Raw genomic sequence first — 288,358 nt, 5'->3', positions numbered from 1 at the left:
CTTTACTTTCACCTTCGAAAAAGGGCAGGGTCTGAGATTTTTTAAAAATTTCAATAGTTTAAAATTTCTGTATGAAATACATGTGCATGTTATATAAGTGTTTGAGGCTGATCCTGCATAGTACAGTGCTATTTTTATTAATATGCAAACTATAATTTTATCTTAAATAAATCAGTTATCTGTATTACTTAGACTCACCAAGTAGGATTTATGCAGAATATTTGTTCTGCTGAATTTTGGTGATATGATAGTAGTTACAGTTCTGTTAGAACATCGCAAAAAGATCACAAAGAAAACAAGAAAGAAATGTGGAAATCGAGTTGAAAAAGGATAGCTGAGTTTGTGTCAGGGTAAGAGAAAATGATTATGAAATGATAGCTAGCTCTTATTCAAATACTCAGATGAGTTTTTAAGGCTTTTGTTGTTTGCAGAAGCAGCAGTCCAGGGGAATGCTGCATGTCACCTGCCAGCAATACAACAGGGTACTACAAGGAAAAGCAGTGGGATTTCCCCACAGCAGCATAAAGAGAGATGTCACAAATAAATTGCTGATCCTCCTCTGCCATATTCCTGAGAAATGCTTGCCTGTTAATGTCCCATGCTTGGAGTCCACTATCCTACCATCATTGTCCTGAAGACTGCTGTCTGCTAATGTGTTCCCTCTGCACTCAAAAGGCAGTTGCAAATGCACCTGGTCAAGGGAATTTTCACTCATTTTAGGTAGTACTGGATGTGTCACTGTCCCTTTGCTGTCAAGGGATCCTAGACTTAGAGCAGATGCATGAAACTTCTGACTTCAAGTAACCTACGTGGGTGTATGGATGGTGGGATTGGCTCTGCTGGTGAGTGAGAGCTAGACCCAAGTAGGAAATCACTGTTGACAGTCTGTGACAATTATGTCCATGTTTTCTTAATGCTAGATGATACTTTAGCCATGACACATTAAGCAGTGCAGAAAAAGTGGCATACCTATGCACAAGGATGCATAAAATAAAGTAACTGTATGATTTTTTTTTTAACATGGTTTCCTCAAAGTTTCTGATTGTTGCACCAGAAAACATCAAACACACCCTTTTCCTTGTGTGAAATGCAAATGAAAGAGAAGACTAATTGGGTCTGATGCAAAATAACAAAGTGGTACACATTAGGTAATTATGATAAGTTTGTCTTCCTTACTGCCTAAGGAAAATTACTCAGCATGGGTCAGATCCTCAGCTGACACAGTTGGTGCAGATTCACTGAAACAGAAAGAAGGCTATATCTATAAATATTTTGCCAGTTCAGAGTAACTCTGAGATGAAAAATAATATAGCAGAGGCTATCCTTTACTAAGTTTTTCTTCTTACATACCACCTCTGGTGAACTCCAGGCATATTTAATTATCTTACCATATGTTGCCCTCCTCAACAGACATGTTTTAATAAGTTAACTCAGGACTGTTCATGAATAATTAAAGACTGGAAGGGGTAGAAGCAGAGAAGGTTGGGTTTTTCTTTTTCTTCAAGCTGGTCCCCCAGCAGACTCAAGATTTAGTCTTTACCAGCAAAGATTTTTGTTTCCTTTCTGGCTCTGTTCCTACCCCTTCCCTCAAAAATCCTTTCAGTTTAAAGTTTCTGCTGAAAACAGACTGAAGCAGGTAGCAAACAGCAGGTAGAGTGTACCATGCCTCTTTTAATGAACTAAAATGGGTATTGCAATCTAAGCTAGTTCTGTGCTTTTCCTTTGGTCAACAGTAGAAGAGTTTAGGCCAAGAGCAATAGGGCTTAGGAAGCCAGTTTATCCCATCCTCCCTTGGGTGTTTAGGACCAGTGTGATGGGCTAGGGTGAGTCTATGTTCAGTCATTAAGTCAAGGTGATCAGCTTGCACTAGACAAGTATTTTACTGAGCCATAGTGTCAGCTAGACTCCATCAATAGCAATGAAAAGGAAGTAAAGTAGAACAGAAAGTTTAGTTTAGTTAAAAAAAAATAAAATCTTGAAGCCTTGATCTTTGGTAATCCTGGCCCAATGCAGCTGCTGTAATGGCACGTAGAGTAGGACCTTAATCTGCAGGTGGGTGTGGCTGAGGAGCTGACATAAAACAAGCAGTTCAATTAGGACTGATTGCTCTGGCCTACCACTGCAGAACCATAGATGTTTTGACAAGCTGTGTTTTGGAAACAAAATTTCTTGGTCAGCTAACTGACTTTTCAGCTCAAGTTTCACTGGTTGAAGAGGCCAAGAGCAGAAAATTTTAATTTGTGATTCAGTAAATATTATGTGGAGGTACATGCACATCAGGCTCCCCAGGGAAGTGGTCACAGCAGCAAGCCTGACAGAGTTCAAGAAGCACTTGGACAATACTCTTGAGCACGTGGTGTGACTCTTGGGGATGGTGTTTCCAGGGCTGGGAGTTAGACTTGATGATCCTTGTGGGTCCTTTCAACACAGGTTATTCTGTGATTTTGTCATCTATAGACTGCTACTTCAATTTAATTGCCATTTTTTTTTGTTAATCTGGAGGATATGTAATTGGCAGATATAGCAGAAAATAACCCTTCTTTCCAAAGCAAAGACAACTGCTGTGTCCAATGCCTGATGATTCTTGCTGCAGTAAAGGTGAGAGATTTTTGATATAAAATTTTCTTTTGGAGACTGGGGAAGAATTCTACTGCTTTGAACTGAACGAAAAATAAAGATGTACCTCTAACTAGAAAAAGAATACAGTTCTTTTATCAATAAGGAATCAGATTTATTTTGAAAGGAATAGAAAATGAGATTTTTCTCTCAGTTCTTTGAGGTCTGAGGTATTTTATTTTCATTTTTAAATGCTTCCCCATATTGCAGTGTCAGTGGGGAGTGTGATTTGTTCTTCCCCTTTTGCTGAGTTCACACGATGCCACTCCTGTTACTAATGCCATAGTGTTGGCTTGACTCCATTAATGGGCATTGTGCATTAAAACGTTTTGCCACCTGGCATCTTTCTTTCACTGCATCTATTGCTTGCAACAAAGCAGTCAGATAATTTTTCTCTGTGGCTGGCACAGCAGAAGATGTGGTAGGAGCTGGTCTGACAGAGCAATGATGGATGACCATAATCATCCCTGTCTGGATAGAGAGTGTATCACCTACCAATTTGTTCTGTTCCTGCCAGCTAGAAGAGCAAACTAACAAAATAGCTGGATGGCTCCAGCATGGCAACAAACTTCTACACTAGAATTCCAGCTACTAGAATTGTTTGAAATCTATTTGCCGTGTGAAGAAAGAAACCTAAGCTTCTTTATCTAGCTAAACTAACCAGGTTGTCTGTTAATTCTCTAGAGTCTCTAAGCAGGCAGGAAATGTAAGGAAACAAAAGGAGTTAATTCTGCAGTTCTAGATGTGCCTCACATCTCCGAGTCTCATGTCATGACCAAAGCCACAGCTTTAAAACAGGAAGGACACTCTTCAAACTGTTTTCTGTTCCTTAAGCTCATCTCATATTCTCAACACTTATAGTTTGCCTGTAGTTATAAGGTGACAAAGTATTTGAACCTGGAAGCAAAAATTTCTCTGAGTTGTCCCCCTAAAGGTGGCTGGGGTTTGAGGGCACCAAGATGATGAGGGAAGACAGGATAAACAACTTCTGTTGCTGGTTGCTCATTGCCTAATGAGGCATTTAGGAAAATTACTTCAGTCCTGCTCAACCCAAAACATACTGGGCTCACTGCAAGGCTCCTCAGAAACCCGTGTGTCTACTCTGAAGAGCCCAAGGCTGATAATTTCTTTGTTACAGAGAGAGCCTTGAGACGTTTCTCTTTCCCAGTATCAAAGACCAGCCCCACATTCAAGGGCCTGTAGGTTCACTGTCAATATTGCAAACTCTCATGATTTTATCAAGAGTTTTCTCATTTTCAGCTATTCTAAAAGGTTCTGGAGCCAAGTGATAACATGGCAGTCTTGGATTTAATTTTCAGTAGCACAGCGTTTTTATTTCTTCTGACTGGGAAAAGAGCTTGAAATTGGACATTCAGAAGGACTGATGGAAAAATCTATTAGCTGTTTTAATTATTGATGTTTTTAAGAACATCTTGTAATACCTTCCTAGCTGACTTGTAGCTTTGTTCAGTTCCTAGCTAAATGCTTCCTTTTGACGGCTCTATGTAAGGTGCAGAGCATGTGTCAGGTGAACAGTGGCAAAAGCACTTCGCCCAGGGAAGAAATATTTTAGTGGAAAGAGCAAGTGCACAGGATGGATAAAAATCAGTGTTCTTTTTGAAATACAAACATGGAAGCATTTAGTTTGAGATGGCTTTTAAAGTCAAATCTCATAAGTTCTGAGAAAAACTAAAACATTAAAAAAATCATATAGGTTTTATACAAAATAAATTACAGTGACTGTTTCATCCAATTAAGAAGTAACTAGAGATCCAGAAGTGTGCTCTGATCATTACTGTGTTCAGCGAGAATTCAGTTGCATAGGTCCTTGCTTTTCTTTTTATATTTGGGGTGACCTATTTAAAATGAAAATCTTCCATAGATGCTGCATAATATATTGCAAGTCCCCCATGCTGTGACAGTCTGGACAGTTCCCAACCACTGTGCAGGTTTTCCTGTCAAAGCAGCAAGGTTTTGTGGTCTTTCCTAGGCAAGTAAAAGTTCTTGAAGCTATTGGATACATTCTCTGTCCAGGAAAACTGCTACAGAATAACCTATTTTTTCTGAAGCAGATGGGTATTTTCAAAATCTGTATTTGCTTATTCAACTGATCCATTTTAAATTTACTCTGGTTTGATTTGGGTTATTCAGGTTGTTAATTACCTGGGACTGTACTGCAGTTTAAACTTCATGGTTATGTTTTTATTGACAATTTTGTGAAGCTGGAAGAAGTACTTTACTTAGAGGTATTTCCCACAACTCCTGTTGATTCTTGTTCAAGACCACGAGTAACTATTTATTGTCCTGCTGCTTTGTATCTGGTGGAGGACAAATTATCTTAATGCACAGATTATAGCCAGGTGTGTCTGTCCAGTGGAAGATTCTTCCAGGAGACAAGTGCAAGGTGGAAGAAAATTGTTTTTTTGTCCTTATTCTCTATGCCTGCTTGCTTGGTTTTGTTTTTTTGTCACAGTGTGTCTTTTGCTCATGGTCTTAAGGCTATCTTTTTTTCTTAATTTTGTTGGAGAATGATGTTTCACCTTTTGTTTTTGTTCCAGAGTCCTCTCTTCACCTTTTTTTCCCCTAAAACACATTTATTCAAGGAGTGTCATTACAAAATCGTTGTTGAATGTTCTCCTGTTTCAGATGGTGATCACATTGCTTTAGAAACTAAGACAATGTAAAAGTAGAGTTCAGTTACATAGAAGTTTTCCTCTAAAATTTGATTATCCAAGGATGATAACCACCCTGAGCCCAAACTGCAATGGAAATGAAATAAACAAAAAAAGCATGCCTTCAGCCTGCTCCTACCTGGTTGTTAGCAACCAGTGCTCAGGACTGTGAAGCCTCTGCTTAGGCTACCAGCCCTGAGGATTTCTGTGGGATCCCATCTCACTTGGCTGTTTGGAGGGGCTGCCTTGTAGGCTGTGACTGGATCCACCTTTTGGAAGGAGTGCCACAAGAAAGAGTACACTAACTAATTCTGAGTAACTTATAGGTTCTAAAATCAGACAAAAAAATTGCTTGATGCTTCCCAAAGCCACGTGGGAGTGCCTTTCTATCCCAACTGCATGCAGATTTATTTATTTTTTTTCTTTTCGAAATAGGCAGTTCCCTACTGTTTTCAAAACCTACTTACAAACCAGCCTGAGGCAGCCTAGCATTGGGCACTACAAATACTTCAAATTTCGTAACTATCCAGTCAGCTCACCACGTGGGAGGGAAGCTGGTGGCCTTCTCATCCGAGTAGAAGTGCCTAAATAAAATGTAGGTGTCTGTCCTAAGTTACACAGGCTTCCTCTACTGTCAGCACTGAGAAGGAGACACAGCATTCCAGGCTGAGCACTGGAGAGACAGATGAATGGCACTCAGATATGTACCTGTCTTTCACTGATAACTCTGTGGGGAGCAGAGATAACTAGACTGACTGCCCAGCTTAGACTAGACAATTAGCTTTTGGCCAGCTATAATGCTCAATTAATCCTGCATGATATTTAGTCTGTCAGTCTGCAGCTTTGCAGCACGGGAAATGAGAGAAAAAGCACCAATGTATTTAAAATAGAGTTTGCTTTCCTTACATTTGGGTTCTGCTTACATTATGTAAAGAAAAATGTAAAAGAGTTGTTTTTTTTTTTTTAAATGTAAGGAATAATTTCAATTCTAATCATAGATCAAATAATCAAAGAACAGAAAAGGCTGCATTGGGGGTTTTTTTTTGCTGATTAAATTTTTCTTTTTGCCAACTCACACCTCTAGTAAAGTCAAATCAGCTGTGCACTTTGTCTGCATGAAGCTAAATATTCACTTTGATGTTTGAAAAATAACCAAGTAAATTAGACCTGAAGTGTTATTTGGGGACACCTGTCATGATATAATACATATTCTTCCTTGTTTGCTGCAAGTAAAAACGTAATGGATTTTCTTGAAGTTGCTCTCCATGCAGTTTGCAGCTGACACAAATATTACTTGCATCATTTATTGATTGTTTCCAAAATTATGCTAAAGAACAATAGTTTGTAGTATTTACCTCATAGTCAAGACTGCTGTATATGTTATCACTACTTTGTGTGCAACTCAACGTGTCACATATGTGAGGAAACTGGAAAAAAATCATGTCTAGTTTTGCAAAAAAGTAATTCCACGAAAGAATAGCATTTACTCTTTGAAAAAAAAATGCCCACACTGGACATTAGTTTGATGCTTTAGCTTCATTAGAAAGAACATTCATTGTCCTAAGGATTGGTGTATAGGGAAATAAGCCTGCCCTGAGCTCTGTGCTGCTGCACAGGGGCAGCTTCAAGGTTGCCAGCCAAACTGTTCAGCAAGTCTGTCAGTGAGTCAGATCCTGCTGCTAAAGAGATGTCTTTCAAAGCCCAGCATCTGAGTCCTTTACTGCAATCCAAGAAGATTGGGAGTGATGTTTTAGTTTGACTGTAGCTGGCACAGAGCTGTCAGAGTTACCCTTGGCATTATCTGCTTTCAGTTAATTTGTTTCCTTTCAGTTGCTTATTTAATAGATCTGGGACACTTATTTGATCATTTTGTTTTATCTCCTTTCCCCAATATTGCTTTCTATTTTATTCTAAATGCTCTTGGTTGAAAGAGGCAGGTTAAGCTTTACAATGGATTCAATGCAGAAGCTTCCTTTTCTCCCACGTGTAGGAGAACCACTGAGCAGAAACTCATATTTTGCCTCTGAAGGCTCAAGACAGAGTAGTTATATCATTATACATACTGGATGTAGCTTTTCAGCTGAAAGGGAAAATAAATACGATTCAGGCTGTGTTAAATGGATAGGAGTAGATTTGGTTTTTCCAGTTGAATTCCAGTCAGAAATAGGGTTATATTCTGGTTTACTGATGCTGAAGCCTCTTAATTGAATGACATATTTAAGGGGATCCACACCCTGCAAAATGTAAAGTTTATCTCCACATTCCAAGATTATTGCTTCCTAGGTGTCTTCCCAGAAATGAGCTCAGCTGAAGGGGCTGGGGGCTTTGCCACCCATTCAAGCTTTTGGTTCCTTCACTGGTGACACCTCCCTTGAGCAGCACCACGGCACAGCCTGTGCCTGCAAGGCTTGCAGGTGGCTGCTGCTGTCGTGACAACACTACCACCACATTATGTTATAGCTAGGGACAGCATGCAGTAAACCCTAAACATTTGCAATCCTCTGCAGATTATTTCATGCAAGTGAAATTATAAAACAAAAAAAGTTAAATGACAGAATTTGTGAGACCAAGGAGTTATAAATTTGTGTTTGGACTCAAATGGTCTAAATTGTTCATAAGAAACTAGCAAATTTGAAAATTGCCTTTGTTAGAAATATTTTTACCCAGGAAATAATTCCAAACTCAGATTTAATCTTCCAGGGAAAAGTGATTTTTTCTCTGAAATTTTGAGAAATTGCACACATATATGTATGTATGTTTTCACATTTCCTTTATAAGCTCTGTTGTGCTCTTTAATCATTCATGGGCACAGATTTATTAACTGGGATAAGGTTGAATTCATCATCCAAAAACTGGCCTAGAACATATTCTTCCTTAAAGGTCTGATTTCAGCCAAGTGACTGCAGGTCCCCTGCATTTAGATAACCCCCGTGTGTGTCCCTGTCTTCAGGTGATGGCACTGCAGCTCGCCAAGCAATTTACTTTAGTAGGGACAAGTTCTTTAGCTAATTGTTTTTTGATAGAACAGGACAAGTCTGGCAATACACTTTTTCTGTCCAGTTTCTAAAAATCCCATTCTAGGAGAATATGTGGAGGTCCCAGAAGGCTGTCTTTGTTCATGTAAGGAAAATACCTGCCACTTCATAAGTGTAAGAAGCATTTAATGGCTGCTTTATATTAATTTCATATATTTAATATATGTCTGTTTGTCCCTATTTTGCCTTTTCTTAATTTTTCATTTCCTTTATATGTGCAGATGAACAAAATATCAATATCTCTCTTCCCTGAAACCCTGAGGTCTGTTTCTGACAAGGAGCTCTTCTTATTACCTATTACAGCTGCAGAAGTGGCCTCTTCATTTTGGATAAGCACCTGGCTTCTTCTTATCACCCTTTTTGAGCTAAAGCTAATGAACTTTAGTAGAGCCTAGCTGTAGATCTTAATGTCCAGTCTTCACACATGTAGATGCACTTTTTCTTCTCCTGCATGCTCAGGTAATTTTTTTCTTCAAACTGTGGAAAGTAAAGGACAGTAAGGAGTTGTGATATCCCACAGGGCAGGGACAACTTCCTGCAGCAGGAATCAAAATTGAAGGCCATAAAATTTGGATTAAAAGCCGTTATACAGGTGAGGAAATGGCCTTCTCTTGAAAATGGGGATAAGTTTATTTAAAATAAATTTCTGCTAGTGTTTTAGTACCATTAATTTCTCAGACAGTTTCATTATTTTAGAGAAGAATCCCTTTTGTTTTCTACTTACATAGTTACAGATGATTACTATAGTAGTAAAACACACATTCTTGCCTAAAAACAGGCATATCTGATCCTTCCTGAATGGGTAGAGCCCATCTCTTAAAGACTGAATTGCTCAAGGTATAGCAGTAGTTTGCAAGGCTTCTGCTATTTTTTTACTGTTTAAACTGTATCACCAAAAGGATAAGCAATGTCTGAGTCATTTCTTAAAATATTCTAGCTACTGACTCTCTTGATTAAGAGAAGTATTGCTCTTTGGCTTTTCACATTATTCCACTCTTGATGTGACTAGTAGTGGGTGGATGTTTCAAACAGAACCTATTTAATATGAGAGTGTAGGTGATATACCATTTTCTCATTTCTAAATAATCTCCTCATTAGAGAAAGTGTGAGTGGTAAATGAGGAGTTTCTCCTCCAGGTGTCCACTGTGTATATACAGCATGTTTCTCAGGCAATGCTCATTGGCATTTGTAAATGATCTGTTCTCCATCTGAGAGCTTTAAAGTACTGGATGCAGCTGCTCATGCTTTGCCCCATTTGTAAATAGTTTTAAATATGCATGATCATCTCTGGCAGATTGCTTTACTTGCAGGATATATGAGTTTTTTGACTTCTCTCTTATAAAATAATTCACCGTAGAGTCTCCTGCACCCTCTTTTGAAATAAACAGAGAATCTGTACATTCTGAGATCTGGGATTTTAGAAGGAACTGTCAGAAAAATCATGGAATGTCAGTAATGCTCATGTTTAGACTGCTAATCACTTACCCCCCAGGAGTGCTTATCCCTCCCTTCCTAATTCAATATGCCATATGTCAGCAATTAACAGTGAGTCAAATTACAGCTCAACAAAATTTTGCTCATGCAGTTAGTGGAGTAGGCAAGAATCAAACTTAATCCAACAACTATTCATAAATGTAATGCAAAGGGCAAATGGAAATTGGCTGGAAAATTATGGATGGTGAAATGTCAGTGTTATAAATTATTTTAGCTTCAGAGTTCTGAGAGGCAAAAAGGAGCTTAGTAAATAATAAAATTTTCTAAAATTCTTTGGCTTTTGACAAAAAAATAGTATTTTAGAGTCCAACCCTGCTGACTGTAATTGGGACCCCCATAGTGCTGATGGCATTGGTGTGGATGACCAGGATGAAGTGATGCATTCTGACCTGCACAGTGCTGGGCTCAAGGCGTGGTGCACTGGTGTGGTGCAAGGAAGAGAGGACTAGGAGAAAATAAACGGGTTATGTTTGCTTGTTTCTCAAGTAAAGGTCAGGTGCAGATTGCTGTAGCCACATGAGAGCAGCTCAGAGTGTACAAGAACACTGCCCGAGTCCACCCAAGGAGCAGGTCTCACCTCACTCCAGTTCAGGATTTCCTGGTGATTTCTCACAGTTGTCTGCGGATTTGTCAAATGTGTGTGTGCGTGCCTGTGCTCATTAAATCGTTTCTCACGGACTGTTCAAAAGCCAAGAGATGAAGTGCCATAGTACAAATAGTGCTGTAAGGATTAGAAAGGTAGTGATAACAAGAATCAGTAGTGATAGGCATAAGAGTTACTGGCAGAAGCCTAGTATTTTATGATTTCTAAGTTTTACATAGATTTCAGAATTAAAATGTAAGGCATAATTAATATTCTCCCTTTCCTATTTCTCAAAGCCTAAATTTTACCTGATCAATATTTTTACCAAAAATCATCAAAGCAAAATGTGTTTCATCACTCTTACAGACTACATTTCTTTTTCAGACTAAGATTTTCCACTATTGTTTGAGATGTTGTATAATTTACATTTGTAAGAGAAAAATCTGATAAGCCGAGAAATACTGTAAATTAATTTCAAATTTATCTATGCCTGGCCCATCTACAATCTTTTGCAGGAGATTATATTTCAACCTCTCTGGTTATTTTGCCTTCAGGAACCAGAACCTATATAATATTTTCTGTTATGAATTTATTTCCAGTTCAGGAAATTCTAGGTTGATTTGTTAGATAGTAATCGAAGAACCATCCTATGGATAGCACAGTGTTCATCAAGTGTTATCTCAATTTTTTTTTTTTTCAATTTCGCTATAAGCCACTATAATCTTAAGTGAGAGATTTCAAACATTTCATCCATTGTATTCTGAATTATATCTAACCTTGTATTTCTATCTCCCAAATTTTCAGTGTGTGTATTTCCTATGTCTGACTTCATTAGGGGAAAAAAAAGGAATGAAGAAACCAGATTAGGGGAAAATGGTATGTATCTGTGCATGATTTAAGAAGCTCTCAACTGCTAATTTTTAAAGTGTGATGAGTTGCAATATTCTGAAAGCAGTGGCATTTGCAGGACTGTTCTCTGACAGAACTGGATCTCCCACAGAGGTATGCCACTCATATGGATGAGATGTGATTGCAGACAAGTCTCTATGACTGAACTTATTTTGCTATTTTCTATATTAAGAAAGAACTTCTAAGAGCTTAGTGTCTGCATACCTTCAACTTCTTTGTGTCTTCACAAGGATTATTGTGTGACTTCAGATCAATTATTTCCCACCGTGTGTCTCAAAGTGCTGCTTCCCTGACTGTCCTTTAGCTGGTCATTTTCATGGAGATTCTTTCAGTCATGGTGATGAGCATTTGCATCGATGAAGCTATAATGTCATTAATCCATCTTTTTTTTTTCCATATTATTGGAAACATTATGCTTGTATTATGTACAGGAATAAAGAGAGAACAAAGCTCAGCTGTTTTGTGGTAAAATTTGTTGGAAATAGTCAGAATTTATTATTTTCACCAGTAGATACTATGATGTACATTACAGTTTGACTGCAAGACATTCTGTGCTTGGGTCCTGGCAGGTTTTAATGGAGAGAAAGGAAAAAATTCTGATTCCTTGTCAGCACTGGATGACTTGGAAAGACAGCTCATGTGAACACAGGAGTTAGGTCTGAAGCAAAGAAACACACCTATAAAAGACCCTTCTCCCCTGGCTTCACCCCACAGAACTGGGTGGTGAAAAGGGAAATCCTGAAAAAACACACTGAGGAGAGGACTAGAGGAACTAGAAGCACAAAAGGACATGTACAGATGGAGGAGACAGTGACAGGATCAAATATATTAGAGAAGTCTATAGTCGTTGCTACCTACCCACCCACCCACCCACCTACCTACAGATAGAAAAAACTAAACCATAAGCTTTTTTCAGCATAACATATAACATTTTTTCAACATAATTTTTTCCTAGCAAAAGTTACTAGATCTTTTAAGGAAAGAAGAAAAATCTTTGTAGCAAATAATCAGGATCAGGGATGCAATGTCCATTGCCAGAGCAACACATAAAAGGACAGAGAGGCACAGACCAGTGCTACTACAGTTTAGAATTAATGGGAGAGAAAAAAGCAGAGTAAGGAAAAGTACTAGACATGATCACAGAAATCCCAGAACTCAGTCTGCTACCTGCGAGGGAAAATAAAACTATCAGGTAAATGTAGTGGAAGAGGAAATAACATTATTTGAGAACACAAAACATCCACAAATAGATGAATAAAGCAGAATCTGGTAAGAAATTAACAGTTTGAGATGCACATTTAGATCAAAAAGGACGAACATCCAGGAAAAGAATAATTTGCATTTTGTATTTCAGAAGGAGAATAAAACAATATTGTGTGAACTTTAACCTTCCTTTTCCCTTGCCATCTCTCTCCTCTACTACTATTTCTTCTTAACTTTTTCCACATTCTTTTGGAATTCCACTTTCTGGCCAACTTTATCTTGTGATTCAATGAAAACACAGTCCCTGCATGTCTTGGGCCAGACAGCTGAAAAGCAGCTTCAAAGAAGAGGCCTGGGGGTGCTGTTGGACATGAAATTGAACATGAGCAAGGAATGTGCTTTTTCAGCAAAGAAAGCCAACAGCCTCCTGGACTGGATCAGGAGAAGCATCGCTAGAAGTCAAGGAAGATGATTGCTCCCATCTATTCCACACTAGAGGAAGAAACCTGGAATCCTAACTCCAGTTCTGGGCTCTTCACTACCAGGAAGTCATGGACACACTGGAACAAGTTGGGCAAAGGGGCACAAACATTATCAAGGGACTGTGGCACCTGACGTGCAAAGAGGGTGAGACGGCAGGGAGGGTTCAGCAGGAAAGGGAAGGCTCAGGGGTGTCTTCACCATCTGTGTAGACACCTGATGGAGGAGAATAGAGCAGACAAAGACATGCTCTCCTCAGTGGTGCCCAGTGACAGGACTAGAGGCAGTGGTCACAAATGGAAACAAAGAAGAATGATTAAAACATAAGGCAGAACTTTCTTTGCTGAGGGTGATCAAGCACTGGCACATGTAGTCCAGAAAGGCAGTAGGATCTTCATCCTCAGAGATATTCAACATCTGCAGAAGGTACTGGGCAACCAGCTCTAGCTGAACATACTTCAGCAAAGAGTTGCTGTGAGCCTAAGATTCTATGGTTTATTTCTTTTAATAGAATACATACAACTTTCTTCCAATAATTTTTTTACTTTCTAGATAAGAATGTGTTTAAATTGTATTTCAGGATGTTGTATCGTGTGCCTGGAGAATGGGTCCTTCCGTTTTGTAAAAACACATATCAGCTTCAAATGCAGATGTAGGATATGAACTATATTAGTGAGATGCTTTATTTTTTTTCCCATGAGAAGATTCTAAAGACTGTATTTCCTTCAAGTAAAGAGAGAAAAATCCATCAATGGAGAATCTTAACATTTTTCACAAGGATTAAGCTTTCGTAATTTCATTACAGGAGTGGCATTATTAGAAAGTAGAGGAAAGAAAACCCTTATAAAGTTGGCATTAATGGCTATCACTGTACTTAACATTTTGGTAAAGAAACTATGACCTTTGCATGAAAACCATGAAACTATGTATATGGCTAGTTTGTTCAACAGAAATATCTAGGACTGTGAGCTTTTCCTGTGTGTTTTTTTGGTAAACTTTTTTTGTTTGTTGGTTTCGTTTTGGTGTTTTTTTTTTCTTGTTGTTGTTTTTTTTTGTTTTTTTTTCCTTTTTTTTTTTTTAAATTGTTGTTGTTGTGGGGCTTTTTGTTTGTTTTTTTTCTCATGGGGAGTTTGCGGATTTCTTTTGAACTAAAATTTGCTCCTTTGATCTCACTATTAAAAGCACCTGTGATACCTAATATATCACTAGAGTGCTTCAAGTGAGTGCATGAAGAGGCTTAATAAATAAGATATTATTTTATTGAGGAACTGTCTCTATTTTTCACATTAAAGTTCTTTAGCTATCTGTGTATGCTCAGAACTAACTCAGTGTTGTCATGAATAGTGATTAATATGTGTCTTTGGAATGAGAAGATCAATAAAATGCACACTTTTGGAGCACATTATCAGATCACAGCACTCCAATAATAATAGTAAGGTGACCTTTACAAGTTTTAAAAATGTATTTAGGCAATCAGCAGTTTAAGACCTGCTTGAGCTTGAGATAGCATTTAGAACAGTTTTCAAAAGCTACTAATGACCTTAACTTGTGTAAATTTGTTTTATGTATTTTGAACCATTTATGCTATGACAGAAATTCTGTGAAAAATCAGTGGAAATGTGTTTCCAATTTAAATAGATTCATATGAAAAATTTAGTTCTTTTTTTAAATTTGCCTCCTGATGATTTTGCAAGGGCTGATTTTCATTTCTTACATGTACTCTGAGGAACAATAAATGCCTTTCTCCCTAGAATTCCTAATTCAATTAAGCAACATCATATCCTCTTCACTGACTTTTTAAAACCATCAAGTCCTCGTATTTACACTTCCATGAAAAGGAGAATATATTCCACAAATCTGATAGTCGTTGTTGCCTTACTCTGTCCTTTTTTAACTCCACTATTAAGTTTTAGAAGAGGTTTGCCAAGAACTTCATGCAACATTTAAGTTGTGGGCACACTGCAGTTGCTTTGAGTTTCCTTCTCTATGTATTTTTTTATAATTCCTACTCTTCCATTTACCAGTCACTGAGCATGAAGTTAATGGGTGAAGATTTCAGAAAACAATAATTTTAAGATTCTTTCCTGCTTAGTAATAGCTTATTTAGAAATCAACCTTGGGCAAACTGGGTTATTTTACACTGGAAAGACTAGTTACTAAATCTGCTGATAAACTTTATAGGCTCTGTTTGATGATTAATTCATACAGCCCAAGTTTCAGATTAGACCTATGTTTTAAATTCTCTCAATTTAAACTTTTTTACTTCTATTAAAATAATCTATGAAAGGACCTTCGCATTTTGTCCATGGACATCTAGTTTCTTTAAACTTTCCTGCATGATTCAGAATGTAACACATGAACATTTCCTCTTTCCCAGAGGAAAGTCCAACTCAGATTCACCATTCCTAAGAGGAAGTGCTCCTACTATACCCTCCTAAACTGGTCCCATTTTGCATGAAATTGCTAAAGGATTTTGGGTCCAAAGACAGTGCCTTAGCAAGGACCAAAATTACTGTGAGTCATGATTATAGCACACAGAGAAAAATATAGCTCCTTATTACTGAAATACTTCCTGTCAGCACCAAGGTCAAAATATTATGAACCTTTTCTTGTGAAAGATGTATTTGGCTTCTCTTTTGATATGAGAATTTATGTTCCAGTCACATAGGAGACTTTACATACTAGAGACAGCTACAGTGCCTGATGACATTAATCCAGGTGTGCTGTTTTATTCCCAGTGGTATGGGCAGTGGATTATCTGCTGAGATTCCATTTAAATGTATTTCCATTTGCTGAATTATTTTAGATGAATGCAGTAGCCAGTTGAGTTTCTCTAGTTTGTTATTGAGATAATAAACTAAGTTTTATTATTAAGCTTATTTTTTTCAACATAAGATTAAAATATGTATAATGTGTCTATTTGTTTGATGCATCACATGAAGGCATCCTGACAGCAGGAGGAAACACTTTTCACTTTTCATCCTGTAATGCCAAGTAGCTTGTCAAAAATATTTGTTAATATAGATTGCTATAAAGTTTTAATGTCTCTATAGCTCTCTATAGCAAAAAAGTAATGAAATATTTGAATGCACATAAGAGTTGAAGTACTGATGAGAACATAGAACATCTAGGCTGGCATTCTGTCTCCAATAATAAGCAGTGCCAGATGCTTCAAAGCAGATGAATGGATATTTTGGAAAGGCAAAGTAAAGTTTTAGCTGAGTAGATTTCTCCTTAACCTTACACACTTTTTATTGCCTTTGTGTCATAGTGGGATATTTATATAATCGTCCATTTCTCTGGGGCTTTTTTTTGGTCAGTGCAGCTAGATTTTATTTTTACCTATGGAAACTTTCCAGTCTTTGGGAATCTTGATAACATCATGGTAAGAAGTAAAATATGTTGACTGTTTGCATAGGACAGTTGAGTTCTGTGAGGAGAAAGAAAAGCATTCTGACTAGTATAATTTCCATTTCAATTTGGTCCATCCCTGTGAACTTCAGATTGTATGGAATATATTTTTTAAAAACTCCAGGGAAAACTGACTTTGAAATTAGGATTTTGGAACACATATGCTATTTTTTTCAGGCAAGTGAATGGTTATGGATATTTTCCAGTCTAGCAAATTAAGTGGTTTATTGTTATGTCAGTTTCTGTTATACCTCCTCAATGAGAAACTCCATTTTTTCATTGGATTAGGATAAATAGCATTATTTTCCATTGAAATTTTTCCTGACAGTTTCTGCTAGTGTTAACTGTGTTAAATAAATCTTTCTATGACAGACTTCTTGGAATTGGGTTATCATGTTCCTCAAGTCATGGGTATCACCCAATTCAATTTAACTCTCTTTGGAGTCTGAAAAATCATCACCTTCATATTGGTTTCAAATCATTTAAATTACAGAAACTGCCTTTGTTCTCCTCTGTAGAAAATTCCTAAGAGGAATTTCTGGCAGGTGCATGTGTTTCAACCCATGATCATCCTAATATATGTCCTGCTTTGCCTAGTTTTATATGGGCATGTGGCTTGAAATGCCCACTGCAAAGAGAGAGAGAACCAGTCAGGAAAGAAATCTGTGTGGCTCTGCTTTGCAGATTGTTGACAGAATGGTTTGAAGGACAGTCTTAGCTCTGGCTATACAACCTCATCTGTTTTCCAACATGCAGACAGAATACCTTCCTAAAATGGTAATTCCAAAGGGTTTTCCAGAGTAGAAATCCGGAGCTTTTCCTGTCCTGGCTAATTTAGAAACTAATATTTTATGTCCTACTGTCTGCTAAAGCAATTAAATGAGTAAAAACTTTGTTCTTTAGTTTGATTCTGCATTTCATCCTTAATATGAACTTTGATTACTTTTCAATAGATTTTATTTGCCAGAGTCCAGTGATAGTATGGAAAGAGAAAATAGCGAAAAGCATTTGCAAGATGTGCATGGTACAATACGTTTGGGGTGAGAAAAGGCCTGACCTCCTGGGTAAAATATACCCTGTGGATGATCTGTTCCTTTTGTAAAGGGAATTGTGTTGGTGACACCCAGGGAGAGCAGTGGCAGGAAGAGCAATTTTTTGGAAATTGATTTATATCAGATTTTTAAAAGTTTGTAGGGCTTCTGGAAATGATTCTATGAGTATTTTGGCAAATGAAGAACTGAGCAGGTGTAAATCAGCATACAGCTCACTCCAGCTGACAATGCAATATAGCTACTCTAGCACTATATAGAGGAACTAATTTTCCTTCAAGTGATGGTTGTGTTTCCAGGCATAAAACCACTTTGATAATCCAAAACCCTGACAGAATCATTCCTTGAGACTAAGTCCTCAGATAATGCACTCTCTCAGACAATGATATTAGTGGAAGAGGCAGAAGGAGGAAGGAGGGTGTTTTTACTTGAACAGAGCTCCAGTTTATGATGAAATCAAAGCAGGCCTTCTGGATGAAAGTCAGTTTTTTGTTGCATTTATTCTTATATTGCCTGAACATTTCTGCTGAATCATAGAGGCTTCTACTCATACCCTAGGAGTCACTCGTGCAGTAATTCAGAAAAAATGCCTTTTCACAAGAAAGGGAATGTTTGGAAATACTATACTGTCATAAAACAGAGGCAGAATTTCCCCAGAGACTTCACGTGAATACTTATTACTCTATGTACATTTAAATATTATATTGTTACTTTTTTTTTTTTTTTTTTCTGAAGGCTGCTGACTATTTAATTTTTTTTTACTCATTTATTATTCTACCACTGCCTGGGTGGAAAAATTCTATCAATTCCTTCAAAACAGTTTAAATCCATGATTTTACAACATGCTCTGCTTTATAGGACACTTTTCTACTGCTTCCTAATAAAATCCTTCTAGAATCAGTCTGATGAAAACTTTCTTGGTATAATTTTCCAGTAAGTAGTTTCTGCTTCATCAAATTGAAACAAAAGTACAAGTCTTTGTGAAATAGTTATATCAAATACTAGTTTACACAACAATTTAATCATCCCCAAAGCTGTATCTGTGATGTATTTAATCAGTTATTTTGCTTGTATTGTTATTAGATCTACCCAGCTTCTTATAAGCAAATTTAGTGGCGTTTGGATGGAGGAAAGCTCAGCTGAGGGATCCAGAAAGACTCTGTATGGAACAGCTTGGAGAGGGCAATTTGCCAAGATTTGTTGGGACAAAACCTCCTCCCAGAAACAAGCTTGGAACCTGCTGTCTCCACTGTGCTGTCACTTCTTTCCCTTCCCTCTCCCATCATCCCTTAACCAAAACATAGGGGCATAGTGATGAGGTGTGATAATGTCATAACCACACCTCGATGAGCACTTGTTCATGAGCACTTGTGAAATTTGTTCTCTGCAAGCAAAAAATATTTGCCCATCAATCGTGTGTATATGTCAGGTGTGACCCTCTGGCCATTCCGGTACCACACCAGCATGTTCTCCACCTAATCATTCCAGAAGGCAGTCAGAGTCTCTTGCAGTGGCTTCCATCAGTTCTTGCCCCCTCTAAATTTAATATGATCCTCTCCTATTTTTCACGTGGTTCAGGTTCAATGTGCGTGATCTCTGAAAGAGAACTTCTGTAGAAAGCACTCCTGAGGCAGACGCAGCAAAACTTTGTACTGCTTTCATAAAACCTGCAGGAAAATAAGGGCTGGTGGCATTGAGAGCCCATCAGAAGTGGGGACTGAGACTTCACCTTCAGCAAGAGCTCCATAAATTCATCTCACATCTCCAACCTGGGCAAGGCTACTGGGAGTCCTATCTGGTACCATTGCACAGCTCCTTTCAATCATGACTGAGAAGGGTGGGGAGACCCTGAAGACAGCAAATATTATTCTAATCTTAAAAACAAATAAAAAAGAAAATCCTGTGGCCAATCCAGATTTATCATCCTTCTTTTGATTCTTAGAAACATCATGGAATGAGTCCTCTTGAGTCACATTCCCGAGTGCATGAAGGCAGTTTTATTTGGGAGCAGTCATCACAGATGCGCCAAGTGTAGACTTTGCCTGAGCAGCCCTTCTGTGACAAAGTGACTGGAATTGTGGATGAGGGGGAAACAGTGAATGTTGTTTAGAATGACCTTAGTAAGAGACTTAAAAGAGACTCTTCCAAAAGAGTCTCTCATGGTATTTCTATATTGAAGCTGAGGCTTTACAGCCTGAACTGATGGAAAACTAGCTTGGTAAAAACCTGTGTGAGTGAAATAGAATGTGTAGAAGTGAAGCAATGCAGGGGTGTATCCTGGGGCCTGTCCTGTTCAACATCTTTATCAATAACCTGGAGTAAGGGGGAAGAGGAGCACTTGGAGGAATGACCTGGTGGAACCCTCATGCACTTCAGCATGGACAGATGGAAAGCCCAGCAGTTGGGATTAAGCCTCCCACCCCCATCACAATGCTACATACCATGGATTGACTGTGCAAGGGCAGCTCTGCTGATACAGTCTTGGAGGATGTGGCAGGGAGAAGCTGCACAAGTCCCCATGACCCTGTCATTATCAGGGATCAACAGCACCCTGGGCTACACAAACAGGAGCACAGGTGGTTCATCCAGGGAAGTGATGGCCCCTTGTGCTCAGCGCTCTCTAGACCACGTCTTAATTACTGAGGCTAGCGTGGGGATCTTCAGGCAGGCACAAACAAACCTGGGAGTTCAATAAAGGGCAACCAAGATGGCTGGGAGTTGGAATATTTGGCTTGTGAGGAGAGGCTGTGAGTTCAAGGTTTGCTCAGCCTGGGGAAAGGATGCATTATGAGAAACCGAGTAGCTGTTATCTAAATCCTACAGAGAGGTTATTCTGAAGATGGAGAGATTTCTTCACAGTGTTGCACAGTAGGAGAATGACAGATGGTGGGGTTAAAGTCATAATCTTATTCATATGTAAAAAGAAAGAACATCTTATACATATAAGACTAAGAATTTATCGTTTAATGGATTAGGTCCTGTGCTTTACAACGTCTTCATAAATGACTTGGATGCAGGACTCAAGGGATACCAAGCAGATTTTGAAAAGACAAAACTAGGGAGAGCTGTTGACTCCCCTGAAGGCAGAGAGTTCCTGCAGAGGGACTTTGATTTTGAGCAGGAGGTTGGATTAGAAATCTCTTTCCTGCCCCTTCCAGCCTGAGCTATCCTGTGATCCTGCCCCATCCACAGATGGGCAGCTGACAGATTCCTTTAAGTACCAACATGATAGCCACAGGCATTGCCTAGGCAGTGCTGATGCTGCCTGTGACTGATGTGGAGCCCAGCTGCGTGTTTTGTATCTGTGAGAGAGTCTGAGAGCATGACTCCATCACCAGGGCAGGAGGAACCATGGCAGCTTTGCCTGATCCTTGGGAAGCAAAGCCTTTCACGAGCACATATGTTCATGTGCCTTTGGTTTGTTCCTGTGTATTTGCTTTGCACAACATTTCTCTGTACTTATTTGACAACCTTTCACCTGCATTGTCTGCATTACTTGACAGACTATAATAAAGGGGATGTTTTATTGACCTTTTGAGAGCACTTGAGGCCTGAAATGGAGGGCAGAAGGCTATTAAACTTAATTCATGTTTACTGTAACAACAACTGTTTCAGCTGTTTTTTAACGATATTTCTCTGAGCCATCAGTGCCAGGGCACTCCTAAGAAAATGTCTTTAAAATACTTTTATTCTGAGTGGACATTGAAGGTTTTTGTACTATTCCTTGTCAGCTTTCTGTCAGTGCTCTGTAACAGTAAAAAGCTTATCCTGGAAAACTTGGGTGGCCTTTTTGAAGATTATGCCTCACTATAGACTGCATATTTTGACTTCATCCCAGGAGGAAGACTGGTTTCTTACATATTTCAATTAGGGGCTGCATAGAAACAGGCCATTCTATCACTTTGGCCAGATTGAAAAAAAAAGAAGAAAAGGCCCCAGAGGGTTTTATTTGTTTTGCCTGAATAATTAATGTTTATGACAAAAGGTGATGATCTGGCATTTGGAGGTGGTTAGAAATGTAAGTTGCTTATAAGGCTAGAGGACAAAATGTAGGAGATTGCTTGCAGTGGAAAATAAATATGACTTTGTAAAGGGGGTAAAGATTTAAGTGTTTTAGAGGAACCAAAACTGGACATTTAAATAACCAAAGTGCTTGGGCACCAGGCAGTCTTGCCGAGGTGGTCACAGATGGCCTCATTCATAGCCTTCCCTCCCTGCTGTCTGTAGCCATGGGCCAAGCAGGGCACACGGCTGTGTCCAGCCTGGCTGGAGCCCTTGGACTGCCAGGATAACCTTCCCCTTTTTATCCACTGGTAAGTGTACAGCAACCCACCATGAGCCTGACGTTTTGTATCTGGCATCAACCTTTTTGAGGAGAAGCTAATAAAAAAAAAAAAGGTGTCTGATGGTAATAATGGACCCTAATACTGGACCCTGTTAAACCCCCATGGACAGGGGTTCGTGTGACTGCATGTGACTCATATGGCCAGCAGTTCCATGTGCCATGGCAGCAGCTGTGACATCAGAAGTGATTATGCAGCATAGTAGTGTCAGAGGATGAATGGTGATGTCATGAGGCATGTGAATAAATGCCAGCAGTACCAGGTTTCCCTGCATGGAGAGCACCTGCCAGGGCCCTCGGGTACTAAAATTTCTGGTGCGAAACATGGAAGATATGAAAAAAGATGCCCAGCTCAGGAAGAGGAAAACCAGATGAAACACATTATCCAGGAAACTTGATAAGCCAGAAGCAAAACTAAAAATGTTTTGGATGTTTGACTTTGCAGGAGAAAACACAAATATTATTTAGAAAGAAAAAGAAAAGGTATTTCCCTTGAAAATAATTTTGTTGAATCACTTCTCAACCAACCCATCATACCTGTGAGACCTCAATTTGCTATTATGCTCTCTTTTTACAGAGAATGGTGGGAAACAAGCTTCCCTTCTGATAGAATATTCAAGCACTTGAGATACTATCTCATTTCAAACCAGAGTAATTGATGTTTTTCAGAAAAGGGAATAACATAGTTCAGGAACATACAGCATTTCCTCTTTCTACCAGGTCTTCAGTCTGTTTGGGTTGCTCCTAGTCAGAGCCTGCCCCTAGGAGGCACATGAAAATTCCCAGTGAAAGTCCAGACTGCAAGGCTGGCTGAATGAGATGTAGGAAATCCCACATTTTCCTTCTCTGGACAGGGAAAAACCTGTGTTTGGGAGTACCTGTAAGTCCTGAGGTCAGGTGGGCTGCTCTGGCACTTGGGACTGCTTGGCTCTGAAGTAACTGAAGAGCTCCTGTCAGGCCTGAACTTCTCAGCTTGTTTCTGGGATGGACATGGTACCTGCCAGCCTCAGAGGCCACCCAGCAAGCAGAAGTGGTGGGAAGCCCTTTAGCAAGGCAGGGGATGATAACACACACTGCCAAGATGAGTACCTGCATCTTCACCTGCGGCTGACCAGTGCACATGGCATGATTGATCAGGCTTGAACTGCTATTTCTGAACAGAGAAATAGTATCAGAATGATTTTGGCTTGCTTTTAGCACTAATATTATGAGGAGGGAGATGGGAAGTGTTTGTCATGGAGCCGTGTCAAAGCATTATTGAATGATTTCATGTTTTCAAGGAAATAATTCCCACAAGGATGCTCTCCTTTTTATCACATTAATCATTCACCAGCACTGAGAGTATATCTATGTGACAAAATGCAGTACTGTGCAGAAGCTGTGATGGAAACCAGTGCAGTCCCATCCAGGGTGCAGGATCCCTGGCTAACTGTGGGAGCTTATATGTGTGCATATGGGCAAGAGTGAATACTTCATGCACATGGTGCATTGAGATCTCCTGACTCAGTCTGAGAGCAGTTTCTGAGATATAAGCAGAGGAAAGAGAGAGTGAGGCTGAACAAACAATTTAATCACAGGGCATTACAGACTAGCTACAGACACACATTTTTCCAGTGAGGTGAAAGGAGTTACAATGGCTCCCCAAGACAAGAGTGGAAAGCCATGCCTGTAGATCTTATAGCACATTTTCTCATGTTGAAGGGAGCAGGAACTGAGAACTGCTAGTTGTATCTTCTTTGTCAAGACTTTCAGCTTGGCATCCTGCAGCTGAGAATAATTCATTTCTCTGGCTTTTTTTCCCAAGGAGTTTTAATCAGTGGACGTAGATGGTGTGGCTTAAGCAGGTGTGACTGTACTTTTGCAAGGTAGGTTTGTACTGTCACTGGGGAGAGAAGAGACCTGAAAACTGTGAAGAACTCCTGCATCTGAGAGGACTTTAAAGACAATGAGGTTCAGCAAATTAGACTAAATTGCCACTGCAAATTTTGCAACTAGGCTATGTAAATTCTGACATTAGATGATGTTTCCAAGAATGAAATGATAGTATGTATAACTGCAGACTGTAGAGTTGTTCACAGGGATACTTGTGTCAGAAAATGCTGATAGAAAAATTGCGAGCACCTTCTAGAGAGACTTTACTGTTAATAACAGGTGCTATTGGTAGCAAATTTCATATCTTTATTCTCCATCAAACACAAACCACGAAACATGTAAACTATAGCTAGACAGAAACAGTGAATTCTATTAACAGAGCATTCATGCTAGCAAGCTCCTGAAATTTTCACACCTGAAATTGTTCTGGAGGACTTGCATTTCTGACAATCTTTGTCACTCTTCATGTACTCATTGTATGGAAATGAGGTAAAGCATGTTTGTACATTACTAGCAGCAGCTGATGAAGATAAAGGTCAGGAAAACATGAAGGCTGAAACTGCATATACTAAAATTGGCAAAACCCAACTCACTACTGGAGGCCCTCCCACAAACATTAGCATCTGTCAGAGTATCACATTTCTAGTAGAAAATACACTTACAGAATAAGTAAGCACAAATAAATCGGGAAGCATATAATTAAAGTTGTGATCCGTTTCTTTACTCATGTAATTTTAATTTCTCATTCTTAATTCTAAGGAGCAAGTGACCACTGTTTTAATCTCTTTAATTTTGTCCTTTTTACCCCAAAGTGGAAGTAGTTCTGTGGCTATATGCAGGTGGTATACATGTTCTCAGATGTGTATTAACTTTCTTCAGGTAGATTTATATCAAAATACTGGAGAGCTCTATATATTTTCACACAATGCAATTTATTGCAGGCAGGGGAAAAAATGATATAGAGAGAAGCCATATTGGATTCCCAACAGGGTGTTGTACCTTTCCTACAAGCATATATAATTTACTGGAAATTAGTATTTTTATATGCTGGAAAGCAGCCAGAACTAGTATGCTTTGTTGAATAATGTGCTCTGGTTCTATACTTATAACCTGTGATGAGCTGGTATCTGGTGAAAAATAGGGCATAGAGCCACTGGTGTGCCAAAAATACAAACCCCATGTTCACAAGTGGGGAAGAGAAGGGCTGAGGACTCAGAAAAGAAATCTGAAGGTTTAGGGAATGGAAATGGAAGCAAGGAGGAAACTCATGGCAGGGAAGGTCAGGCTGGATAGTGCATGAGGTGTGTGCCAAAGGAAACGCTGGGGCAGGGCTGGCTCAGCAGGGCAGAGCTCAGAGTCAGGACCCAGACGGGAAAGGGCAGGAGGGGCAGGACGTGGTGGGGAGATGTGCATGGGGCTGTGCCCACCTGTGTAATGTGAATCTGCCAGTAGAGACCTCAGCATAACACATTTGGTGCCCTGACACTTCTTTCCCTCTGAGCTGGTCTAATTGTCACATTGGTTCAGCTTGGCAGGAATAATTTTGCTTGTCTGTGGCACTCTGGTATTACTTCAGTGGTTATGACACAGCAAATCTTAAGTAAAAGGTTTTAACAAGGGAAAAGCTTTATTCCAGTAGAACACTTTTTTTACAGGGATGAAAAGATTCTTGCTATGCAAGATACACATTTTTATGTACTTCTGTCTGCCTCACATTAGTGAACCTATATGATATAATGAAAAGTGAACTTATATTCAGATTAAAATGTTCATGGCCATTCCCTCCTGTGGTTAATAAGGGACTGGAAATCTGGTCTGTGGGGAAACTAGCTAGTGGAAGAAGGGCTCTGATAAGAAGGTGTTGACAGTAAACTGATACAAATAAATCCTTCTGCAATCTTCCCACAAGGTGAAAAGGAGTTTTTTCCATCCAGAACACATACTCTTTAATGAAAGTCCCTAATGGGAAGATGGGAAATAAGGAAGCTGGAAAGCAGACTTAGTACCTTTCTCTATGTGTGGTTTCAGTCCTTCTCATGTTTTTGTAGTTACTGCATTTGAATTTGCTGTCCTGCAAAGAGAATATGTACCTCCCCAGTGGCGACTAATGGAGATTCTCCATTTATCCCAGTTGGGAAGATTTGGTGCTTCCGGAGCCAATGATTACACGTTTGCTCTACTCTGTGTAGCTTAGCACGTTATTGTTTTGTTCTTTGTCTGTGGAGAGCCTGAATCAGCACAGAAGCACAAATTGTTTTATACTGCTAGCTAACAATTGATTTTTTCTGTTCATTTGAGGGGAAAAAATAATCTTAGATGAAAAAACTTCCTGTTTTTTCCTCTTCTGAAGCAAACCCTCCCACAATTTAATCTGACATGAAATTTTAAACTGATTATGAAGAGAGAAGGAAAAAAGAACATTTAAAATTAGCCAAAAGGAATAATAAAATTCAAAAGGTAGGATGGCTGGTGATGAAGAAAAAAAAGAAAATATTAAAGTGTTGACTAATGGTAGTCAAGAAGGTTTGAGCTGCAAAAATGGTAGCAAGGGTGGAAGGGTGTGGCTTGTTCAGTGTCCTGGTGTTCAAGCCACAGTGTGCAGAAGCAGAAGATGGTGATTCACTGGCCTCTCAGGAAACCTGAATCCACATCAGCTGCCTGCAGCAACTGGGGAAGGACTGCTCAGCACATGGAAGTGAGATACTGCCTTGTGCTGGAAGCTGGGAACCTGCCTTCATAGTTACTGTGCCAGCCTCAAAGCAAGGACTTACACAGAGCATTCATTTTGTTTAATCTTTGTTAAAGGAACAGAATAAATTAAGCAAAAAGTGGAAAGTCAGCACTTATCTTGGACAAGGATTTGGGAATCTGTTGAGACATCACTAAACTCAGAGATCTGAGTGTTTTAAAGACTTATGATGGAGGCTGGTTACTGGTTATCACTGAAAGACTGAACTTTTTAAATGTCATAGAAAGGAATTCTGTCAAATTTTAATTCAGGAATGGTGCAAGATGTGGGTTATTGTAGTTTTTATTATGAGGAAACAAAATATCATGGGCAGTGCATAACTTTTTTATTAGAAAATATCAAGAAAAATTTAAAAACTTTGAACTAACTGAATTTCATGTTAGTTTGATTTAAACATTTTGTAACAGTTGGTATTGTATTGTAAAATGTTTTCATTTTGAGAAAGACTTTTTTCAATAAAAAAATAAACCTTTAAAAATTGTTTGCAGGATGTTTATTTAATAAGGTTTAGAGAGACAGAATAAGCTTTTACGCCTCTTTCTGTAGGAGAGGAAAGCAGAACGTTAAAAAAAGGTCATCACCATTCCCTGTTTATCATATACAGCGAAGAAATAATGCTTATACTGGACAGTTGTAGGAATAATTAATGTTTACAGTGACAATAATCACTGGCTAAATCAACTCAAAATTATTTTCAGTCTGTAAATAATTTTGCACAACTCCACCCGAATTCAGGGACGCGAATCAAGGAATAGTTCAGAGTGGACTGCTCATTGCTAATTGGTTTTACAGGGTGGATCCAGGTTTGTTCTTTTGTTTCTGTTGCCACATGGCAAAACGTTGTTTCTGCATTTTAAACTCCATGTACGTGAAATGTTTTAGTTACTTATTGCCTGTTTGTCTCAATAAAACAATGAAGAATGCTGATCAGGGTGGGTTGTGAAGAATGTCTGCTGACAGAGAGTAATTTTTCATACTGAACAGCCATTTGGGGGAGGAAAGAGAAAGAGAAAAAAACACTTTAACAGCTTGCAATGTAACTAGAATTCCCTGTTCCTTTGCTAGTTTATAGTCAGTAAATAGCTTCTAGAAACTCATTCCCTTTGGCCTCATTCCATTGTTTCTTGAGCTACTAAAAATGTTTGCAGAAATAGCAGGGGCTGTAATACCTGTTCTCTTAGTTCTTCACCTAATGTAGTCTCTTATTGTTCCTAATATTTATAATTATAGAAGAATTGTTTAAGATTTAATAGTTACAGATTTTTTTATTGTTGTTTTGATAGCATAAAATCATGTTTTCCAAGGTTTACAACTTGACTATCAACTTTTCTGTGTGTTGGAAACTTGGCCTCATAATTTTTAAATTGTGAATGAATGGTTGCTTTTTATCTTATGTAGCTGATTAGAACTGTCTGATGAGGAGCTATTAGTACAAGCTCATTTATAGTAATATTTTTTGGAAAAACTTTGGGAATGGAATTCATTTTGCATTTTTGCTCCAAGGGCTGTTTTCTTTGTCTGGAGGGGTTGAGAAGGCTTGTACCTGTGCTACACTCCCATCCAGGCACTCCTCTGGCCACTCAGGTTTGGGCAGAGTGTGATTTCCTACAAACACTGTCAGATACTTTGTGCAGAGAGAGCAGATGAAAAAGAAATTTGAGCTAATGATGCTTGGGTTAAATATTTCCCAATGGCAATAGACATCCCTTCTGTTCACTTGGATGTCTTCCTGCCTGTGAACTCCAGATATCTTTTCAAACTTAATAGTGGATTTGAATATGCACAGTGTTTTAGTGCTCTGCCCTCTCCCACCTTAGGAACCTTATAAAAGTGGTCATGGTTTGCCATAATTAGACTTTTCTGTCTTGCCTGATTATTATCTCGCAATTGTTTCTCTCAGTGTCTTTCAGCTGAAAGACATTTTGTTTTTCCCAGATAGAAGACTTCAAGTCTGTGATTTCCCTTTCCTACACAGCACAATTGTTTATTTTCACAAAATCTCAGCTGATATTTGCCACTGTGGGATTTGCCTTCTCCCCCATACTCCTTGTTACCTTTCAAGTTATTTTGAAATTAAAAGATTATTTTTAGTTTCCCAACTAAACTTTACAGCTGTTCTTTTTTACCACTTTCACACTGGTGGTCTTGAATTCCTGATTGACTCACCATTCTTTTTTGCATATCTATTGTCATTTGTCACTTTGCTATCCAAGGCAAAGAAGCCTTTTAAAATAACTATTCTGGCATATAGTAGGTTGGTGTTTGGAGAGATTATAAAGGTTCTTAAAATGTAGATTGAACTCTAGGGCTGTGCTTGACATTAGTTATGTTCTTTGGGAATATTTGCATTTTTAGTTTGTATTTAACTGCCTTCATCACAGGATACTCCAAATGACCGTAATGTACCACATTCTCACAAAACAAAGAAAGAAAGAGAATTCCTACCTGCCCACTGCAACAGGACAGGCAGTAGGAATGAAACCTATCCTAGACTTAAGAATGTAAGTAATGGTCTATTGGATTTCACCTTGATCCACTGTCAGGAGTGCTCTGCCTCTGACAATGGCACTAGGAAACTCATTCTAGAGTCAACAGAGAGTCTGGCCACCATGTGGTCCATTCCCCTTTTACTCCATCAATGTCCAATTAAAAAAAGAAAAAGAAAGAAAAAAGAAAAAGGAAAAAAGAACATTTCACTTTTCATACTGCTGCAAGCATAAAATTTTACATCACTGATGTTGTAAACAGCTAAACTCACCATTATTCCTGTAGCTGTACTCCAGAGCATGTCTTTTTTGTCAAACTACAAAGTTAAACTGAGGAAAGCACTGAAAGCAAAAGAAAATGATTGAATACTTAGCATTTTTCTACGTAATCTTAAATAGCACTCTAAATTTCAAAGCTTCGCTTTGTGACATCTCATCCAATCATGAGCATCATTGAGCAAAAACTTATTATTTTCAGATTCTGTGACAGCAGTGCTATCAGTGGCTGAACTTTTTGCCTTCAATATGTAGCAAAAGACATTTGGAGTGACTTTGTGAGTCTTGGTAAATCTGTTCTAATCTTTCCCAGCATATATTATGTGCTTCAGAAAAGTTATTATTTGTCTCTGTTTTTGCTGGTTGTAGTAGTGCCTGGTAGGTCGTTTTGACTTCACTCTGTACCTGCTGCTCCCACTGAGATGTCTGCACTGGCTTTTCAGTGTCACAGAATTTCTCTGCACACCTGCATGTAGCACTGAAGAACCTTAAACGATGCTCTTGCAGACAGTCTCTGTACAAACAACCAGCGAGAAACCTGAGAAGCCATGGAAACTTGCTTCATAATGTTGCCTGCCAACAAAAGACAAAAACCCTTGCACTAGTATTAAAAGGGCAAGATAAAAAGCAGTTATTTATTGGAAACTTCTGGGTGCATTCATAGTTATGGGCTATGGACACACAGAGTATCAGATTTCTACAATTTTTCTAAGTTTAACAAACCAGCATATTTGACAAACATTATTCAATTAGAAGAGCAGTTGATTACGTAATTTTTCCCTGGGTACTGCCCTGCTGAAGTTGCTCCAGGGCTTCTTTGCCTCACTTCTTGTCATGTCTTCTCAGATTCTGATTAGAAAACAAAATGTTCTTATTGTAGGTCCTCTACCTCAAAATAAAAAGTATCTCAGGAATGTATTATAAGGTTAGTTTATTATTCCAAAATCTAAGAGAAAGGGTAGGAAAACTATCAGGAGCTGCATAAACATGTATTAATAGTATACAAAGCTAAAAACATATGAAAAATACATAAAAAGCCAAAATCTTTAGGCATCAAAAAGAGGTGGATGATATAGGCAGGACTAGGAACTTTACTGGGCACCAATCAGTTAAATGTGCTACGGTTAAAACTCCTTATTTTAAGCAGGTTCCATTATTGGCATTTTACATGTACACCTTGAACAAAATATTTGTATTTCTCAGCTGCTTCAGAGTTTCAGGCCTCCTGCAGATTTCCTTGTTTGCTGGCAAGAGAGTAGAAGTTGACTGATGTTGTCTCAATTTATAAATTTCAAAAAGCTGGTTTCAAAAGACAGTAATTTCAAATTCCCTGTGCCAAAACTTCTATCCCTTCCAATGATAATTTGTGCAAATTGAAGTGAGATAGCACACTTATACCAGCCCAGAAAAATATTTGATATTTTCTGTTGCCCGGCTGTCTTTGGAAGAAGAAGTATTTGACTAATATTGGCTTTATCTTAGGAGAGCCTATTTTTCAAATATATTATCTGATGAATTTCAAGGCTGCCTCATAAACTATGTGATCATTTTCCTTGATTCTATCCCAGATTGGTGGAATCTTTGTTGAATAAAGAAGTGATGTATGAAGGACCAAAAGAATGCTCACTTAAGAAGCATAAATCCTTTGCTGAAGCTTCTAGACTGAGGAAGAACAAATATTTATGATCACCACCTATATGAAATGAAGATCTTTGCTGATGGAAGAGAAAAATCAGACAATCACAGCTCCATTTTGAATCAAAATATTTGCTTTATTAGCTTTAGTCTTTTGATATATTCATTTTTCCCTAAAAAATCTTAAATTTTATGGAAAAATATAGTTTTAGAATTAGTTCTAGCCCAAAATAAATATCTTTATGTAACCAAATAAAGTGGTATTGAAATCACTGTTTCTAAATTCTTAGGTATCTGCCACTACATAAATAAAAAAAAATGTGGTGGAAGAGATTATATTCAAAATTTCTTGTTAATTTAGAAACATACTGAAATGTTTAACAACTTGTAAATGTAGTTTTGGGTTCTATTATTACCTATAATATGTACTATTAATTAAAATTGATGTTTCTCATAGGTAACTTTGACCCACCTATTTTGAGCCACAACTTAGATAGCTGTGCCATCCCTCCTACTGTTTGCAAGTGGAAATTTGATTTCCTTTTCTCTCCTGATCTCTGATCAAGGTATTATATTGGGTCTCATTTGATCTTTTACAGAGAAATTGAACATTTTAACAGGAAGAGTGAGATCTAGAAAAGGTAAAGCATTTCCATGAAATTATTTCTTTTAGAAATTCTAAACAATTGTACTTCACATCTTGTGTGAAATTTCTAGTTCTGACTAGGCTCGTACAAAATGTATGTGTCTGCCTCAGCAGTTACACAGGTAAGAGCACAACCTTCTGAAATACTTGGTTTCTGGGACCTGGGACAATCATTGTGCAAAACAATCCCATGGAGAGAAGCCCAAACCCTCTGGTTTCCCCATCTGTTCAGCTCCCACAGCCTGAGACACAGTGCCCAAAGAATTAGCCCCCAAAAGTTCAAGTTTGAAGGAATGTTTTCAGGCTTCGGCTTCTGGGTCTGTGACATCTACATCTCACTTGTCTCAAGCATGGTCTAGGAAACCTGTGCTTGAACCTGAGGAAGCAAATGGGTCTTGAAGCCTGGAGTATTCATTTCTGGAGTATTCAGCATGCTCATACTGCCAGCACATCATTTTCTATCATGAAAAAGAAGACTCAGATTAACAGGTTAATACCATTCCTACAGCTCACAAGTGAACAACAAGGTAAGAATCATGTCTGCATCCCAGACACCAGGAGAATCCTGACAGATACAACACAGCAGCTCTGTGTCCTTGGGACAGTAGCTTGAGAACAAAAGGATTTCCCTTGAGCATCTGAAATATCTTCATTCACCTGAATTGTGTCTCTGGTGAGCAGTTCATCTCGAGGTGAACAGTGGTGGCTCAGTGTCACTGCTGACACCTGGCCAGCCAATAGCAGTGTTGACATCAAACCAGGCATCTGTGTTAGAGCACCTCAGCAGTGTCCCCTAACTCAGAGAAAAACACTTGCTTTGATAGTCAAAAATTTAGGTGGTTTAGCCTCATTAGCAGCCCAGGATTTGAAACTCATTCCATAGACATACTCACTATTTCAGTGTTTCCTCATGGAAATATTGCTGGCTAGAAATTTTGGTTCTTTGAGCTTCCTTCAGTTTTGTCTTTCCCCTCTTGAGCCATTTCAGCAGAAAAGCCTAATGACTGTGTCCAAAGGAGCCACGTCCTTGGTGAAACTCTGTTATCTGTGTCCCTCTCTTGCTTTCCCAACTACCCCTGACCTCCTTGAGGCCTCTCCCAATGGGAATATACCACACAGTCTTCAGGAGACTTACCTGAAAATAGAGGGATGACATCCTACCCCTCCTCTTTGCTATACAAGTCCCTTAACCTCTACTGGGATACACATGGATGCACCAAAATATGCCTTTATTAAGCAAACATACTTAAATATCTGTCTGAATCCTTCTTGTTCCCATCTCTGGATGGGCCCACTTTACAATTCTTATGGAGAGCTGATATTGAGCAATAGTGGCAGCTTCCTGCTGTAATTATAAAAAAATATAATGACAAAGAAATGAGGAACTAGGAAAGTATCCCAGGGGCCACACAGCAATAATACACTCTATGAACTGGTTTTCAAATTATTTGTAAGGAGGAAGAAAGATAATTAAACTTGTGTATCTTTGTTTCTCTGCAACATAATCCCAAGGGCTAGTTTAGGTTAAAGTTTACTCCACTCACAGTGTCATACAACAGGATTTTACTTCATACTGGATTAGATCTCAAAGAATCACAGAATGTGCTGAGCTGGAAGGGACCCACCCAGATCGTCAAGTCCAACTCCTGGTCTTGCACAGCACCATCTCCAAGAGTCACCCAGCCTCAGCTCCAGGTTTGACTGCCTGAATTTCCTCTCTACGATATCTCTGTATCCTTGCCATGTTACCTGGCCCTGTTTTCACTGGGCATACACCTTCCTTTTTGCCTTATTTCCAAGAGGAGACTCCTGTTTAGCCAAATTGGCCTTCTGCCTTGCCTGCTTGATTTCTGACTTCTGGGAATTGCCTGCTCTGGTGCCCTTAGGAAGTACTGTTTAAAGTGACCAGCACTGATGGACTCCAGCATCTGCAAAAACATGTTTCCAGGGGACTTTACTTATTGCCTGACAAGCCTGACGTCTGCTCTCCTCATATCTAAAGCTGAGGTTTTGCTGGTACTTTTCCTCCATTAACAGAGATTTAAAACTCAATTTCTTCTTGTTCACTGTGGCCAAGACAGCTGCCAATCTCCTCTTCACTCACAAGATCCACTCTGTTGACAAGCAGCAGATCAAGTGGGGCATCTTTCTCAGTTGCCTCCCTTAGGACCTGTTCCATAAAGCTGTCATCCAGGTTTTTTAGGAATCTCAGAAGGGAAGAAGGCAAAAAAGTCCTCTAAAGTGGATGACAACTGTGTTAGATTCACAGTGAAGAAATACCTGCTCTTCACTGTTGACTGTACAAGGGCTTCAAAGTGTTAGATGCAGATGGGTAATAAGAAGACAGAATAGTAGAGCGCAGGGCAAATAATAAATATGTACTTTTCTGGTTGTGCTACAGTAATGTAATTGCCACCAGGTTAAACCACATTTCAAGTGTCATATCTGTCTTTTTGCAATGCTAGGATGCTGAGAAATGCAATTTAACTTTAATAAATTCATAACTTTATTGTCATCTGCAGTAAATCTTAACCGACTCTTTAAGGTTCCTCTTCAGTTCCCTACAAATGATTATTTGACTGCCTGTCTTCTAATCTTGATCCATACTGAATTTTAAAACAATAAAAATCATTCAGATTGCTGAGTCTATGATAAGAGAAACATTTCTATGAAGTTCTCGAAGTGGAGGTTGCCTGTCCTTACGAATTCTGTTGCTTTCCTGGTTTAACCCCAGACAGCATCTCAGCCCTACACAGCTGATTGCTCACCCCCACCCCGTGTTGGGATGGAGGAGAGAACTGCAAGACTGAAAGTAAGAGAACTCATGGGTTGAGATAAAGACAGTTTAGTGTGGAAAGCAAAAGCTGCACATGCAAGAAAAGCAAAACAAGGAATTAATTAATTCAGCACTTCGCATGGGAAGGCAGTTTTTAAGCAGTCCCCAGATAAGCACAGCTCCATCCCATGTAATGGTAAGTTGGGAAAACACCATCACCCCTAACATCCCACTGCTGCGTTCTTCCCCAAAGCTTTATATGCTGAGCAGGATGCCATATGGTCTGGAATGTCCCCTGGCTCAGTTCAGGTCAAGTGTCCCAGCTGTGTCCCTTCCCAACTGCTCAGGCACTCCCAGGCCACTTGCTGGTGGGGTGGGGTGAGGAGCAGAAACAGCCTTGACTCAGTGCAAGAGCTGCTTAGCAATAATGAAAATATCTCACTGTTACTAGCACAGAATCAAAAGACACCCCCATACCAGCTACTGGGAAGAAAATTAACCCTATCTCAGTCAATACTGGCACAAATCCTTACTTATAAGCGTGATTCATCATTATACTATAGGGCCAAACTAAGTGAATTTAAACAACACTCCACCTATGCGTAGAAGAAAGTGACATAAGACTATATAGCTGTGGTTACAGTTGATAAAACTAATCCTCTCTGGAGATTTTTATTCTAGGAAAACAATTATGTACACTGAATAAGCCCATACTTCCACAAGCCTTTAGAGAAAACTTGCTGTTCATTTCGAGGACGAGTTCTGTGAAGGCCATTGCCCTCAAATTTAGCTTGTCACTGTATTAAAGGGAGGTTATTTTTGCCCCTGATGTTTGTCCATTTTTTTTAATATTACAAAATTCTTTAATATAACACATAGTATTTGTTGAAGAAAGTGATTTTTTTTCTTTCATCATTTCCACCCAGTTTATAAAAAATATTTATTGGTTCTTTTATTATGGTTGAAAAGGTAGTGAACTCAGCCAGAAATAAGTTCATGTTTAAAATGTCTATCTTAGCTGAGACTGGGCACTGGGTAGCTGACAAGTGCTAACCTGAGCATGATAAGTTAGTCTAGTCTGCAATTTCCTTTGTGGATGTACACATAATCATTGCAGATAGTATCAAATAATAATTAGAATTTGATCAAATTTGTTGGGTTTTTTTTATCTTGTATATATTTAAAGAGCTCAGCTGACTATAATAGTACATTAATTTATATCAGTTGACTGTCTGGCAGTTTCTCTTCTCTATATTTGCTGTTACTGCCAATAATGTATTTTGGAATCTTAAAAAGTGAGGGAGGAACTGAGACTAAAGCAGTCAGTAAAGAGGAAAAAAGATCTCAAAAGCATGATGGCAACCTGTCACCTCAACCTCAGTCCAGGATCTGGCAGTTGCAGGAACCTGATTAGCACTGCTACAAGACAAATGCAGCTGTCCATTCCTGGTGTGCAGGTGTTGCAGTAGGTATTCCATTGTCTGACAGCCAGTGTTTTCAATCAAAGTAATTATCTCCTGTAGGAAAAATAAAGTGTTTGCCATGTTGTTCTAACAGCAATTACCCATCTGTAACGAGATGGGCACTTGGAGAATACCATTAAAACACTGAGCTTCTGACCCTGTGGTCATTAGATTTTCCTTTTTCATTTTCACTTGATGTCAGGTGTCTTCCTCACTATCTGGCTAATTCTGGCTTCTGATGCTGTGTGTTTTTGAGAGTCCTAAAGATATTGCCTGAGCCTTGAAAGGCTGTTTTGTGCAGAAGTGAGAGAGCTGGCTCTGTTGCCCTGGTGTCAGTGAGCACTGAAATGACAGTGCCCAATCTGTCGTAGCCCAGAGGATTGAGCATCAGTGCAGTAGGAAAGAGAAAGCATTCACAGAAACCAAACTGATCTGAAACTGCATGAATGAGGTTTAGTCATACACTACATGAGCTCTACCTGACAACTTCAGAAACAACAGCTTGCAAATCTAGAAGGCAACAGCATGTAGCAAATATGCCACTTATGTTCATTTATAGGTAAAGGATTGTATGGACAATTTATTTAATGTCAACCTTGCAGGCAGCCAACTTCTAACCATTAGTGCAGAAGGGTTAACTGGACCCTTATTTTTACACCCACTCTTGCAACTCAGTCAAATGAACTAGAGGTGGGAGCAGCCACTGTCCCTAGAAAATCACGTGCCTCTCATATTTGCCATAGTCATGAAAAATCCACACACTGCATCAAATTACGTGCAAACAGAACACTTATAATCTTCCCAAAATCAACAGGAGGGGGTTCTCTAGGAGCTCCCATACACAATTTGAAGTCCAGAGGCGGTTGGCAAAAGAGATGGGAGCAGGGGATTGCATAGAAATGTGCCTGAGTTCCCAGCCTCTGTGGGGATCACAAAGACACAGAAGCTATGTCAGCAGTAAATGATTTCAACATAACAGAATTAGCCAGATTTAGATTAGATATTAGGAAGAAATTCTTGGGCGTGAGGGTGGAGATACACTGGAACAGATTTCTCAGAGAAGCTGTGGATGCCCCATCCCTGTAACTGTTCAAGCCCAGCTGGATGGGTCTCTGAGAAACCTGGTTTAGTGAAAAGTGTCCCTGCCAATGCCAGAGGGGTTGGAACTAGATGGTTTTTAAGGACTCTTCCAATCCAAACCATTCTATGCTTTTATCAGTCTGGTATCCACCTGTGCTCCTTGGCTGCCTGCCTTTCAGGTGTGTGCCAAGGGTCAATGACTCATGGTGTTCAGACCCTGAAACCACAGCAGTGCTCAGCAGCAGGTGGGATACTTTGCAGGAATATACATATTTTCTTTTTACTTTATAGAATTCCACTCTTATTTTTTCCTAACCAAATTCTGGTCCCATTATGTTTTCCACTGTATTTCTTGTGTTAGATAAGTTTGCACAACAATTACAGAAATGTTAATTTAGAAGTAGTACAGATTTTAATTTAGTGTTAGGGCTATGAAATTTTTCTTGGTGTTGCTTCAGTTCCTAAATTTGATTGCTGCAGGACATGGCTGTTCATATATGTAACAAATTAAAAACTCTGAGAAATTAATTGACTGGCAAGCCAGGTTCAGTGTATGCATCCACTTTGTAATGAGTTATAATTAAAAAAAATAATTAACAAGGAAAGTAACTATGATTTGATCATCGAATTTTAGACAGGCAAGGTGACCTAGGTGTGAACAGAAAAGTAATTATTTGATAACTATGACATCACCTATCCACATCCCTCACATAATCTATTAAATTAACCTTTGCCATCACAGACAGGCCATTCTCTGGTCTCTTCAAGCTCAAATGATCATATCTAAACTCCTTACAAGGAGCACCATCGTGGGCTGGCCCAAAGGAGTTAGTGGTTCAGCTAACCAAAGGCACAACCAAGCACCTTGACTTCTTCAGAACTATTTTGAAACACCTATTTCCCTCCTGCCAGGCCTCTCCTGCTAGCCTGTCTGGTATAAATGCAGTGAACAGAAAGATTTGTTCTGGATCCAAGGCAGTGTCTCTGCCTTGTGCTGTACTGCATGGAGGTGCCCTGCAGGGTGACTGCTTCAGGTGCACCAGTGACTTGCCCAAGATTACTCCTCTAGGTTACAAACAGAGCTCATATTCTCACTGATAGTTTATTCTTATACGTCAAACTGTGAATGATTTATGTCTTTTCCACATGATAAAATTGTTTGTTCTCAGAATATGAATGTGACTAGTTGTCCCATTATATTTGCACAATCCAGAAATCTGCAGAACACTGTGGGTGATTCACCCCAGGAAGGCCAGATGAGGACCTCTGACCCTGGCTTCCAAAGAGTAATGTTCAATGGTGGACATAAGAGATTTATGACCTCAGTTTACAATGTTTAATATTTTAATATAACAAGTTGTGACTTTGGACAGGGAATTTATATTTGAAAAGAAATAAATAGTTGCTCTAATGTACATAATGGAAATTTACTTCTTTCAGCTAGTGGCTCTGGACTGATGAGCAGCAGTGCATTTATTGTTCTGCACTGAAATACATCCCATCTAAAAACATGGTAGTGCTGCTATGCTTACCTCCTGCTGCTTTTTTTTTATATATATATCTTTTTTTTACTTAAAGATACAGGACTTTGATGACTTTGCTCTCAGAAAGGGGTAGAAATTAAAATGAATGCATCAGGTGACTTCACCTGATGCACTCATTTCCCTGCATGGAGAATAATAGAGAGAAAAAAGCCAGACTATGTTTGTATGTTGAACAGAGAGTAGTAGCAAGTATAACCTTTTTGATAAAATCAAGAAAAAGAGCCACAATTCTAGCCTGTGTGAGATAATGCCTCAGGGCATTACCTCAAAAATTGCATCTTTAGCAAGAATTCTGTGGATTCAGTCTATGGCATCTTGTTCTTTCATAGGCTACTTTCTAGGGAACTGGAAAACTGTATGCATACCAACATGTAGAAAGCATTCAAACTGACCATCAAAATTCAAAGAAAACAGATGCTCTTAGTGTGTCAAAGAGGTATTTCTCACTTCTTTCTCAATATTTCTCACTAGTTTCAAGGCTGAATTTCGTGTGCATAAAGCTTAATTATTCTGTGATTAGTGCATGTTTGTCTGAAGCACGGGCAGTGAGCCTAGAGAAAAATGCCACCTTGAATCATATTATGTGGTGCCATCCTACAGGTACAGCATATTCCAGTGTGACACAGCCCAATGCACTCCTGTATTAGCTAAACAAGGACACAGATAACCATAATTTCATACAAAGTGCCATTGGTAAGAAAGAGAGTGCAGAAGAAAAAATAATTGCTTTTCTCTTTTTCAAGAAGTAAGGTCTTTGATTCTCTTTCTCCTTTAATCCTTTTATTTAAAGATATATACTCCATTCAGTGATCTTTTTTTTTCAGGAGAAAGACTGGTAGACAGGACCAGAGTAAACTGAATGCAGAAAGATTATCCTCTCATCTGTCACGTCAGGAGCCCGGATATGAGTAAATCAGAATTCCCAATCTAGGCAGTGTGCTTGGGTTGGCTGCTGGTGCAAGAAATGTATTCCTAATTGTATACCTGGGTATACAAACACTTCTGCTTGAGGTGGGTTCTTATCACCTTCTTAATACCATGCCGGGGATATTCTTGCTTATACACATCACTATTTTTGCAATACCTGGTCACTTGCTCAGTTGCTACAGCCTTTTCTCTAGAGAAGACAAATAGTTGAATGCTTGAGAGGCCTTGTGTCTGGAGTCATACTATTTTGGTGGAAATGTAAAGAGAATGAAAATATATAGCAAAACGTCATGGAGTAATAGAATCAGAAATAACAAGGGACAGAAGGTTCAGAATTTTGGATAGAAGAGATGGACACAGATAAGAAAAACAGAATAAAATTAGGTTTAAGAGCTGAAATAATGGAAGGGAAGATAAAATATCTATTTGGGTGAGGAGCCTTTTCTGTAAGAGAAGCTCTTCACTGCCACGGGGTTTCAGTTCTGTTCCTGACCTGCAGAGTTATTTTCCTGCCTCCTCCTTGTATTTGAGTGGTTAATTTCCATGTTTCAGGAATCCATGCTTCAGCCAGCTGCTTTCAGGTATATTGTTCATCATGTCATCTGAGCAGAAAGGTTCCTGCTGAAGCAGTATATCTTCTGGAAATTAAATAAAAAGTTGAAGTTTAGCCATGTCCTTGAGGGAAGAAAATGAAAATTTTTGGATATAATAGTGAGCTGTATTTGAGAAAACACTCAAAGAAGAATAAGATTTTTGAGCAGCTCATGAAATAACTTGTATTAAGTAGCCTCTTCTTAAACAGAATTGTTCAAGAACACACAACACCACCACACCCCCCACCATGTTTTGTTAATTTTAACTTACAGTGTACTCATATGTGTTAGGTTTAAAAAAATGTTCAAAGTGCCTTGAGTGAAATTTTGGTTCACAGGTGACATCTGGAACAATGAAAAAATGTCAAAAGTGCCATCCAGACATTACCATTGTGACTTATTTATTTATATATCTATCTTTTTCTGCTCCTTGGGAGTCATCCTCAGTAGTTCACAGCAGGCAGCAAAATCTTTCTTTGCTGACTAGTTGTGAAAGAAAAGGAGTTTTCATAAGCAATAAAATAATGAGATACCTTTGGAAAATAAGACCTTAGAATTGTTCCATCTGCCTATAAGATATAAGAATTCATAAAGCATTTCAGTAAAACAATAGAAAATTATTTTAGTGCTATTTTTAATTCCTTCTGCTGTGCTGATTTACTTCTGTGAACAAAGCAACCAGAAAGCTTAATAAGCTTGGGCCATCAATAATGCCAGTGAAACCCAGATGCTCATTGTAAGACTTTGCAGAAGATGATAAAATCTATAATTTCCTTTAAATTCATTACAGTTTTGTTTATTGAGCAGAAATGTGCCACTTAATTATTCATTCTTCTGCAGAATCTAAGGAAGATCCTTTGCCCTGCTTTAAGCAGGAGGTTCAGAGCTCACTTTAAGTGTCTCTACATAGGCAACCCCCTGCAATGATTGTCTAGAAAGAGGAAAATTAAGATTCCTATGAGAACAAGTTAAGCTTGTTTTTTTTTACTTTTAAATAAGAATTCTTAATTCTATTGTTTCTTGTATATATTGTTTAATGTCAGTGAACAGCAGTTTCATTTTAATACATGAGTACTGGGTAAGTGAGTTTTTCCTGCCAATCTATGCTGTTGTCTTTAACTCAACTACCTTCAAACTCACAGTCTAAAATAATATTTCTAATTCCTGACACAATACAGATGAACTTGATTACTCTATATTTAATTGAGGTTGGAAATGGTACCAAGAAAGCAATTAAAAATATTTTTTCACCTGACAACTAATATAAACAGCATAATTTTAGCCATCACACATAGTTGATTTATTGCTGATGTCATAGAAAAGTGTATATTTGTACTTACCCACAGATATATGATGTGTGCATCACTCTGATCAGGATGTGAACTGATGCAGAAATTCAATAAGATATGTGGAGCTTAGCAGAAGGAAAGGAACTCATCAAAGTCTGCATGTGATCATTTACCATAATGCAAATTTTATTTTTGCTGTATGCATACATTAGATGTCATCAAATGTACATGTAAATATGCCCAACTTGGAAGCCTCATATAGTGTAGAATATAAAAACAGATTCAATTGCAGCATCCTATTTCTGGCAGTAGCAGCCTGATCCTAAAAACCCTTAGGGCCTCAATGTGACAGAAACTGGCAGTTTATATTTTAAGCATAGATCTAAAATACTGTATATTTTTGCATTATGACAATTTACACTAGAAATGAGAGATGGAATCAGTGTATGTCTGTGTTAAAGGATTATTCAGGTGGAAAACATGATCTCCTGAGGAACTCAGCAAGGCAGACAGAGATTTAAACTGGTCACAATGAATTAAGATGGTAAAAATAGAACTGCAGTAGAGCTGCAAAATTTGGATCTGGTCTTAGACTTCAAACATTGCTAAATTCTAAGTCTGTTCTGCACACCTAAAGTAGCAGCAGCAGCAGCCCAGCTGCCACCATGCAAATGGCACAGTGTGGGAGCCTGGAACATTCCAGGGGTTGCAGAGCGCTCATATATCAGAGTTTGTGAGTTGTCCCCATCATGTTTGGACAACAGCATCCACAAGATGGCAATAAAAAGGTCAATTCCCCCTCAGTGTGTGACAAGTGTAGATTTAGTTAGATGACTGATGATGCACTCTAGGGGTTGAGTCATTCAAATTATGGGATCAGGGTGACAGAAAGTAGATAGAAATCTACTTCGGCTGATGCAGAAATAGGTCTGTAAACAGTTACAGGCATATATGTGAACATTGACATTCATGATTGTTGAAGTTTTCCACATGGATTTTGTTGCACACCTATTGCTTGAACCTTTTTTTAGAAATTATCCTACTTATGCCTTTGCATTAGCAGCCTGGAAATTATCCTGCTTACTTATTTCAAAACATAGGACTTCATGTGGTGTAATATATGCTCTGAGCACATTCCAATGAATTGTTGGGTCCTAATGGGAGCTACCTGAGAAACTGGAATCTTCAGGCATTAACTGTAATGGCTTGGCAGCTTAAGATATCTATAGCTTGGCAGCTTTGAAGATATCTATAGCTAATGCCATATCCAGCTGCTTTTTATTCTTCCAAGACAGGCATAATGAGTCCCATGTACTGTATGAAGGTCTTCTCCACCTTGGCATGAGTACCATCTGCTACAGCTGTACTCAGTTTATAAGTAGCTCCGTAGGTTGCTTAAATGGATTTTTATATACTTCAGTGTCACAGTTTAAAGGTAAAATCTCTAGTTATTTAGCTCTGAAAGTAATATTTCCAGGTTAGAAAATGGGGTTGAATGAATTAATGCAGTAGAAACTCTGTATACAAAGAACAGCATCTACAATAAAGCACAGACATTATGGCAATCAGCCCTGATTACATGCCTCCTCCACCATGGGATTTATGTGGATGTGAGAGCTGTCCTTCTCTTAGATTGTGTCTTCATGCTCATTTAAGCACAGCGGCTCACATTAACTAAAGGGGGTTAACATGCCCATCTTTCTTTTGAAGGGCAATTTGCTTTCGGAAGCTGCTTGGTGATCTCCGTGCTGTGTTTTTCTCAGCTGGGCCAGGCTCAGCCTTTAAAGCCTTTCTCCATGCAAGCTGAGCAGTGCAGCTGCCCCCTCTTAGCACATTCCTCTCATTAACTACAGCCTGGGAGCTTTCCTCAGCTTCCCCTGCTGCACAGAAAACTTGGTTCCAGGACTTCTGCTCCCCTGGGGACTCCTTGTGCCTTCACATTTTCTAAAAGCATCCATTCCCCACTGAAGCTGTCTAGGCATTGCAGCAGGTCTGTATTTCCCACTACTCCCTCTTGTCTACAACATCAGGAAGAGTACAGAGCTGACCAACATGGGCTGAGAAATATCCTTTGCAGTGTTGTTTGGGCCACAGATGTGAGCAATATTGATTCATGGAACAAGACCATGATACATCTTATGTCTGTATATGACTATCGTGCTCTGGCATGTCCTTTGCCCAGGATTTGTAGAAGATGCTTTAATGGTTTGTCAGAGAATAAAAGATCATGATCTGAATATTATTTGCTGTAGTAGTTGCATGTTTTCAAAAGAAGAATCTTTGAAGACTCCGTTTTTTGGCCTGTAATTTTGTTTCTGTGGTTATCATTTTAGCTACATTTGTTACTATGGTTTTTTTTGGACTCTCATCAAAGATAGACTCACACATTTCTTTGAGAAAACCTTTCAAAATGTTCCATAGCTGCATCTCTCATTCATTTCTAGCAGATAAAGCACATGAAAAAAGCATACTGTAGAGAATGTTTATGTGGCATACAAAATATTAATGACTGACTTTTTAATACCAACTTATAGCACTGAAAGCCAACCAATCTGACGATGAAGCAAGTATCTCTCTGCAAGTGAAGAAAGAAGAAAAATGCATAAATTAAAAAATTAAAAGTAAGAAATGAATATGGTACTGTGGACAAATACATAAGAATTTGTCATTTCACCTGAACAAATAATATGGAGCAAATAACCTATTTTAATTTAACCTTGTTAATCTTATAAATTGGTTATGAGTTGCATAAAAATATAATTGTTATATTTTTCACAAAATATTTTGGTGAAGAATTCTAGACAAACTCTTTATAAATAGCTGAAAATAAAGGTTTGATATGATTTTCATGTTGCTTTCCTCTTCTACTCTTTAGGCAGGAGTAGTACCTCCATTATGATGAACTGACTTAGCTTTAAGGATTCCAGTTTCAAAAATTTCCAGATGTCCCAAAAAAGCAATATGTGTCTTACACTGGTGACCTATTTTGAACTCTCAGATGTAGCTCAAGTTGCCATGCAGCCACCTCTTAAACTCCCTGGGGGCAGGTAAGCACCTACCAAGGGTGATTCTAGAGATCCCAAGGGAAGTGGGATCCATGAGCCCATGTTAAAGATCCTTCACTTTTTGGGGAATACAGGGAGGACTAGACAGCTAAATTTTATACAGTCCCATTTAGATGGGCAGATTCTTACATGCTAAATGTAATGAGCCAATTGTGTGTAATTTCCACAATGCAGAGAGCTTTCATTGCAGATCTGTTAACACAAAGGGGGTACTGAGGTACTCCACTGCTCTATCACACCTGCAGGAGCCAAGAGTGGCTTTGGCTTCTGATCTGGAAAGCTCTGAGCACTGGGTTATGAAGATGGAAGGAGCCAGACACTGATAGTGGGGCAGTCTGTAGGCCACTGTGTGTATCAGAGCTTGCACCGTGCCTTGGGTGTCCCCTGATCACAGCCATTAAGGCTGAGCCAGTATTTGACTCAATGCTGAGTTTCTCCATAACTACTGAGTACTTTGATGCTTAGACCTGGAAACTGTTCTGCAGGAGTGCTACATGCTGAGTTTATTCCTGGATTTTTGGAGACCAAAGAAATTCCGAGAGAAGGTTATTAGCTGAAAGTTAAGAGTTGACTGATAGGATTGTGCTATAATTTTCGTGCAATGCTTTCAGTTTTCTGACAGGAGCTTTCGTTTCTGAAGCTGCCAAGGAGGTTTCTCAGTCTGAATCTGTCTGATTCAGCTGTGTTGGAATGCAAAAACAGAGGCCTCTCTGAGTACCTCAGAGAGAGAATGGAATAGAGGAATTGCATTAAAATATTCAGATAAAATATTTTTATAATAAAATATACAATTTTATTATTACATTATAAAATATAATTTTATAATATCGAATATTATTATAATTTTAAAAATAATAATTAAAATAGATCAAGCCACACAGACATGAAATAGAGGTGTAAGATTTAGTTTTAAGTAGTAAGTAAGTAAGTAAGTTTAAGTAAGTAAGAATATGTTTTAAGTGTCTTAAAAAGCAAAAGCCTTAGAATCTGGTGTAAAAAACAAGCTTCAAAAACAAGCTTCAGTGAGAGCTCAAAACCGTTGTTCTAGACATAATAAAAATACAGTAAGAATATTGCTTACATACTTCAGATAGAATAGATAGGTTATACGTGCAAGTTATGCATAATTTCATATTATAGAAACAGAATTCTAATAGGTTTAAAAGAAAATGCTTCAGATTTGTATTTTTAGCTCATTGGGTAATTTGTAAATGAAAATTTGTAAATAAAATGTGTATTGGAGTGAGACCTCTCTCTTGCTCTTTCTCTTCCTCGACCATCATCATCATCATCATCACTACCACCACATGAAAGAAGAGGAAGAACAGATGAAAAGAACAGAAGAAAAAATACCAGGGAGCATCTGCCTCTTGAGATTGTACCAGGCCACAGCTTCTAGCTCTGCTCAGGACTCTGTACCAGACTGCAGTTTCTGCTTCTAATTTCTATGCCACAAAGCTTTTAGCACTGACTTTAGAACTTTGGACTCTTTGGACTCTTTGTCTTTTAAGACTGAAGTGCCTTTACAATAAACCACTTTACAGCAACCGACTGCTCTGGCCTCTTTAAGATATAAACCCCTAAGTCTTGACACCACCGGTCACACCCATTTCTACTATGAATTTCTAAAACAATTTTCCTGAAAAACATTTAGGAAGAAATGAAGTTCCACATTAACCCATGTATTCTAGCCTAAAGATCACAAAGTCTTTCAAATGTATTGCCTATAATGAAATTATGTGGCTAAATCTCTCTATGGCACTTCGAAAATAGATCCTTAGCAAAAGTCTAACTCTTTCTCTTCTTCCAAATGCAGATGAGTGAGCTCTGAAAAAAAGAACTGAAGAAATAATCGTAGCTAAACAAGTCTTTCTGTATATTATGAAATGCTTGTAGTTATTCATAATTTGTCATCATTATCTAGTGCTGTTTGTCCTAGGACTTGACTGGGAGCAGACAAGGAAAAAAAATCTTTTCAAAAGTTACAGCTTACTGTGAGTAAAAAAAAAACTACCAGAAATATTTGACTTAATTTTATTGACTTCAGTAATTACAGCTATTCTCTGAGGTCTTGTCTGAGATTGCAAATCTCTTTAGCTTTATTCATCACTAGTCTGACCTTTCCTTGGGGTTCTCTGCACCCTTTGGAATTAATATACTCTTTTCTCCAGATGTCACAAATCTGATATTGCTCTTCAGACTTTGTACTCTTTTATTTTCAAGCACAAGGCAGCCCTTGTGCTTATTTTCTTCCTTCTGCTGTCCCATTTCAGCATCCTCACTGGCCCTGAGCATCTCAGGATCTCTCTTGTGAACAGTTAGTGAAGGCTGGCAACATTGAGATGAAAGGCGAAGTTATTTTGAACTCATAAGCTCTGATCATAATCCATAATAAGAGTCATTATTAAATGTCACCCTGACCCATTTAATTTCCAATAAAAATCATATAGCAACTGCTTATCTAACACGTCATTTAAGAAAAATAAAATCAGAGAATTGTAGCATTTGAAAATATGTGGTTACAGAGCAGAGCTAAGAGAGGGGGACTCATGGTGGGAAAGCTCATTGCTAGGGATTAAATTTATGTCAGCAGTAGATATCAGTACTGTAATAACAGATGATATTAAGAAAAGCATTAAGTGCTTTAAGTCACAGAGATATTTCAAAAAATTACTAGTAAACTAAAAAGGATCACCTCATATTATTGTCAGTATTTTTTTTTTCCACAACCAGTTTCTCCAATGTCTCAGGGAAAGAGAGAAGAGAGAAACAGTTCTGAAAACTCTCCTAGGTAGTTCAGGCATTGGTTACATGCCTGATAAGACAGGAAGGATCCAGTCCTATGAGGAATGAGAACTTGTCTCAGTGGACAACTAGCAACTAAACATGTAGTGTTAACTTGGTTATTTATCCCTGGATCAAATTTAGTTATCTACCCCTGGATCTATATGTCTTTATTTGGAACCTAAATTAACAGGGTCAACAGAACAGACTCTTTGCATCTCCACCTTCAAACCTGTAGCAGCTGCTCTACCCCTCTGGAGAAAGCAAACTCACTAGGAAATGGAGTGCACATTCAAGAATACTGTCAGAGAAATCCTGGTATAAGCAAGAAGCAAACGTTTCTAATGTTTTGACCTTTTCTGATGCAGATGGGGTTTCCAATTCATAACAATGTGTGCAGCTGAAAAATAGCATTTCCTCAGCAACTTGCACCTTCTCAGCATGAGGAACATGAGAAAAAACTCTCCTGTTTCAAGAACTCTGCTGTATTTCACCTGTGAAAATATGTGGCAATTGATTAATGATATTACCTGCTTTACATTTTGATTTACATGCAAAATTCTATGCCTTGTGGAACAGGTCCATGCCCCTCCTGTGCTGGGACCCCAGAGCTGGGTGCTGTGTTCCAGGTGGGATCTCTCTCACCAGAGCAGAGCAGAGGGGCAAAACCTCCCTGCCCTGCTGGCCACGCTGCTTTTGGTGCAGCCCAGGACACGTTTGGCTCTCTGGGCTGTGAGTGCACAGCTGGGTCATGTCCAGCCTCTCATCCACCCCTGTCCTTCTCCCTGCGAGTGTTCTTGATCCATTCTCCACCCAGCCTGTCCTTGTGCTTGGAATTACCTCAAGCCAGGTGCACGACCTTCACTTGGCCTTGCTGGACATCCTGAGGTTGCACAGCTCCACCTCTCAGCTGCCAGGGGCACAAGTTTGTGTTAGATGCAACTGTGCAACCTTAAGATGACACACCCACGTCCCCAGCACACGCACATATAACTATTTCTAATAAATTTGGTAGGGTTTCCCACTGGGACTGTCAGAAAACAGCCTATAAATTACTTGCAAAAAAAGATAAAAGCGAATTAAAATTCAAATATTTTTGTATAGAACGTGTTGCTTTAATAGGAATGGTTGGTTTATGGCTGTCTGAAACTAATTATCTCATTCCGTTCTTGATGACTTATTTATTAATGGTGCTGATTTTACTCATACACAGCTTGGAGTACACAAAATAGTTTTATATATAGAATTGATAAATATATTTAATTTATTGATTTGAAAATGACAAATTTATTTGGTCTAAAAATTTTATTGGTTCATAAGAGTGAAATATTGATTTTTTTGTGTAATATAAGTTTCAGATGTGCACTTAAGTAGAGGCAGCAGAACTGCTTATACCACTTGGTGGAAGTCTAACAAGCTTTTCAATCTTATCTTTATTTTGAGGGTTTCATAGCTAGATCATAAAAAATGAATTTGGGCTGAATCTTCTTTTAAGACAGTTGTGTATCTACTGCTTGGCATCTCAGCCAAGAGTGCTTTTAAACACGTTCACAAAACAGATTGGTCATTATTAAGCTGTACATATTTAAAGTAAATGCCCATTAATGTAACTGTAGATTTATTTCTGTCTGTAATTTCTGTAATTGGCAGTTTGGTACCTTCAGTGTTTTCTGTTAAAGAAAATAATATGTTCATTGAAGAACAATAAAAAATATGTTACCATTACCACATGCTTTTATGACAAGCAACGTGTTGACTTACAGCTCATCCTGGTGGTCCTGAAGACAGTGAGAGTATTTTCACAGGCTGAAATATTAATGAGTTAATTCCCCTTAGCCCTGGGGCAGAGAAACATTCAGGCACATCACAACAGTATGCCTCAAACTCATCATGGCAGCAGTGCAGTTCACTGACTTGCAGATTCCTGTTATTCCCACACACATCGTGCCTGGTGTCTAGAAAGAGAAAGGTAATGAGCTGCATTCATGGTGAGTCTTTATATTTCTGTATAAAATACATATTAAGATGCTTACTTTGCATAATAAGGTTATATACTTACTTCCCACCAGGGAAGTATGTATAGGGTGTAGGAAGGATTTTTCTGGCATTATAGTTAGTTTTACCAAGAATATGAAAGTGTGGACAACTTCATTTATTCGCATATTATATCCCAGTCAAAGTAAGGTGAGTGATTTGTTTTTGTTTTTGTTTTTTCCCTGCTTATACCAAGATTTTCTCAGCAGCAAACAGGCATCATCTAATCTCAACTGGAAGCCTACTAGAGTTAACAGTAATGTCATAGATAATAATTTGCAGAGGATATCCTTCAAACACACACTTTTTATATATTTGTCTAATTACAAATTTTGGTTATATTATGAAAGCTAGAAGAAAAACACAATTGAATGGAATTAAATACACTGTATCAATTATGTCTGTCATGGATTTGCCATGGTTTCAAGATTTTATAGAATCCCCGAGTTATGACATGTCACTGCATGGTAAATTAATTTGGTCCCAGAGTTTGGCCAAGGTATTTCCAGCTATGCAGATAGGCTGGACAGAATATAACCTCTGTCACATCTCACCTCAAAAGAGAGAGTTTTATCTACTACAGACATGCAGACACTTGTTTTTTAGCTTCCTTCATTCTTTGTGCTCACCTGGAGACATGACACTTTTGAAAATATCCACTGATGGGTATAAGTAGCCTTGCAAATAATACAGCAGCAATTCTGGGACCACTAAGCTGAGTAACTATATGACCAAAAGCCTTGTGTCAGAAAACAATACACATGGAAGGTAGATGGAAAAGGGACGCAATAAACAAACTGGAAAAATACAAGGTAATAGGGAAACATAGGATAAAGTGATATTTATCATGACTGTTTGAAGATTTAAAGAATGATTGAAGAGTGAATAAATGACACATTTGTAGATATTAGATTCTTTACCAAAGGACCTGTTATGCAATTATTTGGGGAACCTGACAGATGAGTTATACATGTAATTCTAATAAACTGATCAGTGCATAAAAATACTCAGGAGGATATTGATTCATTAAAAGTCCTTGGAAAAACCACATAGATAGAATCATTTTTGTAAGGAATATTTATTTTCGGTTCCATTTAAACAACCCACTTTTGTAACACATACTAAAATCTTTAGGAAACATTCTAAGAAACTTCAGGATTATAACCACAGGAATGAATTAAACGTATTTAATTTCTGGAGATTAAAATACAGAATATGTTTGCACCATTCTGCATTTTATTAGGTTTATGCCTTTTGGTATGCTTTACATTAAAAATACATGACTGACACTCTTTATACCAGTAAGCCTTTTTATTGAAAAAAAATATTATTGCATTAAACTACATTCCCAGGGATTCCTTGAATAAGCTAAAAAAAAAGTCGCATTGCATGTACAATAGTGCAATTCACTTAGCTACTGTATAATATAAAACACTTTATACAGAAAATACAAAACAAAATTACTAGTTTACATATTATACTAGCCAGAGTATTATCCAGTTTTAAATATAAACTTGACGCTTTTAAAATCAACCTGATCAAATGGCATTTTTATGCAAATCTGCACAACAAATATACATGTTGAATGTATTCCAGAAGTGCATCAGATTTTAAAAAAAGTCCCAAACAACAACAACAAAAAATTATCATAGTGTAATTCAGGAAAATTTTTTAATTGGAATTTTAAGGTGTGGATGACCTCTTTCCTTGCATTATGCATCAAGAATACACAATCAAGCTAAAAAATATATTATTAACTTGGTGAGTGTATAACACTGCCATAATGATACTATAACTCTTTTAAAAATCTGTTTAAATAAAACCAAAATTTAGCACGGCTCCATACATCAGGCTCAATAATGCTTTTAATAATTATCATGATACATATTTAAAGTATATTACTGATGAAAAAATATGGCAGCAATTAGAGAAAATATATAATTTCAGCTGTGTCGATAGCTTTATTACATTTCTCCAAGAAAATCCCTTCTGTGCACCAAGAACAGTGTTGGACGTTGCCTTTGTTTGGTAATCAGTGATTACTGTGTTTCTGTTGTGCTCTTTCTGTTCTTAATCTCTCTTTTTCTCCCCATTAAAACATCTCAAAATTCTAATTTCCATTGTTTCAAGAATTGAAATTAATCTTTGTTGTCAACTTATTTGCCTTACCCTGTTGGTATGTACAATGATGCATGGAAATCCTATGATTTCATTTCTTCTAGAGATCTGTTGCATGATGAATACATTAAGGGAAACAAAGACATCTATTTTCCATAAAAGATCTATGTAGTAGGGTATGGTTAAGTTTGATTTGTTCAGGTTTCTTGCCACAGATTTTCCTACGGTATTAACATCATCTGGTAGAAGTGGAATACAAAATATGTGTACACACATTAAAGATGAGATTAGCCCATCATTCCTTCAGTTGCATATTTTTCTTTTGTTGTTATCTACTTAGAATACAAATTAACTCATACACAACGAGGACAGCTGGGTTTACTTCAATAGAGATGAAACTGGGCCCATAAATTTAAAAGTTTGTGGGGCTGGAAATGCATTTTTTTATGCTGTTATTATCCCTGGACTGCTGGTGATGGCCACGCAACCCAGTCAGCCCCTTCTAGGGCACAGCTTGACCTGCTGTGTTAGATGTCCAATTCAGAATGTTTCTACTGAGTTATGACTAATGTCTCCAAGTGGTCCACTGAGTGAGTGATCTCCATCCAAGCAAACAATGATTTTTAGAGATGTTAAGTCAGAGTAAGTGAAATATGTTTGGTTCTCAGAAAATAAAGTATTGGAAGTACAGAAACTATATGTAAATTCAGATCCTATTTTGGGTAATTTTTCAGTCAAAATTGAAAGGAAAAATTGTTAAACTCTAGAAACATTTAGTTCTACTTTCTTCCCAAATAAAATTTTTTACTTCCTCAATTCTGAAGCAATAATTTCAATTAAAGAATTACTCTACAATGTAAATGAGAAAAAAAAATTATATGCTACTTACCTACAGATGAGTAATACCAAAATGGCATGAATCCATTTTGGTAATGAGACTAAAAAATAAGCTGGGCATCAAACCAAAATATATTTGAGGATGCTGGTGCCACCAACCTTTTTCAACACCAAAATGTTTTGCTTCTGCATAGTCTCCATAATTTCTTTTCTGATATTTTTTTCACTAGCTAAACCACCAAATATATAAAGCTACTTTGCAAATAAAAAACTAACAGTCACAACTTGTAAAGTGATTGGAAAAGTTTGGCATATTACCAGTTTATGTTGAAGAAGCTCCAGAAAGACAGAAATTAAAATAATTCCATTTTATTGCAATGGATCAATGTATTTTGATTAAAATGAAGAAAATTGGCCCTGTTGTATTTTAAAGACACAACTTATTTGCAATTAGATTTTTCAGCTTCTTCAGGTAGATGAATGGAATAAAATTCCTCCAAAAGTTTTTCAATGTGTTCTATATTGATTCTGAAAAATACATTGTGTGAACTACCTTAATTGCAAATGAATTGACATAATTTCAAATGTTTTTAATTCAAACAAACAGGTCCTGTCTGTTGGATACTTCATGGTCCAATTTTATTGGGAAGCATGCCTGCAGTCTAACCATAATTATGAACTAATTTCATGCTAAATATCCTGTGTTCAGTTAGAAACATTATAAAAAATGTCAAACTATGCCATTCAAAGAGATGCCGAAGCCTTCACCTATTTCCAGACACACAGTTATTACGAACAATTTCAGCCACACATTATTCTGAAGGTTGGATACATGCATTCAAACATTGTGGACTCATAATTTCAATTTACTTGTTGAGAGTTTGGGAAGCCATGCGAGAATCTTGACATATTTGTTTAGAATCAATGTACTTTTAAATGCTGAGTACTTGAACAAGTTTTTCTCCGAGTCTGAACCTGTAAAGCCAGTTTTTGATCATAATTTTACTTCTGCATCTTTATGAATATCAGAATTATTTTATAGGACCAGCCAATTATTTCTTTTGTTTGTGAAAGGGATGAAAATATTTACACATTCTTTGGGAAAGATTCTTCCACACACCAGAGCTCAGTTTGGTAGGAAAAAGGTATTGCAGTTTTTGGCCAAGGACCTCTGAGGTTCAAAGCCAGCACTGCTGCTTGGCAGTTCTGGGCTGCTGCAGCTCAGCCTCACATACCCTGTGACACAGCCAAACACGGGCAGTGCCAAAGAACTTGGATTCTCAGTGAGCCTTCTTGGATGCTTGGCTCAGAGAGAAAAGAGGCAGCCTGCTTCTGCCAGCACAGAGCTCCCTGTGCTAAGGGAATATTTTGTTATGTACTCGTGGCCTGACTGCAGTCCCTTTACACTGTCCAAGCAACATATGCAGGGATGAAATCACTAAAGTATCTTCAAGATGTTGTTGTGATCCTCATCTTGTAGTGTTAACTCATCACTCCTCTCTCTGAGCCTCCCCAGTTTACTTTGGCCAGGAGACAGCCCCAGGGTCTGCTGGTCCCAGGCACCTTATTTTTTGCTCCGTCTAAAATACCATAACTAAACCAGGCACTGTTTCATATACAAACTCAGAAACTCAAATCTTTGAGGTGTGTCAAGATTGCTCAACCTTAAATTGTGCTACTTTAAATCCCTTATCAGTGTCAATATTGATCCCATTTTGTCTGGGTGTTGTGGTCCCTTTCTACTGACAGTCATAGACTTCTCACTATTCTTTTAAAACATTCTGTGGAATGACACTGGCCACCCGTCCTTCTTGTGATAGTATCACAAAAGGCTTTATGGCAGCTTTTCCTCGGTGATACAAGAATAAAATCAACATTCATATGCTGTCAGCCAGATTGTGGACTTTAAAATCGTTGCTGTTGTGCTCTCAGCAGAACAGCAGATTTCCCCTCAGACATGACTAGATGCTGAATGCTTAATTTTATTTAAATTTGGGGTTGGAGCCATAGCGAAATCGTTTGGGCTAGTTTAAGTAGCTAGAAACACTGAAAACTTCTTTTGCTGTAGGTAACTGTTGGGTCTGGATAGAACAAGAATAGTGATGGGGCTCTTGTCCTTGGAAAAAGGGATGAACCAAGTGATTTGGGTGTATAGCAGCAGGTGTGGCTGTGTTCAGATGTGGTGTAAATAAGGCTGGGATGTATGCAGCATGTGGCAGTGCAGGGAACGGGAGTGGGGAAGGGTGGAGGGGAGCGGTAGAAACCAAGTGCAGTGGGTGTCCTGTCAGCAAAGCAGGGTGAGTGGGAATGAGGGCTGGTGCTAATGGGGAAAGTGATATGGGGCCGAAATGGGCCTGAGAGAGGGGGTGGAGGGGTGCCAGGGAGAGATGGCTGCCGTGGGGATGCACTGATGCTGAGACAGCAAAGCGTTGCAGCAGCGTGTGGTGGATGGTGGTGACAGTAGCCTGCTGCTGAACAGGGAGGGCTGGAACTGCTGGTGTTGCAGAGAAGGCAGCTGGTCCTGGGGCAGGCAAAACTTTCAGATGTTTTGCCAGAAGCTGTTTCTGCATGTGCTGCTGGGCTTGCAGCTGCAGCAACCGGTATTTGTCTACTTCTTCTGGTGTAAATGTGATAGGCTGCTGTGTTAAAGGAGGGGACGTGGGTTTACTGTACACTTCTAGGTCATTTAGTGTGTCACCATACTTCTGCATAGCATTGTCACAAAAAGAGTCTGAACTGCCTTCTGCCCGGTTCAAGTCCATGTTTACATCATGTAGTTCTTCTTTGGTCTCTGTTGAATTAGCAACAGAATATCTATTAGAGGGAAAAGCACCAGGGAAATCATTTGGTACTGGATCACAGCTTTGTATAAAGGGCTGCATTTCACTAATGAAGAGATTCGTTTGTTCCTTTATTGCTGTGCTCCTTTTTATGCTTGGGCTCTGATAGCTTGTTTCAATTTGAATTATGTCTTTAAGAACACAATGATCATAATCAGTTCTAGGTGAAAGAGCAACATTAGTTATGTCTGATGCTTCCGAGTTGTTTTTCTTCACACTGTTTTCCAATGAACTGATTTCATTATGTCCCATGTCATTTTCACCTATGCTTAGCACTTTCTCTGGCAAAGGTAACATTGCAACGTCATCTACTGATGATGAAAACTGAAGAGCAAAGTGACTTTGTGAGTGATCCTTTGATTCTACCCCACTACTGATTGAAAATCTCTCTGAATCATGCATTTGTTCCTGGGTTTTCTTAGACTGCACTCTTTCTAAAAGCAACTTGGCTGTCATTGACTTTCTTTTTCCCCATATGTCTTTTGCCAAGTTTTTGGAAGAGCAGGTGGCAAAGATTTTAGGCTGACTATTCACATTCAGAGAGCTGGAATGTGCAGTTTCAGCTTTTCCTGGTTCAGCATTAGAACCTCTCTCAGCACCCTTTTTTGTTTTATTGTCACAGTTGTCAGTCTCCTTTGAGAAGGATCCTGAACTGCTGCCTCTTGATATTCTGCTACTAGATGATCTTTCACTGCTTATTGAATCACTTGTGGAACCACTTTTGGATTTGTGGTAGCTTCTACTCCTGCTATGCACTTTCCCAAAATGCTGATGTCTACATCTGCTGTGTTTAGACCTGTCTCTGATTTGTAAGCCTTTATGTCTTGAACATCTTCGATATTTAATTGTGCCACACTGAATGCAGTTTTTAGTTCTGTGACTTCTACTATGACAAAGATAATCCTCGTCTGTATCATCTGAAGTGAAAATACACTTGTGCTTTCTATGTTTACATTTGTGCCTTTCATCTGTCTTGCTTTTTCTTTTACAACAACAAAGCAAATTATTTCTTCTGTGATTGTTTGATGTGGGACTCGTGTAGCTCATGTAGCTACTCGTACTGCTAACTGAAGTGTCAGAATAGCTGGAATGTCTGCCAGACGAGGACTTTTGAGGAGATGGGAATCTCCAGCATCTTGCGTAACTTCCACATCCTTCATTATCTGAATACCTGCTGTTTGAACTGGATTTACAACTAACGAAACTCCCATTAGAGTCTTTCCCACTGTCACTTATGTCACTGCTGCAGCTGACCACATCGTGAAGGGATCTGGAGTCACTTTGGTTCTCGTATTTTTCTTCAGAGTCAATTAAATGACATTTTGCCGATTCAGATTTTTTAATTCTAGACATGAAAGCAGAAAAGGAAATGTTTTCATTTCTAATTCTCTGAGTTTTTCTTTCACAGACATGGAAATTATTCTTTAAAGGTCTTCTCAGTTTTTTTGTATAAAGACTTTTTTCTGTTAAATAATCCTTTTGTGAGACATCAAGGTAAGCAGGCACTTTGGGTATATTGTCATTCAAATAATCTGCAATGCATTTTTGACCATTTTCATTAATTTTTTTCTCTATGTCTGACTCAGCTTTTTGCTTGGCCTTTCTTGGGTTTAGGGAACCTTTCATCTTCTTTGGTTTCAACAACTGATTATCTTGTTCATTTGACATTTGCTCATGTTGTATTAAACCTGAGGGTTCATATTCATCTGCAGTCTTATTTTTAGAGAGCTCTTTACAGCTTGCTTTGTTTGTTTCATGCTGTTTACCCTCCCTGTGATTTAAAGAGAGTCTGAAGTCAAAATACAATGGATTACAACCATATGAAATATGGGGCTCAGTTTTTGTAAACAAAAGTAATTCTGTGGGCCACTGCAGAGCAGTGGTGCCATCTTTGCTCACTACATGGAGGAAAGGCAATGCCTGGGGCTTGACTTCTTTGACCATGTTCTCCTTTGCCAGTGTTTCCATATTTCCATCTGTGGTTTCTGAAATCTCCAAAGGTCTTTCTCTTTTTATCACTCCAGAACTGTCATTAATGTTGCTTGCACAGGTCAGCTCAGGTGCTGGCTGTTGTAGGAGCTCAGATAACTGACCTGGCAGGTGGGCATTGCTGTGCTTGCAGGTGTTCAGCTGTGTACAAAAATTGCTAGCTTGGCATGAAGATGAAATGGGATTTTCTAAGAATTGTTCAGATTCATTCAGTTTGCTCTCTTGCCCTGTTTCTCTCAGTGAAGCAGAAAAATTCAAATTTGAAAGTGGTATTTTGACTTTAGAAAATGAAGCATTAGCTCTGAATTTTTCTTCTGATTCTCTATCACTACTTTTATCATTTTCCTTTAACATTTTAGGTTTTGCAGCTACGTGACTTGATGCACTGCTATCCGAATCCCTTCGGTCTTGTGTAATAGGTGACTCTTTATCCGTACTTGCTTTCAGTTGTTCCTCCAAAAACGTGACAGAATGACAGCCCTCAATAGTTTGCTTTTTTTTATGGTTGGGGGACTCACTACAATCATTTCCTTCTTCAGAGTTCTCACTAAAGACTGATGCTGAGGACTCAAGCTTCAAAGGGACCTTTTTAGAGAATGAAAAAGACACTCCTGCCCTTTGAGAGATATTGTTGCTATCTGGGAACATTTGTGAGATGTGATTTCCAAGTGCATGGTGTCTTTCAGTTGGGGGATGGTGCCTGCTTATGATAAGTTGCTGTTTTTCTAGGAAGCTTTTGGAGAAACCTTGTCCTTCACTTGTGATGGTTCTTTGAGAACTTGCTGTGAACTTGCTGCCCTTGTAGAGGAAAATGCCATCTGGTGACTGCTGCTTTTCCAGGACTAATCGGGGGGCTTTAAGCAATGGTCCACTCCCACTGATGCTTTAAGGTAAACACATAAAGAAAAAAAAGAAAGCTGTATTAAGTAACCGAGTTATGACAGAGCATGCATTTGACAATGTCTGTCTGGTGAAGGAGGGTCTCACTCAATTTTTTACAAGGTAAAGCTAAGATTCAACAGGGTAAATGTGGAGTTTATCATCAGTTTGGGCTTCTATATGGGCAAGACAATATTTACACATAGAAAATTGCATGTTTTAATGTCAGCACATGAATGTTCTTTTTCAGTCATGCCCATGCACAAGAAGACCAAATATTGGTTTTACTCCGAATTTATATTTAAGGGAACCTAATCTGTGGTAAGTCTTGGTTTTCTAAAAGGCATCTGAAAAGGAAATTGTGCCATGTTGAAAAAGAGATGCTTCCACCTGGAACATCTGCAAAATCAAAGTCATGAAGAGAAAGAGAAACATTCTGCTTGCTTAGGGAAGAATGTGTTTGTTTAGCTTTTTAAAGAGTAGATTCTAATTTTATTTTCAAATTATTCCACAATAAATTACTTTGAAAAGTATTTAAAGAGATATTCATACTAAAACTGTCAGAAAACATTGGTGTGGAAAAAAATCACAACTTCACTGGTCTCATTATCAGCTACGATTTGACTTTGCCATATTTTCTATGTTTAACTTCCATTAGTTACATTGTTCCTCTTTTCAAAATATCTCAGATTTTAAATGTGATTTAGTTTTCTTGTAATTAAAAAAAAAGTTACGTATTCTAGGGCCTTAACAAAAATGGCAAACCACTGATTTCTTGAAACAGATAATTAACTGAGGATGAAATGATTGTTGCCATTTTCCATTAAAGATGTGACATTAAATATAAAAGTGTTTTTCCAAGATATATTTTAAACACACATTTCATTAGACTAATTATCTGTATTTGCTATCAATGCAGTACTAGAGTACACTAACAAAAAAAAACCTGGAACTCGATTAAATAAAGAGTTTGATAAAAAATATAAAACATTTTAATTAAGTGTAAATAAAACTGTTAGATCTACGAATAAGCTATCTAAAATTGGCAACCATGTCTTATAAATGCTATATAAATACATTGATCTTCAACAATGGGAAAGACAGAAAGACTCCCTGGAGTAGGGTTAAATCATAATATGAGAATACGTGCACATTTCAGAGAATATATTTGCATTTGCCAGAAATTCAGCATAAGAGATACAAATGAACCCTTATTTGTATATTAAGAAAAAATTATCTCTAGGAGAAGGCATATAAAGAAATAGTTTTCAAAGTCGTCTTGGAATAGCAAAATAAAATTTTTCTGTGCTCAAGATTAACAATAATTTTGTTGTCAAATTGAATTATCTTGTTGTAAGCAACCTGAGAGACAGTGCTCAGGGATGGTAGCAATTGTATGTGTGTAGACTTCTGCTTACCAAGGCTGGCGTTCTGTCTTTCCTCAGCAATTGGGAATACCACCCCTCCACCAAAATCCTGGCACTCAGCCTCCCCTGAGCCTATTAGTGACCACAGAGAGGAATAGCAAACTCCTTCTTTCCACACTCTATGCAAAATATTATGCACTCCTGGTTCTTTCTAAAAGCAAACCTGCTCTTTCCCTCCCAGATTCATTCTGGCTTTCCTGTTATCCCCAACATTATGGGTCTGTCTGAGGCTACATCTTCAAGTGCGTGGGCATAAAGGGAGCTTCCCACAGGCAGTTACATTTGTTTCAGCAGATTTGTATGAAAATGGAGTCGTAATCATAAAAGTGATATATTAGCACTAAACTGTTATATTTCAGCAGATTGCTCAAAAGCAATTACATAGGCCAAAAAGACTTTGTAATAAACTGGATGCTGTTATTTCCAGGGTACAGTAGTGTTCAGATGAATTTTTAAAAACACCAGTTTATTTATCTGATTAACTCATTGTGGTGTAGATTAATATAAACAATTGGTTTGATACAATATATTCTACTGAAGCAATCAGTGTCATTAAAAAAGGAGATTTCTCAAATTCAAAGGTTTACTACTGCAATCTTTGTCCTCTATTTTGATATTAATCAATAGAGCTAACAGTATCAGGCCAACTTAATTGAGTTAATTACTTTTTTTTCCATTCAAATTATCCTACAGAGAAACTGAAGAATAATCCCAGTACCTTAAAAGTATTAAATAAAAAAAAAAAGTAGTAAAAATTCTCCACAAAGTGTTTATCCTCTCCCATTAACTTATGATCAAATGTTAAGACAGTCATCTCTTCAGATCAGTTTGGATAAGGTAAAAAGGTGATATTATAAAAGCATCTTCAAAACACTCCTTTTAGAAGACATGAGAAGAGCTACACGAGAGAAAATTACAAACTTTCAAACAGCATGTAATTAAGTCAGAGGTTTTCAATGCATGGTTTGCAGAGCAGGATCATTTGAAGACAGCTGAAAACAGGTTATAGTACACACAATCTCTGTATATTATATTGTGTAGGAATAAAAATATTATAATTTCTTCTGGAAGGAAGGAAAGAGGGCATTAAAACCTCATACAACTTTAAAAAACTTGCCATTCTGACTGTTTCCGTAACTCTGCAAGCTGGTGGAGTCGCTTGAGTGCTTTTTCCTGTTTCTTCTCATCTTTCCATGACTTTGAAGCCACATTCCGAGCAAATTCCCTTTGTTTTAAATCTTTCAATCTCTGTATGAAAGGAATATAAACAGAAGGGATTAGAGATGTACGCAGCAAATACAGTTCCTCTTACTCAATTTATTCAGTTTTCATGAAGTTATTATATAAATGGAGAGTAAAAGTATACTTAAAATACTATAATAGTGAGAAGAGATTGTAAAGGTTAATCTTGCTTAACAAAACAATATAATTTGCCCTCTGTTATTTATCTGATAAATTCCTACATATGAATAATAGCTTTTTTAGTTTCTTATGAATACACAAGCGTTCTGTTTCATACAACTACAGACACAAAATTAGAAACCATTTAATAAGGTCAACATTTTCCTATTTTGTTCATCCTGTTGAAATGTAATCCACAGGCATATACTGGAATAACTCTGAGCTGCTATATGTTTTATATTTTATAGCTCTCTAATTGCACATGTATACACAGATATGTGGTGGCTTATCTGTTGGTTTCGTACCTCTTTTAGTCTGTATTACTTTCTCAAAGGAGACAACGACTGTCTGAAATATTTGATCAGGAAATTCATTTATTGTTATTTTTACAATTTTTTAATCTCCTCACTCATCTATAAATCAAGTAATTACTGTTGGAGAGAGCAAAATTCTTTGCCTTTATTACATTTCTTTACTGCCTGATTTTGCACTACTGATAACATAAGGAAAATGAAGAAGAAGATGTAAACTAGAAAGTGTCAACAGCATCCTCTGCAAAAATAGTTGTCTCTGAGTTCACTGTGTTCTCTAGGAGTCAGCAAGTCATGTGTAACCTTACAGCTCCCCAGTTCAGATCCATGCTTCCATACTCCATGGCAGAAATGCTTTCTCCCTTCCCCAGTTCTCCAATTTTTTGGGGGAATAATGTTTACAAGTTGGGAAGGAGCTCTGGTATATTCAGCCAAGCGCCAAAACTGGAGGCTTTAAGGACTGGAACTGAAACTAAACTGCTGCATTCGCTTTCCCCTTGGTCTAGACGTGGCTGTGCTCATCTGTGTAATTTAGAACTACTGTATCCACACCACGAAATGCTAAGTTTTCCATGGAGCAGTTTTTGCAAAGTAGATTTGAAGAAAGATTTTGCTATACAGCCATTTTTAAACTGCTGCTGGTCTTTGAGCATCTATGCCTACTTGACTGCCCACCAGCACCTAAAGATGAACATCCCAATCACTTCCATCATCTCATGCTGCTGTTTCACTACAGCAGGGCCAGATGACCAATATGCATCAGTAGGATAAATTGAAAGCTGACCAAGCATTGTAAAAGCAAACACTGCTTTCTGCAGCTCAGGTGTAGGGAGCAGTCTAGCCATGGCACAGAGCTGTTCACTGACCAACATGCACCTGCTCCTGAGAAACAGGGCTGGAGGCAGAGTCCTTAACTTGTAGAGGTCAAGAAAATGATAAATGCATGAGAGAATTGCTTTCTGGAGAGAGGTGTAGCTTTTGCCAATAGATTATGACAAAGCAAATGGGTGAAAATCACCATCTAAAGAGATGACAGCTTCTTTTTTGTTCAGATAAGATGAAAAAATCCAGTTAGTGCCAATGACATGATATGACAGGCGTGGAAAAACACTTGGAGGAAAGAGGCTATACAAGGTCTGTGATTTCTTTCTGTGAAGATGCTGGAAAGCTGTAGTGAGCATCTCTCACCACTGTCACATCAGCTGTCCTTCAAGTATGGGATTTTTTAAAAAGTCAGATAACATCTATGTGAGAAAAATAAGTGCTGGGAGACTAAGAGCAGAAGTTTTTTTTTGCTCTCAGCCTTTTGGACCCCAAGACATATGCCTTTGAGCACTGATCTGGAGACAGGGAGAGTGGGGCTGTCCACAAACCATCTGCTCAGGGACCTTAAGATGTGTCTCTGGCTCTCAGCCACCCCCATGGTCTTGCACACTCTCTGCTGGATGAGGATAAGAAAGCCAGGAAGTTGCTCAAGGAACTGGTGCAACACCAACCCGCAAGATTCATCACGCTGCCTAATGCCTGATGAAAGTTTAACCACTGCATCAGAACTATCTACAGTCTGTCTAATCTGTATGTTTCTCTGTCAAGTTTTTGTCAGCCCCAACAGCAAATACTTCATTTAACTAGACTCTGAAACAGGACAGCTGCAAAGTCCTCTTTAAGACACTTAGGCTTCAGCTTCTTGGAAAGAAATGGTTGCTCCAGCATGTTTAGCTCTTACTTGTCCCTTTATGTGCCCTCTCTCACTATTCATTTGTCCCTTGTCAGGCCAGTCACATAGCACTCTATTCCCTCAACCTTATTGTCTGCAATTTACAGTCAAATGGATAAATATGTAAGACAGTGCTAATTTTAGTTCAAGAAAGTTTTTCAAATCATATATTAAAGCCAAAGCAAAAAAAAGAAATTAGAGAATCATCCCAGAACTAATCCAAATGTTCTGTCATGTAGGTAATATTTACATGAATGTAGAGATATTTAAGCTGTAAAGATCCTATTCTCCACAGAAAAACACAGGTACTCTTGAGCCTTATTAACATGTCCAATGTGAAGAAAGGGCAAAGAAATGCATTTGAGAAATGCCCTTTAGGGTGGCTTGCTATGTTTTAGCTGTCACCAAGAGCTAAGAGGTATGTCACACATAAAGCATTCATGAGGAAAAACAGAAACAGTTTCTACCTGTCAAGGAAACAAAGAACAGTGTGAAACCAAGAACTACGGAGTGCAGTACTGCAAAGCAATGCCATTTCATTTCTTTGACAGTTAGGATGATAATCAAAAAAGCAAATGGACCAACGCTAAGAATAGGAGTTCCAGCAGTATTTTTTGCTCTCTAATGGCATGCAGCATGTGTCAGAAAAGTAGAGAAAAGAAAAAGAAATGTAGGTAAGCATAGCAGACAACTCATCAAGTGCAGCTGAAATCCAAGAAATCAAAAGATCTACAGTCTGAGGAGAGAAAGGGCTCTCCCTGCACATCCCCTCAGCAAAACAAAACAAAGCTGCACTGCCAGAGCTCTACTTAGAAGTCATAATGAAATTTGTCAGCTATGTTGGATAGATCATGGGACTGCCTGCTGAACCTGCAAAGCCCCGGTTTTCTTCCCTAATAACCTGTGCCAGACTTCTGACAAGCACACAGATATTTTCTGCAGGTGAGGTACAAGAGCATCCAATTGAGCAGGTATCTGAATGACAACCCCAAGCTCAGCAGGCGTGCTTGAAAATTGACGTTGCTTTACACAGCAGTTGCATTTTTCACATAATTAGGTACTTAACTGGACATCCAAATACAGGCACGTATAATAAAATATGATTTATTTAATAGCTTCTTTGTGTTCTGTCCTTCACCTGCTACAAATATAGTTGTCATGTCGTTATATTTCTTTTTTAGACTCATGTTCTATTCTTTCTAAGTTTTTTTGTACACATGTGTCTGGACATTTCCACACCTAAAGTAAACCATCTCTTTTTTATAAACACCCACAGAGAGAATTAGAAGACTAAAAAATAATGTTCATTGTCATGGAAAGATTTACTTGTAGAACTGGTCTGAGTCCCATTGTCTCTTCTGTCAAAGACTCAGTCAAAAATTGCTGAATCTATGCTTTTCCTCCTGGAACTCTGATATCAACCACCAGGAGGTTTAAATGAGTTAATGGAGCTGCATCTTCACTACCCTTTTGCTAGACATCAAATAACAGTGGTCAAATACCTGTAATTTAGCAATTTCTGCCCGTTCTTAATGTCTGAGGGTTTGTGTTTTGTTCTTTTTTAAATTGTCACTTTATTTGGGCAAATACTTGCTTTGTACTGACCTATGGGCACCTGAATACTCACTGCTGGCTACATTTGCAGTACTGAGTTTACTTTCTGTCCAGAGTTATGATCCTGATTTCTATTCTTCCCTGTGTTCCAGGTAAAAGTTTACCTGGATTGCTGTGCCTTCAGGTGCCTTTCTTCACATCCAGTGGAAAGAAATAAGCACTTTAGGGATCTAATCACCTGTTTTTAAAGCAGCTGTCTAAAACAAGAGAGATAAAGTGAAATGTTAAAGTACCTCTTTCTTTTCATTGTGTACAGAGGTTATTAAAGGTGTCTATCTTAATTTCTGCAGGGTGTTCCTTTATGAAGGAGACACTGCTGACCTCCCAGCTAAGATGCCTTTTCACCAATGCACACAGCATGGGCAGCAAAGCAGAGAAGCTGGATCTCACTGCTCTGCTGGAAAGTTGGGATCTAATTGCCATTAATGCAACATGGTGGGAGGAATCAAGGGATTAGGCAACTGCCCCACCTGAGAAACTGCCCTCTGGGACAAGGGAGCAGAATCAAGCTGGCAGATCTTTAAGGAAGTTACACCAATCCTTTGGTGTAAGAGGGAAGGAGAATGGTGTGGCTGAATCAAAGAAAGATGCAAGAAGGAAATGGAAAGGTAGTGAAAGCAGGGACAGGTGTCCTGGGAAGAGTATAGTGATGCTTCTCAATTGTGTAAGGATCGGTCAGGAAGGTCAGGGTGCAGCTGGAGTTGATCTTGGCAAAGGATGAAAAAGAATAATAGGAAGAGCAGTAATTTCAGCCAAAAATTAAGGTTAAAGAAAGCATACTGCCAAATTAAGAAAGCAAATAAGAGTGGTGAACTGGCAAGAACAAATGAGAAATTTGAGCTACTCAACAACTGTTTTGCCTCATTCTCAACTGTCAAGTGTTTCAATTTGAGGACCACTGGAGTATGGCACTGGGAGACAGTATTACTTCTGAGTATTCTGCCAGGGGCTATGCCGTTACATAGATTTTAAAGGGACTCTCAGTGTTAACTGATTGAGATTCTGGGAAGAGGAACTGTTGCAACTATACTGAGTAGTAAATCTTCAAGTAGTGTAACTACATGGATGTAAATAGAAGGCATCTTTGCTAAAAAATAATTTTCTATGTATTAAGCTAGAAAATGTCAATTTAGCATAAATTAAATTATTTTTCCCATTGCATTTAGAATATTTTTCTTCTGGGATACCATTCACAATGCACCCTCCAAACTACTCATTATGCATTCCAGGCCCAGGTAAAAATGTATCTACCACATTAGGTGTATGTCTTCTGTTGTATTTAGAGAACCTTCTTAGAATTGAAGTTCTTGATGTAATGTGAGTATTTGAGTGCCTGATTTGCTTTTAAGATTTATTTCCACTCAGCAAAAAGCCTCCTTAATTAAGTTCTAATCAAATTCACCATAAAAGGGTTAATTGATGAAAAAAGGAATGTTAATTTCAGTAATTATGCTCTTGCCTGTAACCCTAACATTAGAACCAAATGCATTATTTGTAAAATGATTTCACACTGCAAATCATCAAATGAGAATGATAGTCACCAGGGAATATAATTAAACTTCATATGTAAAGCTTACATTGTTACCTTGCTAAGTGAAAATGAGGAAGCAGCAATGAAGGAATTTGCCTTTACTATGGTAAGTAAAGTACTAAAAATAAATTGGAAAAGCTATTATATACAGGAATTAACAATGAGAGATGAAGCTCAAAAATTAGCTGATAAATTTTCATTTCATTTTCACCCATAAATAACTACACATGTCTGTGAAGTGTGTGCAAGTATTTGTTAGAGTATTTTATATTATTGTCAGCTGTTATAGATTTAATATTGGTAGGGGAAGTAAATGAGAAGACAAAAGGAAAATATCCTGTTGTGATTGGATTAGGGAGCGAGATGATAGCAGAAGGAAGGAAAATTCAGTCCTCAGACATGTCCTAGAGACTCCACCTATCAGTGAATGACATGCTGATCACGGATCTAACCTGAAGGATAAATTACAGATGGCCCTTTGGAGGGCTTGTTTTTTTCATGTCTTCAGAGAAACTCTTACTGTTTAACCAGACCTGCAAATATTCCTGCTAATTAAACTGATTTCATCTATTGCTGGATGAAAGTATCCATTTGTGGATGCCTTTCATTTTAAAAGATCCAGTTGTGTTTCTCATAAGAATCCCCCAAATAAATTTGAAACAGATGAATTTGGAGGCTGTTTCCATAGGGAAAAGGACAGAACATGCACTTTGTGCCAGCAACTCACTCCTGTGGAAGCCTGAGCTACTGACACTCATGTTTCTATCAGTTCCAGCAAACATGTTGTCATAGGCTCCACCAAGCTGGCTGCATACCAGGTACTTTGATTAGATTTATTTAGTGTCACTTTGGAATACAGAGCAATTTATCCAGAAAAATCAACACATTTGAATGATAGAAATAGTGGGACAGGGTCTGTATCTTCCCTTCAAGTTCATATATTACCTCAATTGCCGGGGTGTTTGGACCTTTCTTAGATAAAACCAATCATCTTATATATTTTGTTTCTTTTTCCTTCTCTTTTAAGCAGCTAAAAGAAAAGAACTGGCATTACAGATCCTGTGCAAGACTTGCTCCTTTCAAAAATTTCAGTGCTAATTTTAATCTTATTTTTAAAATATTTAAGACTTTCCACATGTTTTTAAAGCTTGTCTCACCACTTTCTTTTAACTGCAGCAGGCAGCATAAAAAATCACCTATATTTTAATGAAAAGACTGAGAGTCTAAATTGTCCCAGAATTCTACAGGTGACTCCAAAACCTGGCCTGAATCTTTCTTCAGTGGGTCAGAACACTTTCAGGGTAACAAAAATGACAGTAGAAATGTCCACACACAGATTTTAAATAAAACTTTTCATAGACAGACCTCAGATTTCTTACAAAACTTCATCTTTGCTATGATATCATTTACAAATAAATAAATGAAGGCATAGAGAGATGGAGTGAATTCCAGAAAGAGCAGGGAGGAGACTGAATCAACATTTACAGGTATATATGCTTAATTATCACCTCTAACTCTTTGTAAACCCATTGAAAAAAATGCCAGACATGTGAATTAAACCTAATTTTGATTTATCTGTATAATAGTTTGATTCTTGATAACTCTGATAATGCTGAGGGGACAACAAGAGACCATAATGGATAAACCTCTTCCAAATTACTGTGTTATGTTCATAGTTTACGTGGAGGAAAAGTTGACACAACCATTGCACAATGGCTTTGAAGTGCTCTAGAAGAGAAGTCCATCACTAAAGAGAGATATTTTGATATGTACTTGAGATAAATATAACCTTGCTTATAGTCAACAATCACTGAACTGTAGATGAAAAGTTACAAACTGGGCAAATGCATATGAAGGATATTGAAGGGAGTTGAAGCAGAAGCCTCATCAAATATATGAAGAAAGTAAAATATTCCTTTTTAAATAGCTATCTATAGAAAAATTTTAGATTGTGTCTTTTTTTAAAAATCAGTTTAAACCAAAATATTCTTTCTCTTGTATGTACTCAAAGTAGACTGAGCTCTTCTGCAGTAGGATGGTTAAAGGTAACCAGGAATCTAGCAGCAGTTCTATAACAAAATAATGCCTGCCCAAAATAAAGGAGCTTTATTACATGACATTTCCTTGAAGTTTTGCTCAACCAGAAAAGAACACAAAGGAATTTTGTAATCATCCAATCAAAATTTCTCACTAACACAGGACAAGGGACGTCCACATAAATTGATGAATTTAACTTACTTTGACAAGAGCTGTTTTATATAATCCATAATAAATTAATTAATTACATTAAAATTCTTCAACATTTTATGGAGACCCATATCAGTCATGTCAGTATTTTCCCCTGCACTAATGTGAGAATGACAGATTTTCTTATTTATTCTTTTTAAATCCTACCACGGCATCATCTGTCTTGATGCTTTTTGTTCTAGTGCTCTGAGACTCATCAAAAATCAACATTAATTATTTGGAGAGTTTAAGTCCTGAACCAGCTGAGACAAAAATATTTATTTCTAGAGTATGTTAAGGTCCTTCTTAAGTATTGATAGAGTGGTACTTCACAATCACCCTAAACATCATGGATGTGGCTAAGGCATCCAGCTTTGCTCCAAGTATAGAACAGAAATCTGTATTGAATAGTCTTTTTTATGTCACTGCTAACAAGTAAATAATTTCAGTTTGGATCAGAAGATACTTTATGTTCTCAGTACATTTTCAGAAACTTTCTTGCCCTCAACTCTGACGACTACAGATTTTTCTTTTGCCTTTTTTACTTCCTCCATCACTTCTTTTCCAATTTCTACACCTGTGATTTATAGTATTTACCATCCATTTTTCCTTTCTCTCCTTTATTATAAATTTAAGACAGAGAGAATTGACTTTCCTTCTAAATGAGATTAGCTGTTTATAACCTATTTGGTCTTTTTCTGTTCTGGGATTTGGGTTCTTAAACCATCTGCCAAGTACTCTTTGAATTTTTTTTCTTCTCTTTCACATCTTGCTGTTTGATTTTCACCTCCTGACCCATTCTACAAGCTAATCCACCTTTATGAAACTAAGCTCCTAAAAGAAGTGTATGTTATAGTTTGTTATTTAAACAGATATATGCAAATAATTTATTTGCATTTGCTAGATACAATTGTTTCTCTTTTTTTATTTCCTGTATGTCTGCGTTGATCAACATAATGCTAATAACATATAGATTAAATATCAGCTTTAATGCATGTGTTATTATTTTTAGAGATCCATAATATGGATGAAGTGTATTTGTGTTATTCTTGTCATAAGGGAGGCCCACACAGCCAGCACATTCAGATGGAAGATCTGTTAATTTTAATTTCTTCATGCATGGGATTGGAGTAGCAGTTTATGTTCCAGTCTCTTGTATTTGCACAAAAAGATGAGGAGATGCTGGTGTTTGGTTTTTTCATTGTTGTTGTCGGTTTGTTTTTTTTTGGGGGGGGGGGGGGGCGTTGGTTTTTTTGGTTTTTTTTTTCAGGGATAATAATTCAAGAGCCTGGTTTAGCCTTTGATTACCAGGGACAATCTTCTGAGAACACATCTCAGTACATTGTACTGATTTTTAAATAAGTTATTTTCATTATATTTTATAGTTTATTTAATTATTTTCCAAATTTTGCTTCACATTATTATTGTGTGTTCTCTCCTTTGATGTTGGTGTCTTTTCTTCCCTCCACTTGGCTTATTCATCTCTCTTCCCAGATAAACAGCATTTCCTTCTGAAATAATAAGAGCAATAAGGTGCTTCTTAAGCAAATTCAGTGTGTAATGAAAAAAGATGACCAAACCATGAAGAGTGAATGCCCTAATTTTACAATTTATAAAGGCAAAGATATTTTGGTCCTATCTACCTCCCTTTTTATTGTCATGTGCTTAAAATATTTTTTATTTGTGATTTGTATTTTGTCCTCTTGAACTTACTGGTGTGCAACATGTCACTGAGCTGAAACTTGACACACTTCAATTGTGTTGCCATAATTTAAAATTTTTAACAGTATTCTAGAAACTGCTCCCTGAAAAAAGAGTAGAAATGGATATGATATACTTTTATAAGAGCAATCCTGTACTACTTTTCTTACCCACTTCTATGTTCTGGAATTATGGGAGGTAACATTTAATGTTATATAATGCTCCAGATAATGTCTGTTTGTATTCACTCTTACATCAAATGATGCTATGAACACATCTAGTTTTTCATGTAGACATGAGCATGCTTATTAGTCTAAAGATGATCCATCACTCATTCTTTCTGAAATATTATGTCACTTTTCAAATTCTTTCCTATCACTTGACACAAAGAACCTGTTAAGCAAGCTTTACTACTCCCTCCCATGAAATTTTCATTCCTGTAAAATTTAAAGTTCCTCTTTTATTTATACCATGGTTTCTTATCCCAGTAATACATACTTTTCAACACCCCTGAATTTTAATTCCTTCTTTCAAAAAAAGAGAAATACTGTGAATATGTACTGAAATGAAAAAGAAGACTTAAAATATGCACCAGTGCAGATACAATATGGTGATAGTGGTTTCACACTCTTTAGACTACATGACTTAAAACAATACTGGAAAATATTCTGGAGACATGGAGTAGGGCAGCTGGGTTAAATGTTATTATTTTAATTTCTGAAAAAAAAAAAAACTTGATTGATTTTCCACTTACTATAAGTTCAGCTTTTAGAGAGACCTTCTGCCACAATAAAAAGAATTGCATAAGAAAAAAAAATGTTTCATTTCACAGAAATAAAATTTCTATAACAATTGCTGTAAACTTTTGATGTACTCCATGTCTAGATGTGTTAGGCTATGACTTGTTTGACGTGTACTGTTCCAATTTCTTCTTATTTTCAAACTTAAAGCCAGAATCTTAATTCTTTTTTTCCCTTTATTTTTTAACCAAGGAAATGGACATTATGGTGCGCTAAATTTCAAAATGGGAAACAAATCAGAATCTGGCACAGGTTATTGAGAGCCAAGATTATGTCAATTAATTGAATGTTTGGTGTAAGTCACACTTAAATTATATAAAAGTAAGACAGAACTCATACAAGCTGATGGGAAGAATGAATGTTGTTTGAAGTAAAGATGAGATTAATCTGAATATTCTGGATTCCTTTTGAAAGGTGAAAATTACGTTGCACATTTTAGGCAGTATTTTTGTATGCAAATATTGGTAACTATCACAGAATATTCTGAGTCAGATGATTGGGTCCAGCTGCTGGCCCTGCCCAGGACACCCCAAGACTCACATCTGAGAATCTATAAGGAGCAAAGCCTCCCCAGGCAAGTGGTGACAGCATGAACCCTGAGAGCATTGTCCAAACATTTCTTGATCTCTCAGGCTTCATGCTGTCACCACTTGCCTGGCAAGACTATATTCCTTAATAAACTGCATTGGTTTACCCCTAAACATGATATTACTTTACCCTATAGTCTCTCCAGTAATTATGATTTGATATTCACACAAAAGATGGGAGCTCCAGGGCAGGTTCAGAATACAAGCCATACGTTGTTTTCCTTCTGCCAGAAATGATTTAATTTTTTATATTCAACCCCGTTGAATACCACAGATCCTAAGTGGAAAGTGTAAACACACATCAATGGAATGTGACTTTTCAACATAAGTATTTAGGTGTCTCTTTTGAAGGAAGCAGTGCTTGGAATCCATCAACATGCTAAGAGCTGAAAACAAGCCAATAAATGCTAACTATAAGCATAAAGAATGTCACAGGGTTCCAGGGGATGTCTGTCAATTCCTCTATACTAACACACTTGTTAAAAGACTAGAATTTCTGCTGTGCAGAAAACTTTGATATCTGAGATTTCTTTGCTTTTTAGTCTTAGTGAGAGAATAAAATTCGGAATATTTATATAAAAAATGAAAATACCGAGTGGCTTGATATTAATGCTTCTAAAGAGCAATGCAACATAATGTCATGAAATTGCAAGTTTCACAATTTCTGTATCTCAAGAATGAAAAACAAAGGTGTGATTGTGTTATAATTAATATTTTGAAAGTATTATTACATACCTTAAAAGAAATTTTGAAATGTATTTTTCTAAAGTAACACTGCTGAAGCAAAGCATGTCAATCTTTATGAACTATTTCATATTGATTGAAACTGAATAATGTAAAGCTTCTGTATGAATTATAGTTTTGATTTTATCACATTCTTGAGTAACCATTCCAATCTAAAAACATTTCCTGAAAAATTACTCTTTAGGCTTTTTTGATTTGGTTTGCTTTGGTTTTGGTTTGGTTTTTTCAAGAAATATATATTTTTTACTGTCCCATCACCTACATTAGTATGTTTGTTTGGTATTCACATACATGTCACCTACATTTCTTTTTTCCCTTTTTTTTTCCCTTGAAATTTGTTCCCTTAAAATTTAATCTAAGAATTTGGTTTAAGAGCCCTCATCTTTTTAATGGCTTCTGATGAATTAAATATAAAATATAATACAAAATTGTAAAAAATGTGAAATGGCAATCAGTCTGGTTGCCTCCTTTGTTTTTCTCTTAGAGATATATTTAAATATGTTAATGCATTTAACTAAGTAAGGATAATAAATTACTAATCTCACCCTTTTTACTTCTGTCTTGGAGATGCACATATATGTTTCTATTTTGCTTTAAAATATTTGTTTCTAATAGGAATGCCCCTTAAATATGTACAAGGCACACAGTAAGGTTCCTTGAACACAAACATAGCAGATAAGCATGACTTAAAGCTCCACAGGAATCAATTTGCAGCTACATTCTTGCATATTAATTACTGCTTGGAAGGTGCAGGCATTCTAAAAATGAACAGAACTATAATAGATACAGATTCTAGACAGATGTTCTTAGTGTATAGATATACTTTGTGTATGTCAATGGGATTAAAAGTATTATCATTTTTTCAGCTGAAAGAAAGTTTTCAGCAAGTTCAAAAATTATGCAGAAAGCAAGAGAAATGTAATTTTTCTGTGAACATTTAACATTTTGGTATGACAGCTAATTGGCACTGGACTGTCTCAGGTAAGATATGTACATGTGTGGCATATCCTGTGAAACAGGTTCCTTAATCTGGTTGAATAATACCTTAGTCTGAAAGTCATTCCACAAATAAGAGTTCCAGTACTTGTGAACACGGTCCCCAAAGCCAGTCACAGCACCTGGCAGTGCTTTGCCTCTCTCACCTCGTTATTCCTGGATACTGTAGTGCCTGACCTTAAAACGACACCAGGTATTCCAGATTTACTGATTTAGCTGTTATGTAATATTTGCCAGTGTTCTGGAGCTGGCACAGGGAACAGAAGACACATGTGCCTTCAATCCTGCCCAGTTCATGCTAGCTCATGGTGAACAGACAATTTCACATGGATGGTAACATTCTGCATAGAGAGCAAACATGCTGTTTATTCTGCTTCTTCTGTCCTTGTACCTGGTATTTAAAAAGTGGAAACATTCTGTATCCCTGAATACAGAGATGTTTAAAAGGACAAGACCCAACAGAATCCATCTTATTTATTAAATAACACAGGCACAACTTCAGTTTGGCTGCCCTAAAGGTTAACAGGGAACAATAATCTAAACATAAATATTTAGGTTCTACATGCCTAGCTCATTTAATTAAGTAATATTCTATGCTCTGCATGTATTAGCACTTCAGAACTCAGAACCAAAGAGGAATAAGTTGATTTTGATAACTCTTTCTTGTACTAGGATTAAGAAGTATGACCTGGTCAAAACAATTTTATTTAATTTTAATGGAATGTTTTAGGAAGTCTTTTGTTTCAATTCTTTTGTTTTTAGTTTCAGTTAACATTGTCATGTTAAAACAGTCATAACAGAATGTTTTGACGAATTTAGTTTTGGGATCTTTTTCTTTGTCTGTATTTTAAATTGGAGTAAACTTTGAAGAAACGGGAAATTATTTGAACCAGAGATGCTGAGTTTCCCCAGGTGAACTGCACCTTCTGTCTAAATATAATTGAAGAAGAATATATTTCTTCATGCTCTGAGTGAGGATTTCTTGTACAAAATTAAAATCTAAAATTATGTTTTGAGGGGTAATTTTATATTTTTCTGTGGCTTGGAATGATCTTTTTTGGTTTTGTTACAAATGTAATCCTTACAATTCCTTGCTTATTTTAATAAGCCATCCATTCCACCTGCTAGGAAAATTACTTTTAAAACTTTAGTAATTAAAAAGTATACCATCTGAGAAGAACAGAAAGAACAATAACACAGGCATTAATGAAAAGCACTTCCTCCAACTGACATTCTGGTTATTGCTATGTCTTAAATGCCAAAATCTGATAGTGTACTTTTGTAATTCCATATATAATGAAATGCTTAAGAAAAATCCTACAGTCATTGGACCATCATTAACAACTATGAAATTAGGTGTCCCATGGGTTTTTTTCCAATTTAAAGAGGGTTAAATTGCTAATTTACATGTTAATTAGCATTCATTCTAAAGAACACCAAATGTAATTCCATAGCATCTAGTATTTAACAATTTAGCTTATCAAGACATTAAATTTAAAAGAAGCTCTGCATTATTTGCAAGAATTTTTTTTTGAGCGCTAATGATGAAAGGAATCTCATTATTCTAAGTAACATGCAATTTAAAAAGGATGAATACTGCCAATTTATTTACTTTATCACTGAGTAATAAGAAAGCAGCAAAGCATTGGCAGGGCAGCAAGTTTAACAGTTCTTTATAAAGCTCACTGATCTGCACAGACTGGTAAGTTTATAATAAAGAATTGTTTCTGGTGACATTTCTTTGGAATGTGTTGCCTCGAGTCACTCCTAATCACCCGAGTGTGCTCAGTGGTATTTGCTAATGCTGCTTCTGCTGCTCTCGAGCTACTCTGGTACATGCACTTACCCTGCTGTGCAGTTGAAGCATCTCTGTGTAGCAGACCTATAAATACAAGGCTCCCCTCATACCATTTAAGAAAATATTGCATGATAATATAAAACAAGCATTAATTTTAAGAAAATTCCTAACCGAGAAAATAAATGTTAGTTCAGTGAAGCCACAGAATTCTCGTGTTGTTTATGTCCTGCTTTTGTGCATCTGTTGTACACTATTCCTGTACGTAAATGCTGTTGTCATCCTGTTTTCCTTTATGTTACCCCTATTTGCATTAGTTTCTGTGATGTGACACAACCTGATTGTTCCCTTGAACTCTTCCCCTGAACTGCTACTTCAGCATTTCAAAATTGCCGGATTGCAGGTGCTCAGAAGCACAGCAGCTGTGATGCAAACATGTTTTTTGAAAGGCAGGATTTCTCTGTTTCTAAATAACAGGAAGTATTCAGGACAAGAAAATTTTGGTCTTATATTACCTAGCAGAGGTAAAAGATGAAAATGTATGTAAAAACATCATTATACATTCCATTCTTTGCTTTTTTTCCTAGACCCCAGCCATTTTTAATGTTTTGTTAGTCCTTTGTATTATTTTCAATACAACACTGTGTGCCAATACAATAGCTATGGTACTCTCTAACAGAATTAGAGTTGTGAAATGTGGTCTGTTCACCCAATTCCTCATCTCTAAATGCAATGGCAGACATTGATGGCACTAAGTGGCTGACACTGAGAGTTTCCTGCTGTGCTTTATCCTGGCATTTTTCTTCATTTACTGATTTTCTCCTGGTCCTTCCTTTTGTAACTCCTTCTTCTCCCTTGTCTTCTAATTTCTGAGCGATTCTTCCATGCCTTGCTGTTCTTGCAGTTTCTGTCCACACCTCTTTCCATAACTGCTTCCCAAACCCATTTGTTCTCCTTCTGTTTCCCCCTCATTTCACATCATCAGTTCTTGCACAAAAGAGATTAAATTCTAAAGCACAGTCCATCTTCAGTACTGAGTCAGGAACGTTTCCTCAGTGAAAACAACATACAACCTGAGATTAAAGATTTAATTAAAGGGTAGATACATGAAAGTGTCACTTTAGTGTCCCAACAGCATTGATTCTGACGCCTTCTCACTTCTTTATTCTTGATTTTGCAAACACTATGTATTTTTACTATTATTTGCTAAATCTTGTGATCCATAAACAACATTTCAGTATAATAACCAAGAGTAATGGAAAGCTTGTTCTTAAAATACAAAGTGTTTGTAAACCTTTCATTATTAGCATCGCAATCAGTTTTGTATCTAACAATCCAGTACCACTGGGGTAATCTAGTTTGTAATCAAAACTAATTTAGATAAAAGAATGAAGAATGAAAGGGGTTATTTCACATGAACAAAATCTGAAAGAGTGAGAAAAACTTTTAAATTTAATTATGGAAAACGCAGTGTGAAAAAAGCATAACTATTCAGCAAGAAACTATCAAAAATTTGCACTTCTGGAACAGTTGCAGTCAGAGTGGAAGTAATTTTGGGAAGTATGAACAAGAATATACACTGAAAAATCAGTGTATGACGAACAGCTAAGAAAGTGTGAAAATATAACAAATTAGAGAATGCAATAAATGGCATAGGAATAAGTAGCAACAAGAAAATTGCTAGTTTCACAACGAGCAAGAAAAAAGTGTGTTTTTAAGGCAAGAAGACATCAAGATGATAGGATAGACTATAGAAATTCTTTGCTCTTAGCTTTGGTCTTCATATAAAAAGAAACTAGACTAGACTAGAAATGTCAAGAGTATGCTGTTTCTAAGAGAAGAGAAAGATGTGCTTAAATGGATAGAGCAGAGAAAATGGGATTGTTATTTGTATTGTAGATTAATGAATAAATAAAGTAACAGTTGAGAATTCCACAGCATTCATATACCCAAATTCAAGAGAAAGAAATGTTGCAAAGAAGCAGAAGTGTCTGACAAACGTTATACTGGAAGAGGTGATCATTCTAAATAATTGTATAGTGAAGATATTTAAAATATTACCTGGTAATAGATTTGTCTAAAGTTACAAATAACCAGGCATTTCACTGAAATTAAAGAATACTTTGTGGAAAAAATCTGCAAAACTGTTGACTGTATTGAATCATGTCAATGTTCTGAGGTACGTCTCAAAAGCATCCAATCTGACTAAGGATATTTATGGTAAATATTCTGGAGATGGAAAATATAAATAGTAATAACTTCCATCTCTAATATCTCTCTCTTGTAAAACACATGAGCATCTTTCATTTTATACATTTAAATATTTTGTGGTGTTTTTTTGAAGGGGCTGCTTATAAGGCTACCTCTTAGAAAGTTCACAGTTTTCAGGACTAGGCCTAATTTTAAGCCCTCTAAATTGCACACATATAAAAATTTGTGTATGTGATAGTTGTTTTGGAGCATTGAAATACATTGGTAAAGAGGATAGTCACTATGACATACAAAATTCTTGCATTGCTTCAAGTCCATTTATAAACCAGCTGTTTGAGGGAATCTAACACCATATTACTGTTTCTCTTGTTTGACTTCTTTTCTTTAATCTTACTAGGGATGTGAGGAATGTAAAAATTTTGTTACAAGTATGCATGTATTTATAACAAGCATCAATCCAAGGTGATTTCTTGTGAGTTACAGGAGCAGAATCCTGGTGTCTGCAGACAGCACCTCTTCCCAAGTGGAAGAAAGAAATTAAGAGGTCTTTTAGTGCTCAGCTTGTTTCCTGAGGAGGCCACAGAGTCCAGACCCTATGTGCAAAACTTGGCCCTACAGAGTCAGGGCCAGTGCCCTGCTTTCAGGGTCAGCTTTTTAAGGCCCAGTGTTGTGATGGAGAGCTACAGGAGCAGGGGCTGCAGGGAAGGACCTCGCTGTTCTCCTGGGAGCACCAGAGCAGCACGGGCTCCCTGTGCTCCAAGGGAAAAAAGCAGAGACTACACCAGCACACACAGTAGGGGACCTTCATACTGGTGTAGTCCTGTCTATGATTAGTGTGTTCTTACAGCTAAATATGCATTCCTTTGTCCACAAGAAGGTTTCTTAGTATGTTTGCCTAATTTCCCAGATCCCAAGGTGAAATTCCTCAGATACTGCTAAACCAGGTTTTTTTCCCTCCAAATGAAAATTGTTTGGATAATACAGTTACCTTGGAGCCAAAACACGATTTACTTTTCCTCCAATAAACATGGAAATGCTAGAAAAAACATTCTCAAAATAAACTAACAAGATCTCAGCATTTACACTCATTCCTGGAGCTTTCTCTGAGTTAACTTATCAGTGTATTTTCTGGGTGGCAGCAGCAATGCTGACTAAAATGTAAGCATATTTGCTAGCTTTGATGTTTAACAGGAGCTAAATCTCTGCCTGAATTAGAGTTTAAATCCACAAGCACCATAAAGGCTTAACAGTAAGTGCCAACAGCTGTACACACTAAATCAGGCTCTCATGCCAAAAATATAATCAAATCCTAGTGTTCATGGATGTAAATACTAAAATACAGGTATGTGCATGTGAACCAGAGTAGACTGAAGCTTCTGGTCTCTTACTTAGTACTGTCTGCTTCAAGGACACCAAAATTTCGGTTGTGGGGTGCTTTTCATAGATTTTTGTTAGTTTATGTATTTTTTATCATGAGAGAATTTGATGCATTTAACTGTTTGGTTAAATTTTGACAACAGACTAAATACTTGCTTTGTCATCAGAAACCCCAAGATGGCAATACAGTCTTGTTTTTCTTTACTGCTTATATCTACTATTATTATTATTATTATTATCATCACCACAATTATTACTTTGCAGTACATGGAACAGATTTGTGATTTTCTCATTTGCTGACATCTAAAAGCCTTGCTGATTGCTGAGGATTATTTATACAAAAAATTTACAGCTCCAACTACTTTGATATTAAGTGAATGAATGAACACGGTACATGACCTGGAGTGATTAAAAGATTCCTTTTAATAATGTCAACCAAACAGACATCTCTGCTCAAGTTTGGCTTCATTTTAAAGAGGCACACAACATGGTTAAAAATATCTACGCTTATATATTATTTTCAGACTAGCCTACTCCCACATATATTACATTTTCAGGTTATCTTGGTTATCAATATCCTGATCACTTTTGAATGGATTCACACCAGGACCCTCGTGCTTTTCAGTGTTCAGATAGCTTTGGCAGAGCCTCTCTGTTCTGATGCAGTTAACTTTTGCTGCAGAGAATGCAGTGAGCAAGAGAGAGCAAGTGTCCTTCACCTTATGCTTGAGGAGAGAAACTGCAGATTTATCAAATGGGCTGCTCCCTGTGACTGCTGCCCCAGACTTTACAAAGTCATAGGAAAAAACACAAAGGAAAAAAGCTGTGAATTCAAGTATATTAGCTGATACGTGGTGGGCCAATGGGAGATGTATGCACAGGGCTGTATGGTGATGAAAGATTAGGTTCTTCCAGGGAAGTCACTCACACTCCTGCCCCAGCCTTGTTAAGTATCAAGTTTAACAACAGAGGGCTCAGGTAAAGCTGGATGGGAGTGCAAACTTCCAATCAGACAGATCTTCTGTGTTCCCTTTATCCAGCACTGCACTGAGAGAAATTAATTTCCAATAGCAGGCAATATCAATGAAAATTTCTTGTAGTGTGTCAGGGAAAATGTTGAGACTAATGCTGACAAGACAAACAAAGGAATAAGAATTGCTTAATAGTGAGACAATGGAACTAAAAAATAGATAAATAATACTAGCACTCTCCAGGGTCATTACAGTGTTAGAAGATAATGAAGATGTAGGCATTGATCTTTGACGGTTTGTCTAAATTTTATGCACATATATGTATATATATATCATATTTTTCTGTCTATAAATTTGAAGGTACGTAACAAGCAGTGAACGACAAAGTATTTCTGAGTATACTGCTTTAGAATAATCTAACACAAAAAGGCAACAGAAAGGCCATTTATGCAAACAAGGCTAGACTGTCATCATAACATTTTGCACTTTCTGAGGACAGGGAGGGCAATGGCTGGTACACCAGCTCCTGGGTCCAGAACTCAGCACTTCCTGCTAAAACAACTGATAAAAATCATCTATAAGAAAACGGATTGCAAAATTAATTTTATGAAACCATAGTATTTGGAGATTAAAGCCACATTTTTTTGAATAAAATCTGTTTCCTCTGGAAGACAAACAAAAGACATGATTAAGCACTCACTGCAATATCCTTTTTTTTGCCTTTCTATCTTCTCTAAACATCATTGCCACTTTAATACAAATTGTGAAGCAGTAGCATTTGAATGGGAAATCACATGGGAGGACTATACTGTATTGTTACTGAGATGCAAAGAGTGTCTCATTTTAATTTACTCTCCATTAGAAGAATGATGTTTAGAACATATCCTTGCAGATTAATAAAGCTACCCTCAAATTACTGCTGGGAAACAGAAAACATACCTTCAGAGGAAGAAGCTCTTGTAGAGCTAATGTCCCTCCCAGAATAAACATTTTGAAACTAAGCTAACTAAACCCACAAGAAACCATAAATTAACTTTTTTTTCTTCTTCTTCTTTTTTAAGATTATGCTGATAAAAGCATGAAGAATAGAGGCTTTTCTGTGACTGACTATAAAAGTCAGAGAAAAGGGTACACCTACACCATTCCTAGAGAAAATCTAATGCTTTTCCCAGACTTGGCTGACCAGGTAAGAAGTGAGAGGAGAGAAGAGACTGAATTAGCCTGTCACATCAGGAGGGTAGCTAGCTAATCCTGCACTAACTGAGCTTCTGAACCACATCTGAAAGGGCAGGATGAGGTGAGCTTGCACTGCCAGTTGATATTCTGTATGTGTCGTGCATTTCTGTGCAGACTCTTAGTTTCTAGCACTATGCCTGGAAGCTTTTAAAGCAGTAAATTTATCTGAAAATTAAGAAGAGTTTTATTGCTTAAACAAGCCCTTTTATAACAGAAACCTGCCAAAACCTACCCTGCCCAACAACCCAATCATAGCTGGTGCATGAAGCAGGCTGTTTGATTTAGCATAAACTGCTTTTTGCACGGGAAGTGTGTGAAGAGGAAAGAGCACAAATGGCTCCATTTGAGTTCAGATGCATTTCTGATGACTTAAAAAAAACAGCTGAAGGGTGAAAAAATCTTTTGTGCAGGAAATGGGGATTTATAGGGATTAGAGTCACAGGTTTAGGATCTGGAAAAGCATTTGTTTTGTATTATTATAAACATTTTTATGGATTAATTAATGGAATGGTGACGAGAGGAATTGCTTTTGATATAATACATAAATACATAACTCTGGTTTGGGAGTGATGGGACAAAAGAGTCCCATTTTTACCCATGGGTAGCTGACTGGGGTGCTTGAATTCAGCAGGATGGTTCAGCATTTGATAAGTGGGCAGACCTTAGGCAGTTTTTTAATGAAGTGCTGTGATAGATGCACACAGAAAATTCCAGGGTGATTTACATCCTCTGTGATACTGCAGAAGACAATAAGATTGCTTTGAAGGAGAGCAAGGAGTTTTGCCTTTAGCATTGCTCACTTTATTCAACATTATTATTTCTAATCCTCTGTCAGAAATGTCTGCAACTTCTAATGGTTTCATGTATTTTTGAGGTAGCTCCTGACCCCTCTGGACCCACAAGTGTGATCACACAGAGGACACTAATTCCCTTGCAACTTGGATGCACGCAATATGTGAGCACTTAAATGAAAGCACTAGCAGAAACACAGGAGAAAAAGATACATCTATGGAATCTAGTTACATGTGCTTAGCAGACCAGGTCAGATGTGGACCCTCACTTCAGAGGTTCAGAAATGTTCACTCCTGGATTTTGCAAACCATTTTCTTTAAATTTTGAAATGTTTATATTAATAGATTGGATTTTCCTTCCATATTGCCAACTGAAATATGGATTTTGCTAAAATTGGAGGAAAACTGGGATGCAGGAAATAAAGTTAATAGGCACATATGGGTAGAATATACCTACCACATACAAATGTGATAAAATTGATACAGAAAAGTGCTAAAAATTGGTATTTATTATCTTTTTCTAGGAATCCAACATCGCATTAGGGATTATTTTATATCTGTGTTCTGCATGCGAGGCAAAATGTATTTCACCTGAGAAACATTATAGGACATAGATTTTAACTCCAGAAACAGATGCTTTTTAAAAAAAAATAAAAGAAAGAAATTATTTTCTGCCCTTGAAACAGCACAACCAGGGTGAAGCAGTGTGGTCATATGCCTTCTGGTAAAAGCATGAAGAATAGAGGCTCTTCTGTGACTGGTAGGATCAAGAGGGACCCAGTCATTTGAGGAAATGGTCTTTCCCCCTGCAGGTGGTTTTTAAGTAATTCCACATTGAAATATATCACATTAAGTCTGAACATTGGTATTAAGCATGTATCTAAAACTACAGCTGGAGGTCTTTCAGTCAGAATAGCTTAAAAGAAATAGTGATAAAAATGAATGTTTTCTATTTTATTTTAGTGGAAAGTAGCATGTTAAAGTTGAAAACATCAAATGATGAATTGTCTTCTACTTGGGTGAATTTAGAAACCTCTCACAATCAATGAGGAGGGAAGAGAGACCGTCATAACACGCAAGACATTTATCAGGTTTACCTGCTTGTGAGCGTGGTCATAAGAATTGATGTGGTTGTCAAATTCCTGGTGTTTGTGGTACTGCTTGTCACACAGTTCACAGTAGAAGTTAGCCTTCACATCCTCCAGGGCCTTGGCTGCAGCTTTCTCCTTCTCAGCGTAGTCCTGCAAGGGAGAAGCAAAGGAGTCACTTCACCTGAGACCGTGACCTCCTGCCCAGCAGCTCTTTTCAACAGCCACACTGCAAGCACTGCACAGCTGGAACACCAGACTCATCCCAAACGTGCTAAGGAGGTTTGTTCTTAAACAGGATGCAATAAAAGAGTGGTGTTTCTTGGGGAATTGCTCTTACTACCCGCTGTAGGTTCTGCAGTAAGAAAAGTGGAGAGGAATGTGATGCAGAGGAATGCCATCAGGATACTGCCGAGCTCCTGGGCAGGAAAGCTGAGCAGTGAAGAACAAGCCAGCCTCCAGTGTTGGCCTGTTAACTCTGACACTAGCCCCAGATTGCCCCAATATCTGTCTCCTCTTTCAGGTACTATTGCTCACAAGAAATAAACTGGTTTAATCTGATGCTATGGCAGATTTTCTTTTCTGTTTGGCCTTTTGACTTCCATGAAATATTCACTGGGGCCAGGCAGAAGATTTCAATGGCTGGCTGAGATTTCCCTGGAGCAGAACCACCTTTGCAAGAGCCTTTTCTGTTCCTCACTGTCTTTCCTGATATCTGCATGAAGGGACACACCATCCAGCCTGGCCAAACTGAAAGTCACTGTCGCCTGCTTGACACAGACCACAACCACTGAGGAGAGCACATGCCCAGGCTCATGCAAACACAGCTGAAAACAGGGAAAACACAATTCATTCCTACATTGTTGCCTTCCATATCTCCCCAGTGACACAAGTGAGTGCTATGGAGAGTCAAATACTTCAATTCAATTCATAATATTAGGTAAAAAGAGAAAATTTCAAGCATAGGAGCCAAAAGTCACTGAGCTCAAATTAATGCACTTAAATAAAGGCCTGATATGCAAAATTGGCAGCAGCCTTTGTCAATCTTGTTTCTTTTAAAAGTCCTTCATTATACTGTTGTTATTCTTATGACACTTCCTTAAACATTTTGCATTAAAGTGCAAACTTCTGATATGGAAAACAAGAACAAAAAAAGTTGGTAGAAGCTATTCATTTTATATTCATATTGACAAGCTGATATTTTTTCAGTGTATGTAATATATTGCCAGGGATTGCAGTAATTCATCATTTGCTGTACCATTTTACTCTTAAAGACATGATCACTTTCTGCTGCCAGGCTTTCCAGGCTATGCAGTCAGTGTTGTCTGCTGTCCACATGCTTTCACCACTCTGTGTGACAAACTCAGAGTACCCGAAAGCCAGGACACACAGCACATGTGCTGGGACAGCCTGCTCCTAGCACATCACACCGCCCAGCACTGCTCCAGGGACCAGAGTGGGTGGAGGCTGCTGTTTGGTGTGGCAGATTAACATAAATGTACATTTTGAGCCCTTCAGAGGGGGAGGGACTTCCTTAATGAGTGACACGATTAAAATCTGAGACTTGGCCAAGCAACCGATGCTGGTTGTCAGTGTGACACAGAATTTTGCACAGCCCTGTGCTGTGAGCCCTTCTGTTTTGCTCTGGTTTTTACACCCTCAGATTGGTGTGAGTAGGTCTCTTTTTACACCATAGTTTTAGAGGCTGCCTTTGCTGGTGAGATTAATTTCATGTAAATTTGGCTGCCTAGAAGTTAGGTGTATGGGTGAGACAATATCATATGCTTCTTCTGTAAGAAACAGAAAAATGCTAGACAGTGCCAAATGGTTATTAATCCCATCTATTTAAAAAACCCATTTTAGGATGAGATTAAATTCTCCAGAGGTTCTATCTCTCTCTGACCACTGCAAGACTCTAAATTACTAACCTGGCCTACATCCTTAATTCTTAGATTGCTGAACTCAAAGATAATAAATTTTATTTTGTATTTCTTTAGATTCAATTTTAAATCTCCCTATGAAACTTGCATGAACTGACCTACTTGAAGACAGGAAGTCAAAGGGGAACATTGTGCCCAGAATTTTGATTTTACATCTTATAGATGATGCCAATGTCTTGCCAATTCCTTCCGGAGGGGAAACATGCAAATAAATCTCTTTCCTGCAAGCGTATAGCTCAGGTGGGTCAATATATTACAGTATACTCAGAAAACAACTAACCTGACCTAACATTTCTCCACTTGAGAGGCTGCTCAATTATGGTAGTTACTCCTTGATTGTATCAGGGAGAAATATTCTCACAATCAAATAGTTAAATAACTTTCATTAGTTATTTAAATTTACAGAGCCCATTAAAAAGTGATACTTTTCAGCTTATGCTTCAGACCCATTGTTTTGCTAGCATTAATTATTCACCAGGCCTTTGATATAATTAAAATGCATAAATTAGAATGTGGATGCAATAGTATTAATTATGCAGAGATGTCTTCCCTGAAAATCAAGTGTTGGAGGCAGCATATTTTTATTCTAAACTGGTAAAAATATAAGTTTTGCACTCAGTGGAAGCCAGCCAAAGCATAATTGTTTTGCGGGAGAGGCTGTACTTTTTCTTTTTCTTTAAATTTATTTATTTATTTATTTATTTATTTAAAATTTTTTTCTTCATCTGAACTGTCAATTAAATGTTTACAACCTGGTCCATCTTTCCTTCTGCTGAAGGAGAAACCTAATTGTTTGGGGTGAAAGCACCACATTACTCTCTGTAAAGCACAACTGGAACTGCTGCTCATGAGCATTCCAAACTGCTAAGTTTATCTTTCCCAGCAGAAATTAATACAGTCCCATTCACATAAAGATGTTTTAAAATAGCAACAAGGCAGCTCCCAGGTGCATCCTAAGATAATCACAACTACCTCCATTGCCTTATTGCTTAATTATGCTTGTCTGCCATGGCTAAAGATATAATTTCCTGCTTGCTTATCAATCAGATGCAGGCAAATTGAATGCCACATCACCTACTTTAGAAAAGTCATGGATTTTTCTTTCCCCACAAAGACATAAGAACTTCTAGCACTACTGCAAATTGTGCATACTCAAGTGAAATTTCACGTCCAGACCTCCAATATCATCTCACTAGGATCGTACAGACTGATGGTCAATTCTGGCATGATAAATGTGATCACATGAAAGAAAATCCATGGAATTACACCTGTAGAAAGCAAACGTGATCATGAAGGTCTGATCACACAAATGCAGACATAGTCAGGCAGGAAAGATGCACCAACATATTTTGAACTGTGGATCTTCAGTGGTGAGGAATATATGTGTCACAGTCTCATAAACTTTATTCTGGATCATACACTCCTTAGTAATGGCACATAGCTTGGGTAGACACGTGTATACTTATAAGACAATATAAGTTAGCAGCTCTGTCTTTGAGTCATGGACAACAGTGGTACAAGCTGATGTAAGGGGTGGTGCCATCCTTGTAGGTAAGAACTCCTAGAAACTGTGGATTAACCAACTTCTGTGGTGCTGGGTGCAGACAGTGTAGTGTATAAGGATAAACAAGTGCAAAATATGTCTCTGAATGCGTTTTTTCTAGAAGTCTGCAAAATGGTTCTGTATTATCAATTGTAATTGCATTCACATCAGTTTGACCCACAGACACATAACTGTAATAATTGTTTATATATTGGGTTAATTTAAAAAAATACTTTTCTAGCACGTTAGGTTAGAAGTGCTTTCACTTAGAAGCTACTTTTGCAGTATGATTCGTATTGTGAAAATGCAATTAATGGTAGCTGACATTTCATTTTCTAATATAGGAGAAATCAATGAAAAATCCCATGTAACTGAGTTTTCTTGAATGTTGCCACTGACATCTAGTCAATTAGAAATCATTTATTAAATCCAGAGTCTGTAATAGATATTTAATAGACTGCATAGCCATTAAAGGATGCTGATCTAGACAAAACAATACCACATTTCTTGTCTCAGTAACTGACAGTAAATATATCTGCTGTGTTCAAATGGACTAAGGTGAAAAGTAGGTCACTTGATACAATAAAACTTACAGGGGCAATTTTCTACAAACCCATGGATTTCTATAAATATAGTGGAGTAAATGTATGGTGCTTGTAATAGAATATGAGAAAAATATAGCATCATTAGCCCATTTTTGATTACCTATTTCTAAATTGGAATGCAAAATTAGTGACAGAAGAGCTAACACGTTAATGCAGAGCTCAGTAACAGACTTCTCCCTCTTCAGGGACATAAGCAATCAGAGTTTGGTAACTTAAATATAATTTTGTGAACCAGATTAGATATGAATGTAAGTTTTAAATACTTATGCAACTACAGAAGTGCCTCTTGGGGATTCTCAGGCTAAAGGTTAAAGGAGAAATTGGACAAATATAAGCACATGAATTAGCCATGGATTACAGTCTCCAGACTTTTAAATATATTTTCATTAGTGATTTAGATGACAAAATGAATTGTGATTATGTATGAAATCTATGAATGATACTAATTAACAGCATAGGGCATAAAAATGCTTTAGGGACCAGGATCATGATTCAAAATTACTGTAATAATTTTCAGATATTATCTTAAATCAGCAGGATAAAATGCAGTAAGATGTGTGTCAAGTGCTGCACTTTGGAGAGGAAAATCACATTCATCAATACAAGATTGAAAATAGCTGAGTAAATGCAAATGCAAGGGAAAAGGTCCAAGAGTAGAAGTGGAAAAGAAATCAAATGAAAGTCAACAATGAAAGTCAAGGCAAATCACATTCTGACATGTTAATAGTAATGTTATAAGTAAGATGCTGAGGGTAATTATTCCACTTGATTTCATATTGGTGAAATGTCAGCTGTAAAATATTATTTGGTACAGCTACACTAGCAAATAACTTGGCTTCTAGAATCTGGCCCTCTATCATTCCCACTCCATGTGTGATAGTTCATTCTCAGGCTTTTTCATTTCAGAGTTCCCTTTGAGATAAAAATGATTGCAGTTCTAGAATAACATTCAGTGTGGGGACCACACTCTACAGGCAGCAAGGATGAGACACCACTGACCTCTCCATGCCCTGTATAGTTTTATGAAAACCCAAATGATTTTTCTCAAAGAAAGCAGCCCTTGCATGCCATAAAAACACATGTAGCATCATGTCATAAAACTACCCCAGCAGTGGTTTAACGTAGCCCTTACACTTCTTAATAAAGACCGAAATAAAAACAAATATAATAATTACACCTAACAGTACCAGACAGACTTGAGGATAATTAAGGCTATATGGACATATGGACAGTTTGCTCTCGGGTGTATGTGCTTTTTGGGGAAGACCAAAGTAGATTAAACCTTTGAGATGGTTTTCTTTCCACAATTCAAGAAAAACATAGATGTACTTGAGAGATCTTAGAGCAGTAGTGCCGGGTTAAGGGGTTTAAAAGTAAGTTACATGCCTAAATTTGGCAAACTAGACCTCAATCTGTAATTCATATTTTGATTGGATTATTACTGTGCGCATTTGTAAATAATGTTTTTGAGGGAAATATATAGAACTGCCCAGGCTGGTAGAGAACATCTCTGAGTGGTCAGGACTAGTGCATAGATGTGTAGAAACAGCAGCGTAGAATCTTCATTTTGAGTGCTCGTTCAGCACATCTTCCAAATTCATCAGTTTTAGGGATACCTGCACATAATTTTTATGTCCATATATATTTTCTTCTGCAGCTAGAGTGAGATAGATTTTAAAAGATCTTTAAAACTCAGCAGGCAGGTGATAGAATGCAGGAAGTAATCAAAGTACTTGTGTGCAGTGTGAGACTTGAGTACCACAAAAATGTCCTGTTATTAAGATATGTAACTGAACATCAGGCTGGTTGAAATTAATGAACTTTTCCCTGAAAGCTCTCTTTTTTTTTCTCCCTGGAGAAAGCTGTTCTCTTACCTAAAGACTTTCCTAGGGAAGTTTAGCTGTGGAGATAGAATAAAAAGCAAGTGATTTGTTCAGCTGCAATAGCTGGCAGTACAGAAGATTTTCATTTATTTCACATGTGTTCTGCCATTCTGCACCTTGAAAACTCAATGCCTACTTTCCACCACTGCGGGATCTGCAGTGAGGATTTACAGAGCTATCTAGTGGAAAGGATTTTTCCTTCAGAGGCAGCAAATGCTGCCATTCTCAGCTGACTCACAGAGGGCAACACCTAACTTCTGCAAATAAATACATCTTCATATTTTTCACACTCAGCCAATTACTGCAACATTTTCAATCATATGCACATCCATTTGCTACTAGAGGGCTGAGAAGTGCAATGCTTTTAGCAGGTCCTACATGCCTCTCAGAGTACAGCCCTGCTGGGACTAATAGGACATGTAAACCAATTACTAATCTATTTACTATCAAAATCATCACTGCTGATTGGAACAAACCTTATCGGACACAAGGATTCGAAGAACACGAGCTGATCTAGTCAGATCTTCAGAAAATCTTTTATTTCCTAAGAGACGTGGATTCTTCTGGTAACTTTATTAAGGAATTGAACTTTGTGATTTTCTATACTCATTTTCAACATTATAAATTGAGCATACTACCACTAAAACTCTTTGTTTTAGATATAGAGGGCATTTTTCAGACATCCCAAAGTGATTCAACATTTTTCTCCTCATTTTCAGAAACTAGTGGAATTAAGGGAGCTGCATGCATTAATTTTCTGAAAATGTGATCAAGAGTTGATCTGCAAAGATAATTTGGTATCTGAGTTACATACAAAATTGTATGTATTCAGTTTAATTTTTGGAAAAAGATACAATTAGTAAAATTTGAGTGTTTGCATAATTTTATATTGCAAAAGGATATATATAAAAGGAAGTATGTACTGGTTTTGGCTGGGATAGAGCTAATTTTCTTCATGGTAGTTTAGTTTTCAACTGGGGTTAAAACATGACAGAATAATTATCAATATATAATTTATTTAACTGAGGAAAAACTACCTGGAATTGCATGCAGTGAAGAAATACGAGTTCTAGGATAAAGCCAGCTTAAAGAGGATATTAAAAATAGAGTGGAAATAACATAAATGGAAAGAAAGTTCAATTTGAGAAAATCAAAGGGGTAAAACGGAGATCAGTGATGAGTAGTGTCCCCACAGGTCCATATTAGAACCAATTCTGTTCAAGAACATCACAGATGACATAGTGGGATCAAGTCACCTCCAGAAAGTTTGTGGATGACAAGAAGCTGAGTGGCGAGGTTGACATGCCTGAGAGATGGAATGCCATCCAGACAGAACTGGACAAGCTCAGGGAGTGTGTGCATGTGAACCTCATGAGGCTCAACAAGGCCAAATGTGAGGTCCTGCACCTGAGTGAGGACAACCCCCAGCTGTAAAAGAAGGAGATAAAGCATCTCCTCCCCTGTATTAACCAACTACTGAGATGCAGATTAAAAAAGAAATTAAATTGAATGCAACAAATACACACTTTCCAAATAGACTGGGAAATACACTCAGGCACAAGCGATATATATAAATGCTGCAATATATTTAGGCTGGAATCCATAAGGTTTCTCATCATCAGTGGAAAAGACTTAAGGAAAACTTTCACATTGAAGTTGCAGGTGTCATTTTAAGATGAAGCATGATATATTTATGAGGGGGAATATATGATATGATTTGGTTGGCTAAATTTGATTTGAAGATCTAGGAAAATCTAAAGTTACACTAAATCTGCTTAATGATTAATGTCTTGCTGCTTGATTTTTATCTCTGGGCCTCATTGCTAATCTGTGCCCTATATTAATGCTAGCATTAGCATTTGACTTATTGCTTTGAAAGAGTTTCCAAGCATAAAGTCATTAAAGAACAATTTCAAAATACAAACACTGCCATTAAAGAAAAAAAAAATGTTGCAATTCAGTAACTAGAGCAACAGCCCTAAGAAGATGAAGAAATATGACTCAAGGACAACCTGAGAACACAAAGGGCATCAGAACTGTCAATATTACTGGTGGTAGAGGCTGAAACAATTTTTGGGGTAACTGGAAACAGATGTGGGTTTCTTACCATTAGGATTATATTCCAGACATTTAAAAGAAAATTTTAAGAGCTTTATGGGTAAAATTAAACACATAAAAAATTACAGAAGATCTCAATATATTTCCAGCTCCTCTGCAGGTATGGTTCACTGATCTTACATGTCAATATGACTGTGGAAAAATGTAGATAGAATAGAAATGTTATTTTTAAGTTGGACAGAAGAACTGTTCCTGCTATGGAGAAGAAGGGGAAAAAAAACATTCATTTTTTTCTTATAGTCCTGCTTTTCTGCAGAAATGTGAGTCCTTCAGTGAATCTGATTGTGACATTTTTTTCCTGCCTTCTATTCAAAGTCAATTCCTTCAATTTGTTCATTGATTCATACTACTTTCTCTCTCCTCCTCTCAGGTGATCATTTCTTTTACTCCTTTTGTCATGAGTGAGGTATTATCAATTAATCTGAAGAGTTAGTCCTCCATTTATACCTTTCCATTCTCGCTTTTCCACTTAGGATTTTGAGAGTACAATGCGTGTGTTCTAGCACTGCATTTAATGGATTGATGTGATGTATTTCTTTGTCTGTCACCTCTTTTCAGATTAAATGTACTTGACATTTTTGAAGATCTTTGTACGTTTTGACCTAAAGGCTTCTTCCATAAAACACATATATATATAACTTATATGTAGTGTCTTTCATATTCGAGCTAGCAAAAAGCACTTTACAACAATGGTTTCGATCACTATTTAGGAAATTGTGTAGAAAATACAGCATTTGATATGAACATAATAATAGTTATCACACAACTCATATATGGCTGTTAGAACCATTTTTATTAAGTGCCTTTTTCACAAAATACAGGCAAATCATATCAGATAGCATTTTATAGTCTTTAATAACAATAGCATTAAACATTTAAATCTCTCTCTTTTAACATTGTTGGACTCTTTCTTTGCAGATACTGCAATATTAAAACCCGTTCCTGTAGACTTATTCAATATCATAAATGATGCAATATGTCCAATATCTGTGGGTTTCTTTGCTCATAGCAACAGAGAATAATTTTTAATTTTATGATAAAATATTAATATACTGTTAGTAAATCCAGATTGGTCAATTTATTTCTTATATTTTGTATATTTGCAATCTAGTTCCGAAAATGTCTTACAGGGTAAGCATTAATCATACGTTTGAATTATATTTATACCTTTCACCTTCATTTAAAACTCTATAAGAGTTGTTGTATTGTTGTTGTTCTATTGTTGTGTTTTGTTGCATTTAATGACAAGTTTTTAAGCAGAAATCAGGGTATTTCTGCACATTAGCTTTTCATGATTTTTTTTTTTTTTTTTTTTTTTTTAACAGAATCCCAGAACACTGATTCATGAAAGCTTTGGTGTTTCTCACTACCTGAGGTTATCCAAGGGAAAAAAAGAATTCCAAGTTGCTCTATGAAACCCAAATGGAAAAACAAAGTTTATTTACACATGCATATATTCTTCTTCCTCTGCAGCTCCCCAAATGTATTCATGTGAGTCATAAAATTCTGTATACTTTTTTTTGTTAACTCTGAAATATTATACAAGCTACAATTCCATTACTTGACCTAAAGCAAAAAAGAATATTTTCATTTAAGATGGAGGTACGATATTTGCATTCTGATTGGAAAAAATGCATGGCAGGGAGAGAGAGGGAGATAGGATAGATGTGAGTGTGACAGGAACAGAGTGAGGAAGGAAGGAAGGAAGGAAGGAAGGAAGGAAGGAAGGAAGGAAGGAAGGAAGGAAGGAAGGAAGGAAGGAAGGAAGGAAGGAAGGAAGGAAGGAAGGAAGGAAGGAAGGAAGGAAGGAAGGAAGGAAGGAAGGAAGGAAGGAAGGAAGGAAGGAAGGAAGGAAGGAAGGAAGGAAGGAAGGAAGGAAGGAATACTTTTTGGAATACTTTTTCTATCTCTATTTTAGCCAAGAGCTTATGGCTTGAAACACCCTGCAGCACACAAGGCAATTAAAATTAGTTGAATTTTAAATACAACTGGACACTCAACTTGTAGATGAATGGCACCCTTATGACAATTTCCAAAGTTAAACTCTCTGCCATCCCATATTTTTCAACCATGATGCAGGAAATAACTGCCTGGAAGGGTCCCAGTATTCAAGTGCCAAGGGGTTTTCTTCAGTTTTCATGCTCAGTGTACAATCACTCCAGGGATACACAACGAAATCTTTACATCTCATGGTATCCTGTTCAAATTACAGATGATCCTGCATGTCTTTGCACCTTTGTTCTCTTGCCTTCTTTTTCTTCTGGTCCTTCTTTTCCTTCATGTTATAACCCAAGCCAGAGACAGAATCCTACCCTGCTCCTTCCTGACAGGTTCTGTGTTTACCAGGCTGTGTAATTGGTAGTGATCTTCATTAATCAGCTGTAAGTCTGCAATAGTTTTGATTACTTATTGATAGAAAAAAAAATTACCCAGAAATATCTTTAGAACAAATTCCTGGCCTTCATGAGGATGTGGAGAAACCCCCATGCTCACCATCAGTTGTGACAGGTTGTGCCATTTACCAGCTTCTCTTTCTGTGCTATCACCCTAGTTAAAGACATGTTACAAAAGAGCATGAAGGGCTATAAAAAAATGTTGGCCTAAAATGCTCCACCCTATCCTCATGTCCTGGTGAAGTCCCTTCCCAGAAGCTGTAACAAACTGCAGCTGTGGCTGCCTCCATCTCCAGCCAGGCTCTAGCACAGCCCAGCATGGCTGGACTCAATGGAAGCTTTGAAACGGATTCTAATGAGACTGCAAGATCCAGCTAAAACAAGCATAATAAATGGGAAAACAAAACAAACAAAAAAGGAAGATACAATTTAGATCAAGGGGGATTTAGTGAGATCATGAAAATTAATAGGAGAGAGGGTGAACACATTCTTGCAGAGAAAGATTTGAAAAAAAAAAAACCCAAACAAATCAAGATGCGGAAGAGGAAAATAGCTGTTTAAAAGACTACATTTTTTTCCCTGCTGTGGTATTTTGTGAGTAAAATACTAATACGTTACAAAATTGATAACAAACATCTATTGTGCTCTTGAATTCATCATATATGATTGTTGGTATTAGGAGCAGAACTGTATAATTCAACTTGCAATTTAAAATAAAATGTCAGTTTCTGGGACACAAAAGATCTTGAACAGATACTTCATTGAACAAATAAAAGATGATCCATCCTCATCTTCCCTCAAATGAATTAACTATATAACACAGAGCTAATTCTGTGACAAGGACTTGGTTGGGAATATGTTACCCAGACGTAATGAGCACTTCTAGTGCTGCTGTGGAGACCTGAGGCTTCCTGAGACAACAACTCAAGCAGCTGATTGCTGCTTGATGCTATAAAATGAGCTCTCCTGGGGTGTCCATTAATCCCATGAATTTACTGAACACAGGGCAATGTAGAGGTGCTTGATTTCAGAAAAATGAGCCAGGCTGGCACATCTCAACTTGAAAGAATATTTCTGGCTTCACCATTGCCTATTATAAATACAAATGAGGAGTTCCCAGCTCCAATATTACCTTCATTAAATTTCTTGCCTTACTGTGTCACATTTCCAAAGAATGAGTCTTAAAGAAATGACTGAATTTATATCCATTACAGACTCTTCTTTATTTTTAAACTGTGATTCTCTGTTAAATATTTAATGATTTTAATGCAACATAAGTGAATAGCAATAGTTCCTAACTTTAATTTTTATAACCTGTTAGTTCAACCATTTGTGTCATGAAACAATGCACAATCTTATTAGGTAATGGTGCATTTCCTTAATGAATATGAATACAAGTGTGTGAGCTTTCTAAATCTTGGTCTAATTAAAATAGATGACTCAATGAATTAATGATGAGACATTTCCTTCCAGTATTTGAAATCTACATAGCAAACTGTGTTCTTAACTAAAATGCAACAAACAAAAAACTTGAATCTCATCTCAGCTGTTTGCCACCAGCTTCACTGGAATGATACTTGGTTACATAACTGTATATATGAAAGCAGAAGCAAAGGAACAGCATTTTCATCTGAACACTCAGTCATACAGTTTATTTTCTCATAGTCCTGAAAAGGGCAGGGAATCAGATTTCATCATCCTTCTGGGCCCCTTCAAACTCAAGGTATTATATGACTCTATGATTCTTGCAGCAACACAGTCCTCTAGTACATTGAGAATTCACTGAATTGCACGAGAGGGTCTGAGGACCACACTCAGTGATTTCTGTAAAGTCATGCATGTAGCCATAATCAATCTGAATGCAATTAATAAACTATTGGGTAAATCTGACTCTGAGTTGGTACTTAGAATATAAATGAAAAGTTTAACCAAGAATTAATGTGGATGGGCAGAAGAAAACACCAACAACTTGGAATAACAATTATATTAATAAGCCTGGGGAAATTATTTTATATGGTGTTTTTCTTGTAATTACTTGCCTTCTGCACAAATTTTCTATTGCCACAGTTTCTAAACCTCATTATTTTGCATCCATCCCATTGACACTTCAGTGCTTACATTTTGGTTCAAAGCAACCTATTCTAGTGCACTTCCATGTCTGGTGACTTGGGTCTAATGCACTTACCTTTCATCCCTGAACAGCTTTTCAGTACACTGTCAATAGCCTGTCTGGAAGACCCAACAGAAAATTAGCCATTATGAGATGTGATGTATTAGTGTGTAACTGGACTGCTCTGAGCTGGCTCACACTAACATGAACAGCTATCTGATGGAACACGTGCTTTCACTAGTGCAAGTATTCACAACCATGTCCCACAGATGTGGGGAATAACACAAGTGCAGTGTAGAAATGTACAGGAAATAATATTTTTGTCAGGTCTCATTGCCTGTATTTAGAGATAGTCTCCAACCTTTTTAATATAAATACTATGCCAAGGGAAATTTCTAAAAGCAGAAATTCTGACTCGATTCATTAGGGCTTTGACTAGTTTATTCAGGAAGTTAGGCCTGTAGTAATTTAAAAGCAATCAGAACTTCATTTGCATTATGACAGGTGTGATCAAGTGAGATTCAAACTTCATAATAGCAGTTACTGCAAGCCTGAAAGTTTTCTTTTTCCCTATTTGAGAGGAACACAGCTCTTAAATGCTGGACACTTAGTGACCAGTGACCTCTATACAGAAAATTCCAGTTATGAATTCAGCACAAGATATTTTCATATATTCAAAATACTTATCCTGTTCTAGAAGAATAATTCTGACAAGTTTTACCTTAATTTCTCTATATTTGTCTAACAGAGAGAAATAAAAAACCACAGCTATATCCATATGTGATGTATATGGTCACTGCTGTATTCATCTTTAAAACCATTTGTCATTTGGTTGCATAAAATTATATTTGTTATTTAATGCATCATTCTGAAACACGGCTGCCTTCCACAATGAGAACAGTGCCAGGACTTTGGCCTCATTAAGCTCAGCTTTACAGCTGTGGACATGTATGCCCCTTCCTGGAACCTGTAGGGCTGCATTAGCCATCACAGCTGCCTCTTGTGAGCCCAGCCTAAATCCAGCATGTTGAATGAGATATCATTTGGAAATAACACGAGAAAAAATGGGCTTTTATGTGTCCTTCCTCAGGAATTGGGATGCCTTTCTAAAGTTAAATAGCAAAGCAGTTCCTCACAAACTTGGCCTCCCTTTCATGTCTCGTTCACTAAAAGGTGAATTTTCTGTTCAATTTGGGAGCATGGTACTACATTTATTCATGTCCCTTTTCTAATCACCAGGACAAAGGAGTTCAGTACAACACTATACGCTTCCAGCACCATGGAGAAAGTGAAAGCAAGCACTGAATGACAGGGATAAGATTTGCCTGTAGGTTAGTGACTGTGCCACAAATAGCACCCCATATTCCAGCCTTAGCCCAATGAACTGCATGACTATATCTTCAATAATTTTAGTGAGTGAAGATATCCAGAAAGCATGGACAAGTGTGACAAAGACTGGAAAAATAAAGGAACTGTACAAGGGAAAAAACATAGATATGGAAGACAATGGAAAGAAAATCTTCATGCTAATTTTCTAACTGAAAATAAACCTCAGCATGTTGATATACATTCTTCAACATTTTTCTGTTTAGTGTCTGTAGTATAGTATGTATAACATAACTACAAAACTATTTCATCGTTCCATCTAATATATGTGGTACATACATCATATTATTATACAACAGTATAACAGTAGTAAAACAGTATAAAACAGTATAATAAAAGTAGTAAAATAATGATGTAAATATGCTCTATATAATATCAAATTAATGTTAATATTACATTTTTACTATGTTATTAATATTTTAGGTTGATATATGATAATACTGTATAAAAATGATAAGAACTTGGCATCACTATATCTAAATAATGCTTCAACATTATACTCTTCTATTAGGAGAAATAGTGTTAGTACCATCCCTGCTACCAATCTGTCTCTCCTAATAACATGTATTTTCACAAATCACTCCAAGTAAACATATGGTGCCTTGGCTTCTTGTATGGTTTTAATGTCTTGAAATTTACAGCAGAGTGCAAAGTTAATAGGAATGAGTATTTGATATTATTTTAAATGTAAAAAAAAATCTTGTTTTCAGCTTTTTTGATTTTATGGTTAATGTTGAAAAATGTCTTTTTTCAGTTCGTTTTATTTTTACTGAAGATGCCATAAAAGAGAGGCTACTTACAATGATGAGAGTTTATGACAAGTTAATCTTTTAATAATACACATTTCCCTAGTTTCTCTGTTTCAGATTTTAGCTCAGTCTAATAATAAATATAACAATTTTGGCTGCTACTCAAGATAAAACGTGCAGAGGTCCATGAACTGAAGTATTTTCTTCAGTAAATACTTCTTTAAAATTTCTATTCATAAAAGTCATAGTTAAATCCTGGCAATGCTTATCACAACTGTTCAAGATGTACTGTTCTAAAACAAGCAATTGCTTGGTTATGCATGTATAATAAACCCTCTTACTGCATTTGCTTCTCCTTACCACTTCTTCATTTGCAAATGTAATACATGCTTGCATGCAGAATAGGATAATGAAATTAATGTCATGCTTATATTTCCAATAAACAAAAAAGTAGTCAGCATACAATAAAATAATGGAAAATTAAAGTGACAAAGCAAACAAGATAGTCATACAAAAGGCAAAAACCCAGCCCATTTCAGAAATTATTTAATTCAGAAATTATACTCCTGCCTAAAATTTATCATATATCAAACAAACAAAAAAACCCCTCATTTTTTTAAAACACTAATTGCCCACCAAGACATTTTCTGAAGTTACTTCATTTCTGCTCAGATCCAGTGTTTGGTAATTAGCTGTATTGCCCTGAAATGTAATGATGTGACACTGGCATCTAATTTTGGAATAAATTCAACCCTGCAGAGAAAACCTACTTATGATTCTCTGCCCCGCCTTGAGCAAAATTTGGGAGCTTGACTAGTGCTCTGCACTGGGTTGAATTCCAATTACAATGAGTGTCAGTATGTAGATTTGAAAAAAAATAAAAATTAAAAGCTACAGAGGAAAGGCAAAGGCTGGATCTTGTCTGAATTAGACACAGCTTTAAGTGGAGTTTAAGCTTATTTTGCCCTTTGTTTGCAAACCTATGCAAAATAATCAGAAGAGAATTCTGAAATTCTTATGCACAACAGTGGCTTCCATCTTTGCATTTCTCTTGCTTTCATTGACATAAGGCTTCTTTCTTCTGGTCCCTAGAGTTGTTAAGGGCATATGGGGTTGGTTGGACTCTGGGGTCACTAAACCTGCTCACATGCTCTTAACAGATTCTGGAAACAGTACAGTGTAATCATTGCTCTGGTATAACACCATCATAGTTCAGCCAGGGCACCTCATATAAGAGATTTGCAATTCTGGAGGCAAAAGGAAATTAATTGCAGTGCAGGCTTGAGAAACTTAAAATATCTATATTTGAGGCTATGTGTTTTATTTACTTCATCTATTTATACTAATAATAATAAAAAAACCCCAACAAACAAAAAACCAACCACCCCCCCCAAAAAAAACCCTAAAAAACAGGTGCCAAGCAGGGGATCTTCAGGGAATGTGGCCACCTCTTCCTTAGTATTTTGGATCATAGCAGTAGCAATCTTCTGAAGCAAACTCAAAAACCTCATTTTCCTGGAGGTTGACTTGGTTCACAAAGCAACTCTGTGGCTTTCTTTCAAGGAAAACTGCAGCATAAGAACTGCCCAGGGTACATGCTAAATGTGCCTCAACCACAATGGGAACATAAAAGTGCAGACTAACATCTTATCCTGCAAACACCCTTGAGCCATGTGGGTAGTGGGGACCACTGGTCCTAGCGAGCAGCCTAAATCTTGTCCAGAACAAAATGTCTGGAAAATGTTGGTGCAGGTGTCTCAAAACCAATGCTTTCAATTCACAGACCCAATCCTACTAAATGGAATTACTTGTTCATGAAGACAAGTTCTGGCTCCATGGTAGTCAGAACAGCTTATGATCTGTACCTTCCCTTTTGTAACTTCCCCTACCAGATTCTCTACCACATTTGGCCCTGATTCACCCGATCTCAGTAGAGCACAAAGATTTTGCTGCATACAAGTGGGGCATTTGTACACATATTGTATTGTACACCCCTTCCTTGGGTGACAGTTGGGTTGTTAGCCTTCTCTCTACCTTTCCAGATTTGAGGGCTTTATATTAAAAATAGGAACAATAACTTGCTGAATTATGTTAAAAAAGCTCACTCCGTAGTCCACCCTGCACTCAGCCTGTCATCAAGAAGATGGGGTCAAACACTAGGTTTGCTCTGTGTAGAAGTGAAGAACAGTCCACTATTAGTCCATAGATTTAAAATAACAGTGAAAAGAGTGTGAGCCCCCAAAGTGAATTTTTCCCCTCTCGCACTTAAGAAAAGAGTAATCTCTAACTTACATAATAAGGTCACTGTGTTTAGGGACTGATTTTTCTTTTCCATCAAGGAGACACAAATATAGCTTAGGTTCTATAAACTGAACATTTTGATAACACTGCAGTCAGGTCAATTGAAGTGGAACTGGTACAGAAACATTATCAAGCACCATTTCAATAGCGTGTGGCTGTCTTCCAGGGGTGCAAATATCATTACAATATAGCAAAGCAGTCTATGAACCGGATTAGCTGAACAGCCTTTATCAGCACTCAGGAAAATAATATCAGTGACTGACTTCACCTGGTTGAGTGGTTTAAATGTCTTGCCTTTCCATACTGATAACATTTGGCACCACTTGCAGCATGAAAAAAAGCATGATTTTGTTTGATGTAATTATAGAACCATAGCAGTTTTTGATAGAGAAGAGAAGACATATAGTCTAGGTCATCTTGTCCATCTCCCTGTAACTACATGAAAGTTGCCTGGCCATGTGCCTGAAGTGTATTAGAATAACAGCCGCCTTTTTGCTCCTCTGTGGTTTTCTTTATTGGATTTATTGGGTGGATTTTCAGATCAGCTGAGTTCCCAATAGCAATGCTATTGGAGTCTTTACATAGGGAAAATACTAGTAATTTGTTTTGGCAGACAAGAATAAGAAGAAAAATGTTATTTTTAGAAACGTTCAAAAGATTTTCCTCAGGGTTTAATCTCCCCAGCACAGGATGTCTGTATGCAGGAGGACACTTTGGCTTGCTATGGGCAAGTGCTTTCCTGTAGTTCAAAGCTGGCAACCTGGCTTGGAGGCAGTCAGGAAATTTGTACTGCCAGGTGGATTTTGAAGTGTTTCAGGTGGATTTTGAAGAGATTCAATACAAAGAACCGTTTAGAGGCAGAATCCTTCTTAACCAAATTATGCCTTCTGTCCTTAGTTAGCTTCAGAGTATACAGAGTTTAAGTTAGATAGGAATATATGATAGACTCATGGTATCACAGTCATTGTGTAGCACAGAAGGTTTTGGGTTGGAAGCGACCTTAGAGATTCTAGACTGTCCCAACTCCCTGCTATGGGCAGGGACACCTTCCACTAGACCAGGCTGCCCAAAGTCCCATCCAACTTTGGCACTTTCAGAGATAGCACATCCACAACTTCCCAAGATGACCTCTTCCAGTGTCTCACCACCCTCACTGAAAAGAATTTCTCCCTATTATCTAAATTTAATTTAAACCTATATTCTCTCGGTTTAAAGCCATTGCCCCTTTTCCTAACATTACATGCTTTCTTGTAGACCCCTTTAAGTACTGGAAAGTGCTATAAGGTGGATCCTTCTCCAAGCTGAACAATCCCAACTCCTTCATTGTCTTCACAGAAGTGCCCAGTGCTCTGACCATTCCTGTGTTCCTCCCCTGGACTCACTCTTACAGTCCCTGTCCTTGTTATATACCCTATGTACAACATCAATCTATAGTAAATGAGAATTTTTTTAGGTTTCCCATTCATCCCTGTAATGTTTTCTTGCTTAGAGCAGTCCTATAGTAGACATTTGATTGGTAGTATAACACGAATTTTACCCCAGTTATAGGAATGAATTTTCACTAGCTATAGTTTTGCCTGGAGTGAATTCTGATGTAAATAATGGTGTGCCATACATACCATGGATAGGTGATACAGCTTTAATTTAGTTATAAGAACACCTACCTATTTATAAAAAAATATACCAACAAAATGCCATCATCAGCTTTGAATTGTATCCTTAGATTTTTCTGAGGCCACAGAGAATCTTGCTACAGTGCATTATCAGTCTGTAGTCGCCTGCTATTTGCACAGCAGTAAGCTTGCATGGTTCCATTAGCTTGCTCAGTTTAGGCACAAAAAGATCCAACTGCAGATTCAATACCAGGGCAAGAAAAGCTAGAAAACAGATGCTGACCTCTGGCACCTACAGAACATTTCCACCCTCAGTTTCCCATTATCCTGGAGGGTGTTCTCATTACCAGCTCCAAGAAAAGTTTTGCTAAGAGCAGTGATACAGAGAGCACTGTAAGAATGATTGTTCCCATGGACTGCCAAAGAATTACTTGCAGCTGAGTAACAGAAGATGACTTTAACAAGATAGTCCTACTTAGCACACACTTGTGTGGTCATTAGTGCAGGCCTTTGGAAAGGTATTAACTTATGCCTATGACACCTAAGGGCAGGTATCTAAATGTGCACTGTCCAGACTCCTCTTGCAGTAAGTGTAGTGCTGGGGTTGGGTTCTGCTGCCCACACACATTCACTGCTACCTGATATGTGCTTAGTCCTGCTCCGTCAGAGCATCAGTCTGCTTTACATCCTCTCTCCCACCTGTGCAGTAGCTTTTACCTTCGATGCTCTCAAGGGTGAGTGCATCTAACATCTTGTCAGCAGAGCACGGACTGTGAGAAGTCCTGCACTCAGGATTCACTCAGAGCAGCATGAGCTATTCTCTAGACTGCATGGCCTGTGTTGGCCAAAGGCTTAATGTGAGATTCTGAGTTCCTTTTGAGATTCCTGTGGTATCACTGCGTCCATACAGGGTTATTTGATGCACTGGACTCCACTCAAGGCTTACACCTCTCTAGAAGAGTTACCTGGGAAGCAGATGGAATATCCTTGGGCACTGGAGGATGTTACCAGATGAGGAAGCTCAGGTAACTGGATCCTGTCAAGAGCCCAGTTCTAGGGAATAGATATTTCTCGATCTTTCAGTCTGGAGATGAATATAATTTGGAAATGTGGATCCAGTGATTACAGCAAAGGGGAAAAACTGAAACCTTTTCAAATCTTTTCTGCTGGCAATTGTAGCTGATAAGGGAAAGAAGTAAACACCATCAGATTAGGATGTGAAATTGGAGACCTTTTAATTTTTTGACTCCCAAACTTTAATAACTTCAAACCCTCTTCTGTGTTAGGTTGCAGGTGCCTGTATTCCTAGTAAAGCATGTTAGTAAAAACTTTTTCTTGCACTGCCCTTTTAGCTTCTGTCTGGTGAATAGAGAGAAAAAAAACCAGCCTTCTTTATTTTTTTTTTAAATCCTAATTTTTAGGTCATTTATTACTTTGAATGTTCTAACATCAGTAGAGACCAAGCATCTCTTCCCAGGTGGGATGTCCCTTGACAGCCCTTTTCCCTAGGGGCCATGGAACTGTCAACCAAACAATGGGTGAGGGACGACACTTGTTCTGCAGCTGGCCCAACACATGTAATTCTCTTTTGTATTAGATTAAAAAGAGAATGACCAATGTGACCCCATCAGTGTTCAAATAATGTGGAAAGCTGGTTCTACAAGTTATTTTTCACCAGAAAGTCCAGAACTCCTGCTGTTAATACAGGGGGAGTAGGCGCTTGTAATGTGCTATCACTATTATAGTAAAGTAAATTGTAATAAAAAAGGACTCTTCAGAATTTTTTGTTTGTAAAGATGAATTTGTTGGTGTGGCTATATTCTAGCCACGGGGTATTTTGGTTAAAAGAAGATAATGGACTTTTAACAAATTACAGGTTTTGCTGATATTTCATGAAGGTCTGTTGGACTGTTTGAGGGATGCCAGAGTTCAGAGTGTGCTATATAATCACACAGCATACCTGCAATTTCCCCCTGTGAATACTTGCAAGCAGTGCAGAAATGAAGAGTGATTATGCTTTGGGCAGGTAATTTTGAGTTACTACGTACAATAGCCTAGATAAAATAAATTCCATATGCATTACTCTGTAAGAAGTCTGCATGGACTGCTAAAGTCTTAGCCACCTTGACTGCTCAAAACGACATTGTCAAATTTCCTTTTTTAATAACAAGAAAGAAATGTGACAGTTCGATTTTTTTTTTTTAATTCTGCCTTCGCTCGGTGTGTAATATTCTGTTCAAATATATTCTAAAAACGTTTCTCTTTTTTCATAAAGACTGACATACAACACAAAAAGAAGAGACTACTTTTGAAAATGTAAAATGTTAAGAAGATAGATAGATAGATAGATAGATAGATAGATAGATAGATAGATTTAATAGTGTAGAGATTAATATTAGACATGCTATCTCAAGTGTTCTTTAACTTTATTTAACTGTGTTCTGAATGAAAAATAACCTCTCCTTCCTAGAACCTCTGCCCAAATATTCTGTTACATGGAGTTGAAAACAGTCTGAGAAGCTGAAGATTTCTTCATCTCGTGCTCAATAGGGGCATATATTCAGAATTCAGGCTTCTAAGCTGTGAAGTAACACTGGCTTCAGCATTTCCAAAATTGATTCTCCAAAAGGCTTTAAACACTGACAAATCTTTTGTCTGAGCCTTTCATTGGTATAAGGCAAATAGAGTTCTACCTAACTTTTACAGTAATTCATTAGTGGTGTTTATTTGCTGGGCCCTACTAATTTCCCATATTCTCATATTTCTCATATTTTCAGAAATACTACATATACACATTTGTAGAACATTAGAAAGATTATGTAAAAAACCACAAATTAATACCAAGAGACAGGAACAAAATTTCAATGTAAAAAGTTCTATCTGGAACAAAAAAAAAGGGTAAAAGATGCATCCTGGGGAAAAATAAGTACAGTTAGCAAACAGAGGGTAATTTAATCATAAAATAGCTAGAGATCTGCTAAATCTGGAGAATACAAATGATATAATTTTAAAAAGTGAATGACTGAAATGTACCAAAAGGACCAAAGAAATGGGCTGTTACTGACTCAGTCATTTTTTTAAACTTCTGAATATTGTCATGTTTTTTAATTTAATACTTTGTGATCCTGGCACTTTCAAACATTTTTTCTGCCTTTCTCATGAGGTTTCATTTTTCCTTCCAGATGATTCCAAGACAGGAATATTCTGCCTCTGCATCATGACTGGGACTGATCTTGTTCAGATGCTTTTTATGAGCATCTCCTTATTGTTAGGCTCCAATTTTTATACTTTCTCAGCTCTCTTTAATACAACTGGGCAAACAACTCGGTGTAAGTAAAAGTTTATTTCCAACAGCAGACTGCAAAACTAGCATGCAGCTTGTGAGAACCCATTCTGCTTTCTGGTTCATAAATCCAGCAAAGTAGGCTTAATTGTAAAAACATGCCAGGATTATTTTTCTAGACTGCTCAGAGTGTCTGCCCTATCTCCCTTACATCACTGAATTGAGCATTACACTGGTGGGATGTAGAGGGAGAGAAAAACTCACTGGTTTTCCTGGTAAAAGACTATTTTACTTGTAGAATGCACTTGTTAAAATGAAGATCATTTTAATATAAAGATTTGAATCAAAAAATCCGCATTTCAGAACACAAAAAGCTTCCAACCAAAAAAACCAACCCACTGGCAGTATCTCTTCTGTTGCACAGGATTTGGTTTCAGAGTTACTATGAATGTTTCTGACACTGTCTTTATCTGCTTCACTGCTTATGATGCAGAGAAAGAATGACTGATGAGAAAGAGTAATGGAGAGACAGGATCAATAAACTGAATGTTTCCATGTTGCTATATTTTTCAAAATAGGGCTCCCCATTCTACACACCAGCTGATTTCTGTTGGTTTTAGGATAAAATACATTATAACATGCAGTGATTGTTATTATTTCTTTCTCCAGTACCTTCGAAAATACTGAAAGTGCTTGAATCAGCACATACAGAGACATAGAAGTACTTGTCTCCTAACACAGATTAAACAAGGTTTGAGGTGATACAGTTTATAAAACTCACAGCTTTTCATAACTCCATTTTCATTTTTTTCTATGAAGCAATATTTGCCTTCTAAAAAATACATTGCCAAAGCACATTTTTTTCCTGTCGGTTCCACAATGCCCACCAAACTTACAAGGGACATGTCTGAACTTTGATGAATGACCAAGCATGAGAGCTTTAAGAATAAAAAAATTTCCAAAGCCAAAATGTGACCTACAGAAATGCTCCATGGAGCTGTTGCCAGCATGCCAGAGGAACCAGATCTTAATACTCCTGGAGAAAAACAAAGAATGGATGCTCACACCCGTTCAGAGTGGTCCTATCATGCTTCTGACATGTTTGTGTCCCCTACATTTTTTGGGCTGCAAAAAGTGAGCCCTATTTTAGCATTTTTCCCTTGCATCAATAAAATATCCAGCCTACCATAATGCTCCAATGCTAACACACACACAAGCAATGCAATTATAGTTTGTCAGAAGCCTTTGGAGATTTAAGGAATCTCAGGTGAGTCAATACTAGAAAAATGCTCATTAATAAACATCACTTCTTCATTAGCACTTCTAGTCTGCTCTAGGTGCACATCAAACACATCAATACAATCAAAATGGCACAGTGGAAGTTTCTACATGTGAAAAACTTGGACAATGCTGTGCCATGCTGCTGGTGTGGAAGTCCAAAGTGAAACCATCAGCAGTCCAGTCTTTTTCCAGCCAGTTAAAAGATACAAGGCACAAAATGGATGAAACCTAGTGATGATATGGCCATGCTGACTCTGGTCTTTTTTGTTTTTACTAGTTCAATACTTACCCACTGAGGTGCCACTGCTGTACCCAGTACAGAAAATTATATAGGCCTTGTAATTCATATATCTGCTATTTCTTCACAGCCAAATCTTGTTCAAGTATCTACCAGCAGCAAAAAAATGCTGCCATAGAAACCATGTTTTTTGCTTCTTAGCAATCCACCACCCAGCAATTTTCCATACTAATATAACAAAGAACATGCAGAAGTGTATGCTTTTGCCACAGTGTGTGTTTATTTATAATTAGATGAATGTTAAGAACTGCCTATGAAGACAATGATGTCAAATCAATAAGTGATACTAAATGGCAAGCAAGACATTGATCTATATGACTATGTAATCAAATTGATTATGCCAGCATTTGTTGTTTGTGTAATTCAATATTTTTAATGAAGTAAAATGTGAGATTTTATTCTAGTATAGCCTTCTATTATTTGGCCTGCATTTCATGACTTCCTTTTACTTCTGGAGATTTAACATCAAACCTGAAAATACAAGATAAAAGTACAAGCAAATTTTAAATAATAATAGTTGATTTTCCATGCTACTGTTCATACCTGCTTCTTGTCTCCTCAATACCACAGCCATTGTCACTTCACAGTGCAAACCCAAACCCCACAGCACCACGGCAGCCAGGTGATGGCAGGGCACCAAGGAGAGCTCCCTGTGCAGCTCTTCTGGACTCCACAATCTCTAAAAAGAGCTAAGCAGGGAGAATCTGATCATGCCACTAAGTATGGTATCTTCTCCTTGAAATACATCCAGTCCTGAATGTGACCTTCGTGTGTAGCAATTCCCTCCTGCCAGTCAGTAATTTTGGCTCTTCTAGCAGATCCAATGACAGTGACACTCTTTGGATGGGCTGGAGCACCTGTGCTTGCAGGAAAAAGTCCTTCACTTACCTAACACAACTGCTTGCTGTAGTGAACAGGCAGTGAACTACACCAGGTCTTCAGGAGGTACACTTTATTCTGCTCTATGATGGACAGCAAGTCCACAGACCTCACCTGCTTTTTCCTAGAACCTCAGATACAACAAAATACGGTGAAGTTACATATTCTGTTCATGCCAGAGCCAAGCATGTCTTCATCACCTTTGTTGAATTCCTTATTTCACCTTTCTTCCCTGCTCAGATATGAAAAATAACTACACTGCAGAAGATAATATTAATTTCATTTGCTTTTCATTTTAAAATGAGGACAAACACTACTTAAAACAAGTTCCAGTGCTTTCACTGTTTGAACTACTGTTGATAATGCCAGTGAAAGGTAAGTCACTTATTAATCTTAAATAACTTGACATTTCGGTTTTAATAATCAAAGTCTTGTCAATTAAATCATATTTCATCATACTTTACAGATTTCAGCAGTACACAGTGCTCTTAAAAAAGCCATGGAAGTTCAGACTGAGAGAATGGCAATCTGCAAAATGGACAGTGCTATTTCAGCTACTGCTGCTCTAATTTACATGTTTGTTTAATTGCACATTGTTTGTAAAATTTTAACAATCAGAGAAGAATTTTAACAAAGAAATTAAAAAATATTTACTCTGTTTTAACATTTTACAGACGTCTAATCTTATGCCTCTGACTATTTTCCCTCTGTCATTAATAAAGGCTAAAGGATTCAGAGAAAAATAAAAGGAAGAGATGCAACAGAATGCCTTCTGTTTATGATTTTATTAGAGTAAAATGGTCTGTCTCTGTTGTACTAAAGCCATTGGTAGTAAAGCAAGTAATTCCTTATATTCTATTTGATATTAGACATTCCATACTAATCTACCACTTTACTTACAGAGACAAAATCAGAAGCTCACCCTGCAGGAGCAATGCTTATAATTTTCTGAAGGGCCTCTATTGTATTCCCTTTTTTTCAGACGTGAATGGCTTTGTGTGTCAAAATTGTCCAACATAGGAGAGGCGTGTTTTAAAAATTCAGCCCCAAGCTTTTACTGCCTCGGATCCCCTTATCTAACAGCTTTGAATTACCTTGTGTCATTTGTGTCACAGGATGTTCTTCAGGGTATAACTGATTAAATGGCACAAAATCTAGCAGTGATGGAGCAGCTTCCAATTGAAGGCCATTAAATGGATTCTCATGCTGCCAGGGTTTCTCTAAAGAAGCTCTGAAGACCAGAACAGATATTCAGTAAGTTTTAAAAAAACTTTAATGTTTTCACTCTTGGTTTATAATGAAGCTATTGGAGTTGGCCCAGTTAATCATCCTTCAATTATATAACTATTTCTTTATTTCCCTGTCCTGAGGTGACTTTGTGATGCCGAATTGTATCCCCATTTGTCTGTTTAGCCCAGACATAAGTTTTGCACCTTTAAAACTAGATCTGAGAGTGAAGAGGGGAGAAGGAGAAGCAGTGGAAGGAAGCTGAGGCGTCTGTATTCAAAAACACAGAGAAAAGAGCTTCAGCTTTTTTTTCTGCTCACGGACTGTGTTGTCTGCAGCACACAGAGGGGGAGAGAGCTCCTTTGCTTTTAGTTAATCTTTTTTAGTTAGATGAGGCAGAGAAGTTCCCTGGTCTGTGACTTTTCTTTTTCTTGGAGCTGACCGGCCCTGCTCTGGACTGAAAACCCAAGAACACCAGGAGCTCACACCTGTATCCAACCAGGGCCTGGATGTGGCATTTTCCAGTGCCAGAGGGACCAATAAGAGACTGAGCGAGCTGAGCTACATCCCAAGACAAGGACTTTCTGAATTTGCCATCTCTTCAGAACAGCAAGAAGTTTTATTGTTTAATGTTATTCATTTTTTTTTATGCTTGTGAATGCTTTGCTTGTTAAATAAACAGGTTTTTTCCACTTTTCTCCAAGGAAATATTTTCCTGTATCAGCTGGGGGAGGGGCTGCTTGAATCTGTTTTCTAGTGGGATCCCTTTGGAAATTTCCTCTCAAATTTGCCCTAAACCAGGACAAAAACAAATTTCAGAGCATGATAACTAACTAGTGATTATACAAGTTGCAAACAAACTAAAATGCTTTCAAGGTATTTTTTGGTAGACTTCCTCTTTCAGTAATTGAAAGACAAGAAATGGTTATAACTGTGTGACAATAAGCACATTTATTTGAATGTGTTTGAACACAGTGTTTGTCCAGCTGAACGAACCTCACGAAGTACCTGTTGTTACTGTCAAAGCTCAGCACAGCTTATGCTCGTGTTAGGTATTATCTCTCAGGAGATCTCGTTCTTCTTTGCTTTAAGCCACATTCTGACCTCATCAATGTGTATCTCTTAGTTACCTGGATTTCAAAATCCTTTCACACTTACTTTCAGGATGTCCCATATGTTGGGAGATGGTTACCGCTAAGCGTGCAGCATCCTTGCCTTGGGAAGCCTCTCATTTGCTGTGATGCAAAAAAATTGGTTTTGGCTACCAATGAGGTATTACTGCACTGTTCTCTTCCTGCCTCCTTTTTTAAAAATTGTTTTCCTTTTTATGTATGTTTGTCTGTCTGTCTCTACATATATATAAATACACTGTCCTTTTTATTCTAATTTAAATTATAACAAATCCAGGGCAGACACCTTCTGGCTGTTTGCATGTTATGTGCCTCAGAAAGCTCCAGCTCCAAGCCTAGTAGTCCCAGATGGTACTGTAATAAAAACAATAAAGATAATCTCTCATAATTCCCCAGGGCATCAGCCACAGATTCCACATGCAGGATGTACTCTCTTCCTCAGCATTGATCAGACTTTTCTGTCAAGACAAATGCTCTGAGGAGACGAGCAATTTTCAACGTTTTTATGCCTTTTCCTGAATCTACAGCTGTGCATGATAAGTGACAGAGCAGGGTGGCTATCCACAAATTTACGTACCTAGACACACACAGAGATACACATACACATATTTTCTGAGCCTTAGGTGTTATGAGAATTTACTGCTCCAGCCAAGGTGTTCAGCTTCTGCACCACTTCAGACATTTCCCTATATGAATCCCTACAAATGCCTCCCTACCACTTGCATATCTAACAGGAAACTGCTGAGTCTTGAAGCTAACCCTCAATGCTACACCTACAGATCCAGGGTGAAAATTAATTCAAAATATTGCTCTACTACAAGTGAATTGCAATTAATGGATAAATCTACTTGCCCTGATTCAAGCATCCAAAACCACATTTGGCCGTAGACTGGACATTAAGTGGACACTCACTTTAGACTGCCTTTACAGTCAATGAAAGAAAAATTCTCCCCTGAACAAGGGTCCTTGTGAAACAGGGGTCCTAAAATAGATGGGATAAACTGTTTTTAATGCTTGGGGCCTGGGATGAAAAAATATTAGACACTTGATTTTAGGCAACTAAAGTTAAATGAGATTGACCATTTCTGGGATTGTTTTTTATCTGGATCGGTCTGAAGATGTGTGTCACTATTTCAGTACTGTTCCTGAATGTCAATTTGTGAGGGTGGCCTGTGGGGAGATTATGACTTTTTGTTTACCATGCTCTATAGGGAAATTGTGACTTTTTGTTTACCACTGCATGGCTAGGTTTTATAGATGGTTATCAAACCTGCCGTCTTAGTCAGTTTATTTTGTTTTTTTGTCCTGGCAGAGTCTTTTAATTATATCTTATCCCTAGATCTCAGTAAACCTTCAAATTCCTAATAGTCTTACAGCCAGTTTTGCAATCTAACAAGTATTTAATTTTGATCATTTGTAAGGAATTTTTTTTCCTTCTGTGATAACAAATGTTAAAAAAAAAATAATTTTTACCCCCAAATTTTCTACCTCTCTTTCTGTATGCTAATGTTGTAAAACATAGGTCATATCAACATTTCTGTCCACACCTTGATGTCCACAAATGTTGAATATCAGGGCTGGAAAAATGTTAATAATAGATAATAATTTAATACTTCATGGATAAAAGGTGGAAACACATAATTTAGAAACTTAATGGCCTTTGTAGGTCGAGACTGAGACAAAGCACACTGACTGTCCCCATTTATTCTGGTACATTGCCAGCACCTTCACAGACGTGTTCATGGATTGCAGTGGTGAGGAAGGAGGACCAAATCATTCAGGAGAACACTGCTTTGGACTGGATATCAAGCAGGGTGTATAAGCACCATCCTGAATTAGAGAATTCAACTTTCTGTGATTTATTTTATTTTAAAATTAATCAGAAAGAAGGAGACATTTTTTGGAAGATAGGTATATGGGTTCTAGTTCTTTGATTAAATGATAAAAAACCCATAGGTACTATTAAACAGTGGTTGTAGAGTAAAAGTGTTTCTTTAAATGGCCTATATGATATGAAGAAGATTATTAATAATGAGAGAAATATAGCTTGTTGTTGTTGTTGTTGAAGTTGCTCAAAATCAGCTGTTTGATCATCCCTTATCATTTTGGAGCAAACAGAAGACAGTAGCAGTGACAAACTCGTTTGTGACCTCTAAAATTCCAGGAATATTTATTTCCACCAATAATGAGCTTGTCATCTGTGTAATCTGCAGCAATTACATGTAGGTGTCCTTTTTCTATTGAAAATTCTAATCAATATTTGCATATTTAAGAAAAAGGTGCATGAAAGCTTGAAAATTAATGAGCAAGCCAGCCAAAAACATAACTCCAATATGTCAGCAAAGCAATAAGTTCTCTAACTGAATAAATACCTTCTCTGAAATCAACTAAAACCCACTGTAGCAATTTTTAATAGCTCAGTATACCCAGTGGTTTTAGGAAAATTTGAAAAGAGACTAATGCCAGTACACTGTTTTAAATAAATATTTAATCCGTGACAATAACTGCAGATATTTTTTCTCTGTAGAAATTCTCAAAGGAGAAAAATGTTACATTGATTCTCTTATTTATTACGAAGTGTAGTTTGTCAATTGCCATAGACTAAAGTTTCAATTTCATGTTTTTGGATTTAGAGTCGTCTGTGTTTCTGACATTATTAATTTTTTAAGGTTTTGAATCTTCCCATTAAAAGTGTTTACCAAACTGGCGATACTCTTTCTATTTCCTTACATGATCTGTACTGTCTGCAACTGACAAATCAAATTAGATGTGCAAATATTTTGGTTCTAAGCACTACATGACACATTGAAGTGCAAGTCAAACAGTAAATAAAAATAGACAGTTTTTGCCAGTTTGTGGTGCCAGACTTTAATGACATCATAAACCTATTGCTCATCCTTCATGCAGCTGCCATATCAAAATAAAATGCAACTTTATAAGAAATAAGTATTTTGGGAGGTTTTTCTCCAGGGGCAGAAATTATGAAAAAAATCACAAACTCTTTTGCCAAAAGACTGATATTGATTATACTTTTCATGTTACATTTTTTTCCAGAAGGCATGATTGCTAATAGGATTGACAGTAAATTGAATATCAGAGTTCCCTTCCCTGTACATTCAAAGCTCTACTATTAGCATAATTAAACTTATTAATTATTTAATTGTTTATATTGAAGCTGTACTGAAGAGTCTTTATCAAAATCTGGTGTAACCACAGATGAGCAGAGTGTTTTTGCATAAGAAAGTTTAGGTTAATTTTGTGAAGAAAAAATAATGACTATGGAAACTTGTTCCTCAAATTTGAGAAACACAATGATTTTTTTGGGTTTTTCTCTAGATTTGAACTTGTGTCCAAGTGCAGTCAGCTGAAGTTCAGTCCAGTTTATCATTCTTCCTTATTTGTCTCGCAAAGACTATCTTTGGCATGTGCAGGATTAAAATGATAACAGCAAACATCAAAGTTAAACTGAAAGATCTTTAAAAATTTGGATCCTGTGGCAGATGAGAAAATTCTGTCTTCTGTTCATTCAGGCAAATAATATTTTCTAGGATAACTAAGGGAAGATAAATTTGGACTATGCAAAGAGTAAATTTCAATGAAATTTGACATAACAGAAACATTATATGATAATTATTGCTATCTTCACTGAATAATTCTAGAAGACATTGAGCACTGAAGTGAATTCTTTTGTGAGATGAATGAGATGATTTTGTCTCATCTGTCAAACTAAGAAATTGATTTTACTCTTAGACTAGAAGCTATGATCTTAAGTGATTATCATTTTAGTATAAGGTACAGCTTAGTCTTAAAATACTTAGCAAATTTTTATTTTCCATTGAAAAGAAACTTTTTGAATGTATCTCTAACTAAGATACATTTACCTAGTTATAAACTTGGTTTATAACTAGTTAAGGAAGTCATTCACCTATGAAAATCGATTAGTAGACAGAATTCACTAAGCAACTCAGTGTTTTTTATACATTGCACTTGTCATAAAAATCTACATAATTCATAACACTTCTAGTGATTTCTTTAGCCCAAAATGTGAACCAAAGATCTCATTACTTTTCCAGTTATTGCTGAAACCAGTTTGAATCTTCTCTTTCTCAGATTTTCAAAGTGAAAAATAAGATCACAAATAGAGCCATCACCCAATGGAGAGGGACTAGAAGTGAAAGGAAGAACTGCTAATGTTCTCAAAAAGTCCTTATGTAATAAAGCTAAACCAAGGTGGCATATTGCACTACCAGGGCAAATCCAGAGATTTGCACTACCTAATTACAAGAGACTTCCTTGTTGGGTGAGGGCATCCAGGATGGTGAAGATGGACCTGTTTCCCTGTAAGGAGAGGTGAAGGGTCTTGGCTTGGATACCCTGGAGGTACCTGACAGCAGTGCTTTACAAAGGGCTTATCCAAAGAGAAGATGGGTTTGGCTGCTTACAATAGTGTGTGGTGGGAGGCTGAAAGGCAGTGGGCACAAGCTGAAAGAAGGGAAGTTCAAACTGAACGTCATGAAAAGCTTTTTCCCAAAAAACAACAAAAAAAACCAACAAAAAAAAACAACAAAAAAAACCAACAAAAAAAAACAACAAAAAAAAACCAGTGGTACAGGCTACCCAGAGAAGTTGCAAGTTGTATATCTTTGATATTTTCAATACCAGAATGGACAAGCCCTGAACAACCTGGTCTGAACTCATATCTGACCCTGCTTGAGCAGGAGATTGGACCTGAGACCTCCTGAGGTCTCTTCCATACTGAATTATCTTGTGGTTCTATGACTCTGTGATGTCAGCCTTCACGTGCAGATATCAGAAACAACATGAAATTGATGAAACGCCATAAAACTGAGATAAATACTTCAATCCTACATATCATGTATAGACTTGTTTAACAGCCACTTCAGGGCATCTTGGGTTAGTTTCACTGCCTCACATGGCTAAGCAGATATATTACATAGACTTAACTATTATCTGACATTTTTATACATTCAGTGAGACATTATTATAAATACAAAAGACAATTAAAATTCAAAGAAAATTATTTACAAAAGAGGAACAAATACAGTTATCTAGATATATGGATTAGTAAAAAAAAAGTCTATATCACTTAGAAGCATGGCTGTATATAATAGGGCTGTTTGTGTTCTTTATGGCCTACATAAAGTTAAGTTTGTTTGGGTATCTTAGCTAAGTATTTGCATATACAGACATTTTAGATTTTTGAAAGTGCTGGTTCTATACAATAATTTCTTTTTATGTATTTTAAACCACATCTCTACACCACTGTTTCTTCCAGATTTAAAATATGGATTTTCGCTCTTCCATTTAAATTATTCTAAGAGCTTAGGAAGACATTATTGCAGTATTGCTTTAAGCATTTGCTTGCTAACAGAAGGCTGTAAGAGGCCAACATGCATTTGGTACTATTGTGAAATTCTTATAGAATGCATCTGTCTCAGCTATTAACCATATGAGATTGGTTCAGCAGAGATTGCTGGAAAAGAGCATATTGATTGCTTAGCTCTGCTGTCAAAGGAGTACACTGCACGGTATTATAATGGATGCAGATTACAGTGATTGCTGTTGAACAAGAAACTTTTGAGAGGTTCTATTTATTTCAAATGCTTTAACAAAAGCAATTTGAATGAGCCAAAATACAGGTATTTTCCCTAAATTACTTTCAGTGTTCTTGTTTTTAATAGATATTATTTCAGAAAGTTCTGACAAGTAGGGTGGTGATGACTTCTGTAGAGAATGGCAGCTATGTTTTTGTGTGATAAAGCCACAAACAATGTATTCAACTTAATTGAGAATAAAATTCAGTATTCTTTCAGTAACTCCTCCTTCACCATCCTACATTTCAACATTTTAAAATATATAGACTTATTTAAGGTAGTACTAAAGCACATAGTTTTATCTAAATGTTATTGTAAAACTAGTTATAACATGCCCAACTTTTTATCAAGCAGTGGGAAAGGGACAGTTCTAAATACATTTAACATTTGGGTTTGTACTTTGAACACTCCTAACTTATCACAGTATAATATGAAACATGACTTTATGTATCTCAGCCTCATTACTCTGGAGGTTCAGAACTGACAACGAGCTCCACATGAATTTCCATGCCTATGTAATAAAAAATAAGAGTTTTTATTTAAGAATTAAAATGAGGAAACTGTCAGGAAAAAATATTTCCTTTGTATGTTTTCCATGTCCATACATGCAAAAATCTGCCTTTAGCTAAGAAGTGCTTGGCTGACCTGACATGCTTCCAAAAAATCTTGATTAAAAAAAGAAAATTAACGAGGCTATTGTGTTAAATTCATTGTCTTCTCTAACCAGAGCTGTAACAAAGGAAGCAAGATGGTGTCCCACCAGGAACATCCTATGGATGGGAGAACCAAGAAAAACATATTTTCCACCACTCCTTCTTCCTTTGCACTGGCAATCACAAAGCAAGAATACTCATCTGCAGTGATAGCATAAGCTGGAAAAAGTGATATTTGCTCTTGGAAAGAAACCAAAGAAAAATAGAAGAAAAGCTGAGGAGATGAACATCTTTGCACACTGGCTTTTGCATTAATTTGTTAAGAAGTGAAGTTGGCCTTACAGTTTTTTTGACACAACCTATCAGACCTGTTGAATTCTGACACAGTATCAGCACTGCTTCAGCTTTCTGGAATATCCTTCATCACTCAATATTCACTTAAATATTTCACAGGTTCAGCAAGACTGAAGAATTTTAGCAATGAGTCTAAGGGCTAGGTCTGGTGGTTTAAAAAATACTCCTTTTTTTGGTAGATTACATCTTAGTGTTTAGATTAATGATTGGTAAAAGAACAGATGGACTTTCTTGTCTCACTTTCACTTGCTTCGTACTCAACTTGTTACTTTTACTCAAATACATGCTGATTATAGTTGGCTTCTTTGCATCATTTTTTAATATATAAATTTAAAATATATTCAAAATGTGATTTTTGTATACTTACATGTTAAACACCATTGAAAAAATGTATTTTAATTATAATGTATTTTTCGAAGCTCATAGGCCTTCGATCAATAGACTGCTTTTTATTCTGCTTCTTTGATCATCCTTTAAATACTCCCATACTTATTGTTAATTTTTATGATCTCTCTTTCCCATTTTCTCCCTATTGCTTTTCATTGATAATTACTGCCCTTTCTATTGCCACTGGGCTGCAAAGGACTTTTAGAAAAAGATATCTCAGTAAGGCAATGCAGTTTTCTATCTATTAAACAAATCCTTTTGCATATCCACTTGCACTCAACATTTTCCACATACCATTTTGTTGGTATTCAAAATTTTTTCTTAATTTCCTTTGGGTGTTGAAAGCTTTTCTGAAGTATGAAATATACCTTTACCTGGTTGGAATGATCTTTATTTTCCTCTTACCATAACCATATCATTATCATCAATGTCTAGGCTACCACCAAGTTCCATGCAGGAATTAGTTAATTTTTGCCCATTAGGATACTGAAATGAACTTTAAAATTTTAACAGCAAAATGCACTAATATAGCATATCTTGTGAGGCTAGAAAGAAAAATATTTTTTCATGCTTGTCTCCTCTAAAAAAGAACCAAATTGATTTCCTCATACTCTTTATGATAAAATGTGGGCCAAGGACCAGCTCTGAGTTTGCACAGAATACTGTGTATATTGTACCTATTTTTAGTTGAATATTATTCATTGAATACATTATTTAGAAAATGTTGCTGGTTTTCAATGAATAATTTATTCAGTTTTGTTGCTATCTTAGACCAGCTTTAATTATAAGCCATAGTGCAGTGCTGAAGCAAAGAGAGATGAAAAAAGATAAGCCCATCTATTGCTAGGATGCCTGGAGACTTAGGGCATTAAATATCATCCATCTAAGCTGAAATAAAAATCCTGATATTTTCAACTTGCATATGTTGTCTATTGTCACTTTTAAGTATTTTTGATTTAGTCTCTTTCTCCTTTTTTCCTCTTCCTCCCTGCCTTCTGTCAATTTCTGCCTCCAATTTTCCCTAAATGTCTATTCTGTCTTTCCTGTCTCTTTTGTATTTCACCACTCACCTACCCTTGTCAAAAAGCTCTCATTTTAGATATAGATTAAGGGTAGTCCAGCAGACCTCTTGAGAGTAAGTGGATCCTTCATAAAGCACTTCTAAATTTATTAATTTTTCTCTGCTCATTCAGCTCAGTGGAGTGAATCTACAGGAAAACATTTCTGGGAGACATTTTATTTCCTTGTACGCTTCTGGTAAATGAAAAAGGTTCTATGATCAGTGTGTTTTAATATTTCCCATATGAAACCATCATCTGCCCTTGTCCATCATTTAACTCAGACTAGGAAAATAGTAAATTTACTAAGTTAGTCTGGCAACATCCATGAATGTAAATTCATAGAGAAGAGAAAGAAATGCAAATACAGACAGATCTATGTGCCAATCTTTAGGCAACTATAAAGACAGCTATTCTGAAGCAAGTAGGTATAGAAAACAGAACAGGCTGATTCCATCCAAGTCAAGTAGTAATCTATGTAACTGATGGCATATTGGCATTAAAAAATAGCTTAGTAGTTGATGCAATATTAGAAACCATTAAAAATTACAAGAGAATAGGAATGCCTGTGAACCAGAAGAATGTCTTGATTCATCAGAGTGCTCCTAAATAAACTTCTGTGCAATATCCTAATGCTGATGTGCATACTGCTACAGTTACCCAGTAAGGGAAAACCGAAGAAAAGACTCAGGGTGTCAATCACAGTGATTTGAAAATATTCATATTTGGAAAGTTTTCAAATGTGGACAGCTGGCTACTATAAAAAAACATCTGCGTATCTTGCTCCTGCACTCAATGGAACACAATTTGTAAAGTGACCTTTCTCTGTGCTAGAAACATTTCATACTGGATTGTTCTTATGCAGGAATAATATAGGAGAACTAGAATGTAATGCCTACCTAGCTCAGGTTCCTGGGCACTTTAAGAATGAAAATAATGATAGAAATTAGATAAAAATTAGCAATGGTGGTTCTCTGGTGGTTCCAAGGGAATAACATAGAGGTGATTCTTCCTGAGACTCTGTCACTGGTTAAATATGCAGTTAAATATAGTTGCATCTGGAACTTGCAAAGTACCAGCAGCAGCACATGATTTGTTAAGCTCTTAACATCTGCAGTTTAATGCATTGAAAAGCAAAAGAACCAAGGTCATAGTCCCATATCTGTTATATGTTTAAAGTCTGCCAATAATGCAGCATGTGAAAGTGTGCCTTAAAGGAAAACTGAATTGATTAAAATAAAATAAATATTTAATTCCCCCTCTCTGATTAAACAGTTAATTGCAGGAGCAGTGAGCAGAAAACACATATATCAACATGCAGATATGAATATATACATATTGAGAGATACAGCACTTTTGTTATACAACACTTAGAAACAGATTTGAGAAACTCAAGTTATATAAGAAGCCCTCTCCAAGAAAATGCTGTTTAACACTACAAACTTTACCTCAAATATAGTCTACACTTTTTCTTTCTAGAAAGCAGTTTTTAAAAAATCCTCTGCATTTCTATTTCTTGTCCTGAAAACCTGACCTACTGATACAGCGTATTGCTAGCATATGCCTGATTCTTCATCAACATTTTTTTGACAATAAATATAAGTACTAATGCTCTTGGAAAACCTCACTCTATTTTAGAAAGTCTCTACAGAGAAGGGAAAATTGAAATGGTTACACAGAAATTGAAATAGAAATGTATGAGTTTAGGTAGCTACTTTCCACATATCTTCCTTATTTCCTAACTTGTTGGCAAGGTTTTCATATAAGCCATGCTCTAGTAACTTTACAAAAAGAAATTATAAAATGTTGCCTATTGTAATTATGACATCTGTTCTGCAGCAGAGTATTATATAGGTCAATAACAACAGCATGGCTTGGTGTCACAGCTGGATTTGTATCATGAATATAATCTTCAGTGATTTATTAATGGATTTTCTACACTAATTTGCAGATATTGCTTCTCTCAACCTAAAAAGAAGAAAAATACTCTTGTCCATCCAAACATTATTCTATGTGCAACCAGCAACCTTTTTATACTTTGTAATTTAAAAAGTAAACATGACCTCCCCAATCCATGTCCCACAATTGTTAAATGGTATTATCTTTATAATTTTTAGCAATTTATCGGACTCCTCAATATCATAGAAAAAATACAGTGCCTTGAACACTAGTTTTTTATAAGAGAAGTAAATGAAGCATAAAGGCCTAAATACTACACATTCTACAGCTGTACAGTTGTAGTTCAGAACACAAGACAGTAATAAATCTACTTTAATAGCTGTATTATGAGATGGCAGGTAAATTTTAGAATAATATTCGAGTACCTGTATCATCTGTTAGGAAAACTGCAGTGCAGGCATGTAGCTTTTAAACAGAAAGCCAAAATCGCAGCTGAAGAGCAGGACAGAAAATGATAACAGTCCTTTTCTATCTCCCTCACCAACTGGCTGTTGAATTTTATAGGTAGATTAAGTCATGGAAGATTAAGACAGAAGCTTTGCTCAGAGTACCTACCAGGCAACAGAAAGCAAAATACAGCACTTCATTTACAATAATGTACCATGTAAAACCAGAAAAGCTGATTGGCAAAGCAATCATGTTTAAAATGTCCCTGAAGACTATAAATAAAACACTATTATATTTTATACCAGAGCTCTGTGGTATGACGACAGCCCATTAACTCAATCAGAATAACGACAGGAGGGCCATCAGAATGATAAAGCCATTCTAATGAAATGCAGACTAAGATTAAAAAGAATTAAAAGTGACAAGTAAAATCCATTAAAGGACAGCCTTTAGCTACTGTAATCAAAAGATTATTACTTTTCTTGTCAATTAACAGCTGTGTGTCTATTTTTTCAGGCAGCACAAAAGACTATGCCAAGTGTCAAAAAATCATAATTAATAGGAGGCCTTTATTTTTATTTATTTGGCTTGTGCAAGTACATTGCAAGATCTCCAAATGAATCATGTACACAATTTTAGAAGTCATAACACATAATTAACCACAGCATTCTGATTCTGTGTTATTATTGCTCTTAAAACTGAGTCTTACTGAAGAAAGAAAGCAATTACAAATGGAATCGACTGCAAGTGTATTAATCAATGCCATTAATTTACGTAAAATATTAGAAGCATACACATGCAGAAATGCTCTGTTTTTCATTCCTTGACGTTATTTTATCTTCACTTTGCCACAATGTTTCACATGGCAGGACATTCCACCAATGTTGGATTTTGCAAATTGCATAGGCAAATTAATTTCCTGTTCATTAATCTTGAAAATAATTAACATTAAAAAAAAAGCCTTAAAAAAGTTTAAGAGGAAATTGAATTCTTGAACACAACAGACCAATTTGCACCTTTGTTTGAAAAAAGAAAATGCCATCCACAGGTCTGCACGGATTTTTATGCTTATAAATATAAAAAAATTCATTGCAAAGTCCTTTATAATTAATATTAGACAATTAATACAATTAATAACACTAATAATGTTAGCAGATGAGGCTGAAGAGGTCACAGTAAAAATGCTTTTCTCCTTTCTTATGTATTTATAGTATGTAGCCATCATCTGTGTTTTTTTCCATTGTCTTTAGCAAATTGCCTTTACTTTACGCTGCTTCCAAATTTCTCTAGCCACTTTCAGAATGGGAAAAATTATGTTGTAGTTCCATGCTTAAACACCTATGTCCTTTCCTCAGACAGATTATGGCAGTTTTTTGTCATTCATCCGGATTTTTTTCACCATTACCACTTTAAATAAATGAATGAATCAATGGCCAAACTGATTAATCTTTTACTAATTCTGCATTTCTGAAACAAGCAAAATAGTTTGCAATGTTCTTTAGCAACTAAGAGAGAAAATTAAGACACCATAACATTTCAATTACATCCACTTCAATCTACCGTGATGAAACAAGAGTAATCATGAACAAAACTTCACCCCAGTCCCCATCTGCACTCTCTAAATAAATGTCAGGATACTTTGTTCTCCCAGTACTTATCAAAGAGTGCAAGTTTCTCGAGGGCTGATAGACTACATTCAGAATTATGCATAATCACATCAATTGCATGATTGATAGTTGCTCCTATGAGAGGCATCTGAAAAAGCAAATATTTTCATTTGATGCAAATTAGCTTACTACAGTGAAGTTAACAATGGCATTTACACCATTCAGGGAAATTTTTTTGGTCAAAGAGCATTACCTTAGGAATGCTATGTTTTCTACATTAAAAACTGTATTTCTGAGACTCAGTACAAGTAAGAACCTTTATATTTTCTTACTAAATCCTATCAATACGTTGCAGATTATCAGTGAGTTGGTAGACTAAATTTTAGGTAAATTAATTGTTCAGATGTTTATTTGCCTTGTATTTTTTAAATTCAAAACTATTGAAAGGAACTGTGCATTGCATTGAACCAGGTAATGGAAACCTACTTCTTTTCCTAGTATTTAAATCCAGGATGGGAATTTGTCAATTCAGAATTATAGGACAAATATCTGCATGATACAAGAAATAATAAATTTATTCTTGCTGAAACACTTAATAAAAATATTTTCTATGACATCATATGAAGAAAAAAAGCTTTTTAAATCCTTATCATCTCTCTGCAAGTAAAAAGAAAAAAAATCTGTCATTTCTATGAATTATTATTTTCTCCCACTTCACCTAAGAAGCAAAGGGAATGAAGGAATGATATAAATTCAAGTAAGATTCCTGAGGGAGCTCTGTCTTTTATTCTCACTTTAATCATATCATCTGTGTCTAATACTGTCAGTAGGCAATGTTATATTTTTTTCCTGTTTTCCTATACATTATCTTCCAAATTCTCTTTTCCTGGGCTGTTTAAAGCACTCTGCTTGCTCTGTTCTTGGACGGGAGTTGTTTTCTGTGGCTCACTGATTCTACCATATAATGCCATGACCTTTGGAAAGCTTTTTTCTCCCTCTTTGAGTCTATTCTCACAGCTGCTATGGAGAGGTCTGTTCATGGTCTTTTCAGACTGCCTAGAGGAGCTTGTTCATCAGCATTCAAATCTCTGGGGACAAGCACGGCACAGTTGTGGTGAGGAGCACATCTCTTAGCTGTGTGACATGTTTCACAGACAAATACTACACACAGCTTTCCACACACTACACTGAGCACGTAGATAGGACAGTGTCAAAGAGATGTGTTCCAGTAGCTTCTGGAGATACTTTTGTGGAATGAAACACTTTGTAGCTTCACTTTCCTGTGTCTAGGTATGCCAACTTTCCCTAGCATGTCGCACTTCCTTTCAAAACAATGGCAAGGATAAGTATTCTCTGACAGTTATAAAATAATGTGCAATTGTACTAAAGTGTGGCATATAATCTGAGAATGTGAATAACATGGATATGAATAAAGTCTAGCTATGCCTGGTTGCTGCAAAATATTACTTTTCATTTTGTAGGACCAGCTTTGCTACCAGTTCCAAAATTATTCATATCAGAATATTTTGCACTACTCCATCTGCAATTTCTCCTTCCTAATCCTATAAGAAACTGTTTGAATAGCATCTGGACAATAGGAATATCTAAGAACTAAGGGAAAAAAGGATTTATAGTTCTAGTCTTCCAGTGATGGAAGTTACTTGGTCTTTTGCTGCAATTGCAATGGCAGTAAGATCAGACCATAGTTGTAAATTATTTTCTATGAATCCTGACGAATTTGAAATTATTTCAAATGGTCCTAGTAAGGGTTCAGTCTCACATGGAGCAAAATTTGATTTGAACATCTCTAGAAAGATCCTGGGTGTTTATGATTCGTTTTCTCTATTATCTCATTAATAATTTTTTTCCTTGATTTTTTCTTAGAATTCTCTTAATAACCATCACATAATATGGATGGATGGATTTGTCAACTTTCCATCACATCAGTTTTCATGCACCAAAACATACTCTATTGTTTTAATACACAGTTGCATGACATTTTTCCTCTACCAGAAATGGGACTAATGCCAGTGACAGATCTTTTTAGATTTATTGGGCCAGATGTTTTTTTGGGTTTCCTGACAGACGGTTTTCTCCCTGTCTTTGTTTTACCTCAGAAGGATTAAAGTTTCTATTTATACAGGGGCTTTTATAGATTATGTTTTTTTCTTACTGATTAAGTTTGCATACTACTTTGTAGGTCAGATGCCTACTCAGTCCTAAGTGAATTCTTTGAGAAACCTGGTCTCTTAAGGACATATTCAGGCCAATGCAAAACAAAGTGCCTTCAGACACTACCACGTTATATTTACTGGGTGGTCATCCTTTGTGTATTTCAACACATTTTCCCTTTCTCTAGCAGAAAAAAAATGACATGCAATAACAGAGGACAAAAGCTTGACATTTATCTGAGGGTTTATAAATATATTGAAAGGTTTAAATTTACACTGAAAATCTGGATCAATAATTATTCATTCCTGCATCATTGTCCACTCAAATTGCCCTTCTTAGGCACTTCAAGCACATCTTAAATACAAAGACAAACTTCCTTATTCTGCTCAGCAAGGCAATCTACAGAACAATCTGCATGTAAAGTGCTGAAGGGTGTTCATCACTAACAGCAATCAGATTGTACCCAGTCTACATGTACACTTCTGCAAGAAGTGTTTTGAATTATAAAGTTGAACTTCTGTGAAAGGGTCTTGCTCTTACTTTCAGCCACCTGCTGTTGGGAAAGGAGCTGGGGACACCACTGGCAATCAGGATTTTGTGTGATTTCCCCACACTAGATGAGTTTGCTGAATGCTGCAGAACCTGTTTTCTTCCAAGCAGCGAGGACCCTGCAGACAGCAGTGCCTCAGAAAGGTGAAATTGTGGGTTGATGGCTGGACTCCATGGATGTCAAAATGAGATCCTTTACCTGGAGCACTTTTACCATCTCCTGCCAAATCACCTGACAATGATAATTGTCATCCACTGCTCAAACTCTTTTCTTTTGAAGTGTCATATTTTTTACATTAGAAGGTGAGAAATAAAACCTTTCCCATCTTTCACAAATTTTAAAAGTGTCCAACTTTGCTTGAGAAGATATTTTTTCTGCCATTTCACTGCAACTCAAAGTGAAACAGGTGTCCAAGGTCCACACACAGTTGACACAGAAGCAAATATCTCTAAAGATCCATTCAATACCTAGTTAGGTGGCTGAAGTATGCCCATAATGTTTATAAATGTTTTAATCTTCACATCGAACAGGAAAAATTGTGAGTGAGGATAATCCCAACTCTTCTTGGAGAAATTGAAGTGTGATTTGCACTTCCTTCCTTTTCTATTCTTTAATTTTAATATTCCTACAGTGCTTGTGACTTCCTATGATGTACCACGAACACACTGCAAGGCAATGTTGAAATGCAGCTGCCATATCCCAAATACAAGACAGAAACTAACACAGATACAGGCAAGAAGAGCTATTTTAGCTTGTCCTGACAGAAATATTGTCTGTCTTAAAGTCTCAATGTAGCTCATATATTTAATTTTATCACACAATGTCACAGAGAAAAATATTTCAGTACATCCAAGTTCCTTGCTGAACTACATAGTGCAACAGCCTGTTGAGGCTGAGATGACTGAGGTCCCAACCCAGTAACATGTTCATTGGATATGGTCCATAACATTCTGTAATAGATGAACCTTTTCGGGTACAGAGTTGTGATTTGTCTCCCTTACAATTTTTTGGAAAGATGAGTCATTCTCAAGCAAATGAAACACTTTGCACACCATTTCACTTCTGTCATGCATTATTAAAGGCCGACATATCTTTACCCATACATTTTGTGTAATTCATCCATTCCTTATGTTCTTTTCCATGAAACACACCTGTGCTGTTGTCACCATCATAATCCCATAAACTGTGATAGTGTTGAAAGGGTCAGCACATAACAGGCAATGAGGATAAGCTTCATGTTCAGCAAGATGCATGATTTTTCTGACCTAATATTACTCCACAAAAGTGTAAATACCCGGGCTATTATTTATTAGTGCTCCCTTTGCAGTTAAAAAAACATTTACTTGAGTACTAAGACTGATTTTTGAATACGATTAGCAAGAAGAATCCCTTGAGTGGTCTCTCACCATTACATTCATGGCAGGAGAGATGCTCAAAGACAACTTTTAGATGGCTAAATCCAGATTACATAAATCTTCCCCTACATGCATGCATGAACATCTCAAGACACGTACTTTGCACTGGAAAAATTTTCATATCACATTTGAAAGTTATCAATAAAATTATGTTGCCTAACACTTTCTGATTGCCCATGAATTATTTTAGATATACTGATTAGTTAACTTATTGGAAAGACTGAAGTTTTAAGCTGGCAGAAACCATATTCATATTATTCCAACTCCAATTTTCTAGCCTTCCATAGGCAATTTTTCTACTTACTTTGACCATGCTTACTGAACTTTGTTCTCTGAACTTTCTGATAATGATTTTAACAACTTTTGAAACACCGAATATTTTCTGGCTGGAATAGCCACTATAGCATGTGAACATTCCAACACTGACTTTTACATCTCATCTTGCATATTTTAAGTTGTGCACATAGAATTACTGCCCATTTCCCAGAACACACAAAACCCAAATATTCTTGCTGGATATCTGATATCAAGTCTTATTTCAGAATGAGAAGGTTAGTTTTCTCAGTTCCCATCAGACTCAGTGATGTAATACAGAAGAGAAGGGTGACAAGAAATAACAAAAGGTTCAGCAATGGCCTGTCAAATGCCAATCACTTCAGCAATTTTGGACCACTCTTTAAAAGAGACTAAGGAGCTCAATGCATCAAGATCATATTTTTGACTAACATAATGTTGCCTTATTGTTTTGTTGACAGGAAAAGTTTCTGGCAGCTCTTTGGCATAAAAAGCTTTACTCCTTATGTCTCTCTGAAGGTTCACTTGCAGCAGCCCCTCCTCCTCTGTGGTTCATAGCCAAGGTAAAACTGGTGACTAGGATTTATTCCCAGAGGAGAGAAAGGCAGCACACTGTTTTATACCAAGGTAAACTTCAAATTAAATTGCATTATAAAGCTCATACCTTTGCAGATGCTTATAGAAATGTTTAGCCAAAAGAGACATGAATGGGAAGGAAGCTGGTCATTATGGTTGCACCAAAAGAGAGGGTGTCAGGGAAATCTCAGGATGCTCATGGGCTGGGAGTGATGGGGATCGGCAGCCATGAGGGTTTTTCTGAAGGGGCAAAGCAGGATCCCACAGCTTGGGCTCATCCCACCCCAGGATATGGGGCACTAGGGACAGCCCCAGGCATTGGGCACTGAGCTGGGACTGGGCTGAGCTGGGATGAGGGCTCACAGGCAGAACTGCGAGGAAAAGGAGTCCAGAGGTGCTACGGGGTGGCTCTGGTGGGACTGATGGTTCTGGGAGTGAAATGAGCCCCAGCAGGAGCTGGGCAGCAACATCAGGACTCTTGATGCCCTCCAGACTGGACAGGATGGACCGCTTGAAAACCTGACCTTGTTAGATATTTTCACTGAAGTTTAAGCACAACAGGTAATGTGATAAGAATAAGGTAAAGTGATAAGGAAATTTGGAAAGTAATAATTTTTATTAGAGGTAAAAAACATATTTCTTATTACAGGTAAACATATGTGTATATCATATGAATTATATATCCAAATGGTACAGTTGGACTACCCTGAGGATAGGGTAGCTGGAAACAGGATGAAAAACAAAAGATGCTATGCTACACAAAACAGTTTGGAAACTGTGGCAGAACAAAAAGGCCAGAGTTTAATAATAGTCATAAATTACATTTGTCATCAGTTTGGATATAATAACATAAAAATGGAACAGGTAAAAATTTTCAAATTTTCAGCTGGCCTTATCAAATACTATATGACTGTACAATGGTTAGCCCACCTGGACCCAAAGCCAGGCTCTACTTGCCTCAAGGCACCTCAATGGAATGACAGAATTAAAGTTTGCCATTTCAGTTGCCACAAGGAAGAAAATGAGTTGTTATGATTTCTTTCTTTTTCATATCTTTAAGGGAAAGTGAGAACTATTTGAACTGAAGGGCAGTGCTACTGCCCTTCTAAATGTGCAGAGTAATAAAGGCCTAATGCCTAATAAAATTGTTGTGGGGAAAAAGGAAGTTAGATATTGATGTTAGAATACTTACCTTAGAATAAAAAAATTAGGGATAAACTAACTAACAGCAACAGCAGAACAAAATTCAACTCTTTTAAAAGTTATAAACTCCATCCCAAACACAATAACTAGAATTTAGAGTGAAGAAATTCAAAACATATTTTCTTTAAGAAGCACTTAAAAGGATGAAATTGGAACTGTTAATTTGTGCAGGAGTACATTAAGCTGCCAATTGTAAGACAAGAGAAAACATTTATGTGCATTTTTCAGAAAGAAATATATTGCCTTTAAAAAAAGATTAACAGACTGGTAGATAAGTCATTCAGCTCTCGCATCAATGAAACTATGTCATAAGATGATATATGGCATCTATGGGCTGAATACCAACAAAATAACATTTTCATATCTTGAAGCTTTTGTCTATATTTTTTAAAGAAACATGAGAAGCTTTTCAGAATTTTTGCCCACAGGTTTTGGGTGGTCTAATTTAAAAACTGGTGTTATAGAAGGCAATACCAGAACACAGTTTTTCCTTATCTTGGCTTTCTGAGAAGTTTAGGTTATTCTCAAATTGCTTTGCTGTCAGTGTTAGCAGAAGCACACTTTCAGACAATATCTGAAAAATAAAAAATTAGTAACATTGTTGAAGACATTGTGTCTGGCATGAAATGGGTCATTAATATACTTAAATTACACTGGAACTTTGTAATATATTAGGTGTCCCATAAAGAAGGAATAAGACCTGTACCAATACAGGAAAAAAATAGTTTATCTTGTCCACATCTGTTTTTCAAGGACAAGGGCAGCTATGCCTTAAACGTTTTTTTTTCCTACTGCAATTACAAAAACTGTAAATAATGCTCATTGCATCACTTTCTGTAAGCTTATTCCAAATGGTTACTCATTTTCTTTCCATATGCTTTTCCTTTGTATTTTATTTTGTGGTAATTTAAGCTTATCTTCTTAGATAAAAACATGAATAAATAAGTTTATCACTTTCCTCTCCATTGCAGCCTCTAAAAGTTTGTCACAGTATTCAAAATATTTAAAGAAATATATTTGTCTTCTAATGAAAAAAAAGGAATAAAACCAAAGTGTTGACCCCATGTAGACTCCCACAACTCTTATTCTTATGTGTCCTACAATTTTGTTGCAAACTGTCCAACAACTTACTGTAGACTGAAAGTAACTTAGTTGATTTTAATTTAAATTTTCAGCTGAAGAGCTTGATAACAGCCTTGAACAAAGTAACCAAGAAAAATATTTCCTCATCTGTGGGCTTCAATACAATTTTGACTCATCTTAGTACAATGCTCTGAGCTCTGTCACATCACCAGCAGCTGTGTGGCCAGCAGGACCAGGGCAGGGATTGCCCCCTGTATTTGGCACTGCTGAGGCTGCACCTCGAGTCACGTTCAGTTTTGAGCCCCTGGCTACAAGAAAGACATTGAGAGGCTGGAGCATGTCCAGAGAAGAGCAAGGAGGATGGGCAACACAAATCTGGTGAGGAGCTGCTGATGGAGCTGGGCTTGTTCAGCCTGGAGGACTCTCAGGGGGGACCTCGTTGCTCTGTGTGAGACCTGAGAAGAGTCTGCAGCCAGGTGAGGATCAGTCTCTCCTCCCACGTAACCTGTGGCAAGGAGACAGGAAATCAAGTTGCACCAGGAAAGGCTTAGATTGGATATAAGGAAAAATCTCTTCACTGAAGGGGTTGCCAAGCGCTGGTAAAGGCTTCCCAGGGAAGTGGTTGAGCCTCCACCCCTGGAGGTTTTTAAAAGCTGTGTAGATGCAGCACTGAGGGACAAGGTTTAGTGGTGGACGTGGAAGTGTGAGGTCAATGGTTGGACTAGGTGATCATTAAGGACTTTTCCAATCTAAGTGATTCTGTGATTCTCTGATTCAATATTTGAATATTATGAACGAGATTTCCTCTTTCAGGAAACATTTGTTTCAGAGTTACTATACTGACTTACTGAGGCACATATTTTTACTTGTTATGGTTTGTGGTCCTGTGTAACATCCTCTGCATGTAATTTTATTACTGAACTTAAAATAAAAAGCTGAACTCATGTAGCATTGCTCATTACTGTACTAAAAATTTTAAATTATTATGATCGTTTCAAAGTAAATATTTCTCCATAAAAATAGAATCATTTTAGGATCTTGACATCTGGAAAAATAATTATTAATATTTCAATTTTCAGTAGATACTTCTTTCCATCATTTTGATTTACACTCATTTTAGGAATATTATAATTCTAGAGTACAGTAAAAGATATTCATTAGTATAAAGAGGTATGACTTTTCATACTGGAATCCTAAAAACAGTGAAAAAACATCTAAAAGGCAGTCTTAAAACTCATGCCTTTATCCTGATCTATTATCTTGACATGAGCTGAGCACAAAAATGGATCGTATCATCTGAGCAGAGTCAGGGTTTGATCTGACCAGAGCAGACTGTGGTTCTACTTTTCTTTCTTTCTGCAACTTCTCCAAAACTAAATGATCTTTTATTTTATCAAAAATAGCCCCATCCCTCTGATTTTAGGTGTCTGACAATTTCTAATTCTTGTTCTGCCTTGTGCTATTGTGGTGTTGCTGGTTCCTCTTACTGTTTGAATTTTAGGGGCTATTTCAGTACATTCAAATTGTTCAAGACTAGGTTGTCTCAACCCTGATTATCAATATCTATCTATCTATCTATCTATCTATCTATCTATCTATCTATCTATCTATCTTTCTGTGATTCTGCTGCCCACAGAACATCTTTGTTTAACTAACACATGACCTTCTATACCTGCTCCAGGTATTTGCATATTAAGGTTCACTTCTTTGGATTTGCCTAAAGAAACGATCGAAAAAGAACAAAAAATCTGGCATTCTAAAGGTTTAGTCTTTCATGCACAAATTATGTCTTTTGATCATAATCAGCTCTTTCTGCTTAATTTTTTTCTTATATTAGAGCAAAGAATAAAGAGTCCTCTCACCAGAAAACCGGAGATAAATTTAAGCAGAGTAATAGCAAGATTATGAGTTTTGAAGTCTCAGGAGTATTCCTGACCATATAAATATATGTAACAATTTATATGGAACCAATTCTAAGGTTGTAAGTCAAAATATTCTGAAAATTTGACATTTCCATTGTTACTCCCAATTTGAAACGGGTTGCTTTTTTTTTTTTTGCTTTTTTTTTCCATTTACTTTCACCAGGCTTATTTTAACCCAAGCAGTTTTGAAATACTGATAAAATATACAATTGCAGCTTTCTTCTGCTTAAGCTGATGAGTTTTAGCAAGCAATTTGGGATAAGGTTTCTTTCTTGTTTTTCATAAATAATGGCTCATCAATTGGTCAAACATTACTATTTTAGTTCATTAAAATTCACAGGAATTTCACACTTGATTAAGTAAATCTTCAAAAGTGCAACAGCAGAATGAAAATGTCTCAAAGCCATTAATTACTTGTTTATTCTAAAAAAGAAATATTAATAATTTGCTAAAATGAAAAAATAATGAAAATATATTTTGCCCAAGAATAACTGAGCCACCACCACTTTCACAGGACAATGCTGCCAACAAAATATTTTGGTGTAGTAAATTGCTGAAGGAGGTGCACTCATTGCTCCTAGGCCATCTCCAGGAGATCTCCTTGGCACCTTTGATGGTGACTTTGCTATGCACCAGCTTCACAAAGGGCTCCCAGGGCCCCACACTCCCCCTGACTTGCAGAACTAAAGACTTGTTAAAATTTCTCTCTTGGGCTCATAGCTAACTGCAGAACTGCAGTTTGAGAACGAACAGTACAAGATTTTTTGTGATAATACTAGGGGAAAGGAAAAGTAGCCAGAGATTTTCATGCAGGAGAAGGATTTAACTTCTGCACATTCTTTCACAGACATGTGGCTTTTCATCTTCTTATCAACCTTGAGTTACACAGGCTGCATTTATTAGTGTGTAAGACTCCTCTATGCATATCTTTAAAATGACCCTCATTTTACTTCAAGACATTCAACTGTTCCTTGTTTTTCCTATTAGTATGCCCCAGTGAACACAAGCATTCATCACTAGAAATGTCAGACATAACTGAGAATTTCTTCAAAAGCCATTTTTTATTACACACAGACAAAGAGAAAAGAAAAAAAATTGATATTTTATATAGCTTCAGTTTTCTTCAATGTGTCCTTGATTTATGGTACAGTTGTCCTTGATTCCTTTGTTTGAGTTTTAAATGAATACCTGCTATTTAAAGAGTGCACAATATTATGTACATGTGTATAGCTACAGATCCTCCCACATGCTGCTTGAAAGAGAATTATAAAACAATGACAAAATGCACTGTCCTTTCACACTGAAAATCTCACTGTATAATCAAAACTGACTTACTTCATGTATGCAGTGTGCATTTTGTTAATTAGCTTCCTTCTGGCACCTCTGAAGCAAAAATCAATTTTTCACAGGATCATTTTTCCCTCCTTGTAATAAGTAACACTTAATATTTGCTGGTACTGTGATAAAATGCATTTCGAGGTATTTTTATGGAGCCCTAAATTAAATGTTTCAATTAGAGCTTCAGCGAGCTGTTCAGCAAAGATTTGAATGAACCTCTGTAGTCCAACCTTAAAAAAAATCCCCAGGCCTATATTTTCATGCACTCTATAAAGATGTGTCAGACTTGCAATTAAAATAATTCATTTTTCTAAATGAGCTGAGAGAGATCATATCTCTTTTGCTCAATTACTCCTATTTCGACTACTTTTTCTTCTATGCTATTGTACCCATGTGACTGGAGCAAAAAAATAACATGAGAGTTTGGAGAGTAAGATTGGAAGTTAGGATCTGTGAGCTCCAACTTTTGAATATGAAAAAGAAAATATATTTTTGATTGTTTTCTTGAATTTTCCCAATGGGCAAAACCCTTCAACATCCATCAGCTGAACATCTCTTTAGACTTTCTCTATTAGCATCCTCAGGGTCCTGCCATAAGATACTTATCCTAAAACTATTGTTTCTTGCCTTATCTCTTTTCTTTGGTCTTTAGGCTTGTCATTGCCCCCTTGAAACAGTTTTTATCTTCTGTCATTAGGAATCTTCCATGTCTGTCAAATTACAGCTTTGAACACTGCAAGTCTCATGAGAGAGTGTTTCTTAATCTTTGCTTAGTGTAGACTGGGAATATTTCTGACATATTTTTTTTAGTTTCTTTATTCTCTAGGTTTATTTTTTCTTGGTGGATAAGGATTGTGATAAAACAGATGGTTCCTGCGAAAGTCCTAATCAATTTGATAGGAACATAGCCACAACATTTTTTTATTACACAAGGTATGCAACATACTCATAATAAAACTGAAAGTACTCAAAACATTTTCACTTCTCCCAGTCATGCCTTTCAGGATTCAATCTCATAAGTCTTCGGAAACACAAAACAGAATCTTTTTTTTCAAGCAACTTTTCCTTTATAAAGTTTATTCCCAAATGAGAAACATTAGCTATGCAAGAAGCAGAAAAAAAAGAGGGCAGAATTTTTGTGTAAAATATTATGTAATTTTACTGATTTTATATTAGTTCTTGGGCAAAAAAGAGCCCTTAAGTGTAAGATAAATTTCTGAGATGACCCAGTGCCACAAGTTCAGATGTCTTAGATAGCTCTGAGCATCAAATTCATCATTCATCAGTAGTATGTGCATTCAAAGGATGCAAATATTGATCACTTATCAATAATTTTGCAGGGTATTTTTTGTAAGATCAGATTTGGGTGGGTTTTTTTTAACCTGTTTTACATTGATTGCACTTTAGACAAGCACTCAAACACAGCTAGTGGATTCTACAGGACCTTGACATATAGATATGCTTAAATATGTGCTTTATTGCTGTCCTAAAAAGTCAGAATGGAAGAACAAAATAAACGAAGCAAAAGGGAGAAAGGAAAAAATTACTGTACATTTCCTCTCCCCTTAAAAGAACAGTTTCTAAAGCTTGTATAAAAAAATCAAAAGTATACACAACTTAGATATTCATGAGGTCAGTAAAATTCAGCAACTTTTAGAGGATACTCAAGAGCCATTACAGAATAAGAAATTTTTATGAATGAAATTATACAGAAATAAATCATGAACTTTCATAATGATCTGAAAAAGATTCTTATCTGAACCGATAATAAAGGAAAACAGTCATAAGGATAAAATCTCCTAATAAACACAAAACATAAGCTAAAGACAAACAAAATGCCCAGAATAAACACCAAGGTTTTTAGACAAATAATAGTCTACCATGTAATATTTTCTGACACTGACTAATGTTTTCTTTTTTGCATGGGTAGCTCATAGGCACTCTCTAAGAAATTATTCTGTTTAGAGAGACTCAAGCAGCAAATAAACTTCAGATGAGTGCACTTAGCTCTCAAGAACTGCACTAGAAATAAAAACAAACATTATCTAAATATCTAATCAGATAGATATCTAGTATATATGTGCAGCACTGTTAAATTGGCTACATCATACATATAATATATATCCTGTTTACCTTGTATGCAAATGTTAATGTGTTATTTTAGTGTACTCATTTAATCTACACAGCAGAAAATATGCAGAAGAAACAATTTTCCACTTTGATGAAATATTGGGTTCAATTCAATTTTTTTGTGGTCTAGGCAATTACATCAATCCTGAGAATGTCTTAGTCATTCTTTCTCTCAACCTTAGCATTTAATTTACAAAAATAATTACATCTATATCATTTCAGTATCTATGCTGATAGAAGAGCTGTTGCATTTTCCAATAAAACACTATTTTCATTGGATAATTTTTAAATAAAATTCTGCTAGCAATATGGCTGAAATCAAATTAATTATAAATGTAGCTAAAAGGGTGTCAGAAGGTTAGAAACACCAGTAAACCATGTGTCACAGCAAACATCACATTAAACATGCTTTCAGGATTTAATTCTGAAGATTTATATGTCACTTGACTTATCTCTTCCATTTCAACGTCTGCATATATCTCCCAAGACATAAGCATCATAAAAACTGACTATTGCTGCTAAAAACAATAGAGGATTTTGTTTTGCTAATAGCACAATTGGTTTCCCAAACAGGAAATTAGAAACAGGACCCTTAGGAGTATTTTTGAACTACAGTGAAATGAAATAAAATTCTCTTCATTGCTATTGACAGAACCTAATAAAATGCTTCACACTAAATTGCCTTTGATGCATCTGTACATAAAATTAATTATGCAAATAGTATAATATCTTATCTCTATGGATAATTACAACAGTAATCATACTTATGCTGGGTTTTTTTCTTTTCACAGGTGAGTCTATTCTGAAAGTGGTGTGAAATAAAACTCTGCTTTAACCTACATTGTAACTGCCTGGTGTATGACAGAGGGGCTGAAGCCAGGGGAGCCCACTGAAGCCCATCCAGTTTAGTGCTCTGCTCTGGACAGGGTCAGCTGGAGCTGGAGACTCAGGGCTGTGCTCAGTCAGGTTTTCAGTATATCCAGAGATGGACATCACTGAGCAACCTGTGCCAGTACTCAGTTACCCACACAAGAGAAAAAGATTTTCTTAATGTTCAGACAGTACCTCCCTTGTGTGAGTTTGTGCCCATTGCCTTTTGTCCTGTCACTGAGCACAAACTGAGAAGACCCTGGCTTCATTTTTTTTGCAACTTCTCTTCAGGTATTTATACATATTGAACAGATTCCCTCTGAGCCTTTTCTTCTCCAGGCTGACCAGTCCCAGCTCTCTCAGCCTTTCCTCTTGAGAAAGATGCTCCAGTCCTTACAACATTTTTGTGTCCCTTTGCTGGACTCTTTCCACATCTCTTTTGTACTGAGAAATCCAGAACTGGATACTTTACTTCCAGCGTGGCTTCACCAGTGCTGAGGTAATGGAGGACACTGAGCACCTCAGCCTTTTCCGTGACCTCTGTCACTAAGACCCATTCCCACTCACAGAAAGCCTCTATTTTCCCTGCCCTTCCTTTTCCTTCCAGCATAGCTGGATCGTGTCTGTGACAACTCTTGCCAAGATTCAGCTCCAGGTGGGCTTTACCTTTTCTAACTCCATTCTTGCATGTACAGACAGTGTCTCTCTCTTCCTTCTGACTGCTCTGATCCTTCTGCCACCGTTGTATGATTCCTTTTTTTGTTTCAGTTTAGTCAGGAGCTCCTTATTCAAACCTGCAGATTCTCTGCACCTATGCTAGACTTCCTTCCTGATTGTTCTTGAGATTAGATGGTCTGTTCCTATCCCTCAGCACCAAAGCAATTCCCAAGCATATGACAGGAGGCTTATGTTGGTGGTGCTGCAAACACATGATCTCATGAAGAGCACAGCTCTCCACTGTGCTGAGAAATCAGGCCATCCAGGGCAGAAATTTTCTACCCTTTTTTACCACAAAGACAATCTTTTATCTCTTCTTCCAGAGTTCTCCAACTCAAGTACAAATGGTTCCACTATGCTGCCATTCCAGACACTGTTTGCACATTTTCCTGTGTCTCATGCACTCATTTTAAATGACAGCAAAGAAGAAATAGGAGCAAACAGGATATGTATCTCATGAAATGCATGTCTCACAATCATGGAAGTATTGCCTTCTGCATTCCCCCACCTGCTGTCCTTGTTTATTGCTATCCCTTACTGTGTTATGTGCAATTTAGACTGCATGCTCCTTGAGGTAAGGATCTGTCAGATTTTATTTGTCTGTACAATGGCACACACACCTATGGCACTATAGAAATAATTAATAATAACAATTTATGACAGAGTACATTGTTACTAATCATCACATATTGTGTTCACTCTGGTAAGACATGAAAAGCTTTTCTAATGTAAGTGGAATAGCATGCCCTATTTCTTGATAGTTGACTTCTTAATATATTATCTGTATAAGCATGAAGGATTTCCGAAGAAGGGCTCATTCTTCCACAGCTGATCTGTATTTCCAGCATTTATCCTTTAAAAATATTGAGATTTTCTTCAAATTGTACTTTTTGCTTTATGTCCTGAGACTGACAAACCAATTCTGGTAATGCAAAGATTCTACTGTTATCACTGTGACACGTGACATGGATTTTCCACACAAAATCCTTTATGTAACAGCATGGGAGAAATGCAGTAATTATTTGAAAAATGCAGCCATAAACCAAAACACAGGAGTCTCTTTTCTTCTCCAGATTAAATTGATTTGCTACAAAAATTAGCCAAGTATCTGGCATATTTCAGCAAAAGAAAAATTAAAAGAAAAATGTCACCTCTGAAGAATTTATAGAGTTTACTATCTTTTCCAATATGAAAAGAAGATACTGAGTTACTCTTTTATGTAAGAAACTTTTACATTTATACCTTAGCATTTACCTGAAGTCACTACTCTGGAAACAACTATATTACCCAATGTATCTGAATCTCCTTTTGCAGTCAATAACTGTATTTGCCCACTAGTCTAGAAAAAGAATAATGTTTTGAATTTGTAATTACAAATATATTAAAGAAACTGCACTGCCAAGGAAGACCTGGTTTACCAATTCTTAGGAAGGAGTTTGTGGAATGGAAATTTCCACTACACAACCAAAGCTGAGATGTTCCTTTCAGAAACACTGTGCAGCAATATAAACACGAAAACCCCTAAACTAAGGAGCTCCAACATTTTCTAGATGTGCAATAAGCTGTTTAGAAGGAAGCTAAATTTTCCCAGAGAACCTATCAAAAAATCACATTCCTAAGAATAGCCTGCAAGTACATCTGGAGTTTATTTTCTGTGGACCTACATATTGCACTTTCAGGCTAAAGAGAAGAAGAAGAAGAAGAAGAAGAAGAAGAAGAAGAAGAAGAAGAAGAAGAAGAAGAAGAAGAAATATTTTCAGAATCATTACACCTTCTATCCTGTATGTTTACATCTTACAATTATTTTTCATCCCTCCAGAATTAAAAATATTAAAAAATGTATCACAGTTTTGTAACACTGCAGAGGAAGCTCTCTTTAACAAAATAAGTGAAGCATTTTTTTTAAGAAAAAAATTTTTGTGCATTATTTGTGCTTTATTTTTTGTTTTTACGTTTCCATTATGTGGAGTTCTAGAGTTCAGTTTGTACTGACATATTTTAAGCTGCAGATTCATCGTTTACTTTCAGTTTACTCTTGATAGCACATGATGTTGTGTCATTTTGGACCTTTCAGGACAATGCTTTTATATATTTCAACACTCTTTGTAATCTTTTGTAACACCACTAAAAATGAATAATACTGACCTTTATGAAGTACCTTGACTTCTGCCAAGGCATGAAGGTGCTCTCTATAATACTGCTTGTACACCACTAACAGAGATTTATTTTAGCTCCTTTACACGGACTGAATTTCACACCAAATTAATTTTATTAACTCATTACACAAATTTTATCATGTTCAAATATTAAATGTTTCTCCTTTCTGTGGCATAGATTGTAACAACTTTAGTCACACAAACTCTGATCTATAATGTTTTGGTTTTGGTTTGTGCATGAACATATTTGCATTTCAACTACCCAGCAGTTCCCTGCTAACTGCTAAACAACATATGTAATATAACACACGTCGATCTTCGAGGAAAAACCCCAGCAAAAATGTGAAAGGAAACAGTCTCATTTTTTCCTTGTTAAGCTGATTACTACACATGTCCATAGCTTGGAGTGAGGAAGGGAAATGGGAAGAGAGCTTTGTGCAAGCTGCAGTCTCGAGGGACAACCTTAGGAGGAACAGCTGTGCTGTTATCTGGGCAAAGAACTCCCTTCCCTCACCCTTCCTTTCCCTCTCCTCTCTGCTCCACTCCTGCTCCCTCTCCTCTCCCTCTGTGGCCTTTCAGGAACCACAATTTCTTGTCACTGTAATTTTTCAAATTATGATTTACTGTCTGGATTATGAAAATTTGGTATGTTATTTTCAAATTGAATGTTGTATTAAAATATTTTTAAAAGGGTTTTGTCTTTCTAACTAAATGTAGAAATGTGTGGCAGCTTTCATATGAGGATTGTATTATTTATTGGGGACACAAGCTGGTGTTTTCTTGATGTTTTACAAAGGAAAAACAGCTCAGAAGTGAGGGGTGATATGCAGGTATCTTTAAGACCTGAGCACAAATTACATGAATACTGAAGATAGACAAACATGCAAGCACTGTAAAGATGTCTGCTTATAAATTGAAATTTATTTATGACTCAATTCCAAAAGAATGGGAAAACAGTGTCCTCAGAACAAAAGTCTGAACCAAAATAACATATGCAATATAAATATCAGACTTGACCCATGCTAGCAAGATCTTTTTGCTGAAGGAGATAGAAACTTCAAAGCATCGATGACATTTACATCTCTTTCCTAACTGTAATCTTTGCTGCTTTTTGGAGAGAGCCTCCCTAGGGCAAAAGCCAGAAAGGTGTTCAATCATACACACAAACACTCATAAATAAGAGAGGATGGGAACTGGATACTTTACTCAAATTAGAGTAAATTAAGGTAACTACAAAAAGACTACCTGTCTTTATGACATTCAGTGTGGTAGGAACAGTCTCTGTCAATCAAACTGGCTAGCTTGAATCCACCCATACCCATACTAACAAATACCTTTTTCTCCCAGACAGAAAAAATTGTGGTCTCCTCCTTTTAATAACTCTCCAAATGTGCTCAGGAACTGTACGGGAAAACGCAAGCTGGCCTGGGCCCAAGTGTGTTCCAGGAATAATTCTAAAATTTAATAGCAGAGATAATTGTGATCCAGTGCCTATGGCTGTTTCCTGACACTACTTTCTGTATGTGTACAAACACAGACAAAATGTCTGGTTTCTGTTTCTCAGGGCTTCTGTGCAAATCGGCATAAGGTCTTTTAAATTTGACAGTGCACATGGATTAAGTGACTGGACACTGCCCTTCCAAGAAAAAAAAAATATTCCGAAGAATATTATAATAAACAAATAGGCTGCTGAGTAGAGAACATAAGTCTAAGAATAATAGGTCTGCTTCTTTCTTATGTTCTCCACATAGTATCTGGAAATAGTCCTTAGACCTGGCAGTCTGCATGTCAGAAGCTGAAAAGCACTGCTTCAAAATAATCTGACATTCATATATAGACTGACATAAAGGAAATTATGTGTTCCCTTTATGGTGGATTATTAACTGGAAAATTACTGTACATGTTCAGTCCTTAAGTTTGATAACCTGAAATAGGATTTGATATCCAAATCATAATTTGGTGCTGTTTTGCACATGCTGTGCCAAACTTAGAAAATGGCTGGTGGTCAAAACAAATAAGAGGAGACATGCAAAATGAATATAGGTGCTTGGCAGCAAAATTTTCTCATTTAAAAACTTAGGAAGACATTATTTGTTTACTGTAACCATAGTAACTGTTTACTGTAACCATACTGTAACCATCTTCTTCTAAATAGGATATTTGCATGCAGTGGTAGAATTTATTCACTTTTTTCTAAAACATGTTTCAAATCTTTAGCAAAATGTAAGTTTAATCTTTTTTCAAACTCTGCTCTCAGAATGGACTGTTTCAGAGCTGTTTGTCTAAAAGGAAGAATTAAGCAAGGAGAGTTTAATCCAAATTTTTGTGAGGGCAGAAGCAGATTCACATTGAGCTACAGGCAGGGGATTTTATTGGCATTTGTGTAGTTACACCAAAATCAGTGTTGTTTAATTGCATGTTTCTCACTAATATGAAGCCTGAACTTAATAGCTTTGTTCCCTGACCCTGTTAAAGAGTTAAAGATTCACAAAGGACCTTATTTTCAAAATTCAGTACTCTGATGCAGTGTAATTAATAGCCCTAAGTTAAACACATTGCTCCCACTTTACACCCTCAGCAGAATATCCATGGAAATGGGAAACATTTACACAAACCGGTAAGAAGTACACAGTAGAAAGTCCAGCCTCAGATAGTGTGCAAATATTACCATCATATTTTAGTTTTGCATTTGCAATGTAGAACAGGTAAGGCCTGTCCACAAATAATGAAGGCAAAGGCAGCAGAATGAGATAGTGATCAAAGGGAAAAGAAAGATCTGGTGTCAAAGCCATTCTCTAAATCAGACTAGGCAAGGATCTGATCCTATGACTCCTCTTGAAGGAGAGGTACTAATCAAGTTACATGGGTTAAGATCATCAGCTCTTTTAGGTTTCTTTTAAAAAGAAATTACTTTGGCACATAACTCAAGTTAGAGGACAGAACATCTTAGATGGAGATTTTACCCCCATGAATATCACTCAGGTACAATCTTGTCTCCCTAAAGAGGCCAGTACACAAGTACACCCCTCTAAAAAGCATTTTCTGTTGGTGAGCTAAATTCACTTCTAATAATCTCCTCTTTAGTCATCCAACTCTTTCCAGGTACTGCAAGGAGCCTGGATGCTAATGGGAGATGGAAAACTACATGATAGGCGAGTATGAAAGTGAATATGTAAGTGAGTTCGTAACTTAAGAGAGGACGTGGCACTAAAACCCTTGTTATTCCTATTCTATAGCCATTTCTGAAATTTCAGCAATGTATAAGCACTCATTTTCATGGAAACCATAGTTCTCCTTAGTGCAAGAAAGACTGAAGGCTCGAACAACAGCAGATTGAAATGCTTGGCTTTGATGGACTTGCACAACTTTTCCTCAGGATGACAGGATGAAATGGCTGTCATCTTTCTGGGTGTTATTTGAACAAAAATGCCATATTATATTCAGCTTTTCTGCCTATCACAGCTCCTCCTATCAAAAAGACAGAGCTGCTGATGTGTGTACTGCCATGGTGAGAAATATCTTGAAGGAAATATCTCCTTATCTCTGCCACATACACTAAGTAATTTTTTGTGTCTGTGTACAGAGCCATAGCACTCATTGCACTTATCTACACATTTGCTAATTCTTAAAAATCCTCAGCATTTGTTTGAAGTACCCCAAGATTTGGTTCACTCACTATAGGCAGAGGGGCTCTGCATGGCAGGGACCAGGAGTGCTGATCTCCTACCAACCCCACTCAGTGTCCAGAAGGCTGCAGCACAGCACACAAAACAGGACAAAGCAGGGATTCCATGGTTTAGTCCTATTTTTTTATTGAGCAGTAAATTTATTAAGTTTAGTAATTGTTTATTAAGTTTAGTAAGTTTACTGTGGAATGCAGCATTATAAAACCCCTGAGCTTATGGAACTGAGCATAACACATCACTGTTCTCTGCTTCATCTTGTTAAAAGAAATAAATATATATAAAGACCTTTTCTGTAGGGAAACCCCACCTGAGTTATTGCCCCTCAGAGTTGATTATCTCTGTCACTTCAGTCCAGGACTCTGCTGAATCTTTCATAATTGCAATTTTGTGGAGAAAATAGTGTTAAGATCCAGGGTGCCTTTACTACAAATTGACAACTCTATAGCATTTTAGGGTGTTTGGCCTCAGCTGCAGCAATGTCACATGCCTGAGACAAATATTTCATACAGAGCAGCTGTAACAAAACCCTGTAAAAAGTGCCTGTGTGGCTGTTTGAGATCACAGATCCATAGTGTCACCACCTTTGCTCCAGTTGCCACAGATGAGCGTGCTGTCACATTTTACACTGCAGCAGCAGGATTCTCCAATCGAAAAAATCCATATAAAAGGCATTTGCTGACTTTGATTTTTTTCCCTTCTAATATATATAGCAAGATTCATCTTTATTATTTGGTATTACACAAGCTCTCGGTTACCCAGGTGTAGATCTAAAGGGTCAAGTTGTGAGAGGTACTGAAATATTAATATCTTTCTTTACAAACACATATACTCTCAGGGTATATCCAAATGTAATAATTTATATTACATCTACATTCACTGATCAAAGAGCTACAGGAAGTAAACTGTACTGATTCCACGAATCCCACACTAGTTGATCCAATAGTAGTTGTTACTGCTTTCACAGCCAAAGCAGAAGTGGATCTGATATCTCTCCAGCCATAATGCTCATGGTTTGTGGCAAACTTCTTACTTTAGTACCTGAAATCAAGCCCTCAAACTTTGTGCTGAAACTTACCATGGAGTTTTAACAATGCAGCCACTAGCTCACACTTTCCAGTGGGATAGAGGGAGAGAATTGGAAGGGCAAGAGGGTGAAAAGCCATGGGCTGAGATAAAATCAGTTTAATAGGGAAAGCAAAACAAGGAATTCATTAATTATTTCCCATGGGCAGGAAAGTTGTCAGTCATTCCCAGGAAAGCAGGTCCCCATCATCACACATGGTGGTTACTTTGGGAGACAAACTTCATCGCTCCAAATGTCCCCTACTTTTCCTTCCAGGTTAATATGCTAAAACCATCTCCATAGTCTGGGATATCCATGGGTTAGCTGGGGTTATCTGTCCCAGCTGTGTCCTCTCCCAGCTCCTTGTGCATCCCCAGCCTGCTTGCTGGTAAAGTGGTACAAGAAGCACAAAAGGCCTTCATGCTGTGCCAGCACTGCATAGCAATAACCAAAATAGCCCTGTGTTATAACCCTGTGTTTTCATCACAAATCAAGAACACAACCCCATAGTAGCTCCTGTTGAGGAAATCAAAAATTGTCATAGCAAAAACCATTATGGTGATAAACGCTTCCAAATTTAAATTCTTTTTTTTTTTTTAATTAATGTGTGTTTGTGCCTCAAGAAAGGTAAACCACTCTGTATCAAATCAGATAAGTGTAGAAACGCATGTGAAACAATTTCCAGTCACAAGAGAGGAGTGAGTGATCAATGGTATATACATAGTCCAGCAGTAGTCTTCAGATATGGAAAAGGAGTTTTATTCCTGCAATTTCTGTGATGTTGAAAAGCAAGAATAACACACAATCCCCCATTTTCAACAAGATGAGACAGACCCTAAACTTCTTCAGAAAGTGTTGTTAGCCCTTTTAAAAATGCTATAACCAAAACCTCTAATAAATAAAGAAAATGATATAAACACCTACTTGAAAAATTTGTATAGATTCTATAGGTTCTTTAAAAGAAAATTCTATAGGTTTTTACTCCCTGAATAATAAGAGGATTTTTTCCAAGGAAAGCAATTGCCCAAACTAACTTGTGAAATTGGGTCTCATTATACAGCGTTGAAATTTAGAGGACTTCAGTAGGATTTAGTGAGGATAGTACAGACTTTTACCTGTGCAAGACAAAATAAATTGTCACTTATATCTAAATCTAAAGACATAGTTTTGCGTGCTTAATATAGACATACTTTCCTATTACATCTCCCATAATGCCAGTAGGAATTAAAAGGAATTTGAGTTATGAAAATGAATTCCCAGTTTGTACAAATGTATAAATTTTTGAGTGTTTTTCTATTTAATCTCTACTCTGAGAAAATAATGTCATCTTAAGAAAAGAGGAAAACAGCCCAGGAACAATTTCAGGATCTGACTCTACAGCCCAGATCCAAAAAATGCTTTGACACCTGTATCCCACTGATTTAGGTTGGACTTTATGTGGCAATATCTTTGAACATACTTTGTGTCTTCCTGTATAAAAAAGGTTTTTTTACAATGCAGGTATTCCCAAAATGTTTAAAGTTTGATGACATTCTGTACAACTGAAACGAGTTCTTTTATGGGTCACATGTGGTATGGTTGTATTAATTTCAATGGAATTTCAATAATTTTTAATATTTTCTGGACTTTTCCTTCTAAAAAACATGAAATACTAAGAAAATTTTTGATTCTATTAATAAGAGATCAATATAATTAATTGATTGAAAATAATACAGGCTGTTGATTTCTAAGGAAAGGATTGTAGTATTGCAGTCTTTTCTTTACCTCTCTGACTTGTATGAAAAAGAGAAATTATACAAGCTTATATTTAATACATGTAGTAGTGCTCTGAAACTGATGCCTTTTTAAGCAAACTGCAGTGCACCAAAGTAGTTAAATAGTTAATGAATTATGAAACAAAAATAGAAATATTTTGATCATAGGTAGTCTACTGACAAACATTTCAGGAGTGGTTTGTGCAGGTGGCTCACACTGTGAGCCCAATGCTTCTGAGGCTGTTTTCTGCAGAACGCTTTTCTCCTTGAGCTTCCACCACCTCTCATGGAAGGAAAACCTGTCACAATGCCCCAGCTCTGCAATTTCTTGTCTGGTCACCTTGTCCCTGCTGTCCTATCATCACCTTGGCCATGCTCTGGTGGAAATGGCAGACTAAGACTTGCATTAAAGCTTAGAACCTGACCCCTCCTCATAGTTTACCAAAGGAATTTTCTGCCTCCTGAAAGGTTTCTGTACATCTCTGAGGTAGAGGGGCAGCTTGACCTGGGTAAATATTGTCTCCCTTTGAAGCAGCTGGCAGTCTAGGCAGAACCAAAACTTAGCCCGATGACTTAGGAAATCACTTTCTGTTTCTGGGAAGGGTGGCAGGGGAAAAGACTGAGAAGCAGATACACTCTTAAATCAATCAAAAGGACATATTTATTTATGCAGCTGGCAAGTGTCCAAATCCACCTGGGCTCTGAATGAGTTATGCTCTCCAGCGCTTTTGCACAGACCTCTAGATTAGTCATGCTCTAAATGAATTGCCCATTCAGCACTACAAGTTCTACCTGGCTACTTTCTAGCTAGAAAATGTGTTTGTGGTGGCATGAATGGACAGAGTCAGACACTGACTTGATAAGTCCATGGCAAGGAAGCATTTGGCACAATCTCAGGGCCAGCAGGGCTGCAATAGTTACCTGTGATCTCCTTCTGTTTCCTGTAACTTTTCCTGCACTACACCAGCGAGCAGAGTCACATTCAAAGGGCTGCTGTACCTTGAAATGATGATCATAAGTTCAGCAGGCCTGCCTTAACACTTTTCTACCTTAGTGTCCCTGCATCTTCATGAATGGTAATTTATCATGCCATGAACTGACTTTGGCATGGTCTCTCTCAACAATTCTTCCATATACCTGGGCAAAAACATTTTGCACTTGCACTTAAGGTAACTGAGCAATTTGGTGCTTATTCACTTATGTGTTTACTTTCCTGTACACTCGGAGTGGGCTTGCAAGATACATCTGTCTCAAAACTTATATTACAATTAATTTGATAATCAAATGGGAAAAAAGTTTTGGGAGAAAAATATCAGACACAGTTTCTGTAGTGGAAGAGAAAGTTGAAAGAAAAGTTGATGGTAGTAGAAATACTGAGAAACACCCTGGGAATGGGGGGAAGTCTCAAGTGCCTGAAAAGTAAAAAATTTGTTCTGACAAGGAGGGAGACAAAGATATTTGAGAAAAAAAAATTGGAATGCATGAGTCAGTTATGGGATACTCAATGAGGGAGAAAAAAAGGGGGTATTATGGCTGAAAGGAAGACTTTTAGGGATGAATTTTTATGGAAAGTGGGACTACAACAAGTTTCCCCAATAGCATGAATAAAAAAATCAGGTAATAAATAATTTTAAAAATCAGGTAAAGTAGCATCTTGAGTGGTACATCATTCTGGGACTGATATCATGCATAAAATGAAGGATTGTTTTGGCTGTGGCAGAAGAGAGAGACACATACCTACAGTTAGAAGATTACTTGGCTCTATCCACACCATTGCTAAAGAGCAGTCGAGAGATGAGGTAAGGGCACAGACTGTTCCTTCACCTCCAACCCCACAAGTACACAGATTGCCTTCAACAGCCTCTGAGGCTGTGATATGGTGGGGTCTGGAGTGCTGGAGTGTGTGTGCACATGGGATACCAACAACAGTGGGACATTGCCCATCGGGGCCAGGAACTGGGCTGCTGCCAGAGGTGCCTGTACAGCTGGGAAATAAAATGTCAGAGTAGTTCTCATGGGACAGCAGAAGCAAATCCACCATGGCCCCAGGGTCAGGATGTTTGAATGTTAGCTTTAACTAACCAGCAGTTTCCTCTACACTTCTTCTGAGCATTGATTAAAATACTAATGAGGTAGCATGAGCTGTGAGAAAACAGACTGTGTGAAAAGCAAATGTGACTTGAGAAGAGTGCATCAAAGCAAAAAGCTGCACTGATAACCAATCACTCAGACAGCAATACTGTCTCCATAGAGTGTGAGCAGAATAGAAAAATCTATATGTAAAGTTAATCTGGCCTCATGTCATATCACAAACACGCCTGTTGTCAGCAGTCATAAGTAGTGATAAGGAGAGCTTAGATGGTTCTAGCATTTTAATGTCTCACTCTTGTATTTACCCGAACAGTGAAGTTTTATGCCAGTTACTAATCACTTCTTAGCCAGAAGCAGCAGACTCCTTATTCCCCGAAGTCTGTTCTCAGTTAATTGCACTCATGAGTATAGCAAATTTAGAATTATTATTCTTCAACAAATCCTTCCAACTCCCTGGCCAGGAAGCTGGTATGACAGCCAGGAAATACAAGCTACATTATCACCTCATACTGGTCTAATACTTTAATGGTGTTTTTTAACTATCTGAACTGACATCTGTCCTGTCAAAAGGTGCAATCAATAAAGCATACATATGTGTAAATAAAATAAAAAGTAGCCCTCTATAAATGCAGAATTAAAATGATGCTACAATGTATTTAGCACTTCAGTTTACAGGGTATGCTTTATGAATCCACACAGACAGCACATTCCAGGAGAAGCTGTGCCCAAGCAGGGCAGCTAATGGTAATAACTGATTAACTCCATTTCTTTTGAAGGAAATACATTAGCTTGACACTTTGCAACTGGTTATTTCCATTAGCCACTGTGCCATGGATTGTTCTTAATAGCCAGCCTAAAAAAAATTATTTATTGGTTTCAAAGTATGCCTTTGGGGCCAGATTCACAGTTGGAAGACCTCTGCTGATTTTTTGTAGGCTTATATTGCTTTGCTCTGATGTTTACATGAATTATCATTCTGATTTAAATGATCTGAAGGAAACAGTGGCAGTCATTAAACCAGCAGAATTTTCTTTAGTGCTTTCAGTATTTGTCTGTCAGAGGTTAGATAGTTTTGCTGCTTGACTGAGTTGTAAGAACTGGTTTTGCTTAATTTTCTTTTTTTTTTTTGGTGAAGATAAGTGACAGTGTCTTTTACATCTAAGGCAGAAAAGCAGGTTTGAAGAGACCAATTCTAACTCTTAGATAGGGTCTCCCAAGTGACATTCCCTCTGAATGCACTGACAGACCTCACAGCATTGCACTCTATCCTGGTACTTCTGCATTACCACAGCTCAGATCCTCCTGCTTGCTGCTTAACAGTGGGAAAGACTCACTTACTATAGGGCTTGAACAATAACACTGAAGTAGATGAAAAGATTCAACTGATGTTGGCAGAGACTCTGGCTCAGGACCTGCTCCCACTGCACACTGTGATAAAAGGGGTGAAGGTTGCTTTGCTGGGTTTTATCTTGAGCAAGGATGCTTTTCCTGAAGGGTGTCACAAACAGCAGCTCTCAGTGTCAATAGTAGACGTGAGCTTGGAAAATTGCCTAGAAGTGATCAACTTTTAAAAGGTTCAGTCAAATCGTAAAAAATTCAACTCTAACCTCTTTTCACAAAGTCAGGAAGACAGGAGATGGTGGAAAACTCGGTATCAGAGAAGACTTCAAAGGCTCCTGTTCAGAAATAAAACCCAAATAATGCAACCCCAAAAGTATGACTGCAGTGATGTAAGAGAAAAAACTGGTCTGAAAGATGGTAGTAGCCATGGTTACACACACATACACACCCCATCACAACACAATGGTCCTGTCACCCAATGCATTGAAAAGCTGTTACATCCCCACATAATGCAAGTCTTGGAAGGAAAAACAAGAGGCAAAACACTGAAGCTCTTCAAATCAACAAGGCACCCAGTACCACTTGAAAACTCAAGAGTTTCAGCTCACTGCAGGAGGAGATTGACTGTTCTGTAGGTACACCCTCAATTTTAGAAATACATCTTAGGAAATACGAGTTAATTGCTTACTTTAGCAACAATTTTGCAAGCTATCATAGGCAAGCAAACTGAGGAAGAAACCCCACGATTGCCTTTTTCATATCAGGTAACTCCACTAATGAGTAGTGCTAAACATTTCTATTTGGACTGTATAATGCCTAAAAGCTTTGACAGGTGTCTGGTATTGCTGGCTTTTTATAGCTTTACATAATAAATCAGGGCATCTACAGAATACTTCAGAAATGCATGCTGCAACAACTCTCAGGGCTTGTACATTTGCTGAGTACTTTCTAAAGTAATTTCCCCTAGACTTTCAATGAACACAGATGGGCATACTGCTACCCTCCAAAGCACAAGGCTTGCCTGAGTTGGTCCAGATCCTCCACAGACTGCATGGGTGGTTGGGAAATCCCAGATGGGCATGATGCTCACCCAAGGGCAGCCACTGCAAGTCTTTTTCTGTACACATTTCATCCCCGAGAGCCATAGCACAGCTGCAATCTGGCCATCAGGAAACCAAGCTTTTACCAGACACATCCTCTTCTCAGCTGGGCCCTGCTGATGGCTCCCAGCCACAGGAATGCAGCTGTACAGATTTGGGACTGTGCCTGGCTCAGGGCTGGGTTTGGAGCATCTGTATATCTGCTTTTGCTGTATAGGGAAGCTTTAACCTTTTCTGTACTTCAATTAACATTGGTGAAAACACAGATATAAGAAGTTTCCTGCTCTCCCTGGGTGTTCTCAGTCAAAATACATGAAATACTGGATGTACTTTTCTCATGAAGCAGAGACTGCTGGTGGCATGGCTGAATCAAGAAGAATATTTTAGTGGCATCCTGAAGTAAGGGTTCAAAATCCTGGGACATATGAAGGTGTGAGGTTTTGTTCACATGAAAAGGCAGAATGGACTGTTTTCCATGGACTGAGTTGCTGTCACCACCAGGAAACTTTTATTTAATTCAGTAGAGCTCAGATCACTCAAGAGTCTTAACTGGGAAAGAAAATAATTGGAAAAATCCCCAAGTTTTGCTGTCCTAGACTGACAATAGGGCTGCGAAATGCAGTCTGTATGCAGAATAGTACAAATTAGAAGTTTAGTTCCTGCTGTAGTTCTGTGGAGTATAATGTAGCATCAGGGGTCCCAATTATACTCAGAGAGAGCAGTTTTCTGAATGGAATTAGAGAGGAAGCAATGGAACAAGGTTAAGGGTATTTAGATTCTACAGTTCAAGAACAATTACATCTATCATATATGGCTCCTGAGAAAAGAGTAATTGATCAGAAAACATGTTTTTCTAAAGCTTAGTCTCCCCATGACTTTGTTTATTTTTGAAACATAATCCACTCTTAAAGAACATCCAGAAAGAAAGCAAGCCAACATCCTTACCAGCGAATCAGGATTCTTAATATTGTGTTTGCTGAACATCAGGCAATTTCTTGGATTTAGGTAATTATTTGACTTTTGTGCCTAAAGACATTAGGAGAAAATCAAAAGTGATGTAAACACAAATTCAGGGGAGCCAATGTTTTAGATTTTTTAAAATATATGCCTACAAGAGGTAGGCAATAGAAGGAATATAGAAGGGAAATAAACAAAACTATTTTAATTTACATTATTTTACAGTTCCCTGGGAAGTCTAAAATATTGTAAATTAAAATAATGCTCTCTTCCCACCATCTACTCAAATCTAAACAATCTCATGAATGGTTTTTTGATTGTAACCACTTAGAGTCTCTTACTTGCAGTAGTAATAAATAAATTATTTCTGAATTGGGGTCCATTTTGGATGAGACTTCAGACAACTAAATGTTCTGTCAAAGTCTAAACTAGTTGCTATAACACATTTCTAATCAGTGCAAGGGAGTTATTATCTCTGGCTGATGATTTATCACAACAGTGTGAAAAATCTATTTCAGAAACATTTTCTGGAGTTGCCTGCTGCTTCTAAGTGATGGCTAGCTGCCTCCCAATAGTATCAGAGTCACAACAGGGTCCAATCCATAAATGGAGTCTTCTTTAGATGAAGAAATTTTACAAATAAAAATATGTTTTCATTCTAAATCAGAAAGAAAGGTCAAAGTGTCATCAGTTTTCACAGCGTGGGAGCTACAAGAAATATGGAATCAGAAATATTGAACTGTTTGTTTTGATCATGTCAAATTGTAACACTGCTAATTTTAAGATATTTCAGAAGGTTAAAAGCATTTAAATAGCACTGGAAAAATAAAAATTTATATAAATTATAATAGAGATGAACAATGTGATCTGTCAATGTGAAAACACCTCTAAATATGTGATGTGGCATTCCTAATATAGCAACTAGAATAAAACTATATTAAGTTGAAGAGTCATAGCAAAATGCTTTTTTTCTCAATTACACATTCTGAAGGACAAAGATCATTAGTTGCAACACTTGCTTGAAAATTTTATCAAAATAAGAAATTAAAAAATGCAAACAAAACTGTATTTTCAAGTGCAAAGTTACCCCATTTCCCTGTAAGTTTTGGTTATAGCTCACAGAAGGCTCTTTGCTGGGTGGATGGCAGTTGATGCACAGAAAAACTCCATTTTTGGTGCGTGTTTCAGCTCTAACTCCTTCCACAAGCTGTGGCAATACTCCTGCATCTGCCATCCCTGTAAGCAGGAAATCACACCCTGTTATGGAGCATCATTATTTTGAGAGGTGAATGGGACAAGACTTCCACTGGTCTGAGTGTTTCCAGCTCTAGATACAACTGTTAAGTGACAACCAACAGGTTCTTCCTTTACAGCTGCCCTGTAGCAGCAGGGTGAGGGCTCTGCAAAATCTTGACCTTGTTCATGACACTGCAATGCCAAGCAGAAACACATTCTTTGCTTCCTTGGACTTTGTATAAATGCACATTACCTGGCTTTTAACCATTCCATGGACTCCTAATTCTGATTTTAATGTTTACCATTAATGACTAATATTTCAGGAATAAACATTATTGCAACAATAAAATTGAGACCTCCAAGGTTAACTCTTTTTCAAACTAGATTTAAGGCTTGATGTGATTGAATTTTATGCTTTCTGTGTATTATTAAAGGTCTACAGCACAGAATTTCCAGCCAAAGGTTCCCTAGGTGACCTTATTTTTTAACCAAATTTTTATACTGATTAAGCAAGAATGTGAATTAGTATTTTTGATTTTTGTCCTAATAGGACAGGTCAGGAAGGAAGTGTACAATTCAAATATAACTCAATTTCACCGGTTAAAAGTGAAGATAAAGTATAAAAGAATCCTAGAGAAAAAATATATATATAAAAAAAGAATTAGCTCTGATTTTATGAGTTGCCCTAAAATTTAAGGGCTACAGCTGTCATACTAAATTTTTCAAGATAAATGAAAGTAAAATGTTAAATTTTTAGCAATAATGACAAGGTTGTTACCAGCATATGAGGGATTAGAAGTCTGGACAACAGCTTGGGATGTTATCCTGGCTGTTGGACATTGTTTAACTGGCATTCTTCATGAAATTCTGAAAAACTGTAGATCTGTAGTCTCCAAACATCAGCTAATACCTCCTGAGTTATTCCCTCATGAAGACTATACATGGCCTCTGACTTCACTTGAGAGCTTTTTTTTAATTTTCCAGTGAAAATTAATAATGGAGAAAAAAAAGGAGAGATGAAAGTAACAGCTGCCAATTTGAACTGACATCAGAACAACCTGGGAGACAGGGCCATGAGCATCACCCATTGTCCTTGCAGACACATTGGTGGGCTCCATGTGTGCCCACTCATGCTTCCCAGGCAGAGCCCTGCAGGTGTCCACCATGGAAGTGAGCACCTGAAAGGCAGATCCCAGAGCACCCAGCCCAGAATGGAAAACTGTTTTCAAGCAGCTCTGGTGAAAAACGGGTGTTTTCTGCTGGAAGAAGCCACTTGGTGCGAGAAATTTCACAAAAGAGACAGTGTTCCACATAAAGTAAAGGTGAGACAATCTGAAATAACTCACTGAAACACATTTGACAAACCTGACATATTGCCTTTGATGATGACATCTTTCCCAAGCTACAGGACATAAAGCCATGTGTGCTGACAGGGATGAAGAGTATTTAGTAATTGTGCTAGAAAAAAATATAGTAGTTTACAACTTCCAACTGCACTTCCTGTTTTATCCATTTTTACACAGTGAATAGATATATATGATTATATATATAATGGAGCTAGAGCCAAGCCAATCTAAATGCCAAGTCCTTGTCCCATGAATAAGTGATGGGTGATAAGTAGTTATCTGAGTAGGCACAAAGTCCACATTTCCAGGTATCATAATAATTCTCTCTTTAGCCCTACATCTTTTATATTAAATGTATTGTTTTGAAATTAAATTTATACTGTAGATCTGGAGAATGTCTTAGATGACCCTGAGCTTGTCCTTTTCTTACAGCTACATTGGATGGTCTTATAGGGAATATTACCTTTCCCCACCAAGCTTTTCTTCCATTATTATTCTTAGAACACTAGAACTGCAAAAGCACTAGCACTAGTTTCAATTATTTCAGACAGCATGAAACAGCTTTCGTGGGACTGAGAAAGCCTTTACTCAGAATAGCCTATGGTGTGGTCATTATGATGTTCTTTTGGGACATGGGGGAATGGGTTGAATCCTATTAAGTAGAGGAGACAATTGAATCCACGTTTCCCTCAACCTGAGTGAGTACTTTAATCATGACTTATTGAATAAAAGGTGAGGGGAGGATCACCATTGGCTTCTCCAGGTGTATTTCATGAGAAATGAATAATAGCTCCCTATGTAGTAGAGTTTCAGTTTTGTGAATCTCACTGGCACTAAAATTGTAAGTACTGGACCGCTTAAGCCCAACTTTGTTCCTAGCAGTTCCTGCTGGCTAGCTTAAGTAGCTCAGCACACTTTGCAAATCTCATTTGTCTCCTAAAGCACTGCACTGAAACCAGGCACCAACTCAGGGCAATGATCTAAAGATGTAGTGACCAAGCAAATAATTAGGAAGCCTGAGACTAAATTCTCCAAAAATGTTAAATTATGCATAATTTTCTGATAGGCTGGTAACTTCACTATCCTACTTCAGTAGTATAACTGATGTTCTGGTATAAAATATGTAACACATGCTCTTTGGGATCTAAAGCTACTCTGCATTCTGTACATTTTTCTGACTACCGCTAGTGGATGCAATTCAGACAATTGAAAGGATAGATTTTCCACTGCCATTACAACAAAAGACAACACTTTTGTTCTCGATTCTCTTTAGATATCAGTTTTGAGGTAAATCAAAATCATCTTCTGTACATAGATTTTTTAATTCAGAGATTCTGTGATAGTAACTTAAAATACAATTTAATGCAATTGTCCTGATCTTCATAACGAACAATTGGAGATGGATTTAGGGGTCATGTGTACATAATTTATTGTTATATATTGCATAACTTGTAACCAAGTAAATAAGCACAAAAGTAAAAAAAACAATAGTACCAGACATCCACATGCTTTTTTCTATCTAGACATATATTTTCACCATGTTATAATCATACAAATAGGCAGACATTGCAGCCATGCCACTCACACAATTACCATACATACTGTGCATACTATACATACTCTCACAATAAACACACTGTATGTTGCCGCAATAGGACCAAATGCTTGCTATAGTCCAGTTACTGATAAATTATTTAAAATATTTTTCTCCAGAATTGTGCAGAATTGCAGAGAAAACTCTGCAGATGCCACGGTGTAACCATGGAATTCAGCCTTCTGTTTCTTAAAAGGTAGCAAAGACACATTTCCAAAGCTGCTCTTGCTCGATGTTTGAAATGCAATGGAATACATTGAGACATAAGGTTTTTTAAAATCTCACACTTTCATCCAGCCCTAGAATGTATTTGACATGCATTGAAATGTCAGTAGCATTATATGAGATGACTTGATATCACAAGTCATGGTGCCATAATAGTAAACAACCTTGGAAATGGGAACTGGAGCAGCATACATATGTTAAACTGCAGAATGTCCTTTAGCTGCTTACAGCTAGTTATTTTCTTTGCTGTCATAGAGATATTCAGCCTAGATGCAACCTCAGCTTTTGAATTTACGTATTATTTTATCTCTCCTGCACTTTTCTATATCAAATTTCTTTATAAATTTAGGTTGCATGCAGCTATGCTTGTTCCACTGGGAGTAAAGACAAAGGAGCTTGTAGTTAGATCACGAGTGGTGAAGGTAGACTTGAGTGCTCAGCACCACTCTGTCACAGAACCCTCTGATGAGTGTGGAAAATTCACTCAGGAGGTTTCAGTTCACAACTTATATGCAAGTGAGGCTACTGTGAGGTTTGTGAGGTGTTTAGCTAGTATACCAAAAGGGCCTTCTAAATATCATAAATCAAATTTTATTTCTAAATTGAGTCAGGATTTAATTTAGTTAACAATTTCATTGATGGATTGTATGGTCCAAAGCTGTCTATGCCGGAAACTAAGAAAGCAAGTGTTTTATAATAACCCCACTGGAAACATTGCACTGCCACTTTACATCTGTTTCCAAACCTATTGGTCAATTACTCATTGTCACACTGAAACAGCTCAACTAGCAATGGTAAATTAGTGTACATCTTGTCTTGTAATATCATAGCCACACTGGAAGACTGAAAAATAGACATTGCACTTAGATATTTTTATTCTATATATGTGCAATCTTTTGATGAAAAGCATCTGGATATAGCCAGCAAAGCATGACTCTTGAAAATATTATTTTTCAACCTTGAAAAAATGGTTTTGGTTTTCTATCAAAACTGCAGAAATACTCTGAATTTCATACTCTGTTTTCCCTGATACTCTGCTAGAATGCTACATCATTCATGTGTGTGGTTAACAGACTTCAGATTCTCTAATCTACAGAAAAGACAAAGCAACATATTTGTTTTACACAAAATTCTATGAAAACTGTAACTGTCACTTGCAAGAAATTGAGATTTCAAAATTATATCCTAAAAAAAAGGAAAATCAATGAGCAAAATCTCTTGCATAATTTGAATTCACTTCTCTGTATATATATCTTTGTATGTGTTTATATATGCATACATATACTCAACTGTAACTGTAATCATAAATATAAACATATATAAGACTTAATATGTCATTATGGGAAGAATTCTGTTCCAGCATTCCTGTCTAAAAGTTTTATATTGATACCTAATTTAGGCTTCTAAAAAATGGAAGGAAGCAGTCATTCCCAAAGGATGATCCCTTTCTGCTGAAGAAAAGTATCCTAAAAAAGAGCAGATGAAACCATTCTCTGGTGTACCCATTTTCTACAGAAACTACAAAGAGTGCTATACATAGCTAAGTCAACTTTTTTAGACAAGCAAAATACTCTAAAATCAATCCTGTTCTTTGACTTTCTCTAATTTCCCCTCAAGGTCAAGGTTTCAGAGCCTCATGTGCTCAAAAGTGGGGTTCTAGGCAGCATCAGGGTGGTTGAGGTGAGAACAGGTGCCCAGTGGTGAACAAGCTGAGCTTCCCTCAGATGTCACACTCCATAGGAACATTGCTCCCTAATAGGGGATCTTCAGAGGGCAAAACATTCCAGCAGAAAATTTCTGATCAGTTCAAGTTTTCAACAGCACTGGTTCTTTTTTTTCATTAATTGCAATACATCCTAGCTGGATTAGATGTTTTGATTGAGCCTTATATGCCCTAAAGACCATAAAGCAGCTGATCACAATCCTGACATCTCTCTCATCACAGTTAATCGAATTTCAGTATAAGCTGAAAACCTGGTTGACCAACGTTCCCAACAGAAGTGATTCCCCAGCTTAAGATGTCTGTGTGTAAACTGTTCATTGGCTTGTCTAGCTGTGTTCAGACAGCAGAGATCTCACATCAGCAGGGGTGGGATTGAGTGATGATACTGAAAAAGGCAAAAGCTAAAGAGAAAATGTGGGAAGAAACAAGAGTTACAGTTAGACATATGAGCAAAGGAAGAAAGAAGGGATTCTGAATGTACACAGAAATTAATCTAGATAATCCATCCTAAAGAAACATCAAGATGATTGTTTTAAGGGAAAGGAAAAACTGAGTCTCTAAAGAAAGACTGTAAGGGACAGAAATTTTCTCTGAATCAGCACTTGTTTGCATGCTGATGACAGCTGCATTTATTGTTAATCACCATTGGTTCCAAGTTTTATATTTCTTAGTCTCCTTGACTGCCCTCTGATTCCCTTTATAACTGTGCAAAATACATAACTAGCATTCCCAGATGAAAAAAAGTGAGCTGAAATATTGATTTTTCAGTTTGCTTTTCCTCTAGTAAAAGATAATGAGCAAAATTCATCACGGGAATAATTAGTAGAAATTATTCCTATTGTACTGTGAAACCAAGTGACATTTCATTGTTTATCTGGAGGCTTAATGATGATTTCTAGTGATAATTACTGAGCTTTCAAAGTTATTGTTAATATGCACCAGATTTCTCTGTTTATCCAAACTCAGAAAGTATATGACTATATAAAAATACTTTAAATAGGTCTCAACAGTTGAGCTGTCCTGAATGGAAAAGCAGTTTTTATTTTTTTTTAATGTTTCCATCCTTCAAATCTTTCTCTTTAAATCTGTGTGTAAGAATTAAAGCTGAGAGTTTACAAATGGGCCTTGATGATGTACATAATGAATAATGGTAATGAACAACCCCAAGAACAGCAATAGCTAAAGAAAAAGAAAATAAATAGGAAATATTCAAATTCTCTCTTACTTTTAAACTTTTTCTGGTTTAGTCACACACATCTGCAGTACCAAAACAATAATAGGTAAATCTTATTTCATGACTACCTGTAGCACAGATGGTTCAGAAATCCTTGAGATGGGACTGATGAAGCCAATTGTAAAACTCCTGCAGTATGTTTAGTTCAGGTGCAATGCAGTCTGACTGCTCTCAGGGCAGTACTGCACTGTGTCCTGCAGATGTACTGGGTTACAGACCACTACACACTTGAGGCCCTTCTAAGGTAAAATGGTGAGAAGTTTAATTATCTAAATTTTGGAATCATGCTCCTAGAGAGACAGTTATGGAGGTGAAATAGAGACGATTAAAAATTAAATTGAAGAAAAATGTGTAAAACTGTGTAGTAATACCACTTTATACATATTTCCTCAATTTTTTTAAACTACATTTTTTATCTATTGGAGATTTTAAGGTCAGACAGGTTCATCATCCAGTGTTATCTGTTGCTTAACTCACGCCAGAGAAACTTTCAAAGGATGTTTCTTAAAGCAGTATCTTGATGCTATCCTTTTCCTATGGAAACTGAAATAAAACTTTACTGTTTTTGGAAAAAATTATCAACATCAATAAGACTCCATTATACTTGTCACCAGTTCCAAGTCAGCTTCTCTTTGTTCTGTGTTATTCTCATTTCATTTTGAGTCTTCTACTTAGTAGGATATTTCTCTCTGTACTTTCAAGATCAACAGTTATACTACTTTTTCCTTTTTCTCATTTGCATCCCTCCAACTTTTTCTAAGGTCTTAATTGGTGGCTGGATAGTCTGGGCTTAGATTTAAAGACTACTCTGATTACAAATTTGGTTATCATATTAAGAAAAAAAGCGGTTTTTCAAAATCTCCAAAGAATTTCAGTGGCTCATCCCATCAGTTATGGAACATTTCAAGTCTAAAAAAGTGACATGTTTTTGTCCAGAAGTTCCATAATTTATATACATCAAAATAAAACATAGAATCATAGAACAGTTTGGATTGGAAGGGATCTTAAAGATTCTCTATTCTTAGCTGCCCTGCCGTGTGCAAGGACACTTTCCACTAGACCAGGTTGCTCAGGGCCCCATCCAACCTGACACTGAACACTTCCAGGGATGAGGCATCCATAACTTCTCTGGGTAACTTGTTCCAGTATCTTACCACCCTCACAGCAAAATATTTCTTCCTAATATCCAATCTAAATCTACTCTCTTTCTGTCTAAAGACATTCCCCCTTGTCCTATCCCTAAAGGCCCTGGTGAAAAGTCCCTCTCCATCATTCTTGTGGCAACCCTTTAGGTACTGAAAAGTTAAAGTAAGGTCACTCCAGAGCTTTCTCTTATGAGAAAATGCTCATAAGCTGCTCATGCTGAACGGCCCTTACTCTCTCATCCTGTCTTCATACCAGAGGTGTTCCAGCCTTCTGACCATCTTTATGACCCTCCTCTGGACTTGCTCCAACATGCTCTTATGTTGGGACCCCAGAGCTGTATGCAGCTCCAGGTGGAGTCTCACCAGAGCAGGGCAGAGCATATCAGAGAAGAGCAGAGCAGAGGGGCAGATTCCCCTCCCTCATCCTGCTGGCCATGCTGCTTTGGATGCAGCCCAGGATACAGTAGGTTTTCTGGGTTGCAAGCTCATATTGCTGGGTCATGCCAAGCTTCTTGTCCAACACCCCGAAATTGTTCCCCACAAGGCTGCTTTCAGCCCATTCTCCACCCAGCCTGTATTTGCACTTGGATTTGCCCCAACCCAGGTGTGGCACCTTGTACCTGGCCGTGCTGAACTTCATGAGGTTCCCATAGGCCCACCTCTCCAGCCTGTCAATGACATCCCTCCATGGCATCCCTTCCCTTGAGCAGGTCAGCTGCATTGTACAGCTTGGTGTTGCTGGCAAACTTGCTGTGGGTGCATTGATGCCACTGTCCATGCTGCCAACAAGTATGTTAAACAGCACTGGTCCCAGTGCTAATCCCTGAGGAAAGACACTCGGCACTGGTCTCCACTTGAACACTGATCTGTTGAGTGCAACCCTTTGAATTTCTTATCCACCAAGTGTCCTTCCATCAAATCTATCCTTCTCCAATTTAGAGCCAAGGATGTTCAGAACAGTGTCAAATGCTTTGCCCAAGTCACAGAATCACAGAATGGTTCAGGTTGGAAGGGATCATCTGGTCCATCCTGCCTGCTCAAGAAGGATCATCCTGGAGCACGTGGCACAGGCTTGTATTCAGATGATTCTTGAACATCTCCAGTGAGGGAGACTCCACACCCTCTCTGGACAATCTGTTCCATTGCTTGGTCACCTGCACATAAAGAAGTTCTTCCTCATATTTAGGTGCAATTTCCTGTGCATCCGTTTCTGCCCTATGCCTCCTGTCCTATTGCTTGGAACCACTGAGAAGAGCCTGGTCCATCCTCTTGGCACCCTCCTTTCAGATACTGACAGACACTGGATGAGGTCCCCTCTCAGTTGTCTCTTCTCAAGGCTGAACAGGCCCAGTTCTCCCAGTTTTTCATCCTAAGAAAGATATTCCTGTCCCTTAATCATCTTTGTTCTCCTCTGCTGGACCCACTCCAGGAGCTCCATTTCTCCCTTGTACTGATGAGCCCAGAACTGGACACAGCAGTCCAGATGTCCAGCCTCACCAGGGCTGAGCAGAGGGGCAGGATCACCTCCCTGGACCTGTTGGCAATTCTGTTCCTAATGCCCCCCAGGACACCACTGGCCTGCAAGGCCACAAGGGCACTGCTGGCTCATGGACAGATTGTTGTCCGCCAGGACCCTCAGATTCTTCTCCTCAGAGCTACCTCCCAGCAGGTCAGCTCCTGGCCTGTACTGGTGTGTGGGGTTATTCTTCCCCAGGTACAGGACCCTGCATTTGTCTCTGTTGAATTTCAAAAGGTTCTGCTCTGCCAGTCCCTCCAGCCAGTCAAGGTCCCTCTGAAGGGCTGCACAGCACTCAGGGCATCAGCCGTTCCTCCCAGCTTTGTGTCTTTGAACTTGCTGAGGAGGCATCTCCCCCTTCATCCAGGTAAGTGGATGTTAAACAAGTGTTTAACAAGTTAAACAATTCTGGGCCCAGTATTGAACCTTGGGGGACTCCACTAGTGGCAGGCCTCCAATTAGACTCTGTGCCACTGATTACAACCCTCTGGGATCTGTCCTTCAGCCAGTTCTCAGTCCACCTCACCATCATCTCACCCTGTCCACACTTCCTGAACTTGCCTATGGAAGGTAATGAGTTTGTCTGTGGAAGGATGTTGTGAGAGATAGTATTGAAAACCTTGCTGGAGTAAACAATATCCACTGCTCTTCCTTCATCCATCCAGGTAGTTGTTCCATTGTAGAAGATGATCAGGTTGGTTAAGCATGATTTCCCATTAGTGGTACTGTGCTTACTTCTGATCACCTTCTTGTCACCCATGTGGATAGAGATGGCTGCCAGAATGAGGCACTCCCTCACTTTTCTGGGGACTGAGGTAAGGCTGACCGATAGTAGTTCCATGAGTCATCATTTTTTGCCCCTTTTTGAAGACTTTTGCTCTCTGCCAGTCCTCAGACACTCGTTGTGATTGTGACTGGCCTCACCATGTGTCTGCCAACTCTCTCAGTACTCATGAATGTATCCTACCAGGGCCCATGGTACAGGCAAAACACATCATTCAAATTTATTGCAAGAACATCACACTGTTCATTGGTGACAGTAAAAGCATATATTCTAGGGACAGTGTTGTATGAACTATCCATCCAAATACTGGGATCAAGGAAAGTTCTAATCATGCTTTTTTGAAATCTGCATCAAGTGAACATATTTGCTGTCTACCCAGAGTATAGCAAGTGACATGATACAGTACACAAGTAGTCAACAAACTGAGGCCAAGCACTGAACTTTAAAATAATTTTTTTGAATTATATTAGTTTAAATTTAAGAATTTAAGACATCACAAAGACATTTTGATGTGTCTAACTTCACAGACACAGCTAGATGTTTATCATTAGAGGGAAGGCATGCCAGTTATGGGGATCCTGAAATAGCTCTGTTTATGTTCCTGTTTATACATTATTCAGGTCCCAAAGCCCATTTTAGCAGAAAATTAACACCAAGTTGAAAAATCATTAAAGAGAACACCTAGCACTAGGAACTGGGACTGTAACCTCACTATCTGAAGAGACACAAGTCCCTGGTTAAAATCAATACCTCTTACACAGTCATCTGTTCATTTCTGAAATAATTAATATTCTCTGCATCAATGGATTGGTGACCATGCTCATCAGGAGGAAGCACTAGCAAACTTCTTGATGAAGCAGAAAATGGGATATCCTCATATCTCATTTTAGACAAGCTTCTTGCTTTGAGTCTCCATTTAAGAACACATGAGCTGGCAGCTATGGTTATAGTAAAAACATTTAAACATTTAAAAAGTACAAAGAAATTCACTCACATAGAGATCCACCAGCATCCTTGCTCTAAGCAATCAGATGAATTCCAATAAATTGTAATCACTAAAAAACAGTGCAATAAGGGCAGGTACTACCGCTTACATTTCATTGGCCTCTCAAGACATTCAATTTTTTGAACTTGATTCACATGCTTAGGCGTTTACTGTGAACTATAACATCATCTCCCTTACTTCTAATTTTCATTTGATGTGTATTAAAATTAGACATAAAGACAAGAGCTGCTTTCAAGCCAATAATTCTTGATGTTAGGCCCACTGTCAGCTTAGCCTCAAACACTAAACTTTGATGAGATTTAGCCAACTATTAAGGCTATTAGTTGAAACATGAAATTGATTTCTTTTCCCTATTACATTAACCTTCTCCTTTACATTCAGTGGTTTCTTACACAGGGCAAAGTAAAAGCAACTTGATATTTAAACACGGCAAAAATGAATATAGGACATCTTGTTATAAACCACATGTTACTGTAATAACAAGTTGACAAAGACTTCTTAAGGATGTTCAGTGCTAGAAACAAAATGGAGTATTTGTAACAGCATTGTAGTGGAAAATGAATTGGATGGCATTGAGAGAGCGAATGTAATTACTAATAAGCAGGATTTATTTGAAAAGTTTATGAGATATATGACCTGCAATGCAAAGATATGTGAATGAAAAAGAAACGTTCTTGCGACTATAAGGCAGGCCAGAATTAAATTAATTTGTTCTGCCCATTTATCTGAGGCCTTTATAATTAGATTGATGTATTAATATCGAGGAGGAAAGCTTCTATCTTGAATGTGGAAGAATTCCCATAACTACAGACGGGAGCCAGTAAACCTGTCATTATTAACAGGGAATGGTTTCATTAAAATAGAATGCTAATTTAAATGCATACTGCTTTTGCACAAAAAAACCCCTAAGAGCAGAATATGAACAATAATTTCATACATACTAAGACTGTAGGTGTTCTGACATGATAAAGTACCTGCTCTTCACCAGCAGAAACTGTATCTTGAATTTCAGCATAGGATCCATACAGCTGCTGTCCTCATGTTTATATCAGGAAGATATCTCCATAGAAATATATAAATTCATGAATCTAAAATGTATTTACTGTTGATTTCTTATGTGTACAAAAGACATCCTTGAAATGTCAGCTCCTCCACCTCTAATTCTGTTTCCACAAACAACCTCTCAAAAGCTCCACTGATCCAATAACCTAGGTCAAAACATAAAACCTCAGGGTAATTTCATTTTTTTAAGTACCTAGAGAGACCTTTTTTCTCCTTAAGAAAATATCTGAGGGGAGATAGTGTTTGTGAACAAATGTACTCTAACTTTTGCATCTAGGGAGAGGAGACTCCAGTTTTGGCTAGACTGATGCAGGGGAGGCAGTTGCCCTGGTGATGCCAGGCATCACTACATATGTGAACACGAGTCCCAAAATCCTGTGTCCCCTGCACCACTCACATGCACACACACAGACACCCACAGAGGCACCAGCCCATGCTCTGAGCACTGTCTGCAGGTGAGGGCACTAGCAGCAGGGGCAGCTATTTAAATCAGTTAAACCAGTCTCTGGGTGCCCTGGTGAGAAGGGAGACTTGCAGAGCTCTGCACATCAGAATGAGGCCTGAAGCTGCCAGCTGGACCATGTTGCTCCATGATACCAGCAATACAGGAGCCAGCCGAAACACATTCATAAAAGCCATCTTCTACTCTACCATCAGCCTATTCATGCACAAGCTGAGTACCAAGAGGGAAAAGCACTATATTTTACAGGAAAAGAGTTTTTTCTCGTTTTCTCAAGCATCACTCAGAGACAGTGTTTCTAAGGTTTCTGAGTATGATGAAGGGTATTGGTACTTGCTGTACCATTTGCAATTACCAAATGTCACTATTCAGAATTTTTCCCATGTTCCCATTTCCTTGCTGCAGTCTATGATTAACACATGGTGTTTTCAGAGAATACCCAGCCTACACTTACTGTTTTGCTTTCATATTTTTCTCTTTGTTTATCTTGTTGTATTCCTGAAATTGCTTTGATATTTGGGGACTTAGAAAAATTCGGTTTAATGGAGGTATTTTAAAAACAGCTTAGCTGGGCTTCCTGGGCCTCTGATAGACAGAGTGAACTCAGACATAATGTGTTTTCCACTGACTCACTGCTGGTATTCAAGTGGTTGTCTTAAAATACCAATAAGGTTGTGGGATCCTGTCCACTTCTGACTGGGAAGATGACCTGCCAGCAGGCTTGTGATGGAAACATGTGGAAGCAAGTTTGCCATCAGGGATATCATGCCATTACTTAAAATAAGCTCCAAGAGATCTAAACTAATGCTGCAGTGTTCTGAGTGCCCTTAGCACACACCTTACACCACCAGTGCTAATAGGCGGAGTCTCCTGTTTGTAAACCCATGCCAGTATTTGCGTAGAAGAAACATACATTAAGGTGAGGAAAAAAGAAAAAGATTCCACTGACAACGGCACAGCTTAGAGCTTTCTCAGAGCTCTGCAACTAGGAAAAACAGCATGAATGTTCAGTCACATTTTCAAGCAATCTGCTTTTGACCTTGTTTAACTTTGCATGAACATTTGGAAAACGCATAACACCATATTTTACTATTATCAATATTCATGTAAAGCAAGCACTAAGATTTTATGCTCAAATATTTATAGAAAGTGGATTTTATGTTTGTTTTCTATAAACATTAGTAGAGTCTTGGTTGTTAATGTTCGTGCTTCACCATCCAGAATGAGAAACAACACCATGTATCTTGTGCAATCATCACAGTTAAACAATACAGACAATACTCCAAAAGAAGTCTGTAGAGTAAATGAATCATAGAATAACAGAACAGATCTGCAGAAATAGTCAATTTATATAGGGTTTCTGTCAATGGAGAGAAAAGTATAATGTATCAGATTCAATTTAAGTGTTAATTATTCAGCCAACTCTTTTTGCAGACTTGGCTTTCAGCATTATTATTTTTCATGTTAGGCTAAACTAACTCACTTTGTACAAGTTAGGAAGCATCTGATCTATTATTTTTATAAATTATTTGAGCACAATGATAGTTCTGAGGGCTTCTGTTCTTGTGCTACTAGCAATTAGCTAAGAAAAATATTTGTCCTGCTGAGGCAGTAAAGAAAGCTAACTAAATATGAGATGACAGGAATATTATTGTTTCCATTTTACTGATAGTAAAAGAAAACCTTTTAAAAAACAACCATTACCATGGTTTTAGATAGCATGTTGGTAGATCTAAAGATCTAACCAAGTCTTCTAATTACCAATAAGGTGCATGTAGACAGATTCCATTTTCCTATATTTGTTTTATAGTATCTTTTAAGATCTATTTAATCTTTTCTACAAAAACTTCTTGAAATCACAGGCATTGAATAAAACTCTTCAAAATTATGTTGCTTCCTCTAGAGGTCACATTTTTTAAAACAATTGTCTTCACTTTATTCTAGTATCTATGAGGAATATTCACCCTCACCTCAGCACCAGGCTGATTGCTGATGGGGTTTCAGAGCTCCTTTCCAAAGCCAGGACCATGCACAGGCAGGACATTTTTGGCTGTGGCCACACAGCTTTTCGAGCCCTGCTCATTAGATTTGCTCTGTCAAAGCACCCCTGTAACCAGATCCAGGTGACACAGCTGACACACTCCAGCTCCAAGAGAAGCTCCAATGAACCTGCAGAGGCTTCAGAAGAGTGATACAGAACAGCTAAACCAGTACTGAACAGGGAGAAGGAAGCTGGAATTAGACTAGCTAAATCTGTATCCTCATTCAGATTTGTCCTTCAAAAGCAAGTTTTAGAGTAACTTCCATGTTGCCTCATCAGCAGTTTCATTGAGATTCTGTTAAAAATTTCCCTTTACACAGTGTTGTCATAGGTTAAAAACCATCACATGATGTGTTGGCACAGTCACTTTATCTCAGCTAGATGCCTATGATTTTGGACAGTATTTCCCACAAGATGTTTCTTGTTCCATTTTTGCACTATCCCCAAATCATGTTCAATTTCAACTTTAAAAAAACTGGTTATTTTTAAATCTTAACTTCATACTGATGGCAAAGCCTGCGTATTCAATGACGGATCTTAAAATCTGACTATACAGCCCTGTAGACCCTTTATTGCTAAGACCATTCTTGTTAAGATTCAGGAAGAGGCAGTTATTGGCCCCCTGGATCTATTTGAGTTTTACAGTATGGGGCAGCATTTCTAACCAGAGAGGGGAATTATTTTGGTAGCAGATCAGAATCCCAATTTACAGGGACTGTGCTACATCAAATGCCTTCTCACACTGGTGAATTCCATTGTGTTTGCACAGTGCTTATTTTTAGCTGCTGTCGTTGAAGTTATTACTAGAGACAACATAGGTTCAAAATGCCCTTTGCACTTAAGCAAAAATAAAGGTTTCCTGGGATTCCCTGCACTAGGAGTTTTGCCTTGCATTTTTTTTCATGTATTAGTTCATTCTCAATCAGTGATCCCCAATTAGACCTGCTGATATCACATGCTTGTAAAAGTCACACTTCTCATATCAAAGAGTCCCTATATCTTTGTAAATTCTGACTTTTAAAGGAAAGGTATTTTTTATGTGTAACCCAGTTCTCATTTGGGAGTTCATTTTATTTTAATGGTCTTCACATTTCTCAAATAAGCTTCCCAATTTTCAACCGTAATTAGTATATTATCCAAGTAACAGATCACTCTACTTAAAACTGTTATTATGCAGGCTGCTGAAATGCAGAAAGATTGGTAGCCATTGCTGAAAGCTGCCTGACAAGAACAAAAATAGGGGGTAGTAAATGATATGGAGATTCAATCAAATAGAAAGCATTAAATATTCACTGAGCAAATTGACCACTATTCAACCGATACTTTATTTATCTGCAATTAAATAAAGTAAGAATTAATCATTTTTCCATTGTGTCTGAAAACATTTGGAGAGCCATAGCTGCTGCACCAGCTGCTCAGCTAGCAGGGTGGGAAGGTGAAATGAAGTTGCTGGGCATGGCTGGAGGCAGCACTGACCTGTACACAGGGCTATGCTCTCCCTCAAGTGTGCTGTACAGGGTTAGGTACATGCCATTTCCACCCAGGCTTATCAGGAAAGCATGAATTAAATCTCTCAGCATCCCTTCCCCTCCATAGGCATGATACTGCTACTCCCATGTATGTCCCTGAGGAGCAGTGGCTGCTGTGGCTGCTGTGACCATCAGGGCACAGCAGACCCTGGTGCCTGCACTGTGACCTTCTTCACAGCTGCTGCCAGCCCTGCCAGCTCAGGGGAAAGTTTGCCCTCCAATTCCAACCCCTTCACTGTGTCTTTGCTTGTGGACACATGATGGCCTTTTTTTCCTGTTTGTTTTTCCTCTGCAATCTTTTCAGGATTTCAGTGCTAAGCAGTGGTTGCTTTTAGTCACAAAATACATTAGTGGCTCTGTACAGATCATAGTGGAAACGATTTTGTAGCAAATGACGGTCATGAGGGAGGCATAAGGAATTATTTTTGGGAAGTAACTGTCGTAAGGGAGTCACTTGTGCTATGGCTCAAGTGTTTTTAGCAGGCTATGTGAGGTAAAAGCTTTTCTTTGCATGGGATGCAACACTATAAGGGACAGAACAGCTACCGAATACATTAAGGCAGGTCATCTATCCTTCTCTCACAATGTACTAACTACTGTGTTATACATGCCAATTAATGTAATCAGTTCACATGAAGACAGATCTCCTACACCACTGAAGTCTTTGAGAGGAACATATATAACATGTAAAGTTATCTGCTATCTACTCCATTGGAGTGGGCCAGGGAAAGGGGCTTTGGGGCAGGGGACTGGGTGGGCAAGGAATGCCACAGAGAAGCACATCCTGCTGTCAAACAGTGCTGCTGCTGAAACACTCCAAATGCAAGCTCTGTATTGAATATACCCCATACTTTGGGATTTCCCACCCCTGCTCTGTTCCTCAGACCTTGAAACTACACACATCTGCTCTCCAGTTGTTTCAAAGGAAGGCTGAGATATGCTGTGGTGCTTGCATGAAGGAACTGACTTACAGGACACACAGAGCTTCAAGAGCCACCCATGTTTTGAGTGAGGGTCATGGAGTGCTGGGGTCTGAGCTCACAGCTGGGCTGAGAGATGGCACAGGATGTTTCCACCTTGCTGGCATGGGACCAGCTTTCAGATAACTCTCTGCTGTGGCACTCAAGCCTGGTGGGGAGAACCTTTTATCAAAGGGTACAGGTGTTGTTTCAAAGATAAATGGCTTTGAGAAGCAGGACTCTCCTTTGCAGTCAGCAGACATTTAGTGCTACTCTATAAGATGCTACTTCTTTCCATGGGTTGCATTTTGAAGCAAAATATAAAAACAGTATCCTCCTGAAATGGGTACCTGTTTGGTATTCCCTAAGCGACTGTGAAGTCCTTTTCACAGGAGATATTGCTCAGAAAAGATTTATGAAATGTGGCAGGGCAACATCAAGGCCTTAGAACCATTAATTTAAAATGCCTTTCCCCTTCATCCTCCCGTGTAAATTGCTGAGCAATCATGATTTCTTCTTACCTTCTGCTCTCAGTGATACAGCTCGTGTCATGCCAGGATCACAGTTCCATGACATTAATTATACACAGCCAAGATACACCTTTTATTTTGTGCCCCAAATGGAAAATAGTGCAAAGGAGCACAAGAGACACTGGCTGTGCTTAAGGAATTTCATTTCAGCTCTGTAGCTTTTAAAAATACCTGTGGCTTGAGAGATCTTTCATTTTGAAAGTAGTAAAGGGGTCACTGCTACATTCAGAGCTGCTTACAGTAGAATGGCTTGAAATACAGAATAATAATAACATGAGAAAATTTCTTGGACCTGCTTACTTTTGTGTAAGTGAAAGTAGATGACACGGCCAAGATAACAGTCTGACCCTAACCTACCCCCCTTGGTGCAGTAAAATAGAACCATGTAACTCAGGTATAACAGAGCCAGAACACCAGGTCAGTGAGTCTGTCTCTTCCTAAGGCAGGACTGTGGCATCAGGTACATCCTGCAGAGTAAACAACTTGCATAATTTAAACTACAAATTTATACTATCAGGTTTTACCTGTACAGCTGCAAAAATTATCACAGTGCATTAGTTTGAATTAGGTATGTTATATAGAAAGAGACCTTTATAGGGCCAAATTCAGATGCACACCCAGAGCAGGACAGATGTGGCATGGAGAGCAGCTGACTACGCACACAGGCACAGGACTATATGACTTCTCTCTCCTGTAATGATCTCCCCAGCCCAAGGGCAGCACCTCCTGAGAAGTCTTTACTGGATCAGGGAGTATTTTTCAAGATCCACTATGGTCCCTGAGACAGCTCTGCCTAGGATACAGCTTCCAAGGAGGTGATGATACTCATTCAAGTGCCTTGAGGATGCTAGGTGGGGGAAAGCCCCCAGCAAAGCTGAGAAAAGCAATTTAAACCTCAGATGCCACAAGGCATCTCCACCTCATCTGCAGCCCCATGGGCTCACACAAAGGCCAGCACCAGCGAGGTCCTGCTGCTCCCACACAGCCAACAGGAACTGGAAAAAAGAAAACAGTGACCTGAGACGTTCCCAGAGCACAGGCTACAAGCTCACACGGCTTGGCAGATCCTCAAGCACAGCCTTGTCTCTGAAGGTGATTTTTTACGTCAGTGCTGAGGAGCTACACAGAGCTGAGTATTGCTCTGTAGCATCCTTCGCTTTGCGGGTGGTACAAATGGAGAATGAAATATTTCCACCTCAGAGCCATGGCAATCTACATAACACCACACTACTTTCTTCCTGAACTCCTTTTTCCGAAATTCTTTTCCAGTTCTGCCAACAACTATTCCAGGCTACTCTGACAAATGAAGAGTGCTGTTGCAGACAGAACTAGATGCTTTCTAGATGAGGCTTTAAAAATAAAAAGAAATTATGGACTTCTCTGCTTTCTATAAATCCATTTGGAGTGTTTTGAAGAAACATTGGTGACTTTTAATTACTTTTCATACAAATGTTTTCCAATTAGTTTTTCATTATTTATGGATCTTCTTTAGCTTTTGCCTTCCTTTAATGTTGTGAGCTTAATGAAACTCTTTTGTGATTGATCTATGAAAGCAGGTTTAGCATGGTGTTTTATGAATCTGACATTTCCACACATGAAATCCCAGGCACTGAAAATGCAGTGATTTACTGGCAATCTATATTATATAAAAGAATAACAGGGAGGAATACAATGGCATAAGAAGGAATCACACACAGCCAAGACCTGATCTATTGAATTACCTTCTGAAATTTCTTAAAACATATAAGTAGCCCATTTGAATAGATCATCAGAACCAGTCACGGATTTTGCTTATTAGAGAGTGTTTCCTACCTTGCTGTTATATGTGACTTTAAAATTTGCTACTAGAAGAAAAAGATTTTTTTTTCTTTTCCCAGAAAAAAATTGAGATAATTTTCCTTAGAAATATTGTTTTCAGACTCCTAGGTGTGCCCAGAAGTCACACCCACATACTTTTGTCAAAGAGATAAAATTTTAGACAACCAGGCTGCCACTGGCTCTGACCCCAAGGGAGCCTGGAGGGAGCTGAGGGGAGTGACACAGTGCCATGGGCACAGGAGCACAGGAGGAGGAGGTGAAATCCTGGGAGCCTGGGCCTGGGACAAACTGAGCGAAGTGACCTCACCCCGTCCTCAGGTGAGGCTGCAAATCCCAGGCACAATTCAGGCCTGCAGACAGCAACTGCTATAGGGAAGGGATATAATTTATGCTAGAGAAAAGATCCAGCTGCAGAGTAATCAACCTTACCTTTTTTACCTGTGCCTGTGTACTTTATGTCTCAATGAGGAGATTCAAAATTCTTCAACTTTTCAAGAGCAACCAGTTATTCTCTGCAATAACACAAGAACAACCAAATTTGATATATAATGAAAACAACAAATGCTACAATGGTGTTATGCCAGCTTAGCTATGTTAAGTTATTACTGCATCTTTTATTCTTAGATTATATTATAGGGGTTTATTTATTGGTGATTCATATTCTTTCTTGTTATGATGCACATTATAAAATTGTCCATATATGGGAAAAAAATTAGGAATCTGCACACTATTTATCTCACATACAACACTAGACTATGAGATGTTTAATGAACTGAGGGATGTCAAACCAGATAGTAAATTTCCCAGTTGCTCAACTAGGCACTTGTTTTTTCTGATTTGTGTTCATCTTCCAAGCTCAAGTAGCCATGATCAGCTCCCTTGCCTTCTGAATGTGCTTGGGCACCCCTAATGTAACAAGTCACAGACATTCAGACTGTCACTGATCACACTAGAGAATGGCATTTAGACTGCTTTGAAGAAAAAGTACTAGCTGTTCTTCAACTTTGAGTAGACCTATTCCTATAGAATATAAAACAGCAGCCAAAGTCATAAACCAAATAGAAGAACCACTGACTACTGAAGAACAGCTGCCTTACAAAAATCCCCAGGCTGGCTTTGCTGGGGATACTGTCTAATCCACTGAAAATTTCAGAAAGAAAGATCAACTAACAACTTTAGAGAGCTCATATGAAAGAAGAATGGAGAGCAGAACCAACAACCACCAGGATTTTGTGGCATATTGAGAACTCAGAATAAATTAATAGATTTGAGTGCAAAAGAAATAACCACAGTAATTAGTCATCTGCTCTCTTCACATAACTGTCAGCATAGCACTGTCATCATAGAGAACCTATGCAGCTCCTACCTACAGTCCAACATTTGGAATTATATTTCTTTGTATTGGGAGCATATTTTCAGTTTAAAATCTAGCATTTCTCTGAGGAGCCAGTACTTATCTTACTTCTTTAAAAGTGCTAAAAATACTTATTTAAAGTTTGAATTTCACAAGCCACAGCTTCCAGGTACTGGCTTACTTTGTGCAGCTTGCTAGATTAAAAAGCCTACCATTATCCATTGAAAAGGTTAATCTACCTGTGTTCTTATGTTTGTGTGGCAGAAAAGGAGAGTTTTATCTTTAGACCAAGATAATAGTGCTATTTAAAAAATATAGGTAGCATAGAAGAACGGAAAAGTATATTCAGAACGTTTGTCCAAGACTCCATTCATAAATAAGTTGGTAACATAGCCCAAATGTTTTTCACAGACTGAGCATGATGCTATTATTAAAACTTTTTTTTTTTTTTTTTTGCATATATTCTCTAAGAGAGGTAAAAAAAATGCAATTTTCCTCCTGACAGTGCAGAACAAAGAAAGGCACTCTTAACTGTGGTAAGACTCACAGAAATTATCTCCATTTATCAACCTAAGATAAAATACAGATTTATTGTAATTAAAAAGCATATTCTCATAAATAAACCTATTGCAATGCTATTAACTCACAGATTTCTTTAATAAATATGTGAAATGTTTATTAATGCATAATGCTGACAATTTTTGCTTTTGTGTTAAGGTTTAGTATCAAATACAAACTTCAAAGAAGATGCATGCAAATTAAAATCATTAGTGCATTAATCTTTTGCAGCCAGGTTTTGAAAAAAAAAACCTCATTAATGTGTTGAGGCAATAGGAAGCCACGTTATACATGATGTCTCCAAAACATATTAGTTACTGAAAAAGTGAGAAAATAACCACAAGTGCATGATACCTATCACCATCTAAAAACGTTCTATAGAGACTCACTGCTCCTTTTTTTGCACACCAGTTTAATTCTTTGTTGTATTATTTATCTCTTGCAAAATCTAACTTATTGCAAGGTTGTGATTGCTAATTGTCTTTGCCATGTCTAAGTGAAGCAAATGCCTAAATCTGCTGTCTTTTTCATGAAACATGTCGCTGTTCTCAAAGTCAGCCTTGGGGCAGTGGTGGCAGCTCACACCACAGGGGACAGCAGATGAAAGCTGTGCGTGTCCCCACAGCTCCCGTGCCCCCATGGCCAGCGTGGCTGAGGGCAGCTGGCCCTGGGCTGCTTTGCTGGCTGGGGTCCCCAGCTCCAGCATACCACCCAGAAAGGCATGCCAGGTTTCTTCTGCCACTGCCTGTGAGTGAGAAAAGAGCAGTTTTGCCTGTACCCTGGTCCCAGGAACACCCTTTAGCAAGTTCTATCTTCTCAATATTGCAAAGTCAGATGCAGCTCCCCATTTCTGAGATTCCTTACAGGTCTAGGATGGGAGTAACTTCAGCTGCAAGTCAGGGAAATCTACAAGGAAAGCACAACTTCAAGGCAATGTTTTTTTCTTTGATCTTGCACATCCTGTCCTCAGAATCCGGGTGAAACAATTGAGTTTGCTTTTTATCCTGCAGTGATTTTGGGAGCTCTCCCAGGTTCATGCACACAGGGGGTTGCTCGCTGGTACACACCATCTGGCTCTGCACCATGTCACCAAAGCCCTCCTGGCTAAGGGCTAGCAGCAGCACAGCACACTCTGGTGACAATACACTGCTGTCCCTGGAGATACCTCCCAAACAGCTGCCAAGTGAGGGAGATGAACTGACTCTGTCTGCTGTTGTAGTCTCCTCCTGCAACATCAATTTGTATTCACTTCTGTGAGGCACTTAGCTTGTAATTAAACCTGCATGTCTAAATGGGTACATTTAACTATATGGTCTGATGTTTTTGGAGTTAATAAGCTGAAACAATTTTGACAGCATATGCACTATGCAGGCTGAGCTGTCAAAGGTGACCATAGTCCTCAAAACACAAGAAAAAAGAACAAGTAAGCCCCTCTTTTAGGTATATCTGCTTCTTTTCCTTCTTTCAGCTGAAACTAGAGGCCTGTTTTCATGCTACCTTTGAAAGCATGAAGGGAGTGCTACAGGACAGGACACAAAATACGTCCAATGCTTCAAATCTGCTCCATCAGGAGTAGTAAACATGAGCGAGACACATCAACTGTTAGTAGTTAAAAGAAAAGAAGGTGCCTACCTGCTTACTCTGTACTAGGAGCTCATTAACCACTCGTTGTTGCACAGGCTGAGTTTGATCTCTTAACTTTAGGATGTAGAATTTAACTGGACATGATTACAGAAGACATGGGACATACCCATGACTGATGCGCTACTTCAGACTTCTGATTGGAAGAGAGCAAGTTTTTAATGAAAGGATTTTCCAGCTAAGAAGAATAGCTTCATGCTCAAACAAGGAACGAGAAGTTTAAAACTTCTGGTTTGCTTGTTTTTTAGGAAATGAAGCTTAGCTGTGACAACATACCTATATGGCCTAAACAAATTAATTCAATAAACTCGCTTTTCTTTCTAGCAATCTAAGTTACCTGTCTTTCCTGTGTATCTGAGACAAAGCCATACACTCAGAGCTTCTAGATTAAACATAAAATGTCTTTGAGAGTACAGAGGACAGTATCCAGATTTCTCGTTTGCTGTTTTTTTCAAACTGCCCACTAGACCAAAGTGGGATGTACCCAGCAGCAGCCACACTGCTGCAGAGACAGATCCCTCGCAGCTCCCTTTGGATGACAGGAGCTCTGATTTCGGAGAGCCCTTGCCGACATGACCAGGAAGTGTTGAACAATGTAGGCACTTCTATTGCACACAGTATAGGTGTTTTCTGAGGGAGTTTGCAGCAGCCCAAGTCCAGATATTTTGCATCATTCTCAGTCTACTGGATCAGCAGCGCTCTCTGCAGGGAAAAGCACTGGGAGAAGATTGAGTAAAGTTATTGCAGAGAGCCAGTCGGAAAGACTGTGGCCTCCTGCTACAAAAATCAAATCTGGTGCAGCACATCCATTCTCCTCTTGACACCAGCCATATATTTTTCAGGAGGTGTGCTGTATCCCAATAGACAGCAAAGAGGGACAAACTGGGAGATATCCACCAATACCTTCCACCTGTGAGATTTCCACACTTGGCAGCTCCTGTTATTCCTTCACAACCACCTCTTTTCAATGTAGTTGCAAAGCCCTCTGAACCGTAACCTGGAGGACAGCCAGGCTGTTGAAGGAAAGTCCTTCTGTGCAAGCAATTAACTATATCTTACATAAAAGGTAGTTTTAATGTGGTTCTGTCTGACTTTTTTGGTTCATTGTTCAGATAGGCATTAAGATCTAACAAATTGTCATCATTTGCATTAATTGGCATTTATATTACAGTTAAATGCAGATGGCAAGTGTCTGCAGGCTGGTTTCCTTATCTACATTTGCCATTCCACTATGGCTTTGTAAATCATCGCTTTCTAACTGTTGGAGAAACAAAGAATTGAAGAAGTGTCTTCTGAAGATGGTGTACTTGCTTTCCTGAAATAGTTGATTTTTACAAGGACAAAATAAACAAATTTTTTAAAGAATCCTGCACAATTTCAATGAAGAAGAGTCAGAGAGAGGATACTGTACTCAACAAAAGCAAAATCTGTGAAGTGAATAAGCTGTACATACTGGTGCAGGCTCTGTTGACAATTTTCCACACAGAACAAACTCCATTGTCCCAGCTGGCACAAACTGGGAGCAGTAGCATTCCCCAAGTGAGCAGCATAAGGAAACTGGTTTACCCCGGGTGAGCCTGAAGTCTGAATCTGGAGCAATGTTCCAGACCCCGGGGGAAATTGTGGGTTTGCAGAAAGAACAAAATGTGAAATTCAGAAGCCTGGAGTAGGCAGAAAGTAGGAGATGATCAAAATAACAACTCCTTGTTGTCTTGTCACAGAGGGAGTCTGGACAGTTCTGTGCTGCATCTGCAGCTGAAGAGAACTGCCACACATTCCCACTGCACAAATCCCCAGCTTTTCATCCCTTTATCTGTTTCAAATATGTGATGATACTAAATACTTTCAGCCAGATGAAAGTTTACCTTTACTAGCAGAACAGATGTTATATGCTCGTCAATTTGAATTAGTAGATACCTAAGGAAGAAGTATAGCCATCTACAGTATCTAAAAGCAGATGAGTTACTTACCATATTGCTAGTTGAAATATGTTACTGTCCTCCCCATCTCTTTATTACCTGTGCAAAATTTCCTGATAAATTAGTTGTGGTACAATGGCAGAACATAAATATTTCAGCTAGGAATTCTTAAGTTGGATAAACCTGTCTGTAAATTCCCCATGTATGGGAGCTACTCCCTACAAATTTTTTGTTAAATCTCAGTACATAGATAGTTCAGGTCATATAGCTAGTTAGATATAAATATTCCCAAGAACTAGAACATTGCTGATTCCCACCAAATGCTCCTAATGCTTTTAATCCTCTTTGCTACTCACTAGGATGCTACATCTGTGATCCTCACCTTCCTCAGTGATTTATTACCATGAAATCTTCTGTCATATTTGATTCAAAGTCTGCAGTTCGCCAAAGCTTGGTTTGGTAATAAATTTATCACATTTTTGGAATGATACGTTATACAGCAAGAAGTTGTATTCTTCAGGATTGGTGCCATTTTTGTTAGAAATTTAAAAAAGAATGTAAAGACATCTTTTAACAAGACTGAGACAGTATTTTGATTCCCCATTTTTATTTCTAAGCTCATTCTCACCTACTATTTTGGAATCACTGTTATTAGAAGAGTGCCTGGCACGGCTCACTGAGCTCAGAGCCTCATTTATTGCTATTAGCCCAGGAAAGGTGTATTGAAAAGTGTGGCATTCATCAAATGCAATTTTCCCATCTTAGTTCTTTATTCTTTCCCTACAAATGCTCTGAGTAACTCTGATTTTTCCAACAATTTTCTCTGAATCACTAATTATTACATTTGATTTTCATTAATATGAGCAGCTAATATTATTTGAAACAGTCTGTCAATAGGGCAGACCATCTTATTTTATAGATCTCATATTTGTATGTTTTCCAAATATAGGTGTACATAATTGTAGCTAATTAGTGTTTAGTGCCAGGTACCAGAGTTACAGCTCTATAATATGTGTATATATATGTGTGTGTATATATTATATATATTTGCACTTTGCTGTAAGAACCCATCTCTTTTCAAAGCATTTAAACTCCTGCCTTGGACCTTTGGTGCTTTCCTAGCTAAAGCTTAATTCTGCGTGGTTTTTCTCCAGACATGTTTTCTATATGCTAAGGCAATGGGAATAATGTCAAATTGGGATGTTGAGAAACTGATAGCAAACCCACTCTCTGAAATAAAATTTAATCTGAGCTTAATAGAAACCCTCCTGCAAGAAAGTTTTCTCTGTTCCCACTGCCCAAGAGCCCACTGCACCAACATTGCATTCAAAGCTCTGTTTTCCCACTGTAGGAAACATCTATCAGGAAGTGGAATAGTGCAAAAATAACCAACTTTTTCTAGTACCGAGTCAAGAGTTAGATGACATTAAAAATTACAAAATGCTCTAAATTTTTGTGCTCTTGTGAGCATAGAGGGATGCAAACAGTTTCCTTGGAAAAAAACAGCTTAAAGTAATGAAGAAGTGAAGTTTAGCTGCCTGGTGATTCCAGGTGTAGCATAGCACAATGACTTCTGTGAGGACCAGGCACAGCATGTGCACAAGTTAGAGGCAGTGACACATGGGATAAGATGAGCTGGCCAAGAATCCCACGTGCAGAGGAAATGCAGGTGAAAAATAGCTCAGTGTTTCTCAGGATAATAATTTCTAAACTGAGCAATCTCACATGATTATTTAGACTTTGAGCATGAAAAGTTTTTAAATTAAAATAAGTTCTTCATTATGGACTGCATAAAAAGTGTGGAGTGTAAAAAATGATACATTAAAAAAAACCTTATTAGAAGTGTAAAGCATAGCAAGAAATTGTGTCATTAGAGAAAAAAAATTTGCCATTTAACAGGTAATTTGTTTCTTGGATTCTTCTTTTTAAGAAAGTAAGACACCATCATTGACTAAATTCAGGTTAATAAAATAATTGTTTGCTCATTCTTTACGGAAGAGGTTTGATTGATGTTCTGAGAGGCACAATTCATCATCTGAATTTTCTGCCCAGGATTATACTGCCAATAGGTCCCTCTAGCAGGAGGCATAGTTTTTGTTTGTTTTCCCCCAAGCTGTTTAAAATTATAAACATATGGTGAAAACATATAACTGTATTATGTCAACCCAAACTGGAATGTGAGTTTGTAACAGAATCTTCTCTAAAATAATCTAAACAATCTCTGTGACTTCAGTCTGACTTAATCATCTTTTGGACTTGCCTTTCCCTTTTATAAATGAGATCCAGTGAATAAAGAGGTAATATATGCCAAGTTCCCCGTACAGACACTGACATGCTGCCAAATGCTGCCCAAAGCAAAGTAAGCTGCCTTCCATGGAAGTTCACCCACACAAAATAGAATTATGTTTTTCTATTCTCCCTGAAACTGCCATATGATCCTCCTGTTTAATTTGAGAAGACAGGAATAACTTTGTAGCATAACCCATGTAATAAAGGAAACAACTTCTGTTGGGAGTCCTTCATATTGTAGATGTAGTTTACAGAATAAAGACAGCTGACTTTCTTCAAAAAAAAGTAGTGGCTCAGCAGAGGGGAGCACAGACTTTACTGAATTATAAACATCATGGTTGCTTTACCAAGCCACTGTCTAGATCTGGGAAGTAAAGCAGTGGCTAGCACTGGCAGAGCTGCATTACCTACTGATGCATCTGCTGTGCTCCATCAGAGCTGGACATCCAGCACCATCCATGGCCACGAGTACCTCTGAAGAGCAGTGACTTCCATATGAGCCCTACCTGTTTCCCCCAGGATGGTAATAGTTAAGCTTTTTATTTTAAATTAACAACTGGCCATTAGGGCCCTGGGGAAAAAGAAAGCCCAACCTTAGAAGAAAAATTAATAGAACTTTAATGCAGAAACCAACTGGGAGCAGACAAATGCTGTTGTTGCCAGGTTGACCAGCAGTGAGAGTGGCTACCAAGCAAGACAAGCCACTGAATGTCACAGACATGGGACCAGGACCAGCTGCAGCTCACACTTCTGCCATGTAACCACACGTGAGACTGGCAGCTTCCTCCAAGGGGGTCCTAATTTCAGTCTCTGCTCCAGCTGCTCCCGAAGTCCTGCTCTGGACCCTGGGAAATGGAGGAGAGAGAACAAGGGTCTGTTGCTGTAGTGTGTGATGTTGGAGTGTGCAATGTGTTTGTACAAAAGGAGAAAAAGCACAGGAATCCCCTGTTCTCTGTCCTCCAGTCAATCTACAAACGAGGGTTAAAAGCAAAGGAAATTTTCTAAGATTTGGCTCTTATAAACGTTTTGCAAAACAAATTGCCGAGATTCTTTTGCTCATTTGTCTTTGCAACTGAACAGCAAGGCCTTTACAATTTTGCTGGGGGTTTTTCCATTATTCTTTTCTTCAGTCATACCTGCACACAAAAGCATTAGCAGAAATGATGCTGGTCTAGCAGCAGAAAATTTGCTGTTTTACCTCTGCGTGCCCAGTCTGCACCCAGGGAGGGATGCTGAAGAGACTGATAACTGAGCTGCCTGCCTCTTGGCCTCCCCATCCCACAGCACCATGGAGACCAGGTGCATGGAGGTTACTCAACAGTAGGAAAGATATTTTTGTCATCTAGCTTGAAGCATTTTGTCACCTTCCTCTTCACACAGAAATAGCAGCAGGTAGAAGAAGAGCATTTGTCAAAATGAGGGTAAAACTTGTTAAGGACTTGAGTGCCTTTTATACGGCAAATTTGATACCCTGCGACAGATATAAAATGCTACAGATTAGCATTTTAAATCTAGGAGTCACTTTCTACACAATTGAAAATTTAGCTACAACACACAGTATCTCACAAACTCTCAAGCATTCTGTAGCAACTTGATTTGTTCAAAATGTGGTGCAGAAGGGCCCAGCTTTGCTAACCTGCAAATAAGTTTCAAGCTATGAAAGACAATCCTCAAGATGTACCCTCTATTAATTGGACACGAATTTTTGCACCATTTCCTTGAATGATAGTCCACCCCGTTTTATTTATTATGAAGAATTTAACTTAGTGGCCAGAGTTATTTTTGATTATTTTATTGCCATATTTTTCAAAGATGGTTTGGAATATACCAAAGATTACTGGAACAAATATTATTGTGTTTTAGTGCACAGATGTGAGACAATATTCTTCAAACCCAGTTTCCTAATATTAGGATTCTGGTTTTTATGTACCTTTGCTTTACAGGGTTTCACAACCCCTATAATGAATGGGTTTGCTATGACTTGGAAAAGTCAAGCCAGTTTTGTTTCATTTTGTTAATAGTTACTTTTGAATCTAACCTTAGGTGTAAGCTGTAAACATGCTATCTCTCAGAATGTCTGACATTTTCAAAGATGTTCAGGGTTAGCCTAAATCTACACCACCGTTTAGTGGAAACATTAAGTGCATATTGATTTCCATAGTTATGGATAAACAGATACCAAACACTTGTGAGAATCTCATCTTCATTGCTTATAGGTTGTAACTCTGACTTATAATTTTATAATTTTGTCATTTGATGCCAAACTTTCACACAGGAGAATAAATCCCAAGCAAAAAGCCAAAAAACTCAACATGAAATAAGATTCTCGAGGTGTCCTTGCTCATTGGAGGGGGTTGTAACTTGATCTCCTCTCAACTGACCCAAACTATTCTATAATTCTATAATATGCTAATTGAAATAATAGACTTTATCAACTTCCTCTTAGTTCATACCAAGTTTTCCTGTTAGAACATAAAAATTACAGGAGACCAAGGCACAGTGTAGTTACATTATATTAAATGATTCAACACATTAAGGTAAAAATGTTCTGGATTTGATATTGTTTGGTTTGGGTTTACATTTTGGCTGGAATTAAATGAAGTTTTCTTAATGTTTCTGACATAACCATTTTAAGCAAATACTTTGTAAAAAACATCCTTGATGACACTAATTAAGGGGCACTCCATAAAAGTCACAAGTCACACTGCAAAGCCACACAGAAATTTATCGGAATGCATGTTTTTATATCAAAGAGAAAAATTACTGGATATTACATTCACAGCGAAGGAGAAAACCAAAAGTATCTCATCATAGGTTAACCAAGTTTCAAAACACAGGAAAAGTTCAATTACTTCTTTTTTTTTCTCCTTCAGTACTGTTACATTTTCTCGTCTAATCTATCCTCCATGTTTTCTTGTTTGTGACACTTTTAAGCCAGTATCTGGCATACCTATAGATGGAAAATACTTAAATTGAGAAATGAAAAATCCAGCTCTGATACAACTGAACCTAGCAGCAGAAGTAGATATAATTCCCAGTGAAGACAAATGGTGTACAACCCTGGGCTTATTTTGGTGTTTGGGCTCTAGCCCTCACCATTTCCAGCAGCCCACACAGCCCAGCAGGACCCATCTCTCCCATGGGCCAGCGCTGACCTCTGCATGCAGACAGCAGTGTCAGATTTGCTGACAGGAATATTCCTCCAACCTCTGTGTTGGCCAATGTAACATGAGGTTTTCCAAAATAAATAAGCTCTTCTACTATAATTTTGTGTGTATTTTCACACATCAAAATATAATTGCCCTCTTGACCTCTGTGGCATATCATAAATGCAAGTTTTGCCCTTTAAGCAACCTTTTACTGTTTTTCTTCTCTTTCCTTTCTGTATTCCCTTGTCAGTTTAGCGGGGACTTGATTTACTTTCTTTTTTCTATTCAATATTTGTTCTTCCCACTTCACAAGTGTCACAGCATCTGCAGTTCATTGTATTTGATCAAGTTAGATCACATATACATAGTGAAGTTCCTGAAACACACAGGCACTGCAAGATGAATTAAGGAGGTCACACAAGCTCTTAAAATCACATTTTATGAAACCAGCTGAAAAGCCAGTGGTAATAAAAGGCAGTCAAACCACAGATTCTGCAGAAAGTGACGGCTATGAGGCAGCAGGCTGACCACTGCTTATTGCCTGCCAGCTAAACAAAATGGGATGCAATTTATTATTTGCTGGCTTTTCTGCCAGTCTGATAAGATGCAATCCACATTTCAAGTGGTGAGGCTGTGATCTCCTTCAACTGTAACATTTCCACTGCAATCACTGAATCTGTCCCTCTGCCTCACTCCAAACACTCATGTGCTAATGGGAAAATGTTGAGGGCCAATTCCCATATGAGTATCCAGAAACTTGCTACTGATTTTGAGAATAGCACTGTTTTCAGCAAAGTACCAGATCCTTTCCCTACCCCAGGAAAAAATGGAGGAGTTTTATCCCATCTCTGACTTGCTCTACTTAGTGCCAGAAAGTAAAACCTTTTCTCCTTTTCTGAGTTAAGAGAACAGGGAACGAGGAAGTGCCTCAGCTTACAAATGTGTCAAAACCAAACCCACATTTCTGGCTGAAAGTGCTGCCCTGGGGGCGGAGGTTGCTTCCCACAGTGACTACAGCACCTGCTGTGTCTGAAGTATGTGAACAGTAAATGTGAACATTTCCTGAGATTTAGTTCAAGCTCTAGACATCACAAAGTAAACACAAGTCACTGGACTTTGTGCATGAAAGAAGGATAGGTAGAGTTTATAAAGATGTTAAAGCAGATTGTTAAGAGCAATTTGTCTGTGGTCCAATTATTGTGCAGCAGCTGGAAAGAGAGGTGGTGTCCATTTATGTGCACATGGATTTGTGCTTGTGTTTGCAAAGTGGGACAAGTACAAAAAGATGGACTTGCCTCTCCTCAGCTCTAAGCAGGCAAAGGTCTGGAAGTCCAAAAGCTGCAAGTCCTCAGAATACCAGGGAACCTCAGAGGATACAAGACCTCTGGGACCTCTTGCTTCCCTGTCTCTACACCACCTCAGCTTTTCTGCAGGACATGGAGTGGGGCTAGGCAGACATACTTACCCTACTGTTGAATTAGCAGTAAAACAGTCATCACAACCAAAAAATGACAGGGTTTGAGCCCAAAAGACCAACATTTCTTTGCAGAAAAATGAATACTCAGTAACAACACTGCACTCACCCTTAATGGGAAGTTTACCCTATATTCAAAGATCAAACTGTATACCAAAATTCCATGCACTCAGAAATAGTCGATAAAATGTAACTGTTCTCCCAAGACACAAATCAGTAACAAAATGAGCCAAGATGGAATTGACAGCTGCTAATGGAGAATGCAATCCTTCTCACAAAATTCAACACAGAGAGGAAATTTAGCTCTTAGGAATAGGTGCTTTTTATCATTTGTTTGCAGTTTCCCAGCTGATCAACTCCCAGCTGTACACCAACTAAACATCAGGGGATTAACTCAGCTTTGATGTGGAGTAATCAGTCTATTTGGTCTTTGAGCAGCCTCTCACATGCCTCTCACATAACCACAATTCCTTAGAAACACATGGTATTATTTCACTATTGCACCAACAAACTCTAAAAATGGAAAAAACTTTATAGAATAACAAACAATATTCTATTTGGTAATGAACTGGCTAAGAACTGTTCATTAGCACCTGATTAGAGACCACAAGGATCTCTAGCATCACTAGTCATAGATATACTAGTTAATCATACCTTAATGTGCTGTTCACAACACAAAGAAATTTCTTAGGCTGAATTGCCATAGACTGAAATAGTCAACATTGCTATGGACTACTTGTATGATGAAGAATTAGCCTAGTCATGGGAAAATATCCTAGTTTCCTGGTGTTCATCTGCTTTCATGGAGATACTGGCTGGTTTTACAGAAGGTCAAATGCTTCAGCCAGAGTTGTATTTGATATACATTTCCTACTGTGATTATGTAATATATTCACAAGGATTTAGAAGGATTGCAACCACAGAGCTTCAGTTCTCTGCCATTTACACGTGACACTGACTTGCACAGGATGGAAATAGCAGCTACATGTCAGCAGTCAGTGCAGGCTTACAAAACTTCGGGCCACTGCTGTAGCTTGACTTTGGTTGTACATTTATACACATAGAGACCCCAACCAGGCACCTTATGGCTCCATCCTCTGACAGCACGACAGATATTTCAATTTTGCTCCAACACAGCATAGTAAACCTGGGGCCATCTCAGTCATAGCCTCCAATGCTAGCAAAAAAGAAAAAAGAGTCACAGAGGCTAAAGGAGAGCAATCCCATTTGGATGTCTTCCATGTCTAAGTACCAACTGTTGCAGCAGGGTGGTATTAGGATTTTCTGCAGGAAAATAGCTGCTAAAATGTTTTGTACTTCCCATTCTGGATTTGTACCTGTAAATGCAGGCTTGGGTCTTATTTGTTTGCTTGCTTTTCTTACATGGGCTCCTATTCTGTCATGCACTGACAGTCTTGCTCAAAAAGTTAATTAAATGTTTAATATATATTACAGCTTCCTTCCATTAGTATTCATTTGTAAAAGCCTGAGTCAACTCACCCATTAAGTTCAGATACGTATAATTTGTTCTTAATGTATGCTCATTATTCGCTATGAAAATATGAAAGAGATTTCTACATAAGCCTTTTATTCAATACAATTTCATGCATAGCCAAATAAGCAGTACAAATAGCACCAGTTCTGTTTTTGAATCTTTGCATCATGAGGGTAGGGTTCCAGGCACATGCATTGCTACAATGCAATCTGAAAACTTGTACATCACCAGATCACTCGAAAGCATACATTAAATTTTGAGCTGTCAAATGTATGTCAAGTGTTCCTGAGGCAAGATAGCTCCTGTCTTTGTACTTCTTACTTCCAACCCAGTGATATATTGTTGAACAATGATAAATACTTTATTAAATATGTTAATTAATATTTTGCTATAAAATTACAGGCAGTTATTTAAATATTAAAATAATTTAGTAATTATATTAATTTAACAATTTAAAGGATATATAATTGCTATTTTGAGAACCAGATAGAAACATTATTCCAGGGGAGAAAAGTATTTCTTCTCACCTATCTTATGTTCTATCTGAATTCAATAATTCCCTAGCAGTGAACATTGGCTAACAGTCCTTTGCCAAGAATAAATCAATGAATCCCCTTAATTAACTAGTAATGCCCATGGTAAGTTAAGGCTTCTACATCTGCATATTTTAGACAGTGATAGCCAAAGATTAATGTTCTTGTCCTTACCAGCAGCCTCATTCAGAAAAAGAGCAAGCTGCATGCTAAACTGAATTTCTCCATCTCCTTATTCACTCCACTACCCCTAGGCACTCAAGGCAGTCCTGCCATAATTTTTCAGACCAAAATTGCAGAGTTCATGAGACTTCTGCTTTTATAGACCAAACATCAACCACATAATATGAATGATCGACCCAGAAGCAGTACTCTTATATGAATCCCAAGTTTCCATCCTTGCCAAGCAAGTTCAGGACAATCAATGCACAAAGTGTGGTGTGATTTTAGTTATTATTTTGGACAGCAAAGATAAAAGAATGTAGAGTGCATTAGTCAGCTTTTTAAAATTTTTTGGAAGAGAAACGGGATGTTGTTTTTTAATTTTGGATAAGAACTGTTTAATGGTCTGAATGTACCAATCCTTCCCTTTGAACTTGTCTGAAGTGTTAATTTAATAATAACCACTTTGGTAGGTGCAGAAGTAACAAGTCTCAACTGTCAGTTAAAAGGATCATAAAAACCCCTTAGAAATTAGACAGATAGCTACAAATACTTCGTGGAATTTCTTTTTATCTATAAGTTTCCAGTATGTTCAGTGGTCATAGGGGTACCACAATTACAGACTTGAATTTTAAACCCCTCCTTGTCTGGAAGACAAGAGTGACTGAAATAGGCCTATCCAGCTGAATTTCCCAACCAGAAGAAAACCCAAACACCTTTTCTAACAGTTGTTTCTGAACTTTCATGAATCCTTTACTCACATTTTTCATTTTTTTTTATTCCTGAATGCATAAAAAATCACTAAGTAGGAAAAATTAATTCATATTAACTTTAATTAGTTTAATTAAATTAAGAAATTAAAATTAATTAATTAATTAAATCTTTCAATTTAAGCAATAAGGAGGTACCACACACACTAATGTCTTCTTAAAGGGTGATGCTCCTGGGTTTTATTTAGGCTATGGTCAAGAAGAGGGCCCAAAAGATGAATGAATGAATGAATGTCCAGCAGGACTCCCAAAAATACTTCAGGCTGAGGTGGCTAAACTGGGTGTGTCCCATGACACTGGGATATACTCATGTCTTGACAAGGTTGCTGGGAGATCATGGCCTGTTTTTCAAGCTACACCTCAAACAGCACATAGGGTGAGATGTGGAAGGGTGTTTGTGAGAGAAACCAAAGTTGGCTGGAGGAGACCAGGATGTTGGATGGTGTCTTCTCTTTGCACTGTAAAAATCTCACTTCCTACTGCAGGAGCTTTTTTCCAGCTTCTTTGTTTGCTCTGTGATTACATGTGTGAGCAGCCAGAATTTATGAGTCCACACAGGTCAACTGAAAGGCTAAAATTTTTCATTCCCAGAAAATGACAGGAGAGGGAGTCAAGTGAAAGTTCAAGTCAAAGGCTGAGAGAAGTTAAATACGGATGAGTCAATAGCTCACATGTGGACATATCCCAACACAAAATGCTTCTATACTTCCTCACTAAATTTTTCAGTTTTCTGACTGAAACATTTTAGACCCATTAATGTGATTCCTCTAATAGTGCAGACAGGCTTTTTATGCAGGGATGCCTCTGGAGATAGGCTTGCTGGAGGAATATTCCTCTCTATCAGGAGAACTGTCAGAGGAAATTACTCTAATACATGTGCACAGAGCTCCTCCAGAAGAGGAAGGCTGCTCCCTTATGGGGAGATGAATGGAACCTCAAGGATGTTGTAGGCTTTGGTTATTCCCTTTTATTTCTTGCTTGAAGCACTTTTAGATCATGTTAGGAGATTTTAAGCACTAGAAGTAAATGAGAGCTCCCATTTACTTTTCTGGTAATTTAATGTTTGGCAAACTGGAAAATATACAGATTAATAGATCTGCCAGGCTCAGAAACATCTGGTTTAGCAAATTAATGAGCTTGCATGGAAAAGAGGAAAAAGTGCAATGCCATGACAAGTTTTCCTTCCCTAACAGGTTACATACACCTTAGCTGAGTGTCCTGTCCTTCCCCTCCAGTGGGGGTTTAGGAGCTCAGCAATGCAAGTAAGACGATTTCTATTGACATAGGTGATTTCTGTGGTCTTTGAATAGATGCTAAGGATTGTACCCTGCTCTAGTGAACTGCTTGGGGAACTTTCCACTGATTTAAATGACAGTTCCATCATTCTACAGCTAAAAAAGGGGTTAAAAAATATGTGGAAAGAAGAAATTCTCTGAGAGAAGCTGTGATGCATACCTCTGGATGAATAAATTATCCTGATGCTGCCCCAAGAAGATCAAAATAGCTTTAGAAAATTCTTTTTCGTTTGAAGTCAAAACAGTAACAGTCCATCAATGCCTTTCATATTTCCAGTTTGCAACACATGACTGGAGAAGGGGAGAGCAAGATCCAAAAAAGCTGTAATTGTTTTCCTGCTGAAGTTTCACGGGTAGACACATAGGGGCTAGTACAGAGGAAACTGGGAGGACCCTGGAAAATATCATAAACATTGTGAAGTCCTGCAGACCTGCAGTGTCTCTTACATAAATGCACTTTCCCTGTGCTGGTGGGATGCCCGTTTCCATCCCACCTCTGGGTCACTAGCTCCTCAGTCTCACACCTTTTCAGGGGAGCTGCCTCTCAGCCTGTGGCCAGCTCTGCCAGGCACACAGAGCAGCACTGCTGGTGGCACTCAGGCAGGAGCTCCAAGGAGTGCCCCCCCAGATGTGTACTCCCACCACTACAGGTGTCTCTGCTGTCACTTAACCCACTGCTACAGAGTTATGAATAAAGACAATAAGGGCAAAAAGTCTGTGGCTGGATCAAACTCAGGACCTTCCTGTTCCAAGTCCCAATGTGACTGCTGCAGGCATCCTGGAGAAGGCTGGGTCTGTTACTGCAGGGAAGGTGCAAGAGGAGCATTACACAGGCCTCAGACTGGCAGAGGGGCACAATCTGCAACCTGTTGTCATCCTCCAAAACACTTAATAAGATGCTCTTTTGCATGATACAAACGTTTTTTGCATCACAGACAGTACATCTCTCCAACTATTCTTCGGAATTGTTGGCATGTTTAAACATTTATTATAAACTAATATGACATTTCAATGAGATAAACACAGCATTTATCTCATCTAACAGACAAGAAGACAGTTACTCAAGCGCCTCCCTGAGCCATTAAAAGTTCAAGGTCTGGAAAGAGATCCTCTTCTCCTGCTCGTAAGCTTGCAGGTGGTGCACAGTCAGCAGTTTGCCTCTCTGGGAGCAGGAGCAGGTCTGGTCTGCTCACATCCCACCACCTCCAGTTACATTTCCAAACTACCAGAAATACTGGGAAAAATTACTCTAGTTATCACCAGTGACTGAAAATTACTTTAAGAAATAGAGAATGTCATTAGTGACCTCAGAGAGAGAAAAAAAAAAGATAAATACAATGGGTAGGTTAAGCCTGCACTGTGCAGAGATAGCCTAAGGCAGTGTCTGCACTTTATCAGCTTCCACTGACTCAGTGTGTTTATTTTTTTTATCTGTTTGTTTTATAGTAGCTCAGGTATTTGTTTATAACAGCAACATTTTTATATAAAAATGTTAATTTCCATACATAGGATCTGAGCTTTAAATTACATAAACAAAGAAGGGAGAAAGCATTCTGAGAAAGACAAACACAAGGATTACATGGAGGTCAAAAGATTGCAATTGTACAATGATTAACCATGTCCAAGGTGCCCAGAAAGCAAAGTAAGGCCCCCCCAGCCCACACAGGCAAGCGAATACAGGGGCAAGGTGGAGGCATGATGTCCACAGTTTATGATCCAAATGGAAATCAAGCCAGACTACATTTTAGAGATATAAAGGGAGATGCAACAACATAATTTAAAACCCAAGAAAAATAAACTTTATTGGGTCACATAAATATCAATGCAGATTGATTGCAGGGGAACTAGAATATTAACAAGCCAAGCAAGTTCACTGTCTGCTCTAAACAGACATAACTGCAGGCCAGCATGCAAATTCCTTCTATTATTTATACAGTCCCAGACAGTCATAGGATATTGCACACTGCACAAAATATTAGCAAAGTCATGGTCATGCAGAAAAAATGAAGAAAAAATACCCTCTAGATTTTAACTCTGGTTGAAACTTTCGGAGTAGACCTGAGAAGTGACAACAGAGCATTCTGAGTTCCACACCGTGTGACCACACATGCTCCAGCTCCCCACCCAGTAAGTTTGTGTTCAGTCTTTACACCAGCTAATTATCCCATTAGGAGCCCATGGAGGAGTGAATGACAGAATGATGACTCCAAGATTTGGGCTACCCAATGGGAGAATGGGTAACTGAAAAACAGCAACCAAAACCTCCAAAGAATGAACAGAACTACAAGGCCTTTGTTGGGACTTTTTTTCCTCCGCTATTGGTTATTTCTGGTATTGGGTAATTTTCAAAAATCAGTGTGAAGAAAAAAAAAAAAAAAAAGTAGCAACATTCCTAGAAATCTCAAAGAGCTTAGAAGAATTAGAACATTAGAGGCACTTTAATGTGAGGCTGTGTATCAGCCTTGGACTGAATCAGTGAATATATAACAATCCCATCAGCTTTTTTCTTGTCTCTTATGAAGATAGCTCTGTATATCTTAATTGTTTGAGACTTTACAGTGTCTAAAAGTCATTAATAAAGGAAGAATAGCATAGCTCTTTTTCTGCTTATCAAAGCTACTACCAGCATTTCCATTCTAGCAGGTGAGAAAATGTTGAAAGATAAATAATTAAATTAATCCATTAATTTATGTATTATGTACAGGAGGTGGCATTATAATGGCTTTCACATTTCCCACTAGGATACAGTCTCTGCAGTTTACATTGCAAGTACACATTTTTTCCTTGCAGTCATAATTTATCTCACGATTTCTGCCTTCTGACTAATGGGGACAGAATCCTTATTCCCTTCCCTGCTGTCACCACTCAGCCTTGGAAGGGCTGGAACTGCTCTGCTATCCTCACTGCCCAAATAATCCACCTGTTTACCCAGACCTCTTGTTCTTCTGATACACATGGGGAAGGCCCTTACATGAGACTCAAAGTGCTTTAAACCCTGCTCAGTTTGCACAGTGCTGCTGTAGCTCAAGCTAGATCATGGGAACTTTGAAGAAAACCAAAAGCAAATTCCACAGAATCCCGATGACAAGAAAAAACCCTCCTGTTCATTTAAAATTATTTAGGAAATAAATCTCAAAATAATTTTTCTTTTCTTCATGGAGACTCTGAGATCTTTTTATACATCACTTTACTAAAAGTGACCTAAAAAAATGGGCAATGTGCTTATAGGATGATATCACCATCATTCCTTTCAAGTACAGTGCTGATGGCACATGCCCAGCAACTCTTCTGGACTAGACACCTCTTGTACAGTTACCTATGATGCACAGGGAATGGACCCAACTCCCTCATTTTCTATGTTACCAACTCATAAGAATTCCTCAGTGCTGAGAACTTGATGCAAATTAAAAGTGTGTTGCAAATCTTATTTCTGTTATTTTTTCCAGTAGCAAAGAAAGCCTGAGAATGAAAAAGTTAAAAAGGGAGATTCATGAAAACAAAACCTTCACCTCAAAAATATACATTTTTGTTTTATTTAATAAAAGTGGGGCAAAACAAGGATGGTGGAAGACAGAAGAACTTTAAAGATAATGCTTATTCCAATGGAAAAAATCCTAGAGGGAGAAATTAAAAAAACCAAACCTGTATATATATTTTACTTCAACAGAATATTTTCCAGAATAAGCTTCCAGAATAAACTTCGAAGTCTTCCTAATTAGTCCTCTAATTAGGAAGGCTGTCCTGCCCTTGATGCTAAAAAGGACAGTCAATAACCTGCTGGTAGAGAGCTCCTGAAGTCACAAGGGCAGCAATAACAGCAACAACATTAGGGTCCCAAAAAGCAGTAGGAGCCAGCATTCATTGATTTTGGGAAAAATAAGGCTCATTGACTTTACTGCTTGACACAACTAAAAGAAAAATAAAAATCCTCTTCAAAGAAGATATGCCATGTATATTCCCTGAATTCATTAACAAAAGAGGCCCTTTGGAAGCATATTAATATTCTACAAAAGCTAGAGAAAATCTGACATATTTTGAGGATGGTGGTGAAGTATCTGAGACATAACCAAGGATGAGTGGCAGCCTCCTGGGACACTTCTCACCATTATCACAACTTCCACTACTTTCTTTGTCAGGTGGTTTCACTGCCTCTTCTTGGTTCTGGGACAGGAAGGGCAGAAGAAATGGCAGTTAGCAATGTCAAAGGGTGAAATGGAGTCATCAGCATAAAACCTGCTGGATTATCTGTATCTCATCCAATAAAAAGTAGTTCAAATAAGAACGATATCAGGCCCTGTATTGGCTGTGAAAGAAAGCACTTGAAAATCTGCTCGAGGAGGAAGAGCATAGTGTAGTTCGCTGACATTAAAAGAATGTACCTGTGCATTGCTACCACCTTTCTTCTCTTCACATATCAGTCTGCAACTCCATTTCTCCTAGAGGTAATGAAATCTGACTGAAAACCAAATAAGCAAGTACATTTCATGGTTTTCCTTACCCCACTTAGATAGCATAGGTTGTAATTTTTGCAGAGTACAGCATTTCTTGGGTATTATATATTATTGCTTGGTATGCTAGATAAGAATCTTAAACGATTAAAAGAATTAACAGATTACTGTGTTCAAGACTCTTGGCAGTTACGGATTTTTTATATTTTCCCTCTTAAAAAAGAAAGAAAAAAGTAATGAAAATAAATTATATGTCTTGTTCAAAGGCACTCAGGTATATTCTTTGAAAAGCAATTGAACAACAGCCCTTTGAATAGCAGAGGGAAATAACAAAATATTTTTTTGGTTGACAAATTAGTGTAATTTTGATTAGCTGATAATTTTAAAACATAACCAATCCAAAGGAAATATTTTACTCTACCCAAACCACACCATTTTTGACTTTTATACTTTCTGGTGCATGTCAACATTTTTCAGCAGCTACTTTTAAAATATAAATTATTTCTTAACAATATAATTCAAGCATTTAATTTAGAAAATGTGTTTTAAAAAATTCTAGGCTTTTCAAATCATTTACAGAAGTGTCCATTTTTAAAACATTTTGCATGACCCAAATCTGAATACCTGAGGGGAAAAGTGTCTAGTCATGTTCACTCTACACAGTCTTATTCACTACATTGTCCTTTTCATTTATTTCAGGACTGAATCTGAAAAGACTAAAAATCAAATGAACCAGAATAGGATTGTTTTTTCTATTTAAAAGTTAGGTTTCAGAATGAAGGGATATAATTAAGGACCATCAATTATCATTATTATTTCTCCAGAAGAGAGAAAAAAGAGCCTTGCCTTTTCACTGCATAATGTGATCACAAAAGAGAAAATTCCAAAATAATTTTCTTAAGAGTTTTCCAACATTATTTGGTCACCTTAGAAGCTAAAAATCATCTTTGGCATTAACATTGCAAAAGAACCTGGAACTATCTCCAGGTCACTTTTATCACCAAAGTGGGGTTACTCTTTTACAGATTTTAGCCTGAGAATTTAGAAGCCTGTTATATTGTACATACATCTTACCAAGCCTTAATCTGCTTGACATAGCTAAACAACATAAAAATTAATAAACATTATCCAGGGTGATCCAGATCCAAACCAAAAGTCTATTTAGCAAGGGCATGTATGAATTAGAATTATTCAGACTGGTTTCAATTATTCTAATTCCAAAGTGGCTGGAATTACTGGTCAAGACGTAAAATCAACCAATCATGCAGAAGACTAAGATACATGAAAATAAAACTTTAAAGCTGGAAAAACTTATCAAGCTTGTCTGTGCCTTACTCTGTAACAGATCAACACTGGAAATAAACAGTCAGATTGGTCAGTGTAGACAAAGCTTCCAAAAAGCTTCTCATAACAGCAAGAAAAATATTCTCAACATCCTTTCAAGCCTCAAGGTCATGGGGGGAAAAAATCCCACAACTTTGGAGGTTCAAGGATATGAATATCTAAAGCAATCAAGTTAGCATTCAATCATATCTAAATTTGCAGTTATTGGATGGAATTATGCAACACTAAGATTTGACAGAAAACACTCATATTATTATTATTTTTAGCTATAAATGAAAAGAGGCAGAATCCATACAGCAGCACTGGGTAGCAGTGTGAGGAAAGACAGGAATCCCAAGTGTGAGGCAGAATGCATTTTCATCAATGATCACAAGGTTGAAATATAAAGGACCATAGCTCACCCTGCACTTCAAGTGCAAATGTCCATAAATTGGGTATGAAACTGGAATATGGTACTAGAAGCCCTCCCCCACTCAAAGTTTTCATAGCAGGGATAAAAATGCTCTGAAGTAAAAGAGAAAATACATCACAATACATACCAAGTCACTGATGAGTAGGGGGAAACATCTCCTAAACTCATCTAAATCTGGCACTGGCCAGAAGAGAGTTCTTAAAATTGACATGGGCCCAAAGACTATTCATTAGCAAGTCTCACACATCTACCATGAAACTAACATGTCTGCTCAAAGGATGCTTCATGTTCTTCATCTTCGTCATCAGAAACAAAACTGGACCCCTACAGACCCAGGCTCACCAGCTTTCCAAAAAATCACGATTCATCCCAAACGTTTTAGACTAAATGGGTCCAAGGGAGAACTCTTCTTAATACCTCACACATGTGGTCCCCAGAGCTTCTTCCAGGACCCAACACAACTCCTCTTTGGCACATGGATTCAAGGTAGTATCTGAGCTAGCACTGGGCACAGGACCACAGGAGCAAGCCCTTGCTGTGGCTTCTAAATGTGTGAACTGACACATCCCCTCTGTGTGCCTTACAGGTCTGAAAAACCCTACTGAACTAGATGACTGACCTTCCACCGTCCTCACCCCTTAAGTAGGAATAAAAGAAAATGCAAATACTGCCAGTGAGAGTGGCTGAGGCACAAGCAAAGAGAGGTAGTTCCCTGCCAGTTTCTTACAGACCACTTTGGAAATGAAAGCTACTTCGTATGAATGGCTAGTGAGAGATCACCTGTAAATACAACACATTTTCACTCTAAACAAGACAGTACTAGAGCCATAATGGTGTTAGCTCCTGTGAGAGGAATGAGCTGTATGCCTTCATGTACCAGAGATGAGGCAATGGGCACATTTCTGATGTGAATATATGCACAAATGAGCAGTTTTTCAAGTAGCCCTCAGTGTTGTGTTTTCTTTTTTCTTCTGAAAAAAGTCTGAAGATGCCATATACATTCAATGCAAATTACAGAAAAAATGTACCATTAAGAGTCACAGATTTCCAAACCACTTTGGCAAAGAAAACAGTTTTCTAAATTATAGAGATAGGCTGTGATCTGTATTTGCATAAAAACATGAAAATGTCTACTGTGTGATTCAAATACTTCTAGCACTTTACCATAATTACTGCTCCTGCTTAAAAATCACCCATGGAGAAATGGATGGGGCCTTAAAATATAGCACAATACAAAATGCATCTTATGAACTGTACAGCTTCTAAAGTGCTCTTGAAACTCAAGAGGTGGCATGATTTAAGGTATAGTCTCAATTTCTTCTATATTACAGACTACACCTTCAACCCCAAATAGTAGGATGTCATTAGCCCTCAAACTTTATGAGGTTCATAACCTGGTAGAAGATTTCATACTGTGCATCTGCATTAGAGTTTTCATTCCGTTCAGGAATGCACTTTTGAAACAGATCTCCTGGTCACTGAATGAACTTAGGTTCACTGATAGTCTCAAAGCACATGGACTTGAAGACACCCTGCAGGAGTGCCTGCACTGTACTCCAGCCTCTAGTGGATGAACACACCCACTGGACCATACTATGGTTTTCTTCCTTTAAAATTCCTGAAATTTTTGTAGTGTGGATATTGTGTCTGTAGTACCAGTAGCTTTACTCTACTAACCCACTCCCACTGGTTTCACTACTTGCTGACGTAGACATAGTGTACAGCTGTGCAGATGTTAGATTATACCCCTTATACCCCTGCTGGAAAACAGGATTCACAGGTAGCCTTAAGCAAGATCTGACCTTGTGTGTTTCACCTGGCTCTCAAACCTTCATGACACAATGTTCTCACTTCCTGTGCATTTTCCTCAGTAGTGGCTGTGCTCTACCAAGAGAATAAATTGTCAGAATGTGAGGTGCTTTTGGAAACCAGGACTGGGTGCACTTGTGGAATTAGAAACTCAGACAGATGAAATTGTAAAATTATATATTTCTATCTTCTTTCCTGATATATGGAAACTGGACCACACATTGCCATTCTCATTATGATATTCAAAAATGGTTTTTGCTCCCAAATCCTTACATTCACTTTGACTATATTCATAATTTAAACGTTTTCCTCTTTTCTGTGCTGCAAACTGTAGTGTAGAACCCAAAAGCTGGAAATTAAGGTCTCCTTTCTTCAAAGCTTTAGGGAAACCTATATATATTTACTCCAGGCTAAGATAATGTACAGTTAAAAGAGAGATTAATGAAAATGGTTCCAACTTTGGCTGTGGTCATAATACATGCATCTGGAATGCAATTACTGGGAAATAAAAAATTACAATAGCATAGGCAGCAGATTTTTTCTAACTATATGTATAGAAAGCAAAGATGTTATCAAACACATACATCTGCATTCAGCAACTTTATTTCTTCAAATAAAGGGAAGCAATGTACTTGTTGGTTGAACAGTGACTGCAGTGTTCTGACTTGATATTAAAACAAAATCACCCACATACATCATTCTGTAAAAAAGAAAAAGTGATAAAAATAAATGACAGTACAAGTACTGCGACTAAGATGGAAAAGCACCAGTCACCAAACAAAATTGAATGTTGCAAAAAGGATGATACAGAGTGTAGTTTATAATCCCAGGAAGAGATCAACTTCTCAGTACAGGTCAGGAAGTGTAGTTTGGCATTAAGAAACATAGAACTAAATCAGATGAAAATACAAAATTAATGTATTCACGGGTGAAAAGGAAAAAAAAATTAAATGTTCCCTAGGACATTTCTCCCATTTCTCTGCTACTGCCAGAGAACAGGCTCAAATCATAACTAGTGATGGCCATGAATGTTTTTCTTTAAGCCAGAATAGGGAAATGTAATGCAATAGAAATAAAATTATGCTTCTCAAGTGGCCCAACAGTCCTTACTCTGTCCTATCTACAACAGAAGAAGAAGCAAGGAGGGAAAGTCCAGGCAGGAGAAGGTCTCTGGAGAAGTGTGTCGAGGAGAGATTGGTGTAGGAATTTATGTGTTTAAACTTCTGGCTCTGGTCCCACTAGCTGCCATCTGTGGCCAGCAAACCCACTCCTCTCTTGAGCAAGTCCCTCAGCCTCTTTGTCCACCACCTCAGTCTTCTTTCTGGCCAGGTCCCCTTTCAGCATCCTCAAATGCCCCTGTCATCAGTTTGTGTGTGGTCCAGGAGGCAAAGACTGCAATCCATGTCTGAAGTTGCAGGTGGCTGCCCTGTTCCTGCTTCACTGCAGTTGGGTGGGATGAGTCAAAGGGAGCCTCCACATCCCCAACTCTCACCCTTCCCTAAGCTCTCCTGGAGGTGGCACCTGGATTAGAAGTTCTGCTCCTTTCACTTCTCATTTGGAACAGAGAGAGAGAGAGAGAAATAGCTCACAGGGATGTTGACAATACTACAGTACTGTCACTAGCTGGACAAATGGATTGCAGAAAAAGGCCAGATACTGAGCACGTCTTCTTTTCCTGAGATGAAACACATACTATTTTTTTGCTGTCTCTTTTTAAGTATGCTTTACTTAGTTGTTATATGCAAAAAGCAATATATAAGAATAACAGTTTTAAATAAACTATAACAATTAAAGTGAAAATGTTATGAACTTTCCTAATAGAAATAGTCCTATATGGTCTATTTTGCAAAGAGCCTTTAATAATGTCTTTCTCACGAGAGTTTATCAAGCAGACATTATCAAATTGGTTGTATTAATCTAAGTAATAACCTCATCTAAGTTTCCATGTTTTTATTTATCCTGTTACAAATAATTTTTAAACTTTTACCTTGCATCTTTGAAACTGCAGATTATTTTAATAAATATTTTAATATTTAATATAACAATAATTTCATTTTCCTTTGTAACACTGGCACTATTCTTTCATCACAAAATAATGTTGTTCATTCAGTGGCTACTTGCTTGTGAGCAGAAAATGTGAAGCTCAACTCCAACTACCACATGAATGACAGTTCAATCTATTTAAAAGGTCTAAGCATTCCCAGACTTTTCGATAAACGAATCTGAGTTAAGGTGAATTAAATTTTCAAGAAACATTTAAAACACAGTTCTTACTGCATTAAAATTCCCATTCTTTATTTGTTACTAGACAGTCAGTGAGAAATGGAATAAAAATCAACAATATGATCTTAAGTACAAAGTGAAAACATAAATTGATACTTTGGTATATGGGAATTTGACATGTGAGCATTGTACAATTTTTGACATAAGATGTTTAAGTCCCATTTAAATATTAGGCCTGTCAATCAAGCTACTTTGACAAGTGACAAATTCTCCAAGTGGTAATCAACCAATATCCCAGGAAGCAATTGTTTACTTTAGCACTTCATCTAGATAGTTGAATTTGGTTCAGGCAACAAAAGCTTTACTTGAGTGATGCCAGCACAGCTGCTAGAATATTAAGCATTTTCCCTTAAAAAGATTTTCTTATTTGGGAAAGACTTCATCATCAAAAGACAAAAAATAGTGAGATTTATCAAATGCTTGTTTAAGGATACTGCTAAATAGAATGATACAGTAAATGCCAGATTGAATGGGTGTGCTTCAGGCAAGAGAATAGAGGCCTGTAAATTCTGGAAAAGTGAAGGGAAAGAATGAACACAATAATACTATATGAAATTTTAGCCCCTTTTCAATCCCAAAATTCAGTTTAAAATAGTTTAAACTAGCTAGTGCACAGACCAAGTTTTATAGCTTAATGCAATATCATAAATCTTTTTCAGGGGGCAGAGTCTCAAAGGCATTGAAGGCAGAAGAATCAACATTCAACAATGAGCATTTTCTTGACAAAACATAATGAAATTCCATCAATCAATGAAAATACACTTGCACAGAGTACTGGAAATAATATTGGAATAAAAACCATTAAATAATTCATTATATTAATACCATCATGTTGCTCATTACAAGACAATATTCTAACAGAACATAGGAAGACTTTTGATTTTTAACACATCTAAAAAATTATTCTTCTAAAATCTTATCCAAGAGATAAATATTTCTTCGAGTGATACCAGGAATACAAAATCCATATTTGACATGTTATCAGAATACAAGTAAGTTCTGATCCTGTACCAGAAGGATATTGTGCCTACAGGCTTGTCTTAAATGTATAGATTATGTTTTAATCTCTGATGTGTTCAGTTCACAGACCCATGTACAAAGTATTTTCTCCCTTCGTGTCTGCAGAGCAGCTGTTCAGTGTATCTGCTAAGCATCACATCATTCCTGCAGACATCTCTGATATCTGCATACATGTAAAGGTTCACTGGGGTTTATTGAACTTGAATTCTTCAATGTCTTTCTCCAACTCAGGCAGTCAGCTATTTATCTCAGAATTCATGTGAATCAATTGTTCCAATCAAAATCAAATGCTGTGCCTTAAGCACGTAAATTGGATTTTGGGAGGGCAATAGCACAAAAAACACTCCTTAGGGGAAAAAAGTACAGAATTATTTCTCTGTATACCCAGTCATTTTAATGAATTTACAGCTGAGATGCAGGAAATAACAAAAGTTGATGGAGAACACAAAAAGTAAAGCAATATTGCAGTGTGGTATTACTGAGGGAAAATGTTTCACTACAATGTGTGACATAAAAATGAGCAATAAAGAGAGGCCTATGACACCAACCTTTGATGTGTGACGTTATTATGTGTCTTTCTAGAGAAAAGTGTCTGTTGATGAGGATTAAAACTTCCTGCCCTTTAATTAACTGAGTTTAATTAACTGAGTTGTTTTTATGAGTGACATTGGATAAGTAGTATGTTATATGAGAAGAAAATGACAAATTGACTTACAAAGAAAAATACATGACGTGCCAGGGGAATAGTTGTCCTGGACCTAAAGGCTTGGTAACAGTGAGAGGTAAAGTGGAGATCACAACCTAAAGTGATCACACAAATTAAAAAGAAACTTTGCTGGACAGTGCAAGGCACTGACTCACACCTCAGTTGTGGAAACCAGCTCTGTATCCTTTGACATCCTCAGCAATGTGACCCAATATAGCAAACAAAAATACTTTAATGTTTCTATTGCTTAAGTAGGACAAAGCATTTTTCAAGCCATGGACCAACCTCAGATGAGAGATACTGCAGCTGAACGAGCAGAACAGCACATCTGAGCATCTAATCCAAAGCATTGCAGTGTCTGGTGATGGAGCTGACTTGGGAGGCTTGCTGGAGCTTCATGGGGACTGAACCCCTGGAGGAGGTTCAGGAGTAGCCCAGATGGTGCAGGGAAGGCAGCAGGAAAGGCTGAAGCAGCGAGAGGCTTGCATATCACCAATGGCACGAATTCATGGGACACAAGAACTTTGAGGGGACCAAGTGAAATCAAAGTCAGGACAGAAGAATACAGTACATTATGGAAAGACCAGGACTGAAATACAATCAGTGATGGTACAGCAAGAAAAGAAGAACTCATAGGAACTCATGGGTCTGAAATGATGGACAAGGCAGAAGAGCAGACTAAAGTGAGTTGATAAGCAAACCAGAAGACTGATTTAAAACTGCTACTAGGAAAAATACAGTAGCATGTACTGCAGTTTCCTGCAGACTAGAAAAGATTGCTTAGCAATTACATTAATAATTAAACAGTTCTGCCTCAGCAGCCTGCCTGCCACTGTCTCTGCTATAATCTGCCATCTCGAGTAGCATGGTGCTGGACAGATTGAAACTGGACATACAGTGCAACATAAAATCTCTGGCTGGTACTAGCACATTCTACAGCCATTTTTGTGTGGATATGGTGAACATCTGTATCTGTTTAATGCTAGATAAAGCACCAATCCTTGAATGCACTTTGCAGTTTGCCTGAACTGCATTAATAATTACTCTTCAATTGTGGTTAGTCAGCCATCTGTCTAACAATTTCAAAAGCATTAACTACATTGCTTTTTTCTGATGTGGAGTAATGTCAAATGCTCTGCTGAAGTCAAGAGATATGTCCTCTTTATTCCTCTTTTCTATGAAGCTTATTATCTCATCAAAGGCAGAAATCAAGTTAGCTTGACATGATTTATTTTTATGAATCCATACTGCCTTTCTGCATTAATCTCTTTGAAAAACTTGCAGATTGTCCACTTCATTGTTTGTTCTAGTACTTTAACTACGTCTTCTGGTCTATGCCTTACAAGATTTGATATTTTATTGATCTTTCCTGGAGGTAATAGTTTTAATTGATGTTTTATACCATTTCAGAGAAGCTGTTAATCTTCAAATTGAGTCCTGGCCATTTCTTCTACTATCCAGGAAAACCAGACGGATCAAAGCCAGGTTTGAGAAATTTCTGGCCATGCTTTAACTGTATCATTATAATGGAAACCTCTGACATCAGATTGTCTACCACTGCTAGAGACAGGTCTGTTTTCTGCTGATTCCTGTACCATGCAGATAGAGAAAGCATCTTTCTATCTGACCAATGATTTCTGCCTGTTAAAGGACATATTTTCCCATTGTTCGCACTGTGACACCATTTTACATTCTTGAGTGAAATTCACTATGAAAAGACAAATATAATCCTAACACAGATGTCCAGCAAAGCTCTATTCTCTGAAGAGCCTAGAAGCCATGAGGCAGCTGTAGCCACACCTCAACATTTCTTTCACCAAGTGCATTACTGTCTCACTGCAATTTTCCCTAGCAAAGTGCCTTTCTGACCCATGGGAGCTCAGGGCTTCTCTTCCCATGCCTTGGGTAAAGCCAGGTGCAATTTTACTATAAAGGTTAGGATTTGGCTTAGAGTTGTCAGAAATTCTTGACTTGAGACTAACTCTTGGACTTCAGGGACTGAAGCCAGGCAGCTGTGGATATTGAGGAGACAGTATAACCTCATTTGAATATAGGATAAAATTACTGAAGAAAGTTGAAAGATAAGATACAACTACATCACCCAAATCTAATGGGAACCCGCATTATCTGTCATCTCTGTCATATTACTTGTCAACATGGACAAGAGCATGGAAGGCATTTCTAGCAAGATTTATTTTTACTTGAATGACAGCTAATTTGTCATATAAATTGATCTCTAGAGCTATATGGTGTCCAGTGTATAAAAGCCAGTGACTCATTTTAGCTGAAAGATATGGCACTTTTAGTGAGGCCAGTATATTAATACCAATATTTTTATTATTCAAGGAACATAGGGCAGAAGAAAAAACATCTAAGCTGACATTTCAGCATTACAGCATACAAATGTGGAACTGTGGCTGTTTGCCATAGCAAATAATGGCAGAGTGATAAATTTTGTATTATTTTCTTACTGGTGGTGGATTCAGGGCTTCAAAAATGAAATAATTGTAATATAAATACAGATATAATTCTGTCACCATTTATTTGTGGGTTTATTTGTGAGATTCACTGTATCATTCTCTAGACTTCAGCATTAGAGAAAGCAAATAAGGTCACACAAATGAAAACAATAATATTTTTTTCTTAATTTTTATCACCATTATGTTACTGGATTTATTTAATAAATACATTAGCACTAATTACTAGTACAATTAGAGCAATATCTTTTTAAAATTTATCACCCAAATCCATTCATTCTACCAGTCTCATCTGAAAATGTTACATATGACAGATTTGTGCAATGAATGCCAGACAAAACTTGTATGCCATTTGAAGAACTGTGATGCTTTTCTTTGTAATGCAGTCAAAACTTTGACCTAAACCATATCTTGTGTTCCTAGTTTCCTAAAGGCTGGGCAGTGTTTAAGCACACATCTAAACGTATTTACATGTTGGAGAGACATAAGTGTCATCAATGCACTGTAACCAAATCTGTAGGTTTTCAAGAAGTAATGATTTTCAGAAAGTGTAGCTCTCTATATTTTGTGTGAGTTATATCTGCACATAAAAAAAAGGGTCATATCAGGTGACACACAGCTTCTCTCTGACTGCTGTCTGTATGGCCATGTAATGCTCTTCAAAAGGAAAGGTTGCATTTAGGAACATGCCCTCTTAAGGTAATATTCACCATATTATGTTAATTTAGCATTTCAGTCATGCAAACACAGCATTCAAAAATGCCATAAATTCGGTTTTCCTGTAGGACATGTGTTATTCCAGAGATTTTAAACATTTCTTGATGTATACATGCACCACCAAGGTGTATGTTACTGTCCAACAAGAGAGCCACTACCTTATCTGAATTTCTTGTGAGCCAAAACAATCCCATGCAACCACTGTAGTGCAACTCCAAACTCAAGCTAATAAACTGAGATAAACTGTCCTGCCAATAATTATTAGATTTATCTTGGCAATTGCACAAATTCAGGTCATCTCAAAGAGAGCTTGCATTTACCCAGAGTACATTTTATAAACATACTATAAAGAGGCAAAATAATTAGCAGCTACTTTCAGGGAAAGATACGTGCCTTTTCCCTCATTGCTCCCTAATGAAAACTGTATGATGTTTCATTTTTTTCAAGATCAGCCCAATTTAGCAAAAAAAGCAGTTTGATAGCTCAGTTTATTTAAAAGTACATTACACTGTTAATTTTAGTGCCACAACTTGGTTCGTTTCCTCATCCACTAAGTATTTAACTTCAAAAATATTCAAGCAGCATCTGTGTTTCTTCATACACTGAATCTCAGATACTTAGAAGAGATCAAAGGGACAGCTATAGCTTTAAACCTAAAGCAAAATTTCAGGGTAATCTTGTTGCTCTGAAATGGAATTTTAAAACCTATATCTTGTTGATCTGAAGTGTCATCAGAAATCTCAAAATACTTCAATATTAGATGAAGTTTTAGGAAAAAATTTCTCTGGCTCCTACATACAGCTCGAAACACAGGAATTTAAGGTAAAGGTCTTTCAAGGAATGTATCTTTTCAATCTTCTACTCAGTTAATAGAGGATGTCTCACACTGAAGTAAAAGCTTCAGTATGGACTCCATGACTCATTTTTTTGAGGAGAATCAAAAGCTCAAAAAGGGAAATAAGTTATTGAGCAAAAATTAACATTCATTTATCGTTTTGGGGTTACAGTCCCAAAAATATGCAATTCAATTGAACAGAACATGTGTTTTTGTGAATAAAATAGGCAGTTACTCATATAATTTACAGTCTGTAATTAGGAATGATGAACAATTACAGGTCTGGAACAGAAAAGGTGACCTTAAAAAATGCAAATCCCTGATCATGCTTCTTTTCCCCCAATTTGAAACATTTGCAAATAGAGAACTATAGCATGATTGTAGGTTTGTAATACAAAATTAAATTACTAGGTGAACAAAGGGAAAAAAATCTGGAAGTTCCTGCAGCACTTGTAAAAGGCAATGGGTGACTGCATAATATCCCATTGGCCATCAAGATACTATTTCTCAAGAATATCAATCACTTCTTTTACGTGTGTGGCAACATACACCCTTTCTCACATCAGGCCCTTAGAAGAATTGTATATTTGGGAAAGTTATAAAAACGCACTTTCATCCATCTATCTAAATCAGCAAGATCCTTATGAAATTTTGGGTGTGTTATCTGTATATGAGACATGGAAAAAATATAAGCTTTCTTTCTTTCTTTCTTTCTTTCTTTCTTTCTTTCTTTCTTTCTTTCTTTCTTTCTTTCTTTCTTTCTTTCTTTTTTCTTTCAGTTTTACAGTTTATATGCTTTCATGGTATCCTATATATTATGTTAAAAAAATAGTTGAGAGAGCTGTATCTTATTTGCATCAAGCATTTCTCAGAAGAGTTTTGCCTGATGAAAGCTCAACAGTTTAGTTTACCTTTTGTTATGTATGCATTTTGTACTTCTGTTGAGATTTCATCACCATGCTGCTGTTTCTATGTTGCTCACCATCCTCTCTTGCCTCCTGGTGCTTTTCAGAGATCCTCTTCACCCCCATTTTCATATGGCACATATCCAAGCAGGGCTTGCTCAGGGTTTCTGCTGTGCCTCAAGCTACTGAGTTCTGACCTATCAACAATGTTCCAACTCAGTAAAATACCTTGTAGAAAATTTGATCTAGCTCATCAAAAGTGGTTTAGAAGCTCATACCAACATTCCACAACATTTGACAGGTTACAGTTTTCATGAGAAATCTTGAAACACATATGTCCCTGTGTCCTGAGAGCCATAGTTCCCAATATAATTAATAGGCACAGCCTAAAAATGCTCAGCTCCTTTGCAGAACTAGACCCTTCTAAGAGACTTTCTGGTTCTTAACCAGTTGGCCTGGCTGTTTAAGATACATAAAACTGGAATTCAAAAATTTGCAATGAAAATACACTGAGAATTCATTAGGAAAAGACTAATGAATCTGACATTTGTGTCCAATGTAAAGATGTGGCAGTAGCATGTCTAAAGAACAAGGGAGAGCCTTAATGAACTACAAACCAAGAGCAGACATCACACTGCCTGCTGCACCTGTGTTCTGGCCTTCTGATGTTGACAGATTTCTTGTACACTTTCTCACACTCTTTCTGGTAAACAGTGGATGATTTGCATTCCTCCTTGGAGGAAGAGAGAATTGAGGGACGTGTGATGAACCAATGGAGTCAAGAAGTCTTACCATCACTGTCCAATCCATGATCATTGTTGGAATTCTATAAATAAACATGTAATGTAAATAAAAAGGTCTTTTTTCCTGCTCGACTAGCTTGAAGTCGAGTGTGAGTCTCTCTCTCTGTCTCTCTCTCTCTCTCTCTCTCTGTGACAACTGCCTGACACACTTTAAACTGGCTTTCACACACAAATTAAAGGCAGCAGATTAAATAATGGACTGCAATTTACTGGAATTTCAATATCTGTGTGAGGTGCATGATAAAAGAAATAATATATGTCTGTGATACAAAGAGGGCAGGCTTGAGGGCCTTGCAGCCGAATTTAAAAAAGGGATTCAGGAAAAAGTAATCTAAAGATGAGCGGTCAGATATGAGGGGGAAAATAAGAGGTAATGCTGAAAAAAAAATCCCCATTTTCAAGAGTAGAGCTTTGAAAAAGCCTATTCTGATGACAGTAAAAATTTAAAGACTTCATAAAGACAAGACAAAAGGGGACGTGACAATGTATAGGCAACCATGCAACACACAGATCAAACAGTAACAAATTAATTCAGATTTAAATCTGAACTCTGATGTCACTCCAAAGAAAGCTTTTAAGGAATCCTTTAAGGCAGGGAAGATGAGGTGGCAAGGCAGGAATTGAATATGCCCTTCTAAGAAAGTTGTTGACAAGAAGCATCCAGGAGACCTTACAGAGGCAGTAGGTCATTTTATGAAGAAAGAGTGAATTTGCTAACCTCATAAAGGCTAAGTGACAGCACAGTGGGAGGCTGAGGGTGAGACATTTCTACATATTTCACAGAGTGTAAATGCCACAGGGTAGATCCTGTGCAACCCAACGTGAAGTTTGAACTAATGGAAGTGTGGAGAAGTTTTTATTAGTGGCAAATATTTTTGACTGACCTAACATTGTCAGAGGAGAATACAAAGCAATTTTCACTTATTCTAATGCTTTATTTTTCTTGACAACCCTATTCCTATTACAGAAAAACATGAAATTCTTGAAGTTTCTGTGTTACATACAAATTTTACAAGCTAACATGCCTCAAGCAGGCCACAGGAGTGAGCATTTTTCTCTACAGCTTTATTCAGTCCCGATATCATGGCACATTTCAGAGGAAAAGCCTAGCCTTTAGTGTGTTGGATCTTCAGAGATGAAGCATTTTTAGAAGCATTTGCTGTGGGGGAGCGAATAGAAAAACTGTTGAAAGTACCACACTCTACAATAAATCAGTTCCTGAAAGCAGACTAGGAAGGCAGTTTGAAAAAAATGTGAATAGTCTAAATAAAATAAACCAGCTAAGAAGATAAGTTTTAACCTTTCCCTATTCCTTCCTTTGTTTTCCGTGTTCAATCTCCTTTTCTGCATCATTTATCTGTTTCTATTTCCCAGTTTTTCTTATCCCATTTTCTTTTCTTTTTCTTATTTTCTGCTTTCTTTTGACTGTTTTATGATCTTGTTCTCTATGTCCCTCTAATAGCACTTATATATTCTTACCCACCTAACTCTAGCCATCTGCCTACATGCCCTGTGCTCTTACAATTTCTCCTTTTGAGAAATGTTTTTTTATGAACAAGGCATTACGAAGTTGATCTTTTCTTTTAATAAGTAATATTCAAAGGACTGTACCAAAGTTGTCACTAAATATTTCCAGTTTAAAAATAGGCAAACACAAGCACAAGGAGACTTGATCTACAGCAAGTAAAACTTGTATCTTTCAAGTAAAATTTATATGCTTTTAAGTATTAACTGTCTCTTTACCTTTATTTTGTGTTTCAAGTTCCTCTACCTCATCAGTAGCTCTTCTTAGTCTACATATTCCCTTTCAGTCTCCAGAAATATTCTATCACACATGTACATACATACAAATGTATATATATATATACACACACGGAGTACTTATATGTGATATTGCTATATTCTCACATGTAGCTGAACAACCAGAGAACCGTGATAAAAAGAAGATGTGCAGTAAAGTATCAGTCACATGGAATAATGATGACTGAAACGCACTGGAAATCACCAGATATAAATATCTGAGGACTTAAAAACTATTTTTGTTCATTATTTCATAAAGTGTTCATCACTAACTGAGGATTTGAGCATTTAGCAATACCACGACACAAATAAACAGAAGCTGTTTTATGTGTGATCTTCTTTTTATGAACTTATTTGGTCCTGGGATGTGTTTTCTCCCTAATTTTCATTTAACCAGTTATTTTCATCCTATGTGTCACGACATTGGTGTCTTATTTGGAATTTAATATGTCCTACATCTAATGCCTCCTCTTTAATTTCTCATTAGTGGTTACAACGAAAAAAAAAGGGCATTTTTAATTTGACCTAATTTTTATGCATTTTCTTCCTTTTAGAATTTTTTTGCCCAAAATAACTAGATCTCTGCTTTCTATCACAATTTGAAACACTTTCTTTATGCACCTTCTGAATTCTAGTTGTTCTCACAAAGAAATTGTGCCACTTAGTGCCTCATTGCACATGTCAGTCACATGTCAGTGTCATATATCTTCAAGGGTTGGGATCAGGGAAGTCTGTTAAATATTAATGATTATCCATTCAAAAGGGAATAGCTTAAGACAATAACATGACCACTTTGTAACTGAGGTTAGATTTGTCCAGCTTTGATCCCAGTGATTGAAACCCACAAGGTTTAAAATCCCTCTCAAAAGCAGACAGGTGTTTTAGCCTAGACTTGGAAAAGGAGAGTTCCCAAGATATGGGGAACTTGTACAGAAGGAAAGTACATGCAAGCAAGACAGTTAGTGCACTCCTTCATGACTGGAGTCCTTTTTAAGTCCAGCCAGAAGAATAAAATAAAGCAGCAAAAAAGCTGTGACACTAGGCAGTGATTTTGAACAGAAAGAGGGTAAATTTATGTCAAATGTAGAGAAGAAATTCTTTACAATGAAGGTGATGAGACACTGTATGAGGTTGCCCAGAAAAGTCATTCCTGTAAGTGTTCAAGGCCAGATGGGATTGGGTTCTGAGCTGTCCATCCACTCTGTCCATCCATTCAAGAGGTGTGGGAAGAGAATTTGCCAATGAAGACTGAGGCAGGCATCTCATTATTATCAGTTTACCAGTGTCCATTACTGGGAGGTAAACTTTCTCTGACCTTCCTTTCCTGGTTAACATATCTGTAGAAGCCTTTCCTGTTATTCTTTGTGTCCCTTGCCAGGATTAATTCCACCTTTGCCTTGGCCTTCCTCACCCCATCCTTACACAACCAAATTTCTCTTCAGTGCTCTCCCCAAGCCCCTATTCTAGCTTGAACTGCCTGTGCATTTGCTGCTTTCCCTTTGCTTTGACCAGCAGGTCCCGACTCAGCCTTGCCTTCCTTGCCTGATTTCTTGTTCCTGGTGTTGCCAGCTCTTCTACTCTGTGGAAGACTTCCTTAAAGATCTGCCAGCTCTGTTCTGATTGCTTGTCCCTGAAGGAACTCTCCCAGGGAATCCTACTGATCCTCTTTGAAGAGCTGAAATCTTGCTTTCTTAAAGTTCAGGGGTCTAATTTTGCTCCTTGTCTGACCTATACCGCCCATAATCCCCAACTCCATCAGAGGATGATATTTGAAGGTCCAGTCATGGCAACCATTCCCTAGAAGCTGCACTCCAGAAGAATTTTTGATTCTGCACAGAGAAAAATATCCACAAAAACTATCCACAGGCATACATTAAAGAACATTTATGTTCTCTGCTAAATAACTATGAAACTAAACACCTATTAAACGTAAACATGGGCCTACAGGGTTTTCTTAACTAGATTGTGAGTATGGTTAATTGCCTATAGTTGCTTATTCCTTTTTAATGGGGAGCTGTTTAATTCTTCTTGCATATGCAGGTTTGAAGGCTTTATTATATTATAAATTACCATGTTTGCCACCACTTATTTCCTTTTGATAATTCAAGAGTAGTGTATGCATTTCAATGTGGGAAATTTTAACTTTAAACTCACAGAATTTCTGTCTATAACCAGAATAAGTGTTCTATACTATAAATTCATAGTATACATTTATAATTTTACACTATCTTGGTTCATATTCAAGTCAACATGTCCTAAGATGATATATGGCTTAAGAACATTCTTCTTTAAATAGATATATTTAAGTCAGTGAAGAAAAAATGTAGCAATAATTTTTATTTCATGAGGTCTGCCTTAAAATGTTTTAATCATTTGTGTACATCGCGTCTTCATTTTCAAGGCCACTCAGTCATTTCCTGTGTACCACAGCTGCATTCCTGTCAAATCACTGCGTTAAAATATCAAAGATTTTATACCAAAAGCTGATGTATCAGAGAAAGCACTACCTGAAACACACATGCTACTGCTATCTTTTAAAAGAGCATTTCTAATCATGGCTATACTTCACAGGAAATCTCCTATCCACTCAAGCCACATAACAAATCCTATTGCAAACTGAAATGATTCTTTTTGCTCTGGTTGGTTGACTTCACCTGTCACTCACTAATACAGTCAGCTACTTCTTAAAATCTAAAAAGGGTTTCACACTATTATTTCAGCCAGATGCTAGACCATGAGAACCATAATATGAATGGAAAATTTTATGTCAAATGAATTGTTAAGAAGTCTTATGTTTGCAACAGGACCTACATGTGCTCAGAATTTCAAGGCACAATAAAAAGCTTAGTTATAAACAGATACTGTTGATAAAATCCCAGAGTTATCTAAAAACTATATGTAATAATTCAGCTTAAGAACTATTGCACTGTGGCTGAATAGCAAAAGACCTGGAAAAAAGCTTTCATATTGACTTTTTTCCATATCTATTCTATACTTGCATAGACAATTAGAAATGAAAGGATTTTAATAACACAAATTATCATAATGTTTAATTTTTTTTTTTTTTTTAGTTTTTCATGGATAAATAATTGAAAATGTCTTGTTTTAAATATATTCCATATTACCTGCTGTTGGAGACAATACTCAGGAATCAATAACACCAATTTCCTGACAGCATAAGTTCTAATGAAAAATAGCTTATTACAATCAAGGCAGTGAATCTACATGTATTCATTTCCATTCCAGGAAAATGCAAATAGATATTAAAATAGAAACTAATTTGAGCCTTTCTCCTGGGTATTTTTCTATAGCAATGAATCAGACTGTAGCATACCAAGTGGTGTAGAGCATCACATTGCTGCATATACAAGTTTAATCCCAAAGTCAGAAAATACCCAAACTAAACCTGAATATAGTCTCAGTTCTGTTCTGATGTATGGAAGCATGAAAATAACAATAATTTTGTTACCATTTGCTTTATCATGTTTGTAATGTGGGTATCTCTCAATATTATTTTTAATGTAAATTGTTTGAGACACCACACATCATAGCTTCTAGGCTGCTCTAGACACCTAAAGCCTTCAGAGCTGGGCAGTGAGAATTCCCTCACTTGAGGTTAGAAGAGAAGGTTCTGTGAGACATCCTGTGAAAGGATGGAAAAGTCTTTCCCTTTCTGTGAGGAATCTGGACAAGTCTGTGGCCCCATAGGAACAAGCCAGTCCAGTAAAGCATTTTTTCCAGCTGTTTGAGGATTGAGGTTTACATGAGAAGGATGCCTGGAGGTTCCAAGGCCTGCAACACCCCTGCAAGGATCCTACATCCTCCTTCCCAGTTCTCCCACATTTTTGTGCTGGCAGAAGCTGTGCTGTGATCAGGGAGTGAATCTTAGTAGAATTAGATATGGCCAGAAAAAATTAGATCTTGTCAGGAAAAAAAAGTTAGTTTTAACCTGAATCAAGTCACTGATTTTTTTGAACACTAACATTAGAATCCTTAAAAAGATGGACACATGAGCTGGAGGAAGGATAAGGATGGTGGGTTCTCCAGATTACAATGCCCAGGCTACAATGCTCTGACAAGCTCCCAGAAATACTAATTTATAATGCAGTCATAGGAGAATCAACACTGTCCAAATAATCCAATATTTTATCTACGTATTAGAAAGAAAAAGTTATGACTCTACCCAAAACACACTAGGACCCTGTAAGTAGCCAGTGGAAGTTGTTACCAATTAAATCAGCTAACAAGTCGTCTTGCTATTTAGGGTCTTTTTTTTTTTAAATACTGAAATTATCTGTCAAAATAAAATCCTCACAGTAAGATTCAAAAATTTCATCTTGCCACCCAGTCCTACAGTGAGCCTGTACTCTTGCCAGCTGACTCTTGCTGGACTGCTGACGTTCCAAGGCAGCTGTCTAAATGAACCAAGACTGTAGGTGCTGGGTAGGAAACTCAGCTTACAACCCTTCTCTGCCTGCTTCAGTGACTCTCCTCCAGCTGCATTAGACTTCTTTGCAATCCCAGTTCTCCACACCTTCCAGCCATGAAATCTAGACACAGCTGTGAATAGATACTTATTTTTTATCTTGCCTATCAATTTCTTTGTTGCACAGATATTCTGGATGCTTATTCAAAGCACTCTTCAGTCTTTCTGATTTGCAAGTCAAATATGAAAACTCTTTACCCCCTTCTGGTTCCAAACTTGACAGTTTACTCATACCTTTAAAGTCAGCTATAGCTGAGCAAGTTTTTTAAAGGGTACTGTAGTTTTCTCCATCAAATTAGTGGGGAAAAAAAGAAAAAATGTATTAGTCAATGTCAGAACTACTTATTAAATCTGCTGCCCCGTTGATATAAAATGAGCTCTATTGCAAGGGGTTAGCTTAAAAACCTAACAAGAATTGTATTATTTCTAGAATACCAATTTAACACACGCAGCTCTAAAGCATTAAACATGACAGAGACCATACACAAAGGGTGGTAATTGAATTACAATTGAGTTATAAAGCAATAAATGGGAGGTCAAATCTTGCTCTCTCAAACTACACCAGCATTGTTCACTGCAGTGGCATTAAAGAAGTATAGGCTGAAACAGAATGGTTTAAGATGTGTCTAAAATAAAGTTTTTACATTCTACTAGAGGTTAATATCTTCTTTCATTTTAAATGCAGAAGGCATTCTTAGATAATCTAGGTTGACATTCTGATTAATTAAGGCCACTGAATGATCCTCTGGCTGCTGTCTTCCATACTATAAGTCACAGAGTCCAGCCCTGAAATAATTTCTAAATATACCCAAGGGACAGAGTCTAAAATTAGTGTGATCATCTACCCGATAAGACATTTCCCACTATGACTTGGAGTGATAAATTTCATTTTTTTCAAAACTATAGTTTTGGACTCCAAAAAACCCCAAAACCCCCAAAACCAAACAATTAAAGGAGACTATAAAGTATGACCAAAAGCTACACATCCTCATGGCAGCAGGCATGCTGGTTGTGAAGGCTTCTGGAAACCTTCAGGTTAAGTGCCAAGTTTTTTAACTACAGAACATCTACCCTCTCATGTTTTCTCCAGAGGAAAGGGAGGAGATCCCTGAACATCTGGCCTCCAACAAAGGGAGCAATTCCATGACCAGATAATCAAAGCTGGTTGATCTTGGATGAAAGTAAGAAACTGTCTGTAAAAACGGACAAGAAAAAAACTGAGGTCAAAAGTAGAGGGATTTGGGAATGCTAAAACATGAAGAGCATGTTGAAGAGATCAAAGATATCTTCAAAGCCTGGATAGGACATCAAACTTTCTGACTGCTTATCCATATGAGATCCCCAAAATTTAGAGGCTTGCTCACAAGGGCACTAAATTAAAAAGAACCAGACAAGCAGTTCAAGCTTGTATCTGAGTCCTTTTGCTTTGGCAAGTGACCAGCCTAAAAGCAGGCTTAAGTGGGGAATCCTACTGAGAGGCAGAAGGCAGGCAGAGCAGAGATGGGGGTTAAAGAAGCCCTGCTGTTTCACCAACAGCACAAGGTGGGGCTGGATCTCCTCAGAGATGCACAACAGAGCTGACAGCAGTCCAGTGCCACTAAAGTGTTGCGTGGCCAGGTCTGGCACTAGCAGTGCAAAGGAAACTGAGCAGTCTCTTATATCTGCTGACTGCTGCAGGTGCACAATGACAACCAAAAGGAATTGGAAGCTTGTATTTGAACCTTGTATTAAAGGCAGACCAACAAAGGGAAGATTTCAGTGTCTTCCACAACAATAAACTCAGGACAGGATCTTCACATTAATACTATTGACGGTACCATACACTTCAAATTGTAACATCCACAAGTGGGTAGGACACTTGACAGCTGCTGATGAAATTATCCACCATTACCAAATCACTAGCATGTGGACCGTGGAACACAGGCAGGCAAACTCCCTATTTTGTCAAAACAACTTTCTTTAGTTAGCTAGATTAAAAATACAAGGAATCAAATAATAAAAATTATGCATTTAATGCATATATTTAAAAAGCACTATAATATTATTTATGGCTCTGAAAGTAGCAGAATCCAAAGGAAAGAATCATTCAGATGGTTCTGAAAAAATCTAGTACACTCTTAGGCACCAAGACTTGAACACATGTAAATGCACAAGGGACTTAAGACAGCTCAAAAGCAACCAATCCATCAGAATACTTTTGGAAAAGGAGTTTTGACTTATCGTTAAATAAAAAAATAACAGTAGATTTTAAATTGCAGTATATGACAATGAAGCCTTTTATTATTTCATGTAATAAGTTGATTAAAGAAAAAAATAAAAGAAGCAGAGGAAAAATAAACCTCGGAGAACCCAAAAGGTGGTTCAAGCCTGCAGGTGCCACCATCAAAACTGGTATCACAATATTCCAGCCCAACTGAGAGGAGAAGTGCTGGCCATCTTGCAGATCAGTGAGATTCAATGAGGCCACCTGAGACTCTCCATGTTCCCTCTGAAGAATTCAACAAATTCCTTCAAAGCAATATCTGAACAACATACATATCTGAAGGAGCAAATGTAGGTAAGGAAAAAGCAACCGGGATCATGGAAAACTAAGTGGCAAGTTAGTTCCATATTTTGTGAAAAATAAAAAATGTGTATCTTCATTGGCCTCTGCAAATATGCAGCAAAAAGCAGAGTTCCCTGTCCCAGCTGATGATGGCTTAATTTAAATGGGCAAAACCAGGATAAGAAGGAAATGTGTTTTGTAATTTAGAACATAGTTTTCAATTTTCAATGGTAACAAAATGGGAAAAAAGCTAAAGGCAGAGTTTGGAGTGTGAATTAGGAGCTTTTACACTGAAATACTACAGCTGAATTCATCATATCAACAACTTAAGGGTTTCAAGCATGACTAATGTGATTGTCAATCTAGTTTCAGTAAAATTATGGTAATAATAATAGAAAACTCCCTTACCTTTGAAGAGAATCCAAAATTGCTATTTTTCTCAAAGACTTGCAAAATAACAATATATCTCCAGCAATGAGAATGCAATGCAATCTTTTATGGATGAACAAAAGACATTTCTTGGAATATCACTGTAAGCTGTCTCCAGATAACCTGAGGATCTCTATGTCCTCCAAACCATAAATCCTGGTATCTTCTTACCAGGATGGGATAGTTAAGCAAACTTATTTCCACAGCTGACCATAAAGATGAAACATGTCTCTTCTAATCATAAATTATTAAGATACAGCCAGAAATATCAAAGCTAGTGTCAGCAGATCAGATAAATTTAGGCTGCAGAGCATAAATAAGGTAGGCAAAGCTGTCGTGTGTCATCAAGTATGTCTCTTCAGACATGGGCAGGAATTTGCTCCACACTTGGACCTGTATGAGGCCCAATCTCAGCAATATCCCACAGACACATCTTGAGGCAGAGAACATCTTGGAGAATAGGTTGCTGCAAAGAAAATAACATAAAATCCTACAAGATCCTGCAGAAGGATCATTGAAAATCCAGGTTATACACATACAATTTCAACACTGTCAAAGTATCCTAGTGTTTCTACTTGCTTGTATTTACTCAAACTAAGTATAAGTATCTAGAAACACCATCCATTTGTCTGTACTTCATCAGCTTGTCTATGAGGATGATAAAAATCTAGCTGAAGTCAAGATAAAAAACATCTCCTACTCTTCCCTCATCCATTATCTCATCATAGAAGACTATCAGGTTGGTTAAGCTTGATTTGCCTTTCATAAATCCTACCTCACTACTTCCAGTCACTTCCCCCTTTCTCATATGTTTGGAAATGGCTTTCCAGCTTCCATCAGCTCCATCAGCTTCTCAGAGGTCAAGTGAGGCTAACTATGTTGTGGGCCCCAAATCCTTCTTGCTGCCTGTCTTGAGTGAGTGACATTACATTCTGAGTCCCCAGAAGCCTCCCCATATCACCATGACCTGAGATTATCAGTTTTTTCCTAGCAGTCCTTCATCCTCAAAGATGGTCCCATGGTCATACATCCCCAAATATCTGGTGTCAACATCTGTTGTGCAGCCAGTTGTTAGATTTTAAGATCTCCTGAAGCTCTTCCCTCTCAGTAAAAGGATCAAGGAGAGACCACCTGTGCCTCCATGCCCTCAAAAATCACCCCAGAGCCCTCTAGTCATGCTTTATACACTCCAGATCTCTCCTGCCAGAGAGTGGTGCTGGAGCTCTCAGAACAGAAAAGTCTCTGAAGTCTCTCCACGTCCTGGTTTTGAGTTCCAAGCAAACAGCAAACTCTAGAAAGCAGATCAAGCCAGACGACCCAGGCCTCCATCCTGCATAGCAGGGAATTATTCACATAAGAGTGCAAACGATTATGCATGTCTAAGTGCACACACAGAGATGACCTCAAAAATCAAATATTCACCAAGAATGCAATGCTGGGGATCCAGTCTAATGTTGGGACAAATGCCCTGTCAAAATAAGATCAATTTCAGTGTAAATTACAGTTTTACAGTGAAACAGAAAAATCCGTTCTGAAGCTAACAGGTTAATTTTTAGCTGAAGTCTTTCCTAAAACTGTTATAAATGCAATTATTATTTTTTGCACCATATGTAAAAGACAGAAGGCTGCAGTTAATAAACAGCATTTCTCATTCCATTTTCCAAGCCTCCCAGGGGAAGACTGGCCTCTTCAAAGGGGGTGAAATCCATGCAAGGCAAAAACTGAAAAGAAAGGAGTATTTTTCATTTTATGCTTCCCCATTTTTGCAAAAAATAGAACAATCTATTAAATACAGGCAACTAAATACACGGTCTCTGAATATGCAGTTTCTGGTATGCATTTTGCTCAAATGTTCATGGAAATTATCCACCAAATAATAAAATAAATTGCAGCAAATACATACCTTGTTGAATATATATATTTTTCTTCCAAAAATTTTATTAAAATATTGATATTGAAAAGACAATAATTGCAGGGAAACATAGCCATAATTCAGAATCTTTCTACACATTTAAGGATTTTAGTTATGGAAAGATCTGATAGAGTAACGACACAGAAGTGTATTTGAAACCGCTCTTCTTACGACATTATCTCTTTGAAAGACTTTTGGTGAGGCACCCAATTTTCTTCATCCTATTCTTACGTTAAGAGGACAGATCTGAATGGCTGAAGAAAATACCCAGCTCTTTCTGCAGGTTCCCCAACAACCTTAGTACCACTGTGTCCTTGCTCTGAGTGCATCTTTTCACAGCCTGAATGTATTTTCAATATAGATTTTTAGTTTGATTTACCACAGGAGACAAACTTACACTGTCATATCTAATATCACTTTTTGTCTCTTAACAATGAATTTGAACTCACAGATCAAGCTTAAAAAATATTGGCACCATGGTAAAGGTTCCAAAACTTCGTATGAATGTCATGAAAAGAGCCATGGAAGTAGAAAATACAAGAACAGTGTCACAGTAATGTATTGAAAAATACACAGTTAACACCAGCACATGCCAGAAGAGCCATTATTATTGTAGCAACGCAGTTATAACTGTGTGTTTGCATTAATTGAAACCTAAGAGACTCTGTATGGAGACATCAGACCCCAAGTAAATTAGATTATTTAAAATGACCATATACAAACACGATGCACTACAGCACTTCCAATGCTTTAAGTAGAGTCACAGAGCATCAAGGAAAATCTCAGCCATCCTCTTCTACAGACATGTTCTTCCAGCCACTCTCTCCACTGCCCTATGTGAACAGTTGGACTGAGGTCTGTGTTTGGTGTGGGGGTCCAAAGGTGACCAGGGCAGGGCTCGGCAGGGCAGCACATCCCCTGCTGCACAAAGACAGCACCTGGGCGACTGAGCCTGGGCTCAGGGGTTGCATTTCTTCCACGGCTGCCTTTTGATAAAGTGATGATGCTCAGAGACAGTAACACAATTGTAAATTTCAAAAAATATGATCACCATATACTGGTGTTATTTCATGGTCTTCTGATGGGGCAAAGGAAATCTGAGCAGCACAACAGGCTGTTTTAGTGTTTTCTCTTGCTGAGGTGCAGACGGACCTAAAAATTAACAGGCCATAAAACCCTCATTGAACTTAGGTATTTCACATCTTCAAATCACTACAAGTACCATACAGTACCATCCTGTTTGCAGTTTTAGTGTATTACATATGTAATTCAAATATTCCAAACTCCATGTGAATAGAGTTTTCTGTCAGGAAATTTTTGCCACTCAGAGGTGGCAGTAGTACAATCCAATTATCCCAGGCTCAGGTATTTTATACTCAGGAAAATCTAATATTGAAATGAAAAAAAACAAGTTCATATATAGAAGCAATCATAATTCAGTCTAGGCTTGAGTAGACAGTATAAGGAAAAACTGTCTTAAACAGTTTATTTACTATAATCTGGAATTCAAATGTTGCAATTCAAAATATATGAAGAGCACATAATTTTCCTATATTCTTGGTTGTTTTCTGGGACTTTTAAAGGCTGGTTCTCATATAAATCTTAAATGCTAAATCTCAAATTCCTGAAACATCTTCTTATCTTGAGGATTCATATGAACTGATCATCCCTTGAATGGGATGTCTTTTTAAGAATGAGGAACAGACTGGCTTACTTTGGAGGCACTGACATTTTGAGCTAGTTTGATTTGGAGAAGGGAACCACAAGGTAAAAGAGTTGCTCTATCTCTTTGTAGCTGGCTTTCAGACCCAAGGAGTGAGAGCATAATTTTTTCACATGGAAGTAAAACTTGAAAGCAAAGAAGATGAACTGAGCCCTGACAGTTGATAGCTTTTCAGTCACATTGAAGAAAGAGCACCTAGCATTTCACAGCTTATGAACTGATAAATCCTTTTCCTTAACTCTGAAAGGATAATATTCCAATGTTTGTGCTATTTTCTCATGAAGATAAAACAGTTCTTTCATATGTTCCATAAAAATCAGAAATTTTAATGGATTTTAATTATAATATTATAGTACCAGGGAGGTTTTGATTAAATTGTTCAGAATGGTTTAATTGTTGACTACTGTTGTGTTAGATTTTTTTCCAATTACCTGAAATATTTGATAGGTAACTTATAAACTGACACAGGAAAAATGTTATTTACACTCACTGGTCTGCAGACAGAGAGGAAGTACCCTTGAATATTTATGTTTGCAACTAGTGAAACTGCTGGGAACCAAGCACGTGAGAAACATAGCACAAAAGATACAGAAATAGCAATGAGGAATGGATAACCATATTATCTTTATTTATTAATTTAATATACACAATATAAGTAAACAAGGACTGGGTGAATGAGTAGCAAGAGGAAATATGCCTTAGAGATAAATATGCTCATGAAAACTGATTTGAAAAATCAAATCAAGGTACAGAGAGAGGACAATGTTAAAAGCTCTGAAAGCAAACAAAACAGAAGAATATCTGAACAGACAGCAAACAACAAATTAAAGAGGAAGAAGTATCCCGGGAAACTGCATATAGATTAGAGTATGTAATTACAGGATTTGCAGCTTGATAAAGCAATTGATTATAGCAGTGGATTAATTTTAAGTCATGAGTGAATACCAGGATCTGAAAAAGAGCCAGTTACTTTCTTTGGCAATCTTCTGCTCAGAAGTTGTAAGTTACAGTTTCACCCACTTGGTGATCAGGGCAAAACTAGAAAGGCCCTTGAGGAATGTATTTATCACATAAGAGCATACATACATCAAACAATGAAGACAATCTTTATTATTGCAATAATTTTCAGATAAATAAACAATTATAACGCTCTAAATTTAAAATTTTAAAGATAACTTTAGCAGCCAAATGCCTAATATTATTTTCAGAAAGAATACTGAAAATTTGAAAATGTCACAAGCCAAAAGCTAAGAAGTCCTGAAGAAAAGGAAGCTGAAATTCTAGTCCAACTTTATTCATAGTGTCTATGTATATATAAAATATACCAAATGAATCATGTATTCATATAAGCACAATCATCAATGCATCCAAAAACTGATTTCTTCACCACCTGTTTCATTTAACACAACTATGTTCTGTCCTTGTCTTGCATGTTTACACATAAAGATTGGCATCTGTGGACTGATCACACAGTACTTCCTGAAGATCCAGTTTTCCCTCAACAAGACCATCTGTGAGGCCCAGCCCAGAGGGATTTACTGTTCAGAGTGAATCAAGACAGCTGCATACATAATTACCTTTATTACAGAAGAACAATTATAATTCTATTGATCAAAGCTGCAAATACAGATAGCTCAAAGGAACTTGACTGAAATTATAAAAACCTTTTCATCATCTGTTATAGAAATCAGAGAACTACACCAGCTCATTCAGGTTAAATTCCTAAGCATACTTCACAAGATTTAAGACACTTGTTTTCAAATGTTTATTATTTCTTCACTTCAAATGTCAAGACTCTGTGCTTTATGTGATGTGGACAACCTCTCCAGTGATGCTCACCATCTGCTCTTATCTCCTGATTTTTCAAAGCAGCTTCAATTGTTCATAGCTCCACAAACAAAAAATATGACCATGAAGAAGAAAGGGAAACTGGCACCTTATATCAAACTATGCAAACAGCTCTTATTAGTTTGTGGAGGATCACCATGAGCCCTGTGTGCAGTTCTGGGCCCTGCAATATGAAAAAGACATGAAGTTATAAAGAGTGCCCAAAGGAGAGCTATGAAGATGGTGAAGGGCCTTGAGGGGAAGCCTTAAGAGGAGCAGATGAGGTCACTTGTTCTGTTCAGCCTGGAGGAGACTGAGGAGAGACCTCTTTGCAGTACCTGCAATTTCATCTTGAGGGGAAGAGGAGAGGCAGACTTTGATTTCATCACTCTTGTGACCAGTGACAGGACTTGAGGAAATGGCATGAAGCTGAGTCAGGGGAGGTTTAGCTTGGGTATCAGGAAAAGGTTTGAAAAAACAGAGAGTGTTTGAGCATTGGAACAGACAGCTCAGGGAAGTTGTCACAGCACCAGCCTGGCAGAGTTCAAGTGTTTGGCTACACTCTCAGGCACATGGTGTGATCTTGGGGTATCCTGTGAAGGGCCAGGATTTGGACCCAATGATCCTGATGGTGTGTTCCAACAGAGCATATTCTATACCACCCCCTCACAAAGCTGACAAAGGAGCCTTCCTGGAGAGGCTGACTGCTAGAGCTGCTGTTTATGAACAGAGAAGAGCTGGTGGGAGAGGTGGTGGTGAGAGGCTGTCTTGGGCATAGCCACCACAAAATGACAGTTTTCAGTTCTCAGTGAAGTAAGGAAGGGGGTCAACAAAACCTCTACTGTGGACTTCCACAGTTGAAAACAATGGGATCAGGCTCAGTCAGCCTGGGTTTGGGAAATGCAGGTCCTGCTTCACCAACTGATCTCCTTTTACAACCAGGTAATCTGCCAAGTGGATGAGGTAAACTGTGGATGTGTCTACCTGGACTTGAGTAAAGTCTTCAATACTGCTTCCCACACCATTTTCCTGGCAAAGCTGGCAGCCTGTGGCTTGGACAGGGGCACTCTTCAGTGGGTTGCAGTGTCTGGATGTCCAAGCCCAGAGAGTGGTGGTGGATGGTGCTGCCTCCAGTTGGTGGCTGGTCACCAGTGGGGAACCCCAAGGCTCAGTACTGGGGCCAGTCCTTCATTACCAATGATTTTGATGAGGGCATCCAGTGTACCCTCAGTCCGTTTGCAGACACAGCAAGTTGGGAGAGAATGTTGATCTATTGGAGGGTCAATAGATTGTGGCCTCAAGGGAGATCCACCCTTCCTTGCAGAGGGATCAAGGCCAGTTATATGGGATTCAACAAATCCAAGTGCCATGTCCTGCTCTTGGGTCACAACAACTCCATGTTACAGAGTGACACATCTTGGCTAGGCAAAAAAAAGTGAAAATATTTTTGAAGATCATAAAATTTTGTTACGCATTTTTATGATGGTTTTCTGGTCTGATTTATCTGCAGTAACTAGACGAGGAAAAGAAAATGCCAAAAAAAAAGGCAATGGTAAACAATATTATTCTCATTCATTTGTGAAAAAAAAAATCAGGTAAAATTTAGTTTGTGTTTAATCAAAGCATATATCTCTCAAGCTTTCTAACTAAAATATTCTTCATTATGCAAAAATTATTTAGGGGTAAACCTACAAAATTTCACTTGACATGGGTAAAGAGCCTTGCTTCATGTTTAGAACAATCTAGGTAATTATGTAACTTTTCTTTGTTTGCATTTCCTCAGCACTGAAAAAATCTCTCCAGTTTTAATCACATTTTTTTCTTTAAATTATGACATAGGAAAAAAATAAGGACTTTATCCCCATTTCTTTTTACTGACTTCATTTACACAGATGTACTGTATGAAAAATTGTGCCAGATAGCATGACCCAATGTGCTTTGACAATATGCAAATATATTCAAATATATGTGTTATGCAAATAATTCCTATACTTCAGGAAGTCTAGACATATTCCTACAGGATCACTAGCTACTGGAAACAATATTTGAGCAAATATGCAAATCTGATTCGTTCTTCAAAATATGCACTTGGAACACATACAATGTCTAGAGTTCAGGCCATATTATTCTAAAAATTCTCTTATGACCTGCATCTGATGTACATGCTATCCAATTGAAAAAGAAACATGGAATGAGGAAAGTAAGAAACACTTGTAGTCCAAAAGAAATGCCATTGCTGAGATATCAACTTTACTTGATCATGATTTTTAATAAAAATATTCCTTTTACAAGATACAGAACATTAAACTTTGCTAGTCTCTTAGAATTTGCTTCATTCACTTACCTATGCTATTATAAAAATCGAAAGCTAATTCAGAGAAACCTACACACCAATCTGTAGTCAGACCTTCTCTTGACAATAAAAATAAGTAAGATTCAGAACTCTTTTCCACCGTTTAAAGATGCATAACAATCTTTGTCCCTTTCTAATGAAGAATTCAAGTAATGCTGTTCATGGTGAAGTAAAAAACATAAGAAAATAGCTTTTTCAATCAATTGTTCTAATTCTATTTCATATCATTCTATTAGGAGTTTTATGCTCTTTAAAATTTTATAACTTCCCTTATAAGTGTCTTGAATTGCAAAGGAGAAACTGCTTCAAGACCAGAAATAGGAATCCGAATATGAGAGAAATAACACTGTCAAGGTTTCCTTGAGGTTTGGCAGAAAATGCACGGACAGAAACTGTGTACATATTTACATATTTACTCTGCATACACAATGACCATGATTACAGTCAGCCAACCATTAATTTATCAAATTGATCATTGGTACAGGAGTTCCTTAGCAAAATATCATTAAGTTACAAAAGCAAATTCACATACATTTTTGCATGCATGCTTGCATGTCTGACATTTTAAATATCAGGTCTATTTTTACTGTGATTTATATATCATGAACATGATCATTAGGTACTGGGGTAGAATCTTAATGACTGAAGCTTGCTCAAGACTAGTTTAAGTACATTTAGTGCTCACCCGGCAGGATTTAGCACACACACAGGTGAATGTTTTTGCTGATACACAAAATGATCAGGGACAAAGGGATTCAAAAGGCTACAGGAGTGCATATGAACCATACACAGTCAAATAACCAATAGGGCAGAGTATAAAAATAAGGTTTAAACATTCCAAAACATACAGCTGACTCACTGTATGTACCTGGGTAAATTAATACACTGACATCTGTCAGTGCTGCTCAGGGCCAGGTCCAATACAATCTTGATTTCAGCTCTGATTCTTCAAAGGTGTGCAAACCTTCAAAAATCATTGTTCTAGGGATTGTACAACCTTGCCCAGGAAGCAGCAGAACAGAAATTGGGTAGAGTCTGTGGAAGTTAGTCACCAGTCTTGTAGAAATATAAATGTGACTTTAGCAGCAGCAGCAGTGGCAAGACATTAGGGAGGTCGATCAGTCTTTACAAGAGGTCCATGTCACAGAACAACTCAATCATAAGAATGCCTGTGCCAGCAAAATAGCTGCTCTTTAGATACAAACAGCACTGTCAAGGGACAACCACTTTCTCTAACTTTCCCAAGACCTAACCACGATGCTGGTACAAATCACTCACAAGAGTTTTGGAGGGTCAAGCAGGTAAGGAAAGTAAAAATTTCAGACAACAAATATGAAGCTAGCAGCATGGACTGAGTTTAGGATGGGCAGGCAGCTTAAACCTACAGAGAATGGGAAGGAAAGACTGTGGCTTTGGGAACACCTCTAAAATACCCCAGATGAAATTCCACAGATCTTTCGAGAAAAATATATTTCCCTTCCACCTTGGAGGAAGAAACATAGGAAGTCCCAATAAAATTAACAGAATATCCTCAAATTCATATATAGTAAGCCTGCACAAAGCAGGATTTAGAAATACACCACTATACCAAATGCTGAGCAGGACACCACCACTGTCTGCCCAGGCTGTAAAAGGGATGCATACTCAGTTATACTACAAACATGCCATTCCAGTCTTATAAAGCTGGGGGCACTTTTTGGTGAGACTGATGAATGATGCTAGTGTTATGCTGGCTAAAGACTCTACTATTATAAGTTGAAGCACTTTGTTCTCATGCAAACCTCTACTCCACCAAGTCTTTCTTCCCATCCTATTTCCATTTACTCCTCCTTCTTTGGGCAGTCAAAGTAAATTTAAGATTTGTTAGTGCAGCTAACAAATTAGCAATTATATAGATAAATTATACTTAATCTTCCCCTAACATTATCATTGTTACTGGTAATTTCATCATGAAACATACTGCTGGTCAGAATTCCATCTCTGTGGTAAAGCAAGGTAAAAGTAAGTTAACTCGAACAGCTATTTTTATTTCAGAGTATGAAAATATGAAGTTTACACTTCACAAACAGCAGCCAAATATTGCTGACAGAAAAGTAGGCTCTTCTGTGACATCTGAACTGTTGAAACTAGTCAGATCATTTATTCCAGTGCATTAACTCTTTAGTTTTTCTTTTACAAATACATCTGGAAAACAGTATAAAAAATTTCAAGTCTTATTTCTATTTAGCCTATGGAACAACAATCTCAGCAAAAAATCTCATTATTAATACCACGAGTGACAAATCTCTAGCTTTCTTGAAAAAGCTTCCTGTTTTAGGAACTACTGTGACTCATTTATGCTATATTGTTGATAAGCAACTAATAAACCCCCCGAATAATATATAATGCCAAATATTCCCAGAACAGCATACAGGTTCATTTGTGACATTTGAAGTAACTGTATTTTGTACTACACATTAGACAGGGGAAAAGTGGGTTCCACAAAATAGCAACCAATAATCTTGTACAACAACACAACAATATATATCACTAAACCTCAAATATCAACATGGATTATGACACAAGGCTTAAAAACCCATACAGCTTCTGCAGAAGTAATACAATATTATCTCTCTACAGACCTCAAGAGACCCTCCAAAATCAAAGGACTGCTACTCTGCCAGTCCCATGTGCAATAATATTATCAAGTCTCCCCAGCCCCTAAAATATAGGCCTAAAAATCATGAGATTTAGAGATAAGAATCAACACTATCCCTTATCTTCCCATGAAAGAGCTTACAATTTTTCTTTTCCACAATAGAAAAGGTTATTTTCTAGGGAAGCTTGGCTTCTCAGAACATAATCTGATTTCATAGCTGGAGCTCTAGGAGAAACACTGAATATTGGTATGTGATATTGTGAAAGCATGTAACACAGAATATGACACACTGTTGATTTTTTGCCCATCGTCCACCTACCACAAATTCTCAGAGATGTAACCAGATGGGCTCTTTCAAGGAAAAACACTGCATCTTCCCATGAACAAATACCTCCCCTGCATAATTTCATTGTGGTATATGACTCAATTATACACACCTCTACTGGAAGGACTCCTGTGGCAACGTGGCCACTAGAAAATACTCCTGTATGCACTTAGCATGCAGCACTAGCAGGTATAACAGATATTAGTTTAGAGTGGTCTGGCCCCTGCAGGGCAGGAAGGTCAATGCCCCATCTGTAGTGCTAGCCTCTTCCCTCATGGAATTAGTGCTGCAAGCTCAATGTGGACATTACCTGGAGGGAAAGACAGTGAGCAAAAGTGGTACAATCCTGCCTTTTCCAGGATCTGTGCATTTCCACATTTCACGGTCAGGAGAAATAATAGTTGAGAGTTTTCCATCTGTACTTTCACCTGGAATGCTGCAGGTGGAGGAAGAGGGGTCAGGAAGGAAAATGACAGGACAGAGGGAAGGAAAGGGAGGAGAATGGAGGAAGAGAGTTCTGTTGGGAAAGAGATCTCAAGAAAATGCAGCCAGTCATTACTCCTCTTAGATGGTCTCAAATTGGGGGTGGAGCAGAAATTCTTACACAGATCTGCTGCCTGCTGTTTTGTATGCCTTGTTTTTTCAAGTGGACATTTGCAATATAGTATTTACATGTACAGACAGGGGTTTTGCATAAATTATTTTAGTGAACCAAATTTGTAGCAATTATTACTTAAAGTACAGATTCTTTTCAAATCCCCCATTTGACCGTCCTTTGAATAAAAAGATTCTAAATAAATGTTAGTGTTCAAACTTCATCACTAACTTCCAACCATATTTAGAAAATTAGGATTAATTTCCCCTACTTGTATTGATCAAGTGTGTGCTTTCCACAAGCTAACTCGTCCAGATATATTTTTGAACCACTAAGCCAATGGATTCTATACAATTCCCAATCCAAGGAATAATATAGTTTAACAAGTGACCAGCTCAGCTAGCAATATGCAACAGGGCTCAGCTAGAAATATGCAACAGGACTCATTTAGATAAATTAGATGTCACTCAGTCAGTGACCTTATTTATTTTTTACATGGCTTGTTAATAATTAATCAAGAGTGCATCCTCTAGCTAAACTGATAAGAATGGATATGCATTTCCATTATATAGTCTCATTTCAGCATATTACAACTTCACCATAAAATCTGGCCTTTGGCTGAAACCTGGTATTCAAGGAGTCAAAAGATGTACATAATACAGTTTTTAAATGGAGAAACTAATGACCTTAAAAAATAATTAAAAGTATATTTAACCAATTTTACACATTTGTGTGTGCAGATCCTGAAACATAAGCATACTGAAATGACAAATTTTACCCAAACTTAATTCAGAAAATGGTTAGGATATCTATAATATTAATGTGCAATCACAGCTGCAAACAAGTGTCTACGTTTTAATACTAACCTGAGTAGTGTAGCATAAAACACAAAAAACCCCCACTAAGGATGTTATTGATACTGTCCTTACTCACAGCACTGAGAACAGTCCCCATAGAAGTCTCAGGGTACCTGCACAGCTGGCCAAGTACATTGAGACACATGCTGGAGGGGAAATGGGAATTATCTGTATGACATTTGTATTAAGAAGAGGGAAGCTCTGGTGGAAACTTTCAGGCTTTATCATTGACCATGAGAACTGGCAACCATATGAAGTAGTTGCTAATGTATTCGAAAACTGGGGACCACATAAAGTAGTTGTTAGTGTATGTATTCAAGTTTATTTCTGCTATCATTTCCAGGAAATGCATGATCAGGAACCTACACTCCTATCCACAAACACTAGGACTCAAAATCAGATTATTTCATTGAATGCTGCATGAGCCTCTGTCTATGTATTCCACTTTCACACGCCTGCATCTCTTTAGACTTTAACAGCAACTTTTTAGTTGCAGATGTGAAGTAAATCAGGTTGCCTGGTATCTGTTTATTTCTATCATAGCCTGAAATTTATTTTAAACATAAGGTTTTCAAAATTTAACAAATTCTATGAGTAACACCCAAGTGCAGACCCTTCAGTGCAGAGGGTCACTGAAGAACCAGGCTCCTTGTAGTCCAGCCTCACAGAACTGGGACAGGTAAGGAGTCAGATTAAAGAAATATTAAGGCAATTTTTAAAAAAGAAGACTGAAAAGACTGGGATAGAATCCATCAAACCAAGAAAGGTTTCTACAATCCAGACTATATATTATCTTTTCACACCAAGGGATCCACTGTAGTCATTGAAGGCCTAGTAAGTAAAGTCATGTTACCTAAGATGAAATGCATTTCATGTAGGAGTTAAACAAGTGGATTTCAGTCCTTGTTCTTTCATTCCAGTAACCAAAAAGGGAAATCAAGATGATGAGATCAGTTGGTAGATGAACCTTGCAATAAACTCTGTAGAACTTTCTGAATCCTTTTTTATTCCTTTCACACTTTGCCCTTGAAGATTTTTCTGAACTGTTTATTTCTACTAATCTATTTCAGAAATACTTGATGATGCTACAAGTAAAAACTTTATGCTATATAGAGTTAATTTGAGATGTTTGTGATTATAATTCTTCTGTGCTTTTACATAAATTAAAAAAACCCCCAACAACACAGTCTTTCCATGTTGTTTTCAGCAAATAGCCATCATTTCAATTCCACTTTTTGCTTTAGGCCACATGCTGCATTTTCTGTTTTCCATAAAATATGGACAATGTAGTTGAGCTCAGTTTTCCAAAAATAATCACATGCGACAGTTTTGCCAAAAAACACCCCTGAAGTTTTATCAGCAAATCAGTGCAATTATAAAATCTATGTACATAACACACAGCTGCTGGCTCTTTGAAAAATAGCCAAGAATTACAAAGTGATAGACTGTAGGAGAAATCAAATTTTAGAAAATAATCTTTTATTACATTCAATTTTAAAAAAATTTAAACTTGAATTCAGTTAGGAAAAGATAGCTGTCTGGAAATCCTGGCTTCCTTCTGTGTATTTTGTTCCCCAGGGGTCTGAAGTTTGATGTTTCCAGTCTTCCTCTTTTTTGATGGACCAAAGGAAAGGGGTAACATATATATGATGATTAGTTCATGTCCATACACAGGTTCCATCTGCCATGTGTATCAATAAATATTCCAGGGATTTTAATCCCATTTGATTTTACTGGTACTCAGGAAAGAAGAGTAAGTAACAGATATCTGTTTCATTTTCACATTACTTTAAAAATTCTCTCTAAAACAGCCTCTCTACTTCCTGTCATTTGTCAACTGCAGTTCAAATCACAAGACATAGCAAAGGCTATTTATTCAGATGTGTATGGCACCTCTGCTTTTAAGGGCATCAGGAACAAAATCCCCAACCAGGCAAGGGAGGGCATTGTCCCACTCTGCTTTGCACTGGGGGTCTCACCTTGAATATTGTGTGCAGTTTGGGGTGCCTCAATATAAGAAGGGCACAAAGCTCTTAGAGAGCATCCAGAGGAAAGCCACAAAGGTGGTGAAGGGGCTTCAGGGGAAGCTGAATGAAGAGTGGCTGAGGTCACTTGGGCTGTTCAGCCTAGAGAAGAGACTGAGAGGAGGCTTCACTAGAGTCTTCAATATCCTCACAAGGGAAAGTTGAAACAGATTTTTCACCCGGAGTGTGGTTGGGCACTGAAACAGCTCCCCAGGGAAGTGGTCACAATCCCAAGCCTGGCAGAGTTCAAGATGTGTTTGGACAATGTTCTCAGGCACATGGTGTGACTCTTGATGGGTCCTGTGCAGGGACAGGAGTTGGATTCAATGATCTTGATGGTGTATTCCAACTCAGCATATTCTTTAATTCTGGTCTATGTTTTTACAGCACTAGTTATCAAACATTCATATTCAACTAGCATTATTTTTCTAATACTTAGTTTTCTCTTCTGATCCCTCTTTTCCCTAGTTAGAGGCCAATTAAGCTATAGATCTGCCATCAAGTGCAATGTTTCTCATCTTGCTCTATCTGATTATATGGAAGAAAGAATTCCTGCATGCTGGACACTCACCATAGGCAACAAAGAGACTGCAAACCATGCCCTGAGGGCTAGGTTGATTACATATGCCTTTACTAACTTTTTATAAGCACAGAGACTCAGGTAATACACTAGTTTTTTTTTTTTTCCCCAGGCTAATCATCCATGTATAAAGCTTCTGACATAACTTATTATTTGTTCCATTATGGGCTCAGGCCCATTTACAGACTGCACACAAGAGAGCTCCTTCCTCCTCTGCCTCACCAGCAGAGCCTAACCATAGGCAAGGAACCTCCAGCATCCTCCTTCCACTGCTGCCAGCAATAGTCTGCTCTCTGCAGAAGGAGCTTCCTGGACTCCAAATGCAATGGTCAGCTTGCCACTGACCTGTCCTTCCTTCAAAGCCTGCCCTAAGGTTCATGCTTCCAGCCTGCCACTCACCTTCACACACAGCACTGCTCTGACATAACTTGAATTGCTTTGTTTTCCTTTATTTTCTTCTCCTGGCTTGTCAGGCAGACAGCAGCTCTGTGCCAGCCAGGAGACCCCAGCATCCACTGGACCACCTGCATGAAGCACAGAATAGACTCCCTAGTCCAGCTCCAGAATGGGGAAGAGGAGCCACTTGTGCTTTCTCAGCAGCTCCCAGATCATCTTCTCCCACTTTTCAAAGATTCACACAAAGAGCAGGTTAAAAACCCCAACACAAGGTTCCTTGGCACTTATCTGTAAATGTAGATACATTGTAAATGTAAATATATGTAAGTATATTGTCCTTATTATACTCCTTTCCTCCATTAATTTTATAATTTGATCATAGTTTGGTTTTTTCTGTTTTCTTTCTTCAAAAACCTATGCCAGTACTAGCTCAGCTATCCTCTAATTATCTATATAAATGACAGTGTCCTTGAAGATATTAGTACCTGTTTTGATAGTTTATTAGGGACTGAATTAAGCATCCACTGAAAACAGAATAGAAAATTGTATGTAGCAATCATGTACCTTACATTTAAAAAGCTGACAATGAATTAGCCTGAGTTGATACAAATTATTTTCCATACCTCTCAAAACCTTGGTAAGTGTAATAAACATTTTTGCTTGCACAACAGTCCTCAAAACTCTTAAAATCAGTAAGTTTCTCCAACCCTTACAATGTTGCGAAAAGTTTTATAACCAATATTAGTGATGCCTAGTTACAGTGGCAATATACTAAAACTGCTTTTTATAAAAACAACAAACCAAGAGAAAACACTCTTCAGCAACAACACAAAATGCTGTTCGTGATTAAATTTGGATAGGCTTACACTTCATAAATAGATATAAAACAGTGAAACATTATAAGTGTACTGGCAGTTTTATTTTTAAAAAAATTTTTGCATTATATTATTGAAAAATAATAAAAATACATAGCATGAATTACATTCAACATTTCTTCTCACCATGAAGCTGCAAAGATTTTTTTCTATGTAAAGGAGAGGAAAAATACAGGGTTTATGATAGAATTTTCACTTCTCATTCTTTGCTGTCCCTTGAAAGAACCACAGAAACAGGAAAGAAGAAAAATGTTCAGATGTACTTTCCATGTCACACCTCCTTTTCAGAGATGTAATACAAAAGCTGTCTACTGGAAATCTTAGCTGGAAGAATTGATCAGAGCTTTGTTCATTGCTAGTTATCAGTATATCCTTCCACAGGACTTTGCCTTATAACACACCAGATTTCACAGACAGAAGAGAAGAACAGAAGGTTTTCTCCATGGTTTAGTAAATCCTTGGGTTTTAATCAAATATAAAATAGTGAGTTCACAAAGTACTCCTTGACATGGCTTTTCACAAAGCTTATGAAGTAAATATGCAAACCCAAGGCCTGACTTGCATCACCATGAGTTACTAATTTCTTCATTTCTAAGTATAATATCAATATTTGCAGACCTTCAATTAAGAGTCATAAAATTTCAATTCCTTTCTTCAATTTGTGCTTCTAATTCAATCGATAATTTATTATCAGCTGAAAACCAAACACAACTTACTAGTAGTATATAAACAACATTCTGCCTTAATTGTTCCAAATTTAAACAAGATAACAATTAGGAAATCCTGATTTTCTCTAAACATCCTATTCTAGGACAGAATTAAGTCTTTAGACCAGGGAGGCCAGATTAACAATTTTGAAGAAAATATCTGCAGTAGACTTCATTAGCATCAAAATTAAAAATACTATATTACTGAAACAGAAACACATTCAGATCCAAAGCAAGGTACAAGGCACTCACAGCAGAAAGCTTAAAGGAGGACAGAACACAAACCTAAGCCAAAGAAAAGAAACACAGAAAACAATAGAAAATTATATATCTTAAATCCAGGAAGATACCCATGCACACAGCTAGAAGAAAACATTAGGACATTTAGATGAGAACACGAAATAAAGGAAAAAGCAAAGGCAAATTGGATTCTACAGGAAGAAGTAGTGAATCAGAAGATATGGTAGTGTTGCTGCATAAAGTAATAACATAGTATGTCAAGTACACTCTGTTTCTTTGATTACCTAGTCATAGCAAGATTATTACAATGTTTGAAATAATGCTGCACAAACCAGGCAGAACAATATTAGGACCCAAGGTTAAGACTCAGAAATTACAGATAGGTTCTCCTTTTACTCTTGAGACAGTAGTAAATTAGATGAAGAAGTGAAGTATACACTAGAAGAAAAACTACAAAATAAAGAAAAAACAACAACCAGAAAAAAAAAACTACAAAAAAAAATTAAAAATCACCAAACCCCCCCCAAAAAAAACCCAAAAAACCACCAAGCAGCAAGAAGCAAAATCCAGATTTTTAAACAAAGGCAGGAAGTAAAATGCAAAAATTTAATTTTTTAAAACCTGTATTTTTCTGAAGTACACGTTTTACAGTCAGTGCATGAACTGGTGAGCTCATTCCATCTTTCCTTCAGAGCTTTAATAAAAGTTATCAAATTAAATCTAATCTTCTTAGGAATACTTGAAAAAGCATATATATATATATATATATATATTATTCAGTACCATATAAAGAATTCTTGCATTATTCTGATCATATGGGCAGGTTTTAAGAAACAAGAAGTGGCACCATGTATTTTTGAAGAAGAGAACAAAACAGTCACCCTTTTCACAGAAGGGTGAAGGGGCTGGACAGGGACTGAACAGAAGGAAAAGAGACAGAGAAAAATTTACTGTGATAACCACTTGGTCTAAGAGCAAGAGTAACTGGAGGGAAAAGTTGCTGAGTACATAAACAACTAGAGGATGGCTGTGAGTGTGGTGTGAGAGTGAGCAGGCTGTGGGCTGTGGGACCTGAGTGCTGGCAGGGAGGCAGGTGGCCCTCCTGGCTGCTGAAGCTGAGAGTGGTGGGGATGTCCCTGGGGAAAATGCAGTCCTTGTTTTCCAAGCTGGAATGGCCCATCCTCAGTTTAAACCTACTACTGTGGAAGTTTCCAGTGTTTGTAGAAGTTTAGTGCTAACATGTTTTCATTTATATTGAAAACATCCTGCAATTAAGCAGCAGTTTGGATTGTGTATCATTAATAAAAGGAGGAATTTCCCCAGAATATTTGGTATCCCAAGCCCCTCACTTTATATTGCCATTGCTTTCCTTCTGTACTTTCAGTCCTCTACATTCAAGTTCTCCTTATGTCTGCTTCTGTTTTTCTTCATGTTTTCTGAGGATGAGAATTACCTCAAAAGCAAGGCAGCTTGTCACCATTGCATGAAAACACAAAAATACCAGACTCTGGATATAAACTTATTAATTTCTTCAAGCCTAGTGGAAATAAACTGAAATTATCCCTCCTCATACTTCACAGAATCACATTCAGGCTCACTTAGGCTGAAGAAAACCCTTAAAATCATCAAGTCCAACCATTAACCTAACAGTCATAAGTGAACATTTCAGCTCTTCCTATCAAAACGTAGCTCATGCTGATATTTACACATTACTAGTTTGCATGTACTAGACTCCTACATATAAAAAGGAATAAAAGAAAGAAAAAGGAAAAAGAAGAAAGGAAGATGACTGTTTTTACTACTTTTCACAGTGCTTGTAAGTGCAAAACTGATATGCGTACAAAAATACGTCTGGCAAAAAAATTAAACACATGAACTTTTATCAAGAAAATACATTGATAGAAAATTATGAAAACAGTTTTACAGTTTCAAAGTAGGGTTCATTTAAGAAGCATTTATCTCAGTGGAGAAAAACCATTATCAGTAATCTATATCACAAAAGAACTCAGGCCACTCAAAAGCCTAACCATATCTGAAAATTATATGAATTATAGACAAAAATTCCATTAGTCCATCTTGAAGCACCCAGGTATTACAGCAATACTTGTGGGTGCTTTAGAAAGAAAGTAGCAAAAAGAGACATTGCCTGTCAAAATAGAATTTTCCCCTGATGTTTCCTACTATAATTTTAAATGTCTTGAAGGAAGGAGCTTTTCATTTTTTTTTTTTTTTTACGAGAGTTCTTCCGCAATTGTATAGATCTCCATGTCAGGTAGTTGTGTCGTTACTGATCTAAACTGTTTCTTCACTAAATTATATCCCATTACATCAAGTCACATTCCTTTTGCCACATTTTACATGCAGTAAGTACAATCTTATCCTAATAAATGCAGAGCATTTAACCGCCTTTTTGCTACCTCCCAGTACTCCCAGTACATAATTCCTATTTCTCTAGGTGCCTTTATTCACTATTTAGACAAACTATACAGAATCATAAAATCACAGAGTCACCAATGTTGGTAAAGATCATCGAGTCCAACTGTCAAATGCAATGCACCACCACAATGACCCTTAAACCAAATCCCAAGTGTCACACCTCAATGCCTCTTGAACATTTCCAGAAATGGTGACTCCACCATCTCTCTGGAGAACTCATTGAGATGTCTAACCACTCTTTCACTGGAATTTTTTTTTTCTAATATCTAATCTGAATCCTTCACAAACTTCCTCTCATTCTTTCACTTGGAGACATGGCAGAAGATACTAAGCCTCACCTCGCTATAACCTTTTTAAAGTAATTGTAAAGACTGATAAGATCTTCCCTAAGCCTCTTCCAGACTAACCAACCTCAGTTAACTCATCTGTTCCTCATGGAATATATTTCCTAGACCTTTCAGCAGTGTAGTCACCTGTCTTTGGACATGCCCAAACACAGTCCTGTTTGAGGTGAGTGGTCCAAAACCAAACCCAGCACTTGAAAAATGGCCTCACCAGTGTCAAGTACAGAAGGACAATAACTTTCTTAGTCCTGCTAGCCACACTATTCTTGACAAAGCCAAGATGCCACTGGCCTTGTTGGCTACCCGGGCACACTCTAGGCTCATGTTCAGCTGCTGCCAAGCATCACCTCCTGTCCCGTTCTGCTCAGCATCTCTTAAGCCTCTCCTCCCCCAGCCTGTAGCACTGCACGGGGTTGTTGTGACCTAAGGGCAGGACCTGGCATTTCACCTCATTGAACCTCATGCAGTTGTCTTCAGCATATGCAGGATTTGCTTTTCTCTTTTAGTTCTGTCTGACCGCCCTGTTAATAATACCTGTAGGTGATAAGGAACTGCACATGTATATTCCAGCAGTTTTCTCACGAGCATGTTATAGAATACCCCAGCTTTGTGATCCAGTAACTTCTATAAGTGATGCTACCATTCCTTATGGGGTGAGAACATCTTTTCAGTCATTATAGTTGTTGATTTGCTGGTAATGCGGAGTAGGTAAATAAATATAAGTAAGTGAGAAAGGAATTGAGTCTCTACTGTGTGTTTTCTTGCTGTTCAGGTAAAAAAAAGTCCTGTATGTATATATAATGACATTCTTTGGATCCTTATCCTTGCTTTTCTTATATTAAGTCAAATACAGCCTAAACTCGGGATTATGAAACAATTGCAGGATTATCTTGACCCCAAAAGTGATTTTGAAGCATACAGAGAAAATGCAAGGCTGTCACACCCCAGAGCAGATATGGGACAGTCACTAAGTTAGAGCAGTTTTAGGGACAGTCACTAAGTTAGACACCAAATCTGAGAGTCACCGCCACAGCATGTGGCTGCTCAGAAGTGTAAGGGAGGGATTACTGAAGGGAGACACAGCCTCACTGACAGAGACAGCCATTCTCTACATCCCAAATGACAAACCTCTCCCTGGATTACTGGTGGAGCCAGAATAGGAACAGGACCCTAACCAAGGACTAGAAACACCCTCTGTGTGAATGACTCTCCAAAAGGATACAAATAAAAAATCTTAGTCCTTACTCCTCCAATAAAGCAGGTATAACTCTCCACTTGTACAGAATTACTTTCATCCATTGAAAATTGGATTTTTGCGCTTTCTGCCTAGTCAACCAGATAAAAATGAAAAAAATAAAAAGATTACACTTCAGAAGAACAAGCCCAAAGCAATATTCCAAGCATGAAATGGCAGAAATTCTCTGTACCTTAGAGGAATAAAGTTTTTCTGAAAATTGAGAATCAGGGGACACTACTCCTGCAGTTTGTTTCACTTAACTTGGCCAACCACTTTGAAATCTTCCTCCACAATCTCTTCATCACATTCATACTACATTAGCTATAGTTGCCCCTCGAAATCAACCCCTCAAAAGGGTCATCAATTGCTAGATTTTTCTTGAGATATGAAGTTCGAAAACTCCACCAATATAGTGAATAATGTCATATACTGCACATGCTACGTGGCACCTTCTGGGTCTTGAAATTGTTATGTGCTGTAACTACAAGTTCTATGCAAATACATGTAATGAGTTAAAAGAATGGGAAAAAAAGAGAAAAAGTTATGACTCCTTTTATGTCAAAACAGAAAAAAAACACCAACAACTGAACAATTTTTATGCAAACATAGACTTAAACATCATCTGTAGCAAAAAAGCATCAGAGAGGGAATTTCACTGACGCCAAAGCTGGAGTATAAATACAAGCTTCTCAGCATTGTTGCACTGTCTGCCTCACCAGAAAAAAATATTCTGTTTTAAATTTCTTATTTTTGGTTGATAAAGGAAAAAACTTTGGGTTTGTATTGGGTTTAAAAATATTGCATGCAACAATCCCAGTTTTCCTATGAGTGTGTTTTTACAAAGATTCTTTCATATATATATATATAAGCCTCCCAATAAATCTAGTATGATTTCTATGTTTGGTAAATGCCAAAGAAAAGGTCTTGGCTTGCTGCAATTTACCATACTGGATTATTAGGTACAGAAGAAGTAATGTTTATTTTTTGTTCAGTTATTGAGTATGCAAGAAAAAAGAATAATAATAAATAAAATAATAATCTAATAAAAATAAAAAATAAAAAGGTCTATAAAATGGAAAAATATTTATTTAACTTCAAATTATATCTTAGTCAACTAGCTGCTACTGCAGTTGCAGTGGCATATGAAGCTTTTCATAAAGCTGATCAAGATGAGGATTTTACATCTCTTAACTATTCATTTTTTTCTTTGGAAAACAATCCATTCCCTGCAAAGGGTTTCTGAGGTTCCTAGTGAAGACCATGACACAAATTTGGTTTGAAACATGACACAAACTTGGGTTTCAGGAGCATATTGGGTTTGCAGAATGTACGAACTTCAGAAAATTGCCTCCTTTTCCTTTCCTTGTCTTGAAAAATAACTAAAAACATTAACTTCTAAGTTTTACCCAACACACATTATTACACATTCCTGCACCAATCCCTGCCTTGGAAATAGGACTGGAAAGGTCAAAGTGTGTGTGGGGGGAACAAGAATGAGCCCCTGAGCTTCAGGAAGTTAAGAATGGCACTATGAAAAGATGAGGAGGTTGGATAAAAAATATAGTAAAAGAATCAATTTTCTGGCTGCCTAATTTGGTAAGTGTTGCTCTTATGAGGAGGAAGAAGTGGTTTTGTCATTATAACACTCATGGAAGAAAGAAGGATATGTTGTCTACACAAACAAGGCCATGAGAGGAGGATGGGAATCTGAAAAACACCCATGACAGTCAGAAAAACCCACTGACTATCCACCACATCAGCAAAGCAGACAACATAAAACTCATGTTAAAGGGGCTATGGATGATGCCTCTGGGAATCTTGGGCAGTTTTAATTGAAATTCTTGTGATTTTCCTCAAACGAAGCAAGAAGCACAGCAAAATAATGAAGATCAAGATTCAGTGCTGTGGAAAAATGATAGTAATAGATCAGAAAACATTAGAATGCACACTGATTGAATGGATATCTGCTCCATGGATGTGAATCCATAGAGAAGGTTGAATCAAGATGAAATGTGTGATAATGGGGTTAAGGAGATGAGTTTTAAATTAAGGAGTACAGGGGAAAATTAGAAAGAGATATGCCTTATTTGCATTAGCTTGGTTTTTCAGTGTGGAGGGAAAAAGGAAAACATATGAAGCTCTAAAAGCAGATGAAGGTCTGTGCATGGCTGCAGCTTACAGAAAGAGGAAAATGAGTAAGTAAGAATATGACAGTAGAAGAATGATTACCAGGGAAAATTTGAAAGTGCAATAAGGAGAAGGAAACTATTAATGTTGATGAGAACAGTAAATATGCAATCAACATAGATAATGAAAGGAATGAGCTGGCCTAGCCTGCACAGTTGAAAAGAAGGTAGATTTGCTACTTCCTAAAGGAAGTAACTGAACTGCTGACAGGGAAAAGCAACAAAATGGAGGTGTTCAAATTACTGATACAAGGCAGCTAGTGTAAGCATAATGAAAATATTAGGGTAATCCTGTTAGGAATAAAAAGCATTGTGGAAAGGTGCCACTGATGAAAGACATTTTTTTCCTGTGAAAGAGAGAAATATTATGCTGTAAGCTAACATTGTAGTTTATTGATATGACAGTACATTAGAAGGCATAACATCCAGTTGGCAGCAAGTCAGCAGTGATGTCCCCCCAGGATCAGTGTTGGGCTCAGTGCTGTTTAATATCTTTGTTGATGATCTGGATGGAGGGATTGAGTCTGCCATTAGCAAATTTGCAGATGACACCAAGTGGGATAGGAGTGTTGATCTGCAGGAGGGAAGGAGGGCTCTGCAGAGGGGCATGGACAGGCTGTGAAGTTGGGCTGAATCCAACAATATGAGATTCAACAGGACCAAGTGCCAGGTCCTGCACTTGGCCACAACAACCCCCTGCACACTACAGTCTGGGGAGGACAGAGTGGCTGGACAGTGCCCAGCACAAAGGGATCTGGAGGTGCTGACTGACAGAGAGCTGAACCTCAGCCACCCTGTGCCCTGGTGGCCAAGAAGGCCAATGGCACCCTGGCCTGTATCAGGAACAGCGTGGCCAGCAGGAGCAGGGAGATCATTCTCCCCTTTGGTGAGACTGCACCTCCAGGGCTTAGGAAGGATGCTGAGCTGCTGGAGCATGTCCAGAGAAAGGCAGCAAGGGAAGAGTCTGGAACACAAGTCCTACGAGGAGTGGCTGAGGGAGCTGGGAATATTTGGCTTAGAGAAAAGGAGGCTCAGGGGAGAACTCACTACAATCACCTCAGAGAAGGCTGTAGCCCTTGTAGGTGAGGGTAGGTCTCTTCTCCCAGGTAACTTGCAATAGGACAAGAGGACACAGCCTTAAGTTGTGCCAGGGGAGGTTTAGGTTGGACAATAGGAGGAATTTCTTCATAGAAAGGGCTGGAATGGGCTGCTCAGGGAGGTGGCAGAGGCACCATCCCTGGAAGTGTTTAGGAAAAGACTGGATGTGGCACTGAGTGCCATGGTCTAATTGAAAAGGTCATAGGCTGATCTATGATCTCAAAGGTCTTTTCCAACCTAGTTGATTCTGTGATTCTATGAAGAAAAAACAATTTCAGATCTAAACGAATACAACAATTAGGGTTTCAATATCAGCAATGTTAATGAGCACAGTATCCAAGTATGTGGGCTAATTGTGCAGAAGGTACAGAAAGGTTTTTTTGTGACCTAAATTGAAAACAAATCTTAAGCAGTTTAATGGTCATATACTTCAAGTTATTGTCAGCCTTTCTTACCATGTCACTGTGAACTTCAGAATGCAATGGAGCAAAGTAAGCCAGAAACAGCATCTAAGAAAAAGGGAGGAAGGAGCAAGAAAAACATCATCCAAAATACGAACAACTTTCAATTTTTTTTAACAGGGAGAAGCGGTAAAAAGAGTTAAAAATCTAAGAAGGTGCTATTTCAGCAGCTTTGAAGAGAAAACTGCTTTTATGTCTGTGCTGAAATTTGAACTGAAGTACAAATGGCCTTGGTGGCTTAATTAATAAGCTAGAAGAGGAAAATCCTTTAGTATTATGCTCTCTATATATTTTAAAAACCTTGCTTTAATGCCAGTTTTGAGTGCATGATACAGTGCTATCAGCAAGGTAATAAACTACACATGACACCCTGCTACCTGCTTGTGAGGAATGACAAACAGCATATGATTATTGCAGTTCTGCTGACTCAAGTTAGCAAGAGATCAGATTTTATGCTGGTGCTTCTTCTAAAAAGAATAGTATCTGCATATTATGAGCTTAGCAGGTAAGAGCAGATATGAAAAAAACAAACAAAGAAACAAAACCTAAACATATCAATACCTAATCATTTGAAGAAGAGTCTGGCAGAGACTTCCTTCAGCATAAATAGATAGTATATACTGTAACACCTGTTATAAACAACACGTATAATGTGGTCAGTATCCCAGTATAAATTTTTTTATTATAATTTTATTATATGAGAAATTCAGTTCTCCAAGTTTTGGCAAAATCCATAGCATAATTGGTAATAATACACACAATATGGCCAAGCTTCTTGATGCAAGAAGCTGAAAATGCACCCAGCCAATAAACAGCATTAGATGTGAAGCTTGAATGCTTAACAGCATTCATACATATATATCTGAAATATTTACAGGTTTGGCATTTTTGTCATTATTTAGTACTAACTTCGAAACCAGTGAAAGATGCTTTTCTTTCTGTATTTTAAAAAAAAATGTATTGACAGAAAGGACTGAGCAAGTTAAAAAAATATATTTAAATAAATGTTTTATAATATAAAAAATACAAAAAATCGTGCATAAATTTTAAATATAATTCAACATAGGTATGGGTAACAGGATATGCCACATCCATTCATTCTTAATAAAACAATTGAGCAGAAAGATATTTTGCAGTAAACAAAACATACTGGATATATCAAATACCATCCCTAGAGTAATCCATAACAATAACCATTTGAGATTCCACTGCAAGCACTTAATTTTGACAAAATTTTCCTAGGCAATACAGTTTATTTATAATTTATTTCAGTATTTAAAGATGCTTTTGCCAGTTTCTAATGTACCTTGAACTCAGGTTTTTTGTTTCATATGAAAGATTTTGGCAAGTAGGAGACTCTGACTCACTACTAAGGCCCTGAGATGTTGCATATTTTGGCAACACCAAAAATTAGACCCTTGTTATGCAACAAAAGACACTAAATAATTCCACATTGCCAGAAGCTTATTTTTTAGCTCCTTCATTTTAGCCTTTTATATTGGACCTCTTATACCAATTCCTCCCTTTGTGCTTCCATAAAAATATGTCATAAGCTCATGTTATTAAACAAGGAAAATCACATAGTGAACTGATGTTGAATTTACATAATAGCATGGACAGCCCTGCTGACAGAGCTAAGTCAAAAATGTAAGTTTCTATTTACTCACTTAAATTACTAGAAAAACTTCTAATTGAAGTACGTTTATGCAACTGGCATGAAAAGGACAAAGCATATGCATTTTTACTCTTGCTTCTTAAAGGACAAAAAATAAAGTCTGTACCTAAAAATCCATTAATCCATAACTTCCTCAATCTGCCAAGAAACGTATGATATTTTTATCTTTCCCCAATTCCTACTTTCTATGGATACTCTCCCACGAGCATTAGCAATGGAATCAAACAGGTGGCTAAATCAGGGGAGTGTCTGTATAATATGCAGTAGACAGAAGGCAGGATAAGGTCATACTGGTACTGCCTCAACAAGCCATGCTACTTACAGAATTAATAACAGGATCATCATGCACGCTGCCACACACATGGGAGGTGCTTTGGGAAAGCAGTTTAGAAGCTACAGTGGAATTAACATGCCACCAGAGATGTCATATTCAAAGGTGCACAAAAGAGAGCCGAAATGTAAAGGTGGATCTGCCTTGAACTGTTCTTCAACACAACATATGGAACAACACTGTCCTGGGGGGTACATTCATTTTAGTACTTATTTTGTCACTAAAAGCCACATTGAGAGCTACATAGATAGGGCAGGTATTCTTACAGACAGAAAACATAAAAAGCAGTAAATCAAGTTACACTAGTTCCTCTATCACACTACAAGAATTGTCTCTCAGACTTCCTGAAATTCATACAATTCATATTTATAAACACAAGCCTTTTTATATAAACAAATTCTTACTGATTTTTTTTTTCATTGCTGATTTTTCCTCTTATAATTTCATTACATTATGGTGGCATCAGACAAGTAAAATCATAAACATGAATTTTTCACAGGTTGAATATTTTGGCAAATTAGTTTTATGTATGCAGCAGACTTCAAGTGCTTTCTACATGAACTATAGCTTCCACTCTATTTAGATTTATTCATAATTTTTTAAATAAAGTTTTTTCCGTCTAATTGAGGTTTCAGTTTAAGCTTTACATTCTAAAAGTTTAAACAGGTCTTCTATTTCTTCTTCCCTCATGCTAAGAAAAAACACAACACTCAGACAAAATACTTAATTCTGAATACTTGAGTTCATTTCCTTTCCAGCCTTAGTGTTCCTGCTAGAAACTGGGTTTCATTATTTTCTATATTAAAGATCCCTATCTAAAGTACCTATGTAATATGTAGAGATCTGTGTGAGAAGTGATGGAAAGCACTGAAGCCATCCTGTCTTACTCTCTTAAGCTGTGCTCCTGCCAGCCAGAAAGGCAGCAGAGCTCTTAGGGGCTGGTGATGATGTGGCTTCCAGCCCATGGCCAGCCCAATGGGGATGAGGCCCAGCTATGGGTAGAAAGACTAAAGCACCAACTTTGCAAGCAATTTAGAAATATTTCCGAGGCTGGACTTCTGATTTTCTTTTCCCTCTTCCAGAGGGAGGACTACGGAGAAAGTTACAATTTTGAGATTTCACTGATCCCAAGCTGATTTGATTTGAAACTCTCTCTGGTTCAAAAACCATTCTGATTCCTTCGGATCAGTGGCTCATTTTTGCAGTGAACTAATGCAGGCCATTTATCAGAACTCTCCCTGGCTTCTGAAACCAAGATCACAGGTTTTTCCTCACACATTTTCAGATCTCAGCAGGACATAGAGAGTGGTACCATTGTCCCATTTCAGTAGCTTTATCCCTGATGAAGTCGAGATGGTAGTTGAGCTGGCTTAACACAGTCCCACAGCCTGCTCTCCTGGTTTAACACGTGGGAGAAGCCTTTCCAAGGGACAGTAAGACAAGCACAGCTATGCTGTCTTCAGCTGGCATAACTCTCTGACTCTGCCACCATTCAATATGTGCACAGGCTGACACAAAAGCTACAGCACTTGGTTATGAAGCTTGGGGGGAAAGGTCAATAGGCTAGAGAAAAAAAGAAAATAAAGAAAAAATCAACATAGACACCTCCACATCAGCTTCGTCTTAAATATATAACCTACCATTTATAACATTAAATGGACTATTTTACTTCTTACTATCAACACAGGGTTGTAACATTTCCTCCAGTCTTCCATTCTGAGCAAAAACTCAGAATGGAAGGGGGGTCCCCTAAAATAAAAAAAAAGTGACTTCCATTTCTTAAGAGCATATGAAGACGCTTATGAGCACTACTTTTCAACACTTTCTCAACCCAAATTAAATTCAATCTCAGTCATTCAGCACTGATTTAAGTTTTGAGATTACTGCAGTATTTTTCTTCTAGGCTCTTATGAACCAAACTGCCTGAGCACATGATGTATGTTATGTATGATGTTATTCAACAGAGTACTACAAAAGATCAACACTAATTTTAAGTCCATTCAACTTCACAGACTTTGAAATCAATATATAAGTAAGTAAAATTATGCCACACAGAGTAATTTGCTAAGCAAGTCTTAGAGACAGTCATTGCAAAGTTCATTAAATCCCTTTTTGCTAATCCCTTTTCTAAGGTTTTGAAAAAACAGTTAATAAAGGAAAAAATTTTTGAGAAGTAATTCTGAAAAATTAATATTTGTCATAATCTTACTTTGTAATTCTAATACTGATTGCAACATGGGAAAGCCTATGAACTAGAAAGTAACTTTAAAAAGTGGAAAAAAAGTGAAATCAAATGACAAAAACTTTGTTACTGGAAAAAAATATTTCTTTAATATACTGAGAGAGCAATAAAAAGGTTTTCTGGAGACCTTTGTAAATCATATCAAAGAAAGGAGAAAGGATATCCTTGTTTATTTCTTAAGGTATTTCTTTTTCATGGTCAATAGGTTTTGAAATGATGTTGTACTTGCCCTTTCAGAGATATTTTAGCTTTATAGCCTTTAATTGTAAATTTAAGGCTTTCTTGACCAACAGTATAAAGAAGTCAAAATTAATTTCAAGGAAAATTAATTCAAAGTCAAAAACAAGGCTTCAGACCTTTTCAAGACCTGAACAACTGGGTAGTGTTGTCATTCAATTCCTTGCCAGAGAAAAAAGAAACTGGACAAATTATTTTTTTTGGTGCTAATACTGCTGTATTTTTACCATTTCATCTTTTGTAATAGTTTAGATCAACTCTAAAGACAAAATGGATTCAGAATAATGTTCAGACTTTGGAGATAGCTTCCAGCTCCTGCTGACAAATAATACTATGAGAAATAATGAGATACTCAGAAAAAGATATTTTGTTTAAATACTTTATGGAGGGGAAGAAAAACTTTTTTTCCTTTTTCTTAGCATAGGCCCACAAATGTAGGTGTTAAAAAACACTCTAAAAGCAGAAAAGGAAAAAGCAAGACTGGACTTTTCATGAAGAAAGCCTTCCTTACAAAATACATCTGGCAATGGCCAAGTAGTCAGTTTAAATTTCGTAAAAAATTAATAGTTTCAACTTCAGTCTGTACTTCCAGGGACCGAAAAGCCTTTGTGTGAAAGTAATTTTTCATAGTTACGGCTGAATAGGTGTCAGACAAAGAAGCTAGGCTGGAAGGTGCATAAGCTATTAATGACTCTTATGCAAACTACAAAGCTATCACAAGAGTAGGCTCCTTTTAATTTTTTAAAAAAACAAAATACATTGGAAATTTTACAGCATATTACTAAAAATAAAAAAAAAAAAAAAAGAAAAAAATATACTGGTGGGTTTTTTTCCTATTTTTTTCCTATGTTTTGCCATGTTTGTTTGAGTCTTACAGCAGATTTCAGGATTTCAAGTTCTAAACCAGATTTTGACCTACATCTAGTAAAAGATCTGCATTCATCTTTCAGATGACTTTTTTGAGCTATTGATCCTCAGAGCCTTATCCATATGAACAGACTAAACTTTCCTTTGCTGCTGCTCTTAACACCAAGCTGTTCAAAGGAGAAAAAGGTTTGCACGTGTATATGAGGTGAATGTCTTGACTTCTTACAGCAGCCCTGAAACATCCAAACTCTTTTTTCTTCTATGTTCTTTCTTCTACATTCTCACATATACTTAACATTTCTTTCTGTTTCTTTTGCTTTGACTTTAATGACTATTTTCCAGTATTTTGCTTATACTTGAAAATGTTAATTTTTCTCCTGTAAATGGTCTCTTTTCAAACCAACCTTTTCTGAGAGCACACTACTTGTATGAAGTAGATTTTAACCCTCTATACATCTGCCATATTTGTTGAAGCTGATTCATTTGCATTTGATTTCCATAGGTTCCATGGATCTATTTGCAAAGGCAATCACTGTGATTGGAAAACCTGGGGCTGAATCAGTCAACCCCAATAAAGAATGAGAGTAACAAGTCTCTAAACTGAGTTAACACCACACCTGTTCTGTGACAAATCCACACTCTTGGTCCTTAGGCTAGATTCAGTTAGGCATCTGGAAGACACCCCACATGGCATGGGTGTCTTGAAGAAGTTCTTCTTCAACTGAAACATCAACTGCATTGCTTATCATGCTCCATAAAAAGCAACAGAAACACGTGTCTACTGCAGAAAATGTATGACTATGGGGTAGAGCATTAGGCTGAGCAAGAAGTAGAACAGTATTAATTGGAAAAAAATAATATTTTCAGAAAGAAGTGTATTTTTCAGGCTGGTTGGACATAAACAGCACAGCACTGACAAAAACCGCCAGCTGCCTCCGTTGCTGTGACCCTTCCATTGTGCTAGCATTAGAATAAACGTTCAAATTAAATGTATTTTGTATGTTAATATTCTGTTACTTTCACATCAGCTGCATCCTGAATTTTCAGTCATCAAAGGTGGATTAGTTATATTTCACTAGCGCCAAGCCAGTGAAGATCAACACAAAGACAGCAGTGATCACCTCAGCTGTATCTCTGTCTGCTGTCACTAATTTTCCCATTCTTTTAGCAACAGGCCAAATTTGCTTCATTTAGTCCTCATTAGTATTACTCATATAGTGGTAGAAGATTGATACCTTGACAAGCCTCAATCACTGTTGAGTGTTGCTCTTCCTAAAATTCTCCTGCATATCCAGACAATCTTTCTAAATCCCTCTTTGAATGCTGTCGTTTTTTCCATCTTCCCCTTTCTGCCATTTTGTGGAATACATTTCAATTCCATAAACAGAACTAAGGGAAGGAAAAAGAAAGTAAGATTCAGGGAATGCTTTTGACCATCTGGGCAGAGGAATATCATTAGTGCATCCAGACATAGCCCACGTAATGGGACCGAATCTTCCTGTGCAGCCATGGATCCTGAAGGCATCATATTGTGCACTATCAATAACCATTACACCTCATGAGACTTGACAGGTGGGTATCCCAATTTTATGTCTCTATGCCCTAAGATAATATTTTTGCCTCAAATGGGGCTCTTCAATAGTAGAAGAAATTATATTTTTAAAACATACTTTAAAAAGGTAGGATAAATCTTCATTCTTTTTTCTTTATAATTCAGTGTTACCATAGATAGGCAATCTAAACAGAGTCCACAATTCATTACTGATAACAGAACACAGTCTGCATCTGGAAAAACAGCTGCATCCACCTTTTTTTAACTTGCCATGTTAGAATTTGCATGAACAAATAAATGTTCTTTTATGTGTATCCAGAGTCTCAGAGACTCCTAAAGGACTCAGTGCCATATGCATACTCACCTATGTAACCACAGGTCACAAGAAAGGAGCACTTAGCATTTGTAGGAGAGCTAAGACAACAAGTAATTCTCAGGTGAGTTCACTTGATTGGCCACATGATGGATATTTTGCTTTTTCTAGTTGTCTCATTGGCTAAACCTACTTTATGTCTTAGGTTTGTCGGCAGAAGACATTCTAGACAGATCTCCCCCCAAGACTCTATCCAGAAATGTTATCTGTTTTTCCCCACAAAATAATGTGATTATAAGTACCTTTACCAAGTTTCTTTAATTCTCCTAAGGATATTTCATGATATTTTTGGTAACTTAGACTGAATTTTCGTCCTTTTTGACAACAGAAATCATACTCTGGTATTTATCTTGCCAGACAAGCGCACAAAAGGTGTGAGCTGTTTTCCTAACCCTGCTAATTTTGCCCTTGCACAGGCACTGATGTATCAGTAAATAATTATGTCTGTTTTATTCCATTGCAATACAGTGGCTCCCTACTGTTGGACAGGAGTTGTACCATTGAGCTGTTGTACAGCTTTTCCTCCACACAACATTTGCATTTTATTCATTACACATTCTCCACAACCAGCAGAGCATTGCAGCCTCATGTCTTCAGGTATATTATGCTCAGTCATATAAACAAGAGCTGCAAATTCATCTCCACTCAATTTCTCAAGAGCTCTGCCCTCTCTACCCTTAGCAGATGCATAGTCTTGCTTATATATACAACAATACAGGCATCACATACAAAAACATATCAATATTTTTCTGGATTCAAGCCTAACAATAAGTATATTATAAACTGAAGTTGTCAAACCACAAGAATTTTGTTATGGGCTCAAGCAACTATATGATATAGGGAAAAGACACTTAACAAAGTGACTGTTACCATTGAAATTATTATTTGTACAGCACCAAACTGTCCCTGATTCCTTGTAGACCTTTTAGGATACCCTGAAGCTGTATAGAAGCCATATCAGCACTGTCAGAATCACTGGTGCTCATACCAGCACTGGAAATATTCTCAAAAGGGACTCTGGACAGGCACTCGCAGAAGAGGGAAATTGGAGAATGAGAAGTACGACTTACAGTGGCAGAAAGTGTTCATTTAAAAGAAAGGGAGAGAATGCAAACAACCATTACACTGATAATTTAATGGAGAAAGTTGTTTTCCAGACAACATTCAGCCAAGAGCAGACTGGCTCTAACCTACAGAATATGATATGCCTGTGCACCATTCCAGAACAGGGGCATGTTTACATCATGACATTCAAGTTTCTGTACCAAAGGCTTTGACATACTTGGGATGAAAGCCACACTTGGAGTAATCATGCCAGAGCCATTATTTCACATATTGTTCTGAATAAATCTGAGTCACCAGACATGGGAATATAATGCTACCCCAGAAGAGGTTTTCTGTGCAGTACAGTCACAAAGCAAGCATAAGCAAACCCTAATCTATATCAGAAAAAGATATATTACACACATTTTGCGACTTCTGTTATATAATGAAAGTCTCCTGGGTCAAGATAAGGACAAGGTGAGATCATCACCAATTACTGTCTCAGGAAAAACAGACTTGATTTGGAAAAAATAATTGCATTTATTAAACAACTTTCCCCACCCCTCCTGTCTTCACAGACTCAACTTCACTCCCAGTATTCTCCACCTCCTCCACTCCAGGGGCACTGAGGGACACGGAATGGGGATTGTGGTCAGATCATCACAAGTGTCTTAGCTGTTCCTTCCTCCTCAGGGGGAGGACCCCTCCCAGTCTTCCCCTCCTCCAGGGTGGGGTCCCTCTCATCAGAGGCAGTCCTCCATTAGCTTTTCTGAGTTCTTCCAATAGTTCTTCATTAACTGCTGAAGTTCTTAATTAATTACTCCAGGTGGGTCCCTTCCAAGGGGACATAAGTCCTGCCAGCAAACCTGCTCCAGAGTGGGCTCCTCTATCCATGTGTCCAGCAGGTCCTGCTGGGAGCCTGCTCCAGCATGGGCTTCCTGTGGGCTGACAAACTCCTTTGGGCTTCCACCTGCTCTGGCACGGGGTCCAGCGTGGGCTGCAGGTGGATCTCTGCTCCACCATGGACCTCCATGGGCTGCAGGGCACAGCCTGACTCCCCATGGTCTGCACCACAGACCAGGAGAATCCCTGCTCTGGAGCCTGGAGCATGTCCTGCCCCTCCTTCCCCACTGACTTTGGTGTCTGAAGAGTTGGTGTTTTTTCTCACATATTCTGACTCCTCTCTCATCTGGCTGCAGTTGCTGTTGTGCAGCAATTTTACCCCCCTCTTCTTACCTGTGTTACACCAAAGGCATCTCCACCACCCGGGATGGGTTTGGCCCTGGCCCTGGTCTCGTCCGGAGCTGGCTGGCATTGGCTTGGTTGGACATGGGGGAAGCTTCTGGCAGCTTCTCACAGAAAACATCACAGTAGCCCCCTGGCTACCAAAACCTTGCCTCACAAACCCAAGAGCCACATTTAGCTACAACATGACTTTTCTATAGCTCAGAGAAAAGCAAAGCTGGTTTCACATATTTTCTTCTGAAACTTTGGCAGGTCTGCTTGGTTTAGGATTTTATTAAGCTGTAAAGTACTTCCTCTAATCAGAGTGAGGAACACTGTTGACAGTGGACTTAGTTTTATGAGGAAACATTTAAAAAGCAGTCCTGACATTCTAAAGACATAAATGTTAGTACAAATTGAACTGCAGCACTCTGCACTTCTGATTCACTTTGTGAGGTACTCTGAGACGATTTGCCTGGGGAAATGAAGCAATAATGTCTGAAGCCTTGATTTTTCAGAGATTTTAAGACATACAGCTCCAGATATTGTCATAGAAATCTACTTTACTCACTGATTCTGAAAATTTAGTTGTGGATGTATAAAGCCTTACCTTGTGCTTGTCTGAAATGTACATAGTAAAGGACAAAAAGTAAATACAGTGTTTTCAAAATAAAACTTGTCTTGCTTCCCCTTGGAGTGTAAAATTACAAACGAATGTTACAGCTGAAATGAAAACTTGAGGAAGTAAATTTGTCTAAGCTTTCTTTTCATTTCCATCTGTTTACAAAACAGGCCTTCACTTATACTTCAGACATAAGGAAAAAAGTCTTCAATTAGTGTAAGAATTCTAAACTTTATAAGGAGTTGCCCTGGAAATGCAAGACTTGACTGTGGCAATGCAGCTACTCTAACCTGAGCAATCTAAGCTCCCTTGTCTGGCAAAACCTTGTCTTGTTTTGACAATAGTTCAGTCTTCTCTGTGCATTATGTCCTGTATGCACCAAAGAACATGCAGGTATAAATCTTTCATTATATACAGAAGACTCAGAGTCTAGCAAATAGATTCATCAAGGGTATTCTTGCTACTAAAAAGTATATCTACATATCTGCCTTTGCTTTCAAAGTATCACTGGTAGGCAACACACATTCAAACTACATTTTCATCACAAAAACAAGGTTTACTTCTAAGCACATGAAAAACTATGTGATTTTCATTCTATAAATGGATAAGAAGTTTCCTTGAGCTGGATACCAAAAGTTTTTTTCTTTGCATCACTGTGAGTAATAATGCTTTGCAGACTTCTGACATCCTTTCTGTCTTGGTAGGTCCATTCAACAACGCTAAAGTTAAATCTGTCAGCATTTCCATTTAAGTCTCTCTTTTCAAAAGTCTCAAGTCTGGTGAAAGGGTTCTCATTATTTCTCTCTTTTAAGCAAGTAAGTCTTCATAAATCAGACCTCTTGTATCTTAATCTCCTTTTATGTGTACTTGGCCATTGCAATACTGATTTGAGTATGTCTTCATTTTCTGCTCTGCCTCAGTCAACTGTATGGTGTCTCTGTATAGATTCCAGAACCAGAGCAGACCAGCCCAATGAGGGGGGCAGTTTGCTGCCTTTTCTGAAAGCAGCCTCCAGCATAAGCAAAAGAAATACCACAATGAACAGCTATAGCATGGCAGACTTTTAAGTGGCTTTGTGCATTCAGTTACAATTGGCCTGCCTTGTTACCTGGATGATAAAATTCCATTGCAGGCTTTTCCTCTCCCAAAGGGTGGCTTCCTTGGCATGTGCTGCTAACAAATGGAAAATTGTACTTCTTTAATCCCTATTCAGTTTTCTTAACAACATCCTTGTATATGTAAAAATCCAGAAGTCAAAATAAAGACACTCACACCCCTCACTTAATATGGTTTTTCATCAAGCTATAAGCAACATATTTTTTCAAATACTTTGTAGATAGAGTAGTTCCACTTATAGCTCCACTTACTTCCAAACTCTGGATACTAAGGTAGAATAAGAATAGAATAGAATAGAATAGAATAGAATAGAATAGAATAGAATAGAATAGAATAGAATAGAATAGAATAGAATAGAATAGAATATTCTTCAGTTGGAAAGGCAACAATCATCTAGTCCCAACCACTTAAGGGCTGACCAAGTTGAAGCATGTTGTTAAGGATATTGTCCAAATGCCCCTTAAACACTGACAGGCTGGGGGCATGGACCAGCTTTCTAGGATGACTGTCCCAGTGTTTGACAACCCTCAGTAAAGAGGTGCTTCCAAATGTCCAGTCAAAATCTCCCATGGAAGGTTAAAAATCTGGGGATGGCAAGTTCTTCAAAACTGTTACAGTGTGGCACATCTAAAGAGTGGTCAGGATTGGAAGAAAGTGAATATCTGTGAGAGCTTTTATAGCTCAAATGCAAACTTCCCTGTAAAATGAGAATTTGTGGTCACACATACTGCATGGAACAGATAAAAAGCTGCTCAAAATATTAAAATATAAAACAATGTTAAAAAATGGCCATTTAGGATTTCTAAATCTTACTATCCTTTTTTTTTTTGTTTTTCAAAGTAGCTTTAATTTAAAACCCGAAACAAAGAAAACTTGGAGGAAGAAGATTTTAAAAAGGTGTTATGATTTAAGAATCAACATAAATAAGATTCCAGTTACAATACTTTTGTTGGAAGGCAGTTACTGTCAGATATCATCAATATTTAAGAGGAAAAAAAAGATGTTTTAAGAGAAAATGTCTGCTTAATTTCCTGCTTTTTGCTTAATGATGAGTCTCCTCTTCCCTTTAGTTTCTTCTAATTACTACATCTGCAGTAGGGCACAGTAAATTATCATATTATTTCATTTGCTCTTACGACATTTGAGGTCAAATCCAACAAAACCTCAGGCTCTGTCCTAGAATGAAATTAAAATTTAAATGCTTTGGAGAAACTGTGCCTCAAAGGCAGGTCTCTCTTTAGCACTGCTATTGACTGAATTATTTTTTTCTTGAATTAAACTATATGTATTGAAATTAAAACAGAAAATAAAATAGTCTTTCTGTTATTCAATTTGTTCCCCACAAATTCAAACACTAGAAATAACTCTGAGATTTTTGTTTGTTAACATATTGGAGAAAATCAGAGCTAAATTTCATTGAACTAAAAAGCCCAAACAAAAAAAATTCTAGGTTTTCTTCTCTATTTAATGATCATAAAACTAATTTTTATTCTTGTGAAAGCTGTTAAAATTTTGTACGTATATCTGTTTCCAAGTGTCTAATAATTGCAAGTATTATAAGAAAAATATTAATACAGTTTAATTGCCAACTGAACATACAGAAGTGTTAGTGTATTTTTAAACATTTACAATCTGTGTGCTGCAATATATTTCAGCTCCTACAATAACAGCTCTTTGGTTTAATGTGTGCTGCATGAATGTAAAAAAGGATGGCACACAGCACTAGGATATCAACTGCCTACTTGGAGAATGATTAATTTAAGATAAATAGATGCCTGGCTTCAGCTACACTGATTGTATTTCCTATCCCAAGCTGCAGAATCAGTGGTTCCACTCAGATGTTGTAAAACATATGCAGGAATCATTCTTTTCCACTCACAAACCACAGTGCATCACAGATTTAATCTTGCTCTTCTGCACTCCGTGGCTGAATTTAATTTTACTTCTGCCATCAGCCTAATAGACAAAAAATGTTTCCTATTTATTTTAATACATAAACTTTAAACTCATGTTATTCTGATTTCATCCCACTTCAATTTCTTGTTTGATGGCAAATAACAAAAAGCTTAACTCTGCCTACAAGTGCATAATAGAATCACTTGGAAGAAATTAAAAAAAAAAAAAAATCGCAACATACCTTACTGGAAAGATATTTAATTTCATAATGATCATGGGATTTACCAGGCATGAAAAACACAGAAAGACACAGAAAAAATATCTCACTTTTTTTTTTTTTTCAGTGCAAAAACAAGATTATTTATTTGCTCCATTGCAAAATGTGTTTTTTAAAAAGACTCCTAGAAAAATTAATGGCTTGGTCTTATGAGATTGCACATCCCTAAAACTCTTAACCTATGGGTTTAAAGCAAACATCATCTCCCACTTCACTCAGTAGTTCTGTATCTGTTTTGCTCTTTCTGTAGGCATTATCCTACTCACAATAAACAATTACATCCCTCAGCAAGCCAGGGTGGAACACAACCTTTCCCAGGCACCACCCACTCTGTCTGGAGGAACTGGGTTGGATGGAGTGTAGTGACTGACAGTGAACATAAAGGAATTGGAGACTAGGAAGGGGCAGGTTGGGTGCCTGGCTTAGAGTAAACCTGGGGGAGAGGAAGGACAGGTTTCACTTAACAGTTTGCTAATGACCATCAGCATGTCTAAAAGTTGGTTCTTCTAAAGCACTGATTAGTAACCCTGCTCTCAAGCATGTAAATGGAGACAGACTTTGTACAACTAGACATGAGTCACAGAAAAAAATCAGACTAACCTTAAATTGGAGCAGCTTTTCATATCAGTCAATATGCAATAAGTCAGATAAGTATCCCTTGAGTTGGATGAAAAGAAAAAAAGAGAAAATATCTATGTGCACTTTAGTATTAAATTTCTCTTTTATTATGTATATGGATTCTAATAACTAACTTCAACATTTTTATGTCCTCTATGTAAACATTTAAAGCAGATGTAAATTATTCAAGAGAACAGCCTGGAAATTTGTCTACCCCATCACAGAAAAGATAGCAACAAATATATGAATATTAGGAACTGCCTAAGAGATCAGGGATTATTTTACTCTTCATTCCCGTTTATTTTCTTCCCAACAGTATTCCAGTCAGGGGACCAATTAGTGCTGCACAATGATCTAGAGTTCTAAGCATTTGTCCACAAGAATCAACCTGCAATTACTATACCATTTTATGTAAGCTACCAGCATCTAGCAGATGATGACAAACTTAACTGAAACTGCTTCTTTTAATTACAAAAAATATTTCATACACACAGCAGTTTTTAATTATGAGCATGACTTTATTACTTCTAGTGGTTTTTTTTTGTTTTTTTTGTAAATACTGGAAGCTTGCATCTGGAAAACATGAAAAGGTTATGTTGTATCTGTTGCAAATAAATGGTATGAGGAGCAGCTCTTACCTTTACTCTGCAAAATTCTCTGTCTGAATGACTTGAAAAGATTGCTGGTATGTTACTCTTTCTTAAAAGGTTGGATATTCTTCTGCTATATCACACCTTGAAAAGGATCCATAAAAGGACATTGTACAGTTCACAACTTATATCCTCAGGCAGAAGCAGGCACCTTTCCCAACTCCAGAGTAATCTAAATCCCTTAGAATATCTCCTTACTGCTATTCTCCTGCCTGGTTCGAGCTTAGAGTTGCAGACTGTACAGGAGTTTCACACACATTTGGAGGAAATGTTTATTTATTCGCAGTGCCGTGGTTTAACCCCATGCAGCCACTCGCTCATTCCCCCAGCCAGGATAGGGGAGAGACTTGTAAGGGTAAAAGTGAAAAAACTCGTCAGTTTAAATAAAATCAGGTTAATAGAGAAAGCAAAAGCTGCACACACAAGCAAATCAACATGAGGAATTAATTTACTCTTTCCATGGGCAGGCAGGTGCTCAGCCACGTCCAGGAAAACAAGGCTCCATCACATGTAACGGTGACGTGGGAAGACAAATGCCCTAACTCCGAAAGTTGTTCCCTTCCTTCTTCCTCCCCAGCTTTATATGCTGGCCATGGCACCATGTGGTGTGGGATATCCCTTTGGCCAGATGGGGTCAGCTGTCCTGGCTGTGTCCCTGCCCAGCTGCCCAGGAGCCCCAGCCCACTCACCCGTGGGGTGGGGTGAGAGACACAAAAGGCCTTGGCTCTGTGCAAGCCCCACTTTGCAATAACTAAAACAGCCCCAAGTGATCACCTGTTCTCAGCACAAACCCAAAATGCCTCCCCATACTAGCCACTGTGAAGAAGTCTACCCCAGCCAAACCAGCACAGTCAGAATGTTTTGATATACAGATTAGCTGTATAAAAATGCAAAAATGCCCACTACGATGGCACAGCAGCTGCATCCCATATTCTTTCACATGCTACACAGGCACCAGCATGCCAGATTAAAGGACAGGTAATAATGCTCTGATGTAAGTTATATCAGTAGATGTGTGCAAGCCACACTCCCCAAACTTAAGAGAGAGTCATAATATTCTTGAAAAACAGCTGTGGCATCAACACAGATACAAGGTTATAAAAGTGGAAGAAGGAAGATGAGATTCTGGACATGTGTTTTCTATCTAGACATAATTTCATTTATAAGAACCCAATGACTACCAAATAATACATGTCTAAGTGTCTTGACCATTTGGCACAAAGAACTTTTCATATTCATAACATTAAACATTCTGTATATTCAGCAATTATGCTATTAAGTGATGAGTGAGTCCCTGTTGCAAGTCTTGCTGGAAAGGGAAAAGATAGAAAACATCACCACCACATCTGAATCACTCAGACTTCATCAATATTAAGGCAGATACACTGCTGGTTAGGCTATAGAAAAATTATGAACTGAGGAATAGTATTACAAAAAAATACAAGTTATTTTTATGATATAGCAAGTAAAAAGCTGCCCTAAAACCATATACAATTTAAAAAAAAAAGGAAAATTCAACATTCAGATGACTACTGACACTCATATATTAAAGGATGGCCTGCATGAGGTTTCCTTCATGGTGTACATTTAAAAAGCAATTATTCAGAAATATGTCCCTTAATTTAATTTCCTTAGGTAATATGGAGGAGAAATAATCTAAAAAACCAAAAATATAAAACCCACCATAGAATATAGCCATAGAAATATCTCCTGGTGCAGCTCCATTTCACCTAGCTTTATCAAATGGGATCTAATGCACCAAATTGTCCTCAAAAGTTTAAACCTGAAAGGTGGTTTAAGATAATTAAACAAATTTTAGAACATCTTTCATGGCATCAAGAAAGTATCAAATACAGTTTTCTGCAGTTTAATGACACTTTGTCATTGTATGTCCTTATACATGGGAGATTTTTAAATCTCTTACTGTACGAGCTTGAAAGTGAAATTGCATTTAAGTTGCAATAGTTCCATGCAATTTTATAAATTGGTAAATTTTAAACTGTATTAAAAAGAAATATTTCAGACTTTGTTTTAAAACATATTTGCATATATCTGATTAAAAGTAGGAGATAATTAGTCCTTAAGAAATTATGGAAAATGCTGTAAGTAGAAGTTAGGATTGTATCAAAACTAATGATTTCATACATTGACTATGTGCTCCAAAGTAATAATTTAACTTTTATTTCTGCCAGTAAAGCTATTGATTCAGGTAATATTTTCAAGGCTGAATGTTATTTTCAAAAACTACAGTAAGATAGTATCCTGAAAACTAGGCATAGAGAATATATGACAACCACTTGTTACAGAAATACTCCTTACTGAAGCAGAAAGTCAAATCCTGTGGCAGTGGAAGTGGATGGAGCTGTTCCACTGATGAGCAGAATAAGGAAGCAGGAATATGCAGACCCCATATGGAGCACAAGGCAGTCTTCCTGGTTTTGTCCATATTATGATTTCTATGCATAATACTTCATTAATTCTTGTACCCTTCCTTGTGCTGCGTGAGGTAGCCAGACTCTGTACCTGCCAGCCTGCAGAATGCAAAAAGGCTGTTTCAGAGACACACAGAACACAAGCACATTTAACCAGCTCTGTGATTAGTCATTTTCCAGTTTTTCACCATCATGAGCAACACAGAGGTCTCTAAACAGCTCACCTCTCAGGCAAGCCTGAAGCATGTGCCTGTGCTGAATTTCAAACTCAGTCTGTTTTCACCCATTACTGTTTCTATGAAAAGCATTCTTGCTATACAAGCTGACTTCAGCAGTCTGCTGCTATTGATAATCTTTAATGTTTAGGACACAAGGAAGAAACATTTACTTCCAGATTTCCAAGGCTCTAATTAGAGATGACCTGGGAATGCAACACTTGAAAAATGAGATGTTTCAGGGTATGTGCTTTTCATCACAAACCGCTGAGTCACATTTAGCTCTCATTTACAAATGTGCTACATAAATGATTCATTGAGATTGTCTGCATATAAATAACTATTGAACTTTTGTTTTCAAAAACAAGTTTTCCCCCCTGCCCAAACCACATATATCCCAAACATATGATCCTGAGCTGTGACTGGTCTCCTGGATCACAGAGGCCAAGAAGTTCTCTTGATAAATCTGATTTCAGATTTTGATTGCAAAAAAACCCCAAACAAGCCCTGAAAGCTATTTGCATTGAAAACTATTTATACCTCATTCTATTTAAAGTAGAAACTCGCTGGAGGATGTCCATAGCAGGGACAGTTCAGTGCAGTCCTCAGAGGCAAAATCATGGGGTAAAGCCATAAGCTGTAGCCTGTGATCACACTGAAGCTCTCCTCTTGTGAAGCCTCAGGAAAAGGCTTTTGAAGAGCAGATCTCATATCCTGATTCTTTGCTTAAAAGAGTCTCTGCATAGACCAGAATACCTCTGCACCCTGTATGGAGTGTCAGTATAATCATGCTATATCCATATAAGCTGAACAGAGTTTATGTTTGATTATAGTTATAAGCGAAATGCATTAAAACTGTGGCTTGCTGCCTGAGTCCACACCATGCATTCATATCATCTCTGCTATGTGTGCAGCAATAGATACATCTCAATTCCAGTAAGTGACATTTAGACACCTGCTGAACATGGGAAGAATGCCTGAGCCTCAAAGCCCATTGCTGCTGTGAATCAAAGACCATTTGCCATCTCAGAAATTAGCTGCTTTTGAAGACAGCACGTCCAGATGCAATGACATCTGTAGCTGTTGAGCTCACACCAAAGGCAGCAATGAAACCAAGGGCAAGTATTCTTTACTGTGATATTTGATCCAGTTTTCCAAGTTGTCACAGATTAGAGAAATGTGTACATTTAAAAAAAAAATCTAAAATCTCAGATAAAAGATTTAGTGAAGTTAAAACAAAACAAAAATCCCAACCCCTGCACAAAGTATTAAGTATCTAAAACAGAATTTACTGGATTTTAAGCCTTTAAACCAGTCCCAAATCTCCTGATCAGTCTAAGCCTGGAGATACCAAAAATGTGTTTGAACTTCAAGATTGTCTAAGAGCTCTGCCAAGAGTTCTGAACTGACCCTTTGGCTGAGCTCCCCATGTTTGCCAAACCAGGCACCATTGCTTGAAATTGCCTGGAAGCACAGGCTTGGTGGGCTCAGGATAAACACACACAAACATAGATTCATAGAATCGGGGCAGCCTGGGTCAGAAGGAACACTAAAGGTCATCTGGTTCCAATGCCTCTACTGTGGACAAGGTCACCTTTCAGTAGATCAGGTTGCTCAGAGCTCCATCCAGCCTGCCCTTGAAACATGACTACACTATGGCATTCAGAAACAAAGGAAGAGAGGAAAGCTTTTATAGATTTCAATGGTTAAGAAACTTGCTGGAAATTGTGAGCACTGTGTTTTGTGTCCTTCTAGCTAACCAAATCCCAAACCTAATCTACAGCTTCCCAGAAATGCCCTAAGCATCACACAGATATTTGTACTTTAGGACTTCTTCACCTTTATTTTTTTTTTCAAGATTTTAGGAAAACTGTGAAAATGGGAAAGCTAGATGATGGTTGTTGAATTTCTTCATCTCTAAAAGCACACATGTGCCTACATCACAGAGGCACTGCAGGAATGCAATACTTAAAACACCATGAACAGGCAAGAGCAGTATAAATGACAAGTACTGTTACTACTACTAGTAGCAATAATAATAATACTTGACACTAGTATAGTGCCTTTCATCTGAGAATCCCAAAGCACTTTACAAAAATCAATTATAAAGATGCTATGAGGTGGGTAAGTATAATCTACCTTTTATAGATGATGAAACACAGGCTCATATCGGTTAATTGAATTGCTAAAGTTATCCAGGAGGCAGGCATAGAACCACAATAGATAGTGCACATAAGACCTCCTCTGTCATCTCTAACTACCAGGAATTCTTCTTTCCAATGTGTCACCTATTTGCTCTCACTTATCATTTTTGTGAGCTGTCTTCAACAAGTAGTTTTCATTACCTTTCCTATCATTATAAATGACAGAATTAAGGATATAAGGCTAGAAAATATACCCCTGTCCTTTCATTTGCAGGATAGGTGCCATGTAGCATTACATGAACACTCCATTTACATGTTGTAACGCCCATTAAAATTTACTCTCTTTTTTTTACTGTTTTGGAGAAGAAATAAAGTATAGTCTATCACAACAAAAAAAAAATCTAGTAGATTTTACAAAACTGTTCACTTATTCTCATGCAAACTCTACGTAATCTAACTACTTTTTCTTTTGCCCACTGATTAAGAGGGAGTAGATTTTTATTTTTTTAATAACACAAAATGATGCCTGTCTGCTCAGGAGCAATCAGAGGCTACCCGTCTATATAATCTCACCCAACAAGCTGCTCAAAGCCACTCCCTGTCAAATGCACCTGCACAAGTGAATCCCACCTGCAACTGCAGCTTCTGAGTTCAGGCACAGCCCCAGGCTGAGGGACCTGTACTGAAAGGCCCCAGCCTGGAACTGCATCTCACCATGTAAACTCAAAACAGTTGATTTAAGATGGACTGCTCACAATAACTATTTTGAATAATAAATAACAGTATCTTTGGCCTGCCATTTTTAGATTATCCCAAGCTAATACAGATGACTAACACCTAAGTTCTGCCAGAATTTTCTCATTAATTAAGGTTGATTTTTTTTTTTTAAGTTAAGTACCAGCTAGACATTTAGGTGCACAGAAAGTTTCACTGACTGGAAAAGGAAGAAATCTCATTAAAATTTTCAGAGCCAAGATGTGTCAAGTGAAGTACAGATATCCTATCACTGGACCCAGGGAAAAATTGTTCTCATAATATTAATGTGATAAATTTTTAGTCTTGTTAATATTAACATAAAATGAATGTATAGAAATGTAATATGCATTTTTAATTTAAACATTAATTTCCCCACACACATTCTTTCCCCCTCCAGTAAGAGTATCACATTTTATCAGGAGAATACTAGATCACATCTTCTCTAGCTTTAGTGAAAATGTACTTCCCTCTATTTTTATATCTTGTAAGGACATCAGCAGTAATAAGATATTGTGGCTTAGAAACTGGATCATGTTAAGTGTCTACATCCACATTAATCTCTCCTAACCTCAGGGAGTGTCCCTTTACTTTCTGCACTCATTTCATAAACAGGAAGCCAAGGGCCATCTCTATTTGCCTCTTACTTCCCTTCAAGATCAATGGAGGAGCTTCCCCAGTACTGCAGCTGCTGCACTGTGCAGTCCTGTCTGCACAGGTGCTCTTGGAGGAAGGGGAGATGGTCATTCCTCCTTGTGCCTTCCTTTCCTGACCTTTGAGGAGGGCGCTTTGCCCTTCTCTGTCAGTCACTCTCTGTGGATGCACACTCTGCCCTGACCCATTGCACACTGGAGCTTCCCAGGAGCAACCAGGGAGACATATGGGCATGAGGAAAGAATTCCTTACACAGCATCCATCGGAACCTTCCTTTTCTTCTGACTTTCCTTTTTCCATGCATGCTGAATGTATTGACCTAATCACTGTCTACAACTCCCTGAAGGGTGGTTGTAGTCAGGTGGGGTTGGTCTCTTTCTCCAGGCAGCAACTGACAGAACAAGGGGTCACAGTCTCAAGCTGTGTCAAGGGAAACACAGGTTAGATATTAGGAAAAAGCTTTTCACTGAAAGAGTGATCAATTATTGGAATGGTGTGCCCGGCGAGGTGGTGGAGTCACCATCTCTGGATGTGTTTAAAAAAAGCCTGGATGTGGCACTCAGTGCCATGGTCTGGTTGAGGTGTTAGGGCATGGGTTGGACTTAATGATCTTGAAGGTCTCTTCCAACCTAGTAATTCTGTGAATTCTGTGATTTTTTACCATATTACTGCATCAATACAGAGGGAAAGGAAGGTGGCCAAACATCCACAAGATTTCTCGTATTCTGTGAAAATACTACGTGTCCTACTCCTCTCCTCAGGCTGCAGTAAGGAAAGCAAAAATCAAATTTAGGTTCAAAGCTCTTTCTGCCATAGAACATTCAGCAACTTTAATTCGAACTGACTTAGCATGGGAAGTGTTCATGTGAAAAAGACATTTGTTCTGTCTTCATGAGAGAACACAGCAACCCCATTTCAACAATTGGCCAAAGGAAGCTGGCCTAAATTTTGAGCTGAAACTGCTGTCATTTCAAGCATTCCTTCTTTTGAGAGAACAAAAAGGAGAAAAAAAATAGTTACAAAAATCTCTTTATTAAGGATAGAGAGAAATAGTCAGCAATTGGACACAAAAACTCTCAATAAATTAATTAACCAACTTCTGCAATGTGTTAAGCTAGTTCAGTTTTGAAAAATGACAAAATATTACCAAAGGTACAGGAGTCTTTAAATGCACTATAATGGACAGCGTTTGGTGTGCTGACTCTTACACACAGCCCTTCACCCCAATCATTTTCCCTACATATTTATTTTTAATGTATAATGATACCAACTGCCCAAACACACTCTTTAACAGTCCAACCATCCAGAGTAAAATCTCACATCACTTACAATATCCTGCCCAATTCCAAATTTTCCATGTTTTAAATCCAGTACCTCCCAATACCCTCACATTTACATGCATGCAAATCTTTGAAATCAACTTCTATTAAGTTTTATACATTTCTAAATTTAAAAAGACACAGTTCTGCTGTTGACTCTGAACATTGGATTACAGCTTCTAACCTTTCTGTAGGAGAAATCTAATTATACATCAGATCACATTCAAAACACAAGCCCCATTTAGCTTCCTTTAAAGGCATTTCAGCCTTAATATCTCAGCCCAAAAGATCATTTAAAATTAACTCAGCTATACAACCACTTATGTTAACCTTGTTTGCTGTTAAGCCAAACCTGATAGAAACTCAGTAATCCCCAATTGCTACTTTCTAACACAGATAATATAATGACCTGAAAGTAATCTGACTTAATTTCTGTTTCAGAACATAATTATAGGATTGCAAATTTTTTTCCCATGAAAACAGAAAAAAAATCCTGCTACAAATTCTGTGTTATATTCCTTATGAAGGAACTTGCAGCATTCCTCATTTGCCATTGTTTTTTATTAATATGTTATACCTATATTTATTTATTAACATGGGATTTTATACAACTAGAAAAAGATCAAGACCTTTATGTGCCAACCCTAAACCAAAATAACACCAAGAAATCTTCTCAACTTCAACATATGCAGGATCAAGCCCTAAAATGACATTTTCCATCACTCCGTGTGTATAACACAAAACTAATTTGATATTTTAAGTTTTAACTTGCGGTTATATTTACTCTTAAATCCCCTTGAGAGCATAAAGCATTCATAGAATGAGTAAGATGTAATTGCATGGGAGCCAGGATTCTCTATAAACATTTTTTTCAAGAGATTTTGCTGAAAATAATGAAATTCAAACTCAGTAAAACTCCTTGAGAGAGCTCAGAGAAGCACAGATTCATTGCTGTACTGGTTATGGGTAAATAATGTGTTTTTCTGACCTCTTGCTGTGTAAAATGCCAGCCCTCAGTGCAGGGATGAAGCAGACACCTGCTGCTGCCTTCTTGTCCCCAGCCTGCCATCAGCACTTGAGCACCTGTGACACTTTGCCAATATTAACAAATGGCTCAGACATAAATTATTGCACACGCCTGCCTAAAAACCACGCTTCCTAGGGACATAGCTACCATTAAAAGTTGTGGCCCTGCAACTAGAAAAGATACTGATTCATTCCCTCCTTTACTCAAAACCATTCTCAGCACCATACCTGAAGAGGGGAACTCTTTTTTTCTCTGACAAAAGCTGCATTTTTTCAACTTGTAGCTTTGATAAACAAACTCACAGTGATAAAAGAGCACCAGTTTATAGTTTACATACACTAAAAAAAACAATGAAATTACAGTCATGCAGGGGAGGCAGTTCACCCATCTGCATACTAAAACCAACCCTACTTCCATCACCTTGCCTGTAACCTATACATGTGCACAAAGTACACATAAATTATCTAAAATCCTATGTAATATGTATCTGTGTTTCAGTTGCTTTGGGGATGGGATTAAACCAGTGCCAGAAGGCTAAATATCACAGTGAAAGAGCTGACTTGATTTCCAGCTGCAATTCTGGACTAATTCATTGACCAGCTACAGGGGGAGCAAAAATATCCTCATTCAAAATTGCCAAAATTCTGCTTTCCAGAGCTTTTACTTTTTTGTGTCAATTATTTTAGATCTGCTATCATGTTGCAGACCTTTGGCCATGGATGAATACCTTTTCTCTAGCTTGCTAGCATTATGAAAACTAAACCAATGGGGAAAAAAATATTTTCCCATACTTTGCTTCCTCTTTTTTTTCCTTTCCCTCTGACCTTCCCAAGGTGGTTCTTCACATCATCCCCTGGCTGCTGAACCATGATGAACAAGTGCATCTCTGTCAGGACGAACAACCCAGCCCTTCACCATTCCATCCTCATTATTCTTATGCTGGTTTCCTCCTGAACTTTTGGACAGAGAGCAGTGCCTTGCAGGTACCACGGGCACCACTGTGGAGCTTTTTTTCTTCCAGAAAGGTTAAAAAGTGATATATGTGTCTTTTAATAAGATCTGATTTATTTCAACCAGAAATCTGGATCCTAAAAGTAAGTGGCCCCAATGTTGCTATGATGAGCCTCTAAAATATCTAGTATAACATCATCCCACAGTGAACAACACATAATTGTCCTTCTTAATGAACATCTACCTGCTGTGAGGATAAGGAATGTGGCAGCAAGTTCTGAGTCAGTGTGTGTGTTACCTCAGGGAAGTGTGCAAATCAGATGTGCTCCATAAAGAGAAAGGTGTTATATTAACTGCTTGAATACATTTGCTATAGCAGCATGATTTGTATTTAACCAACATTGTTTTTCAGTAATACAGAAAAGACCTTGGCTTTTCTCTAGCCTTTCTAAGAGTGGATTTAGAAGTCACTTAATAGGGTCCAGAAAAAATATACAATGCTTTATGTTTGGAGCACAGTTACATTTTCCTTCTAATTGAAAATCTGTGGCTGAATCACAGTGATGCTTCCACCCTGGAGGTCCTAGCAAGTAATATTCACTAACTTTAGCCACATTACTTACTAAACAAAATCTAAATAAAATCTGAGGACCAAATCCTGCTGGCATAAAACAGCCTTAGAAAATGCAATCAATTTAACAGATTGATTTACACAAGCTAAAATTCTACCCTGAACAGTCACTGTGCATGTCTGCTTCCTGTGAATTTTAAGAATGCTTGAAGAAACTACAGAAAGTACTCCAAGAAGTTCATTATGATTCACCAATAATCTCTCATCTGCTCTTTATCTTTGAAGTTTGCTGCCTGAATGGTGAAGCTGAACTTTCTCTCCTCCAGTCAACATATGCATATCACATTTACTTGGAATTCTCCTGTCATGAGCACAAGACTGATTTGTAATGGGATTTGTGAGGAAATCCAGCCACTTCATCTGATCCAACCAAGAGACTGCTGTCAGGAGATCCAGACTACCCTCCAGTCTTCAGAAGTCCCAACACTCCAAGATACTGTACTATTTTCTGCAGAGCTTGATGGAGCTGGAGCCCAGGCTGCACTTATCCTAGTGACTGAACAGAACCCAGACATAGGCTGAAGCACTAGTGGTGCCATCCATTCTGGTTTTTTCACAGTGCTTCCCAACACAATTTTGACTTGTGACACTCACCATTCTCTCAATGCAGTTACATTTTGGGAACAAGAATGTCTGAGCAGTTTGCCCTGCAGGTGGTTTGCAGCTCCATATACAGGTAGGATTTCAAAGCCAATTAAAAAAAGGAGGCTTTTACCTGTCACTGAGCAGTTCATCAATGCTGTTAAACTCTCTTGGAATTGAAACTGCATTGATGTTAATGTTTCTGCCCTATCCTAGTTCCCAAACTCTCTCCAAGAAATGTTTGGGGCAGTGCTGCTTGTTCAACAGCACAAACGTACTGGAAACAAGACTCACAATTTCATTGTTTAGCTGATTAAGCTCCAATGCCTGGCACAGTCCCTGGTGTTGTTTACTAATACATACACACTGTCTTTGAGGATCTGAGCCTCATTGCTTTCTGTAGCAAACTCATTTACTTTGCAATTAACCTCCCTGTTCACATTCACTATCCCCCTTCCATTCCTCTTGCTAGTCACTTCTGAAAACGAAGTCCTCTCCACGCCTGCCAGCTGAAATGCCACAAGTCTTTGTTCACCGTCCTTCAGAGCAGAGGCAAGGATTCACACTTTTATTGTTTGTTCTCACTGCGAAGTGGTGTACAATTGCAGTACTAAATCACTGTATTTGAGGGCTCATTCTTAATATGCAGATCTTATCAAAATATATTAGTACCATCAAGTAGAAAATTGACACCTTCATGTTTCTTCAGATACTACATATCCCTTTTAACTCTGTGAGAGATTTGAACCCTATAATTTATCCTATATATGCTATAATCAGAAGCATCAATCTTTTTAGGGCTGTCTAACACCTAATGCCTGCAGTCACCATCCTTATTAGCCAGAGGTTAGAAGAATAAACATAGAGAAGTACCCAAACAGTGATGAAAAGGAACATTTTCTTTTTTTATCTTATAACTCGAGCAGACATGCCCTTTTCTGTAGGAGGAGGCTCGGAAGTCTTTAAGTATTTAAAACAATTCAGCATAAGGTGCTACAATACTTAATCAGTTATTACTCTTAAAAGGCCATCAGGAAGCTCATTAGGGTTTCTATAATGGCTCCCAGGCAAGCAGAAGGTCAAGATTTGAACTTTACCTGAGCAGACATAGGAAGAAAGGCTGTCAGTAATTCATTGATTCATGCTGATCTCACATGCTGATTATTTTGCTACATTTGGGGGCATGGTTTGGAGTGTCTTGGGGTGTTGCTGAGTTTGGGATTTATTTTTTTTTAATTATTATCAAAGGTTATTGTATTGCCTGGGATTTATTGGGATTTTTTTATTATTATTATCAAAGGTTATTGTATTGCCTGGTACAATAATAAATCATAGCAGTTAAAAATTACACAGCAGTTTATAAATTACATATTTCAAACACTTCTTTAATCATAATTTTGTTCTTCAGACAGTGCTACTCAGAACATCAGGCAAAAATACTACTACAAGACATATTTTGGGAAATGTTTGGGATAAGGAACTGTATTTTGGTAGAGAGAAAAGGTGTTCAATGTCCTTATTAGTGAAGCTTACAGATGAAATCCAGATGTAAAAAGAAAGGCCTTGGAAACTGTTTTTCTACTGGAATATTTCTAAGTGTACATATTCAGTAAGCCTCATTTGCTATATCTTAATGAGCAAGTCTTCGAGAATACACAGTGGAAACAACATTTTTGCTGTAGATTTTAAGCACTTTTCTCTGCCTTTGGTTTTTATTGACTATGAAGATTATGTAAGCTCTGTTAAGTCATTCTGTAAACTTGTTTAAATCCCTTTCAAGGAAAGGAATTTTCTAACTTCTTCCAATTTGCTGTTTATAATGATCTTTACTGATGAAAGCTGTCATGTATGCAAATCAACATAAATATTTAAAGGCTGATTCCACAACCCACAGATATCAAATTCAATCACGTACAACATCAGTGATTCTTTAAGGTGAAGAAATAATATAAACAGCAGATAGCTGTCAAAAGAAAAAAAAAAGCAAACAATGAATTTATTTATCCTTTCCCTATTAAAAGTAATAACATGGCATATGGATACAACCCTCTATTTCAAGTCATCATATCTTCTTTCTATAATAAAAATCCCAGTGCAGAGATTTATTAACCTAGCCAAAATGAAAGGCGCATCTTTGTCCACCAAGTGTTATCATTTTCAAATAAGACATGTCCTCTAGGGAATAAATTTGAAGGCCATTTTTTGTTTATTTTTTGGGAAGGGTTTACTTTTGAGATAAATAACCACAGTATTGGATCTATATTTTTTTAAAGTTTAACTTATAAAAGATGCTTATTATAATGCTAAGCAATAAAACTTATCTCTTTTGCAGTGTATATATACACAATAAGAATCTCCTGTTGTTCATGTTATAGAATACACTGGTTATAGATAGGTCTTCAGCAGAAAATGAGCAAAGTATAAAATCAGCAAGTCTACATATTCAATACTTACTTCAATGTAATTTTTGGTTTATAGGATATAAATACATCTGTGTCAAAGAGCACAAATCTGTGATTTTTCCATTATTAGTCATCACAAAGTTATCATACATTCCCGGAAAAAGAACTTTTAAAAAGTGATGCTTATTTGTGAATAAGCAGTGTCTCCAACATTGTTCTGTATATTGCCTCTTTTCTATATTTACTAGCCAAGGATATATTTATCATTCAAATGAAAACTGACATCTTTGTATGTAGTACCAACCTGATTTTTCTTCATTTGCCTGACTAAACAATTCTTTCATATGGGTTTTGCTATCCTCTCTTTAAAGTGAAGTAAGTGTATATTGAAACATTTTTTAAAAAGGGGGAAAATGCTATCGTCCATCCTGTAGATGTATACAATAAAGCAGCCTTGGACTTCTACACAGGAAGAGCAATAGTACAGCTTTGTAAGGACAGCAGTTAAGCATTCAGACAGCTTGGAGAAGCTGCATATGTATTCAGTGACATTTATGGGATGTTTATTTACTATTTGGTACACAAACTACTTGCATGCACATCACCTTGTGAGTCTGTTTTCTACGGGGACCTGCACGATTGTTTTTTCAGTTTCATTTCCTGAACATTTCCTCCATAGTTATGTGAGAGTTTCTGATCTGTGCCCATCAGACCAGGCAGCCACTCCCCGTGGCTCTACGGCTCTATGGCTCTCAGCTGCTCTTTGGCACAGACCTGTGCCCACGTGGACTGTGGGAATCCTGGATACTGTGTTCCTACACCGTCATGCCTCCCAGCACAGAGCAGCCATCAGTGCAGCATCTGGAAGTAAGCAGTGCCTTTCCCACGCTGGGAAATCCTTGTTATCATCCAGTCCACCGACCACTCGCCTTAGCCAGCATTTGGACCACAATATTCACCACGGAACCGATGTGAGGATCCTGCAGAGTCATTCTCTGTCGACTGTAATGCATCACCAAAAGCTTCTCGCAATCGAAGACAAGGGCTCAAGAGCAGGCTCAATACATCAAGATCATAACTCGGTTTTTCAGTGTCTAACAAAGGGTGGGATAAATATACACATTCTGCGTCTTCTTAGATCCCCCAATAAAATCCATGGCCAGAGTTCACATACCTCACAGAAGTTATACTTGAACTGAAATGTAATGATTAGCACAGAAAAATGAAGACTGGTTCAGATGAATAATTTATACTGGTTACTTCTTGAACCCACAAAAGCTAATAGAATTAGAGCTATAAATATCTGAATATGAAAACTTTTCTTTGAAAAAAAATACTCAGAACACCTTAATAAGAACTTGCATTTCTAGCAGACCCTCCGATCATAGCATTCATACAGATTTCATTTATAATTTTAACCCCAAAATATAATCTAACAAATATTTTGCTATCAAAGGGTGTATTTTTGGGAACTCTCTTCTTACACTTTCTAATCTAGTTTCACAAGCCTTCCTCACATGTTGCCATCTAAGTTGGAAATGAGGGCTGCAGATTTATAACTGATTACAACTGCGAATGTTCTCAAAGACACCAAATACAGCTCTCCAGTTCAGTCTGAGCAGAATATTGATAGAATATTTTTGTTGACACAAAAGCACTAAATCTGTTTTAGAATGTGTTCCACAGAAAACATCAATTGAAAAATTGATATCAACTAGAGTTGATTAATGCATGAATTGTTTCAGAGCTGCATGCATTCTCCCAGCAATAGTTCTATTTCTTTACTTGAACCAGCTTGCCAATTATCATTATGCACAACTATGAAACTGGGACAAAATTTTGATGATGTTTACATCTTATCTAGTATGCACATAAATTTAGTCTTGTATTACAAAAAAAAAAAGGAAAGAAAAAATAAAAAGCTGTCATTCAAGTGCCTTATGACTGGGTACAGAACAATATGTTGTGCATAGTGAAGAGCATTTTCAGGTATGTGTACCTACCCCATGACTAATCTTGAGCACTGCAGTTGATTGTAGAAGACAAGCAATGCTATGTGCCCACACAAAATACAGAAATGCAGGACTGAACTCTGTATATCTGGCTCTAATATTGCAGTAAGCCATATCACCTATGCAGATTATCAACATAAACAAATCATTTTAATACTGTTCTTTCAGAGTTTGGAAGGTTCAAAGGCTAAGAGCAGAGCAGATTGAATTTGCAGAAAATAGTGTTTACAACTGTCAATGTGGATGCTAAAAAGTTCTTTTAAAGGATCTTATTGCTCTTCAGAAATATTCACATGTATAGACTGCTGCATGCACATATGTTTGCAAAATGGCTTATTCTCCAATGAAGACTGCTTAATTCTAGGGAGGGTCAAACTGGATTTTAATGGTACTGCATGTTATGTTGGGAATTCTGGTTCCTGCAAGTGCATGCATGCATCTGAAATTCTCTTTAACAGTAACTTGATATTGTAATAAATTTAATTTGCCCTTTTATGTAAATTATTATTATTCCTAATCATTTTTTACCATGGTAGGCGTACAAAACTTAGATAGTAAAATCCTAACTCTTGAGTTCTAAAGAGGGTCTACAGTTTATGCTCTGTTTTGTAACAAATATGATACACTATTTTCCATGGATAGACACAAAAAGCAGTAAAACTAAACCTCTCAGAGTACCACAGCAGCATTTTAAAATAAAAATATTTCAGCAGGTAGATAAAAACATTTTAAATGTCTTTTTTTTTAATACAGAGAATTCAACATTTTCTCCAGGACAAATGAGTAAAATTACGTTTGCAGGTAATGATTGAGTCTTCTAAAGTGATGAGTTGTGACATAATAAAAAGACTTATCAAAGGCTCATGTTAAATGCAAAAAGAAAAAAAAACAAACAACAAAACAAAACAAAAACCAAAGAAAAACAAAACCAAAAACAAACAAAAAACCAAACCAAAAAAATACTACCTCCCCAAAAACCTCTCCCCACAAATAACAAAAAAAAACCCAAAACTAAACTAAACAAAGAAAAACAAACATACACACACACAAAAAACAAACACAAAAAACCCCCAATGCCCAAACTAAAAATCCCCTAGCCTTGCAGAAAAAGGCTATACAGTCCACTAGAAAAACCCAAGTAGGGAAAAATGCCTACATTCTGGCCAGCCTTTAAAAGCTTTCTTTTCCTCCTCCATTTAGGTACCTTTTACAGGGGACTTTTGCAAAGCTTTGGTAAGGAATAAGTAGATTCAGATGATTAGATTGTTTTGATCACAGTTTTCTTTTCAAGGAATCTAATCTCACATGCAAGCATTCACATAAATGAAGTTACTCTGTTTATTTAGTTGTAAAGTGGCCAAAACAAAACGTTCATTTAGACAGAGGAAGGAACTGGAACATCCTTCCCAGTAAAGCCAGGCAAGTGCTTACCATGGACAGCACATATGGGCAAGAGTCCAGAAAACAGGGCTGAACAGGCAGAGGAACATTGATACTTAGAGCCTGGGTAACAGCTCAAACCACCATCCCAGGGAACACCTGTTTCACAATCACTAGGTCCCTACATTCATTTTCAAATTTGTACACAGTACAGAATTTAAAAAATAAATAAAATAAGAAAACCTAACTAAATGCTCTGGGTGAGTAAAATGCATATGAACTGAAAGTGAGAACGTAAATGGATGCAATGGCAATAATTCTGGAACTAATGGACAAACAAGCATTGCCAAGTGCAAAATAACAGAGAAATTGATCTGAGTTTACGAACTCAATTGAGGGACCAATAAAAATATTAGACTGCTGGAAAGGTGCTGTCAGACATAAAGCACCTGTTTAACATTACTGCTAATTGTGGGTGAAGGAAATGGCCCAGCAGAAATTGGATGAAGATGATTAAATTTAATTGCAATGCTATATACAAAGTGCTACCCACTCACTGAATTAGAATCAAAATATGCTCAGAAGTGATACATTCCACAAAACCAGGTTTAATACAAGGCACGAGCAGCAAGACTACATGTGGCAAAAAGCACATTCCCATTTTCTGAAAGTTCTTTCTGTCTTTCACATGTCGTAGAATTGCACAAAGAGCATTGTAATAGGAACCATGAAATCAGGAAATAAGGTCACTGTAAGGTGGATTGTGGGCTGCAGGAATGCTCATATTCTCCAGCACAGTGGAGGCAGGAGGGTTGGTAGGAAACACACTCAGCCCACTCTGAGACACAAAGTGCCAGGAATCGATGAGATGAGAAACAGTTAAGCAGGAGTGCCTGCCCTTGGTTTGTGTAAGGCAGATGCCTCTGTAAGCCAGCTCCAAGCTTTCAGAAGAGTGCACAGAATCTCCCCTGGCAGGCAGCCACTTCTGCTGGAGGCAGCTGCCAGAGACTTCTGGCACAGAATAGCGAAAGTACAATTTTCCAGCTTCTGTACAATTTCTCTCTTTTTTTCTTTCTACAAAATTTTGTTAGTGCAGTTGGGGTTTTCCCCCCCTTTCCTTTTGTCACTGGTTTATTATCGGTATATTATTTATTATTTAGTGTACCCTTTAGACTCTATTTCCTAACTTAAATTTTACTTTCCATGCATTTTCCTTGTATGGCCCAGCACACCCTTCCTCTCTGCTTTCAGTGCTGTTGAGAGTGCAGTCACAGTGCTAAAGGATGACTTGCTGACAGTCAGAAACTCACAAGTTATTTGGTCTTCCAGTAATCACCCAGGTGGCTCCTCCTTTAACTTGCTGTCACCTAAACCATATTTCACATGTACATATCCACTATGTCTAGCCTTTAAATTGCTTTCTGACAACTGTGCTAGCACTGGTTGGTGGCAAACACAACACTGTCACTTTGTGGCAGATTTGGTTATGCCAGTGTTTCTAGCTCTGATCTCAGGCAGACGGAGACAGCTGCCCATGCCATAACCCTCCTGTTCTCTATTTACAGTCATTCAGTCCTCAGGTTCACTTAAGTTTTCAACTTTCCACGTGCCTAGAGTTGTTATCTGCTGCAGAGAGTGCTAAGGTGCTACTCAGCCCTGGTTCTATTTGCTTCAGTGCTAAAACAGCTTGCGCATGGCTCAGTATCAACTAAACCATCATTATTTTCAAGTACCTGCAATGTACTTAATTAGAATTACTGGAGCCTCTGAACATGGAGTGAGAGCTGTGCTTTTTTAAAGGTAACTCTGTGTAACAGAAAAGCCTTTCCCACCCCCAACAACTCAAAGAACTCAGGCAGGCACCCAGTGCAACGGAGCAGCTGCTTGACAGCTTTATTTGAAAACAGCTTAGAGAAGTACATGAAAAATACTGTATTCAGCTGAAGTTGCAGGGAACAACGGAAGAAAAATAATTAGCCAAGTCAGAAATTGGCTAAGGCACTGGGTCTTCTAAGCCTTCTATTTCCTTCAAAATACAAAAGGATCTTTAAATACTGAGTAGTAAATGAGACTTTGTTTATATCTTATCGTAAAAAGCCACAGGAAGAACAGTGCACCTTAATAACATCCTTGGCTTAGAAATGATTCAGAAGCAAGGGGGCCATCTGCTGAATTCCCAGTACCATTTTCTGCTGTATCCTGGAAGTTTCTTTAAAAGTTTTGCAGGCAAGTCCTTTTCAGTGTCAGTTTTCCCAGGCTTGTGAAGCATGGCAGTAAACCTCTGAGCAGGTTGAGCTGCAGGTGAGTATGACAGCCTTATCTATCATGACTTAAAACCAGTACACTGATCAATGTAATCTATTCAGGACTCAAAAATCCTGTAGACAATATCATCACTCTGAAGTATAAGTAATATCTCTGTATCATAATGCATTTCCTTACATAGCAATTTTCAGGCAGAAAATATGCTCATAATATGTTCCTGAACATAATTTTTCAGATAAAATATAAAAACTTAAAGCACAGAACCAAGCCTCTGAAATAAGCAGCTTCCTTCATTGGCTTACTGTCCAGTATCCTTAGTAATGTTGACATCATGCTCAAACTCAGCATTTCCTTCCCCATGTAACTCCATCAGACTCCACTGATAAAGGATTCACTGGTGACTGCTGCTAATTCCCCTCTTTCTGAATTCATTACCACTAACTTTGTGATATTCGTGGCTAGTCCCTTCTCCAACATGTAAAAGTGGGCAAAGGAAAGGTAAACTTTTTGAAGGATTTAATGAGAACATCACGACAAATTCATTACATACCCAAAGTGTGTTATCCTTGTAGCTCTACATATCTTGTTCTCATTAGAACTACTACAGCTAAAGGTCTCCCTGCATACTAGGAAGAAGGACCAGAATTGTTTCTGCCACAATAATAGCAAAGTGTACTAAAAAAATACTACATAAACACCCAGACTGAAAAAAATCCTTGTTCATAAACCCATGAAATTTGATAAAGGTGTTTAAAATATTCACCACTGTTCTTATTTCTTAAAGCATAGCCTTAAGTCTACTGACATTTCATGGTCTGTTAATACAGAACACTTTAAATATAGAAAGGTACATATTATCCATTAAAGGCTACGTAGACTCATGCATAAGATCATTCATAGTGTACAAACAGAAGATTGTTTAATGGTATAAATGATGAAATCAAATCTTCAAGGCTGCTTCCAATTCAACATTTTAAAAATGACTGCGAGACATAACTTGTATCTTTCAAAGTTATAACCAGGAGGGATTAAATAAAAGTACAGCACAGGGAATACAAATAAATGCCACTTACTTAAGATTTCCTTCTTAAGTATAAGAAGAGGTCTCAAGTTTAACTCAATAGTTGGAGAGTTTGCATTGTGTGTGGCATTTTTCATGTTTAAAACAATGTTACTGTCTCAGTGAATACTAAATCTCAATATGCATGACTCCCACATCCATAATGTAAAATGTATCCAGGTGGTGTTGTTTGCTGTTCACTGTTCCCAACTTTATGCACACTGATAAGCAAGAAGGATATAATCTGGAAAGTTATAAATTTGTAGCTACATGCAAATTACTCACTGCTTTCAATATTTAATAGCAAACTATTACCCTCTGTGCCAAATGAGCATCCTTTATTTGTCACCTAAAATCTGAACTTCCATTTCAAAGTATGAAAATAGCATATATAAACCAATAGAAATTCAAAATATCAAGCACATGAAAAAGTTACAGAACTACAATTACCCAGCATTAATACAACTTTATCATGCAATTTTACTCCCATCAGCTGTCCAACACTCTCCAAAGAGCTTAGCCTATGACCTCAAAAGCCTGACTAGCTTCAAAGAGTTGCCACTAAAAAAAGGCAAAAGAAAAGACAGAAAACTTTTCTTTTTTTTTTTTTTTTTAAGAAAAGAAATATATAGAGAGAAATAAAAGTTTTCCCTCAAGAATTCAGAATGAAAGCTAAGGATTGCTAAAAGTCAGTCCTTTCAGTAGACATGGCCCCAAAACATATAAAACATACCAACTTCTGGTAATACAAATTTAGGAAACAAGATGTTGTGTCTTAGTGAAAAAGCAATACAAAGTGCCCTTGCTACTTTTTTCAAACCCTGGAAAGCTCACATGAAAGCTCACTATACAGTAAAAGAGAGTTGAGATTAATTTTCAACTTCACAGCTTTTTCCCTTTTCACTAAATCCTAGATGGTTCACTTAAGACTAAGATGCTTTAATTTTAAACAAAATCCTTTTTAAAAATGCACCTTTAAAAATAAGGAACACAAATTTTCATTGGTCTTCTCTGTTACTTACATACAAACAAATTATTACTCCCACCCGGTAGCAGAATTGTATTTAAAATTACTATTTGTTAGTAGAACTGTGTTTGAAGAGATGATTTGTTAGTCGAGTCAGACAAATTTATTTCATAAGATATTTAGACGTAACGGAGTGGTGTGCATAGTCACTAGGCAATTAAAAAGGCAAAGAAATTGAAAAGTTAAGGATTTGGAACATAGCATTTGGAGAGTAGTATCTTCCCATGCTTTTGATACTACTCGACTTGAACATTAGTTGTTAAAGCTCTACTAAATCAGAAGTATTTACAACCAAGCTTGTCCCCATTTTAGATCTTTGAGACCTTTTCCTTTTGACCTAGTTTTGAACACAGACCTCAGTAAATGTTGCCTGCATTTCAGGGGGTTCCACACACGAGAATGGAAAGTGGATCGGTTTCATGGGTCAAAGAACACAAAGGCATCTCAGCCAATAGACTGATCAATGATACCTGCGGTGCTGTTGTGTTATATTGCACACGACAGACACAGCAGTACAAGGGAAGAACCTGCAGGTGCTCTATCAGAGCGCTGGTGCACAACACAGAAGGGATTTTTGGAAGCCTAGTGAAGTATTTGTCATTTTTGGTCATTGAAAGTCAAGAAGGGGAAAGCAGACTTTAGTTCCTGGAAGGTATTTAGGGTGTAGGTGTGTTACGGGGCGCAACCTGGCATTGCCGAAGCCCAGGAAATCCCAGCAGTAGGCTCAAGGTGTCCCTGGTACTCGTGCAAGGCCGGCTCGGCGGGTGGCAGGTCCGCACCCCTCCGTGTGTCACACACACGCTGACACCCGGCACAGGGACAGGGAAAGTTCGGTCGCGACTGCGGAGGCGGTGGCGATACCAGAGCCACCGCGCAGAGGCGGAGGAGAGGCAGCGGGGCATGGTCACTGCCGGGGCACCTGCGGGGGCTCCCCCGGCCCCGCTGCCCCCGCAGCGCAGGGCTCCCCGCCGCCCCTACGGAACGCCCTTAGCGACCCACGGACACCGTCTAGGGTAGCTCGACGGGTCTGCAGTCCCCGCGGGACCGCTCCAAACTTCACGCGTGTTCTACCTAGCTGTCGGTCTCGACAGGTAGTTCACAACGCGCGGCAGACAAACTCGCAAGTGCATCTTTTGGCAGACGAAACCACAAGGACGATCGCTCCCCTCCTCCGCCGCGTCAAAACCTTGGACAAAACCGCGACACCTGGAGCCGACACGGCGCCTTCCTTTCTACCAGCCTCCAACTTCACACCAAAGCGTCAGAAATTAATCTCTCCCTGGGCAGGAGCCCGAGACGCTGTCCAGGGATAACCCCAGCTAATCCGCAGCCGCCCCCGTCCCACCGCCGAGCGCCAGCACCGCCCCCAGCCCCGTCCCCGCGGCCCCGCGCCGGCAGCCGCCGACGGAGAAACTTTTCCGAGCCGCCCGGCGAGGCAGCGCCCACGGCGGGGCAGCGCCCACGGCGGGGCCCCGCGGAGCGGCACCGAGCCGGCGCCCACGCCCCACGCCCCCCGCAGCCGCGCCGGCCGCCCCCAGCGTGGGCATCCGCCCGCCCCGCTCCTACCGTGCGGGGGGCAAGTGAGGGAGGGGGCGAGGAGGTGGCAGTTACCGGCGAGCGAGCGCCCTTCTTGCAGAGCGGTCCCCTGAAGACGCCTTTGATGCCGCGGTAGTGCCCGTTGCTGAGGTGCCGGGAGCTGATGACCAGGTAGCACGCCATGCGGGCCCCCCGGGCGGGCGGGCGCGGCGGCGGACGGCAGCCCGGCTCCTCCGCGGCCGCGGTGCTGGCTCCGCCGGAGCAGAAGCCCGCATGAAGGAGCGGGCGGAACCGCAGCAGCGATCTCCCTGCTCCCGTCTCATCCAGCGCCCGGGTGAGCGCTGCCAGCAGCAGGATGCACTGAAGGCGGCGGCAGCCAGAGCACATCTGAGAGAGCGCGGAGGCCAGTCCGCATGCTGCTCCGCGGGTGGGAGACGGGCCGGGGAGAAGAAGGGCAGAGCGCAACTTGCACAGTCCGCCGCTGCTACGGCCCTTCCTCCTCTTCCTCCTGCTCCTGCTCAGAGCAGGCCACCCGCAGCCGACATCCGGAGGGGAGTTTCTCCGCGGCAGCTGGAGCGGCGGCTGCTCCCCATGGCTGTCCCCAGCGCCGGGCTGGGTGGTGGATGCCGCCGCGCACGGTCCCCGGCACCCCTCTCCTCCGTAGGGCCGCCGCAGTCGGCGCTGCGCCTCCCTCACCTCCGCCGGCGGGGGGGGGAGGCGGTGCGAGGGGGCGGAGGAGGGGTAGGAGGGGTAGGGCCGGAGCGGGGGCGGCGGCGGGAGGGAGGGAGGACATTGCCCCTCGCCTCCGCGGGGAGGGCAGCGATGCCGGCAGCCCCGGGCGGAGCGGCCGGGAAGCGGGGGAGGCAGCGGGGTGCGCTGACCGCCCTCCTTCTCTTCGCCCAACTTTCCCGTCCTCGATGTCGGCAGGTAACGTCCCTTCCCCGCCTGCCCCTGGCTGCGCTTCCACCTGTCCCCGGCATCCGCTCAGCCTCCTTCCCCTCCGCTGTCCCGTGCGCTGTCCCGGGCACGGGACGTGAACGCCGCGGACGCTCGGCATCCAGGCGCGGTGCCGGGAAGCGCGGCTGGGAGCGCGGGCTGGACCCGGACACCCCCGGCTTGTGCCTGGGCTTGTCTCCATCGTCCCCCCTGAAAGCGCGGGAATTTAGGTGCGTGGCGTCGTTTACCACCTAAATGATTTACACACAGTCGCAGGTATGAAAATCTTCCACCACTAAACAGCTGGAACAGGTTGTTCCTCTCCCCTTCTGCAAGACAGAGGAGCGAGGTACCTCGGACCCGCTTGTGCAGACTCAGTTTCTTCTCATCAGGTCACAAGTATCGTCTCTGCTCTGCTGCTTGCTAAGTCGATAAAATAAATCAATAAATCACACAGCCTTAGTAGTCACCTGCAGATCATTCATTTCTTCGAAGTAGATTGGTTTAAACTGTAGATAAGAATTGTTTCAGTTTTTTCACTTAATCTCCTAAAAGCATATGCTTTCAGTTATTTAATGAATGAAACTGATAAGCCACAATCATTCTAATTTTAGATTCTCAAGAGCTTTTGTCTATGAACCTAATGTAAATAAAAGGAAAATCTCACTCAATCCACCAAACTGATAAAGAGATAATGACAACTCAAATGTTATTTTTTGACTGTTTATATAAAATAGTGTTGTACAGTCCTAGTATTCAGCATTGTATAGTGTTTCACATACCATATTGTTTTACTACATGTGTATATGTACATATATACAAATTGTCAAATATATTATGTATTTTATTAATAAATATGTTATAAAGAAAACATAATAATTCTCGATTTGGAATAACCAAAGGTGGAAGTAATGTATTAAGAACATCCATATGTTAACCATCATATGGTATTTTACAATGTAAAAACTTTTAGGTGGGAGGTCAGATTAAGTTGGTAAAACTGAGGTATGAAATAAATGAAAGAACTTGGGTCTTTGCATTATGTGTGGTTGTGCTGTGGGACTCCTTACCAACGGGTGTTGTGGATCATAGATTAAACAGTCCTATGAATCAGTACAGATCAGGCTTTGAAGCTTGGTAGCAATACAATGCCTGCAAAAGACCTCTGGAGGACTTTTCTGAAGGAAGAAATTGCATTGTAAAGTGGAGTTTGAGAAATTGTGATACTGTACTGATAAAAAATAGTCCACTGTTAATTTGGTGATAAAAAGGAGCTTTTATGATTTCCTCTTACAAGTCACAGAAGTCACAGCTATGTGAGTGACTTGAAATTTAGTTCTGTTGGCATATATATTTTGTTAACTGCAAGTTCTTCCTGAAATAATTCCTCTGCAAGCCTGTTAAAGATAAAAGTATTGTCTTCACTTTGAATTTTGGTCTGCATCTTAACTTTCGACTCCACACGGAATATGTATCTGGAAGTAAAAACAAGCACCTTTTCTCTTTGGCAATGAAATTAACTTCCAAAAACTTTGCTTCTCTATGATGCAGCTGGTGTTTCTCAGAATAGAAACAGAAATAGAATTTACATCACATCTCAACAACTTGCATAGAGGTCTCTGTTCCTTTTCTATTGTGAAGAGACATGAAAAGTCCTTTGCTCCATGAGGCTGCTGATGCTCTGTTTCAAGGCGAGGGAGAGGGTGCAAAAGACCCAGGCCATGTGCATAGGCCAGAGATGCATGATGGTCAGACTGGCCATGTCACCTGCAGAGGAGGTTCAGCACAAGCTGAAATGGTGCAAGTGCTCTGCTGTAGATTTAAGGGACAGTACTTTCCTCCTTAAAGAGTCTTCCCCAGTTCATTTACTAGTACTGTATGAAACAGAAATTATTTTCCCCAGAGTAGATTGCACAGTATTCATTTTATCCTGCTGAGGAGGATGATGTGCTCAATTGACCCTGCTGTGAAAAGTAGAAGTCATTTGGGCTCCCTTCACTTTGCAAACTCAGGGGAATAGTTTCTATGACCACCAATCTAATTTATAAATAATCTGTAGGACGCAAGCCTGAGAAAATGAGATTAAGAGTTGTCAAATGGAACGGTTAGTTATTAATTATATCACTCCCTGAACATTCCCCAAAGTCTCTGGAGATGCAGCACCTTCTTGTCTTTCATCACAGGTCATGTAGAAATATGAGCCTTAACCATTAGTACTTTCATCTGGGTCCAATCCTTCACTACCTTAGATCTCATAAAGTAATTTTCAGCTGAGCACAGTGAATGTAAAATACTACCTTTCAGAAAATTATGCTTTCTTTGCAGAAGTGTTAGTGACTTTTCAAGAGGTAACAAAGTAGAGAAGCAGGCAGCTGTCACTAAGAGATGATGGTTAGAGTAATGAAAGGTTCTCCAGTTCATCTATCCACTCAGCTTACAAACATTTTACCATTTATAAAGATTACGTAGCATTTGTTGTCCACCCCAAAAAAAGTCTGTAAGCATTTTCTAATTATTCTTTATAGTGATTGTCTTTATTGCACAATGCAATGTCTAAATTAAATATCTAGCCTAGATCTAAGATGCTAGTTCTGATATAAATATTCTCTGAATATTAGAACTATATTAATGCAGTCATATTAATTTTAATGGTTGAGCTAATTCATATGTTTCTTTGCAGCATTAGACAGTACTTTATAGACATACCTATAAAACCTTGTCTGCTTGGTGAATTTTATTTAAATTGTAATTTAAGTGTCGCTCCTGATCTGAGTTCCACCTGCACACAAAGTCCATTATACTGATATTCTCTGCTATATAGGTAAAAAGTACAGTTAGCATGACTTGCCAGCTGCTAACCTAAGCATTCCTCGCTGTGGATACAGGCTGGATCTGCTTAAGGGCCTGAGTTCTAAAATGTTTTTCACAATCCCTTTGCTGTGCCTAGAAAGAACAAAGACATCCTTCCCCATCAAGATATGAGAAAATTCAAAGAGTGCAAAGCATCTTCTGGCACTACACCTCTAGAAATTTTACTTTCACAAGCAAACAAGGACAGAAGGTGTGTAGACACACAGCTTGAGTACTGTTTCACAGTCTGATTATTCTCACTTAAGTTAATTTAACACATTTTCCAATGTAGAAGAATCCAAATCAACCCTACAGTAAAAACATACTCTAAATACTAAATGTGAATTTTACAGGTCTTCCCCACAGTAGAGAGGGAGGGAAGGAAGCGGGGGAAATCAACATCTTGGCAAGACAACTCAGGTATAAAAGCACACAATGAGGCTCCTGACGTATAACAGAAAGGTCTTAGTAGCTTTACAGTATATTCGGACATGAAGGAGATTTTAAGGCTGTCAGTTAAGTCCTGGAAATATATGTGCATATCCTTGGATTATAATGGCCTGAACTTTCCCTCCACTGTTTCCCTAACCCATACATCCAACCTCTCACTCCTCTCCATTCTAGGGGTCCGTAGCTCCAGCTGATTCCTCTGGGTTCACATGAAAAGCCAACTCCTGCCCCACTGAAACCGGTGGCACTTTTTGAGGTTGGCAGAATCAGTTTCCTCAGAAACTTCCAGCTGTTAAGTGTATTGATGTATGGTTACAGCCTTAAATGTATGATTACATTAGTTGTCCTACTATTTTACTTAAATAAATAATCTAATATCCCAAAAGACTCGTAATTATTTGAAAGTGAGAACCATATATTAGGAATAGTCAACATTTCTGTGGATCTCATGAATAAACTTTAGTCTGAATGTTTAATTTGTTTTTCTTAGTGAACCATATATTTTGGGAAACATTTTATGAAATTTCATCCTGGTGAATGTAAAAAATAAAAAGTAAGCTGGTCTGCATAAATCTTTGTTTTGTTTTCAGTGAAATGGCAACTTCAAACCTCTGTTCTTTTTAACCCTAAATCTTAAAATACAACAATTATATTTTTTCCTGAAATAAGTAATAGAAAAATCTTCATTGTATCTGTCTTTATTTCATTAATTAGTTTAGGATATTTTAGTCCTTCCCTATTTTATTCCATTTGAAGTAATCATAATACTTACATAATACTCATCTTTAATCCCAGGCTGACTATTTTAATCTAAGTAGTTACATTTGTCCTGCGAATTGCTTATGTAAGCAGCTTTCTGTTGCACAAAAGTTGACTCTGTCAAAAAGTTTATACACTTAAAGTATTGATGGTTAAGTTATTGTAGTCTCTAGTCCATGCAGAATCAATGACACCATTTTAATTTGGATGGAGCTTTTTGGAATGTCTTAAGAGCTGAACAGTCACTTTATAGTCTACAGCTTGCTATTAATTGTGCAGCCAGCAAATACAGCATGATGGTCAAACCAGAGTGTGTGTCTACGTTGGTGAAGAGCAGTAAATCATGCCCTACTTTCCCTGTAGGCTCATGCACCACTGGTTTTATAGTTGAACAAGTTGCATATAGTTGAACGAGAATCTCATTCTCACTCCTGATCCATCCTTACTCTAACTTTACTTAGATACGTCTTTTATGTGACATTCAGCAGCCCCTTTGTATCACTTTCTCTATCACTAAAAGAAACAATATAATGTTTCCTTTGGAGTTCTTGTGAGAATTACTCAATACTGCGACTACAGTCATAAAGAAGAGACCTAAGTATTACTAGTACTGGGATATCAGAAAAATTGCTAATTTCATAATCATTTAAAAATATGCCATAGATCTATTATTTTCAGAAGGTTGCTGGACATGGCATTCATTTCAATTCATGGCTCAGTAGTGCAAATAGGACATTAACCCTGTACTAACAAGAGCTCAGTATTTCCAGAGTATGTGACCAATGATGTAAATTTATGTTCCATTGTCTATTCAGAAATAGTATCCATTGGTTTCTTCTTATTGTTAGCTATAATCTTCACCTATATTAGGATGAATATAGAAAGAATAATGACAAGTAGCTACTGTTATGAAAATTATATAGCAAAACACCAAATCAATTTTAGTAGAAAATCCTTTTCTTCAGGAAGATGATATATGGAAGAGATGAAGATGTAGCAGTGTTTTCATACACTTGCCAATTTATTATGTTTGCATAAATATTTAATACATCAATCTCTTTCTAAAGGAAGAATATGGTTTGCATTTCAAAAAATCTTGTAGTTTTGTTAGATTTTCTTTCTGCTAAATCCTATCAAAACTTTAATTATATGCTAGGCATCTACAATACAGGTGAGTCATGGGTTTTGTTGCTTGTTGATAGTCATCAGACTGATCCCCTGAGTTTAGCACTGAATGTGCTAGCGGCCTTAAAATCTAGAAGGTGAGTATAGTTACCGCATTTTTGTTATTAGGGATCAGAATTGAATATTAACTGAAGAATAGATATCTTGAAATTATTTTAAAATAATGTAAAGAGATAGAAAATACTGCCTAAACTCTGCATAGTTACCCATGATATCCACAGCCATCAAGGCTGCCAGCATATGCTTCAGCCACAGTTAGTTTCAATAACTAACATAACCACAGCTGTCAATCCCTTTTCCAACTCATACTCATTTAATTCAAGGAGAGCTCCAAGGACAACTGTAATGAAGCAGCCTAGAAACAGGAGAGGACCCTCATTGCAAAGGAATGATGAAGGCAGCTTCCATCACGTGGTTATTTCCATTCACATCTCCTTACTCCCAGTACTGTCTGCAAAAGTATTTTATCTTACACTTCCATTCCACAAGTAACATTCTTACATGCTTGCACCTGCTGTGTGCAAATCCACACAACACCTCAGTGATACCCACAGATAATTCCAGCAGGGCAAGTTACTGTCACCCTTTTTGTCTGGCACTAGCATTGCCATAAGGCACCCAGAGACTGTCAGCACACGTCTTACTTTTTAATCTGGCTGCATCTTCAGCCTTTGAAGACTACCAGTTGGCATAAGATCATGTAGAGTTTACAAAGGACTCTTAAGTCACATTTGTCAAGAGAAAAACTCATTGTTTTTAATTAAGTAAAAGAGAATTCCCTTTTTCTTGGGGAAAGAGGGTCAAGGAGGAATTGTGAGATGTCATACAAGTTGGATAAAGTTCAGTGATCTGGGAACTTTATACACGCTGATCATAAGAAGCAAGTGACAAGTAAGTAACTACATTCTCCATATAGACGCCCGCTTAGTATGGTAGTTCACTAAGCCATTCCAGATACAAGAAAATATAAGGAGAAAGCAACTTTTTTGCATAACTTGAGAAGAAATAAATAGATATAAGTTCTGCAGAACTGCCAGCGATAAAATATGTTGTTATAGATTGATATATAATTTTATATAAATATATATCTATATTGCATATGGATTATTTTTATAGATATATGTGTTTGGTGTCCATATATTAATGGAATAATACAGATATTTAAATGCTTTAAATCTCTACACCTATACCAATTTATTTCCCCTGCTGTTTTCCTTTTTCCCCACTTCAGCAAAGTGACAATTTATTCTATTATTCTAGGGAGCTTAGTGACAGGGAAGTGATTTAGCAGTCTTCAGCAAAGCAGTGCAGAACCTGAGTCTGAGCTGTTCACACCCATTAAACCACTGTACTACCTAAGGGATCTCAGATCCTCATGTTTCCATGGATGTATTTATTATGCACTACAGCAAGATCAGCCTGTTAGCTCTGTATATATCCTGTTGTCAGTATTTCATCATCTGTCCACGTTAATACTTCAGCAGGCAACCTTTAAAATGGCTTTAAAAAAAGATATGAAAGGTGCAGGAGAAATTTCAAACTGACAGTAGCATTTGCCAGCTGGAATCCTCTGGAATTCAGGAGTCCCTCATGTTATTGGGTGTCTATGAAGCAACAGTACTTTTTAAAACTGACCACCTACATACTTTCTTTAAAATAGACAAATATACTGAGAAGTTTTTGAGTGTAGTTTTAATATGTCAAGAATTCCGTAAAATCCACTCAAGTAGTAGCAAAATTTCTATGTACCTTAAAGAAAATAGCTTATACTGTTGTAATTACATGAATTTCAGTGATAATTAATAATAGAGAAAGGAAATATGCAGTAAAATTAAAAGGTGAAGTTTACTCCTTAGAAAAAGCTAGCACAGGAACTGTACATCCACCTCCCCCGTGGTATCTCCTTAACTGTCTCATGGGCTTGCTGGCACCTGCAGAGTATGGATATCACCTGATTCCTCCAAAATATGGTACCTAGGAACTTGCTTATGGCCATTAATGTCAGAGTTTTCTGTGCAGAAATAAAATAGATGTTTGTTTCAAATATAAATTCAGTCTCTATTTTTGCAGTCATTTGGTGTTCTAATTATAACAATCTAATTTGTAAACAACACATGCTGAGGTTTGGCAGTGAATTTCTGATGAAACACAGTACAAATTTTAATTACATACAGTTCTAATACAGTGAGCACTGCAGCATTTCTGTCATCTTTGAAATGGTAACAAAATGTAAAAAAAAAGTTTTTTGAAATATGAGCACGAAGGTAATGAGATCAATAAATGTCAGCTAGAAAAAGTAATCATAACTCTAGAGACTCACTAACCTTTCTACAAATTCCAGAAATAACAGACTAGCCTGGATGAAGAATCTTTAACAATGGGAAACAGACACCATTATAAGGGGGAAGTGAGCCAAAGACTGCTGAATAATACCAGAAGTATTGCCTTTTTAGTAAATGAGAGAAAAACAATCAATATTTTTGCTTTTCCACCTGTGATCCTCACCAATGCATTTTCCTTTGCACATTCTATTCGTGAGAGTGAAATGCAATGCAAACACATATGTAAACCCAGAGCAGAAATACAAAGTATGGCAGTAAAAGTGCAGTGAGCCGTCGTGGTGTTCCAAACTGGTGGCCTGACCCTTCTCTCTCGGGCAGACAGGGATGTTACAACATTCACTGACCTCCATATAAATTACAGATACTTAACACTCCACAGATTTGGTGGTATATGCTTTCTAGATATAATTTATGCAAACCCAGAGTTCGAGCATGAATTAATTCAAGACAAGAAACTTTGTGTGCTGTGTTTTAATGCCCCTTGGTAGAATCTAACTTCTGTAAGAAAACATATTTTATATGTGAAAGATTAAGTAATATTTGAAAGGATAATGTTGATATGTTAAATTTTCTTATTAAAAGTGAAAGAGACACTGAACCTGAGGTGAAAATGGAAGAGAATAAAATACTTTGTCAAACCCATCCAGACGGGGAATTTATTTTTTTTTTTTGAATGACATACAATTTTTCTGAAAACATATAAACATTTTATGAAGGATATGCAAAATGTACTAAGGATTTATGCATATAAAAACTTATTGTAGGTAAGTTGACTTTAAAAAAAAAAGGGTAGAGATAACATGGAAACCAATTCTTATTTTATCATAAATTTTTCCGTCCCCCAGCATTGACTGAACATTTTTGGATGTGGATACCAAAAAAGAGTGGGCTAAGATTGGGATCCAGTCATTACCATCCATTCAGCAAGTGTGTGCCATTTTTTAAATTATGATTTTCAAATGGTAACATTGGTGTAAAACCAGCTGGAGATATTAGCAGTTTACATTTCATCATTCAGGTGCTAATCTGGAGTAATAAATGCAAAAGGGCTCCATTTAGAACATAAAAGGTATTGCAATGTCACCATTAACTTTTATGGTGAAATTTCTACTTTTTATCATTCTGTATGTCCCTTTTAAAATTAAAGGAGCTGAAGAACCAAAGTGCTTTGAAATTGTCTCATTACACACACACACACACACACACACACACACACACACACACACACACACACACACATTATTTTCTTTGTTTTGTTTCCAATTGCTCTTTTGAGTCCAATTGCTCATTTCCATATGTGTGCATATAATGTTTTACGTATAACATTTTACATATATTCACATGCATATAGTATTTTACGTATTTATATGTGTTTATGTAACATTTTGCTGAACTGGAGTTCCTGGAGGTAAATAACTCTGCTGCTAGTGTGTAACCTAATATAAAGTGGCAGATGCCTGTGATGACAGCCTTTTTTTTTTTTAATCTCAGCATGCAGCTAAAGAAATGTGTATTATGAAAGCTGGTTGTTGAGGGCTGCTCCAGGAGCACAAATTGGATTTCAAGTCAGTTCTGATGAACAGGACTTACCTTAAGTATGCTGCAGCACCAGGAATGTAGGAATACAGGAAGGGAAGGACAGGAGTTTCCCTGCTCCAGTCACCCATGGCTGTCCATCAGATGGGAGTGTCTATCAGATGCCTCACAAGTGATGTTAGTTCTATATTAAGAGACTGTGCATGTGTTTATGGACATAGGAACAGCCCAAAGCCTACAGCAGTTGCTGGAAACAGGTTGAATCCAGGTAAGGAAGAAGATTTCAGCCTTCAGAAAAACAGGAGAAACAGGCAGGTTATGTTGTGTTTTACATTCCATCACCCTGCAAAGCCAAAACTCACGTAGGAGCTGTGTACAGGGAGACCATGGTATGCAGCTATGAGTAAGAAGCTGTGTTTAAGGATAAAAATATTTTCAGATTTTAAATTAAATTACTTTCAGTCAAACCAATTTTTGCCTGTGAAGGCTTTGCTGTGGCACACCCTTCCCTTGCTCCAAGCCAGCTAAAGTAAAGAAAACTGCAGAGAGCTGCAGAAGCATCCTGCAGGCAGCAGGGCAGCAGAATGGCAGGTGAAATTCAGTGCCCATAAACAGAAAACAACAGGTAGAGGGGAAAATAAAGTACACACCCAATATGTTGGTTGATCACCTATGGCCACACCAGGAGGAAATGTTAAAGTTTCTGGAAAGGGTTATACAAAAATGCCAGTTCATTGCACAGCAACAGACAAAAATGCCAGTCTGATGTTAGAAATTGCAAGGAAAGCATTGAAGAATACAACAGAAAACATTTCAACACATTCTGCTCTAAAAGCAAAGGGGAACTAGGCTGGGACTGGAGAAGCATGAATGGTTCATGAGCTGAAATGTGGATTATTTTTTCCAATTTCTCAGTACAAAGAAGTATAAGAAAAACATTTTGAGGAAACAAGCTTAAATTGAACAATAAGAAAGTTCCTTTGCACAATCCATCATCATCCACCATTATGAATTAATGAGCTGTGTCAGAAAAAAAGTATAAATGAAGTCAGTTCTTTTCCTGCTATTGAAGAGAAAAGGTTGAAATGCACATATCAAATTAAGAGGTTCCTAAACTACTGATTTGCTAGGGACAGTAGATATAGAAGAGCACAAATAATTTTAAATTTTCTTGGTTTATGTAGCTTTCTCTGAGGACCACAGGCAGAGATAAAATATTGGACATCACAGCACATAAGTTTTTAAGTTCTTAAATTAATATGCAATTATAATTTTTGATCCAAATGATGTGCTACTCCTTCTGTGAGTACTGGTTAGAATTGCCATTTAAGTGGCTTTGACAGACTGAAAACAGAATCTGACAGAAATCCCATTAAGTTTACCAGTAGCAAAAGCAGCCAGTACACAGTAATCCCATCCAACAGCACAGACTGGGAACCAAAAGGCTGAAAAGGAGCTCTGCAGAAAAAGCCCTGGAGGTCCTAGGGAAGAAAGCTGAACTGAGTCAGCAGTGCATCCCTGTGGCAATGATTACCAGCATACTCCTCTCCAAGCAAGACTGTGGGCAACAGATCAATGGATGTGATTAATTCCATCTACTCTTCTCTTGTGAGACCACACTGAGTACAGTGCCTAGTTTTGAACTGCCCAAAATAAGAAAAATTTAATATACTGGGGTAAATCCAAGACAGTTATGGTACTATAGCACACAGGGAACACTGGGTATGATGACACGAATTAACTGGAGCTGTCCTGTAAACAGGGCACTGCTGGGATAGCAGTGGGAGGAATTTCATTTTTGGCGTCCAGCTGACTTGCCTGCTAAATGTCTCACTTTCTGCATTCACAGCACACAGTATCTTAGTGATAGAAAACCAGAAAAAACAATGGAAGCAAAGCAGAAAGAGTAAATTAGACTTTTGTCTGATAACCCAGTGCAGATATTTGAGCTCTGTGTTCAGTGGCTTTCAAAAGTGCAGACAGGACCAGTGATTATAGGTTTTGGACAGTCGTGAAGGATCTATTCTTGAACTTGGAAGTCATTTCTCTTTTCAGATTAGATTTGTCCAAATTATAAAAGTTAACTTTAAACCCAAAATACAGACACTACAAACACATGCTCATTCACACTCATAGTCAACGATGGCAGTGGAAAACTGCTTTGATATTATACCTTCAGGAAACAAACCCTTTACAACTGCACCAGAATTATGGTAATTGAGAGTTTCGTCTGTGTCAGGTATTTAGAAACATTTAAAATCCTCGATGCCTAATTACAGCTATTCATTGAAAGCATTAGTGCTCCCTTCACCGAGGGACAGTACCTCCCTCATTCCTTAGGGAGGACAAGGTCCCCTGCCATTGCCTGTAAGAAACAGGATTTCTGCAGGGACAAGGAGGACTGTCCCGTACTGCATACTCTTGGAGTGTGTAAAACAGAATCCCTCAGAGAGGGAAAAGAATGCAGGGATTGAATTAAAGCTTTTAGGGAAATTAAAACATATTAAGCCACATAGAATGAAAGAGAAGTGTAAGTCTTAGTTTTAAGTAAGTAAGGATATGCTTTAAGTGCCTTAAAAGAGTAAAAAGCCCTAGAATCTAGTGTAAAGTTTAGGCTTAGTTAAAAGTTCAGGAACTAGACCCAGACATTATGAAAACAGAGTAAGAACATTGCTTATATTTTCTATCTAGAACTGAGAGAACCATTTGCATGAATAGATAAAGCTATATGTGTAAGTTATGTGTAAGAATTAATACCACTTTTGTACTATAGAACTAGAGTTCTAATGGGCTTAGAAGAAATGTTTTAGGTTTGTGTTTTTAGTTCACTGAGTGATTTACCAATAAAAACCCTGTATTGAGGTGAAAAATGCATCCTCCACCATCCACCATCTTCATTACTACCACCTCACACATGGAAGAAGAAGAAGAAGAAGAAGAAGAAGAAGAAGAAGAAGAAGAAGAAGAAGAAGAAGAAGAAGAAGAAGAAGAAGAAGAACAACAACAACAACAACAACAACAACAACAACAACAACAACAACAACAACAACACAAGACAAGAACAAGAACAAGAACAAGAACAAGAACAAGAACAAGAACAAGAACAAGAACAAGAACAAGAACAAGAAC

General features: G+C 37.8%; 1 protein-coding gene and 1 long non-coding RNA gene across 2 annotated transcripts; one reads left to right on the top strand and one right to left on the bottom strand.

Moving 5' to 3' along the window:
* Window positions 1–50,072: 50,072 nt before the first annotated feature.
* ZNF804B (zinc finger protein 804B) lies at window positions 50,073–275,354 on the bottom strand. Its single transcript, XM_088161351.1, has 4 exons — window positions 275,247–275,354; window positions 82,210–82,353; window positions 60,221–60,351; window positions 50,073–57,680 (listed from the first exon to the last, which is right to left on the bottom strand). Exons 1-4 carry the CDS (start codon window positions 275,352–275,354, stop codon window positions 53,993–53,995), a joined length of 4,071 nt encoding a protein of 1,356 aa, XP_088017477.1. The 3' UTR covers window positions 50,073–53,992.
* A 649-nt stretch (window positions 275,355–276,003) lies between these two features.
* On the top strand, window positions 276,004–277,149 carry LOC148225106 (uncharacterized). The gene is made up of 2 exons (XR_015802272.1): window positions 276,004–276,098; window positions 276,378–277,149. It is a non-coding gene; the product is annotated as an uncharacterized LOC148225106 (long non-coding RNA).
* Window positions 277,150–288,358: the final 11,209 nt, after the last annotated feature.

Source organism: Sturnus vulgaris, chromosome 1, assembly GCF_052056855.1.
Source record: "Sturnus vulgaris isolate bStuVul1 chromosome 1, bStuVul1.hap1, whole genome shotgun sequence".
Lineage (NCBI taxonomy): Eukaryota > Metazoa > Chordata > Aves > Passeriformes > Sturnidae > Sturnus > Sturnus vulgaris.
The sequence above is the reverse complement of the archived record's forward strand: the minus strand, read 5'-3'. Positions and strand labels throughout refer to the sequence as shown.

Coding starts and splice junctions, on each gene's coding strand:
- ZNF804B (XM_088161351.1), bottom strand. CDS start 275,354: ATGGCGTGCTACCTGGTCATCAGCTCCCGGCACCTCAGCAACGGGCAC. Junction 60,352..82,209: donor ATGACCACGCTCACAAGCAG/GTAAACCTGATA, acceptor CCTTTCATACAG/AGATTGAAAGATTTAAAACA. Junction 57,681..60,220: donor TTACGGAAACAGTCAGAATG/GCAAGTTTTTTA, acceptor TTTACCTTAAAG/CATCAGTGGGAGTGGACCAT.